The following is a 276288-nucleotide window of genomic DNA, read 5'->3' on the forward strand; positions in this document are numbered from 1 at the left end:
TTTGGTCTTGGTCTCTAGATAAACTAAAACAATATAATAAAGTGGATGCTCTATGGTAGTTCATTATAGGGATATGCAAAGTTCAATCATTTGGAAATTTTCCTGTTGTTTCCCTCTTCAAAATGCTATAGAGTGGTGAAAAAAAGAGAGGAATGGTCTGCAAAAGGCCTTTTCTGTCTGAAGGTAGGGTTATATATGACACCTCAGCACAATCAAAGTAGGCATATTTTGAATTTTTCACACTTTGGGTCCAAAATGTTTTCTATGTCTAGCCACTCACTAGGTTTCACTTTTTGGCTATACTAATCGTCAGGACAAAAGCAGTAGCACTATATCCTATCAATAAGCAAAAACTTCACAAGAGAAGGATTTAGGGGTAGTGATTTCTGACAGTCTCAAAATGGGTGAGCAGTGTGGTCGGCCGGTAGGAAAAGCAAGTAGGATGCTTGGCTGCATAGCTAGAGGTATAACAAGCAGGAAGAGGGAGATTGTGATCCCCTTATATAGAGCACTGGTGAGACCACATTTGGAATCCTGTGTTCAGTTCTGGAGACCTCACCTACAAAAAGATATTGACAAAATTGAACGGGTCCAAAGACAGACTACAAGAATGGTGGAAGGTCTTAAGCATAAAACGTATCAGGAAAGACTTCATGAACTCAATCTGTATAGTCTGGAGGACAGAAGGAAAAGGGGGGACATGATCGAAACATTTAAATATGTTAAAGGGTTAAATAAGGTTCAGGAGGGAAGTGTTTTTAATAGGAAAGTGAACACAAGAACAAGGGGACACAAGGCAACGTGAGAAAATATTATTTTACTGAAAGAGTAGTAGATCCTTGGAACAAACTTCCAGCAGACGTGGTTGGTAAATCCACAGTAACTGAATTTAAACATGCCTGGGATAAACATATATCCATTGTAAGATAAAATACAGGAAATAGTATAAGGGCAGACTAGATGGACCATGAGGTCTTTTTCTGCCGTCAGTCTTCTATGTTTCTATAATATAACGCTTACCTCCTATCCGCTCTGTATCATAGTAGGCATACTTCACAGTAAGAGGAGTAAACATTACCCCCATAGTCTTACCAGGAACTCCCATTGTAGTACTAAAAGAGAGACAATTTTTCTTAGCATGTACAGTATATTCCAAATAAGGTTTGATACATAAGAGTTGATTTCAACTCTTATTAGAATACTGATTCTGAAAAACACACAGTAGTGAGAATATATATATATGCCCTACAGGTACATAACAGCCAAAACAATTTTAAGAATGTCATAGGAGAAAAAGCATCAACACAGGAGCTTCTCAAAACTTTAGAATCTCAACTTATTCTTTTAATGTTATTTTTGCAACTTGATATCCATCTAAGCTGTTCTGCTGTATGGTTAAAAAATAGTATGGAATAGGATTCACACTGTTATGGACTATAAAACTTTATGTTTTTATCTTTGTTTCTTTCAAGCAAAATGCAGGTGAATTGTTTTTGCAAGTACCTGATATATGCCTTAATGCTCATACGTCCATTTTGTAAACTGGTGTCCACAGTTAAGTGAATTGGATTGTGAGCTTCCCGACTGTAATATTCATGGATTAAAACAGAGTGTTCTGTGATGTCATGTCCAGTTGCATACCTGCAAAAATAAAATCAGCTTAAGACAATACAGTGGTACCTCGGTTCTCGAACGCTTTGGTTCTCGTACATTTCAGATACCGAACAAAATTTTCAGCAAAAATTTGCTTCGGTATCTGAACAAAAATTCAGATACCGAACAGCCACAGAAAATTTTGTTTATTATCCAAAACGTTATCGCTGGGGGCGGCTGCAATCCCAGCAGCTTCAGGAGGCTGAGGAGCTCTATAAGCGCTCCAAGCTGCAGGAAGGGTGGGGGCGGCTGCAATCCCGGCAGCTTCGGGGTCTCAGCAGTTGCTGCCGCTCCGGCGGCTTCCCTTCATCACGTGACATTCCCGGCGCTGTTGCTACTCGAAGGGAAGCCGCCGCCGTTGCCGCCGCCAGGAAGGAGAAAGTTGGTTCAGCTGCTTACAGGTAATAAGATGAAACACTGAGGAAAGGAGCCCCCCCGAAGCTTCCGGGATTGCAGCCGCCCCCACCCTTCCTGCAGCTTGGAGCGCTTATAGAGCTCCTCAGCCCCCTGAAGCTGCCGGGATTGCAGCCGCCCCCGACGGTAACATTTATCCCATAGGAAATAAAGAAAATAGATTTAATTGGTTCCCAGCGAGTCAAAAGGGGCTGGGAACCAATTAAATCCATTTCCATTATTTCCTATGGGATAAATTAATTCGGTACTCGACCAAATCGGTTCTCGACCACACTTCTGGAACGAATTGTGGTCGAGAACCGAGGTACCACTGTATTTGCACAGTGAATACATTAATTTAACACAGGAGATTTAGAAGTTGTTATGTTGGTGTTTTTTCTATCTCCCATGGAGGGGATGGGAGAATGTTAAGGGATTTTTACATTGTGGAATTTTAATACCATATTATAAGCTATGTGCGAGTTAAGATGCTATATAAATACTGTATATTAAATAGAATTCTTTATTGGCCAAGTGTGATTAAATAAAGGTTATACTCCACATCAGAATGTTTATGTCTGAAGCAGAAAAAAATGCTGGATAGCAGCTATTTAAAACAACACTTTTCAAATTTGCAATGTTAAAAATATAATAGAAAAGAAAATACACAAGTTCGTGCTATCTGCTGGAGATTGTCTTACAGATTCTGAGAATCTACCATCTCAAATAGTTTTTGACACTGTTTTAGATCAGTTAGAATCTTGTGTGATTATACAGTTTTATCCCCAGATACTCCAAGGATTAAATTGGCTCTATTACTAACAACAGGTAACATGATCAAAGCAATATGTACTACAAAGGTTCAGTGAATATGGAAAACATATCATCAACTTTAAGAAGCAAACAATACACCCTATTAAAAATAGTCAAACTATTTCCCAAAATTCTATAACAATGGAAGAGTATTGTTCCCAAGACCACAGTTGGTTTTTGTTATCAAGAGAAAGTTGACGTAATAGTTTAAAGAACTGTTGTTATTTTATGGCACTCTATTAATTAAAGATCATCCTTTCTTACGAGAAGTTGGATATACAATTTTTGGTAGAATGAAGACTTACCATCCCAGAATAATTTCACTAGGAGACACTTTCTTGTGCAATTCATACATATTCTTGGCAAATTCCATGTCCACAGCAACCTGAAAGTTAATAAAATTCAAGATGCTGCAATAATGACATTAATTCACTGACAGCCAGAGGACCTTTCCAAACCTAAGAATAAACTCACCACTGAGTGTGGAAAGCATGTTTTGATTGATAACTTAACTCTAATACAAAAATAAACAAAAAAATATCAGTTTGTCTACCTGAATTTCTTTATAAAAGATACTTATGTGGCTTTATGTATATAGGATTTAAAAATTCATTTTTTTCATTTTGAACAAAGTACCTTATAAAGAAAAGTACCTCCCAGGGTCCATTATAATATCAATAAACAAATAACTGCTGTTCATTCCATTTGATTAAATGGGAAAATTGATTACTCTTAATCAATTTTCCCATTTAATCAAATCTCCCTTCCCCCAATGTTTTTTTTTAACGTAAGTGTATAACTACTTCCTATACTCTATGTTCAGTGGAAGAAGCAAACTCACAAAATGAATACATAAGATTTAGCATACAGTATAGGAAAATCATTGCATGTACAGGTAGTCCTTGCCCTATAATATTAGGACCAGAATTTCCACTGTAACTCATTCAGTCAAATCAGATCAATATTATGACAATTTACCTTCATTAAGCGCCCTGAGTTCTTTTGGAGAAGGGTGGCTTATAAATCTAAGTAATTAAATTAAATTAAATTAAATGTGCAGTTATTAAGTTCTTCGGTTCTAAGATTTTTGCTGAAACTAGCAAAACCAGTCACAGATTGTGATCACATGACTGCAGGGCACTGCAATTGGTCACAAATGCAAGCAGTTGCTAAATGGCCAAATTTCGAGCACATGAATATGGGTGTGGTGCAATGGTTACAGCTGTGAGGTGGGCTGGCTGGCAAAACCAGGGGCTGACAGACTGATCATAAGTGAGAGGACTAGATATTTTTACACATCATCGTAAGTTCAAATGGCTGTAAGTTGAGATTTCCTGTACAAAATATAGTGTCAGGCCTGTTTCAGCTTGGATATTCAAGAAAGAAAGACCCTCAACCTCATTTGTAGTAAAAAGTATTATTTTACTTAAGCCAAGTCGTTATAGCATACCAACGCCAACTCTGAGAATTTCTCGCATAATCCTGGTAATTTTCCTTTCTCCCAGACCTTCTCCCCATTGGTGAGGTCCAATTAGGTGTTTTGGTAATAGTACCTATTTTGGCACCTCTTTGAATGAATATTTCCAGTCGCTGAATCGCCCTCTGGTTCCTGTCCTCACCCCTCCCTAACTTCCCCTCTCCCCACAGTAGAGGGGATGTGCATAACTGCACTAGCTATCATCACTATCATTCTATTTTTATTTTCTTATTCTTGTTCTCATTTTTGACAAATTACAATAAATAAATAAATATTTTTATGGTGGACTGCCATTAAAGCAAAACGAAACGGGGCTGAAGTGGTTTGATGACAGATGTAACACATAGATCCAAAGCTTGTCTATACTTTAATAATATATAATATCAAGCAAGCTGATAAATTAGTGATGAAAATACAATATCAGTGCCACAGGCTGATAGCTTCCATGCCACGCTGCATTGAGGCAGTAACTGTACAGAGTACATATGCATGTTTATACTTTTGAGAGGTCTAATATTGTTCTATGTACAGTCCTTGTTTTATTAACTGCATGTAATATTCTAATTTTCCGAGATGGTGGATTTGGGATTTTCATGAGCTATATCCCATAAATATCACAATTATTACAAATCACGGCTTGAACTATCTTGCTTTGTAATGAGTCGCTCTCATATATTATGTTTCACTTTTTAAGTTGCATTACTGAAATAAATGAACTTTTGCACAACACTGTATTCTAATTTTTCAAGTTTCACTTGTATATCTCAAATAATTCTAGTATATGCCCCCTTGCACAGTGGGCCTTTGAGATTAAAAATTTATTCTATTAAAATGTATCACACCTAAGCATGCGCATTACAATTTAGGATATCCGCTTCTAGCTATAATAATAAGAAAAGTGTCAATTGTACTAGTTTACCAGTTGGAAAGGGGAGAAAGGTCTGATTTTAGGTTTCTGAAATGTAAGTATTACAGAACCCTTAAAAATTTCTCTAATTTTTCTGCCTTCCTAAAAGAATCTTCTTACAGGCATTTAAGCTAATGGCAAAGCTAACATCATTATCAAAGTAATACACACTCACCTCATCTTCTGATTCATTATGAGGTACAGAGAAGCAGTTGGTGACCTCAACAGAATGTTTGTCAACTGTGCCTACAAGATTAAAGAAAGAAATATTTTCCTAAGAAAAATTATTCCCAAGCAAAGGTCTAGGAAAATCCAAGTAAAAACGTGCAACTGAAGAAAACATTAAATTTATATATGCTGAGAAATACAGTAAAGTGCAACTTGAACCCCTTCAAGTTCAACCCCCTTACAATCTGCAGAAGTGTGTTTATTTTTATTTTTTATTTATTCTTTGTCCAATACACAATACATATAGAAGAGAATAGACATTGAGTATAATATGTAAAATAGAAGAGAAAATATATGAGAGGAATAAAATAGATATGATATATGAGATAAAGGAAAGACAATTGGACAGGGGACGTTAGGCACACCAGTGCACTTATGTACACATGTGTTAAACCTATGGGTGAAATCTGACAAGAATGAAAACAAGGCTGTTTGCTCTCAGCAAGATACAAAAAGAATGCATTTCAGCAACTATATTCTGCAATTCAACTATCTTCTAAGAAAGCTCTTCATACTTATGAACTTTTAGATGCTGTAGCTAAGAAATTTGCATGTAAATAAACATGCAAGAGCATAGTTGCAAATCAAAGAAGCATTTTGGTTTCATTTTACTTCTTTAAATTTAACATATTGTTCCTATTCAGGAAACTAATGCATATCGGGGCTAGATTTAAATGAATGAATAAAAATGAATGGAACAATGACATTCAGGTCTAGCATTTTATGTAGGAATAGGAGGAGTATAAGGCATCAACTTAACGCAATGCTGACATATATTTCATTTTTTGTATTTTTATCTCTTATGTTTTTATTGAAATGTGTTTGAAGAGAATGAATTGCCCCAAATCCTCCAGCCAAGTTCTCCTGCCTAAAGCTGGACTAGAACTTGGTTGGTCTGGTGCCTTAGCCATTACGCTAAACTGGCTCAAACTTAAAACATATTTATTTTTTATTCATTTAATACACCCGTGGTCCAGAATCTCATTCAGCTTCCAAAGCCTGCTCCACCCAGCACCTATGAAATGGGCAAGCCTAATGCCTGGGATGGATAAAAGGCCGGCCTTCCCACCACCCTCGTGTCAGGACCTCGGCGCGGGATAGCCAGCAATTTGACGCTGGGTTGCCTCCTCAAAACACCTGGGAGTGCCAAGAGAGCAGCTAGTGGACCTTCCGGTTCAGCCGCCTCCTCCTCAGCGAAGCGCGCGGCGGTCCTTACCGAGCAACGTGCCGATAACGCGGGCCGCCCCCTCATTGCGCCTCTCAAAGCTGTCCACGATAGAGGCCAGCACCACCGGGTGGAGCCGGACCGCCCGACCGCCGGGGAAAGGCGCCGCTAGCGCGGGAGGAGGAGGCGGAGGTGGCGCTGGAGCCGCCGCGGCCGGAAGAGTAAGGTTGGCCGGCGTAGCAGTTGTCGAGGGGGAAGAAGCGACTGGAGGCGGCGGAGACTGGATTACGACGCTCGCTAAAACGCCGGGCACCCCGACTGCGGCCGCCATTTTGCGGAGAAAGGAAGCGCGAGCAACTCTCAGGCGGTGACTGATCGCGGACAACCCACCTCCCCCCCAAAGCAGCTTGCTAATAGGCTGCTCCTGCTACTTTTCTACGGGCACGTTAGCCAATCAGGGGCGAGTTCCGTGAAAAATAAACTCCGATTTTTACAAAAATCGTTTCGTGAAAGCCGCGTCTGCACCTTTCATTTCAACAATTTCATTTTAGTCCGTAGCTCCCGTTTTTGGTCAATGTGGCTGACGGAATAAGTTATCCACGAATATTGTTATAGTGTAAAAGCTGAAGCGAAAAAAGTTTATATTCAATAGTTAATGTGTTTCTCAGTCTTTGCAACTTTAACCTGTGTGGACTTCAAATTCCAAGAATACCTCGGGCAAAATGTTGGCTGAGGAATTCTGGAAGTTGCACATCTGCACATCTTTGTTACCGAAGCTGACAAACACCGAATTAAATTACACTCAATCTTAAAAGACTATGACAATTTGATATTATATCTCCTGGATCTTCAAACTTGGCCACTTTAAGACTTGTGGACCTCAACTCCCAGAATTCTCCAGCATAGCATAGCGGGCTAGAGAATTCTGGGAGTTGAAGTCCATAAGTCTTAAAGTGGCCAAGTTTGAAGACCTACCCCCCCCCCCCCCAAAGAATGAAATGTTTTGAGGAATATTATATTTCTCTAAATGAGGAATGGGGAAACATGTTTTTTAGGGGGCAGGAAGCAGACTCCGTCTTTCTCAATAGCTGCCAGCAGATATCCTGTGCCCGTTAAGAAAGCTTGAGCCAGCCTATTTTCACGAACAGCAATGAACTTAGCAAACTTTTGCATTTTATTTCTTCACAGACTGGTAGGTCTGTTTCCAGCGTTGCCTAGAAACTAGAGATAAATCATGACATTGAAGGGTACCTAGAGACCTGTCCCTGCAAGTGTTGCTTTCTTGAGGGAAAACCATTTGGATGAATTGATGCAGACCTTGGGAAAGCAGCTGCAATGGTGAGGCCAAGATGGCGGGCATGTACACACATGGTGGGCGTGCATATTGTTGGTGTCTTCTGACATGACTGCAGAGCAGAGGTGGCCTGCCCCAGCTTTGGAACTACAGTACAGTGTTCTCTCGCTTTTCGCGGAAGATGCGTTCCGAGACCGCCCGCAAAAGTCGAATTTCCACGAAGTAGAGATGTGGAAGTAAATACACTATTTTTGGCTATGAACAGTACCACAAGCCAACCCCTAAATTGCAATTTTCCATTCCCTTAGCAACCATTCAGATTATTACTCACCATGTTTATTTATTAAAGTTTATTTAAAAAAATATTTATTAAAGGCAGACGAAAGTTTGGCGATGACATATGACATCGTGTGGAAAAACCGTGGTATAGGGGGAAAACCCGCGAAGTATTTTTTAATTAATATTTTTGAAAAACCATGGTATAGACTTTTCGCGAAGTTTGAACCCGCGAAAATCGAGGGAACACTGTACTGTCGTAGGTCTATGCAATTGTCCAAATTGGCTGGCAGGGCAACATTAGCAGGCTAACAGGTTCGATTGCTACAGAGGAAGTGTGCATCTGCAGATATAGCCACAAGAAAAAAGTGCTGGCGAATCGGCTTGCCAGCAGCTGCCATAAACAGCAGGCCAGCCTCACCAAACTGGTCCCTGGTGCCAGAATGGTCAGGGACCGCTGATCTAAGCTTGGATGATAGTAGGGCAGATATTTCCATGGGGAAGAAGGGAGCCTGTAAGGTATCAACAGAGTCAACTGCAGCCTTTTTGAGAAGCTTAGATATAGCTTTCTTGTGGCTATATCTGCAGATCCATTGTTCCTCTGTAGCGATCAAACCTGTTAGCCTGCTAATTAGGTTGCGGTGGCTGGCAGTTAAACTGTGTTGCCAGCTGTTGTCTCCCCTCAGGTTTCCTTCTTTGTCCTCTCGATAGAAAACGTCCTTTAAATCCAGGCTGCGGCATTCCTGAAAGGCTTTCCAGGCCAATCAGCTGTGTTTTCACATTCTACAACACTCCGTGGCCTGCACTGGCTGCCGATCAGTTTCCAGTCACAATTCAAAGTGTTGGTAATGACCTTTAAAGCCCTACATGGCATTGGACCAGAATACCTCCGGAACCGCCTTCTACCGCACAAATCCCAGCGGCCGATAAGGTCCCACAGCGTTGGCCTTCTCCGGGTCCCGTCGACCAAACAATGTCATTTGGCGGACCCCAGGGGAAGAGCCTTCTCTGGAAGGCCAGAGGGCCCCAGCCCTCTGGAATCAACTTCCCCCGGAGATTAGAACGGCCCCCACCCTCGTCTTTCACAAGTTACTTAAGACCCACCTATATCGCCAGGCATGGGGGAACTAAGACATCTCCCCCAGGCTTATTATATTTCATGTTTGATGTGTATGTGCTGTATGGTTTTTAATTGTTGAGGTTTTTATATATTTTATTATTAGATTTGTTTCATTATTATACTGTTTTTATTACTGTTGTGAGCCGCCCCGACTCTTCGGAGAGGGGCGGCATACAAATCTAATAAATTATTATTATTAATTATTATTCCCTCAGATACAGTATTTTTGGACTATAAGATGCCCCGGGGTATAAAATGCACCTTAGTTTTGGGGGAGGAAAACAAGAAAAAAAATTCTGCCTCTGCCTCCCAGCAATTTGCCCCCAAGCAAACAGCAAAGATGATATACATTGTTTGCTGTGTATTTCTGTGCATGTGTGCTTGATCCATAGAAATAGCAAAGAATTGGAGAAATGTACATTATGGCCATATACAGTGTGGGGGGGGAGTATTTAGTCAGACACCAATTGTGCAAGTTCTCCCACTTAAAAAGATGAGAGAGGCTTGTAATTGACATCATAGGTGGACCTCAACCATGAGAGACAACATGAGAAAATCCAGAAAATCACATTGTCTGATTTTTAACGAATTTCTTTCCAAATTATGGTGGGAAATAAGTATTTGGTCACCTACAAACAAGCAAGATTTCTGGCTCTCAGACTTGTAACTTCTTCTTTAAGAGGTTCCTCTGTCGTCCACTCATTACCTGTACTAATGGCATCTGTTTGAATTTGTTATCAGTATAAAAGACACCTGTCCAGAACCTCAAGCCGTCACACTCCAAACTCCACTATCTTGAAGACCAAAGAGCTGTGGAAGGACACCAGAAACAAAATTGTAGCCCTGCACCAGGCTGGGAAGACAGAATCTGCAATAGGCAAGCAGCTTGGTGTGAAGAAATCAACTCTGGGAGCAATAATTAGAAAATGGAAGACATACAAGACCACTGATAATCTCACTTGATCTGTTACTACATGCAAGATCTCATCCTGTAGGGCCAAAATTATCACATGAACGGTGAGCAAAAATCCCAGACCCACACGGGGGAACCTATTGAATGACCTCCAGAGAGCTGGGACCAACATAACAAAGGCTACCATCAGTAACACACTATGCCGCCAGGGACTCAAGATTCTGCAGTGCCAGACGTGCCCCCCTGCTTAAACCAGTACATGTCCGGGCCCATCTGACGTTTGCTAGAGAGCGTTTGGATGATCCTGAAGAGTATTGGGAGAATGTCATATGGTCAGATGAAACCAAAGTAGAACTGTTTGGTAGAAACACAACTTGTTGTGTTTGGAGGAGGAAGAATGCTGAGTTGCATCCAAAGAACCGCATACCTACCAGCGTTCCCCGTAAGCTGCGCGCGTGTGTACGCGCGTGCCCCAAAATACCCCCCGCACACCCTTTTCCATGGGCGTGCACTCCCCATCTCCCTGCCAGCCCGCGGGGGGGTACGGGGGCGTCGGCAGTAGAAGGGAAGGGAGCTGCGGCCGCCCCTGCCTCCCCACGGTGCCTCCAGCCTCCTAGCGCCCCTGGCCTCTCGACGCTGCCCCCCGCCCGCCCGATCCGCCCCCTCTCCTCCTCCACCGCTTCCTGCCTTGGGGTGTGACTTCTCCCGTGGCGGTGGCTGTGAGAGAGGGCTTTCTCCGCGCAGTTGGGGAATGCCCGCCCCGCCCCTCTCGCAGCCCCTTCGCTGGGAGCGCTTTCGTCCCTGACCTTTCAGCAAGGAGGCTGCAGTAGAGGCAGGGCAGGCGTTCCCGAAGCGCTCGGAGAAAGCGCTCTCGCAGCCCCCTCGCTGACAGAGAGAGAGGGAGAAAGTAATTGAGAAAGAGAGAGAGAGAAATGGGGGGGAGAGATAGCAAGAGAGAGAAGAGAAAGAAAGAAAGAAATAGAAAGAGTGAGAAAGAAAGCAATAGAAAGAGAGAAAGAAAACAAGAGAGAAAGCAAGAGGGGGAGAGAGAAAGAGAGAGAAATGACTCTTGATTTAAAGCAAATGGTAAAAAGCACCCAAATAATAACAGAGGGAAAAAAACCCAGCCGTTTGTGTGTGTGTGTATGTGTGTGAACTCTTGAACCATTTCCAATAGCTCACCTGTTATTGGAAATGGTTCAAGAGTTCACACACACACACACAAGGGGGGATGGAAAAAGAGAAGATAGTAATAATAGTAATAGATTTTGATTTTGTTTTATTATTAATTTCTTTTAATAAAGAAGGGAATTTTTTTCTTATTTATTTATTTATTTATACTTCTATGCCGCCCAGTCCAAAGGGACTGCCGCTCAGACACTATACTTTTCCGCCCACATCGAAAAAAAATTAGAGGGAACATTGATACCTACTGTGAAGCATGACTGTGGCGACATCATGTTTTGGGGCGGTTTCTCTGCAAGGGACCAGGACGACTGATCCGTGTACGTGAAAGAATAAATGGGGCCATGTATTGTGAGATTTTGAGTGCAAATCACCTTCCATCAGCAAGGGGCACTGAAGATGAAACGTGGCTGGATCTTTCAGCATGACAATGATCCCAAATACACCGCCAAGACAACAAAGCAGTGGTTTTGTAAGAAGCATTTTAAGGTCGTGGAGTGGCCTAGCCAGTCTCCAGATCTCAACCTTATAAAAAACCTTTGGAGGGAGTTGAAAGTCCGTGTTGCCCAGCGACAGTCCCAAAACATCACTGCTCTTGAGGAGATCTGCATGGAGGAACATACCAACATACCAACAACAGTGTGTGCCAACCTTGTGAGGAAAATGTTTGACCTCTGTCATTGCCAACAAAGGATATACAGTGTTCCCTTGATTTTCACGGGGGATGCGTTCTGAGACCGCCCGCGAAAGTCGAATTTCTGCGAAGTAGAGATGCGGAAGTAAATGCACCATTTTTGGCTATGGACAGTATCACAAGCCTTCCCTTAACACTTTAAACCCCTAAATTACCATTTCCCATTCCCTTAACAACCATTTTCTCATCATTATTACTGGTACTCACCATTGAATAAGACACTTAGTGATCCTGATATTTATAAACATTATTTATTAACAATAATCATATTTTTTGTTATTTATTTGCAAAAATTATTAGTTTGGTGGTGTCGTATGATGTCATCGGGCAGGAAAAAACGTGGTATAAGAAAAAACCCGCGAAGTATTTTTTAATTAATATTTTTTGAAAAACCATGGTATAGGCTATTTGCGAAGTTCGAACCCGCGAAAATCGAAGGAACACTGTATAACAAAGTATTGAGATGACCAAACACTTATTTTCCACCATAATTTGGAAATAAATTCGTTAAAAATCAGACAATGTGATTTTCTGGATGTATTTTCTCATGCTGTCTCTCATGGTGGAGGTCTACCTATGATGTCAATTACAGACCTCGCTCGTCTTTTTAAGTGGGAGAACCTGCACAATTGGTGTCTGACTAAATACTTTCCCCCCCACTGTATTAATGCCAGAAAGTTTTCCTAACTCCTCCCAATTATTAAAATATACTCCAAACATGGCTAGGTCAAGGTTTAACACAGCTGCCTTATCTTAACACTAAACAGGACATTGTTCCGTTTCAGATTATACTTTTATTTATTCAACCTCTATGCTGCCCAATCCCAAAGGACTCAGATCTTTACAGATCTTTAAAGTTGATGCGGCTTTCTGGAAGTGTAGTTATTCTTTGCTTTTTAAAATAAGATACAAAAGCACTGGGCCTCTTCAAATCAAGCATTTATTTAAAAAAAACCTTCTTCATTTTGTTGTCTAAAACAGTTTTTCCCAACCTTGGCAACTTGAAGATATTTGGACTTCAACTCCCAGAATTCCCCAGCCAGTGAATGCTGGCTGGGGAATTCTGGGAGTTGAAGTCCAAATATCTTCAAGTTGCCAAGGTTGGGGAAACACTGGTCTAGAACAATAATAAAGCAATCTTTAAAAAAATAAGTCTAATAATTTGAACATTCTACAGACATTTATAGTTATTGACTTACCTCCTTACATCCAGTTCAGCAGAAAATAAAAATCTGCGTCTTTCTCCCAGCAATTAGGTTCCTTGCAGCTATTTTCAGTTTCAGTTTAGCATGGTCAGCCTATCTACAGCCTCAAATCAGCTGAGGGTCGGGAAGCTGATGAGTTGCTTGGCTTAACAGGTCTGTTCTATTTGCTGCAAGGAGGTAAATTGCTGGGAGGCAGAGGCCAAAGGGTAGGATGGGCTGGTTGGGGCTACATTTGGTGTACAAGACGCACCTAAGTTTTCATCCTGTTTTAGGGAGTAAAAAGGTGCGTCTTATACTCCAAAAATACAGTAGCCATTGAAGGAACTGACCCTCTCTCGTACGTGCACTTCAGAAACGTTGCTTCCTAAGCCCGTTTTTTTGATCCTCTTAGCTGCTCTAATTGGCTGCTTAGGGACATCTGAAAACCTTTTTTTCCTCTGCTCTGAAAATCCAAAGTAACAATTATCTAAATTATTCTCTAAATAGCTCAAGTAAGGTAAATATGTCTCTCCTGGGTGCAAGACTGAAACAGGCTGTGAAGTAACCAGGAGAAGGAGAGGTGTGACAGTAAGCACAATCGTTTCAGTCTGCAAAGGAAGAAAGCAGAGCAATACCCACTCTTTAGATTCTCAAGGCAGTACATTGTAGAAACACTTTGGGTAAAATGTAATGAACAAGATGTGGATGAGAAAGAAAAAAATATAAAAGAACAACCGCTTCAAAGATAAGGTATTGTATGAAGTGTAGAGCAATGAAAAAAAATCAATGTTTCCATTGTCATGAAGACATGTATCATTAATTCATGCCCTCATCACCTCGAGGCTCGACTACTGTAATGCTCTCTACATGGGGCTACCTTTGAAAAGTGTTCGGAAACTTCATATCGTGCAGAATGCAGCTGCGAGAGCAATCATGGGCTTTCCCAAATATGCCCATGTAACACCAACACTCCGCAGTCTGCATTGGTTGCCGATCAATTTCTGGTCACAATTGAAAGTGTTGGTCATCACCTATAAAGCCCTTCATGGTACCGGACCAGGGTATCTACGAGACCGCCTTCTGCCGCACGAATCCCAGCGACAGGGGTCCCGTCAACAAAACAATGCTGTTTGGCGGGGCCCAGGGGAAGGGCCTTCTCTGTGGCAGCCCCGACCCTCTGGAACCAACTCCCCCCGGAGATTAGAATTGCCCCCACCCTCCTCGCCTTTCGTAAGCTCCTAAAAACCCACCTCTGCCGTCAGGCATGGGGGAACTGAGATATTCTTTCCCCCTTGGCCTTTACAATTTATGCATGGTATGTTTGTTTGTATGTATGTTTGTTTATTAGTAATAAGGGTTTTTTAGCTGTTTTAGTATTGGATTTATATGCTGTTTTGTTACTGTTGATAGACGCCCCGAGTCTGCGGAGAGGGGCGGCATACAAATCCAATAAATAATAATAATAATGTATCATTAATACCTGTGAGCTGTTACAGGTATGTTTACATGTGCTGCAGTTTTGTTTGCAAGTGATGTCATGTTGGTGACATGTGCAGAAGCCAAATCCCATGCCGGACGCATGTGCGCGTACTCCCGGCCCATTGCGGTAGCGCCGGGAATGGTAGCCCGTCACTGCCAACGGACTTACCACACATGCATAGGGGGAGGGCATTGCATTACAGGTGTGTGCACACTATCTCACACGTGTGCAATCTTTTGGCACCTGAGGGAAAAAAAGGTTCACCATCATTGTTATATGTAAATCAAAATTAATGTGTCAGGAAATACTTCAAAGTTGAATGCAGTGAGAATAGATAAACTTAAGAAGTCTCTGTAGTAAAAGCAGCAGTATTAGGGTTTATACATGTGTGTATATCTCTCTCTATATAGTTTATATATACTGTATATTGGTAGTAAAAATTTTCACATTCAACATCTTTCAGTGCGAATTGGGTGCTCTGGGGTGGAACTCCATTTTCGCTACCCCACTGCGTTCCCCCCCTCCAGGCAGTAGCCCACCCCTGTATGTATGTATGTATGTATGTATGTATGTATGTATGTATGTATGTATGTATGCATGTATGTATGCATGCATGTATGTATATCCATATTTACAACAGCACGAAGCTTGAAACTTCAGCCTGATGATGGTGAATGTGATTTCACCGAAACGTCGCATAGACACTCAAAATATTACACGGGGCAAAACCCGAACTCAGAACAATCTACATATATATATACACACACATGTGTATATTTATGTGTATGTGTATATGTATGTATGTGTGTGTGTATGGTGCAGAGCTGAAGGGATTGGATACTGTAGCCTAGAGGTTAATTCTCTGCCTTACAAGGCAAAGGTTGCAGGTTCAAGTCCCAGTGAGGGTATGGCTAGCTGATGAGGCCAAAATAAGGCCAAAATAGATCTATCCTAGTCTCCCTTAATTTTCAAATTCAGCAAAAAAACATGTGACATATATATATAGGAAATTATAAGAAAGTAATGGATGAAATGGATGAGTTCTGCAGAAACGGAGGTGAGCATTTAAAAAAAATATAATGTATAAACAAAGAACGTTTGCACAGAATATATAGCAAGATATAGTCAATTGGCTTGTTTGGTCATTAATTATTTTGTGCACTAAAGTAAGAGGGTTGGTAGTTAGCTTTAATTCTTCCAATGCTGTTTTATCAATGCACATTTTAATGCAAAAAATTGCTTTTACCTTTTTTTCACTATTAAGTCATTCAAGAAATACAAGTACTGAAAGGACTTCTTTCAAAAATATGCAAAAGCATACTTTATTAATTACCAAGTGTCAAAAGTTAGTTTAAATGTGGGCCATAATTTGGATCTTTATGGCATAAATATAATGTCTAGACAGAAGAACGGGCAACACTGTAAAATAATATCCCAATTACAAATCATTGTAATCCTTCAAATTAATTCCCAGCAATAACTTTTAGGTGAAAATTTTTTAAATCCAAATTACGTGGGATTATAGTATATACTATAGTATCTATTACAATAGCATTGCTAATATAAATAGTAATATAGGAGGTGTTGGAAGGATTCAAAGTTTTGAAAATGATGAAGGTAGCATCATGCTGAAGCTCCACCCCTTTTGTACCTGCATATATCATGGAATCATACAAAATAGATGGAACTTACTATGTTGGTCATGTGCCTTTTGGCAGATGACTTTTATCGATTAATAAAATGGTTATGCAATAATGCCATCCCCACTCCTTCAAAAACCTAGTTTTCCATGATCCTCATAGCAAGTGGCCAACAGAGTTCAGCCAGTGCAGTCGTTTAGGATAAAGGAATGATCATGAGAGTAAGTAGACTTTAGGAATGGAAATTTTTTTTTTTATAGTCAGTTCATGAGTTGAGTGTCTAAGAGTTGCAGAAATTTAACTAAGCTAACAGCTATTATAGGGACACAAAGTTCAGCTGAGCCTCATTCCTTAATCACTTTTGGATGTAATTAAATCTAGAGATTTTGTAGGCAGCAGAACAAGCAGGATTAAAAAAAAATATGGCAAGAAGCTTAACCAGGAACAGATGTAAGAAAGTAAAAAATGATTAAAAAGGGAACAGTTATTTTGGAAACTTTATTTGTTAAATAAATAAACTTGAATAAACTAGAATTTAGACAAATGAACCAGGTCTTTTTGGAAACTTTTTTTGTTTATTATTAAAGGGAGCAGGCCATTGGCAGATTTTACAAAACAGAAGTTAAAGGTAGTATGAGTCAGACTGACATATTGACTATAACTATGGGGATAGGGATTATGATGCTCACTGTAACTACTGAGTACCATTAGAGATGAAAATGTTAACGGATGCAGTGGCTAAGATGCTGAATCTGTCAATCAGAAGGTCGGCAGTTCAGTGGTTTGAATCCCTAGCGCCATGTAAGAGAGGGAGCTCCTGTTACTTGTCCCAGCTTCTGCCAACCTAGCAGTTTGAAAGCACGTAAAAAAATGCAAGTAGGAAAATAGGAAGCACTTTGGCGGTAAGGTGACAGCACTCTGTGAGCCTTTGGCGTTTAATCATGCTGACCACATGACCACGGAGACATCTTCGGACAGCGCTGGCTCTGCAGCTCAGAAAAGGAGATAAGCACCGCCTCCAGAGCCAGAAACGGCTAGGAGGCATGTGCGGGGGAATCTTTATTTTACCTTTTATGGGAATATGGATTATGATGTTCACTGTAACTATGGAGTGCCATTAGAGATGAAAATATTAAAGAAAAAAAAGCTTGAAAAAGGGGGAAGCTTGGTTTTTCTCTCCCCCCCCCCTTGTTCAAGGTAATTTTCTTTTTGAATTAAATATAATGACAACCAGAAGAGAAGCAAGAATGGAGGGAATATTGCTAGAACAATCGGCAAAAAAAAAAAAAAGTATACCAGATTTGTTTCCATAGATTGGTAATAAATTAGTTGAATCACTTCATAGTAAATTGAGGGCTTTTCAAAAAATATTTGTGGAGATGAAAGAGGAAGTTAAGATGGAAAGTTCAGAAAACAAGTGTCTAAGAGAGTTAAAACAAGTTAATGGCAAAGTAAAAAGTTTAGAGAGTATGTCAGGCTTATAGACAGAGTTGAAAAAAGAACTAGATAATCTAGTTCTATTGGAATTGAGAGAATGAATTTGTTTGAGACTTGGAGCAATCCCAAAGGAATCTGATGAAGACATTAGAGAAAAAATTATTAAAGCCTAAAGACTTAGAAATTGTTTGATTGGAAAGAGGAGGATATAGAAAACTGATGAAGTATTTAGAATAAATTCCAGAATTGTGACAACACAAAAAGTTCTGAGCAGTGTTTTGATGCACTTTGTCAAGAAGACAACAAATGGTCAAGTTTTACAACAGCCTATTAATACAAGATAAATTGATAAAACACATATAATGTTCTTAAAGAAATTCTGATTGAAGTTTTACATTAAAAAATGTTTGGATTTGTTTATTTTTTTGGCTAAGACTTTAAGGCAGAAAAAGATATCATTCCATAGGACAAATTATAATGTGCAATCTTTACTTTTAAACAGCATTTTAACTTTTAACTGAATTCTGTTCAGAAGGCAAGGCAATTTCTAGAAAAGTTCAAAGTGGAATTGGACAAGATCCAAATAGCGGTATCAGTGGAGACTATAGATAGCACTTGACTTACAACAGTCCATTTAGTGACCGAAGTAGCAAAGGCAGTGAAAAAGGTGACTTATGGCAATTTGGCAACCCCAGAAATGCAACTGACTCCCATTTATGATGGTTGCAATGTGTAGGGATCAGGTGCACCTTTTGTAATCTTCTGACAAATCAAATTCAATGGATTTACTAAACAACCTTGTTATTAACTTAACAATTGTTGTGATTCACTTACAACTCTGGCACAAAAGTAAAATGGGGCATAGCACATTAAGAAATGTCTTATTTAACAACAGAGATTTTAGGCTCAATTGTGGTTGTAACTTGAGGACTACCTGTACAAAAAAAGCCCAATAAGTATAACAAGAAACTGAAAGGGATGATACTAAATTGAGTGCTATGGGATCAATGTTTTAAAATATGTTTTGCATGATAATGGATTATAAATACTTAGCATAGAATATAAATGGAGCAAATGCATCTCAAATGTGTTATGGAATGTGGAATCTTGGGGAAGAAGAGATGCTGTCCAGGAAGCCATCATAAAAAGAAGCAGGGAGGTTTAAATATCAGAGAAAGAATCGTAGAAAGGGTTCATCCTATTGTATTAAGCAGTTGAAAGAGGTAGCAGGAAGTTTTATACTTTCAGACTTGCAAGATTCATATCAGTCCTTCTAAGTACTGTACAGTAGTCCCTCGCTATACCGCGCTTCACCTACTGCGGCTTCACTTCATCGCGGGTTTTCAAGAAATATTAATGAGAAAAATCATTCACGGATCTTCACTGGTTTGTGGGTTTCTGAGGAAGTCGATCGGCACATTTGAACAGCCCGCCGAACTCAATCGGCAGGTTTTTAAAAAAATATATATCTAAAATTGTAAATACTGTATTTAAATACTGTATCTAAAATAAATACTGTGTGGGAAGGGTTTATAAACACTTAAAACAATGAAAACTTACCAAACAATTACAATATAAATACTTAAATAAGTACTATCAGTCGATAAATTCCCCATCGCGGATTTCACCTATTGCGGTCGGGTCTGGAACGTAACACCAGCGGTAGGTGAGGGGCTACTGTATATCAAACAGGAAATTTGATTAGATGAGCTAAATCTACTTTAAGACTATCTTAACATAATCTAGTCCCCTAGATGAGATGGGCAGTGTAGAAATTTGACAAATAAATAGTAAATTTGTTGTGGTGGATGAAAATTAATTTGCATACTACTAAGACACTGATAATTGGAAATGTATGCCCCAAATGAAGAAAAAATATTTTTTTATAAAGGAGATGAATTGTTTCTATTGATGAATAGAGTCTCCACAACTGGACAGAATTTCTGAGAAAAACATTAAAATCACTCAAGGCAAATTACCAAAATTTTTGTTCAATCTGATGAACAATTTAGGACTCAATGATACATGGAGACAGAAAAGTGGTAATTCAACCATGTATTTCCTGAAAGACAGAGATTTTTTTCAAGAGTAGACATGATTTGGGTTTCAAAGAATTTGGCCACTAAAATTTCCAAAGTAGAAACATTATCAATATCTTTGAGTCATAATCCTCTAAGTTTGATGTGTAAAAGAAAATTAATTATTTTAGATGGTGACTGAATGCAATGTTGCTACATCAAGAAGCGATAGTGGAGGATTATAAAAAGATTATAAAAAGATTTTATGGAAGTAAATCTTTTATTGCAAGTTATTTTATCCAACATAATGAATTACAAGATATTCTGGATTAAATAAAAAATTCAAAAAATCTCCGGGAACATAAACATTTCTCAATAAATTAAGCTTGTATAACAGCTATTATATTTATTAAGAGAAGTGGAAATTACAATGAATTTAAAAAGTTTAAAAATGAATTTGCAAATAAACCAGGGAAATGGCTAGTATATAAAATACGAAAAGAAAAAGAAAATGGTATGTAATTATAATAGAAAGAGACAGTATGGCAATACAAAAGCATTCCATCAATATTATTCCAATTTATACAAGGAAATGCTATTTCATCAGAGAAAATAGATAAATACCTAAAGTAACAAAATTTAGAGAGAATTATCAAAGAACAAAGACAGAATGTAAAGGGATCTACCACAAAAAGGAAGCTTTTGAAGCAAGAAAAATAAATTAAGATGAATTAAATTAAGAAATGTACCTGGACCAGATGTTGAAATGTTTTGAGAATGAATTTTACAACCTTTCAAAACAAGATGAATTCTATCTTCTAGGGAGAAAAGATGTCAAAGAGTTGAATACAGTGTAAGCTGCAATTAATTTATTAGAGAAAAGGAGCTCGAACGCCATATTATGTAATACAGTAAATCTTATTTTAGGAATACTGTAAAATATTGTATAATTATAGTATTTATCCTTCTCAGCCTCTGTGCCCTCTTTGAAACTAGGTAAAAGCTTGTAGGGTAATTGTAAAATGTAATTATAACATTTTATATAACAATCAGCTCCAATTCATTTACTGTAAATTGCATTTATTTCTCTTGCACAATTATTTTCCAATGTGAAAAGTCTTCAAGTGAACTCATCTCAGGAAAATAGTTTGATACCACACGCACACACAACCAATTAGGATTAACAAATGCCCCTCATAAGAAGTTGTTTCTTGAAATAATCTGCATTATTTGGCTTCAAACTTTGTCTTGAAGATACATGCTAAATGTTTACCTCCAACTTCCTTTAAAAACAAGTAGATCTAAATCTTTATTGCAGCTTAATCTTCAGGAATTGGGGAAAATTTATCTTTATTTTGTTGGTTCTTGCTTTTCACTTACAACATCTGCATACTTATGGAAAAATGTCTCCTCCTCGACCTGGCAAACTCTGGGAATAATAGCGCAATGCAATCTGGGGTTGAGTATCTGAAGAATATATAATAACTTTTTCAGAATTGTTTTTCCAAGGACTGATGAACTAATAATCATCTTTTAATTTAAAATATATCTATTTTTCACCATCAGAAAGTTTGTCTAAAAAGTTTATTTGAAACTTTCTGAACACTTAAAGCAACATCGCTTTAGATATTATGGAAGTGTCCAGAGAGAACTAAACAAAATCAAACTCTTATAAATTACACATTTTTTGCTTTTGAAAGAGCTTAAGTAAACAGAAAACATGAAATACTTACTGCAAGGGAATCCCCAACATTTCATGCAAGAGCAGGCAAGATGTAAAAAGCCACCTAAATTCACATATTTATACACTGAATCATCAGAAAAAAAGGATTCTTTAGTAAATCTGTACATCCAAATACACTTGGGAGCTACATCTAAGTTACATCATTTAATGTTTCATACACTTGTTACCCTTTTAAATCATCAAGTAAACATTCCAAACTGGGGGTGGGCTGGTGAAAAGAAAGAAAGGGAGGAAGGGAGGGTGGGAGGAAAGAAGGAAGGAAGGAATCACTGTAGACATTCATTTAGTTTTTCAATCTAGACCTCCATGTATTGAATGCTTCATCTTCATATATTTTGCTTCCTGAACATTTAAAAATTGCAGTGCAGAAAACTCCACTTTTATTATTAGTTGCGTTTCTTTGGATGGGTTTCAGGTATACTGTAGTTCAATATACTTTTTGTAATGGACAAATGGAAACTTGGTCCTATTAAACTGAGAATGCATGCAAATCTTTGACTTTTTAAAAAAACAAAACAAATGCATGTATATTTTATAATAGGTAACATTGCAAATTATTCAGGTAGCACCCGTGTTTCTTTGCCCTATCAAGTAACACTAAAGTTGAAGGGAAGAAATCTTTCCAGAACAGTTATTTTTTTGTACCATATAGTAGTATATATGGTAAGTAGTATAACTTACTAGAAACCTCTACGAACCATCTGTTTCACTTTCCTTTAGAACTGAATGGAACAAATAGTTAAATACAGATTGTCCTCTTCACTGAAGAGAGCTAGTCTATTCATCTTTATGAGCTAATTTTGGGAAGATAAGCATGTACTGTGGAAATGCCTACTGAATATAATCCACACATTTGCTGAGAACATTTGGAAAAAGTCAGTAAGAACCTAGGATCAATGGAAACGGATGTTGCTTTAGATGATCCACAAGAGAGAGACCCACAGAGTGCCCAGTGCCACGCACACAATTTTTCCTGCGCTTTTTTGGTGTGCAAGTTATATATTCTTTTCCCACCCCACACCCTAAAATGTTAACTGTTCCAGTTGACAGTTCTTTTAGTCAATTTTCACATTCGTGTAGATTTTTCGAACAAAGGCACTTGTTCCCATATAGCCAATTGCTCCTGCAAAAAAATAAAAAAAATAAAAAGTAAATATATATATTGATAAAACTTCGACATATTTTCTAGAGTAACTTTTAAAAGCAGGGTTCACTTAATCAGTAGCTTTTCAGCAGCTTTTATTTCTTTATATATGAAAGATTCTATGTTACACTAGGTAAATGACAGAACTGGTTAAACATAGCATGTGATCAGTTTCCGGTCACAATTCAAAGTGTTGGTCATGACCTTTAAAGCCCTACATGGCATTGGACCAGATTACCTCCGGAACTGCCTGCTACCGCACGAATCCCAACGACCGATAAGGTCCCACAGAGTTGGCCTTCTCCAGGTCCCGTCGACTAAACAATGTCGTTTGACAGGCCCCAGGGGAAGAGCGGCCCCGGCCCTCTGGAACCAACTCCCCCCGGAGATTAGAACTGCCCCCACCCTACCAGTCTTTCGTAACATAGAAACATAGAAACATAGAAGACTGACGGCAGAAAAAGACCTCATGGTCCATCTAGTCTGCCCTTATACTATTTCCTGTATTTTATCTTACAATGGATATACATTTATCCGAGGCATGTTTAAATTCAGTTACTGTGGATTTATCAACCACGTCTTCTGGAAGTTTGTTCCAAGGATCTACTACTCTTTCAGTAAAATAATATTTTCTCACGTTGCTTTTGATCTTTCCCCCAACTAACTTCAGATTGTATCCCCTTGTTCTTGTGTTCACTTTCCTATTAAAAACACTTAGAAACATAGAACTACTCAAGACTCATTTATACCACCAGGCATGGGGGAGTTGAGATAGCTCTTCCCCCTAGGCCATTACAAGTCATGCATGGTATATTTGTGTGTATGTTTGGTTTTATAATAGGGGTTTTTAGTTGTTTTTTATTATTGGATTGTACATGTTGTGTTTATTATTGTTGTTAGCTGCCCCGAGTCTACGGAGAGGGGCGGCATACAAATTCAATAAATTATTATTATTATTATTATTATTATTATTATTATTATTATTATTATTATATTGGGTAAATTAAATAGGACAACTGAACAACAAAAAAGACGATGTGCAATATTTTAAATTTCAACAAGATGATCTACCTAAAATTCAACTAACCTATTAGTACTGTTTTGTTGTATTCTGTATTCAACCTGGACTAGATTTTCTGCTAATTTGACCTACATACCAAATATGTGCCTTTTCAAATGTGTGAAAATGTTGCATTTAAAAATGTAATCAAATCAGAATTGGTAGCAACTCTGAACTCTCACGTGGCAAATACATTCAAAATCCCATTTTTCTTAATCAGTAGATTTTCAGCCGCTTTTATTTCTTTATATATGGATAAGTGATTAATAGAATCAAACTACTGGGAGAGGGCATTTAGGCTATCAATTCCAATTCAATTCAATTCAATTTATTAGATTTGTATGCCGCCCCTCTCCGAAGACTCGGGGCGGCTCACAACAATGGTAAAAACAATATTATAGCGGCACAAATCTAATATTAAAAAATAACTAAAACCCTATCATATTAAAACCAGACAACACATACATACCAAACATAAATTATAAGGAGCCTGGGGGAAAGATGTCTCAAATCCCCCATGCCTGGCGGTATAGGTGGATCTTGAGTAGTTTACGGAAGACAAGGAGGGTGGGAGCAGTTCTAATCTCCGGGGGGAGTTGGTTCCAGAGGGCCGGGGCCACCACAGAGAAGGCTCTTCCCCTGGGGCCCGCCAGACGACATTGTTTAGTCAACGGGACCTGGAGAAGGCCAACTCTGTGGGACCTTATCGGTCGCTGGGATTCGTGTGGTAGCAGGTGGTTCCAGAGGTACTCTGGTCCAATGCCATGTAGGGCTTTAAACGTCATAACCAACACTTTGAATTGTGACCGGAAATTGATCAGCAGCCAATGCAGGCAGCAATCTAAATTAAAGCATCCCAACAGAAGACCCTCCAACTCCTGAATACATCCAGTGCGCCTATAAATTATATTTTTAAAGAACCAATGTGGCTCCCTGAACAGCAATATCACATGGGCCACGCTTGCGATCCCTAGAATTGTCATATCTATGTTTTGAAAATGATTGAAACATTCTGCTCATGCTCAAAATATGCTTATTTATCTCCGCAACTACAGGATTCAAGATATGCTCTACAGCTCTTTTAACTACCACAATGTTTACTTCTTTATTTTCAGAAAAAGCTCAGGGTTCAACAAGGAGGAATAATCCGCCAGTGTTTTGCCGAGCAAAGTCATTTTATGTAGCCTATCCAAGTCTATGTAAAGTAAAGCAAAGGAAGAATCATCTGAGAAATTTTATATAAGGACAGAAAAAAACTAGCTCATGAAGCAATCGTTTCAGACACTTCCACCTCGCTAGAGATCATATATACGGTAGTTTTTCTTTTAATTGTTTCTTTCATTTTTCTCTTACCTTGTCTAACCTCCTTTTCCCCCCTTCTATTTTCTAACCTCTTCTGATTTATTTTTGCTCATTGAACTGGGGAACAGAACAGGGTGATAAAGATTAATGGGCTATTTTTCTCCCCCCCCCCCTCCAATCTTACATTCCAACCCTTATTTCATCTTGCTTGATCATCCTACTGTATTTTTCAGACTATAAGACGCAGCGGTGTATAAGATGCACCAAGATTTCAAAGAGGTAAGTAAGAAAAAAAAGTTTTGGTTCTCCCCAGCCTCCCAAACCCTCTGCACATCCAGGTTTTTTTGGCAAAAATGGACTCATTTTTCACCAAGTTTTTTGTAAAAAATGGGATGGACAGAGGGTCTGGGAAGCCTGCAGAGAGCTCCTGGGGGCTGGGGGAAGGAAAAAATGCCCCCATTTTTGTAAAAAAAAATTGGCCCTTTTTTGCCCCCTCTTTTTTTTGCAAAAATGGGAGTGTTTTTGCCTTCCCCCAGCCCCCAGGAACTCCCTGTAGGCTTCCCAGACCCTCTGCCCACCCCATTTTTGCAAAAACTGGGCCACTGTTTAGAAAAATGGGACACAGGGTGGAGCTTTGGGAGGCCAAAAATGGCTGTATTTGGTGTACAACAGGCACTGACATTTCCACCCGCTGGGGGGGGGGAGGTGTGTTATAGGGTATTTAGGGTATTTATAGGGTATTTATCTTTCTACAAATAAGTTACTGTGTGAAGCCATACAAATACAGTGATACCTTGTCTTACAAACTTATTTGGTTCCGGGATGAGGTTCTTAAGGTGAAAAGTTTGTAAGACAAAACAATGTTTCCCATAGGAATCAATGGAAAAGCGATTAATGCGTGCAAGCCCAAAATTCACCCCTTTTGCCAGCCGAAGTGCCCATTTTTGCAGTGCTGGGATTCTCCTGAGGCTCCCCTCCATGGGAAACCCCACCTCTGGACTTCTGTGTTTTTGCAATGCTGCGATTTCACTGAAGCTCCCCTTGCTGGGAAACCCCACCTCCGAACTTCTGTTGCCAGCGAAGCACCCATTTTTGTGCTGCTGGGATTCTCCTGCTGGGATTCTTCTGCAGCATCACAAAAACATGGAAGTCCCAGCAGCGCAAAAACGGGTGCTTCGCTGTCAACGGAAGTCCGGAGGCGGGGCATCCCAGCGGCGGTGATGGGTTTGTAAGGTGAAAATAGTTTGTAAGAAGAGGCAAAAAAATCTTAAACCCCGGGTTTGTATCTCGAAAAGTTTGTATGATGAGGCGTTTGTAAGACGAGGTATCACTGTACAGAGATATTTCTAAGTAAACCTGGAAGAACGTTATAAAGAAATATCTGTGACTAGGTAATAAGAGAATTGTATAAGAAAGTGTTTGAGCTACATTGAAAGATCAGTTGGGTTTGCAATTTGGATGCCTTAATTTATATGGAATTAATTCTAAGTCTAATAATTCATTCATTTCTGGTCTTGGCCTTGTTTATTTTTGAGAGCATTCCTATCACTGAAAAAAAGATGCTATCCTCAGCAGGTTATATCTTTATGCCTAAAATGAATTCCTATAAAGATATATATATATAATTGGCTATTACTTATGTAACAATATATCTATTGAAATCAAATAAATTTATAGCTGATAATTATTTAATATATTAAAAAATAACAATATATTTGCAAAAATATATTAAGTAATTTAAAAGGATAAAATTTGAAAACTAAAAATTCTGAAACAATTTTGATCTTACCACACATTATTCCTAGGGCTGTGCTAAATACTGCCATATAACCAAAGTAAAAAGATGTCTGAAACAAACCATACATCCTAGAAACAAAAAACAGAGAACAAATTTTAACATTCCTGAAATTATGAATAGTTATAAAGTAAAGTTGCCATTGTGTTATTTTAAGATAAATGTTGGATTACGTACTTTGTCTTGAAAAAGTAGTAATAAAAGGAATACATATAAACATAGATTGCAGTTGAAGCAGCAGAGAGAAAACTCGTCCATTGCCTGAAAACATAAATGAAGAATATAATACTTTGACAAATTACATAAACGTTCCATGACAAAACTTGTAATACATATTAATTCAAATTTAATTAAAAGTTTCACAAAAAAGTAAAAGTAAATATTTTACAAATGTTGTAATGTAAAAACTCTTTAGTGTTTCTATTCAGTCTCTTTTACAATCTAAAAGAGATCCATGTTCAGCCTTGCTCTTTAATTGTTAAAACGGAATAAACATATTGTACTTACCACCTGTAGTCCTCTGCATTCAATAAAAAGTATGTACACACAATTGTCACACAAACAGTTACAATGCAAAGGATGACCAAAACTAACATCATGAAGCCATAGACGTAATAGATTTTGTAGGCCCAGAAGGAGGTGAAGATAAAATACCTAAAGAGAAAATAAGGATAATTCAAATATACACCTCTAGTTAAACTTACAAGCTTTCTACTGACAAGTTGCTTCAATTAAAAAAACTTACATTTCAATGAAAATTGATCCAAAGGGGAGAATGCCACCAAGGCAAACAATAACAGCTGGTTCCATAAACCTGGAAAAAAAGAACTAGTTTTCTCATTTAACCAAGGTCAATGGGAAAAAGTCAATTAAAGTCAGAATGTTCCTACTGAACTCACTACAATCAACAGAAAAACACCAGTGATTTTTAAAATGCACTAGGGGTAAAATCTAAAATATTTTGAATTCTTCAATAAAATTCAGACTGTGAGAGTCACAGGTCTCTCAGCATCTTAAGATTAATTACAAAACTGTTGCAATATTAGTTTGTGCAATATTATGTTTTGCCAATGGATGAGGGCATCTAGCCCTTACAATCAATTCATGAAGAGAGATCATTCACTACTTAATGAAAAATGTCATGTAGTTCTGAAAGACAATAAATCCTGTCTTGTATTAGGTGGCATATCTTATGCTTAGATAATTATCTGGAAGCCCCCATAAAGACCAACTACCATTTTTTTTGGTCTGTAAAACGCAAACACACACACCCATCCCAAAAGTGGATGGAAATGTCTGTGTATCTTAAGGAGCGAATACAGTGTTCCCTTGATTTTCGCGGGGGATGCGTTCAGAGACTGCCCGCGAAAGTTGAATTTCTGCGAAGTAGAGATGCGGAAGTAAATACACCATTTTTGGCTATGCATAGTATCACAAGCCTTCCCTTAACCCTTTAAACCCCTAAATTACCATTTCCCATTCCCTTAGCAACCATTTACTCACCATTATTACTGGTACTCACCATTGAATAAGACACTTAGTGATCCTGATATTTATAAACATAATTATTTATTAACAATAATTATTTTTTTGTTATTTATTTGCAAATATTATTAGTTTGGCGATGACGTATGACATCATCGTGCGGGAAAAACCATGGTATAGGAAAAAAACCGCGAAGTATTTTTTAATTAATATATTTTGAAAAACCGTAGTAAAGGCTATTCGCGAAGTTCGAACCCGCGAAAATCGAGGGAACACTGTATTACAATGGGGGGGGGAGAGATTTGCCACCGCCTGTCATCACTGTTGTTGCTGGGGAATACTGCAACTTTCGCTACCAAGCGGTTGGCGGTTGGATTGGCCTCCTGGAAAACACCAATCAACTGTTCCTAGGCAGTGAACATTGCCACCACCTATCAATTGGCGGTGGCGATCCCCGCTGACTAGAACAGCTGATTGGTGGTATTCCAGGAGGCTGATCCAACCACCAATCAGCTGCTTGGGAGTGAAGGCTTCAGTATCCCAGCGGAGGCAGCAGAGACAGAGTTGGCAGCAATGGTAGTGTTTCTGGCCGGCCAGCCCATTGATCGGCTGGGTTACAGGAGATCAGGATCCAAATGTCGTTCAACTGCCCGGTGGTGGGCGCAACAGGACAGAGCCCTCAAGAGCCATGTGCTGAAGCTGACCAGGCTGTTTGCTGCAAGGATGCTAGCCAGATGAATACGAGATGGATGCTGGGAGGCACAGGCCGATTTATTTTTATTATTTTCCTTCTCTAAAGCATGTTAAGGTCTTTATCAGATACATGAATACAGACAAATTAAAATTTTACCATTTTTTCTCTGGGATTGGACGAGGAACAGCATTTACTCGGCAAGGAAAGTTGGGCTGACCAGAAAGATTTCGTCCAAGTATTGTTCCAACAAGATTTAAAGGAAGAATAACAAAAAAACAGATGCAACAAACAGCTACCTGTTAAATCAAATAAGAAGAGATATAAAATATGCTCATTAAAATAAAATCAACCATTATGTTAGCAGCAATTAATCATAAGAAAACATACTCTTATTCAAAATAGATAGGCTAAAAGTTGCTTCAAGTTGATACAGTGGTACCTCGACATACGAGTCTAATTCGTTCCAGACCCGAGCTCGTATGTCGATCAACTTGGATCTCGAACGAATGCCTTTAGACTTTGTTTTTCATGCCGAGATAACTGGAAGCAAGGAATTCTTGCGCCACCTAGTGGTAGCTCGGCTCGTATCCCGTATTTGAGCTCGGGTGTCGAACAGAAATTTTGCTCGCGTCTCAGCTCGTAACTTGGAATACTCGCATGTGGAGCAGCTCGTATCTAGAGGTACTACTGTAGTAGCAACCTTCAAGCTTTGCTATGAGTTGGATGAAGAGCAATGCCTCTCCTTTACATTCCCACTCATCCCACAAAACCTCAGCTGCATTGGCAGCCTTCCTTTGGTAGTCTCTTGTTGGAGATTACCCCTAGTAGCTATGTGAATTTCAGTCCTACACCTTTATCCAATGGGTGGAGTTTCTACTGCTTGGCAGATGTAGTTTCTGCAAATTAAAAGTACTCACCATTGTCCCAAAAGGAATAGCTCTTGATGCATGATAATAAATGGCAATAAAATTAATGAAGAAGGCTGTGCCACACACCATTGCAGGAATAAGGAATGCTCCAATGAACATTTGTTTTATCCATCTTCTTCCTGGCAATCCAAACATTACATGCATTGGTGACTCAGGGTTACGATTATGAACTTTAAAATTCAGCAGTAGGACATAGGTTAATTGACACTGTGATGCTATTTAGACTGGAAATGATTATGAGCTCTCAGTATCACTTTTCTCTTGTGAGCTACAACTCAATGTGATATTTTCACAAATACAGTTGAAGGCCCTGAAACGTTTTATGTATCATTAGAAATCACATATTCTAAATATTTGTATCACAAGAATCACATATTCTAAATATTTTTATCATTTCTTCTTCAATTTATATTTGTTATAAATTATGAAACTTCCATTTTCTAAGATCTATTTACCCTGTCTATGAAGCTCTGGAAATGTCATAGCATGATTATAAAATTGATTTTAGTGAAGAAATTAATGTGTACAATCTTACTCCTCTCTTGTTGAACTATTTCTCCTCTTGGAAACAGAATCTGAAGATAATTCTCCCAGGGACCAATTCCCATCTAGGGTGATACTGAAAATTCGAATCCCACAGAAAATAGGCTGCGTTTGACTATCTTATTCTGATGCAATAGGGCTTTGCAAGCAAGAATCCTCATCACCTCGAGGTTCGACTACTGTAACGCTCTCTACATGGGGCTACCTTTGAAAAGTGTTCGGAAACTTCAGATCGTGCAAAATGCAGCTGCGAGAGCAATCATGGGCTTCCCAAGGTATGCCCATGTTACACCAACACTCCGCAGTCTGCATTGGTTGCCGATCAATTTCCGGTCACAATTCAAAGTGTTGGTTATGACCTATAAAGCCCTTCATGGCATCGGACCAGAATATCTCCGGGACCGCCTTCTGTCGCACAAATCTCAGCAACTGATTAAGTCCCACAGAGTTGGCCTTCTCCGGGCCTGTCGACCAAACAATGTCATTTGGCGGGACCCAGGAGAAGAGCCTTCTCTGTGGCGGCCCTGACCCTCTGGAACCAGCTCCCCCCAGATATCAGAGTTGCCCCCACCCTCCTTGCCTTTCACAAGCTCCTTAAAACCCACCTCTGTCGTCAGGCATGGGGGAATTGAAATTTTTTTTCCCCTTCCCCCTAGGCTTATAGAAATTATACATGGTATGCTTGTTTGTATGATTGGTCTTTTAAATTGGGGGTTTTTTAGATTATTTTTTAATATTAGATTTGTTACATTGTTTACTTTGTTATTGTTAGCCGCCCCAAATCTTTGGAGAGGGGCGGCATACAAATCTAATAAATAAATAAATAAATAAATAAGAAAGTGAGCAATGAGTTCCATCCATAGAAAATAAGGTTATACTGATCACAGATTCAATTTCAGTTGGTCACCAGGACTAGAGGTTTAATTCTTTTGAGCTTTCAGACTCATGGGCTATTTCATGCTTAGCATTTATTGATGCCTCTTTTTTGTGGCCTCCTAGCAATTGATTGGGGTACTGATGGCTGGCCACTAAGTAAATTGTTGGCTCTTGTTTCTTTGTCCTGCGAAAAGTCCTTGGCTCCGAAGTACTTGATAAGATGGGCCTGTTTCCCAGGCTTTAATCATTCCCCTGGTGATCTTGGTACCTGCTTGGCCAACGATCCCAGTAACTGTGAAATTGGATGTATGTCAATGAAATTGAATGAATGTCCTTGTTCACTGAAATGTGAGGCTACCAATGAATTCAGGTTCCTTCTTCTGACCACTCACTTGTGTTAGCATGCTCAGGAATTATTCGTACTATTCCTAAAACAAACTTACACAGAGTAGATATGGAAGTGGCAGATATCCAGTCAATAACCCAGACCAATGCAATTTGAGTATAAATACTATTTACATGTATTCAATGGAGTAGTCAGAGAAACATCTTTCGGCTGTGGCGAAAGGGGCGTTTGCCCAGGTTTGCCTAGTGCACCAGTTGCGGCCCTATTTGGACCGGGAGTCACTGCTCACAGTCACTCATGCCCTCATCACCTCGAGGCTCGACTACTGTAACGCTCTCTACATGGGGCTACCTTTGAAAAGTGTTCGGAAACTTCAGATTGTGCAGAATGCAGCTGCGAGAGCAATCATGGGCTTTCCCAAATATGCCCATGTTACTCCAACACTCCGCAGTCTGCATTGGTTGCCGATCAGTTTCAGGTCACAATTCAAAGTGTTGGTTATGACCTATAAAGCCCTTCATGGCACCGGACCAGATTATCTCAGGGACCGCCTTCTGCTGCACGAATCCCAGCGATCAGTTAGGTCCCACAGAGTGGGTATTCTCCGGGTCCCGTCAACTAAACAATGTCGTTTGGCGGGACCCAGGGGAAGAGCCTTCTCTGTGGCGGCCCCGGCCCTCTGGAACCAGCTCCCCCCAGAGATTAGAATTGCCCCCACCCTCCTTGCCTTTCGTAAGCTTCTTAAAACCCACCTCTGCCGCCAGGCATGGGGAAACTGAGATACTCTCCTCCCCTAGGCCTTTACAATTTTATGTATGGTATGTCTGTATGTATGTTTGGTTTTATAATAAGGGTTTTTAACTGTTTTAATATTGGATTTTTATATGCTATTTTTATTACTGTTGTTAGCCGCCCCGAGTCTACAGAGAGGGGCGGCATACAAATCCAATAAATAAATAAATAAATAAATTAATTAAATAATCCAAGTCATACACACATACATCAATCAATCATATGCAAACCGAAATCAGAACACACAATTCTACAATAATTCTTCCCGCAGAACACACAGTTCTGTGCACACAGCAATTCTATAATAATTCTTCCTCAGACATATATAATACCATAAGTATTACTTACATAAACAATACATAGACAACATTTAGCACAAAGCAAGTCTACAGTATAGTCACACAGACAAAACTAGCAGAGAAATCAGGGAGAGAGAGACCCACCCTCTTATTGCTAATTGCAACACTAGCCCTTAAAGCAGTAGTGTACTAATTAGATTAGATTAGATTTATTGGATTTATATGCCGCCCCTCTCCGTAGACTCGGGGCGGCTCACAACAATGGTGAAAAACAATACATAGTAACAAATCTGGTATTTAGCAATCTAAATTACAGTTTTAGGTTAAAATAATCCAAAAGAAACCCCAATACAGTGGAACCTCGACATACGAGCAGCTCTACTTACGAGCTACTCGAGATAAGTGCTGGGAGGGGAGCGACATTTTTGTTCGCCTCCCGAGCTCACATTCGGGATATGAGCGCCAAGGAGCTGTCTCCTGAAGCCGAACGCTAACTTCCGCGTTTGGCTTCAGGAGACAGCTCCTTGGCGCTCGTATCCCGCGCGCCGCTTCGCAGCTGTCTCCTGAAGCCGAACGTGGAAGTTAGCGTTCGGCTTCAGGAGACAGCTGCGAAGCGGCGCACGTGTTTTAAAAGGTTGCAGCCAGCCTGGGGGGCTCGGGGGGGTGCTGGCAAGCCCCCCAGGCCGGCTGCAACCTTTTAAAACACGCGCGCCGCTTCGCAGCTGTCTCCTGAAGCCGAACGCTAACTTCCGCGTTCGGCTTCAGGAGACAGCTGCGAAGCGGCGCGCGTGTTTTAAAAGGTTGCAGCCGGCCTGGGGGGCTCGGGGAGGTGCTGGCAAGCCCCCCAGGCCGGCTGCGACGTTTTAAAACACCCGCGCCGCTTCGCAGCTGTCTCCTGAAGCCGAACGCTAACTTCCGCGTTCGGCGGCAGCGGGTTTTTTTGTTGTTGCACGGATTAATTGACTTTACATTGTTTCCTATGGGAAACAATGTTTCGTCATACGAGCGTTCCGACTTACGAGCCTCCTTCCGGAACCAATTAGTCTCGTAAGTCGGGGTTCTACTGTACAGTATATAAAAAACAAGCACACAATCAAATCATACACAGAAACTACATGGGCAAGGGGGAGATGTTTCAATACCCCCATGCCTGATGGCAGAGGTGGGTTTTAAGGAGTTCCGAAAGGCAAGGAGGGTGGGGGCAATCCTAATATCTGGGGGGAGCTGGTTCCAGAGGGTCGGAGCCACCACAAAGAAGGCTCTTCCCCTGGGTCCCGCCAGATGACATTGTTTAGTCGACGGGACCCGGAGAAGGCCCACTCTGTGGGACCTAACCAGTCGCTGGGATTCGTGCGGCATAAGGCGGTCCCGGAGATATTCTATTCCTTTAACCATACATTGCTGGCTTAAGTTATATATTGTACATCCCAACCAGTTATACACATAGTCCTAACAGATGCGTGTCTCTCTCTTCCTGATGTCACTCTCTGCTAGTTTTGTCTGTGTGACTATACTGTAGACTTGCTTTGTGATAAATGTTGGGCAATATATGATGCCCACTTGCAGATCTTGGAAGCTACATTCTACAGCAGTGGTTCTCAACCTTTCTAAATGCCGTGACCCCTTAATAAAGTTCCTCATGTTGTGGTGACCCCCCACCATAAGTCTAGCACCAATTCTCCCAATAGAGCTTTAAGCTGATTGGCAGAAAGGTCAGAGGGACACCCCCTCTGTAAACGCCTGATTGGTCGGATGTTCCAAGATACCAGAATACAAGCTTTAGTTCCTTACACCAGTGTTTCCCAACCTTTTTTGAGCCGCGGCACATTATTCATGTTTTCAAAATTCTGGGGAACACTGAAGGGGGGGCGGGGGGGCTAAAGAAAAGTTTGGACAAAAAAAAATCTCTTCCTCCATTTCACTCTATTCCTCCCTCTTTCTCTCTCTTCCTTCCTTCCCTTCTTTCTCTCCATCCCTCTTTCTTTCTTTCTTCCTCTCTTTTTTGCTCTCTCTCTCTCCCTCCTTCCCTCCCTCTATGTCTTTCCCTCTCCCTCCTTCCCCCCTTTCGTTCTCTCTCTCTCTTGCTTTCTTTCCCTCTCTTTCTCTTGCTTTCTTTCTCTCATTCTCTCTCCCCTCCTTTTTCTCTCTCTCTCTTTCTCTCTCGTTCACCACGCCAGCAATAGAGAGAAAAAGAAAGAGCGAGAGAGAGCCGGAGAGAGAGTGGAGTGCGCAGCAGCCATCAGCCTCCTCGCCCTCCCAGACGTCCCCAGCGCCCGGCCTCGCGCCACCTCCCGTTAGCCTGGCCGAAAGCCACACAGTCCCGGACTCCCAGATCGCTCGCTTCTCCGGCCAGCGCGGCGCTTTCCTGGGCAGATGGCTTTGCTGACCGGAGAAGCGAGCGATCCGGGAGTCCGGGACTGTGTGGCTTTGCGCCATGAAGAGAAAACAGCAGCAGGGAAAAGTCGGCCGTTTTCTCTTCATGGCGCAAAGCCACACAGTCCTGGACTGCCGGATTGCTCGCCCCAAGGCAGGAGGCGGCAGCGGAGGAGAGTGGGTGGATCGGGCGGGCACTGGGGCAGGGCGGAGAAGCCAGGGGCGTGTTTGGCCGGAGGCACTGTGGGGAGGCAGGGGCAGGGAGGTGCGGCAGTAGGTGCTTCCGGCCAAACGCGCCCCTGGCTTCTCCGCCCTGCCCCATTGCCCGCCCGATCCGCCCACTCTCCTCCGCCGCCTCTTGCCGCGGCACACCTGACGGTGTTTCACGGCACACTAGTGTGCCACGGCACACCGGTTGGGAAACGCTGCCTTACACCATGGGAAATTTGTCTTTTTCCATGGTCTTAGGCGACCCTAGTGAAACAGTTGTTCAACCCCCAAAGGGTTGAGAACCACTGTTCTACTGCTTCCAAAATGTTTTTGATGTGGGGCAGGATGACTTTTTAAAAAAATTATGGGTTTTTAGTTTTAATTATTAGATTTGTATATCTACGTTGTTTTTTCTATTACTGTTGTGAGCCGCCCCGAGTCTCCGGAGAGGGGCGGCATACAAATTTAATAAATACATATATGAATGAATGAATGAATGAATGAATGAATGATCTTGTACTTTCTTCCTTCTTTTCTCTTCCCTGCGTGTTCCACAGGCATCTTATCATAAAAGCTTGTAGGTAGTCATTCAGCCTGAATTGTTCACATAGGTACCTGTTCTTCAATTGTTTAGCTTGCTGGGTATACAGTGAGTTCTCACACTGTCATTTAATGTTTGATGCAACTCTTTTTAAGTCAAGGTGGATGGCTACTGTTGAAACCCAGGATGTGAAGAGTGATGGTGGCTTTGCGATAAACTGTGGTTTAAAGGCTTCGGTCTTCTTGCCTATTGACAAGTACATCTAAAACTGTTAATTGTCTAGCCATTTCTCCCTCCATTGTGAATTGTATGTTTGGGAAAATAAGAGTTCAACGGGGTATGAAAGTCTTTCGGGTGCATTTTTTTTGGTGATGATAAATGTGTCATCCATGTAGCGGCACCAAAACATAGGTGTATAGTTTTGAAATGCATGGTATTCTAGTTTGTGTAGGACACTTTCTACTCTTGATATTGGGGCTCCCATAGGTGTCCCTTTAAATAAAAGTAAAAATACATTTATCTTTTGAACATAAAGAAAGTATGTTGACAGTACTGGAGTAGTTTCATTATTTGTGTCTTGGTTAGGTTGTTCTCATCTGTATTGCATTCTTCTTTTAGTTTTCTATCTTTTATTGCTAGGGGAGGTGTAAATAGGGACACTATGCCAAAGGAGAACATGATTTCATCAGGAGCCACATTTATAATGATGGCTCAATAGCCCCCCCCCCCAGCTTCTGCAAAGTGGTATGCAAAAATGAACAAATAGAACAGCAATTCATCAAGACCATTAACCACATTGCCAGAAATAACAAGTCTTTCAATAAACTCAGGTCCAGACCAGATCTTTCTCTCCTCTAACATATTCACTCTCGTGAACTACGGGCAGAACTCAAGAGACGCTATGAACTTGGTGAAACAAACCTTTACATAGATTTAAGCTTGTAGTTTTGTCAAATATTGTATGGATGATGTGACCATGCTGTTTGAGGGCAAGATCAGGAAATATAACCATTGTGTCAGTCATTGGCACAACGTTGTGCCAGCAGCTACTCATTAGTAGCCTCACATTTCAATGTACAAGAACTTACTTTCAATTTCACAGCTACTGAGAATTGTTGGCTGAGTAGGTAACCAACCTAGTTTGGATCCTGCAGCAGTATCCTGGAACAAGTATAGTTGCCTTCATTCATGTTATCTTAATTACACTGAGCCAATTTCATTCCTCAATTTTAAATAACTATACCAATAGTATTTATTGTGCACCACTATGTAGCTGCACAAGGGTGAGAAAATGGTTTGGCAAATTAACAGGACTTCTTCAAGTTTCCCCTGCATACATGTAAAATAGAAACATAGAAACATAGAAGACTGATGGCAGAAAAAGACCTCATGGTCCATCTAGTCTGCCCTTATACTATTTCCTGTATTTTATCTTAGGATGGATATATGTTTATCCCAGGCATGTTTAAATTCAGTTACTGTGGATTTACCAACCACGTCTGCTGGAGGTTTGTTCCAAGGATCTACTACTCTTTCAGTAAAATAATATTTTCTCATGTTGCCTTTGATCATTCCCCCAACTAACTTCAGATTGTGTCCCCTTGTTCTTGTGTTCACTCTCCTATTAAAAACACTTATTAACACTCTGGTTATTCCAGAGGCACTCGTCCACAGTTCGGCGGAGTCTCTCGCGGAGGCCTGGAACAGGGCTGCGGCGGGGGCTCTTGACCAGATTGCGCCTTTGCGACCTCTCCGTGGCGCTAGACCCCGTAGAGCCCCATGGTTCAACGAGGAGCTCCGGGAGTTGAAACGCCAAAAGAGACGTCTAGAGAAGCGATGGAGGAAGAGTAGGTCTGAATCCGATCGAACACTTGTAAGAGCTTTTATTAAGACTTACAAAGTGGCGCTCAAGGCGGCAAGATGCGCGTACCATGCCGCCTTGATTGCATCAGCGGAATCCCGCCCGGCCACTCTGTTTAGGGTGACCCGCTCCCTTCTCAACCAGGGGGGAGTTGGGGAGCCCTTACAGAGTAGTGCCGAGGATTTTAACACGTTTTTCGCTGATAAAGTCGCTCGGATCCGGGCCGATCTCGACTCCAATTGTATAACAGAGTCGACTGACAATGAGTCAGTCGAGGTGACTGGGGCACGTACTTGTCCACCTGTCTGGGAAGAGTTTGATCTGGTGACACCTGATGAAGTGGACAAGGCCATTGGAGCTGTGAGTTCCGCCACCTGTTTACTGGATCCGTGTCCCTCCTGGTTGGTTTCGGCCAGCAGGGAGGTGACGCGGAGCTGGGCCCAGGAGATTACCAACGCTTCCTTGGGGAGGGGAGTTTTTCCATCTCTCTATAAAGAAGCGCTCGTGCGCCCCCTCCTCAAGAAGCCCTCCCTAGACCCAGCTGTGCTTAACAACTATCGTCCAGTCTCCAACCTTCCCTTTATGGGGAAGGTTGTCGAGAAGGTGGTGGCGCTCCAGCTCCAGCGGTCCTTGGAAGAAGCCGATTATCTAGGTCCCCAGCAGTCGGGTTTCAGGCCCGGTTACAGCACGGAAACCGCTTTGGTCGCGTTGATGGATGATCTCTGGCGGGCCCGGGACAGGGGTTTATCCTCTGTCCTGGTGCTCCTTGACCTCTCAGCGGCTTTCGATACCATCGACCATGGTATCCTTCTGCGCCGGCTGGAGAGGTTGGGGGTGGGAGGCACTGTTCTTCAGTGGTTCTCCTCCTACCTCTCTGGCCGGTCGCAGTCGGTGTTAGTGGGGGGTCAGAGGTCGACTCCTAGGTTTCTCCCTTGTGGGGTGCCTCAGGGGTCGGTCCTCCCCCCCCCTGCTATTCAACATCTACATGAAACCGCTGGGCGAGATCATCCAAGGACATGGGGTGAGGTATCATCAATATGCGGATGATACCCAGCTCTACATCTCCACCCCATGCCCAGTCAACGAAGCGGCGGAAGTGATGTGCCGGTGCCTGGAGGCTGTTGGGGCCTGGATGGGTGTCAACAGACTCAAGCTCAACCCGGATAAGACGGAGTGGCTGTGGGTTTTGCCTCCCAAGGACAATTCCATCTGTCCGTCCATTACCCTGGGGGGGGAATTATTGACCCCCTCAGAGAGGGTCCGCAACTTGGGCGTCCTCCTCGATCCACAGCTCACATTAGAAAAACATCTCTCAGCTGTGGCGAGGGGGGCGTTTGCCCAGGTTCGCCTGGTGCACCAGTTGCGGCCCTATCTGGACCGGGACTCACTGCTCACAGTCACTCATGCCCTCATCACCTCGAGGTTCGACTACTGTAATGCTCTCTACATGGGGCTACCCTTGAAAAGTGTTCAGAAACTTCAGATCGTGCAGAATGCAGCTGCGAGAGCAGTCATGGGCTTACCTAGGTATGCCCATGTTTCTCCATCACTCCGCAGTCTGCATTGGCTGCCGATCAATTTCCGGTCACAATTCAAAGTGTTGGTTATGACCTTTAAAGCCCTTCATGGCACTGGACCAGAATATCTCCGAGACCGCCTACTGCCGCACGAATCCCAGCGACCGATTAGGTCCCACAGAGTGGGCCTTCTCCGGGTCCCGTCAACTAAACAATGTCGGTTGGCGGGCCCCAGGGGAAGAGCCTTCTCTGTGGCGGCACCGGCCCTCTGGAACCAACTCCCCCCGGAGATTAGGATTGCCCCTACTCTTCCTGCCTTCCGTAAACTCCTTAAAACCCACCTTTGTCGTCAGGCATGGGGGAATTGAAACATCTCCCCCTGGGCATGTTTAATTTATATATGGTATGCGTGTGTGTATGTCTGTTAGTATATGGGGTCTTTTAAATCTTTAAACTTTTTAAAAATTGTTGGATTATTTATGATTTGTTGTTACATGTTGTGAGCCGCCCCGAGTCTTCGGAGAGGGGCGGCATACAAATCGAATAAATAATAATAAAAAAATAAAATAATACTTCCCTCCTGAACCTTATTTAACCCTTTAACATATTTAAATGTTTCGATCATGTCCCCCCTTTTCCTTCTGTCCTCCAGACTATACAGATTGAGTCCATTAAGTCTTTCCTGATACGTTTTATGCTTAAGACCTTCCACCATTCTTGTAGCCCGTCTTTGGACCCGTTCAAATTTTATCAATATCTTTTTGTAGGTGAGGTCTCCAGACCTGAACACAGTACTCCAAATGTGGTCTCACCAGCGCTCTATATAAGGGGATCACAATCTCCCTCTTCCTGCTTGTTATACCTCTAGCTATGCAGCCAAGCATCCTATTTGCTTTTCCTACTGCCTGACCACACTGCTCACCCATTTTGAGACTGTCAGAAATCACTACCCCTAAATCCTTCTCTTCTGAAGTTTTTGCTAACACAGAACTGCCAATGCAATACTCAGATTGAGGATTCCTTTTCCCCAAGTGCATTATTTTACATTTGGAAACATTAAACTGCAGTTTCCATTGCTTTGACCATTTATCTAGTAAAGCTAAATCATTTACCATATTACAGACCCCTCCAGGAATATCAACCCTATTGCACACTTTAGAGTCATCGGCAAATAGGCAAACCTTCCCTACCAAACCTTCCCCTATGTCACTCACAAACATATTAAAAAGAATAGGACCCAGAACAGACCCTTGTGGCACACCGCTTGTAACCTGTCTCTGCTCAGAATACTTGCCATTAACAATAACTCTCTGATGTCTATGCTTCAGCCAGCTGCAAATCCATTGAACTATCCAGGGATTAAGTCCAATCTTCACTAATTTATCTATCAGCTCTTTATGTGGAACCGTATCAAAGGCTTTGCTGAAGTCCAGATAGGCAATATCCACGGCACCACCTTGATCCAACACCTTTGTGACATAGTCAAAGAAATCAATGAGATTAGTCTGACATGATTTGCCTTCAGTAAAGCCATGCTGATTTGGGTCCAATAAGTTATTGTTTTTTAGGTGCTGATTTATCCTCTTTTTGAGTAGAGTCTCCATCATTTTAACTATAATTGATGTCAAGCTAACTGGCCCGTAGTTACTAGCTTCTTCTCTACTACCCTTCTTGTGGATAGGCACAACACTGGCCATTCTCCAATCCTCAGGAACATCTCCTGTTAACAGGGATTGGTTAAATAAATCAGTCAGGGGGGTAGCAATGACAGATCTGATGTAGACGCTTTTGCTTCATCAGCAAAAGTATTGTTCATGCATGAACACATATGTAGATAGACCAAGAAAATTATTGAAGTAGCTGTACCATGTTTTATGCTAGATTGCAGTGTGAACAATCGAATCTGCGGAGAGGGGCGGCATACAAATCCAATAAATAATAATAATAATAATAATAATAATAATAATAATAATAATAATAATAAAATAATAATAATAATAATAATCAAGAAATGCTTTACCTCCTTGCCTGGCATAAAGGCTTCCTCCAAAGTAGCCGTTCACAGGTGATGTTGCAGCATAAACAAAAATAGCAGTGCTCAGCATTGATCCTCTCCTAAAATTTTAAAAAAACCCAAAACATTTTTTTGCTATACAAATGATGGCAAGAAGAAAAATAAAAGTATGAAAATAATGTTGAATGCTTAGTTTTACCTAGTATACCACTCAAAAATGACTGACAAGGAAATGTACAACAGCAACAAAAATAATGAAAAGAAATTTCCTGCCTCAAAATGCCAGCAGCTCATCCTTAATTAGGTATCACTACTGTCTCTTATCTTGCAAAAAAAAAAAAATAGCTCTGTTCAAAACAATTGTTACTGAAAATCTATGTTCTCATTTAGTTAAACATTGCTTCTTAAGCTGAAAAAAGATGACTATCCTTGCCATGGTTAGTGGTATCCCAGAAATAACAAAAGCATTGTGGGGCTACAGGATGGATTAGATTAAAATCAAGTTGATTTTAAGTGTTTGTGCAAATCTGTTCAATAAATTACTTTTTTAAAAAAATAATTGCATTACTTTTGGAACACACCCTGTAGAAAATTTTAGATAGCTTTTTAATCCAAAAGCATTTTATGAAAATGAATTTTATAAAAATCAAAAAAATCAGATTTATTTTATTTTTTAAAATAATCTATTTTTATCTACCCTCTGATGCTACGATGTCATTAGTTTTCTTTCCCTAGTCTTCAAACTACAGGGAATAGCACATCTAAGTAGAAACACTTGTTCCTTGCAGACCCAACTCAACCAAGGAGATATAGCAATTAAAACCAGGGTGGCAGAAGGAATTTATGTTGTGTCTGAATAGGAAATAGCATATAGCTACAAGCATACAGGTAATAAGCAAGTAAAATAACGTTACTAGAAAAATGATATTGTGTTAATCGTTCTCTATTTCAAAGCAATCCCTACTTCTGCTTCTATTAGCGGCTCACCGAGACTGTACTGCTTTTGCAGCTATTTTGACTTTTAGTTGTCTCTCAAAGGAATCTAGCAAAGAAAAAATAACTTTATAGTGCTCTCAATGGTACTCATATTGCAAAGAAGAATAAAATACCCACAGTTTGCTTGGTAGGCAATTAGACTATGTGAATACTTTATTCATCTTGGGAATGTTTATCTTTTATGGGTATAAAAATAAACACAGAACCAGCAGCAAGGATTTTTTTAAAATAAAAAAAAATAGTATTTCACCGCTGCTTCCCAATTTGTTAAAAATTAACTGTTTTTCCATATTCAGACAAAAACAAAATATTCAGACAAAACAAAAAAGAAAGGCTATTTAATGGTATCACATTCAAAGAATAGAAAACTGTAGCTGAATTTCCAAATGTCCTATAACTTGTAGTAATAATTATAATTTGTTAGTAGATATAATTCTTAACATGTGAGCCTAAATGTAATAATCTTTATTAGTTATTGCCTATTTTAACCAGTTTTAGAATACATAATACAGCTGCTATTTTATCAACTATCATGGCTTTCTTGGTTATTTCCTTGAGAACTCAATATGCACTATTATTAATATTTTTAATGATTTAGACCACAAGATTATATATCCTTCTATTGAATTTAGGAGCTGTACTTACTGTTTTATTATTTCTGTTACTTGGTGAAGAATATTTAACAAAATCACACCAAAAACTTTTCCTATCAAACTATTAATTAAGGGTTACATTACTATTACTTAGTCTTCTCATCATTCCCAACACCCATCTTCTCCCAATTATGACTATATGACTGTAACTTGTTGCTGTATCCTTACGATTTATATTAACATTTTTTCCTGACTGCTTATTTGTACCATATGGCAATCATTAAATGTTGTATCTCATGATTTTTGACAAATGTTATCTTTTCTTTCATGTACAGAGAGCATATGCACTAAAGACAAATTCCTTGTGTGTCCAATCACACTTGGCCAATAAATAATTCTATTCTATTCTGTTCTGTTCTAAATGTTTGGATAATTTTGAATCTTTCTAACCTAAAAGATCAATATATATTATTTTCCTCTATTTATTAAACATTTTCTATGCTTTTACCCTGAAAACAACTTGATGGCTTACATTAAAAACATGCCCATATGTGGATCAATGCCAATGAACTCAGCAAATAGCAATATGTCTGGGAATAATGGGAATTTAAGTCCATTATAGCTGGAGGGCATCTAAGCATTTAAATAAGCTAGAGATGTTGTCATATCTCTGGCTGTAGTACTACTTGATCTTCCCATCTTAATTTTTTAAAATATTCATTTGTGTTTCTATATTTATAATGATAAAAACATATGTATGTGTGCCATGATCTGCATGTAATATGATGACAGGGCTTGCTTTGTATAACTGAAACTATGATTTATTTATTTATTTATTTTATTTTATTTTATTTTATTTTATTATTTAGATTTGTTTACTGCCCCTCTCCGCAGACTTATTGTTCTACCCACCACCACCACCTGTTATACTATATTAAATGCTGATATTTTTATGTTAATAACCAAGTTTTTAATGAGATTTCTTATTCGTCTGAAATGAAGTTTAGGTTTACACCCAATAATTTACTTCTAAAATTGGAGGATTATTTTAGATTTGCTCAGAATATGGTAACAGGTGATGGTGGGGAATGATTCTTCAGGTCTTCAAGGGGAGAAGGGAGAGAAGATACCTACTACAGGATTTATGCTATCTTGCATATAAACCTGATGTGAGTGAAGCTTGGTTCAACGGACTATGTTCTATCCAAGGAGACTTTAGGATCTAATTCATCATTTTAAAATTAAAATAGGTATTACCACAATTTTTACTTTATGTTAGCACTCTCAGTCAAATAAATATATGAGCATTATCGATGTATCTTCTGCTTGTACAGCTATTTTTCTATCTTTGGAAAACTTTAGTGCTCCAAAAACAACTGAGATACAAGTGGGCCCAATGGGCCTTACCAATGTATTTTTAATATAACCAGAAAGTAATACTTACTCTGTATATAAATCTTCCAGCATGGCGACAATGATTACTATGAAAGAAACTGCAAATATTTGGCAGCCAGAACCAATAAGGGATGAAAATATTAAAGGATGGCTAGATGGCCTGAAAACATCTCCATGAACTTGTTTCCAACCATATTCATCTCCTAGATCTCTATCCTGCACAAAACACAATACATTCATTCAAAACAACAAGAAAAGGGCTAATTGACAAACCACAGTCTAATTCAGTTTACAGTTTACAAAGTAACTGGCTCTACTGAAACCCTTTCTAACCTGCACAGATTTACTCCTACCTTGCAGCAAGAGCAAGAGAAAGCTAAAAAGCTCACCTCTTTGGTCAATATTTTATGATAATCTCTGATCGACAACCTGCAATCACTAAGTCTTTTTTTTTTTAAAATATACTTTACTAGATTATTAAAAAAAGAAAACAGGGAAAAGGGGGATGAGAATACAAAAAAGAGAAGTTGGAGGGGAAGGGGGTAAACAGTATTTTTATACAGCGGCTTATATATATTATTGTATATACATTCCAAATATTTGTCTATATGTAAATATTTTGTATTCAATATTCTTATTTGGATAATCTTATAGCTGTAGTATTTGATAGTCCAAGAATAATGTGGAAAGAAGAGGTGATTGGAGGTGGGATAGAAAAGGAAAGAGGAAGGAAAGAAAAGAAGAAAAAAGAGAGAAGAAAGAAAAGAAAGAAAGAAAGAAAGAAAGAGAGGAGGGGTGGTACCTGCAAACTAGCAGGCATTTGGATTGTGACAACTTAGTTTGATTATGTTTGTTATTTTTGTTAGTGAGAAGTAATTGTAGGTTGTGATATTAGTAGGTTCCTGATAATTATCAAATGGATTGAACTCAGACAGAGGTTGTATTGATTTTGGTCCGAATTTCTATTGTGTATATCTTTATTTTGATTTATATTAAGAGATTTTGATTACGGTAGTTTTTGTTTTATTGTTCTTAAAGTTGGATAGCCATCTGAACCATTTCTCCCAGGCCTTGTAGAACTCTGAATCATTTTTGTTTTGAATTTCCATTGTTATTTTTGATAGTTCGGCGCACTCCATAATTTTGCTAATGATGGTTAAATTTGTCGGAATGTCTTCTTTTTTCCAATGCTGTGCGTAAGTTAATCTGGCGGCCGTTAGTACAGTGATACCTCGTCTTACAAACGCCTCATCATACAAACTTTTCAAGATACAAACCCGGGGTTTAAGATTTTTTTGCCTCTTCTTACAAACTATTTTCACCTTACAAACCCACTGCCGCCATTGGGATGCCCCGCTTCCAGACTTCCGTTGCCAGCGAAGCACCCGTTTTTGCGCTGCTGGGATTCTCCTGAGGCTCCCCTCCATGGGAAACCCCACCTCCGGACTTCCGTGTTTTTGTGATGCTGCAGGGGAATCCCAGCAGAGGAATTCCAGCAGCGCCAAAACGGGTGCTTTGCTGGCAACAGAAGTCAGGAGGTGGGGTTTCCCATGGAGGGGAGCCTCAGGGAAATCCCAGCAGCGCAAAAATGAGCGTTTCAGCTGGCAAAAGGGGTGAATTTTGGGCTTGCACACATTAATTGCTTTTCCATTGATTCCTATGGGAAACATTGTTTTGTCTTACAAACTTTTCACCTTAAGAACCTCGTCCCGGAACCAATATAGTTTGTAAGACACGATATCACTGTATATTAAGTTCTTCGTGCTTGCAGTATACATCAGTATGCTTTGACAATAACACTCATTTTGGATGTTCCTACCTTTTATGTCAAAGCCATTTAAGCTGGATACCATGTCAATTTAGGCTATTTACTATTAATGAGCAGTGCACAGTAAATAAAAATATGAACTGACTTTTATATATGTGGGCTTCACATTAATTATCATTTCTTTAAATTAGGAATGCATACATATTTTCAGGTTGAAAGTGATTCCTGTCAGAAATTACAACTGGACAGGACCAGGACCAAAATTAAATTTGATTCAAATGTAAGCAAACATATTTAATATGATTATTCCTCACAATAATTTCCTTTATTTTCTTAGTTGTAATTTTTAAATGAGATTTGGAGCTGTACACAATGATTTGGGGATTAAGAATTATGAACTCTTGTGCTAAAAAAAATGCAAGTCCAGATGATTTGCAATGTTTTTATTACTTAATTATATTAATGGAAGAATCTGAATTAGTTAATAAATTAATTAGTAACTAGTTAATAAACTAGTTCAAACAATGTAATTACAGAGAAACCAGAAAAAATGTAAAACGCAAATATTATAAAATGACGTAAGTTATTACATCTCTCATATCGACGGCAAATTTAGCCTCTAATTTAGATTTGTTTAAACATAGACTTAGTTGTTTATGTTTCATTAGAGGTCTGAATGAATACATATAGAAACATAGAAACATAGAAGTTTGACGGCAGAAAAAGACCTCATGGTCCATCTAGTCTGCCCTTATATTATTTTCTGTATTTTATCTTAGGATGGATATACAGTATGTTTATCCCAGGCATGTTTAAATTCAATTACTGTGGATTTATCTACCACGTCTGCTGGAAGTTTGTTCCAAGGATCTACTACTCTTTCAATAAAATAATATTTTCTCATGTTGCTTTTGATCTTTCCCCCAACTAACTTCAGATTGTGTCCCCTAGTTCTTGTTTTCACTTTCCTATTAAAATATGAAAGTTAAATGCAAAAAGGGTTTAGATATGGAGAAGTTTAGGGATTCTTATGTTGGCTAGAGAATTTGGAAGGCCTCTGCATCAATGATCAATTGCCTTTAAGTCACATAGCTCAATCCCTAGGTAGGAAACATCTTTTTAAAAAGGATAGGCTCTATCAGAGAATACCTTATTAAATAGAACACTGGCCTATCTAGTTATGTAAATCAGCTGTCCAATGTGTAATCAATTTGGCCCCGGACATAGACCAGAGGGTCAAGTCTTGAAGAAAGGATATTTTTTTTCCACAGTAAACAACTGAGCATTGTATATAAACCCCCCCCCCCCCAACAATTTGGCCCCATTTCTTGGTCAACTGTATAATATTGGCAGGTACTAGAGTCTCTTTATCAATATTCTACTACCATATACACATATCAGACTTTCTGATTTTCAGCGACATTGGAATGTGTGCCTTGTCCAAATTTCTAACTCTAATCTAGTGAAGGAAGGATTAGAATGATGACCGAAGAAAAGGCATTCAAAATAATTGTTCATGAACATTTATCCACCTTCTTTGCCAAACAGCTTGGACTCAAAATCGGCTTTATCTTAAAACTGACTTCAAGATTTTGAGAATACTATTCTAATTAACGTATTGCATGTAATCTGTATGTTAAGCATATGCTATTTTAAAAATATCAACCAAGAATATAGGTTCCTTCTATTGAGATAAACTTTAAAAACAGAAAATAAAAGCAAAAGTTTTACCATATCATCCATTTCTTCTTCTTTACTATATCGTGCATAATCTTTCCTCAGGGTCCTCATTAAAATCATAGAGACCAGGCCCACCAGGAAAATAACCATCATAAAGGAGTTGAAGATTGAAAACCAATGAATCTAAAATAAAAAGTGAACACTAATTAATATTTTTTTATTTACAAGCCCACAGATCTATAATTAAGGAGGGATCTAACATATTGTGGTTAGCTCTGGCCCAGCTCCTGCCCCAAGGACTGTGGATGTGGGGGAGACATCCACATGCTGCAGGCCTGTTTTGCCCTCCCCCCCAGTGGAATCTGCTGATGAAGGCTCCTCTGACCAAGAAGACATGAGTGACAGGGAGGAGGAGAGTGGGACAGACAGCTCAGAAGGAGATCAATTATCTAGCTCCTCCTTGGATTCAGAACAAGAGTTAATGATACAGCCACGCATGCGGAGAGCGATGCATAGGCAACAACAACTGAGAGATTATTACCAAAGAAAATGAGGCCACCTGTGGTTGGGTGGGGCTGTGGTCATTAGTGAGGCTGCTATAAATAGCAGCCTGTGGGTTTGGCCATTGTGGAGGATTATCTGATCGTTGTGTTTCGTGACTGCTTTACTGACTGTGAATTTTGTGTGCTGATTTTCCCCCGCTTTGAAACTAAACCAGAGCAAAGTGTGTTTCACTTTGTGAAAGAAGAAGGACTGTGAATTGCCTCACAGCTGCAAGCTAAGTATCACAGAACTGATAAGGGACTTGTACAAATTACCAGTTTGTTTGGAGACGAGTGCTCTTTGCTATATCAAAAGAGGGCTAAGTTTAAGTGAATTTTCATTATAAAGAACATTGTTTTGAATTTTCAAACGTGTGTGTGTCTGAAATTTGTACCTGTGAATTTTTGGGAGGATTCTACCAGAGAGCCCGACAGAACACTAACGAATGACATTAACTGTTTATGAATAGAAAGGAAGTTGAACTATGTATAAAATTCTGCAACCCCTTTGTCTGGCAAAGCTAAGATATATAATAAACCAAAATATTATGCTCCACCTTTTTCATTCGGAAGAAATGCAAAGTGACACAGATAAAATCTATTCCCACTTTATCTTATGTGAAAAGATAAAAATAGCATTTTTCTTCTCTATTATCACAAAGTTACAGTAACTAATCTAAGATTAGTAACTTGTTGAAATTTATTTGAAAATGATTTCAGAAAAAAATAAAGTAAGTATCTATGGTCCATTCTTCAGTTGAACATGATTTCTTCAGAAGCCAGGATAGAAATTTGCAGCTAACTTCCTATTGTAATTTATTACAAAACCAGCATGAGTAATTTTCACATGAGTATGTTTCGGCCGGCCAGGAAGGACGTCTTTGTGACATCAAAGCTCCGCCCATGGAATTCCCTATTGGGATTCCCTACCTCCTTTCCAGCCTCCCGACCGGCCCGGCAGCTCCGCGGCTCTTTTGAAAAGCTAACAGCCGGGCGGCGGGGCTTCTCAGCGTCCTCCTGACCCCGAACGCTGACCCCGAACTTTTGCCAAACTTCCGGGTTCGGCGCTTCTCGGCGGCCTCCCAAACGCCGAACCCAGAAGTTCGGCGTTCAAGTTCGGGAGGACGCCGAGAAGCCCCCTGGCTGTTTCAAAAGGTGACAGCCGGGCGGTGGGGCTTCTCGGCGGCCACCCGAACCCGAACTTTTGCCGAACTTCTAGGTTCGGCATTGGGAGAATGCTGAGAAGCGCCCGGCTGTTTCAAAAGGTGACAGCCGGTCGTCGTCGGTTTTTTGCGTTTTTTTTCTTGCACGCATTAATTCATTTTACATTGTTTCCTATGGGAAACAATGTTTTGTCTTACGAACTTTTCGCCTTACGAACCTCCTCTGGGAACCAATTAGATTCGTAAGATGAGGTATTACTGTATCTTCAAGGGAGAAAAAATCAGTTGCCTTTTGAAAAAGCATTTTTCAGACAGCATGAATATTGCTTACTATGCTGCCCCAAAAGGAATTTTGATCCATTATTCAATTTACAGAACAGGCTCAAAAGCCATGTTTGTTCTTGCCTTCTCACTGGTAATTAGACTCTATTTTACAAGGCATGTGATTGATAAGCAGCATGCACCACAAGCTGTTCTTTCTTGGATATATCACTGGCCTAATATTGCATGCAAAATACACATAATGGAATCTATCCATGTACAAAAGATATATGCTACCGTGTTTCCCCAAAAATACGACATGTCCTGAGTCACTTGTTTTGTGGTGGGTGCTCTTTTGGGTGGGTGGGGGGGGATGACAGCCAACCCGAGCTGATAGCCAAAATTCTAGCAAAAGCAGCCTGAGAGTTGTTCTGCCTGACTGGGCTCAGGCAATGCGTAACAGTCCAAGGAAAAGAAATCAAACACACACGTGCTCTGCTAATCAGCAAACTTGTATTAAATAAACAAAAAAGGGTTACTCAAAACAGTTCTTGGTGTCCAAAAACAATGAGAGTGCAAGGCTTACTTCAGCCGCATACAAAAACACAGGAAAGAACAAACAAAGACAACTTGGAATGAGCAAAGACGTTTCAGGAGTCCTTTTGAATCTTTGGAGCAAACAGCAAGTCCCAGAGTTTTCACTTCCCACTTGTCTGAAAAAGCTGGGTTGAAAACTCCAACGGCACGAAACAGAAACTTCAGAACAGGGACCACAAAATAACACAGATAAACAACCACCGTTTGCCTTGGGCCTTTGTTCCCTTTTATCCCTTTAGCCCTCATTAAGGGAACCACACCCAGCCCTCAGTATAAGAACCACACCCAGCCCAGGTGCTACTATGATGATTTGTAATACTCCTTAAAGCAATCCCTTCTTTGCATAGCTCTTCGGCTACGCAGATCAATATATTGATCTGCAGAAGAACCCAGGGACGAAAGACTGTCTGAGGGACTGCATGCCAAATCCCCTGGGCTGTCTGCTGAATCCTGCGTACCAGTGGCCTCGTCCTCCTGGCTGTCTGCCACATCTTCCTGGCTGTCAACCAGGCTTTCGCATTCACTTTGTGCCGCGTCTCTCCCATCTGTGGGAGCAACGGCTGGCCCAGGCCCAAACACAACAAGAGTGAACCTTTTGGGTGACAGGGTTGGGATGAGTGCATGTAACATACAACACCAGGACAAGGAACCTTTTGGCTGCATGCTGCATGCAAGAAATCTTTCCCCCTTTTACTTCAAGAGGTTGCGCAGGCACCATTAATCACAAGGAACATATCACCGGGCGCTATTTTGAGTACATAGGTTTCAATGTAATGAAATATAAAAGAGGCATACCCTATGTTGAAAGAAAGATGGATCGAGATATTTGTCAAATCTATCTTCAAACTTCACATCTGACTTTTTCCATTTCACCTGGAGAGAAATTATATTTAAAAAGATGACACAGTATATTAAAAATCAACAAAGCCAACCCAGTTCCAATTCCAAACAACACTAAGAAAAACATTAACTGCTAACATACTTTTTCTAGCAAGTCATTGGTACTTTCAAGTTTTAATGAATACAAGATTTTATTTTATTTATTTTTATTATTAAATTAAGCAAATGTAATGTTCTACGAGAGATCATTGTCTAACAACTACTCTAATGTAATGAAATGTGAAATGAATTTGGAAGATAGGAGCAGGGGGAAATCCTGCCATGGGAATTAGAATTATTAGATAAAAATGGGAGGAGCTCACAGCTGAATACAGGTAGTCTTCGACTTAACAACCGGGACTCACTGCTCACAGTCACTCATGCCCTCATCACCTCGAGGTTCGACTACTGTAATGCTCTCTACATGGGGCTACCTTTGAAAAGTGTTCGGAAACTTCAGATCGTGCAGAATGCAGCTGCGAGAGCAATCATGGGCTTCCCTAGGTATGCCCATGTTACTCCAACACTCCACAGTCTGCATTGAGCAATTTCCGGTCACAATTCAAAGCATTGGTTATGACCTATAAAGCCCTTCATGGCATCGGACCAGAATATCTCCTGGACCGCCTTCTGCCGCACAAATTCCAGTGACCGGTTAGGTCCCGCAGAGTTGGCCTTCTCCGGGTCTCATCGACCAAACAATGTTGTTTGGCAGGACCCAGGAGAAGAGCCTTCTCTGTGGCGGCCCCGACCCTCTGGAACCAGCTCCCCCCAGATATCAGAGTTGCCCCCACCCTCCTTGCCTTTCGCAAGCTCCTTAAAACCCACCTCTGTCATCAGGCATGGGGGAATTGAAATTTCCCCTTCCCCCTAGACTTATAGAATTTATACATAGTATGTTGGTATGTATGATTGGTTCTTTAAATTGGGGTTTTTAAGATTATTTTTAATATTAAATTTGTTCACATTGTCCTTTTTATTGTTAGCCGACCCGAGTCTTCAGAGAGGGGCGGCATACAAATCTAATAAATACAAATACAAATACAAACTACAACTGAGCCCAAAATTTCTGTTGTTAAGTGAGACATTTATTAAGTCAATATTGCCCCGTTTTATGACCTTCCTTGTTTCAGTAGTTAAATGAATCACAGCAGTTGACAAGTTAGTAACCGAAGTGAATCTGGCTTCCCCATTGACTTTGCTTGTCTGAAAGTCACAAAAGGTGATCGTATGACCTTGGGACACAGCAACAATCATACATGTAAACCAGTTGCCAAGCATCTAATTTTAATCACATGATCATGAAGATGCTGGAAAGGTTATGACTGTTAAAAATGGTCATAAGCAACCTTTTTCAGTGTCATTGTAACTTTGTACTGTCACTAAACAAACAGTCGTAAATTGAGCGCTACCTGTAATGGGCAGAGAAATAAACTTAGAAAGGACTGATAGTAAAGAGACACAGCTGGAGATCTGTGCTTTCAGATTAGCAAGATTATGTTAATATAGTTTTATTGTATTTACTTTGCCTTAGTTCCTCTTGTAATATTTCCTGTCTAATCTACTTGGAAGGCTGACATTCAGTGATCATTTAAATTTACAACAATGCTGAACAAGTATTAGTTATTACAATGCTGAACAAGTATTAATTATTACCAGTCCTCATTGTTCTAGCCATTACCGCTCACCAAATGTAACATAATATGATCCAGACACTTAGCAATTGACCTGGAGTCCAACCATTGCATTGATTGTATTTTTTTTTTTACATTCCTGCCAATTTCCAAAAGTCAAAGTCAGAGGGAAGCAGGCAGGAAACTGGAAGTATGATCATATGAAATCTTTACTTAATAATACATTATTATTATTATTATTATTATTATTATTATTATTATTATTATTATTATTATTGTATTATTAATTAGATTTGTATGCCGCCCCTCTCCGCAGACTCGGGGCGGCTCACAACAGTGACAAAAAACAATATATACTGACAAATCTAATAATTAAAAGCTAAGATAGCAATTATACATTTAAAAATCTAAAAGCAAGGAACCCCAATATAAAAAAACATACATACAGTCATATCATGCACTAGGACTACATAGGCAGGGGGAGATGTCTCAGTTCCCCCACGCTTGACGACAGAGGTGGGTTTTAAGAAGTTTACAAAAGGCAAGGAGGGTGGGGGCAATTCTAATCTCCAGGGGGAGTTGGTTCCAGAGAGCCGGGGCCGCCACAGAGAAGGCTCTTCCCCAGGGGCCCGCCAAACAACATCGTTTTTTTGACGGGACCTAGAGAAGGCCCACTCTGTGGGACCTAACCGGTCGCTGGGATTCGTGCGGCAGAAGGCGGTCTCGTAGATACCCTGGTCCGGTGCCATGAAGGGCTTTATAGGTCATAACCAACACTTTGAATTGTGACCGGAAACTGATCGGCAACCAATGCAGTCTGCAGAGTGTTGGTGTAACATGGGCATACCTTGGGAAGCCCATGATTGCTCTCGCAGCTGCATTCTGCAAGATCTGAAGTTTCCAAACACTTTTCAAAGGTAGCCCCATGTAGAGAGCATTACAGTAGTCAAGCCTCAAGGTGATGAGGGCGTGAGTGGCTGTGAGCAGTGACTCCCGGTCCAAATAGGGCCGCAACTGGTGCACCAGGCGAACCTGGGGAAACGCCCCCCTCGCCACAGCTGAAAGATGTTTCTCTAATGTGAGCTGTGGATCGAGGAGGACGCCCAAGTTGCGGACCCTCTCTGAGGGGGTCAATAATTCCCCCCCCCAGGGTGATGGACGGATAGATGGAATTGTCCTTGGGAGGCAAAACCCACAGCCACTCCATCTTATCAGGGTTGAGTTTGAGTCTGTTGACATCCATCCAGGCCCCAACAGCCTCCAGACACATACAGTCCTTGCCCAGCAACAATATCTCCCAGAACTACAATCACTTAACAGCATAGGCATGTGACATCACATATTACAAATGCATCACTTAGCAATGGAAATTTTAGCCCCAATTACCATTGTTAATTGAGAATGACCCGTATTGTTGAACCAATATTATGAGCTGCAAAAAGATAATTCCAAGCGGCATGTTAAATAGGAAGATCTTCTTTTCTACCAGATATATTAAAAGCAATTTCATTGTACAATTTTATGTCCTCCACTGTTGAAATACACAGGGAGAAAGTGTCATCCCATAAAAGGAATGCCAACCATATAAGTAGAAATGATATAGGAGTTATACCATATCACTGAGACTCTTATAAACACAACTTAAGGAATTTCTGCCAGTGGTAGTTTTAGGAAGAAGCAAAATTTAATGGAATTCTTTTTTCTAGATACCTATAGAACAACTGTTCTTTCAGGTCCTGGATTTAGAGATATAAATGGGATAATATACACAATTAGCCATGTGGGATCGGGATGTGGTATTCAAAATGAACAGTAAATATGTACAATCTTTCTATATAAAAATAGGAGGGTGATCAATTGACAAAATGCTCCCCTCACCCATTTTAAATTTTAATTCCCTTTTTACCACATCACCAATGAAGAAAAGAATTGCTGTGATTAGAAGAATCTCATTTTGTAACCATTTTAGCTCCGCTTTGTTTATCTGGAGATTAGGAAGTTCTTCTTGTTGGAATTTGGATAATACAGTGTTCCCTCGACTTTCGCGGAGGATGCGTTCCAAGACCACCCGGAAAGTCGAATTTCCGCGAAGTAGAGACGCGGAAGTAAATACACTATTTTGGCTATGGACAGTATCACAAGCCTTCCCTTAACACTTTAAACCCCTAAATACAATTTCCCATTCCCTTAGCAACCATTTAGATTATTACTCACCATGTTTATTTATTAAAGTTTATTAAAAAAATATTTATTAAAGGTGGATGAAAGTTTGGCGATAACATATGACGTCATCAGGCAGGAAAAAAACGTTGTATAGGGGGAAAACTGCAAAGTATTTTTTAATTAATATTTTGAAAAACCGTGGTATAGACTTTTCGCGAAGTTCGAACCCGCGAAAATCGAGGGAACACTGTACTATTCTCAGGATGCGAAGAGTAAACATACAATGAACTATGACTTAATCACAATATGTAAGGCCTGCTATCATGATACATAGTCAATATTTGGACAAAACATGGTTCTGCCAACATCCAATTTCTACAGCTTAACAGCTGTGTAACCATTATTATTTACAAATTCAGATTACTTACAGAGTAAGACATCTGGATTTTAGTGTTGGGTACCAATTAACTTTCCCTTCACTTGTTAGATTCACATCTACAATCCTGTTTCCATTATAACCTATTTCAAGCTTTTTATATGTCCAGAGATAAAAATCTTCACCATTTTCATCTGCTTCACAACAATGCCTACAGAGGGAGAAAGTGAGGAAAAGAAATTAATTTTCCTGCTCTAATTAACCATTGATTAATGGAAGTCTTCACAACAGCTTTGCTACAGAGTGAATAATGATTTGAGAAAATCTCATAGATTCCTGATTTTGAAGGAAGAGTTCACATTTCATAAATAAAACATTAATCCATAATAATATAAATTCTGCATTTTAATTTGTAATTTATAGTCCACATTACACAGTAGTAGATTCCTGCCGGTATGGCTAATTGCGCGCGGCTCTAGCACACAAGCATGGGTTTGAATGCAATTTTGCTTCCTTCACCAGTGCAGGTAACAAAATCTCCCAGTGACACACGCGCGCATGTTTCTGTGAGGTTTTTTGCTTCCGTGCATGCTTCAGCGCAAAAAGCCTCACCAAAACACACACACGCACAACCCCTTGCGAGATTTTCTACCTGTAGGAAGCAAAATTGTGCTCAAACCCGTGCGTGCATACCAGAGCCACAAAGCTGCGCACAATTAGTCGTACCGACAGGAACCCATTACTGATGTTACAGTGCAATTTCCTTAAACTAGTCAGAGGGAGCAACAACGAACTGTATAAAATACCAACTACTTCTTCATGCAATTCAAATTCAATGCAGCCTCCTAAGCTTGGATTTCTGAAATTTTACTATCTAGGCTCCTCTTAACTTATTGATTAAAGTATAAATAACTTTAGATATAAATAAAAAGCTAGAAATACAGTGGTACCTCATGATACGAACCCCTCATCATACGAACTTTTCGAGATACGAACCCAGGGTTCGGAATTTTTTTGCCTCTTCTTATGAACTTTTTTCACCTTACGAACCTGCCGCCGGCGGGATGCCCCACCTCCAGACTTGAGTCCCTCCTGTTTTTCCCACCCTGTCCTGCACCTTTCTCCCCTCTTGATCTCCATGGGCTCCTCCCGTTTTTTCCCACCCTGTCCTGCACTTTTCTCCCCTCTTGATCTCCATGGGTTCCTCCCGTTTTTCCCCACCCTGTCCTGGACCTTTCTCCCCTCTTGATCTCCATGGATTTCTCCCGTTTTTCCCCACCCTGTCCTGCACTTTTCTCCCCTCTTGATCTCCATGGGTTCCTCCCGTTTTTCCCCACCCTGTCCTGCACTTTTCTCCCCTCTTGATCTCCATGGGTTCCTCCCGTTTTTTCCCACCCTGTCCTGCACCTTTCTCCCCTCTTGATCTCCATGGGTTCCTGCCTTTTTTCCCCACCCTGTCCTGCACTTTTCTCCCCTCTTGATCTCCATGGGTTCCTCCCGTTTTTTCCCACCCTGTCCTGCACCTTTCTCCCCTCTTGATCTCCATGGATTTCTCCCGTTTTTCCCCACCCTGTCCTGCACCTTTCTCCCCTCTTGATCTCCATGGATTTCTCCGTTTTTTCCCACCCTGTCCTGCACCTTTCTCCCCTCTTGATCTCCATGGATTTCTCCCGTTTTTCCCCACCCTGTCCTGCACCTTTCTCCCCTCTTGATCTCCATGGATTTCTCCCGTTTTTTCCCATCCTGTCCTGCACCTTTCTCCCCTCTTGATCTCCATGGATTTCTCCCGTTTTTCCCCACCCTGTCATGCACTTTTCTCCCCTCTTGATCTCCATGGGTTCCTCCCGTTTTTCCCCACCCTGTCCTGCACTTTTCTCCCCTCTTGATCTCCATGGGTTCCTCCCGTTTTTCCCCACCCTGTCCTGCACTTTTCTCCCCTCTTGATCTCCATGGGTTCCTCCCGTTTTTCCCCACCCTGTCCTGCACCTTTCTCCCCTCTTGATCTCCATGGATTTCTCCCGTTTTTCCCCACCCTGTCCTGCACTTTTCTCCCCTCTTGATCTCCATGGGTTCCTCCCGTTTTTTCCCACCCTGTCCTGCACCTTTCTCCCCTCTTGATCTCCATGGATTTCTCCCGTTTTTCCCCACCCTGTCCTGCACCTTTCTCCCCTCTTGATCTCCATGGATTTCTCCCATTTTTCCCCACCCTGTCCTGCACCTTTCTCCCCTCTTGATCTCCATGGATATCTCCCGTTTTTCCCCACCCTGTCCTGCACCTTTCTCCCCTCTTGATCTCCATGGGTTCCTCCCGTTTTTTCCCACCCTGTCCTGCACTTTTCTCCCCTCTTGATCTCCATGGGTTCCTCCCGTTTTTCCCCACCCTGTCCTGCACCTTTCTCCCCTCTTGATCTCCATGGGTTCCTCCCGTTTTTTCCCACCCTGTCCTGCACCTTTCTCCCCTCTTGATCTCCATGGATTTCTCCCGTTTTTCCCCACCCTGTCCTGCACTTTTCTCCCCTCTTGATCTCCATGGGTTCCTCCCGTTTTTTCCCACCCTGTCCTGCACCTTTCTCCCCTCTTGATCTCCCCTCCATCAAGAGGGGAGAATGGTGCAGGACAGGGTGGGAAAAAACGGGAGGAACCCATGGAGATCAAGAGGGGAGAAAAGTGCAGGACAGGGTGGGGAAAAACGGGAGAAATCCATGGAGATCAAGAGGGGAGAAAGGTGCAGGACAGGGTGGGAAAAAATGGGAGGGATTCATGGAGATCAAGAGAGGCTCTTTTTGCCTTGCTTCATTGGGACTGCCACCTCTTGCCATCTCTCGCTGTCCCTCCCCCCACTCCGTTCGCCTCAGCTTCGTCTGCCGGCAGCTTTTTTTAAAAAAAGCCTTAATGTTTTGGATTTTCCTAATCAGCTTGCACGCATTATTGGCTTTTTCATTCATTCCTATGGTTAACATTGTTTCATCTTACGAACTTTTCACCTTACAAACCTCGTCCTGGAACCAATTAAGTTCGTAAGATGAGGTATTACTGTATAAGATCCATCCTTTTTCTATCCAAATACAGTGGTACCACTACTTACAAACTTAATTCATTCCATGACCAGGTTCTTAAGTAGAAAGTTTGTAAGAAGCAGCAATTTTTCCCATTGGAATTAATGTAAAAGCAAACAATGCGTGCGATTGGGGAAACCACAGGGAGGGTGGATGCCCAGGAGATTCCTAGACAGGCCCCACAGAGGCTTCTCCCCGCCTTTTCCGGCCCTGTTTCCTCCCACCAAATTCCTAGAGAGGCTCCACGGAGTCTTCTCCCCGCTTTTTCTGGCCCTATTTCCTCCCAGGAGATTCCTAGAGAGGCCCCACGGAGGCTTCTCCCTGCCTTTTCCAGTTACAGTTTCGGAGGCTTGGGCTTGGGAAAATGGTTCTTCAGAAGAAGCAAAAAAATCTTGGAACACCCAGTTCTTGTCTAGAAAAGTTTGTAAGTAGAGGTTTTCTTAGGTAGAGGTACCACTGTATTAAAACATAATATAATTAAATAATTTATTAAAAGATTAATAGTTACATCAGTAATATTTAGCTGTGAATCAGGCTTCCTATAATTTAAGAAAATATACAGTGCTGGAAAAAAATAAAGAGAACTCAATATAACTCCAAGTAACAACACAATATAACTCCAATTAAATCAAATTTTTGTGAAATCAAACTGTCCACTTAGGAGGCAACACTGATTGACAATCAATTTCACATGCTGTTGTGCACATTCAACTTTGCACAGAACAAAGGTATTCAAGGAGAATATTTCATTCATTCAGATCTAGGATGTGTTATTTGAGTGTCCCCTTTATTTTTTTGAGCAGTATATAATTCATGTATCAGATGACTACGCAAATCTATAGCTTTTAAGCAAACAGTAAGTGTTGCACACTTAAATGTCTTCTGTTGTGACTGCTTTTTTATCCACCTAACATGCACTGTTCCTTGTGATTGTCCCTGACTCAATATTATTATCACCCTACTACCCTTTTTTGTAAATGGAGTAGCTTCAGCTCAGACTGAAGCTGAGAAGAAAGCCAACTTCAATCTCCATATAGCCATCTCCAATTAGAAACATAGAAACATAGAAGTCTGACGGCAGAAAAAGACCTCATGGTCCATCTAGTCTGCCCTTATACTATTTCCTGTATTTTATCTTAGGATGGATATATGTTTATCTCAGGCATGTTTAAATTCAGTTACTGTGGATTTATCTACCACGTCTGCTGGAAGTTTGTTCCAAGGATCTACTACTCTTTCAGTAAAATAATATTTTATCATGTTGCTTTTGATCTTTCCCCCAACTAACTTCAGATTGTGTCCCCTTGTTCTTGTGTTCACTTTCCTATTAAAAACACTTCCCTCCTGGACCTTATTTAACCCTTTAACATATTTAAATGTTTCGATCATGTCCCCCCTTTTCCTTCTGTCCTCCAGACTATACAGATTGAGTTCATTAAGTCTTTTCTGATACGTTTTATGCTTAAGACCTTCCACCATTCTTGTAGCCCGTCTTTGGACCCGTTCAATTTGTGTAATAAAGCACAGTTAGGGAACCTGAATCATTTACATCCATCTCTAGTGCCAACTATAATGAACTTCAGAGATAAGAGGGGACCATTCATCAGCATGTTTGCTGATGAGGTTTTAAAGAAAGTTTCACCAGTGAACTGGTGGAGGTCACTTAGCACTTCGGTTCAGAAAGTGCTGAAGTAATGATTTCACTTTTAACCGCATTGTAGGCATACATTTCTTACCCCATATTGGCAAGTCATCAATGTACATCTGATACCAATAGTGATTTTTGATAGCATAAACAAATGCATCTCTGGTTTGTTTATCTAAATCTATTTCACAGTAGGTGGTCTGCATCACATCATCTGTAAAAAGTAAAACAATGTGTTAACAGTGCATTCAGATTGTTACATCAATATAAAACTGTCTGTCTGTCTATCAGCTTTCTATGCTGCCCTCCTTCGCTGGCTAACTGCAATTTACTCAATAAATGATAATAAAATCAACTGGCTTAATGTGATGCTGCAAGTGCACCTTAGGTTACAAATTTATTAAAGAAAAAATTAAAAACTAATTCCTCTGATGGACAGAGAGTTTTCTGCAGAAAAAAAATGTACTTTTTTCAAATTACATTCTTCCTTCCAAAGTTCCAAACAAATTTATTCATACTCTGTACTATTTACATTTAAATCTTGGCTTTAAAAAATTTAGTTTAAAAATTAGCTGGAAATCACCAAGTTAAGTTAATTGTGTTAACTGTGAAGTTAAATGAGGAAGAATTCTTACAAAAGTGAATACAGCCTGTTCCTGAAGCCATTTTTATTATAATCACCTGCAGTATAGATAACAACTGGGAGAAGCTGCTTCTCCCCAAACCTGTGCCCTGCATCCCGATCACAGAAATCGTGACTGGTTTACTCCACGCCTTGCATCACATGCGCCTGGACAAACCCATCCATCTCACAAGCAGCCTTGGCAACAGTGGAGTTTTCACCAGAGCAATCAGTGAAATAGAACTCAAACAGCTTTTTATTTATTTATTTATTTATTATTTGGATTTGTATGCCGCCCCTCTCCGAAGACTTTGGAAGTCAAGAGACGCGCCCGCTCCCAACTCGTCCAAACTTTCCTCACCAATTCCAAAATCCAGTCTTGGTTTTGGAAGGTTGCTTCGGCAGTGGGGTTTCACAACTGGAAGGGTTCCCCCCCCTCTACTTTTCCCATTATAAAATTTCCTGCAGGCAATGTAATAAACAGCTTTGGTGGCACAGCGGTTGGAATGCAGTATTGCAAGCTAACTCTGCCGACGGCCAGCAATTCAATCTTGACCAGCTCAAAATTGATTCAGCCTTCCGTCTTCCAAGGCCACATTGTTGGGGCAAAATGCAGACTTTGTAAACAGCTTAGAGAGGGCTGTAAAGCACTGTGAAGCGAGATATGAATCTAAGTGCTATTGCAAATCAGCTTAAATCATTCTACCCTATCTACTGGAAGCTCACAATTTTGTAAGGCAATTTTTTCCTTCCATTCAAGTTGTCCAATTGTTGGAGCCTGCCCTGATAACTCCCTGCAGTTTTCTTTGTAAGGATTTTCAGAAGTTACTTGCCACTACCTCCTTCCTAGAGCAAAGAGAAAGGGATTGGCCCAAGGTCACTTCATGCCTAAAGTGGGACTAGAACTCGGTGTTTCCCAGTTTCTGGCCAATGTCTTAACTGTTGTACTAAACTGGCTCTCATTCACGTTATTATATTTTATATATTTTGAAATATTTAATGTATTTTTCTTTTCTGTCTTTGTATTTTTCTGTTTTCACTCTTCAAATGTCTTTAAAAACTAATACATTTAAATTATTTGGAAAAAAGATTTTCCTGTTAAACAAACACAGTAATTTTTAAAACACCAAAAAATCATGACTTATGGTTATTTTACCTTTAAATTTAATATCCAAACCGCTGAACTCTAGTTCAACTCCTTGAAGTGCTTCCCCAAGAGTCTCGTGGTAGTGATCGATGCTTTTTTTAGTTCCACCACAAAAAGGGAGAGAGAAGTATTTGTACGTTTCCTGACGATTGTGATATGGTCCTACAGTATTCATCCATAAAACAACTTCTTCTTTATCTTGATACTGAAAAGAAATCATATTTTAAAATAAAGAATTATCAATAGGCACATTCTTTAGAATGGAAGAAATTTTCAGAGAGAAATATGAGGAAAATGCTTGAAAATATTGACAGGCAACTCCTGGTTTGCATGCCATCCAAAGAAATTATTATTATTATTATTATTATTATTATTATTATTATTATTATTATTTATTAGATTTGTATGCCGCCCCTCTCCGCAGACTCGGGGCGGCTCACAACAGTGATAAAAACAATATATAATGACAAATCTAATAATTAGAATCTAAAATAACAATAGTACATTTAAAAAATCTAAAAAGCAAGGAACCCCAATATAAAAAACATACATAGTCATATCATGCACAAAATCTACATAGGCAGGGGGAGATGTCTCAATTCCCCCACGCTTGATGACAGAGGTGGGTTTTAAGGAGTTTACGAAAGGCAAGGAGGGTAGGGGCAGTTCTAATCTCTGGAGGGAGCTGATTCCAGAGGGCCGGAGCCGCCACAGAGAAGGCTCTTCCCCTGGGTTCCGCCAGACGACATTGTTTAGTCGACAGGACTCGGAGAAGATCAACTCTGTGGGACGTCACGGAGACATCCTTCCTGGAGTCCACGTTTCAGCCGGCCAGGAAGGACGACTTCGTGACGTCAAAGCTCCGCCTATGGAATTCTCTATTGGGATTCCCCACCTCCGTTTGAGCCTTCCGACCGGCCGACAGCTCCGCGGCTCTTCTGGCAAGGTGACAGCCGGGCAGCGGGGCTTCTCAGCGGCCTCCTGAACCCGAATGCCGAACCCGAACTTTTGCCGAAGTTCTGGGTTCGGCGTCCAGGAGAATGCTGAGAAGCCCCCCGGCTGTTTCAAAAGGCAACAGCCGGGCGGTGGGGCTTCTCAGCGGCCTCCCGAACGCCGAACCCGGAAGTTCGGCAAACGCTGGGGTTCGTCATTTGGGTGAATGCCGAGAAGCCCCCCAGCTATTTCAAAAGGCAACAGCCGGGTGGTGGCGCTTCTTGGTGGCCTTACGAACCCAAACTTTTGCTGAACTTCCGGGTTCAGTGTTCGGGGGCGGGTCCATAAGGCGAAAAAAGTTTGTAAGAAGAGACAAAAATTTTCTGAACCCCGGGTTCGTATCTCGAAAAGTTTGTATGACGAGGGGTTCATATCACGAGGCACTACTGTACTTGGTAAGGAGTTCTATCTGCACCTCTCTCTATTTAGGTTTAACAATCACCTTAAAATATAAGTTTTATGTCGCATACTACCGTTCTCCCTTTAGCAGCTCAAAGTAATACATTAAAAAAAAAAACTTAGAGTGTGACTTCATGAATGAAACATAACATTTTTCTTCTATTCAATTTCTACTTGTTGCACAATTAGTTGGCCAGGACTAAAATTAGCTGGTATCTGCACAATGTACCCACAAAGCATCCAGTTGGATGGCAGTATCCAGCTGATCTTGACAATTCTCAAGAAATTACCGTACATAGGCCTGGATTTGATTAGTACTAATAAGGGAAATCACCAGGAAATCCCAGTACTATAGACTAAGACAGAAAAGCTGAATAATTAGCTCAGAAGAAAATAATGCCAGCTTTTCTATTGTGGAAGAAAAATTTTTATGGATACGATCAAGAACTGAGCTTATTTACATTTTTATTTATAAAGCACAATGTCTAGGTTCACATATAATACTACTGTGTTTATATGTTTAGCTTAAAAGCTACCAGTAAAACTAAGAAAACAACACAAGGAGGTTAGCAAGATGTATGTACTGTATCCAGTCAAACTATTATTAGTTACCATGCATAAGACGTACCCTTTACCCCATCCCAAAAGAGGGTGAAAACTTGGGTGCATTTTATAAACCAAGGCAGCCCCACTCACTCTTTCGACTCTGCCTGCCAACAATTTACCTCCTTGCAGCAAACAGCAGCAGAGCCTGATTAGCAGAAGCCACTGATTATCGGCCTCCAAACACAGCTGATTGATTGAAGTTGCTGGCAAGCCTACATTCTAAAATGAAAGTGAAACTAAAGCTGCACGTAAGCAAATTGCTGCAGGGAGAGCAAAGGCTGAAACTGGCTGGTATTTGCTAAAAGGAGGTAAATCAATAACTATAAATGTCTATAGAATGTTCAAATTACAGTGGTACCTCTACTTACGAACTTAATTCGTTCCATGACCAGGTTCTTAAGTAGAATCGTTTGTAAGAAGCAATTTTTCCCATAGAAATCAATGTAAGAGCAAATAATGGGGAAATCACAGGGAGGGTAGAGGCCCTATTTCCTCCCAGGAGATTCCTAGAGAGGCTGCATGGAGGGTTCTCCTTGCTTTTTCCAGCCCTGTTTCCTCCCAGGAGATTCCTAGAGAGGCCCCATGAAGGCTTCTCTCTGCCTTTACCGGTTACAGTTTCAGAGGCTCAGGTTTGTAAATGGAAAATGGTACTTGAGAAGAGGCAAAAAAAAATCTTGAACACCCGGTTCTTATCTAGAAAAGTTCATAAGCAGAGGAGTGTGGGTAGGTAGAGGTACCACTGTATTAGACTTATTTTTTAAAGACTGCTTTATTATTGTTCTAGACAACTTAACAAAATGAAGAAGCTTTTTAAAATAAATACTTGATCCGAAAAGGTCTAGTGCTATTGTATCTTCTTTTAAATAGCAGAGAATACTTCCACAAAGCCACATCAGTTTTAAAGATCTGTAAAAATATAATCTGAAATGTCCTGTTTTAGTAAGTATTAGTATTAAGATAAGGCAACTGAGTTAAATCCTGACTTAGTCGTGTTTGGAGTAGATCTATTTAAATAATTGGGAAGAGTTAGCGTGATTACATTTAAGAAAACTTCCTGGCATTAATATGCCAGATTACTTGTGGGACTGTCTTCTGCCGTATGAGTCCCAGCGACCGATTAGGTCCCACAGAGGTGGCCTTCTCCAGGTCCCATCAGCCAGACAATGTCGCTTGGCGGGGCCTAGGGGAAGAGCCTTCTCTGTGGGGGGGCTGGCCTTCTGGAATTAGCTCCCCCTGGAGATTCGCATTGCCCCACCCTTGCCTTCCGTAAGAGTCTTAAGACTCACCTATGTCTCCAGGCTTGGGGTAATTAGGTCTCAGCCCCCTGGCCAACGAAATGAGATACTGTATATGTTGTATGATTGACCTGATATGATTGTTTTTAAATATTGGATTTTTATATTGTAATTTTAAATTTAATTAGATTTGCCGTTGTACTGTATTGTTATATTATATGCTGTAAATAAATAAATAAATAATGCCATAATGTACATTTCTCTAATTCCTTGCTATTTCTATGGGTCAGGCACACATGCAGAGCAATACACAGCAAACAGTGTATATCATCCGTGCTGCATGGTGGGAGGCAGAAGCCTTCTTTCCTTTTTTTCCTACCCCAAAACTAAGGTACGTCTTATACTCCAAAAATACAGTAATGGTCGACACAGAAATAACCTGATGTCCTGAAACAGCAATTCCCAAAAATCAAAGTTGTCCACTTGGAAAAAAAAACAAATTTTCATTTCACCTTTTGACCAACTGAAATGTAGAACTATTTCCAATGCTATTATTTTAACAATACCATATAGCTTGCAGTCACATTTGCCCAGGTTCGCCTGGTGCACCAGTTGCGGCCCTATTTGGACCGGGAGTCACTGCTCACAGTCACTCATGCCCTCATCACCTCGAGGCTCGACTACTGTAACACTCTCTACATGGGGCTACCTTTGAAAAGTGTTCGGAAACTTCAGATCGTGCGGAATGCAGCTGCAAGAGCTATCATGGGCTTTCCTAAATATGCCCATGTCACACCAACACTCCGCAGTCTGCATTGGTTGCCGATCAGTTTCCGGTCATAATTCAAAGTGTTGGTTATGACCTATAAAGCCCTTCATGGCACCGGACCAGAATATCTCCGGGACCGCCTTCTGCCGCACGAATCCCAGCGACCAGTTAGGTCCCACAGAGTTGGCCTTCTCTGGGTCCCGTCAATTAAACAATGTCGTTTGGCGGGACCCAGGGGAAGAGCCTTCTCTGTGGCGGCCCCGACCCTTTGGAACCAACTCCCCCCAGATATCAGAGTTGCCCCCACCCTCCTTGCCTTTCGTAAAGTTCTTAAGACCCATCTCTGTCGTCAGGCATGGGGGAACTGACACATCTCCCCTGGGCCTATACAGTTTATACATGGAATGTTTGTGTGTGTGTTTGCTTTTAATAATGGTTTTTTTTAGTGTTTTTTTAAATTATTAGATTTGTTTTTTACATTGTTCTTGTTATTGTTGTGAGCCGCCCTGAGTCTACGGAGAGGGGCGGCATACAAATCTAATAAATAGATAGATAGATAGATAGATAGATAGATAGATAGATAGATAGATAGATAGATAGATAGATAGATAAATATAATATTCAATGTAAATGGCAGGGCTGCATGCAGCTTTCTGAAGCTTCTTTTTGTAGGCACTAAAGTCACTTGAACAACTTTTGCTGAAAACTACTAATAATTTCTGATATTCTGAGATAGAAAAATCTATGTTGTAAGCCCTTCATGCATTAATTGACTTCAAATCAGTTTTTGACTTCTAGTGAGTCCCTGGACTAGTCCCAGTTTTCTGGGCAAGATTTTTTCAGAATCTTGGTTTGCCAAATTGCCATTGCCACCTTCCTAGGCCTGAGAGAAAATGACTAGACCAGGGCTACCCATCTAGCTTTGTGCCTAATTTGGGATTAGAACTCATAGTTTCCTGGGTTCTAGCCAAGATTATTTAATATTACAATAAAATAATACTGGAATACTGTGCTCAGTTCTGGAGACCTCACCTACAAAAAGATATTGACAAAATTGAACGGGTCCAAAGACGGGCTACAAGAATGGTGGAAGGTCTTAAGCATAAAACGTATCAGGAAAGACTTAATGAACTCAATCCGTATAGTCTGGAGGACAGAAGGAAAAGGGGGGACATGATCGAAACATTTAAATATGTTAAAAGGTTAAATAAGGCCCAGGAGGGAAGTGTTTTTAATAGGAAAGTGAACACAAGAACAAAGGGACACAATCTGAAGTTAGTTGGGGGAAAGATCTAAAGCAACGTGAGAAAATATTATTTTACTGAAAGAGTCGTAGATCCTTGGAACAAACTTCCAGCAGACATGGTAGATAAATCCACAGTAACTGAATTTAAACATGCCTGGGATAAACATATATCCATCCTAAGATAAAACACAGAAAATAGTATAAGGGCAGACTAGATGGATCATGAGGTCTTTTTCTGCCATCAGTCTTCTTATGTTTCTATGTTTCTAATGACCATTTCGGAAAACTATTCATAGGCAAGATATAATCCCCAAAACAAAGACAAAGAATATTAACAGCTTATAATTATGGCTATGGGCCATTTTATAACACAAATTTGCTACCTTGCTTAGATCTGAAAATGTTAAGCATAGTACAGGATAGCAATTTCATTATATGTTACTGGGAAAAAAGCAATATGTTTTACTGAACAGAAACATAGAAACTGAATCCAGAATTCCAATCTTTTGATGTCTTTGGGATTTCTAGAAATAAAATATACACAACTGGACTTTTAATACTACACATCAAATATATACCTACACCTACTTTTTTTAAAAAATGGCCCAAACTTCATAACGTTTCATCAGTCATTACAAAAACTTTCAATTTTACATGTTAGATGATCAGAACCACTTTAAGGCCCGACAAAGGTCTGCTGTTAGTACTTACATGAACATATGTAGTACGTAGTACTAGAGGTACTATGACTGAGGGACACTGCAACCATCATAAATAATGCTGGTGGCCAAGCACCTGGATTTTGGTCACACGACTATGGAGATGCTGCCACAGTTGTGAGGACCAGCTTAAAGTCACTTTTCTCAATGCCACTGTAAGTTTGAACAGGTGCCGAACAAATGGTAGTAAATTGAGGGCTACCTGTACACATTTTGATGGAGAAGATACCACAATCAATTCTAGCAGCAGACCTCTGAACAAGTTTTCATGTAATTTTCATGGACAGCTACTTTTCCCAAACTTTTTTTCTCAATATTGCAAGTCAATTTAAATCACGATTTAAATCACTAGTAAAAGGGCTTTGATTTAAATAATAATTTTTAAATCAACTCGATTTAAATCATAATTTTAAAGAACCACTGTCATCTCTGTCCCACAGTAGCTCGTCCTCTGACCCTCTGTTGACCCAACAAGTCCCAATATTGCAGAATATACAACCTCATGCTACGTAACTGAGCTCCATTTCATGCTGAATAAACTCAATTATTAATGTATCTTAAATAGAAATCTATTTTAGATACATTTTACTCCAAAAGCATTTTATTAAATATTTATTTTATTAATATTTATTAAAAATAAATATTTATTAAAAATATTTTTTTTAATCGTCTATTTTTATCTAGCCAGTCTCCCATCGTTCCAATGTTTTGAACATTTGTTGTAACACCTTTATCCTTTTCTTCCTGCTTGCACAATGCCCTTCCATTCAATCTTTTGGTTTTTCTATACTACTTACAGCAGGTACATTGCTTGACATTTTTCCACCTCAACAGCTGGATGATTTCACTCTGACATTTTCAGTCTCTAAGCATTCTATCCTATCATCCACATCATCAGACATCCTGACTACAGTAATCTTGAATTTATTACATTCTCCTCTAGAAGCATAGAACATTGATGACAGAAAAAGGCCTCATGGTCCATCTAGTCTGCCCTTATACTATTTCCTGTATTTTATCGTAGGATGGATATATGTTTATCCCAGGCATGTTTAAATTCAGTTATTGTGGATTTACCAATCACGTCTGCTCCAACCATGTCTATTCTTTCAGTAAAATAATATTTTCTCTTGCTTCTGATCTTTCCCCCAACTCATCTCAGATTGTGCCCCCTTGTTCTTGTGTTCACTTTCCTATTAAAAACACTTCTCTCCTGAACCTTATTTAACCCTTTCACATATTTAAATGTTTCAATCATGTCCCCCCTTTTCCTTCTGTCCTCCAGACTATACAGATGGAGTTCATTAAGTCTTTCCTGATACGTTTTATGCTTAAGACCTTCTGTCATTTTTGTAGCCCGTCCTTGGACCCGTTCAATTTTATCAATATCTTTTATTTATTTATTTATTTATTACTTAGATTTGTATGCCGCCCCTCTCCGAAGACTCGGTAGATGAGATCTTTTGGTAGATGAGATCTCCAAAACTGAACACATTATTCCAAATGTGATCTCACGAGCACTCTATACAGTGGGATCACAATCTCCCTCTTCCTGCTTGTTATACCTATACCTATGTAGCCAAGCATTCTACTTGCTTTCTCTAACACCTGACCACACCGTTCACCCATTTTGAGATTGTCAGAAATCACTACCCCTATGCTTCACATATACAAATATGCTGCAACGCATGTTGCTTTTCCTTGTACAATATTTGGGGGTGGGTGGGTAATGTTCTTTTTTCAGCCAAGCCTCTAATTCCTCTCATTCAGTTTTTCTACTTCTATTACAACTTTTATTTCACACATTGATACCATTAATTCCTCAACTAAGTTTCTATTGCCTTTTTCAAGTGATTCCTTTTCTACCTTTAGAAACTAAATGCCATCTATTTTCTGCTATATACATGTTCGTCATATTTGCCTAGGTCACTCTTTATCATGTCTCCCTCCTTGTCCAATTACCTGAATGTATTCTCAAGGACATTTTATAAGTGCAATTGTAAGACACCGAGTCTACGGAAAAGAGTCCAAATAATTACTTACTTACTTACTTACTTACTTACTTACTTACTTACTTACTTACTTACTTACTTACTTACTAACTAAGTTAGTAAGTAAGTAAATAAATAAATAAATAAATTTTATTTATTTATTATTTATTATTTAGATTTGTATGCCGCCCCTCTCCGCAGACTCGGGGCGGCTCACAACAAAGTGAAAACAATTTACAACAAATCTAAATTACTGTTTAAAAACATTTAAAAGACCCCATTTTCTAAACACACATACATACAAACATACCATTCATAAATTGCATATGCCCGGGGGAGATGTCTCAGTTCCCCCATGCCTGACGACAAAGGTGGGTCTTAAGGAGCTTACGAAAGGCAAGGAGGGTAGGGGCAGTTCTAATCTCCGGGGGGAGTTGGTTCCAGAGGGCCGGGGCCACCACAGAGAAGGCTCTTCCCCTGGGGCCCGCCAACCGACATTGTTTAGTTGACGGGACCCGGAGAAGGCCCACTCTGTGGGACCTAAATAAATGTCCATTATGTCTAAGATTGTTCTACACATTATTTGCCCAATATTCTGGTTTTCCTGTTTCTTTCTTTTCTGCTTTTATATGTATAATGACAGTTTCTCCAATTCTTTTATTAATACTTAGTGTGTAGTGCAGAAATATTGCAGCCACTATCTTTCAAGGGAATAGCCATTAAGAGATTATACTATGTATTCAATGTTTTAGTATTAGCGCTGAATGACTTTTGATGGGCATTCAAAGGGCATGTGTATGAGTAAGTCATAATGCAAACATAGCCACGATGTAAAACATTATTGGCAGAAATTGGTAATGCAAGTGGATAATGCTTCGTGCAATTCCTTGAAGGGCCTTTTTCTGCTGCCTTCTGGAGCATCCTTGGATTGCACTACTAATAAATCTTTGGTAAATCATTGAAATAAGAGATGCAGATTTTCATAGTTTTCCAGCAGAAAACTGAGGATTAAATTTTCAGATAATGTTTAATGTGTCCAAAGCAGTGAATCAACTTCAAAACTAATGCTTTACAATTTCATCCACTTGTACCTTACACTTCCAATATCCATTGGCCAACACCATCTCCCCCCTTTTAAAAAAGTAAAGCCTTACCATTGGTTTATGGCTTAGCATTATGTTTGAACCCATCAATAATTTAAGGCCAGAAAATTTTCTGAAGTGATACTAAACTTGATCACCTTATGCTCAGAATCAGTATTATTCATCAGTATTATCCATTACACAAGCTCCTACTGCTTTCAAAGTTTGCAAGTGCTACTTTTAAAAGCTATTTTTCTAATTATGTTTGGTTTATACCAACTATATTATTTGGTTTTAAAGTGCTTGGATTTCATATTCTACATTACTAGTATTTTCTTTTAAGTGGTTATCTTAATTTGTCTTTCTAACAACAGCTTGTATGGAAGGCTTTAGAAAAATAAGAGGCAAACAGAGAGGTCCCAGGTTAAATACTGCAATTTCTTGAGATTTTAAATAAAATGTATGCTTTGCTGTTTTCTTTTCAACCTTCCATCTTTATTTCCCACTTGGCTGGGGGAGGTTTTTTTTTATCCTTTGCTGTTTTTGGATCATAACGAGAAGCTACCCTATATTACAACTATACTGCTCAAAAAAATAAAGGGAACACTTAAACAACAGAATATAACTCCAAGTAAATCAAACTTCTGTGAAATCAAACCGTCCACTTAGGAAGCAACACTGATTGACACTCAATTTCATTTTGTTGTCAGCACGTTCAACTTTGTACAGAACAAAGTATTCAATGAGAATATTTCATTCATTCAGATCTAGGTGTTATTTCAGTCTTCCCTTTATTTCTCTGAGGAGTGTATATGTAGCTCATACGATAGAATTACAGCAATTTGACTATACAGGTTGTATACTCTGCACAAACAAAGCTAATCAATCATGTCATTTCTTTAGAAATTATCCTGATCAACTTCACAAGATGCAATTGTTGCATCCTCCTAATGCCCAAGCAAACTCTCATGTTCGTGAAGCATAACCAGCCAGTGTCCAAAGCTTATACAAACACATCCAGGGCCCACTGTTCGAAGTATCCGGTGATTTTTCCTGGTTCGATTAGGGACAAAAGACATGCTTTTTTTTTTGGTTGGACAGAAGCTAAAACAGCTTGCTGTCCCTCAGAATTAACTATTGGGATTTATTCTGAATTGTAGCCTTGACTGCTTTTGTTTCTGCCTGCTTGGGGGGAGGGGGGACATTAATTTCAATTTGCTTCTTTAAAAAAAAAAAAAAAAAGCAGGGTGATTCTTCATCTTTCATAGGTGCGATCCTGTTTTCCAAGTGCTACCAATCTTGGTGTCACCATCAAGAGAGAAGAATGTTTCTTTAATTTTTTTACCAATATCATGTATATGAATATTATTCTCTCTAATGTTTCTTCTTACCTTCTACCTTCTACCGCACGAATCCCAGCGGCCAATAAGGTCCCACAGAGTTGGCCTTCTCCGGGTCCCGTCGACCAAACAATGTCGCTTGGCGGGTCTCAGAAGAGCCTTCTCTGTGGCGGCCCCGGCCCTCTGGAATCAACTCCCCCGGGAGATTAGAACGGTTCGCAAATTACTCAAGACCCACCTTTATCACCAGGCATGGGGGAACTAAGGCATCTCCCCCAGGCTATTATATTTTATGTTTGGCTGTATGGTTTTTTAATTGTTGGGGTTTTATATATCTTTTTTATTATTAGATTTGTTCTATTGTCTTTTTATTACTGTTGTGAGCTGCCCCGAGTCTTCGGAGAGGGGTGGCATACAAATCTAATAAATTATTATTATTAAATTATTATTATTGTTACTAGTATCATGTATATGAATATTGTTATATCTTTACATGCCTCCAATATGTACTTGACAAAACAAATAAATAAATAAAATAAATAAACGGTGGAAACCAGAGTGTTGCTTGAACAAAGGCTGCCGTTCTTGAGGGCCTTTTTCGGGCTTCGTTCTCGGTATGAACGGATTCACACGCAGTCCCTTGACAGGGGAAACTCTCTCTATATACAGTACAGTATATCTATATATTCGGCCAGGCCGCTCGCAATCTCCTCCCTGCCCGCCCCTCCTCCTCCTCCTCCAGCGGAAAGAGACCGCTTCTAACGGAGACGTCGGCTCTCCGGTACTCGCGGGAGAGCTTCTCCTCTCCTCTCGCAGGCACGCTGGTCCCGTCCCGCCACGACCGGCTGGGTCGACCCGTGCTGGCTTTGGCCTCGGCTACGCCGCGCAGAGACGCACACGCACCCGGGTAGGGGAGCCACCGCCGCCGCAGGGTGAGGGAAGGAGGGAAGGAGAAAGAGCAGGCCCGCCTGTCCCCGGGGCCGCGCCGCCCCCCTCACCGTGTGGTCGTGCTCGTCGGCCCGGCCCTGTGACACCAACAAGGCCACCAAGCACCACAGGAACCCGGCCCGCGCCATCCCGCCGCCGCCACCGAGGAAAGGAGCCGCCGCTTCCGCCGTGCCCGCCACGTCATCCGAGAGCACGCCGGAACAGACGACGCTTACGGCGACCGGCAGCGCCCACAAGTCGCAGAACTCGAAAGCAGAACGGGGAGAGTGGGGGGGGGGGGGGCTTCGTATAAGCTCTTCTGCCTTCGTGGTAGCGGCCCCGGAAACTCTCGGATGGCCTCCAGCAGCTGAAGCAGCAGGAGGGCGAAGAGCACAGCCGAAAAGAGACCCAAGGGGATGGTGGTAGCCCGATCGTTGATAGTTCTGACAATGCAGTAGCGTTGCATAAGCCCCCTGACCTAATGTTTCTTTATATATATATATTTACTAGTATCATGTACAGTATATGAATATTATTATATCTAATGTTTTTTTCCTTTTTTTCTTTTTATTACTATCATGTATGCAAATATCCGTCCCCTGTCCTATTGCTCTCCTATATCTCCTATTCCTTTCTTCTATTCCTATATCTCTTCTTTCATTCATATGTTCTATTACTATATCTTCTTTTCTATTCTTTCATTGATATATTTTACTATGAGTATCTCCTCTATAACCTTCATCATGTATTTTACTATGTGTATGTGTGTATATATATATATATATATATTTGTTTTCGTAAATTTTCACGGGTATATGTATGTAGATTGTTCTGAGTTCGGGTTTTGCCCTGTGTAATGTTTTGCATGTCTATGCGACGTTTCGGTGAAATCACATTCACCATCATCAGGCTGGAGTTCCAATCTTTGTGTTTTTGCAAATGAATATTAGCAACTGACATTTCTTCTTAGCATGTAGTGTGGGGGTGGAGATTTGCTTTGAATGTAGCAAATAGATTGGGTGACTATGCTTCCGTGATCTGATTGGTTGGTGTAATCATGGTTATAGAAGGAATGGCATGAAGATTATGAAGTGTTTTGTTTAAGTCTGATTTCCAAATATAAAATTCTAAAATCATAATAATTAAAGGATTGACATATTGATTATAATGAGGTGTTTATTTTGTTTAAGGCTGGTTTCCAAATCTCTGGCAGGCGCGAGGTATCATCCCTTTTATTTAAACAAAAAGATCTTTTTTCAATTTCAATAGCTTCTAGAGAGATTCTTTTATATAAATTCTCTGTTTTGTGGAGTAATTTAGTTTTTTCAAAGTCAATTTCGTGCCCTGTTTTTTTAATGTGCTGGACAAGGGAGGAGGTCTTCTCCTGTTTCTTGACTGCATTCATATGTTCTGCCATGCGCTGGCTCACTCTTCGGTTAGTTTGTCCAATGTATGTGGCTGCACATGTTTTGCAAGGGATTTCATAGATACCTTGGTATTCTAATTGGATTTTATCTTTGGGGCTCCTTAGGATATTAGATATTTTTTGGTTAGTGCAAAATGAGGTTTTGATGTTATGTTTTTGTAGAATTTTACTAATTTTATCCGTGGTGCCTTTGATGTAAGGAAGGATGGTGGTGCCATTGTCCTGTTCTTGATCTTGTTTTTTGGGGGGTGTCTCTTTATTGATTAGGTTTGTTATTGTTTTCTCTTTGAATCCATTAGAAATTAGTACATCTTTGAGTTTGTTCAATTCAGTTTTTAAGTGCTCATGGTCAGCTAAGCGTTTGGTTCTGGTGATGAGAGTTTTGGCCACTGAGGTGATTTGTGCGGGGTGGTGGTGTGAGTGTGCATTTAGATAACGGTTGGTATGGGTTTTCTTTTGGTAGATAGTATGTCCTAGGCTGCCATTGGGTTTTTTATAGACCAGTACATCTAGAAAGGGAAGTTGATCATTGATTTCTGTTTCCATAGTAAACTGTATTTTGGGGTGTAGGCTGTTGAGATGAGTGAGGAAATTGTCTAGTTTTTCTTTACCATGTGGCCAAATTACAAAGGTATCATCAACATATCTCAGCCAAAGTTTGGGTTTGTATTTGGCTTGCTCTAAAGCATAACCATGATTACACCAACCAATCAGATCACGGAAGCATAGTCACCCAATCTATTTGCTACATTCAAAGCAAATCTCCACCCCCACACTACATGCTAAGAAGAAATGTCAGTTGCTAATATTCATTTGCAAAAACACAAAGATTGGAACTCCAGCCTGATGATGGTGAATGTGATTTCACCGAAACGTCGCATAGACATGCAAAACATTACACAGGGCAAAACCCGAACTCAGAACAATCTACATATATATATATATATACATATATATGTTTCATATTTACAGCAACACAAAGCTTAAAACTTCAGCCTCATGATGGTGAATGTGATTTCACCGAAACGTCGCATAGACACTCAAAATATTACACGGGGCAAAACCCGAACTCAGAACAATCTACATATATATATACATATATATATAAGGACAGAAACACCAGCCTGAAGATGATGAGTGGGACCTCATCGAAACGTCACTAGAAATTTCCAAATCCTACACGGGAAGAAACCCGAATATACCAAGACCGTCTCATATATATATACCAAGACCGTCTCATATATATATACCCGTGAAAATCTACGAAAACAAAACGGTCTTGGTATAAATAAATAAAATAAATAAATAAATAAATAAATTATATCTTTACATACGTCCAATATGTACTTGACAAAACAAACAAATAAAAATAAATAAAATACTGCCATTTAGTTTCTGTGTGGACTCCACAAGCAGGAATTAGAAAGCTGGTCATGACTTAAAAGTTTGCCAAAATCGTTTAAATATAGACAATGATAACTAAGTAGCCTGAATAAATTTGGGGGCAATGCCAGACTGCTAAACCTAGGAATTACTCACGCACAAGTTCAAGTATCACCAACAGTTACTATACTGTAGCATAGTATCTGAAACTTGGAAGGGGATTTTAAAGATGATCTACTTGAACACTGTTAAGATCCAATTTTGGTAAGAACAATTTTAGACCAACTCAGCATGCTAGCTAGAGAATTCTGGGACTTGAAGGGTACACATCTTAAAGGTGCTGTGCAGCGGTGGGTTGCTCCCAGTTTGGACCAGTTTCAGAGTTGCAGATCTAGTCCAGTGATGGCAAACCTACGGCAGCCATATTGGTGGACATGCAAGCTCAGGTCCAGCATGCATGCGTGTGCCAGCCACCTGATTTTCAGGCCTTCTGGGCCCACTGGGAGTCAGGAAATAGGCTGGTTCCAGCCTACAGAGATGGTGTTGAAGGCCCATTTTTTGCTCTCTCCAAGCTCCAGAGCCTAGGGGCCTGGAGAGGACAAAAACTGCCTTCCCCATGTCCTGAGGCCTTCCGAAGGCCGGAAATGACCCATTTTCCAACTTCTGGAAGTTGTGGGACAGCCTGTTTCTAGCCTCTGGAGGGCCTTGGTGGGAGAAGGTCATTTTCGACCTTCCCAGGCTCCTAGAAAGACTAGCTTGGGAAGAGTGAAAAATGGGTGTCAGCCTTCTCCAGGTCCCATCAAGGTGGCAATGCCACTTGGCGGGGGTTAGGGAAAGGGCCTGCTCTGTGGCGACTCCGACCCTTTGGAATCAACTCCCCCCCCAGAGATTTGCACTGCTCTTACCCTCCTGGCCTTTTGGAAGGCTTTAAAAACTTACCTTTGCTGGCAGGCTTGGGGCCATTGAATATTGACATCTTGCTCTGGCCAATAATATGACTGAAGTATGGATGAATGTGGTTGAATGGTTATTATTGGGGGTTTTAGGACTAGTTTAATATTTATTATAGTTTTTTAGGTTTTATAATTAATTTTATAGATTTTAATGTTTGGATTTCCCTCATGCTGTCATTTTTTATTTTTGTATTGTAAGTTGCCCTGAATCTACAGAGAAGGGCAGCCTGCATTGGTTGCCGATCAGTTTCCGGTCACAATTCAAAGTGTTGGTTATGACCTACAAAGCCCTTCATGGCACCGGACCAGATTACCTCAGGGACCGCCTTCTGCCGCACGAATCCCAGCGGCCAGTTAGGTCCCACAGAGTGGGTCTTCTCCGGGTCCCGTCAACTAAACAATGCTGCTTGGCGGGACCCAGGGGAAGAGCCTTCTCTGTGGCGGCCCCAGCCCTCTGGAACCAACTTCCCCCAGAGATTAGAATTGCCCCCACCCTCCTTGCCTTTCGTAAGCTACTTAAAACCCACCTCTGCCGCCAGGCATGGGGGAATTAAGATTTCTTCTCCCCCTAGGGCGTTACAGTGGTATGCATGGTATGTTTGTTTGTATGTGTGTTTGGTTTTGTATATTAAGGGGTTTTAATTTGCTTTTAGTATTGGATTATTATTGTACAGTATACTGTCTATGATTGCTGTTAGCCGCCCCGAGTTTTCAGAGAGGGGCGGCATATAAATCCAATAAAACTTGAAACTTGAAAACTTGGAAGTCCAAATAATAAATAAATAAATAAATTTGAAAAGAATCAGTGGATAATGAATTTATATACATAGTGAAATAACAAGTAAATTCATGTACATTTTTTTACAAGAACTACAATTATTACATTATCTAACAAATAAAAGATAGCATGTCCTTACAAAAATATAACAGAAAAGTATAAATTAATAAAATTATTATTTAAATCATCTTTTAAAAAACATTTGAAATAAACAATAGGTATTCATGGTTTGAGACTCCTGCCAGTTCTGGCGTTTAGAATCGAGGCTTCAACAGCAGACTAGCCTTGTTATTTCTCAGTCAAATTACTACAATACAATCTATAGCGGTGTTTTTCAACCAGTGTGCCGCGGCACACTAGTGTGCCGTAAGACATGGTCAGGTGTGCCGCAAAGCTCAGAGAAAGAAAGCAAGAGAGAGAGAGAAAGAAAAAGAAAGCAAGAGAGAGAGAGAGAGAGAAAGCAAGAGAGAGAAAGAACGAGAGAAAGAGAACAAGAGAGAGAGAAAGAAAGCAAGAGAGAAAGCAAGAGAGAAAGAAAGCAAGAGAGAGAGAGAGAAAGAGAGGGAGGGAAGGAGAGAGAGAGAAAGACATAGAGGGAGGTAGGGAGGGAGAGAGAAAGAGCCAAAAAGAGAGGAAGGAAGGAAGAGAAAGAAAGAAAAAGGGATGGAGAAAAAGAAAGAGGAAGGAAGGGAGAGAAAAAGGGAGAGAGAAAAAGGGAGAGCGAAAGGAAGAGAGAGAATTTTTTTGTCCAAACTTTTTTTAGCCCCCACCCCACCCCGCTCAATGTGCCCCAGGGTTTCGTAAATGTAAAAAATGTGCCGCGGCTCAAAAAAGGTTGAAAATCACTGGTCTATAGGTAGCCCTTGATTTACAATCACAATGGGAAGAAGAATCTCAGTCCTTGAGCAAAGTGGTCATTAAGCAGATAGCTTACATGACCAACTCATTCAGTGATGACAATTCCAGCTCTTCCAGTTGCAGTTGCCAAGCGATTGTGCAGGTCATTAAGCAGAGCACCAGGGAGAAGTGCTCTCTGTGGGCCAGCACATCCAGGTGGACGAGGCTCTCTCCCCAGCCCCACCAAGCTCAGGTCCATTACTGTGGCCTTTTGCCTTAGCTGCAAGTGTGCCCAGCTCATGGTGATTGGCCTTCCTACCAAAGCCATCTGGCAGTTCTTGCAAATGGAAAGCTCACGCAATTTGGATCCAATAGTCTTTCTAGCCTAGGAAACGTAGAAAGCTAGTGAACATCAATGTTCTGAAGGTTAGAAAGTGGAGGTCAGCCCCCCCCCAGTGAGCTGCAGAAACGGGGCTTGAATATTTGGCATCTAAGCAGCGGTGGGCTACTCGCCAGAACGCTGAATTGCATTCGCCGCTGCGGCTGATAAGTGCTTGCAGGGCACAGGTGCAGAAGCAAAATTGCGCTGGCCCTGCAAGCACTTACGAGCCACGGCGGCGAGCACAATTTAGCGTTCCGGCTAGTCGCCCACCCCTGCATCTAAGTCTTTTCTCTGCAGTCTAGCACAGGCTCTGTGTGTAGAAGAGAATGTCTCTGCCAGGCTGCAGAAACGGCTCAGGAACCAAGCTCTGTTTCTGAAGCCCAATAGAAGGGTTTCTTCTTTCAGCTAGGCCCCCTGAGATAAGAGGGAGTCCTATCAGCAGGCAGAAGCAGCTTTCTGTGGAGTGCCACGGAGAAGCTGGAAAATAGCAATCACATGTTCATGAGGTGCTTGGCAACCAATCATAATTGCAAACATGTTCCCAAGAGTCTTAAAAGTTAGTCTTGCAAGAGAAAAAGTGCGAATGAGCATAGAAATAAAACTTTTTAATAGTTGCCTATCCATCTGGAATGTATTGTCCCCTAAAATCTTTATGACCTCAACAAATTTTCCACAAAGCATTCTTCCTAGAAACCCTCTCCTTTGTTTTCAAATAAATTCAGCTATTGCTAAGACCAGTCCTTACTAGGTGGATATTGTTCTATAGAAACATAGAAGTCTGACGGCAGAAAAAGACCTCATGGTCCATCTAGTCTGCCCTTATACTATTTCCTGTATTTTATCTTACAATGGATATATGTTTATCCCAGGCATGTTTAAATTCAGTTACTGTGGATTTACCAACCACGTCTGCTGGAAGTTTGTTCCAAGGATCTACTACTCTTTCAGTAAAATAATATTTTCTCACGTTGCTTTTGATCTTTCCCCTAACTAACTTCAGATTGTGTCCCCTTGTTCTCATGTTCATTCTATAATAGTATAATCAGGGCTTCAGTTAAAATAGCCAAGTCTGATTATAGTAAGTATTATAGTAAAGTAAAATAGCCAAGTATGTATTATAGTAAAGAATAAATCTTCTCTATTGAATTCTGTAACAAATATATACCAAATTGGAAATAACTTGGTCATATCTGCAATGTTACATTAATGAGCTTCCAAATGTATTTCTTTTTTTTTAAAGAAAGAAAATGAACATTCTTAAAAGGGAACTGTCTTTAGAATTTCAATCATGTGCATTTGTGTTCAGGCTGAGCTATAAAAAATACCATATACAATGTTCCCTCAATTTTTACGGGTTCGAACTTCGCGAAACGTCTATACCACGGTTTTTCAAAAATATTAACTAAAAAATACTTTGCGGTTTCCCCCCCTATACCACAGTTTTTCCCGCCCGATGACGTCATATGTCATTGCCAAATGTTCGTCTGCCTTTAAAAACCATTTTAAAAAATAAACTTTAATAAATAAACATGGTGAGTAATAATCTAAATGGTTGCTAAGGGAATGGGAAATTGTAATTTAGGGGTTTAAAGTGTTAAGGGAAGGCTTGTGATACTGTTCATAGCCAAAAATAATGTATTTACTTCCGCACCTCTACTTTGCGGAAATTCGACTTTCGCAGGCGGTCTCAGAACGTATCCCCTGCGAAAATCGAGGGAACTCTGTACAGTATATGACCTACGTATATAGGAGTTCCTTGCTTAGCAAGCACTTGTTCAGTGACAATTCAAACTTACAATAATGCTGAACAAGTAATATTTATGAATGATCCCCAAAGTTCCAGCTGTCACACATCCTCATGTTCATATGATTGCCATTTGTAACCTTCCTAAAAACAAAGTCAATAAGAAAACTAGCATGAGGTTACAAATGAGAAATCACATGATGTCCTTGCTTAACAACCCATGATGATTTGCTTAATGGTGGCAATTGGAAGTGCCAGAATTTGCATTGCTAAGCAATGTTGTCCAGTGATGCTATGCATTATGATTGTATCACAAAATTCTGGTTCCCAATAGCCATCCCAAGGATTACCAGAATATATGTGTACCACAAGGGTCTGTTCTGGGTCCTATTCTTTTTAATATGTTTGTGAGTGACATAGGGGAAGGTTTGGTAGGGAAGGTTTGCCTATTTGCCGATGACTCTAAAGTGTGCACTACGGTTGATATTCCTGGAGGCGTCTGTAATATGGTAAATGATTTAGCTTTACTAGATAAATGGTCAAAGCAATGGAAACTGCAGTTTAATGTTTCCAAAAGTAAAGTAATGCACTTGGGGAAAAGGAATCCTCAATCTGAGTATTGTATTGGCAGTTCTGTGTTAGCAAAAACTTCAGAAGAAAAGGATTTAGGGGGAGTGATTTCTGACAGTCTCAAAATGAGTGAACAGTGCAGTCAGGCGGTAGGGAAAGCAAGTAGGATGCTTGGCTACATAGCTAGAGGTATAACAAGTAGGAAGAGGGAGGTTATGATCCCGCTATATAGGGTGCTGGTGAGACCACATTTGGAATACTGTGTTCAGTTCTGGAGACCTCACCTACAAAAAGATATTGACAAAATTGAACGGGTCGAAAGACGGGCCACAAGAATGGTGGAAGGTCTTAAGCATAAAACGTATCAGGAAAGACTTAATGAACTCAATCTGTATAGTCTGGAGGACAGGAGGAAAAGGGGGGACATGATCAAAACATTTAAATATGTTAAAGGGTTAAATAAGGTCCAGGAGGGAAGTGTTTTTAATAGGAAAGTGAACACAAGAACAAGGGGACACAATCTGAAGTTAGTTGGGGGAAAGATCAAAAGCAACATGAGAAAATATTATTTTACTGAAAGAGTAGTAGATCCTTGGAACAAACTTCCAGCAGACGTGCTAGATCAATCCACAGTAACTGCCTGGGATAAACATATATCCATCCTAAGATAAAATACAGAAAATAGTATAAGGGCAGACTAGATGGACCATGAGGTCTTTTTCTGCCGTCAGACTTCTATGTTTCTATATCTTGAAAACCAATGCAAATAGAGCCTGGCAGCTGGTCCCACCTTGTTCAGTTGGGGATGCAGTCCGCTCCAACTCATGCTGTGTTATTACATTTTCTCACAAACCAACAGGGCATGCTGCCTTTTTTGGATAGAGACTATCTACAACGGAAACAAGAGTCTCTTCTAGTTATGATGTGATCCCTGTCTGTTGAGATTGGTGCACACATTTTATTGAAGTTCAGAAATAAGAACCAAGTTTCATGGTCTACTAAATACTTCTTGGCATATTCTTACAGAAATAATACAGATTCAAGACTCAAATAGATGACTCATATAGAGACTCTTTGATTTAAGTTATACCATCTGAAGAGAAAAATCCTCCTCAATTTCTCAGTATTGTATTACTGGAACAGCAACCAGACACATCAATTAGACAATTCTGAATATGAAATTATCATAAGATCATTAAGAAATTATACAAATTTCAGATGAATTGCACTATTCAATACAAAGCAGTCTAGTTTCACTATAAAGTGTTTCCTCGATTTTCACGGGTTCGAACTTCACGAAACATCTATACCACGGTTTTTCAAAAATATTAATTAAAAATACTTCGTGGTTTTTTCCCCCTATACTACGGTTTTTCCCGCCCGATGACGTCATATGTCATTGCCAAACGTTGGTCTGCCTTTAAAAAACATTTTTTTAATAAACTTTAATAAATAAAGATGGTGAGTAATAATCTAAATGGTTGCTAAGGGAATGGGAAATTGTAATTTAGGGGTTTACAGTGTTAAGGGAAAGCTTGGGATACTGTTCATAGCCAAAAATAGTGTATTTACTTCCGCATCTCTACTTCGCAGAAATTCGACTTTCGCGGGCGGTCTGGGAACGCATCCCCCACGAAAATCGAGGGAACACTGTATTCTGAAAGTATAGTTATCTACAACCGTGTAAAAAGGTTTTTTTAGAGCAGCATCATTGTCTACTTTATTTGTAGATAAACAGACAAAAAATATCTGCTGGTAGCTACTCCATTCTGACGTTTAGGAACATATGAGAAATGATTGAGACACCTTTCACTGGTATAATTAGAATCTTAAGAATTCTAATAAGTTCAGCATATTTTTTCTATGTTCTAACAGTTTATTTGTTCTAAATGCTGCATTTTTGTTCATTCAACCTTGACTCAATTGTAGAGTAAATTCTACCAAAATTATTCATTTGAGATGCACAAGGGGGTGAACTGATATGCTGATTAGAGTTACAGCATAACCGCTCAAATGTCATTCTCATTTTTCAGTTTTTAATATCCAAAAGATTTAGTGTAACTTATCACGACCTCTTGGAGGCACAGGCGGTGGATGGAAGTTGTCAGTGTTCGATAATCTGCAAATAAAAATTTGAAAATAGAATAAGAATAGTTTATTATGTTACATAACCTATTAGACTTCTACATTTATTTTAAAAAGCAATTAAATACTTTGAAACATAGTTTTTTTAAAGTTGATCAGCATACAAATCCAATTAATAATAATAATAACAATAATAACAATAATAATAATAATAATAATAATAATAATAATAATAATAATCCACTGGAACTTGTGCTGGAACTACCATTTACCAGTGGCAAAGAACTGGTGGGATCATAAGCCCGAAAAAGTGGTTGAAAATGAGCAAGCAAAACTACTGTGGGACTTCCGACTTCAGACTGACCGAATTCTGAAGCATAACACACCAGACGTTGTGATTGTGAAGAAAAAGAAAGTATGGATTATCGACATCGCAATCCCAGGAGACAGCAAAATTGAGGAGAAGCAGCTAGAGAAATTAGTGAAATACGAAGATCTAAAAATCGAGCTGCAACGACTCTGGCATAAGCCCGTGAAAGTGGTCCCAGTGGTAATTGGCACGCTGAGTGCAGTACCAAAGGATCTCAGCGGACATTTGAAAACCATAGGAATTGACAAAATCTCCATCTGTCAATTGCAAAAGGCCGCTTTACTGGGATCGGCAAACATAATTCACCACTACATCACGCAATCCTAGGTGCTTGGAAAGCGCCCAACTGGTGATGAAATACGAAATCCAGCATAGTGATCTCGTTTGCTGTGTTGTACTGACATAATAATAATAATAATAATAATAATAATAATAATAACAACAACAACAACAACATCAACAACAATAATAATAATAATCTACAATAACATTTACAATAGAAAAACATTATTTTATTGTTCTTTCATGTGGAATTATTCATTGACATCCCATTATACTAGCAATTTCTAACTATTACATTAATCAAGTAATTTGCAAGCTGCACTGCTTTCTGGCTTGCTTCTGAGTGCAATTCGAGGAGTTGGTTGCTATCTTGACCTTGGTTACTTGAGGGACTACCTGCTTTCCATAGCATCAGGTCAATTCAATCCTGCAGGGCTGGAACATTCTAAGTTCCTTTGATTAAACAATGTTATCTATCACGACCCCAGAAGCAAAGGTAGGCAAAGTTGGCTCTTCTATGACTTGTGGACTTCAACTCCCAGAATTCTTGAGCCAATCATGCTAGCTCGGGAATTCTGGGAGTTGAAGTCCACATAGCTTAGAAGAGACAACTTTGCATACCCCTGCCCAGAAGCATGCCTTCTCTACAGAGAATGAGCTCATGTCCAAGAATGAAGGTTCCCCCCCTCAAAAAAATGTTGTTTAAAAGAGACACCTATAGGTTTAGGGACACATAATGACATTCTGGTTTGCCGATGACTCTAAAGTGTGCAATAGGGTTTATATTCCTGGAGGCGTCTGTAATATGGTAAATGATTTAGCTTAACTAGATAAATGGTCAAAGCAATGGAAACTGCAGTTTAATGTTTCCAAATGTAAAATAATGCACTTGGGGAAAAGGAATCCTCAATCTGAGTATTGTATTGGCAGTTCCGTGTTAGCAAAAACTTTATTTAGGGGTAGTGATTTCTGACAGTCTCAAAATGGGTGAACAGTGCAGTCAGGCGGTAGGGAAAGCAAGTAAGATGCTTGGCTGCAAAGCTAGAGGTATAACAAGCAGGAAGAGGGAGATTATGATCCCGCTATATAGAGTGCTGGTGAGACCACATTTGGAATACTGTGTTCAGTTCTGGAGACCTCACCTACAAAAAGATATTGACAAAATTGAACGGGTCCAAAGATGGGCTACAAGAATGTTAAGCATAAAACGTATCAGGAAAAACTTAATGAACTCAATCTGTATAGTCTGGAGGACAGAAGGAAAAGGGGGGACATGATCGAAACATTTAAATATGTTAAAGGGTTAAATAAGTCCATGAGGGAAGTGTTTTTAATAGGAAAGTGAACACAAGGACAAGGGGACACAATCTGAAGTTAGTTGGGGGAAAGATCAAAAGCAACATGAGAAAATATTATTTTACTGAAAGAGTAGTAGATCCTTGGAACAAACTTCCAGCAGACGTGGTAGATAAATCCAGAGTAACTGAATTTTAACATGCCTGGGATAAACATATATCCATCCTAAGATAAAATACAGAAAATAGTATAAGGGCAGACTAGATGGACCATGAGGTCTTCTTCTGCCGTCAGTCTTCTACGTTTCTATGTTTCTATTGAACACCTCTGCTGCCATGCTTTCCATCTGTTTTACTTTCTTTATATCCCATTATACTATCTACTTTAGAATTAATCCCTGTGGAATGGGGATCTGTCAAATTCATTCTTTGTACAGTATAAAATAATGTATTATGAAACAATATATAACCTGCTAGCAACTCGGGGAGGTATTCTTGGAGGCCTTCCCAATGAAATGGAAAGTTTGTTGTCTTCCTGCAAGGTTCTCGAGCAGAAATTTCTCTTCATGTCAGGTATCTCGTTTTCCTATGTAAGGATGACAGTGGTGTTCATTCAACTTTAAATATACTTTTTGAAAGTAAGGTAACATTTTTTTTCTCATTCCACAGAAGATTTTATGTACCCCAAATGCTTACTGACATTAATTATTTTCTTGTGGTTGGATTAAAAAAAAACCCACCTCTGCCGTCAGGCATGGGGGAACTGAAATATCTTCCCCAGGCCTATACTGTTTATGTATGGTATGTTGTATGCATTTTTTAAAAAAAAATTATGGGTTTTTAGCTTTCTAATTACTGTATTGAATTTGTATTATATATTGTTTTCTGTTGTTGTGAGCCGCCCCGAGTCTGCGGAGAGGGGCGGCATACAAATCAAATCAAATCAAATCAAATCAAAAACTAACCAACCAACTAACTAACTAACTAACTAACTAACTAACTAACTAACTAACTAACTAACTAAATAAATAAATAAATAAATAAATAAATAAATACATAAATAAAATTTTTAAATACATTATCTCATTCACTTTTATTTACAAATTAGAGCAGAGAACATGTTAGGCATATTATTGCATCTCCTCCAAGCACTATATTTATTTATTTATTTATTTATTTATTTATTGGATTTGTATGCCGCCCCTCTCCAGAGACTCCGGGCGGCTAACAGCGACAATAAAACAGTGTACAATAGTAATTTGGTATTAGAAATGATTAAAAACCCATTAATATAAAAACCAACCATACATACATACATACCATGCATAGAATTGTAAAGGCCTAGGGGGAAAGAGGATCTCAATTCCCCCATGCCTGGCGGCAGAGGTGGGTTTTAAGTAGCTTACAAAAGGCAAGGAGGGTGGGGGCAGTTCTAATCTTTTGGGGGAGTTGAGGACTCGGGTATTAGAGAGGCTAGCACTCATTGAAATGTCTCAGAATAAAATGAATTTTTTAAAAAAAGTTTTCCTATTTTGGCTGAAAAATAGCTAATTATAAACCCATGATTTTTTTTTCTTCCGTTCAGTTGCGTCCAATTCTCAAGACCAGGGATGTCAAACTCAAGGCCTACAGACTGTATGCGGCCCACAATGAGGCCGAATCCAGCCTTGTGGCCATCCTGAAAACTGGAAGAGTCTGGCCAGAGTTGTTTCAGCCCAGCCCATGTCATCCCGGCATGCGCACATATGTGCAGAGGCCCATTTCTGTGGGATTGCAGTAAAAAATACAGTGGTACCTCTACCTAAGAACGACTCTACTTACAAACTTTTCTAGATAAGAACCGGGTGTTCAAGATTTTTTTGCCTCTTCTCAAGAACCGTTTTCCACTTACAAACCCAAGCCTCCGAAACTGTAACCGAAAAAGGCAGGGAGAAGCCTCCATGAGGCCTCTCTAGGAATCTCCTGGGAGGAAACAGGGCCTCCACCCTTCCTGTGGTTTCCCCAATCACATGCATTATTTGCTTTTACATTGATTCCTATGGGGAAAATTAGTTGGGGGGGAGGAATAATTTCTGCGGTTGCAATTCCTTAAATGTTCCTACTAGGAATTCTAATTCTGGGGAAGAGTATTGAGTTGTTTTTTTAAATGATGCTTTAAATATGTGGAAATTATCCCCAGCCCTTTTATCTGTAAGCTTCTCAAAATGCTTTGCATTATAAATATAAAGGTACATACTATGGTACTTCATTATAAATTTAGTTTTTAAAAATCTCTATTGTTACTATTAGATTCTTAACAAAAAACATACAATCATTTCAGTAAATAATGTGAACTGTCAGAATTCTGTAAAAATAGATCATATTAGCAAAAACAGTCATTTGCATTACAACTAAATCTTCTCTGTTAAAATTGTTTGATGTATCGACTGTAGGGATTCTATAGTTGTATTAAAAAAAGAACTGATGAAGACGTTGTGACATGCATGAATTTGTTTTTATATCTTACGTTGTAAGACTTTAAAAGAAACAAATAGCCTTATTCTTTTCACAACTATTTTCAAGTTACCTCTGCATTTGATTTTAAGTCCTAGGACAAAATCTATTGCATATGCATTCCATGTCATAAATATAAAATATAGCCTTAGCAGGAAATTCATATTACTGTATGTGTGCATGTGTATGAGAAAGAAAAAGAAAGAAAGAGAGAGAGAGAAAGAAAGATAGAACGAAAGAAAGAAAGAAATATAGACCGAAAGAAAGAAAGAAAGAGAGAATAAGAAAAAAAGAAAGATAGAATGAAAGAAAGATAGAAAGAAAGAAAGATAGAATGAAAGAAAGAAAGATAGAAAGAAAGAAAGATAGAACGAAAGAAAGAAAGATAGAACGAAAGAAAGAAAGATAGAAAGAAAGAAAGATAGAAAGAAAGAAAGAAAGATAGAAAGAAAGAAAGAAAGATAGAACGAAAGAAAGAAAGAAAGATAGAACGAAAGAAAGAACAAAAGTAAGAAAGAAAGATAGAACAAAAGAAAGAAAGAAAGATAGAACAAAAGAAAGAAAGAAAGATAGAACAAAAGAAAGAAAGAAAGAAAGATAGAACGAAAGAAAGAAAGAAAGATAGAATGAAAGAAAGATAGAACGAAAGAAAGAAAGATAGAACGAAAGAAAGAAAGATAGAACAAAAGAAAGAAAGAAAGATAGACAGAACGAAAGAAAGAAAGATAGAACAAAAGAAAGATAGAACAAAAGAAAGAAAGAAAGACAGATAGAACGAAAGAAAGAAAGATAGAACAAAAGAAAGAGAGAAAGACAGATAGAACAAAAGAAAGAAAGATAGAACAAAAGAAAGAAAGAAAGAAAGAAAGATAGAATGAAAGAAAGAAAGAACAAAAGAAAGAAAGAAAGATAGAACAAAAGAAAGAAAGATAGAACGAAAGAAAGAAAGAAAGATAGAACAAAAGAAAGAAAGAAAGATAGAACGAAAGAAAGAAAGAAAGATAGAACAAAAGAAAGAAAGATAGATAGATAGAATGACAGAAAGAAAGAAAGATAGAACAAAAGAAAGAAAGAAAGATAGAACGAAAGAAAGAAATATAGAACAAAAGAAAGAAAGATAGAACGAAAGAAAGAAAGAAAGAAAGATAGAACAAAAGAAAGAAAGATAGAACGAAAGAAAGAAAGAAAGATAGAACAAAAGAAAGAAAGAAAGATAGAATGAATGAATGAATGAATGAAAGAAAGAAAGATAGAATGAAAGAAGGAAAGATAGAACAAAAGAAAGAAAGAAAGATAGAATGAAAGAAAGAAAGATACAACAAAAGAAAGAAAGATAGAATGAAAGAAAGAAAGATAGAACAAAAGAAAGATAGATAGATAGAACGAAAGAAAGAAAGAAAGATAGAACGAAAGAAAGAAAGAAAGATAGAACGAAAGAAAGAAAGAAAGTTAGAATGAATTAAAGAAAGAAAGATAGAATGAAAGAAAGAAAGATAGAACAAAAGAAAGAAAAAAGAAAGAAAGATAGAACGAAAGAAAGAAAGAAAGATAGAACAAAAGAAAGCAAGCAAGAAAGAAAGATAGAACGAAAGAAAGAAAGATAGAACAAAAGCAAGCAAGAAAGAAAGAAAGATAGAAAGATAATTTTCACAAAGAAAGTTTACCTCATTGTCACCCTCCATCCCACTACTGATACTCAATAAACTTCGGGTACTTGATCGGTTACTTGAACTGCCTGGTTAGGAGAAAATAAGCATTTTATAAATAGACTTCATGAATTTAAATTTCCACCCATTTTTGCCAACTCTGACTGAAAAGTGAAAAAAAATATTTTAGTTTATCATATACATGTATTTTTAATTAGTCAAATATTTTTCTAAAAAGTTTTAGTTATTCTTGAACTATTAACACAATTCTTTGCCTTCCAACAAGCAGCAAATAAAAGACAACAGTAATTTATCTATGATCTATGTAATTTATATGTAACCCATTGTATATAATTCTATGCAATGTCACCAAAACATTCAGTTTATATTATTTATAAACACGTGCACATATTAATTGTTGTGTTTGTTAAAAAATATTCGCAGAAAATCTGCGATTGGTTAAGACGCGGCTATTCAGAAAATAGCCGCGAAAGTTAAATGTGTGTCAGTTGGTAAAAGCCCGCGTTAAAAAAAGAGTATAAAAGGGCAACGGGTTAGCCGTTGCCCTCATTTTCCGGCAATTCTACCGTTCCAGTGTTTGTCTTCTCTCTTGCCATGAATAAACCAGTTTTGATTTAAGACTACCGGAGTCCAGACTTTTCAGTGGCGACGAGGAGGTCGAACTCCCGCTAACGCAGCCATGAACTCGGCCATGGCTCCACCGCCGCCCGTATTCAACTCCGAGACGGAAGCTTGGACCTCGTATATGTCCAAATTTACATTTTTCTTGAAAGCGAGCAATCTACATGACGCCGATGACGAGAGAAAGAAAGCTATATTCCTCGCTTATTGCGGCACAGAAGTCTACAGCCTAGCCTCTACACTCGTTGACCCAGACACCCTGGAAACCGTCGCATGGTCAACTCTACAAGCAAAACTTGCCGCCCATTATCAGCCGACGACTCCTGTCCGCGTATACCGCCATCAATTCGCTCAGATGAGGCAAGCGGACGGAGAATCCACCAACGATTTTATAACTCGCCTACGCGCACTCCTCCCGAAGTGCAAATACAAGGATCCAGAGGAACAGCTCATGGACCGCCTTATTTTCGGTCTAACCAATATCACGCTCCAGAAGAAATACTTAGTTGATGAGGATGCCTCTCTCCAAGACATTCTTAAGGCAGCAAAAGCCTCCGAGGTATCTGAAACATCTGTTGCCGAAATTAAACGCGCAACCTCAACCGTTCATCACATTCCTGATGAATCACCTTGGCACGCCTGCCCTTCTGATGAAAAACACTCAGAATCCGCTACTCCAGACGACACCTGTCTCCAAATCCGAAGAGCCTCCGACCACGACGCCAAAGAAGCCTCCCGTGCAGACAGATGTGCCGGCTGCAACGGAAACCACCCTCGTTTTCGCTGCCATTTCAAGGACGCCTACTGCCGCCGTTGCCAGCGCCGCGGCCACATCGCCGAAGTCTGCCGCGCCGCCAACCCAACTCCAGCAACTCAACAAAACCAACGACCCTATTTTTCACCGAGGAATCGACGACCACCGTTTTCGCGCAACGTTTCCCGCCCGGCTGACAACTCGCCCTCTTCTAACCAACGAGGTAACTCCCCTTCTTCCGTAAACTGCAATTTTCCCGCTGCGGAAAACAAGCTATTTGTTTCTCTTTTCCTCAACGGCCACCCCTGCCAAATGGAATTAGACACCGGGTCCAGACATTCCATAATGCCTTGGGAAAAACTTAAATTATATTTACCTCGTGTAAAACAAACTGACTTGCAACCGTGGGAACCGGGTTTAAGTGATTTTCAGGGCCATTCAATTCCAGTGTTAGGATGCTTAAATGTTCCTATTGCGTTTAAAAAATTTCAAGGGTTTTTACCTCTGTTAGTGGTTGACGGTCCTAAACACTCATTACTGGGACTTCGATGGTTACAACCTTTAGGTATTGAAATTTCAGGGGTTAACAATGTATGTGACTCTTTTGACCCAAATGATTTATTGAAAGAATTTCCCGAAGTTTTCTCTAGCGCTCTGGGTAAATATACAGGCAGCCCCATTTCGTTTAATTTGGACCCAAATATTTCGCCCATCCGATTAAAGCCCCGCAGAATCCCCATTCCACTTTTGCCTAAAGTGGATGAACAATTGGACAAATTAATAGCTCAGGGCATTTTAGTTCCCACTGACCACGCTAAATGGGAAACTCCTATTGTAACGCCCGTTAAGCCGGATGGCTCTATTAGAATTTGCGCAGATTATAAAGCCACGATTAATAAAGCACTACAGCATAATGCCTACCCAATCCCAGTAGTGCAACAACTCTTGCACACCTTAGGAAATGGGTCCATCTTCGCGAAGTTGGACCTGGCACAGGCATATCAACAGCTCACCGTAGATCAAGACACCTCTGAAGCCCAGACAATCGTAACTCATAGAGGTGCCTTTAAATGCACCCGGCTCCAGTTTGGAGTCTCTACCGCCCCAGGTATTTTTCAGGGTTTGATGGAACGCATTTTAAATAATATTCCTGGGGTCGTTCCATATTTCGACGACGTATTAATATCTGCCACATCCAAATCTGAGTTATGGGACAGAATCAGGCGCGTTTTAACCAAATTTAAAGAAACAGGACTCCATTTGAAAGCAGACAAATGTTCTTGGGCTGTGCCCAAAGTTGAATTCTTGGGGTTTACAATAGATCGTTTTGGGATTCACCCCACGAATGACAAAGTTGATGCCATAAGAAATGCCCCCACCCCTTCAGATAAGACAGACTTACAAGCATTCCTAGGACTCCTTAACTTTTATTCCGTCTTTCTTAAACAGAAAGCGACGGTGGCAGAACCGCTTCATAACCTCCTAAAGAAAGACTCTGCCTGGACGTGGGGACCAAAAGAACAAGCCGCTTTCCAAGCAGTAAAAAATTTACTTTCCTCCAATAGTGTCCTAGTGCAATATAATGTAGCTATGCCCTTATCCCTAACCTGCGACGCTTCACCGTTCGGCATAGGAGCCGTCCTCAGCCATAACTTTCCGGACGGCACAGAAGCCCCAATAGCCTATTATTCTAAAACTCTTTCGGCAGCTGAAAGGAATTACTCCCAGCTCGACAAGGAGGCGTTAGCCCTTGTCGCTGGAGTTAAACGTTTTCATTACTACCTTTGTGGTCGGCCCTTTACGTTAATCACCGACCATAAACCGCTTTTAGGCATTTTGGCGGGAAACAAACAAACTCCCGCCTTTCTTTCTCCTCGCATGACTCGCTGGACTATTTTTCTAGCCGCTTACAATTATACATTAATCCACAGGGGGGGGAAAGACATAGGAAATGCTGATGCATTAAGCAGGTGCCCCCAAACAGAATTAGTCAATGATCCAGCCCCTGCCTCAAGCGTTTTATTAATTGAATCTAGTAAACAAACGTTATTAACAGCAACAGAAATAGCCAATCAGACACAAGCAGATCCAATTTTGAAATATATTAAACAATGGATATTAAAGGGATGGCCAATTGAACAACAACCAAACCAATTTCAACCTTTTAAGAATAGACAGTTTGAATTAAATGTGTTAAAAGATTGTATATTGTGGGGAGACAGGGTTGTTATTCCAAAAGCCTTACAGAAGCAAGCATTGCAGTTATTGCATATAGGTCACCCAGGAATAGTCAAAATGAAAACTATTGCCAGAAGTCATTTATGGTGGCCAGGGTTGGACAAGGACATAGAGTCATGGGTGGGTGGTTGTATACCCTGCCAGAGAACAAGACCCAACCCACCAAAAGTTACACCATCAGAGTGGCCAACACCAAGAGGGCCCTGGTCTAGAATACATATTGACTTTGCAGGACCAATCAGGGGCCAATCCTTTTTACTGGTTGTGGATGCATACTCCAAGTGGCTGGAAATTGAACTCATGGCATCCACAACTACTAGTGCAACTATAAAGGCATTAAGGAAAATGTTTGCCACACATGGTATTCCAGACATTTTGGTATCTGACAACGGGCCTCAGTTAACAGCCCGTCAAATGGAACTATTTCTTGCAGACCAGGGCATAAAACATGTGCTCACTCCACCTCATTTTGCCCAAGCTAATGGGCAAGCAGAACGAATGGTTAGAACCACAAAGGAAGCATTAAACAAAGCACCACTAGGAGATTGGCAACAACAAATTGATGAATTTTTAACCATTCAGCATATTACGCCGTCAGCGTCAACAAACAAAAGCCCGGCAGAACTTTTAATGGGCAGAAACCTTCGTTCTAAATTAGACAGAATTCACCCAAATTACCAGAATGACCAAAAAGAAATAAAAATGCAAAGTGAGAGACAGTTTAACATCGGGGATTTAATTTATGCCAAAGACTATGATTCAAACGATAAATGGAAAGATGGCACAGTATTGGATAAAACAGGTTTAAAAACATACGTTGTAATATTAACAGATGGGCGCAGTTGGCATCGGCATGTCGACCAACTACGCAAAAGAATGAAGACTAACCCAGACATTTTACCTACTGTAGACAAACCAATAGAGGACTTACCAGAACCACCTCGAGACTCCAGCGATGGCTGCTTGTTGCCCCTGGCGGCCGGCGAAGATCAAAATGCATCATCGCAACCAGGCCCGTCAGAGACTAGCCTTAGCGGAGCAACGGAGCCAGCCGTCCAGGCAAGCAGCTCCCAGCAAAATGAACTGCGCAGGTCCCAGAGATCTGTGAAACCACCAATCCGCTTGCAGGACTATGTGACGTGGATTAACACGTAATCATGGTCTCAGCCGAAGAGGGAGGGGTGTTGTGTTTGTTAAAAAATATTCGCAGAAAATCTGCGATTGGTTAAGACGCGGCTATTCAGAAAATAGCCGCGAAAGTTAAATGTGTGTCAGTTGGTAAAAGCCCGCGTTAAAAAAAGAGTATAAAAGGGCAACGGGTTAGCCGTTGCCCTCATTTTCCGGCAATTCTACCGTTCCAGTGTTTGTCTTCTCTCTTGCCATGAATAAACCAGTTTTGATTTAAGACTACCGGAGTCCAGACTTTTCATTAATCATTTACCATAGTTTATTTATTATGCCCAATGGGAATGATAATGGCAGGAATTCAGAGATTCTCACCATATATTTTGTTTATTTTCACAACTCTTAAAATTATAAATGATTTTTTTTCTTCAAGAAAATGAGAGAATGATCAGTATTCCAAGCCTATACTATTTGTAGAGAATTGCAAAATACAGTCAAGCCAAATCTCTTTGTTTCAACAATTGAACAGAAAAACACAGCTTTGACAAATAGAATTACGATTGTCACACTAAAATATTAGTGTAACCCATATGCTACATTGACCAAAATTTTAATTGTCAGCAAAAACTATGTTCTCATGATACTGATAGTGTACGTTTAAAATTCTAAACACAAGTCTGTATACAATGAAAATGTTTAATCCTTTGCCTATAGGAAGTATAACTGCAAAATATATAGTAGGATAGTATAAAAAGAGAAATCATGACTTAAAAGGTTAAAGGATTTAAAATATTAATTGTAGTAATTGATTTTATATAATAGAACTAAATAGATAGAACTAAAGTAATAAAAGAATCAGTATTAAATAAATGTACTTACAAATATGGTGCAAAGATATAAATAATTGACTAAATAGACAGCTAGAGTTGAAATGATCAAGAGAGCCAGACAGGAAGAAAAGAGATTTGACAATACAGTGATCCCTCGTTTATTGCGGGTGTTCCAGGATAGGGATAGGGGGATTCCAAGGTAAATATAACGTAACGGTATAGCGCCCCCCCCGATGCCGCTCGTCCCTCCGACGCCCACCCCTCGCCCAGGGCTCCTTTTCACCTGTGATGTAAAGTAGGAGAGAAGGGGAGGAGACGGAGGGGGGGTGAGAGAGAGACACGCCAGGCAGCCTGTCTGTCCGAGAAGCGAGAGGCATGTAAACGGTATTGCCGGGCTCAGGCAGCAGGGCGGTGGAAGAGGAGGAGGAGGAGGAGGTGGCAGAGGCAAGGGGCTTGCAAGTGGCCACTCCCCCGCGGCACAAGGCGGGTGCAGTGGTCGGGGGGATGCTGACATCGAGCGCGACAGTCAGGGGGCTGATGTTGGGGCACCATGCTGACATCAAGCCCGCTGGCAGCAAGCAAAGCCAGACACTCGGTGAAACGCCGCGTTCAAAGAGCCGTGGCTTGGTTTCCATGTTCGTCCGCGGGGGATGAGTGGCGGCCCGCAGAGGGGCAGATTGGTGCAGGGTTGGAGCCCCCGCGTGCCACCCACCGCGGCTGAGAGGTTCCCTCCAGCCAGTGATGCTCCCCTGCTGGGCTACGCCCCCCCTCCTCGCCCTCGTCAGGTTGCTACATTTAAAAACAATGCGATGCACTGAAACCGCAAAAGATGAACTGCGAAGTGGCGAACACTGTACATTTAATGTGAAGAATTGAATTATACGTTAGGAATTATTTAATTTCAGCAATGCAAACGAGATCCAAAGTATACTTCTTCATTCCTTGCTAGATAGCTTTCAGGCTACCTGCTTGCTTACTTGCAGTACTTGATGTGCTTTCTGTTTTCCAGTCCCCTCGCTTGATCTCTTTATTTATCGGGAAAACATTTTTCCTTGGATTATATTCATAAATGCCACAATGTGGTTTCTTCGGCATAATCGGAGAAGGTCCAACAGGTACAGTGATTTCCAAATCTAAGAAGAAAGAATAATGATTAACCAATTAGTTAGATCTGCAGCCCAAAACCTTAAAGTTCTCTCCTAAGTTAAAATTGGAAAAATAGAAACTTTCACTTCTAGCATATATCTTGCCATGCATAATTACAATAGATGGAATAATCTAACTTTGTTTTTCAAACAGAGAGCCTCTTCAACATTTTGGAAAAATGTGCATAGGGGTGCTTTAATCTTCATGTGAACAAGTTTTGGTGCTTTTGTTTTTCCCAAGGAACCTGGGATGTATTGTTGAGTTAGTCATGTTTAATATGGATAATGGACAATCAGTAATGAATACAAAGCTTATCTTTCAACCACTTACTGTATATAGACTGCAGCATGAAAAAAATGACCTATTGATATTTGTCAAAAACAAAACATTGAATATTGCATGAGTATATTTGTATTTGTATTTATTAGATTTGTATGCCGCCCCTCTCAGAAGACTCGGGGCGGCTAACAACAATAAAAAAGACAATGTGAACAAATCTAATATTAAAAATAATCTTAAAAAACCCAATTTAAATAACCACTCATACATACAAGCATACCATGTATAAATTCTATAAGCCTAGGGGGAAGGGAAAATTTCAATTCCCCCATGCCTGACGACAGAGGTGGGTTTTAAGGAGCTTGCGAAAGGCAAGGAGGGTGGGGGCAACTCTGATATCTGGGGGGAGCTGGTTCCAGAGGGTCGGGGCCGCCACAGAGAAGGCTCTTCTCCTGGGTCCCGCCAAACGATATGCTCTTTGGAACATCTCAAAGGCTTTGCATGCCAGCTGTTAGCAACTTGTTAGGGCTGGGAAGAAACTTATTCGGAGCAAGTAGAACAATGAAAAAAAGCCTTCAAAGACTTAGGGCTGAAAAGACAAACTATAACATAAGAGTTTCCTAACGATTATTTCTTGGTTTTAGACCAATAGAATGTCTAATTGCTGTTATTATTTAGCTAAGGATTTTACCTGCATTCTTCCCAGCCTTTTGCTTTTCAAGCTGTCGTCGAGTGATGCTATCACGTAACCGTTTTAGATTTTCCTAGAATTGCAAATTAAAAAATTTAGGAATATGAACAAATGCATTTATTCACAATAACATTCAAATCTGGCAAGAATTAATTGAATCAACACAAAGTAGAGATTTTCAAATGGAAAAATCCAGGTTAGTAAGTTTGGTCTAGTGCCATGATGGCGAACCTATGGCAAGTGTGCCAAACGTGGCACATAGTGTCCACTCTGTGAGCACATGAACTGTCACCCCAGTTCAGCTCTGTCATAATATATGCGTGCGCCTCTCACCAACCAGCTGGTCTTCTGGTCTCTGTTGCGCAAGGCAGGGCCACAGGTGCATACTTGGGGGGGATGTGCAGGAGGCTGCATGCATGTGGGGGCATGCGGGGGCCACATGCACATGCATGAGGCTGTCATGCGCATTGCATTTTAGGGGTTCGGACACACGCTCTGGGCATGTATGGGGCACGTGGGGGGGCACAAGCACATGTATGAGGGCGCATTGATTATAGTGGTTCGGACACACGCTTTGGGCATGTACGGGTCCCATGTATGGGGGCCACATGCACATGCACGAGGGCGTCACGTGCATTGCATTTTAGGGGTTCGGACACATGCTCTGGGCATGTATGGGGCCCATGGGTGGGGGCCACATGCACATCCACGAGGGTGCATTGCATTATAGGGGTTTGGACACATGCTCTGGGCATGTACGGGGCATATGTGGGGGGGCACAAGCACATGTACAAGGGTCATTGCATTATAGTGATTCGGACACACGCTTTGGGCATGTACAGGTCCCATGTATGGGGGCCACATGCACATGCACGAGGGCGTCACGTGCATTGCATTTTAGGGGTTTGGACACATGCTCTGGGCATGTATGGGGCACATGTGTGGAGGCCACATGCACATGCACAAGGGCATCATGCGCACTGCATTTTAGGGGTTCGGACACATGCTCTGGGCATTCGGTCCGGAAAAGGTTAGCTATCAGTATTTATTTACTTACTTACTTACTTACTTACTTACTTACTTACTTACTTACTTACTTACTTACTTACTTACTTACTTACTTACTTACTTACTTATTTGGACAGGGAATCCCTGCTCACGGTCACTCATGCCCTTATCACCTCGAGGTTCGACTAGTGCAACGCTTTCTACATGGGGCTACCTATGAAAAGTGTTTGGAAACTTCAAATCGTGTAGAAGGCGGCCGCGTGAGCGGTCATGGGTCTTCCCAGATACACCCGTCTTTCTCCAACACTCCGCGGACTGCATTGGCTGCCAATTGGTTTCCGGACACAATTCCAAGTGTTGGTGATGACTTATAAAGCCCTACATGGCACCGGACCAGATTACTTATGGGACCGCCTTCTGCCGCACAAATCCCAGCGGCCAACTAGGTCCCACACTGTCGGCCTTCCCCAGGTCCCGTCGACCAAACGATGTCGTCTGGCGGGGTCTAGGGGAAGAACCTTCTCTGTGGCGGCCCCGGCCCTCTGGAATCAGCTCCCTCTGAAGATTCGCACTGCCCCCACCCTCCTCGCCTTTCGCAAGAGCCTCAAGACCCAACTATGTCGCCAGGCATCGGGCAATTAGATCCTGTCCCCCTTTTCTGACCATTAAATATTGTGTGGATGTGATTGAGTTATTGGCTGCTTTTTAATGTAATGGGATTTTGGCTTATAGTTAAGTGTCCTTCCTTTGTCACTTGACTAGCTAATATAGGAGCTATCTAATACAGTACTGGGTTCTTCTTAAGCCAAAGTCTCTTGTAAAAAAAATGCCATGATCAGATAAAAACTTGATTAAAAAGAGATTTCTTTCCTAACTGAATATTGTTACGATGTGAGCAACTACACAAAGAAAATAAGTTTACCATATTTTTTAGATTATTAGATGCATCGGTTTCCTCCCTAAAAGAGGCTGAAAATTTGGGTGTGTTTTATACTCTGAATGTAGCTTTTTTAAAGCTTTTTTTTCCAGCCCTAACTAGGTGCTAAGGATCTTACCATCTCTTACATTGCAGGCTTTTTCATTATTACTCTCTCCGAAGAATGTTCTTTCCAGCCCTAAGTTTTTGCAGGCTTATTTTCATTGCTCTACTTGCTCCAAATAAGTTTCTTTCCAGCCCTAAACAGGTGCTAACAATGTTCTCAGCTCTTACCAACTTGCAGGCTCCTTCATTAGTTACTCTCTCCCGAGAAGGTTTTTTCAAAGCCCTAACCAGGGGATAAAATAATGTTCTGAAGCTGACCAGACTAAAGACATAAGCTAGATCAGTGTTTTTTCAACCAGTGTGCCGCGAGACATGGTCAGGTGTGCCGCGAAGCTCAGAGAGAGAAAGAAAACAAGAGAGAGAAAGAGAGAGAAAGAAAGCAAGAGAGAGAGAGAAAGCAAGAGAGAGAGAAAGAAAGAAAGAAAGAGAAAGAAAACGAGAGAAAGAAAGAGAAAGAAAGAAAGAAAGAAAGAAAGAGAAAAAGAGAATGAGAGCGAGAGAGAGCAAGAGAGAGAGAAAGAGAAAGAGAGGGAGGGAAGGTAGGAGAGAGAAAGACAGGGAGGTAGGGAGGGAGAGAAAGAGAGCAAAAAAGAGGAAGGAAGGGAGAAAGAACGGGATGGAGAGAGAGAAAAAAGAAAGGGAGAGAAAGAGGTAGGGAGAGAGAAATAAAGCGAAAGGGAGGAAGAGAAAGAATTTTTTTGTCTAAACTTTTTTTACCCCCCTCCCCCCCGCTCAATGTGCCCCATAGTTTTGTAAATGTAAAAAATGTGCCACGGCTCAAAAAAGGTTGAAAATCACTGAGCTAGAAGAATATTTACTTGATAGGCATATTTTCCCCCTTATTTTTCTCCCCCAAACTAAGGTGTGTCTTATACTCTGAAAAATATGGTAATTCACCAAAAACTGCCTCTTACTCTACAGTTCATTGATGAAGAAACTGAAGGGAAACATTCCATTGAGACAAAAAGTATTCTGGTTGTCACAAGCCGCCTTATGAGATTTGTTTACATAAATCAGACGTTCTGTCTATTCAACCATTTAGCTTATTAACTGTTGTGGTTAGCTCTGGCCCAGCTCCTGCCCCAAGGAATGTGCAGGTGGATGTGAGGGAGACATCCACATGCCGCAGGCCTGTTTTGCTCCTGATGGAATCTGCCGACGAAGCCTCCTCTGACCAAGGAAGCTTGAGTGACAGGGAAGAGGGGAGTTTAGCAGACAGCCCAGGAGGAAATCAATCATCTGTATCATCCTTGGATTCTGAACAAGAATTAATGACACATCCACGCATGCATAGAGTGATGCATAGGAGACAACAACTGAAGGATTATTACAAGAGAAAATGAGGCCACCTGTGGTTGGGTGGGGCTCCAGTAATTAGGCTGCTGCTATAAATAGCAGCGTGCGGGTTTGGCTGTTGTGAAAGAGTATCTGATCGCAGTTCTTCAGGAATCGTGTGTTGCTGTTTTCTGGGCTTTGTTTGTTGATTTTTCACGCCTTTGAAACCACAGCAGAGCAACCTGTGTGTGTGTGTCTCACTTTGTTGGAAGAAGAAGGGGTGTGGAGTTTCTTCACAGCTGCTAGCTAAGTACTTAATGACTGCTTAAGGAAAATTGTACAGACTACCCGGTTGTTTTGGGACGAGTGCTCTTTGCAATACAAAAAGAGTGCTTAGTTTATTTTGAATTTTGTGATAAAGAACATTGTTTTGAATTTTCAAACGTGTGTGTGTCTTCAATTTGTACCCTTGAATTTTCGGGAGGCTCCTACCAGACAGCCCGGCAGAACATTAACATTTGAATAATTGAATTCTATTTAAAAATTCAACTATGCTATTTACAGATAGATAAGGAGTAGAAATTGTAGCACTTTTCCTACAGTGGCAAAAACAAAATAAAAATAATATGATACACAAGGTGAACTAGGTTTAGTAATGAGACTTATAATTTTCATTTGTTTAAAATACATACCTGTTGATAGCGAAATGAATCTGCTCTCTTCTTTTGATTTAGCTGCCACTCTTTGAAACACAGGACAGCTTCATCTACAGTGAGCATCCCCAACTTCACTTGCTCTTGTAGAGTAATCAGCTGCCTCTGACCCGGAGTCTTCATTCCAGCAAATGGGTCATATATACTCTGTTGAGACTGGTTTGAAACTGTACTTATTTGTTCTAAAAATTAAAAAGAAAAAAAACCCCACATCATGTTATTCTCTCACAGGGCATATCACATATTATTATTATTATTATTATTATTATTATTATTATTATTTATTAGACTTGGGGACCCGGGGCAGCTCATAACATGCAATGCAAACAATATGTGTACAAATCTAAGAGTTAAAAATATAAACTAAAAATCCATTAATTTAAAAAACAGTCAATTTACTCAGTCACACCCACACATAACATGAATAGAATAGAATAGAATAGAATTTATTTTATTTTATTTTATTTTATTTTATTTTATTTTATTTATTTATTGGGTTTATATGCCGCCCCTCTCCATAGACTCGGGGCGGCTAACAACAATAATAAAAAACAGCATGTAAATCCAATACTAAAACAACTAAAAACCCCTTATTTTAAAACCAATCATACACACAAACAAACATACCATGCATAAATTGTAAAGGACTAGGTGGAAAGAGTATCTCAGTTCCCCCGTGCCTGACGGCAGAGGTGGGTTTTAAGGGGCTTATGAAAGGTGAGGAGGGTGGGGGCAATTCTAATCTCCGGGAGGAGTTGGTTCCAGAGGGCCGGGGCCGCCACAGAGAAGGCTCTCTGAATAGAATAGAATAGAATAGAATAGAATTTTATTGGCCAAGTATGATTGGACACACAAGGAATTTGTCTTGGTGCATATTGTTGTGGTTAGCTCTGGCCCAGCTCCTGCCCCAAGGAATGTGGAGGTGGAGGTGAGGGAGATATCCACATGCCGCAGGCCTGTTTTGCTCCCAGTAGAATCTGCCGATGAAGCCTCCTCTGACCAAGGAAGCGTGAGTGACAGGGAAGAGGGGAGTTTGGCAGACAGCCCAGGAGGAGATCAGTCATCTGTATCATCCCTGGATTCTGAACAAGAATTAATGACACATCCACGCATGCATAGAGTGATGCATAGGAGACAACAACTGAAGGATTATTACAAGAGAAAATGAGGCCACCTGTGGTTGGGTGGGGCTGCTGTAATTAGTGCTACAGATAAAAATGCAGCCTGGTGTTTTAGCCTCATGGCTGTTTATCTGATTCATTGTTTCGTCAAGATCGTGGTTTTTGCTGTTCAGGATTGTGTGTGTGGACTCTCTGGACTTTAGAATTGGACTCAATTTCCCAGTTATTGGGTGAGCAATTGGACTGCATTTAACTTGTGACTTGTGTGTCACAGAAAATCCCTTTGACATTTAAAAAGGGAGCTGTTTCTGTTTTTCTGTTTATAAAAACTTTTGGGTTTTCCTTTTATTGTGTGGTGTGTGTCTTCCTGGACTAATTACCCTGTAATTAGGGGCGGTTGAGACACGCTGGCAGAACACATATGATCCTAGTGTACATAAAAGAAAAAGATACATTTGTCAAGAATCGTGGTATGGTCAGAATGGTCAGAACATAGGGGGGGCATATACTAGTTGCCCCACCCCTTGCGACATAGATGGGTCTGAAGGCTTTTGCAGAAGGCAAGGAGGGTGGGGGTAGTATGAATCTCTGGACATAGTTCAATTGTGAAGTTTATATCAAAGTCATCTATAGAAGGAATGTTGTTTTCCAAAATGTGAGCGAGGGGATCAAATGGGATGTTTGGGTATGACTTTCATAGGAAAGATGAAGAGAACTGTGTTTGTAAGTTTGTAAGTAGAAGCAATTTTTCCCATAGGAATCAATGTAAAAGCAAATAATGCATGCAAACCCATTAGGAAAGAAATAAAAGCTCGGAATTTGGGTGGAAGGAGGAGGAGGAAGAAGAAGAGGAGGAAGACAGTCACTGCTGAAGGAAGATGAGATGAGGGCAATAAAAAAAAATCCAAAACTTTAAGGCTTAAAAAAAAAGAGGGACTCTGAGGCAGCGAGGAGGAGCACGTGCTACCCATACACCCGGTATGAGGTTGCCTCCCATACACTGCGCCAGAGAGAGAAACCCAGGCGGCCGAGAGGGGGGAACCTCCCACTCCTTTGACCAAAAGGTGGCTGCTGCTGCTACCTGCTTCCTCTTCCTTCCCATGCTGAAGGGCTCTCCTCTCCTCTCACTCACTCGCTTTGTAGCCGGCGCCTTTCCTTCACTGTGGTGACTCCTCGGTTTGGCTGAAGCCGAGTTGATCCAGCCAGGGTGAAGCACCCCCTTTTGTCTTTCCACGCCCAGACGGTCTGGGAGACAACCTCACGCCAGGTGTATGGGAGGCAGCGCGAGGGAGTCACCACAGCAAAGTGGTTTATTTCCTCTCCAAGCGCCCAGAGAAAGGAAAACGCTCCGTTTGCTCTGGACTGCCCAGAGTGAAGGGAGCATTTCTTTTCTCTGGGCGCTGGCAGAGGTTTATTCCCTCTCCAAGCGCCCAGAGAAAGGAAAACGCTTCCTTCGCTCTGGACTGCCAAAGCCTCCTTTTAAGCACCACCAAAAGGCTCCTCTGGCAGCCCAGATGGCCAGGATTAGAGGGGGAATGGCAGGAAACTGGCCGGGCGTTCACGCCGCTCTCAAATTTCCTGGGAAATTTTTCCAGGCTCGGGCTCTTAAGCAGAAAATGGTTCTTGGGAAGAGGCAAAAAAATCTTGAACACCCAGTTCTCATCTAGAAAAGTTCTTAAATAGAGCCGTTCTTAGGTAGAGCTACCATCGTGCAAACGTTTTCATACTACAGTCATACCTCGTCTTACGAACCTAATTGGTTCCAGGGGGAGATTCGTAAGACGAAAGGTTCGTAAGACAAAACATTGTTTCCCATAGGAAACAATGTAAAGTCAATTAATCAGTGCAACAACAAAAAAACCCCCGCAAAAAACCGCTGCCGCCCGGCTGTCACCTTTTAAAACAGCCTGGGGGCTTCTCAGCGGCCTCCCGAACGCTGAACGCCAAACCCAAACTTCCGGGTTCGGCGTTGGGAGGCTGCTGGGAAGCCCCCTGGCTGTTTTAAAAGGTGACAGCCGGGCGGCGGGGCTTCCCAGCAGCCTCCCGAACCCCGAACCCGAAAGTTCGGCAAAAGTTTGGGCTTCGGGAGGCTGCTGGGAAGCCCCGCAGCCCAGCTGTCACCTTTTAAAACAGCCGGGGGGCTTCCCAGCAGCCTCCCGAACGCCGAACCCGGAAGTTCCGGTTTGGCGTTCGTAAGACGAAAAAAGTTCGTAAGAAGAGGCAAAAATTTTCTGAACCCCGGGTTCGTATCTCGGGTTGTTCGTAAGACGAGGGGTTTGTATCTTGAGGTACCACTGTAGTTTGTCAGGAGAAGACCACAATCTATTTAAAGTAGCACAGAAAGTAAAGAAAGCTTCACAGTGCAATGTTCTGCAATCTATGTGCAATGTTTATTGTTCCAGCTAAATAGAACATAAAACCACACCTATTCAAAATGAAAGTCTCCGTGTTAATTGGAGAAAAAGGTAGCCTGAGAAGAAATTCATACACGAAACTCATTTGGAAAAATGAGTTCGAGAAATAAATGAGTTCTAGACTCTGGCTAGAGTCAATAAAACTCCTTAAAGGAGCACAGAAGTGAAATAAACACAGATGAAAATGAAATTAAATGAGGCAGAAGTATATGATCCAAAAGTATTCAATGTCAATAAAGCTCAATAACCAATATCGGGCTGGAAACGGCTTTGCCAAGAATCACAAACTAGAACATCAGCATTACAGAACACAGCATTAGTTTCTCTAATGGTTCTCTTCTCTTCATCAAATTTTGCAGTTGGTGGATGGAATACAGTGGTACCTCGGTTCTCGACCACAATTCGTTCCAGAAGTGTGGTCGAGAACCGATTTGGTTGAGCACCGAATTAATTTATCCCATAGGAAATAATGGAAATGGATTTAATTGGTTCCCAGCCCCTGTTGAGTCTCTGGGAACCAATTAAATCTATTTTCTTTATTTCCTATGGGATAAAAAATCTGAGGAGCTCTATAAGCGCTCCAAGCTGCAGGAAGGGTGGGGGCGGCTGCAATCCCGGCAGCTTCGGGGGGCTCTTTTCCTCAGTGCTTCGTCTTGTTACCTGTAGGCAGCTGCACCAACTTTCTCCTTCCCGGTGGCGGCTTCCCTTCGAGGAGCAACTGCGCCGGGAACATCACTTAATGAAGGAAAGCTGCTGGAGTGGTGGCAACTGCTGAGATGGCTCCGGCGGCTTCCCTTCATCACGTGACGTTCCCGGCGCTGTTGCTCCTCGAAGGGAAGCCGCCGCCGTTGCCGCCACTGGGAAGGAGAAAGTTGGTGCAGCTGCCTACAGGTAACAAGACGAAGCACTGAAGAAAGGAGCCCCCGGAAGCTGCCGGGATTGCAGCCACCCCCAGCGGTAACATTTCGGATAATGAACAAAATTTTCTGTAGCTGTTCGGTATCCGAATTTTTGTTCGGATACCGAAGGAAAATTTTGCTGAAAATTTTGTTCGGTATCCGAAATGTATGACAACCAAAGCATTCGAGAACCGAGGTACCACTGTACTTTTATTTGTAATCCAATAGTGAAATCCAGTTACAAAGATGAAAGTAAAAGAGAGACTTCTCTTTTTTCTCTTGGTTTCCCTTGTAATAAGTTTATAAAGTTTATAATTTACAATAATAAAAACTAATACAAACTATAAAAAAGAAAAAAGAAAATGCAGAAAAGAAAAAAAATTGAAAAACAGAAAAAAGAAATTAAAATATCCCCAATCTTATTCTAAATCAGCTAGTGACTGCTGGCTCAGTGCCAGCTCTTCATTCCACCGTCTCCAGTTCATCACTTCTTCTCCAGAAGACCTGACCACTCTTTTGCCTTTTCTGTGCCCTTAGGTCAGTGGTTCTCAACTTTTCTAATGCCACGACCCCTTAATACAGTTCCTCTTGTTGTGGTGACCCCCAACCATAAGTCTAGCCCCAATTCTCCCAACAGAGATTTAAGCTGATTGGCAGGAAGGTCAGAGGGACCCCTTAATACAGTTCCTCTTGTTGTGGTGACCCCCAACCATAAGTCTAGCGCCAATTCTCCCAACAGAGATTTAAGCTGATTGGCAGGAATGTAAATGCCTGATTGGTCAGATTGTAAAAATATGTTCCAAGATGCCAGAATAGAAGCTTTAGTTCCTTAACACCGTGGGAAATTTGTCTTTTCCCAGGGTCTTAGGCGACCCCTGTGAAATGGTCGTTCGACCCTCAAAGGGGTCCCGACCCTTAGGTTGAGAACCACTGCCTTAGGTCTTTAGTCCAAACTGGCACAATCTATGTCATATTACATTTATTTTTTTATTTTATAAAATCCAATAATTGTCTTTTCCCTTTGATATTAAACAAATAATCATTCCCACGAAGGTGTGGTCTATTTGTCTAATTATTTCCAAATAGTATAAAAAGCGCTTTTGCCAAAATAAATTTAAACTGTTCAAATAGAATTCAACTTTTTGCTATTAATTTAAAATTATTGAAATTATTTATTTTTTCTGTCTTTAATCTATAAAGAAGGCTGATTCACCAAGTGGTTTTTTTGTCTTCATCTTACTGATTTAAAGATTTCTCTCTATAAAATAATTACAGTGTTCCCTCGATTTTCGCGGGGGATGCGTTCCGAGACCACCCGTGAAAGTCGAATTTCCGCGAAGTAGAGATGCGGAAGTAAATACACTATTTTTGGCTATGAACAGTGTCCCAAGCCTTCCCTTAACACTTTAAACCCCTAAATTACAATTTACCATTCCCTTCGCAACCATTTAGATTATTACTCACCATGTTTATCTATTAAAGTTTATTTTAAAAAATATTTATTAAAGGTGGATGAAAGTTTGGGGTTGACATATGACGTCATCGGGCGGGGGAAAATGTGCTATGGGGGGGAAACCGCGAAGTATTTTTTAATTAATATTTTTGAAAACCCATGGTATAGACTTTTCGAGAAGTTCGAAACTGCGAAAATCGAGGGAACACTGTACAGTGTTCCCTCAATTTTCGCGGGGATGCGTTCTGAGACCGCCCGCGAAAGTTGAATTTCCGCGAAGTAGAAATGCGGAAGTAAATACACCATTTTTGGCTATGGACAGTATCACAAGCCTTCCATTAACACTTTAAACCCCTAAATTACCATTTCCCATCCCCTTAACAACCATTTACTCACCATTATTACTGGTACTCACCATTGAATTAGACACTTAGTGATCCTGATATTTATAAACATAATTATTTATTAACAATAATTATTATTTTTTGTTATTTATTTGCAAAAATTATTAGTTTGGCGATGACATATGATGTCATCGGGTGGGAAAAAACGTGGTATAGAAAAAAACCACGAAGTATTTTTTAATTAATATTTTTTTAAAAACCGTGGTATAGGCTATGCGCGAAGTTCGAACCCGCGAAAATCGAGGGAACACTGTATATCCAAATATGGTTAAGAAACGGAGATCCAAGATCAGTCCTCAAATGCCTGTGTTGCAGTCGTGAGCACACTGGAACATTTTTCACTCCCAGTCATTCAACTCACAAAATTCCTGCAGTTTCTACATAAATAGTAGCCGTTTGAAATATAGGTGGGATTTTTTTCCCCTTCTCTCCTTAGCTGAAGAAGCTCTGCTGCCCAGAATTTGTTGTACAGCAGATTCTGTACAACACCCCAATGTTGGTGTCCAGATATTTTTTTTAGTCTGCCATGCACTTTTTCCAGACTCCTCTATTTATTTATTTAGTTACATTACACTGAATACCCCTTGCATGAGAAAGCAATAAAACCAAATACAGTGGTACCTCTACCTATGAACGCCTCTACTTACGAACTTTCTAGATAAGAACCAGGTGTTCAATTTTTTTTTGCCTCTTCTCAAGAACCATTTTCCACTTACAAACCTGAGCCTCCGAAACTTTAACCGGAAAAGGCAGGGAGAAGCCTCTGTGGAGCCTCTCTAACAATCTCCTGGGAGGAAACAGGGACGGAAAAGATGGGGAGAAGCCTCTGTGGGGCCTCTCTAGGAATTTCCTGGGAGGAAACAGGGACGGAAAAGGTGGGGAGAAGCCTCTGTGGGGCCTCTCTAGGAATCTCCTGGGAGGAAACAGGGCCTCCACCCTCCCCGTGGTTTCCCCAATCACATACAATATTTGTTTTTACATTGATTCCAATGGGAAAAATTACTTCTTCTTTCAAATTTTTCTACTTAAGAACCTGATCACAGAACGAATTAAGTTCCTAAGTAGAGGTACCGCTGTATAAATATCAAATATCAAGAAATTTGCACAGCCAAATTTATGAAACTTCTGAAGTTCCCACAACTACTACACGATTTAACATTTGAATTTGGCAGTATTACTAGAAATGTTTGGAGATCTGTCAAGTAAGATTAAGAGTTGGAGAGTGCTCTTTTCTGAGATTGTGTAAAAACAGGTAAAGAAATATTATTAAGACAGTTCACCACTGAAGATAGAAAAGGAATCACATCAATATTTTGCATGGCTACTTATGTTCCAGCTCTTAGATCACATTGCCATTTCTTGTTTTAATCACAGTAACTAACATGGCTCAACTTTGCTAATCTATGATGAATATAGCATTAACCCTTATTAAAGCTTACAATAACCTGTCAAAAAGTTTAAGGTTTATTATGGGTTCTTCTGTTCTTCTTACTAATTATTACTAATTATTTGACTTGTTTATTGTATGTACTATTTACTGTTGTAAGCCACCCTGAGTCCCATTGGGCAGAATTAAATTAAATTAATCTATGGAGAGGGGTGGCATACAAATCAAATAATAAACTAAACTAAACTAAACTAAACTAAACTAAACTAAAATAAAATAAAATAAAAAAAATAAAAAAATAAAATAAAAAAATAAAAAAATAAAATAAATAAAATAAAAAATAAAAAATAAAAAATAAAAAATAAAATAAATAAAAATAAATAACAAAATAAATAAATAAATAAATAAATAAAATAAATAAAATAAATAAAATAAATAAAATAAATAAAATAAATAAAATAAATAAAATAAATAAAATAAATAAAATAAATAAAATAAATAAAATAAATAAAATAAATAAAATAAATAAAATAAATAAAATAAATAAAATAAATAAAATAAATAAAATAAATAAAATAAATAAAATAAGTAAAATAAGTAAAATAAGTAAAATAAGTAAAATAAGTAAAATAAGTAAAATAAGTAAAATAAGTAAAATAAGTAAAATAAGTAAAATAAGTAAAATAAGTAAAATAAGTAAAATAAATAAATAAAATAAATAACATAAATAAAATAAATAACATAAATAAATAAAATAAATAACATAAATAAATAAAATAAATAAAATAAAATAAATTACATTATTAAATTAAATTAAATGCAAAAATTCTGTAATCGTGACTCACCTTTGCGAATATTTTTTGTAGAAATATAAACATTCCCAGATTTCTCTTGATCTTTTCCTGTAAATACTGAACATGTACAATTTATTTAAAACATTTTAAAAATTCATAATATAAAGTTTTGTAAATAGCACATATTAAAAAATGTAAGAAATAATATTGAAATATAAATTATGTTATCAAACATAATATCAAAAGAAATATAAAGACAAATAGGAACTCAGAGGAGTACCCAAAATTGAAACACATTTTAAAAGGGAGAGTTCTAGAATATGTGAGTTTTTAATATGTGTGTTCGCCATCACTAATATAGGTGAACAGAATTTTTTATCACCATAAGACAAACTTTTAAAGACATAATGACATAACTGATTCAGGTCCATTTTCATAATACAAACTGTGGGAGAACTATCTTTCAGAACAAATCTTCCCGGTGAATCAAAGAAAAATTATTTTTAAAAATCCTTTCAAATTGGACTACAGTGGTACCTCGAGATACGAGTTTAATTCGTTCCGGACCTGGGCTCTTAAGTCGAGCAGCTCTTATCTCGAACGACTTTTCCCCATAGGAATTAATGTAAATAATTTTAATTGGTTCCAGCCCTCAAAAAACTCACAAAGTTAGTCTAAATTATGCAGAAAGACATGTTTTTAATGAAGAAATGTACATGTACATATAAATGAATAATGAAGTTTCTTTCACTTAACTTGTAAACTTTCTTAAACTTTTAAATTTACATATGTTCAACTTCTCTGCCACCCAATCCTGTAGGACAGAGGTCCCCAACCCTTTTTGCACCAGGGACCGGCTTTAAGCGATCAAGAGAGGAATGGGTGAATGAATGGACGGAGGGTGGGAAGGAAGGAAAGAGGGAAGGGACAGGAACAGAGGAAGGAAGCAAGGAAACTTATGAAAGGGGAGAGTAAGAGAGGAATGAGTGAAGGGAGGGAGGGAGGGAAGAAGGTGGGAAGGAGAAAGAAAAGAAGAAATAGAGGAAGGGAAGGTAAAAGAGAAAGAAAAAGAGCAAGAAAGAAAGAAAGAAAGAAAGAAAGAAAGAAAGAAAGAAAGGGGGAAGGGACAGGAACAGAGGAAGGAAGCAAGGAAACTAATGAAAGGGGAGAGTAAGAGAGGAATAAGTGAAGGGAGGGAAGAAGGTGGGAAGGAGAAAGAAAAGAAGAAATAGAGGAAGGGAAGGTAAAAGAGAAAGAAAAAGAGCAAGAAAGAAAGAAAGAAAAAAAGAAAGAAATGGGGAAGGGACAGGAACAGAGGAAGGAAGCAAGGAAACTAATGAAAGGGGAGAGTAAGAGAGGAATGAGTGAAGGGAGGGAGGGAGGGAAGAAGGTGGGAAGGAGAAAGAAAAGAAGAAATAGAGGAAGGGAAGGTAAAAGAGAAAGAAAAAGAGCAAGAAAGAAAGAAAGAAAGAAAGAAAGAAAGGGGGAAGGGACAGGAACAGAGGAAGGAAGCAAGGAAACTAATGAAAGGGGAGAGTAAGAGAGGAATAAGTGAAGGGAGGGAAGAAGGTGGGAAGGAGAAAGAAAAGAAGAAATAGAGGAAGGGAAGGTAAAAGAGAGAAAGAAAAAGAGCAAGAAAGAAAGAAAGAAAGAAAGAAAGAAAGAAAGAAAGAAAGGGGGAAGGGACAGCAACATAGGAAGGAAGCAAGGAAACCTATGAAAGGGGAGAGTAAGAGAGGAATGAGTGAAGGGAGGGAGGGAGGGAAGAAGGTGGGAAGGAGAAAGAAAAGAAGAAATAGAGGAAGGGAAGGTAAAAGAGAGAAAGAAAAAGAGCAAGAAAGAAAGAAAGAAAGAAAGGGGGAAGGGACAGCAACAGAGGAAGGAAGCAAGGAAACCTATGAAAGGGGAGAGTAAGAGAGGAATGAGTGAAGGGAGGGAGGGAGGGAAGAAGGTGGGAAGGAGAAAGAAAAGAAGAAATAGAGGAAGGGAAGGTAAAAGAGAGAAAGAAAAAGAGCAAGAAAGCAAGCAAGCAAGCAAGAAAGAAAGAAAGAAAGAAAGAAAGAAAGAAAGAAAGAAAGAAAGGGGGAAGGGACAGGAACAGAGGAAGGAAGCAAGGAAACTTATGAAAGGGGAGAGTAAGAGAGGAATGAGTGAAGGGAGGGAGGGAGGGAAGAAGGTGGGAAGGAGAAAGAAAAGAAGAAATAGAGGAAGGGAAGGTAAAAGAGAAAGAAAAAGAGCAAGAAAGAAAGCAAGAAAGAAAGGCAACTTCAAAGAAAGGCTCACTGAGCATCTCTCACTCTCTCTCTCTTTCTAGCCCTCTCTTTCTCTCTCTCCCCCCTCTCTCTTTCTCTGAGGGGCGCGTCAGCGGCTTCCGAAGCACAGGGAAGCCTTTTCCCTTCCCCGTGGGAGCAAACATGCTTTGCACCTTCCTAACTCCCTCCCCCCCAGCCAAACTCCCAAAGCATGTTGCCAGCACCCACGAAACCGCTGCTTATGCCGGGCGGCTCGCCTGGAACGCCAGCAATGCCGCCCGGCCGATTGCCGAGCGGGGGCGGGAGGAGGCACCGCCGCACCGGACCCTTCAGGCCGCTCCACCCGGGTCGAGCCCCATCCCGGGCAGAGCGGTCTGAGGGGTCCGGGGGGGCGCTGCCTCCTCCCGCGCCCCGCCCCCGCTCGGCAATCGGCCCGGTGGCATTGCTGGCGTTCCAGGCGAGCCGCCCGGCATAAACAGCGGTTTCGTGCCTCGGGCCGGGCAGACAAGAGGTCTGGCGCTCCCACGGGGAAGGGAAAAGGCGGCGGCTTAAGCCCTTCCCTGTGCTTTGGAAGCCGCTGAACGCCGTCAGAGGGGCACGTCAGCGGCCGCCGCCCCCCCCACATTGAAGCCAAGCCCCCCCCAGCCGAGCCGGGTGGCAAGCTCGCCCCCAACCCCCGAGATCGAGCGCACAAAGAGGCATCTCTCGCCTTCTGCCGCTGGCCGCCCGCTCTCTTTCGCCCAGCGCTGCTTTGGAAGGCGCGACGGGAAGAAGGAAAGCGGCAGTGCTGCCCAACGCTCCGGCGTTGTCCGGGCTTCTCCCGCCACGCGCAGCCTAGCAGCGGCGGAGGAAGGCGAATGCGGCTTGGAAGCTGGGAGGGGGGCGGAAGAGCTAAGTGGCCAAAGACGTTCCGCCCCCCTCCCAGCTTCCAAGCCGCATTCGCCTTCCTCCGCCGCCGCCAGCCGCGGTTCCGAGTTGGGGGGTGGGGGGTGGGTGCTGGCAAGCCCCCCAGGTTGGCTGCAGTCTTTTAAAACAGCCCCGCCGCTTCTCCGCTGACTCCTGAAGCCAAAAGCCAAAGGCGAACTTCCGCACTTCAGGAGTCAGCTGAGAAGCGGCGGGGCTGTTTTAAAAGACTGCAGCCGACCTGGGGGGCTTGCCAGCACCCACCCCCCACCCCCCAACTCGGAACCGCGGCTGGCGGCGGCGGAGGAAGGCGAATGCGGCTTGGAAGCTGGGAGGGGGGCGGAAGAGCTAAGTGGCCAAAGACGTTCCGCCCCCCTCCCAGCTTCCAAGCCGCATTCGCCTTCCTCCGCCGCTGCTGGGCTGCGCGTGGCGGGAGAAGCCCGGACAACGCCGGAGCGCTGGGCAGCACTACCGCTTTCCTTCTTCCCGTCGCGCCTTCCAAAGCAGCGCTGGGCGAAAGAGAGCCTTCCTCCTCCTCCGCCAGCCGCGGTTCTGAGTTGGGGGGTGGGGGGTGGGTGCTGGCAAGCCCCCCAGGTCGGCTGCAGTCTTTTAAAACAGCCCCGCCGCTTCTCAGCTGACTCCTGAAGCGCGGAAGTTCGCCTTTGGCTTTTGGCTTCAGGAGTCAGCGGAGAAGCGGCGGGGCTGTTTTAAAAGACTGCAGCCGACCTGGGGGCTTGCCAGCACCCACGAAACCGCTGCTTATGCCGGGCGGCTCGCCTGTAACGCCAGCAATGCCGCCCGGCCGATTGCCGAGCGGGGGCGGGGCGCGGGAGGAGGCAGCGCCCCCCCGGACCCCTCAGACCGCTCCGCCCGGGATGGGGCTCGACCCGGGTGGAGCGGCCTGAAGGGTCCGGTGCGGCGCTGCCTCCTCCCGCCCCCGCTCGGCAATCGGCCGGGCGGCATTGCTGGCGTTACAGGCGAGCCGCCCGGCATAAGCAGCGGTTTCGTGGGTGCTGGCAAGCCCCCAGGTCGGCTGCAGTCTTTTAAAACAGCCCCGCCGCTTCATTGTTGATTCAGCCTGGGCTGAGTAATTACAATAAAATTATTATTGCAAACTTCAAAAGAAAGAATATAGAGCAGACATATAGGGACCTTTTCCCTGTTTGTTAAACTTGCCAGTGACACATCTGGACTGTGACCTAGGAGTTTGACAGCCCTGATATAGAGCATTGGAATTAGGGCAATGCCGTGGATATAATATATTTTAACTTGAGAAACCTGATGTAACTGTTAATTACAGTATATGGTTGGATACAAGTTTAGTTTAGTTTAGTTTAGTTTATTTAGATTTGTATGGCCCCCCTCTCCGAAGACTCGGGGCGGCTGACAAAAATAGAAAAACAATGTAACAAATCTAATATTAAAAAGTAATCTAAAAAACCCCAATTTAAGAGACCAATCATACCAACAAACATACCATGTATAAATTCTATAAGCCTAGGGGGCTTATAGAATTCCCCCATGCCTGACAACAGAGGTGGGTTTTAAGGAGCTTGCGAAAGGCAAGGAGGGTGGGGGCAACTCTGATATCTGGGGGGAGCTGGTTCCAGAGGGTCGGGGCCGCCACAGAAAAGGCTCTTCTCCTGGGTCCCGCCAAGCTAGATGGCAGCACGATAAATGGATGTAACTGCTTAAAAAGCAAATAGTTGTTCAGAATATGTTAAGAGATACATAGAATCCATTTAATAAGTTGCCCCCCTGCTCTGTCTTAATCATCCCTCGTGGAATTCTATGTTCAATTGTTGTGGACACAACCTTCGAAAATGTACAAGCTGGAATGAGTTAAAATAACAACAACAACCAAGATAGGGATGTAGCTGGAAACCAGTGATATTAGTGATAGTTAAATGAACTGGTTTAAGTTTAGTCCTCAGAAATGATAACTAAGGGAAGACAGGCATAAAACTGAGAGTATAGACATTAGATTAGATTTAGATTAGATTAGATTAGATTTAGATTAGATTTATTAGATTTGTATGCCGTCCCTCTCCGGAGACTCGGAGAGGCTCACAACAGCAAAACACAGTACAAATCCAATGATTAAAAAAAACACAGTTAAAACCCTTAATATATCCGGGGCTGGTTGCCTAGAGACTATTACCGCAACAAATAGGTCAAGCTGCAAGGAGATAGATTCATTTTTCTTATCAGAGGTTTCTGATGATGACAAAAGCTGTCAACCAGTAGTTGTTAGTTTATGTAGTGATCATGTTTCCCTTCCCCAGAGGTTTTCAAATATAGGATGGATCATTTGGATAGCCACCTGCCCGGTTAGGTCCCACAGAGTTGGCCTTCTCCGGGTCCCATCGACTAAACATTGTCGTTTGGCGGGACCCAGGGGAAGAGCCTTCTCTGTGGCGGCCCCGACCCTCTGGAATCAACTCCCCCCAGAGATTAGGACTGCCCCCACCCTCCTTGCCTTTCGTAAACTCCTTAAAACCCACCTCTGTTGTCAGGCTTGGGGGAACTGAGACATCCCAACCTTGCCTATGTAATTTTGTGCATGATATGACTGTGTGTATGTATTTTATCTATTGGGGTTTTTTTTCTTTTTAGACTTTGTAATGTAAAACTGTTATTTTAGATTTTAATTATTAGATTTGTTACCATGTATTGTTTTTATCACTGTTGTGAGCTGCCCCGAGTCTACGGAGAGGGGCGGCATACAAATCTAATAAATAATAATAATAATAATAATAATAATGATAATAATAATAATAATAATAATAATAATAATAATAATAACTTTAGTAACCGAGTAATTGATGCATGGAACTCACTACCTGACTGTGTAGTATCATCATCACCTAACCCCCAAAAATTTACCCTTAGACTACCCACTGTTGACCTCTCCCTATTGCTAAGAGGTCAGTAAGGAGCGTGCATAAATGCACCAGCATGCCTTCTGTCCCCTGTCCTAATGTTTCTTTTTTACTAGTATTATATATATGGAATATTACTATATCTTTGCATACCACCAATATGTACTTGACAAAACAAAAAATAAAATAAATAATAATAGAAATGAAAGAATTATTTGACATCTGTTAAAATGGACATATGCCCCTCATACTCTTGCACTGTCTAGCAAAATGGTTATCGGATTTTTGTTCAACAGTCACCTTTATAAATGTATGGTTCTTTGTCTTGCTGTATGGAGGAAGGATCAGGTCTTGGAACAGGAACAGGTGGCCTGTTAACCATTTCTTGGGGAAAGCTGTCTTGTTCCACAGTATGATAGACATCTTTGTCTTCACTTTGATGGTAGATACCGTCTTTAGGTTCTGGTATCTCTGAACTAACACCTAGAAAATGAAATCATATTAAAAATAAAACAAACAAAAATGAATAAACAACAATTTTCTTACAATTTTCTTCATAAACAAAAGTTTCAAAGTTTCAGCTCCTCTTGGGGGTCATATTGTAGTTCAATAAAGTCTTCTGCAATTTCCAAAGTGACCCTTAAATATATGCTAGAAATAACTGGAAATTTAGTTGAGGACATGGTCACGTTCTTAAGCAAGGTCCGAGCTGTATGTTTCTATAACCAATATGGGCTAGGCCAGGGGTCAGCAACCTGTGGGTCTGGGCCCACATGTGTCTCCTTCATCCCTCTGTGGCAACTCCCTGTCACAGTAGAGATGAAAAAGTCACCCCACAACTTTTCAAAGCAAAGGAGGTGACATAGCAACTGCAGGATTAATTGAAAATTAAAAGGCATCTCATGCTTTGGGATTAAAATCGCTACAACCCTTTTCTCTATTTTCTCCACCATAGTCCTAGAAGGTGTTGTGGTTAGCTCTGGCCCAGCTCCTGTCCCAGGGAATGTGGAGGTGGATGCAGGGGAAACTTCAACATGTCACAGGCCTGTGTTATTGCCGACAGAATCAGTCCAGAGTTTAGTTTCCTCGGACAAAGAAGAAGGTGGAAGTGACTCGGCAGAGGGGGGCTTGGCACACAGCCCAGACAGTCAATCTCCTTTATCTTCCATTGATTCGGATGAAGACGATTTGGACCCACGCAAGCGCAGAATTATGCGTAGAAGAGATCAAGTAAGGACATATTACAGGAGATAAGAGCGGCCACCTGTGTTTGGGTGGGGCTCCAGTAATTAGGGCTGCTGCTATAAATAGCAGCATGTGGGTTTGGCCATAGTGGAAGAGTATCTGATCGCAGTTCGTCAGGAATCCTATATTGCTGGTTTCTGGAGTTTGTTTGTTGATTTTTCACGCCTTTGAAAACAAAGCAGAGCAACGTGTGTGTGTGTGTGTCTCACTTCGTTGGAAGAAGAAGGGGTGTGAAGTTTCTTCACAGCTGCTAGCTAAGTACTTAATGACTGCTTAAGGTTAATTGTACAAACTACTAGGTTGTTTTGGGAGGAGTGCTCTTTGCAATACAAAAAGAGTGCTTAGTTATTTTTGAATTTTGGGATAAAGAACATTGTTTTGAATTTTCAAACGTGTGTGTGTCTGAAATTTGTAGCCTTGAATTTTCGGGAGGCCCGGCAGAACAGAAGGTAGGCTGGGCTGAGAGGGGGTGTCAGCATTCCAATAACCACCCCCAACAAAACGAGACCCCGAGGCTAGAAGTTCCTCAAAGCTCCAATTTATTAGAGATGCCATGTTGGCAACATCTGGGAAAATCCAAATCTGAAAGCTTCCAGGTTTTCTCCACCCAAGTGAAAGTTCAAGTCCTTGCCCAGCATCCACATGTCCATCACATGATCCAATCAGGCACCATCCAAAACTGAAGATGCCTCCCTGTCACTTCTTCACAGCTGCCGGGCATAGCAGCCTTGACTTTCTGGAAAGAATGTTATTTAGACTACTACGTATCACCTACTCCAGATAACCTCTCCTCGCCGATCCTCAATGGAAGACAGGTTGATTGCCATTGTTTTTTCTGCAGTTCTAACTATCCATCTGTATCTGTCCTGTTTGGTTGCTGTGTCAAACCAGACAGTTAAAGGCACAAACAACAGACTAAATAATTCCTCCGTAGAACTATATCAGTAGATCCTTGGGCAATTTGAGCTTTCTGAGTTGATGCAGAAAGAACATTCTTTGTTGTGCCTTTTTAGTGATAGTTTTAAGATGTCCATTTCAGGTCCTTGGAGAAAATGTATGTATATATGTATGTTTGGTTTTTATATTAATGGATTTTTAATCATTTATAATACCAAATTACTATTGTACACTGTGTTATTGTCGCTGTTAGCCGCCCCGAGTCTCCGGAGAGGGGCAGCATACAAATCCAATAAATAAATAAATAAAATAATAGAACTTAGAAACCTGAAGGTCTCTACTGTTGACACTCTGTTGCTTAATATTGTAAGCGGTGGTAGGAGACCTTCTTCTGAAACCTACTACCATCTCTGCAGTTTCAAGAGTGTTCAGCTCCAGGTTGTTCTGGCTGCACCATAGGGTCAGTTGATCCATCTATATGCAGAATAATCATTGTCTTGAATGAGTGTTGCATCTGCAAATTCCAGTACTTTAACAGAGGAATCTTTAGTCATTGGTCGTTCCAGTGTCCTAATATACGCATGTATTCATAACTATGTTTATACATTTTATATATTCACAATCATAGAAACATAGAAGTCTGACAGCAGAAAAAGACCTCATGGTCCATCTAGTCTGCCCATATACTATTTTCTGTATTTTATCTTAGGATGGATATATGTTTATCCCAGGCATGTTTAAATTCAGTTACTGTGGATTTATCTACCACGTCTGCTGGAAGTTTGTTCCAAGGATCTACTACTCTTTCAGTAAAATAATATTTTCTCATGTTGCTTTTGATCTTTCTCCCAACTAACTTCAGATTGTGTCCCCTTGTTCTTGTGTTCACTTTCCTATTAAAAACACTTCCCTCCTGGACCTTATTTAACCCTTTAACATATTTAAATGTTTCGATCATGTCCCCCCTTTTCCTTCTGTCCTCCAGACTATACAGATTGAGTTCATGAAGTCTTTCCTGATACGTTTTATGCTTAAGACCTTCCACCATTCTTGTAGCCCGTCTTTGGACCCGTTCAATTTTGTCAATATCTTTTTGTAGGTGAGGTCTCCAGAACTGAACACAGTATTCCAAATGTGGTCTCACCAGCATTCTATATAGTGGGATCATAATCTCCCTCTTCCTGCTTGTTATACCTCTAGCTATGCAGCCAAGCATCCTACTTGCTTTCCCTACCATGTTTATACTTTTTCTGTAATCTTATATATGCTTGACAAAATAGATAGATAGATAGATAGATAGATGGATGGATGGATGGATGGATGGATGGATGGATGGAAGAAAGGAAAGAAAGAAAGAAAGAAGGAAGGAAGGAAAGAAAGAAACAAAGAAGGAAGGAAGGAAAGAAGGAAAGAAAGGAAGGAAGGAAGAAAGAAAGAAAGAAAGAAAGAAAGAAAGAAAGAAAGAAAGAAAGAAAGAAAGAAAGAAAGAAAGAAAGCTCCTCTCTCTGGACTGTTGTTTTTCCAACTCAACAAAATAGAAAGCAGGCTTCTTTTTGTCTGCTTGACTTTTGGAACTTAAGGAGAGTCCCAGAATCATCCCTCAAGATCCTTCGATAACCGCAACAGCCTGCAAGTAGTTTTAGAAGCAGAGCTTCAAAGATAACTGGTGAGCTAAAGCTGGGAAGGGGGATCGATTGTGTGATAAAACAGCTGTTTTGGAATGTCTTTTTTCAAATTAACAATAAGATATGCACTTCATTTGTTTAAAAAATTATGAGACTAGTATCTTTATAAACTGTAGAGATTCTGTTTAGTTACAGCTTATCATCCCTTTTTGAAGTTTTGAATGGCATTTTTGAGATGTCTTTACAATGAAACAGGGAGAGAAGATAGCTAGAGCAGTTCAAAATAAGGAAGCATGGAATATTCTTTTATTTGAAATATAAGGATAAATGCTGTGGCTTTAATTTACTAAAAAAAGAAATAATTAAATGAATAAATAAATGTCTCTGAACACTAGAGGGAGCTATGACAAAGCCTAATTCTAGGGAGAAGATTCATCATTTTGTGAATCGGCCAAATACAGTGATCCCTCGAGTTTCGCGATCTTGATCTTCGCGAAACGCTATATTGCGATTTTTAAAAAAATATTAATTTTTTAAAAAAACCACTTCCGCGTTTGGCTTCGGGAGTCAGCTGGGAAGCAACCCCCAACCCGGGTTCGAGGGGGTGCTGGGAAGCCCCCCAGGCCAGCTGCGACCTTTTAAAACAGCCGCGCCGCTTCCCAGCCGAGTCCTGAAGCCAAACGCCAAAGGCGAACTTCCGCGTTTGGCTTCAGGACTCAGCTGGGAAGCGGCGCGGCTGTTTTAAAAGGTCGCAGCCGGCCTGGGGGGCTTCCCAGCACCTCCCCGAACCCGGGTGGCCGGGCGAGCAGCGAGCGAACGGCGGGTGGCCGGGCGAAGGGCGGGCGAGCGGCGAAGGGCGGGCGAGCGGGTGCTGGGGGGGCGGGGGCAGCTGACATTCAAAGCAATCTGTCGGCTTCCGCACTTTCGTCGCTCCCCACCTCCACCATCTGCGCATGCGCGGCCATGAAAAAAAGGGCACGCATGCGCAGATGGTGTTTTTACTTCCGCAACCCTACATTGCGAAAAATCGATTATCGCGAGGGGTCTTGGAATGGAACCCTCGCGATAATCGATTTTTAAAAAGAACAAGAAACACAACTAGGTGTAAAAAAATCAACCTTTTGGGTCAAATTTACAAATACCACATAATGTAAATAACCTAACTGTAACCTCAGTATATAAATCTGATTTTAGCTCTTTTTTTTGATGATGAGGGAAAAGTTAATTGGGGAAGATTTGCCTCTTATAACATCTAACAGAAAAAGTTTGGGATATTTCTTTTATGGATATAAATACAGTACGTATGTATATACAGGCCTGCCAGTTTTTAAGTAACATTCTAAAGTTGGCAAAATATTATAGACTAGATATGAAAATACGAGAAAGAATATTATTCCCCACAGCAAGGGAACCTAAGGTAGTTAAAATGTGTTTTTTTTTAAATCCAAATAATAAATTATATTTAATTTTGTCTTTAGTTTGAAAATGCCTCCGGATTTTGTGAGAAAGAAAGAAAAAATGAAACCTTTATTCTGTTTTTGTAAATCTGGCAGGCTTATTGTTATAGAAATGGCTTGTACGTATTGTGTAAAAGCAAAAGGTTCTAGTCCTAATGTTGTTGTCTTTGATTATACCAAAGAAAATTGGAAGTTGGGGCCATTCTAATCTCGGGGGGGAGTTGGTTCCAGAGGGCCGGGGCCGCCACAGAGAAGGCTCTTCCCCTTTTTGTTCTCCCATTACACAATACCCCCTCTTTCGCCCTTCCTTCTTACTTTCTCTTTCTACTTTTCCATGGTTTATTTATAAAGATCATATGCTGCAACATCCTGCCTGTCAACAACTACTTCAGCTTCAACCGCAATAACACAAGAGCACGCAACAGGTTCAAACGTAATATCAACCGCTCCAAACTTGACTGTAAAAAATATGACTTTAGCAATCGAGTTGTTGAAGCATGGAACTCATTACCAGACTCCGTGGTGTCAACCCCCAACCCCCAACATTTTTCCCTTCGACTATTATTATTATTATTATTATTATTATTATTATTATTATTATTATTATTATTTATTGGATTTGTATGCCACCCCTCTCCGCAGACTCGGGGCGGCTAACAACAGTGGTAAAACAACATGAACAATCCAATTAATAAAAACAACTAAAAAACCCTTATTATAAAAAACCAAACATACACACAAACATACCATGCCTAGCTTGTAATAGCCTAGGGGGAAAGGATAACTTAACTCCCCCATGCCTGGCGACAAAGGTGGGTCTTAAGTAATTTGCGAAAGACAAGGATGATGGGGGCCATTCTAATCTCTGGGGGGAGTTGGTTCCAGAGGGCCGGGGCCGCCACAGAGAAGGCTCTTCCCCTGGGACCCGCCAAACAACATTGTTTGGTCGACAGGACCCGGAGAAGGCCAACTCTGTGGGACCTTATCGGCCGCTGGGATTCTATCCATGGTTGATCTCACCAGGTTCCTTAGAGGTCAGTAAGGGGCGAGCATAAGTGCACTAGTGTGCCTTCTGTCCCCTGTCCAATTGTCTCTCCTATATTTTATATATCTTTTCTCCCATCCATATATCCTTCCTCTACTCTTCATTGATTTATTCTATTCTCATATCTCTTCTTCTATCCCTTCCCTGATATTTACTACTACACGTTTTTATTCTCCTTAACTTTCAATTTGTATTGGACAAAATAAATAAATAAATAAAAATAAAAATAATATCAACTAATTAAAAAATTGTTAATGCTGAGATGTAGTCATTGGTATATAGAGAAAAGAGTGATGGAAAGAGCACACAGCCCTGGGCAACTCCTGTACTGATGGCGGGGAGACTGGCTGCCCCACCTCCTGACGCGGCTGGGTGCCCCCCCAAAGCGGAAGAAACGGTCATAATAAGTGATAAGAGGTATGCCGGCTGGGAAGCAGTCACGCTCCCTTGGCAGAAGTGACAGGAGAGGGAGGGGGCTGCAACTATTTGGAATACTGTGCTCAGTTCTGGAGACCTCACCTACAAAAAGATATTGACAAAATTGAGCAGGTCCAAAGAAGGGCTACAAGAATGGTGGAAGGTCTTAAGCATAAAACGTATCAGGAAAGACTTCATGAACTCAATCTGTATAGTCTGGAGGACAGAAGGAAAAGGGGGGACATGATCGAAACATTTAAATATGTGAAAGGGTTAAATAAGGTCCAGGAGGGAAGTGTTTTTAATAGGAAAGTGAACACAAGAACAAGGGGACACAATCTGAAGTTAGTTTGGGGAAAGATCAAAAGCAGCATGAGAAAATATTATTTTACTGAAAGAGTAGTAGATCCTTGGAACAAACTTCCAGCAGACGTGGTTGGTAAATCCACAGTCACTGAATTTAAACATGCCTGGGATAAACATATATCCATTGTAAGATAAAATACAGGAAATAGTATAAGGGCAGACTAGATGGACCATGAGGTCTTTTTCTGCTGTCAGTCTTCTATGTTTCTAACTTTCCAGCTGAGGGAGGCAGCATTCCACACCCAACTTTCTCTCCCTCTCCGGGGTTGCGGAACTAGGTCACTAGTGGGGATTTCCCACCATCCCAACAGGAAACAGGGGGGCAGGCAGGGAGGCTCAAGGACCCCTGGTCAAGTGAAAGGCAGAGTCAGGGAATGCATATCAGACAGCTAGAATTTACCCACACATGCACTCAAGAATAATAATAATAATAACAACAATAATAACAATAATAACAAAAGTAGCAGTAGTAGTAATAATAATAATAATAATAATAATAATAATAATAATAATAATAATTTATTAGATTTGTATGCCGCCCCTCTCCGCAAACCCGGAGAAACCAGATAATCTATTTTCCTGGTTTCAGGTGCATGCGAGTGAGTGAGGATTGGTTAAATGCAGAGAGGGTAGGGGAGATTTCCTTATCCCATGCTTCCTGAGTCTTTGTAATATGCCTCCTACCTTGCCCCTCCTTTTGTTTATTTTCTTTGTTTCTGCTGTTCCCGCAGTCAGAATTTCCCCCGCCTTTGAAAAGAAGGGAGGACTAATTCCAGAAAGCAGTTTGTTATTCAAAGTCCACTGTCTGATATTGAAAAAATTTATTTTTTGAGTATGAAATTCTCTGCCACAGAAAATAATAGAAAACATCAAAATTTACAAGAGAATATTTCACTGAGACTGCCATCGGCATCTTGAGATTGCAGTATAACAAGATAATACCACAATCATACTTAGATTGTGAGGGTGCTGATAGGTACTTGCGAAAGAATAACATGCAAACCAATTGTTTCTAATTGTAATCTTGCCTTTTGCATAAGTTTGTTATGTTGCTCACCTTCTAAGAATCTGCGCATCATAAAGTCCTTGGTTGTCCGTGAAAGAGGATTATTAACTTCTGACTGGAGCATTTCTACATCTGGAAAAAACACATTTACTTAGTTGACCTCGTGAACATACATTATTATTAGTATTATTAGTATTATTAGTATTATTAGTATTATTTATTAGATTTGTATGCCGCCCCTTTCCATAGACTCGGGGCGGCTCACAACACAATAAAACAGTTCATGACAAATCTAATAATTTACAATTTAAAATATTTTTTAAAAACCCATTATTAAACAGACATACGTACAAGCATACCATACATAAATTGTATAGGCCCGGGGGAGATATCTCAGTTCCCCCATGCCTGATGACAAAGGTGGGTTTTAAGGAGTTTACGAAAGGCAAGGAGGGTAGGGGCAGTTTTAATCTCTGGGGGGAGCTGGTTCCAGAGAGTCGGGGCCGCCACAGAGAAGGTTCTTCCCCTGGGGCCCGCCAACCGACATTGTTTAGTTGACGGGACCCGGAGAAGGCCCACTCTGTGGGACCTAATCGGTCGCTGGGATTCGTGCGGCAGAAGGCGGTCTCTGAGATATTCTGGCCCGATGCCATGAAGGGCTTTAAAGGTCATAACTAACACTTTGAATTGTGACCGGAAATTGATTGGCAACCAATGCAGACTGCGGAGTGTTGGTGTAACATGGGCATACCTGGGTAAGCCCATGACTGCTCTCGCAGCTGCATTCTAAATATATGTGTAGCTTCCTTTTTTTAAAATTAGATAAGAAGGATTATTTTTAAATAGGTGGTATATTGAAAACAGAGAAAGAACGCCTTTCAAAGTTTAGTACAATTTTGAACATCAGTCTATGTCCTATATCGTTGGATTAACAATATTTGCTCCTCATGCTTCCATAAAAGCTTGGCCATCAAAATATTACATAAAGTTATATGTTTACAGGGGGTTCTCTATTTATGAGGACAATGGGGACAGGAATTTCCATTGCTAAGGAAAGTTGTAAGCTTCAACCCCTATAACACAAGAGCACACAACAAGTTCAAACTTAATATCAACCGCTCCAAACTTGACTGTAAAAAATATGACTTTAGCAACCGAGTTGTCATATGCTGCAACGTCCTGCCTGTCAGCGACTACTTCAGCTTCAACCACAACAACACAAGAGCACACAACAGATTTAAACTTAATTTCAACCACTCCAAACTTGACTGTAAAAAATATGACTTTAGCAACTGAGTTGTTGAAGAGTGGAACTCATTACCGGACTCCGTGGTGTCAACACCCAACATTTTCCCCTTAGACTATCCACGATTGACCTCATCAGGTTCCTTAGAGGTCAGTAAGGGGCAAGCATAAGTGCACTAGTGTGCCTTCTGTCCCCTGTCCAATTGTCTCTCCTATAGTTTATATATCTTTTCTCCCATTTATATATCCTTTCCTCTACTCTTCATTGATGTATTCTATTTTCATATATTTTCTTCTATCCTTTCCCTGATATTTACTACTACATGTTTTTATTCTTTTTAACTTTCAATTTGTATTGGACAAAATAAATAAATAAAATAAACAAATAAAAGTTGAAAAGCACCACCACTAGAAACACTAGAGTAGAGGGTGTTGGAATACAGTGTTCATGTATTTTGCACAACTACAGCAGTTTTCAGTAGAGAGATATATTCACCCAGAAGATGCCAGTGTTATAAGTTTGTAGTTGCATCTATGGTATACCCTACCAAGGATGTCACTCAATCACATCACGGGCTGCATCGTGATGTCTTTTCCCTTTGTGGAGTCAGGGTGAGTGTGACCTCCATGGGCCATATACACCCTGCGGGTCACCAGTTAAAAGACCTTATCTATGCCTTTTCTTATAATAAAAAGTTTCCTGCCTCCTTGTTACAGTTAAACATAAAAGCACATGTGGAGTGTGAACTGTTTGTTCTGTAGGGCTATACACAGAATTTCTAATACTTGGTGTCATGGCTGCATCTCACCTATCCAAGCTTCATGACCTTTTTGGGAGGGGGTCATGAAGCTTGGATAGGTTCATGACTCCCTTTTCTGGGGGGGGGGGGCAGAGGGAAAAATTGGAATGTAAGGAATAAGGGGAGGATGGAAGCCCAGCTGAGCCTTGTAAGGAGCTACAGCCAGCCAAGATCAACTATATTTATTTATTTATTTATTTATTTGTTTGTTTTGCTTTGTGTTGTTGTAAATGGAATGTTAGCAACTGACATTTCTTCCTAGTATGTAGTGTGGGGGTGGAGATTTGTTTTGAATGTAGCAAATAGATTGGGTGATAATGTTTCAGTGAAACATTATCACCCAATCTATTTGCTACATTCAAAACAAATCTCCACCCCCACACTACATACTAGGAAGAAATGTCAGTTGCTAACATTCCATTTACAACAACACAAAGATTGGAACCTCAGCCTGAAGATGGTGAATGTGATTTCGCCGAAACGTCGCATAGACATGCAAAACATTACACAGGGCAAAACCCGAACTCAGAACAATCTACATACATATACCCGTGAAAATTTACGAAAACAAATATATATATATATATATATACATACACACACACACACACACACACACACACATAGTAAAATACATGATGAAGGTTATAGAGGAGATACTCATAGTAAAATATATCTAAGAAAGAATAGAAAAGAAGATATAGTAATAGAACATATCAATGAAAGAATAGAAGAAGAGATATAGGAATAAAAGAAAGGAATAGGAGATATAGGAGAGCAATAGGACAGGGGACGGAAGGCACTCTAGTGCACTTGTACTCGCCCCATACTGACCTCTTAGGAATCTGGATAGGTCAATCATAGATAATCTAAGGGTAAAGTGTTGGGGGTTAGGGGATGACACTATGGAGTCCGGTAATGAGTTCCACGCTTCGACAACTCGGTTACTGAAGTCATATTTTTTACAGTCAAGTTTGGAGCGGTTAATATTAACTTTAAATCTGTGGTGTGCTCTTGTGTTGTTGTGGTGGAAGCTGAAGTAGTCGCCGACAGGCAGGACGTTGCAGCATATGATCTTGTGGTCAATACTTAGATCTTGTTTAAGGAGTCTTAGTTCTAAACTTTCTAGGCCCAGGATTGAAAGTCTAGTCTCATAGGGCATTCTGTTTCGAGTGGAGGAGTTTATTAAACACTATAGAAGCACATGACTAGACATTTGCAGATAATCGGGGGGCGGGGGCTGCGAATGGGGGGGGCAGAGGGAACTTTCCTTTGTGTTGTTTGCATGGGAAAAATCTCAGATTCAGTTTATCCTAGTTCTGTAACTATTTAAGCTTTAGTCAAATATAGTCTTGGCAAAAGAGATGGTCAGGAGTATTTTTCCCCCCTAGATGACTGAATGGGACAGTTGACATTTGGCAAATGACACTTATTTATGATGTCCCAGGGTCACGTGATCACCTTTTGCAATCTTGTGATAAGCAAAGTCAACAGGGAAGCCGTATTCACTTAAAAACCATGTTACCAACTTATCAACCACAGGGTTTGCTTAACATCTGCGACAGGAAAGGTTGTAAAACAGGGCAAAACTCACAAAACGTTGGGCTCAATTGTGGTTGCAAGTTGAGCAATACCTGTATTCTATGTTCTAGGTTGTTCCATATCCAAACTTGAAGGGCAATATTGTAAAGAATAGTCTGTATACAAACTATAAATATAACATCCTTCATGGCATCGGACCAGAATACCTCTGGGACCGCCTTCTGCCGCACGAATCCCAGCGACTGGTTAGGTCCCACAGAGTTGGCCTTCTCCGGGTCCCTTCGACTAAGCAATGTCGTTTGGCGGGACCCAGGAGAAGAGCCTTCTCTGTGGTGGCCCCGACTCTCTGGAACCAGCTCCCCCCCAGATATCAGAGTTGCCCCCACCCTCCTTGCCTTTCGCAAGCTCCTTAAAACCCACCTCTGTCGTCAGGCATGGAGGAATTGAAATTTCTCTTCCCCCTAGGCTTATAGAATTTATACATGGTATGCTTGTATGTATGAGTGGTTCTTTAAATTGAGGGGTTTTTTAGATTGTTTTTAATATTAGATTTGTTTACATTATCTTTTTATATTATTGTTAGCCGCCCCGAGTCTTGGGAGAGGGGCGGCATTCAAATCTAATTAATAATAATAATAATAATAATAATAATAATAATAATAGTTTAGTTTAGTTTAGTTTAGTTTAGTTTAGTTTAGTTTAGTTTAGTTTAGTTTAGTTTAGTTTAGTTTAGTTTAGTTTAGTTTAGTTTAGTTTAGTTTAGTTTAGTTTTATTGGATTTATATGCCGCCCCTCTCCGAAAACTCGGGGCGGCTAACAACAATCATGAAAATATACAATAAAATCCAATAAAATCCAATACTAAAAGCAAATTAAAACCCCTTAATATATAAAAACCAAATAATAATAATAATAACATCCACTATATGAACATTGCTGCTTTCTACTTTTTTGCTACTAACATTCCCATGCAAAATTAAATATGTTTTAACTTTGCGTCCAATGTGCAAAATAGCAACATTGAAAGTGACAAAAAAAATTGGCTTAACATTAGTTAGCAGCCACCATCATTTAGGAGATAAATAAGGAGCGTTGTATATGTACATATGTCCTCTGTAGAGCCGGGGATCAAACCACCCACGGATTCATAAAGTTCTTCATCACAACTGGGGTTCAGGGAACATTTCATCAGAAGGTCAGCAGAGACGTGAGCCATGGATTCATAAATAGAGCCGTATTCCTCCCCCTGCATCAACTCCTCTTTTATGTGAGATTTCAGCATATCTGCTGTCTCCTGCAATAGAAAGAAAAGCAAATGGTTTCCGGTCACAATTCAAAGTGTTGGTTATGACCTATAAAGCCCTTCATGGCATCGGACCAGAATATCTCCGGGACCGCCTTCTGCCGCACGAATCCCAGCGACCGGTTAGGTCCCACAGAGTTGGCCTTCTCCGGGTCCCGTCAACTAAATAATGCCGTTTGGCGGGACCCAGGGGAAGAGCCTTCTCCCCCCAGAGATTAGAACTACCCCCACCCTCCTCACCTTTCGTAAACTTCTTAAAACCCACCTTTGCCATCAGGCATGGGGGAATTGAAACATCTCCCCCGGACCTATACAGTTTATGTATGGTATGCTTGTGTGTATGTTTGCTTTTAATAATGGGGCTTTTAGTGTTTCTTTTAAATTATTAGATTTGTTATATATTGTTTATTATTGCTGTGAACCGCCCCGAGTCTACGGAGAGGGGCGGCATACAAATCTAATAAATAAATGAATGAATGAATGAATGAATGAATAAATAAATAAATAAATGGTCTCTGTAGCACAATGACTTCTTGATTAATACAATCATATCAAAACATGGTCCTAATTTAAAGGTAGGAAATTGCAACTCAGTCTAAAAATGTATCATGTTTATAAAAAAAACAAAATACAGTGGTGCCTCTACTTACGAACTTAATTCGTTCCGTGACCAGGTTCTTAAGTAGAAAAGTTCGTAAGTAGGAGCAATTTTTCCCATAGGAATCAATATAAAAGTAAATGATGCATGCGATTGGGGAAACCACAGGGAGGGGAGAGGCCCTGCTTCCTCCCAGGAGATTCCTAGAGAGGCCCCATGGAGGCCTCTCCCTATTTCCGACCAGGAGATTCCTAGAGAGGCCCCACAGAGGCTTCTCCCCGCCTTTTCTGGCCCTGTTTCCTCCCAGGAGATTCCTAGAGAAGACCCACAGAAGCTTCTCCCTGCCTTTTCCAGTTACAGTTTTGGAGGCTCAGGTTTGTAAGTAGAAAATGGTTCTTGAGAAGAGGCAAAAAAATCTTGAATACCCAGTTCTTATCTAGAAAAGTTTGTAAGTAGAGGTGTTCTTAGGTAGAGGTACCACTGTAATAGAATAGGAAGAAAACAAAGATCATCTAGCCATCAGCAAAGTGTTGGAATCAATTAAACCTTCCATGAGAGATGACTGTCTAGGCCCTACTTAAACACCCCCCGAGATGGAGAACCTACAACTTTCATACATGCTGTTTTTATCATTGTTGTTAGCCGCCCCGAGTCTGCGGAGAGGGGCAGCATACAAATCCAATCAATCAATCAATCAATCAATCAATCAATCAATCAATCAATAAGTAGATTTATTCCACTGCTATTCCAGTCACACACTGAGTTGTTGTTTTGTTGTTGTTGTTGTTTTGGTTTTCGTTCCCTTAGAGAAAGTTATAACTTCTGGCAATTTCCTGGACCAATCCCTGTAGTTTTCTTGGGAAGATTTTGGAAGTAATTTGTCATTATCTTCTTTCTAGCTTCTATAGCTTCTATAGCTGAGAGTGACTAGCCCAGGGTCATCCAGCTAGCCTTGGTTTAAATTAGAACTCACTCTTTCTAGCCTGGTGCCTTAACCACTACACCTGTATGGCTCTGTATAGATATTACCATCAGGAAATTGTATTCAAATAAAATCTTGGCAGCAGCAACTTATAGCTGCTAGGTTTGGCTCTGTTTTTTTGTAGTCATGGAAAATAGGTCTGGACCATCTTTCCTGTAACTTCTCTTTATATATCTGAAGGCAGCTACCCTAACTTCATTCAGCCTCATTTCTTACAGATTGAACATCTCTAATTCCTTCAGCCTATCGGCATAGGTCTTCTCTTTAAGTACGTATATCTTCTTGACCACTTTCCTCTGAATTTTCTCTATTATCTATTTGGAAATAAAATGCTCAGTTCTCTGGTATTATTATTTGTGTTCAGCACGAGCCAAAAAGAGGGCGGGTAAAATATTTACTGACCCCTCACATCCTGGACACAAATTGTTTCAACTCCTACCCTCAAAACGTCGCTACAGAGTACTGCACACCAAGACAACTAGACACAAGAACAGTTTTCCCCCGAACGCCATCACTCTACTAAACAAATAATTCCCTCAAAACTGTCAGACTTTCTACTAAATCTGCACTTCTATTCTACTAGTTTTTCTCATTATTCCTATCGCCCATTTCCTCCCATGTTGACTGTATGACTGTAACTTGTTGCGTATATCCTAAGATTTTTATTAATATTGCTTCTTCATTGCTTATTTGACCCCTATGACAATCATTAAGTGTTGTATCACATGATTCTTGACAAATGTATATTTTATTTTATGTACGTTGAGAGCATATGCACCAAGACAAATTCCTTGTGTGTCCAATCACACTTGGCCAATAAAATTCTATTCTATTCTATTCTATATACTGTAGCTATCCTAGTTTTTTTCTTTCTAAATGTAATATTTTAATTAAGAAAGTTTATATATTCATATTATTCATATTATGCATATTATTTATGTTCTGGTTTCTGGTAGAAATGTAGCAATTCCAAATAACTCTTATTAAATGCATCATTTCATGAATAAAGAAACTCCATTTGTTTCTCTGCTCTCCTGTAATGCAAACACATTCCATACAGGCACTCGGTCCTTATCTCTCTTAGTTGCATTCCTCACATTCCTTCTCCTGCTCCACTTAACAAGATTTATTTTCCTAACAGCATGACTTTGAAAAACAACAGAACTCACTGTTAACAACACAGAATCCTTTTGCTTACTTTAACGCGGCAAAAAACACATCCATTTTCCCTTCGGCAACGTTGAAACTCCACCCTTCTTCTCCACTGACCCCCTGACGTGCCAAATACATCACTACAGTATTTAATCCATTCCTCTCCTTAAGATCTTCTTCCAGACCTCTGTTCTCTACGTTTTTGGGCCCTTCTGAATTTAGGGTTAACCCAGTGAGCGTCTGATTCTCCCTCGCTAGATCCTGAACTCATAGCCCCATCCTGTGGCTGGCCTCCCATCTACCTGTTCTACTAACTGTAACACCCCCCCACACTAATTCATAAACACTATCTGAATCCGAGTCCTCAATATCTTCATCCTTCTCCCACTGATCAGGAGTATGTACAACAATTTATTATTTATTATTTATTATTTATTATTTATTATTTATTATTTATTATTTATTATTTATTATTTATTATTTATTATTTATTATTTATTATTTATTATTTATTATTTATTATTTATTATTTATTATTTATTATTTATTATTTATTATTTATTATTTATTATTTATTATTTATTATTTATTATTTATTATTTATTATTTATTATTTATTATTTATTATTTATTAATTATTTATTGACCGCCCTTCTCTGGAGATGGAGAATTTTTATATATTTCATATTACATCTTCATAATATTTTGGTTACAAGAATCCAAGGAAAGTTCAACAAAACTGTCTTTTCCAATTCTACTCCTTTTCAAAAAGATACTAGTTGAAACTCTGCAACGTAGATATATATACCCCACAGTGATTGTGCACACATCAATTCCTCTGTGTTCCTTCAGAATCTAACATAACCCCTACAGATTTTTTTCCTATCTGAAAACTGAAGTATCAAATGTCTCTAGATCTAATTCTTAAAATCCCATTTAGATTAATGTTGAGGACTCCTTAAGGTCTGTATTTCAAATAATTATTATTTCACTGCAAGAATAGACCCTTCATCTTCTGGAAAACTCAAATATCATTCACATGTTTATTATTCTGGAATAAGACTACACATATATCACTAAAACCTTCAAATCTATTCTTTCTATGTGAGTCGTGAACTGTTAAGTTTTAGTTCCAGTACTTTTCTTCCCATTATAACAGAGAGAGAATATATTTTTACCACGTATTCGTCAATGAATTGACGGAGATCTTTGAAGCCATGCTTTTCAGCAATGTTGTTAGGATAGTGACCATACTTGTTGGCAACACTATAAGCCTGCAGAGCTCCTGGGCACGTAAGCAACAGGGCTGTAAGATTTTTTAAACCATATTTTGCAGCAAAGTGCAGCAGAGTTGGCAGCTCTTCGTCTCTTTGACCTGAAAGAAAAAGGAGGAAAATGCAACTTCTTTTTAAAAAAAATAATATTTTTATTGATTTTCAAAAAAGACAGACAAAGACATACAACATTAAACATTTAAGGAGCTACCATTGCTCCGCTTGTCTTAGAAGTCTAACTATTACAGAAATATAAAAAAACCTAACTGTAGTCAGATCAAAGCAGAAATACCACACATGTAAGTTACATTCTTATTGAATTCAACTCTATTTTTATAATATTAAACTTATTATTTAAATTTCTTTATATTTTAAGATATTCTATACTTAAACAAAAAAGAGAGGTTATTAGTAATATACAGTGGTACCTCGAGATACGAGTTTAATTCGTTCCGGACCTGGGCTCTTAAGTCGAGCAGCTCTTATCTCGAACAACTTTTCCCCATAGGAATTAATGTAAATAATTTTAATTGGTTCCAGCCCTCAAAAAACTCACAAAGTTAGTCTAAATTATGCAGAAAGACATGTTTTTAATGAAGAAATGTACATGTACATATAAATGAATAATGAAGTTTCTTTCACTTAACTTGTAAACTTTTTTAAACTTTTAAATTTACATATGTTCAACTTCTCTGCCACCCAGTCCTGTAGGACAGAGGTCCCCAACCCTTTTTGCACCAGGGACCGGCTTTAAGCGATCAAGAGAGGAATGGGTGAATGAATGGACGGAGGGTGGGAAGGAAGGAAGGAAAGAGGGAAGGGACAGGAACAGAGGAAGGAAGCAAGGAAACTTATGAAAGGGGAGAGTAAGAGAGGAATGAGTGAAGGGAGGGAGGGAGGGAAGAAGGTGGGAAGGAGAAAGAAAAGAAGAAATAGAGGAAGGGAAGGTAAAAGAGAGAAAGAAAAAGAGCAAGAAAGAAAGAAAGAAAGAAAGAAAGAAAGGGGGAAGGGACAGGAACAGAGGAAGGAAGCAAGGAAACTTATGAAAGGGGAGAGTAAGAGAGGAATGAGTGAAGGGAGGGAGGGAGGGAAGAAGGTGGGAAGGAGAAAGAAAAGAAGAAATAGAGGAAGGGAAGGTAAAAGAGAGAAAGAAAAAGAGAAGAAAGAAAGCTGCAAGCACCCCCCCGAGCCCCCCAGGCCGGCTGCAACCTTTTAAAACACGCGCGCCGCTTCGCAGCTGTCTCCTGAAGCCGAACGCGGAAGTTAGCGTTTGGCTTCAGGAGACAGCTCCTTGGCGCTTGTATCTCGAATTTGGGCTTGTAAGTAGAACAAAAATATCTCTCCCCTCCCAGCTCTTATCTCGAGTTGCTCTTAAGTAGAGCAGCTCTTATGTCGGGGTTCCACTGTAGAAGGAAAAGAAAAATGAAAGAATATACACTTCCAAGTTAGTTATACTATATACTAATTCATTCTATCTTATAATTAACTATTAATACCATTTTTAAAATTCCACCAGTCATATACTTTATTCCATATTTTATAAAATCCTGTTTCAGTTTGATTATTTAAACGTTTGGTCATCATATCTAGTTCTGCACATTCTATGATTTTTTTAAATACTTCAGTGTCTTTTGGTAGAAACATAGAAACATAGAAGTCTGACGGCAGAAAAAGACCTCCTGGTCCATCTAGTCTGCCCTTATACTATTTTCTGTATTTTATCTTAGGATGGATATATGTTTATCCCAGGCATGTTTAAATTCAGTTATTGTGGATTTATCTACCATGTCTGCTGGAAGTTTGTTCCAAGGATCTACTATTCTTTCAGTAAAATAATATTTTCTCATGTTGCTTTTGATCTTTCCCCCAACTAACTTCAAATTGTGTCCCCTTGTTCTTGTGTTCACTTTCCTTTTAAAAACACTTCCCTCCTTGACCTTATTTAACCCTTTAATATATTTAAATATTTCGATCATGTCCCCCCTTTTCCTTCTGTCCTCCAGACTATACAGATTGAGTTCATTAAGTCTTTCCTGATACGTTTTATGCTTAAGACCTTCCACCATTCTTGTAGCCCGTCTTTGGACCTGTTCAATTTTGTCAATATCTTTTTGTAGGTGAGGTCTCCAGAACTGAACACAGTATTCCAAATGTGGTCTCACCAGCATTCTATATAGCGGGATCATAATCTCCCTCTTCCTGCTTGTTATACCTCTAGCTATGCAGCCAAGCATACTACTTGCTTTCCCTACCGCCTGACTGCACTGTTCACCCATTTTGAGACTGTCAGAAATCACTACCCCTAAATCCTTTTCTTCTGTAGTATTTGCTAACACAGAACTGCCAATACAATACTCAGATTGAGGATTCCTTTTTCCCAAGTGCATTATTTTACATTTGGAAACATTAAACTGCAGTTTCCATTGCTTTGACCATTTATCTAGTAAATCTAAATCATTTACCATATTACAGACGCCTCCAGGAATATCAATGGTATTGTCTTTTCTTTCCATTTCTGTGCAAATACTATTCTTGCTGCAACCAATATATGTATTATTAAATAATAAGTTTCTTTTTTATACTTTGTGTTTGAAATACCCGATAAAAAAAGTTCAGGAGATTTTTTAATCTTCTCTTTTGTTATTTCATTTATCCAATTCTCTACTTTGTTCCAAAATGCAATTGCTTATAGAACTATGCCCCTGGTGACAAATTAAATAATGAAAATACAGTATGGAATTGGCTTACAACTGTGCTAGTTCCTTTAGTTGCTAGGATTGTGTAAGACAGTCACCCATGCCCAACTCTTTCATATAACATATGCTTTTGCATAATGTAGTAGCACTTAAATTTAGTGTTATTCATATAGGCTTTTTAACCCAAACCACCATCATACTCACTAGTAATATTTTCTTCTTCCAATTGGTTGATTCCTAAGAGGTGCAAACCACTGGCAGGAAGGGTTTTTTTCAATGATTCTGTGAGGATTTTGTCCAGAGCTTCTGTGTTATATGGTACAATCTTAAATGCCTGGATGTAAGAAGAGAGCCATCACTAATTATGTATACTGGTTCACTGTACAGTACTGAGAATTTGTCTGCGATTTTAAAAACTTAAGAAATTATTAGCATTTGATAATTTAAAAACAAAATTATGCTCATTTATCACCTTGTTGTACTCAGCTTAATTCACCTGCATAAATTAAATTATATTGTGGATGTTATTGCAAGGTATGGAAGGCTGGATGAAGAACAACAGGCTTCAACTGAACACTGGTAAGATGTGTGACTCTTCCTGTGTATCTGGTCTTGGATGTGGTTGCCCTGCCACAGATAAATCTATACATAAACTGGGGGGCATCCTGGATTCACAACTAGTGATGGGTGAACTGAACCCACACAATTCGGGTCTGTACCGAATTTTGCAGTATTCGGTATGCCGAACACAAATCCGAAATTTTTTCAAACTTTGGGCAAAGTTCGGGATCATGTTCGGCATTCGGAGCTTTGACGTCACCGGCAGGTTGCTAAGGACGCCAAGGTGATCACTTCCTGGATTCCATGGAATCCAGGAAGTGATCACCTTGGCGTCCTTAGCAACCTGCCGGTGACGTCAAAGCTCCACCCCCGGAATCTCTTTGTGCGAGGGATTCCCCGTTTGGGTTCAAATTCAGGTTCGGTTCGGGTTCGGCCGAATTTTGTGTAAAGTTCGTCCGAACTTGCCGAACCCGAACACCGTTGGGTTCGCCCATCAATACTCACAACTCCTGCTGAAGGAGCAGACAGCAGTCATGGCTAGGAAGGCCTTTGCTCAACTTTGTGTTGTCCACCAATTGCACCCCTTCCTATATCAGAGGTCCTTCTTTCAATCATTCATGTCCTGATCATCTCCTAAGGTGTTGTGGTTAGCTCTGTCCCAGCTCCTGCTCCAAGGAATGTGGATGTGGATGTGGGGGAGGTAGCCACATGCCGCAAGCCTGTTTTGCTCCCAGTAGAATCTGCCGACGAAGTCTCCTCTGAACAAGGACGTATGAGTGACAAGGAAGAGGGGAGTTTGGCAGACAGCCCAGGAGGAGATCAGTCATCTGTATCATCCCTGGATTCTGAACAAGAATTAATGACACATCCACGCATGCGTAGAGTGGTGCATAGGAGACAACTTCTCCATGCCTTTTCCGATTACAGTTTCGGAGGCTCGGGTTTGTAAGTAGAGAATGGTTCTTGAGAAGAGGCAAAAAAATCTTGAACACCCAGTTCTTATCTAGAAAAGTTCATAAGTAGAGGCATTCCTAGGTAGAGGTAACACTGTATAGCCCTTTGTGGAGTAGAGCCAGGTTATCTGTGGGACTGCCTATCTTCAATGTTCTCCTTGAAGTCTCCAGATTACCACAATTAAACAAAACCATACAATTCAAAAATATCTTTTTCTAATAAACACACTACATATTTTAGCAAGAAACAAGTTTTTTGAATCCTCCATTTATTTATTCTCACAAGATGCTTTTGCTACTTACTTGAGGATACCCCGGGTTTACAGTTGGTCCCTGCTTTCTACTTTCTTAATGATACAGTGATCCCCCGGTTATTGCGTCCCCGACCATTGCGAACAGGGTAATTCGCGATTTTTCAACCCGGAAGTCAAAACACCATCTACGCATGCGTGCCCTTTTTTCTATGGGCACGCATGCGTAGATGGCACCCGGCAGATCAGCTGCTGGGCGGCTTCCCTGGGTCTTCCCCCTCTTGCTGGCGGGAGGGCGAGCAGCGGGCATCAGCAAGGAGTTTCCCCACCGCCCACGCAAACTCCTCGCTGCCGCCCGCCCTTCGCCCGCCCACACCGTTCATTCTCGCCGCTTTGGAGCTGAGTCCTGAAGCGAATTCGCTTCAGGACTCAGCTCCAAAGTGGAGAGAGCGAGCGTGGACAAGCCGTTCGCTGGCGCTAGCTCTCGCCTGCCTGCCCGCTAGCGAGGAGCCGCCTGCCTGCCCGCTAGCGAGGAGCTGAAGATTGGGGGCAGCGCGGCTGTTTTAAAACGTCCCCGCCAACATGGGGGGCTCGCTAGCACACCCCCAAACCCGGGTTGGGGGTTCGGGGGTGTGCTAGCGAGTCCCCCATGTCGGCGGGGACGTTTTAAAACACCCGCGCGACTTTCCAATGAGTCCCGAAGACAATGCGTTTGTCTTCGGGACTCATTGGAAAGTCGCGCGGGTGTTTTAAAACGTCCCCGCCGACATGGGAGGCTCGCTAGCACACCCCCAAACCTGGGTTGGGGGTTCGGGGGGGTGCTAGCGAGCCCCCCATGTCGGCGGGGACGTTTTAAAACACACGCGCCGCTTTCCAATGAGTCCCGAAGACAAACGTCAAACTTCCCCGTTTGTCTTCGGGACTCATTGGAAAGCGGCGCGTGTGTTTTAAAACGTCCCCGCCGACATGGGGGGCTCGCTAGCACCCCCCCAAACCCGGGTTGGGGGTTCGGGGGGGGTGCTAGCGAGCCCCCCATGTCGGCGGGGACGTTTTAAAACACACACGCCGCCCCCAATCTTCGGCTCCTCGCTAGCGCTGCGGAAGTAAAAACACCATCTGCACATGCGCAGATGGTGTTTTTACTTCCGCAGCGCTACTTCGCGAAATCCCGCTCGTTGCGGGGGGTCCTGGAACGGAACCCTCGCAACGAGCGGGGGATCACTGTATATCAAGCTCTCTGCTGTTCCCCCCCTCCCTAAAGCAGGAAAGTTATTTACTTTGCCCCATTAGAAATTAATTTACAGATGGCACCTTCCACCAAATAGAATAGCAAAAATGTTTCCTAAGACTTCTCCATTATGTTGGAAATGTAAGAAGGAAATAGGATCTTATTATCATCAATGGTGGACATGTAGTAAAGTCAAGTTATATTGGAAAATGATAGAAAGAATGATAAAAGAAATAGTAAAACAGGAGATAGAAATAACCCCGGAATTTTATTTACTGGGTATAACTAATCAGAGATATAAGAAAGAAATTTTACACTTAGTTATTCATATTTTGACCACGGCCAGGATAATATATGCGCAAAATTGGAAAGGGGAAAATATCCCCAAAGAAGAGGAAGTTATTAAGAAAATATTAGATTGCGCTGAAATGGATATGATGACAAGACGGTTAAACGACCAAGAAGAAACAGAATATTATGAGATATGGAATAAAGTGTATATATGGATAAATAAGAAGAAATATTAAAATAAGAAATAAATAAATAAGAGAATTATATTAACAGTGATATGATTTAAGAGTTATGTTAGATTTAGTTTATGTATGAAAATCTATTATATAAGGTAAAACAAATTTCTTCTTTTCATTTAAAGTAATAAGTTGAATTTAAGTATTTTTTTTTAATGTACTCTTTTTCTGTATTGAAATTTTACTTCTAGAATAAGCGGGGTAGATACAACCCCATTTTTATGTTAAATGTATGTTTGTCAGTTTTGTCTATTTTAAAAAATTAATAAAAATATATTGAAAAAAAGAAAGAAATTGATTTAATAATTCACCTGGCACATGAATTCCACTGGATTTGCTGCAGTAGACAACAAGTTGCTTATTTCTTCCATGTCAGTATAGTAATTGATGTTTGATTCAGCTATCATTAACTCTCCAGAAAACAGTTTCAGACATACAGTTCCAGGTGATAAGTCTGAAGGGAGAGACAAAATCAGTACATAAAATGAAACTCATAAACTGTGTTGAAAAAAGCAGTGGAAAAAAGGGTCAGCATATACACATGTAAACTGGATACTTCTTTAACACTAAATTAAGCAAAATGCCCAGAGTTCAGTTAAAAATGATGACACCTTGGATGGGAAAACAGGGCTATATGTTGGGGTGGGGTGAACCAAAGAACTTCATTTTTGGATCAAGAATCTTTGTTCTTTACAGAATTGAAAAGCTGAAATCAGAAGAGCTCATGTAGAAAATGCTACCGATTAGAATCAAGCTAGAGTACATGTTTTAATTCTGTTTTTATCATTTTGTGTTAATTTTTAAAGTGATAAAAATCTACAAGAACACGGTTTCCTTGTATGTAACTTTAGTCACCTGTGTGTCATTGCTACAAACTAAGATTCCATTGTGCGTGGCCACAAACAACTGCTTTGAGACCATGATTGAAAAAAATGGGTTGCACTTTGTTCTGCCGGTGTGTTTCAACCGCCCGTAATTACAGGGTAATTAGTCCAGGAAGACACACACCACACGATAAAAGGAAAACCCAAAGGTTTTTATAAACAGAAAAACAGAAACAGCTCCCTTTTTAAATGTCAAAGGGATTTTCTGGTACACACAAGGCACAGGTTAAATGCAATCCAATTGCTCACCCAATAACTGGGAAATTGAGTCAAATTCTAAAGTCCAGAGAGTCCACATACAATCTTGAACAGCACAAATCCCACAATCTTGACGAAACAATGAATCAGATAAACTACCATGAGGCTAAAACACCAGGCTGCACTTTTATCTGTAGCACTAATTACAGCAGCCCCACCCAACCACAGGTGGCCTCATTTTCTCTTGTAATAATCCTTCAGTTGTTGTCTCCTATGCCTTACTCTACGCATGCGTGGATGTGTCATTAATTCTTGTTCAGAATCCAGGGTTGATACAGATGATTGATCTTCTCCTGGGCTGTCTGCCAAACTCCCCTCTTCCCTGTCACTCACGCTTCCTTGGTCAGAGGAGGCTTTGTCGGCCGATTTCCCCAGGAGCTGGGCCAAAGCTAACCACAACACACTTATACTTCTACATATAAATGATCTACAAGAACAGAACGCATGAGTGAGTATGTACAGGTAATAATCAGTTAATAATGATAATTGGGACCAGAATTTCTGTCACTAAGAAATGTAGTTGTAAAGTACAGTATCACCTGATACTAAGCACATTGCTTAGCAACATCAATCGCAGGAGTTCTGGTGATTGTCATTAACAAAATCCCACAGGGTTATTAGGCATGGATCCACCCCATTCCAAGTACTGTATTTTTCGGAGTATAAGATGCACTTTGTTCCCTCCTAAAAGAGGCTGAAAATTTTTGGTGCATCTTATACAGTGATCCCTCATTTTTCGCGGGGAATGCGTTCCAAGACCCACCCATATAAAACGAATTTCCGTGAAGTAAGGGAAATATTTTTTTAATGTATTTAACGAGTATTTGTACTTTAAAAACCTGCCCTTTGCATTAAACAGTCATTCTATAACGTTTCTCAGCTGGAACTACATGTGATATCCTACCAGTTTCTTTAATAGAGTACAGTAGTACTGTAGAAGAATTTTATGAATTTTTAATGGATTTAAAATTTTTAATGGATTTAATGGATTTAAGCCCCCTTTGAAAACCCGTGAAAGATGAACCGTGAAGTAGCGAGAGATTACTGTACAGTGATCCCTCGATTTTCGCGGGGGTTGCGTTCCCAGACCGTCCACGAAAGTCAAATTTCCGCGAAGTAGAGATGCGGAAGTAAAAACACCATTTTTGGCTATGGACAGCCAAAAACTATCCCCTGCACACCCTTCTCCAAGGCCGGGCTTGAAGTTGGGGGCGGGGAGCGACGAAAGTGCGGAGCCCGGTGAAGATTGTTTTGAATGTCGGCCGCCCCTGCCCCCCCAGCGCCTCCAGCCCCCTCGCCGCTACTCCCCTGCTCGCCCGATCCGCCCTTCTCACCGGCTTTCTTGGGGCGCGGGTCCTCCTGCAGCAGCGCTGGCGGCTACGGCTTCTCGTCCTTCTCATTCGGCCGCTAGCCGCTCTGAGCGCTTTGAGAATGCCCGCCCCGCCCCTCTCGCAGTCCCTTAGCTGAGAGCGCTTTCGTCCCATCAGCAATGACAGACGAAATTTTTGCGATGACAACGCTGATTGGCCGAGATTTCGGCCAATCAGCAATGGCAGACTAAAGTTTGGTGATGACGTTTGACGTCATCGGGTGGGAAAAGCCGTGGTATAGAAAAAAAACCGCGGAGTATTTTTTAATTAATATTTTTTGAAAAACCGTGGTATAGCGGTTTCGCTAACTTTGAACCCGCGAAAATCGAAGGGTCACTATACTCCGAATGTAGTCCTGCCCACCTGCTGGTCCCTACCCTTCAGCCTCCATGCATCCTCTTCCTGGCTGCAGAGATTGCCACCGACAATGACTTGCGTTTTTGGACTCCGTGCATTGCATTTTCAGCTTGATGCAGTGCCCAAAAAGGCTACCTGGAACAGCTGTTGCCTTAGCCCTCCCGCGCTTTGCCTGCTTTAGTCACTGCAGCTCAGCTTTTGAAGCTATTTTTCAGGCCCAACACAAGCTAAGTGATCTTCCGTGCTTGGCCTGTTTTTCTAATTGCTGCTCCCTCCAACAATAAGCTGTGCTTTAAAAGCACAGCCCAACCCACTCCAGCCTCAAAACTAGCAAGCAAACTAATGTGCTGAAGCTGACTCCCCATCAGCCCCAACCTCAAAACCAGCAAGCAACCTAATATGATGAAGATGACTTCCCATTAGCCCTAACCTCAAAACCAGCAAGCGAACTAATATGCTGAAGCTGACCAGGCTAAGGACTAGCCAGGTGCATACCTTGTAAGCAGAATTGCCACACACACCCTTATTTTCCTCCCCCCAAACTAAAGTCTGTCTTATACTACAGTGCATCTTATTTATTTTTTATTTATTTATTTATTCATTCATTTGTCCAATATACAAATACATAGGAAGAAAAATAGACATGTAGTAATATATATATAAGGGTAAAGTGAACTTAGAGGAGAGGATATATGAAAGAAAGAAAATATACAGTGTTCCCTCAATTTTTGCGGGTTCGAACTTCGCGAAACGGCTATACCACGGTTTTTCAAAAATATTAATTAAAAAATATTTTGCTGTTTTTTTCCCTATACCATGGTTTTTCCCCGCCCGATGACGTCATACGTCATCGTCAAACTTTCATCCGCCTTTAATAAATACTTTTTTTAATAAACTTTAATAAATAAACATGGTGCGTAATAATCTAAATGGTTGTTAAGGGAATGAGAAATTGCAGTTTAGGGGTTTAAAGTGTTAAGGGAAAGCTTGTGATACTGTTCATAGCCAAAAATAGTGTATTTACTTCCGCATCTCTACTTCGCGGAAATTCGACTTTCACGGGCGGTCTCGGAACGCAACCCCCACGAAAATCAAGGGAACACTGTATATGATAAGTGAGAGAAAGGAAAGACAATTGGACAGGGGAGGAAAGGCACACCAGTTCACTTATGTACGCCCCTTACTGGCCTCTTAGGAACCTGGAGAGGTCAATCGTGGAGAGTCTAAGGGAGAAATGTTGGGGGTTAGGGGATGACACAATTGAGTCCGGCAATGAGTTCCACGCTTCGATAACTCGATTGTTGAAATCATATTTTTTACAGTCAAGTTTGGAACGGTTCATATTAAGTTTGAATCTGTTGCGTGCTCTTGTGTTGTTACGGTTGAAGCTGAAGTAGTCATTGACCGGTAGGACGTTGCAGCATATGATCTTGTGGGCAATACTCAAATCGTGTTTTAGGCGCCGTAGTTCTAGGCTTTCTAGGCCCAGGATTGTTAGTCTATTTTCGTAGGATATTCTGTTTTGAGTGGAGGAGTGAAGGGCTCTTCTGGTGAAATATCTTTGGACGTTTTCAAGGGTGTTGATGTCTGAGATGTGGTATGGGTTCCAGGGTGAATATGCCGCAAGCAGACTTGGGAAGCCGCAAGATAGCCCCGAAGAGTCCGTTCAGGCGAGACCCCCTCCCCCATGAGACGTACCGGCGAGGGAACGAATTCTGGGAACGCCGCCATATTGGGGGGGGACGGGAGGGCGGGAACGAAGGAGGAGTTCCCGCCCGTTTTTTCCGCTCTGGCGGCCATTTTCGCCCCAATGATTGTGCCGTTTTCGGCAGAAGTTCCCGCCCACTTTCAAAGTGCCGGGTTGGCTTATAAGCCGGGGCCAGATCCCCCCGCACCAATGAGGGGGCGGTTGCCAGGGCAATGTCAGCAGACGCCCCTGAGGCCCAATCGGGTGGCTGGAAAGTCGGCTCTGCCTGTTACAGAGCCTTTCGCAGGCCCCAAAATTAGCCGGGCGACACACATGCGCACTAGGAATTGGAGCTTAAACTGACGAAAAAATTTTCTTCGCTGTTTCGAGTCTGTGGAGGCTTCAGTATTCATTCGTGGCAGTTACCTTCCAGACTCATTGCTTACAATTAACCGTGAGTGTGATAACAGGCATAATGTCAGAGGCTCCAACTCACGTGGGGGAGGAGGCCAATACCAATGTTAGGCCCAACACCCCCCAGGAAAAGAGCCACAAACCTAAGGCCTCTCAGGGCTCCTCTCTTAGAGAGGCCGAAAAAAGAATTAAAGCCCTTGAAAGACAGCTGGAGGCATCACAAAAGCAGGCCTCCTTGTAAGTTAAGGCCTTTGGTCCTTCACCTCCGCCAGCCTCCCCCATCCCAGGGGTAGCAGGCTCGGCATCTGAAAAAGACTGGTCACCTGACCGCCCTGCCCTTCCTGCCCACGAGGCTCCTAGCTGGGGGCGACAACAAAACATGTGGACTGGCAATCCCCAGCCCCAGGCTTATGTACCTCACCAATATGGCCCACCGCAGGCTACCTTCACGCCAACAGCGGCAGGACTGCGCAACGCCCAAGATACATGGCAGGCCATGCCTCAGACCCTGCAGGATTTGATATACTCAGAAAATATACAGTAATTCCTGGCAAACTGCCTTGGGGAGCCCTGGGTCTCAGTAAGGTAAGGAACTCACCTATCTCCGCCCCCTCCATTTCTGGACTTTTGGCTGTCCTGTACTCTGTCACCTCTACCAAATCTGCTACCTAGCGCTCTGCCAGCCCAGCTACCCCAGCTGACTTTTGCTGTCATCTTCCTTTCACTGCTGCTGAGACATGCCTGAAATGGCTTGTGGAAGCAGCTAACTTACAAATGTTGGGCCAGACATAAAGAGGACATCCAGGAGAGTGTAGGATGTCCCAAAGGCCAGAGGTTTTTGCCAGACCCATCCTTGAATACAGCTCATCTGTCTGGAACCCATACCACATCTTGGACATCAACACCCTTGAAAACGTCCAAAGATATTTCACCAGAAGAGCCCTTCACTCCTCCACTCAAAACAGAATACCCTACGAAAATAGACTAAAAATCCTGGGCCTAGAAAGCTTAGAACTACGGCGCCTAAAACACGATTTAAGTATTGCCCACACGATCATATGCTGCAACGTCCTAACGGTCAATGACTACTTCAGCTTCAACTGCAACAACACAAGAGCATGCAACAGATTCAAACTTAATATTAACCGCTCCAAACTTGACTGTAAAAAATATGACTTTAACAATCGAGTTGTCGAAGCGTGGAACTCATTACCGGACTCAATAGTGTCAACCCCTAACCCCCAACATTTCTCCCTTAGACTATCCACGATCGACCTCTCCAGGTTCCTAAGAGGTCAGTAAGGGGCGTACATAAGTGCACTAGTGTGCCTTTCGTCCCCTGTCCAATTGTCTCTCCTTTATCTCATATATCATATATATTTTCTTCCTTTCATATATCTTCTCCTCTATTTTTACATATTATCTTTATATATATTACTTCATGTCTATTCTCTTCCATATGTATTGTGTATTGGACAAATGAATAAATAAAAAATAAAAAAATAAAAATAGATTGGAGGAGAAAGTAGGGGCATTTGGGTTGTCGGAGGCAGCTCAGCCAAAATTGTAAAGCATTAAGCAATTTAAGTATTCCAAGCAATCTGAGAGTTCTAGCAATTTCACTCACTGTGTAACTAAAAGGGACCAGGAAGGTTTAAAATAACCTTTCAAACCACTGTTGATATTTAAAACAATTTTGTGTCATACCTTAGGTTATAAAAAAACCCACTGTACAGCATCTATGAGTGTATCAGGCTAAAATTTTGAATCAGAAACCCAATGACCAGAGTTAAAAGTGACTCAGATATCCAGCTAGTTAAAACCAGCACCATGTCCTTCAAATGCCTGGCTCCATAATAGTGTCGATCCATATAGCGCAGTGATAGTGAATCTTTTTCTGCTTGAGTGCCAAAAAGGTGCGGGCATGCGCTATCGCCTATACATGTGTGCCCACACCCACAATGCAATGCCCTCCCCCGTGCATGTGCTCACAATCCCCCTGTGCTGCTCCACTGTACACAAGCGCAGCGCTCATTAAAGCTTCAGGACTTCTAGTTGGACCTTTGGACCATTTTTTGCCCTCCCCAGGCTTCAGGAAAGCTTCCGTAGCCTATGAAGAGCGAAAAATGGATCTTCTGGAAATTCGGAAATGAAGTTCCGGTTGAACTGTTTTGGGAGGGTGAAAAACAGCCCATTGGCCCAACCAGAAGTTTCTTTCTGAACTTCTGGTAGGCCCGTGGTTCTGTTTTTCGCCATCCACAGAGGCTTTTCTGAAGCCTGGGGAAGGCAAAAACAACCTCCGCCTGCCCTGCAGAAGGTCAGAAATAAGTTGGCCAGCGTGCACATATGTGCTGGAGCTGACATTAGGGCAACAACTTACGTCCTCTTAGATATGTCTTTGCATGCCACCTTGCCATGTGTGTAATAGGTTCACCATTACGGATCTAGCGTCTAACATTAAGATTCTACAATTATCAACATAATGTAAAATAGGACATTTTTGTCTTATTTTTGTTTAAAAAAATTAAATTTCACAGGCATAACTTTTAGACTTTTGTTTGACTACAAGTAGACCTTGAATTATAACCCTAATGGGACTGTAACTTCCAATACTAAGCAATGTGGTCATTGAGCCATATCTGACTTTATGACTTTTATCACAGTTGTTAAATGAATCACTCAGTTGTTAAGTAAGTCCAGTTGTTAAGCAAATCTTGCTTTTGATCACATGATCATGCGAGTTTTTGGAGAGGGGCGGCATACAAGTCTAATAAAAAATTATTATTATTATTATTATTATTATTATTATTATTATTATTATTATTATTATGCAGCCTTCTGCTGCACGAATCCCAGCGACCAGTTAGGTCCCACAGAGTGGGTCTTCTCCGGGTCCTATCAACTAAACAATGCCGCTTGGCGGGACCCAGGAGAAGAGCCTTCTCTGTGGTGGCCCCGGCCCTCTGGAACCAACTCCCCCCAGAGATTAGAATTGCCCCCACCCTCCTTGCCTTTCGTAAGCTACTTAAAACCCACCTCTGCCGCCAGGCATGGGGGAATTGAGATGCTCTTTCCCCCTAGGCCTTTACAATTTTATGCATGGTATGTCTGTATGTATGTTTGGTTTTTTATATTAATGGGTTTTTAATCATTTTTAGTATTGGATTGTTATTGTACACTGTCTTATTATTGCTGTTAGCCGCCCCGAGTCTCCGGAGAGGGGCGGCATACAAATCCAAGAAATAGATAGATAGATAGAGATAGAGATAGATACGGTAGATAGATAGATAGATAGATAGATAGTTAGATAGATAGATAGATAGATAGATAGATAGATAGATAGATAGAGAGAGAGAGAGAGAGAGACAAACAAATATATTATTATTATTATTATTATTATTATTATTATTATTATGACATTAGTGTAATCATAAGTCATTTTTTTCAGTGCTGACATAACTTTCAATGTTCATTAAACATATGGTTATAAGCTGAGGATTACCTCTAAAAGTTAGATACTATATGTATAGAAATATGTCCTCTGGCAATACATAGTATTTCATAAAAAGAGAGGTTTCCTAATGCTTTTAAAAATATAATGTTAAAATTAGCAGCATGAACAGAAAGTACAGGAAACAGGAAGTGCAGCTGAGCTTCTGCTTCCTGTGTCAGCTTTCTCCTTGCATCTTGACTTGTATTAACCCATGAAAGATGCAGGTCTCTTAAACTCTTTTAATTCCGTGCATTCTGCCAGTCATCCGTTTCTGGGTTTGTTTAAACACGTTTATTTTCTAATTGTAGCTATTTGCATTCTCAGTGATAGCAAAAATATTCTTGATAGTTTTGTAAGCCTAGGACTAGTATGCCACTAATTGGAAGAGAAACTTTAGTAAAATATACTGCTCAAAAAATAATAATAATAATAAAGGGAACACTTAAACAACAGAATATAACTCCAAGTAAATCAAACTTCTGTGAAATCAAACTGTCCACTTAGGAAGCAACACTGATTGACAATCAATTTCACATGTCAGCACATTCAACTTTGTACAGAACAAAATATTCAATGAGAATATTTTATTCATTCAGATCTAGGATGTGTTATTTGAATATAATTGGGGAACCCTTGACATCCGCCCCAAAACTGATCCAACAAATTGAAGAATTTGGTGAAGTAGCGGGATTAAAAATTAATAAAAATAAAACAAAAATCATAACCAAAAACTATCCCAAGATCCAAATAAGACAATTAGAACAAAGCACTGATATGAAAATAGCTAAAAAAGTTAAATACTTGGGAATCTGGATCACGGCAAAGACTGTGATACTAAAAGAGGAAATTAATTGGTCAAATTAGAACTGATTTAAAAAACTACAGCTCTCATTACTTGGAAGAATCAATTCAATTAAAACGAGTGTCTTACTGAAGCTTCTTTTTTTGTTCCAAATAATTCCTATTATCCCAGGTAACATTTTCTTTAAAAAACTTACTAAAATAGTATTAGATTATATTTGGCTGGGTAAAAAAGCAAGAATCAAATTAAAATCATTACAAGATGTAAAAGAAAGGGGAGGTTTAGGATTGCCAAATTGGAAACTTTATTGCCATGCGACGTCATTAACTTGGATAAGGGATTGGATTACGCCTAGAAAATAGACAAATATTAACCCTGGAAGGACATGACTTATTACTAAGTTGGCATTAATATACGGTAACTATAAACAAAAAATGCTGAAAAAGTTTCCGATTGAAAACACGAAATGAGCTGGGAAAGTAATTTCCCAAATGTTTGTTGTATGTTTTTTTCATGTTTTGTTTAGTTTGTCACTGTAATGTTTTATATGTATATAAAAAAAATAAAAAAGAATATTGCATTCATTCAGATCAAGGATGTGTTATTTGAGTGTTCCATTTATTTCTTTGAGCAGTGTACAGTATTTAACAAACTCAGGATAAAAAGACCAGCTTTAGTACTTACCTGGTGCGCAAACAGAGACTGTATACTCATTCTCGATACTTGCCGATAGTCGCAGGGGCTGACAGCTCTCCGAAGAAAATTCCACTTCCATTTTTATTTGGCTATCCAATTTACACTTTAGGATTATAAAAATGGTTGTCGGCACCTACATTTAAAAAACATAGTAAGATCCAGGGCCTTTGGAATATTCAGTTTTCATAATACATTGATATCTTTTGCGGTGTGAGCATTTACAGGCATAAGCTCTCATTATTTGTGCTTGGAATGAGGAAGAATGCACCTTCTTTTTCAACCCTGCTGAGCCTAATAACATTGGTTGAGAAAGAATGAAACAAAGTTTATTTTCATCACAGCTTGATTGTAGTGACTGATAATGAGAGGAGACATTGCTATCCATTTTTTGAAGAAAGAAAAGGGAGGGGCGGCTTGGAGGGGGAAAGACTTTGCATTAACAAAAGTAGGAAAACAGCGTGCTTGCAGAAGCACTGAAAGGGTGTCTTTTGAAGAAAGAAAAGGGAGGGGCAGCTTGGAGGGGGAAAGACTTTGCATTAATAAAAGTAGGAGAACAGCGTGCTTGCAGAGGCACTGAAAGGGTGTCTTCTGAAGAAAGAAAAGGGAGGGGCGCCCCCCTTGCCTTTCTTCCTTCCCACTCACCCTTTAGCCTAGCCTTGCTTCTTCCACCCGCCCCCTTTAGCTTCTCCTCCCTGCCCTCTGTTCACCTCCCTTCTAAAGTTTGGGATTTTCCTGAAGGATTTGCACGCATTATTTGCTTTTACATTGATTCCTATGGGAAACATTGTTTCGTCTTACGAACTTTTCATCTTATGAACCTTGTCCTGGAACCAATTAAGTTTGTAAGACAAGGTATCACTGTATTTTTACCGCTAACATAGACTGATTTATTAAAAAACGAAAGTTAGATGAAGCTGACGTTGCATCCGAATCCACAGAGCCGACAGTGCAGGAAATTGATGCTGCCGATTCTTGTCATAAGATTCGTTAGTACAGTAACAATTATTTAGCTAGCATGATCAGTGATCTTTTTTTTGCTGTGCAAATTGCACAATTACACGAATAGTGGACTAGTTTTCTGAAGTGTGCGAGGATAAAATTGCAGGCAGGAAATGTACCATAGCAGAGTGTTGACTTTTTTGAAGTCAAAATGGTCTCCAACGGTCCAACTCACCTACAAACATTTTTAGATCGAAAAAAATTGAGGGCTCGCCTTGAAGGGACTCAAACGGTACTGGTACATAAACGGTACAGGCTCCGCCAGAAATCTGACGACACCAAAGGATTCCCCTGAAGAAAAACCACCGCCTTAAGCCAATAACAAATATAAGCTCTCTACCACTCAGAAAATATCAACCCCAATTTTTTTCTAAAAATTGAAAACAAGATGAAAATTTTTACAAAGCTGTGATTTAAAAAACCATGCTAATTTTCTGAGGTGGGTAAAATGAGGACACAGATTGTTGGGGTCAATATGCTGATTCTGTAAACTGCTTAGAGAGGACTGTACAAACACTAGGAAGCACTATGTAAGTCTGAATGCTATTGCTATTACTAAATAGCAGAAAATAATGTATACATCCAGAAAGCCACATCAATTTTACAAGTATAGTCTGAAATGTACAAGTCTGCATCTGTACAAGTATAGTTTGGATTCCCTTCATTTTTGCCAGCGCTGCTTTAAATCCCAGCGAGGGGAACCTCAGGGAAATCCCAGCACTTCGGCTGGCAATGGAAGTCCGGAGGTGGGGTTTCCCAGCGAGGGGAACCTCAGGGGAATCCCCGCGTTTCGGCTGACTACGGAAGTCCGGAGGCGGGGCATCCCAGCAATGGTGGCTCGGGTTCTTAAGGTGAAAATAGTTCGGAAGAAGAGACAAAAAAATCGTATGCACCGGGTTCGTATCACGAAGGGTTTGTATGAGGAGGGTTCATAAGACGAGGTATCACTGTATTGCCATACTGTACATTTCTCCAATTCTTTGCTATTTCTATGGGTCAGGCAAACTTGCACAGAACTACACAGCAAACAGTGTATATCATTTATGCTGTTTGCTGTTTGGCAAATGGCTGGGAGGCAGCGGCTTTTTTGACTAGTTTTTCCTTCCCCAAAATTAAGGTGTGTCTTATACTTTGGTGCGTCTTATATTACAAAAAATATGGTATATCACATATTTTCTTACACATAGTCGAACTCAAAAATTTGGCTAGCAATGTTAAGGACAAGTCTGCTTATGCATAGCCGTGTTATTATAATTAAGCTGTATCTCCTGCAGAGCATGATTTCTCTTCCAGTTCTATCAGTCAACTTTGAAAGAGTAGAAATATACTATACCCCGCAGCGTATACGATCGGGCTGCACAGCAACAAGATTTTCTAATCTGGTCATTAAAGGTTCATATGATAGACAGGCGGGAAAACTGCATGACATTTGTAGACTCTCAGTATCCTCCTCCTCTGCATCAGCCACTGAATCACAACCAGAATCTAAGAAGAGGATGAACATTAATGTGATTTCTGAAAGTTGTTTGGCTATTAGGAAAGTCCATAAAAAGAAGAACATACATTAAAATTTTAATGCATCTTATATAAGAATTAAGAAATATTACTTTGAACTCAGTAATGATCATACGGTACTGAGCAGTTATGGCTAACCTTTTTCTCGTCACGTGCTGAAAACATACGTGTGCGCAACAACGCACTTCTGTATGTGCTCACACCCATAATGCACTGCACACGAGACACCCCGCCAATGTGCACACGAACCCTGTGCTCCTACACCCCCTGCTCATGCACACGCGAATCCCACGCTCCCCTTGCCCCTGCGCATATATGTGTGACCAGTGAAGGGCTACCAAAATTTTTACTACCACACTGTGGGCGTGGCTTATGCAGGACGCCCTGCATTTTCTTTCAATATCTTTCAGTGCAAATTGGGTGCTCTGGGGTGGAGCTCCATTTTCACTACCCCACTGTGTTCCCGCCCCGTCCGGGCAGTAGCCTACCCCTGTGTGTGACCCCCTGCCCCCTCTGGAGGGTCTCCAGAGACTGGGGAGGCCATTTTCACCCTCCCGAATGTTTGAAAGCCTTTGGAGCTTGGGGAGATTGAAAAATGGACCACCCGGAAGTTCCAGAAGTCTGGAAACAGGCTCATTTCCGGCATGGGAGAGTCTCCGAAGCTTGGGGGAGGCTGTTTTTGTCACGGAAATTAAAGTCTATTAGGACTTTAACTCCGGAGGTCGATGGATAGAAGCCTCAATCATTTTTTAAAAACAAGATATTTATTTTAAAAACAGAAATAAACAAATAAAATACTGTCTCGAGGGACAGGAGAACATATACATCTTACATCATGGAGGTTAGGAAGAAGAAGGGAGGAAGAAGAGGTTGGCAGGATATTGCGACATAAGAGGAGGATCCAATAAGACACACTAGTTCAGTGATTTTCAACCTTTTTTGAGCCGCGGCACATTTTTTACATTTACAAAACCATGGGGCACATTGAGGGGGGGCGCTAAAAAAAGTTTGGACAAAAAAATTCTCTCTTCCTCCCTTTCACTCTACAGTATTTCTCTCTCCCTCTTTGTCTCCCTCTTTTTTTCTCTCTCTCCATCCCTCTTTCTCTCTTCCTTCTTTCCTCTTTTTTGCTCTCTTTCTCTCTCCCTCCCTACTTCCCTCTATGTCTTTCTCTCCCACCTTCCCTCCCTCTCTCTCTCTTGCTTGCTTTCTTTCTCTCTCTTTCTCTCTCTCTTGCTTTCTTTCTCTCTTGGTCTCTTTCTCTCTTGCTTTCTTTCTTTCTCTCTCTCACTTTCTTTCTCTCTCTTGCTTGCTTTCTCCCTTGTTTTCTTTCTCTCTCTTGCTCTTTCTCTCTCTCTCTCTTTCTCTTGTTTTCTTTCTCTCTCTGAGCTTCGCGGCACACCTGACCATGTCTCGCGGCACACTAGTGTGCCACGGCACACTGGTTGAAAAACACTGCACTAGTTAACTGTTTCATTACTGAATGTCTCTGAGGGGCTGTCAATATACAGCGTGACAGGTTTCCCCCTCCCGGAGGCTCGAGCATAACCTCTGAAGCCAGGGGATATGGCCCATCCTCTGCACATGTGTGGCAGATACCCAAAAATCAGCTGGCCGGTGGGAGGCGCATGCACATGCGTGGTGGAGCTGAGCTGGGTGACGGCTCTATGTGCCACTTGTAAACATATGCCATAAGTTCGCCATCAGAGTAGAAACTAGGAGACAATGACTTTTTATCCTACATTAGACACAAAGTCAACTGTGTGATATTCCTGGACACTGGGAGGGGGGGGGCACACTCTGCCTGCCCTTGGAAGGAGATAATGGGAAGCCACCTCTAAAGTCTTGGTAAGAGATTTGCCCATGCAGTCACCAAGAGAAAAGTCTGGCTTGAAAGCACTTAGAATAGGAATAGGGACAGGGATAGCAATAGGGAGAGGAATAGGAAAAGGAAAAAGAATCATGTCAAGAATCATAAGGTACAACATTTAATGATAGTCCAGGTACAAATAAGCAATCAAATAATGTTAGGAAACAGTCAATATAAATTGTAAGGATACAAGCAACAAAGTTATAGTCATACAGACATTAGTGGGAGGAGATGGGTGACGGGAACCATGAGATTAATAGTAGCGCAGACTTAATAAATAGTTTTGATAGTGTTGAAGGAATTATTTGTTTATTAGAGTTATGCTGTTTGGGGAAAATTGTTCTTGTGTCTAGTTGTTGATTTGATTGACTGATTGATTGATTGGATTTGTATGCCGCCCCTCTCCGGAGACTCGGGGCGGCTAACAACAATAATAGAACAGTATACACAATAATCCAACAATTAAAAACCCATTAAAGTAAAAACCAAACATACATTCAGACATACCATGCATAAAATTGTAAAGGCCTAGGGGGAAAGAGTATCTCAGTCCCCCCATGCCTGGCGGCAGAGGTGGGTTTTAAGTAGCTTACGAAAGGCAAGGAGGGTGGGGGCAATTCTAATCTCTGGGGGGAGTTGGTTCCAGAGGGCCGGGGCCGCCACAGAGAAGGCTCTTCCCCTGGGTCCCGCCAAGCGGCATTGTTTAGTTGATGGGACCCAGAGAAGACCCACTCTGTGGGACCTAACTGGTCGCTGGGATTCGCGCAGCAGAAGGCGGTCCCTGAGATAATCTGGTCCGGTGCCATGAAGGGCTTGTTCTGGTGTGCAGTGCTCTATAGCGTTGTTTTGAGGGTAGGAGTTGAAACAATTTGTGTCTGTAAATATTTTCACAGCCCTCTTTTTGACTTGTGCACTATAAAGGTCCTCAATGGAAGGCAGGTTGGCAGTAATTGTTTTTTCTGCAGTCCTGATTGTCCTCTGAAGTCTTTGTCTCTCTTGTTGGGTTGCAGAATCAAACCAGACAGTTATAAGGGTGCAGATGACAGACTCAATTCCTCCATAGAACTGTATCAGAGGCTCCTTAGGCAGTTTGAGCTTTCTGAGTTGGTTGGTTGGTTGGTTGGTTGGTTGGTTGGTTGGTTGGTTGGTTGGTAACTCACCCAGTGGTTTCATATAGATATTAAACATGAAGAGTGGGAGAGGGCCGACCCCTGAGGAACCCCACAAAGGAGGCACCTAGAAGTCGACCTCTGTCCCCCTGCCAACATCGACTGCATCTGACCAGAGAGGTAGGAGAACCACTGTAATATATTGCCTCCCATTCCCAAACCCTCCAATCAGTGCAGGATATCATGGTCGATGGTATTGAAAGCTGCTGAGAGGTCAAGAAGCACCGGGATAGAGGAATGACCCCTATCCTGGGCGCCCGCCAGAGTTTATCCATCAGTGCGACCAAAGCAGTTTCGGTGCTGTAGCCGGGCCTGAAACCAGACTATTGAGGGCCAGATAACCAGCTTCATCCAAGGACCATTGGAGCCGGAGAGCCACCATCTTCTCAACAACCTTTCCTAAAAAGGGAAGGTTGGAGTCGGGATGATAGTTGTTTAAAATAGCCGGACCCAGGGAAGGCTTCTTGAAGAGGGGACGCACCACAGCCTCCTTTAACAAAGACGGGAAGTACCCCTCCATCAATAAAGTGTTGATGACCACCTGGATCCAGCCTCGTGTCACCTCCCTACTGATCAAGACCAGCAGGAGAAACACAGGTCCAACAAACAGGTATAGTTTTTAGTTTTAATTATTAGATTTGTATTGTACATTGTTTTTCTATTACTGTTGTGAGCCGCCCCGAGTCTACGGAGAGGGGCGGCATACAAATTTAATAAATAAATAAATATAGGAGCTCACAGCTCCCATGGCCTTGTCCACTTCATCAGGTCCACTTCACATGATTGCTACTTTATTCCTTCCACATTTTATGACCATAACAGACAGGTTCTATTATGGCTAAACATCAAGGATTATTTTCTACTTAGAGGTCTGTCACAGCAGAAGGTACAAATTTATTCTCCATAACTCCGTACTGGAATACGGCTATCACGTCCCCCCCAGTCCTTTTTTTCTAGACTGGTTGCACTCATTTTCTGCAACTGTTCTTCATATGTTTTTGTCTCCAGGCCCTTAATCATCTTGGTTGCTCTTTTTTCGCACTTTTTCCAAAGTCTCAACATCTCTTTTGTAATGTGGTGACCAAAACTGGATGCAATATTTTAGGTGTGGCTTTACTAAGGCTTTATAAAGCAGTACTAAAACTTCACATGATTTTGAGTCTATACTTCTGTTTATACAACCAAAGATTATGTTCAGTTTTTTGTCTGCTACCACACACTGCTGACTCATGTTTAAGTGATCATTCACTAGGACTCCAAGATCCCTCTCACTTACTGTTTTTGAGCTAGGTTTAGCCTAATCCAGGGGCCAGCAACCTGCAGCTTCCAGCAGGAAGAGAGATAACTTATTTCCCATAGAAAACAGAGAGAGCCAGAAAACCTGGGTAGGTGTGGCTGGGGGGGGTCATGTGACTTGCTGGGAGTGAGTGACATTGAATTGGCCACACCCACTCAGGTTTTGTAGGTTCCAGTATTTTGTTTTCGGTGAGAAACAGATCCAAATGGCTCTTAGAGTGTTTAAGCTTGCCGATCCCTGGCCTAATCTGTAATTTTGTTTTTTTCCGGCACAGGTTTAAAACCTTGCTTTTCTCTACATTAAATTTCATTTTGTTGTATAGGGCTCATTGTTCGCATCTGTCAAAATATTTTGGGATCCTGTGCTTATCCTCTGGGGCAGCGGTCCTCAAACTACGGCCCGCGGGCCACATGCGGCCCACTGAGGCCATTTATCCGGCCCGCAGGTGAGTGACAGGAGCATATCTAATTTTCCATGAATAAAATGCGGTATTTTGTTAGTAACTAATATCAATCATCAAAAAAGTTGCAAAAGTTTTTTTTCTAATTTTGTCATCCAGTTACATTCATTTTCTTTTAATTAAATTCCCTCCTCAAAAAAGTACAACACCAATTATATTTCTAACTTATTAACCATTATGCCAAAGTGCTTCCGTCTTTCTTTATACATTTTTCTATAAGCCAAGAAAACCTTGTATAGCCAATCAGATGTTAACAAAAGAAAATTAAAAACAAAACATAAACATATATGAATTTCAGATTTCTTCCCCCCTCTAAATAGTATGTTCCCATTTTGTTTTTTACTTTAAAATAAGGTATGTGCAGTGTGCATAGGGATTTGTTCATAGGTTTTTTTTATAGTCCGGCCCTCCAACAGTCCGAGGGACAGTGAATTGGCCCCCTGTGTAAAAAGTTTGGGGACCCCTGCTCTGGGGTATTGGCTATTCCTGCCACTTTAGTGTATCTGCAAATGTAATGATATCCTCATCTATACCCTCATCTAAGTCATTTATGAAGATATTGAAGAGTACTTGGGCTAAGACCGAACCTTGTGATACCCCACTGCTTACTTCCCTCTATCATTTGGCATGGTCTATTATTAATAAACCATTGCTGGTTACTAGTAATAACTTTATTTGTTTCTAGATGTTCACAGACCTGGGTTTTGGCTAATTTTCCCCAGTATCTTCCCAGGTATTGGTGTCAGACTGATTGGTATGTGTTCTGCCGGGCTCTCTGGTAGGAGCCTCCCGAAAATTCAAGGGTACAAATTTCAGACACACACATAGGTTTGAAAATTCAAAACAATGTTCTTTATCCCAAAATTCAAAATAAACTAAGCACTCTTTTTGTATTGCAAAGAGCACTCTTCCCAAAACAACCGGGTAGTCTGTACAATTTCCCTTAAGCAGTCATTAATTACTGAGCTAGCAGCTGTGAAGAAACTTCACACCCTTTCTTCTTCTAAGTGAGACACACACAATGTTGCTCTGCTTTGTTTTCAAAGGTGTGAAAAATCAACAAACGAAGTCCAGAAACCAGCAACACAGATTCCTGACGAACTGCGATCAGATATTCTTCCACAACAGCCAAACCCACATGCTGCTATTTATAGCAGCAGCCCTAATTACTGGAGTCCCACCCAAACACAGGTGGCCTCCCTTATTTCCTGTAATATGTTCTTATTTGGTCTCTTCTATGCATAATTCTGCGCTTGTGTGGGTCCAAAACGTCATCATCTGAATCAATGGAAGATAAGGGAGATTGACTGCCTGGGCTGTGTGTCAAGCCCTCCTCTGCCGAGTCACTCCCATCTTCTTCTTCGTCCGAGGAAACTAAACTCTGAACTGATTCTGTTGGCAATAACACAGGCCTGTGACATGTTGAATTTTCCCCTGCATCTACTGCCCCATTCCCTGGGGCAGGAGCTGGACCAGAGCCAACCACAACAATTTTTATTTCTAGTTTGTCTTTCACTGTTATGTTTTTGGTAAGTTGGGCTCTACAGTAGTTTCTTTCTCTGTGGAGACTGATGCAAAGAATGATTTGAGCAGTTCTGCTTTCTCTCTGCTGCCTGTTACTTACTTACTTATTTATTTATTGGTTTTGTATGCTGCCCCTCTACGAGGACTCGGGGCGACTCACAACATATCAAAACAATATACAATACACATATCTAAAAAAATCCAATTAATATAGCTAAAAAAACTTTAAAAACTCTAACAACATTTAAAATCATTCATTTCCATTTACACAGCAAGACATACTACACTCGTCGGCCAGGGGGCTAGGGTCGAATGACCTGGGCAAATGGCCCCCTCGCCACAACCAAAAGATGATGGTCCAATGTCAGCTGTGGATCGAGGATGCCCAAGTTGTGGACCTTCTCTGATGGGGTCAAAAGTTCCCCCCCACTAAGGTAATGGACGGACAGATGGAGGTGTCCTTGGGAGTCAGAACCCACAGTCACTGTGGGCCACCAGTTTGACACCCTGTAGTAAATTATCCACTGACATTAGCCTCTGTCACTTGTAATTTTTCGCCTTTGCAGTCAAATATATTTATAATGTTTTTTTCTTCCATTCAATCATACCCATTCAATCCTTGCACAATGCCTGGACACGTCCTTTCAGATTTGTTGGCTAATATTTTCAGAAGTCATCTGCCTGCTTCTTAGGGCTGAGAGAGAGTGACTGACCCCAAATCACCTTGACTTTGTGCTTAAGGTGGGACTAAAACTCAGGTTTTCTGGTTTCTAGCCTGATATTTTTACCACTACACCAAACTACAGATAATCCTCAACTTACAACAGTTCATCTAGTGACAGCACTAAAAAACGGAACTTATTACCATTTTTCACACTTATGACCAGTGATACAGGTACGGTCAGGTACGCAGAATGGGTAGAAAAGATTTGGTCAGGTACGCAGAACCAGTAAGAAAAAAAATGATTTTTTTTTCTTTTTTTCCCTTCTGGGCTCTGGGTATGTTTTTCCTATCTCAGTAAATGAGGTTGAATGTGTATAATTTTAAAAAAGCTGTGCGTGCGTGTGTGTGTGTACATACACATTATATAGTAGATAATGTATACTTTTGTGTGCCTGTGTGTAATATGTACACATATGGCATATGTACTTAGAATTAAATAGTATATTTTGGATGTTCAGTAATAGTAAAGGAAATTATATCATTTAGAGGCGAGGAGAGGCTGGGCACGCTAACCCTAACCCAAACCCTTGACACGAGTGACGTCAAATTGGCCACCTTTAAGCCAGTCACATGACCTTTAAGCCATCTCCCTGGTCACATCATCAAGCCGCTCCCACCTGGTCACATGGTCTGCAAGCCACACCCACAAATAAGCCACACCTTCACTGCTTATGAGACCATTGCAGCATCTCCATGGTCACATGATCAAAATTCTGATGCTTGTCAACTTAGTCATATTTATGACGGTTGCAGTGACCCGGGGTCATGTGATCCCTTTTTGGTGACCACCTGATGAGCAAAGTCAATGGGGAATGCAAATTCACTTAACAACCATGTTATTAACTTAACAAATGCAATAATTTACTTAACAACTGTGAAAAGTCGTAAAATGGGTCAAACTCGCTTAAATGTTTCACTTAGCAACAGAAATTTTGGGCTCATTTGTCATCGTAATTCAAGGATTACCTGTATCTCTCAGATTTATAACATGAAACAAGGGAGGGAAAGCATCAGTATTTGATGTTATAGTTGTTGTTTGTTTGTTTGTTTATTTATTGATTGGTTGATTGATTGATTGATTGGATTTGTATGCCACCCCTCTCCGTAGACTCGGGGAGGCTAACAACAATGATAAAAACAGCATGTAACAATCCAATTAATAAAACAACTAAAAACACTTATTATAAAAACCAAACATACACACAAACATACCATGCATAACTTGTAATGGCCTAGGGGGAAGGAATATCTTAACTCCCCCATGCCTGGCGATAAAGGTGGGTCTTGAGTAATTTGCAAAAGACAAGGAGGGTGGGGGCCCTTCTAATCTCTGGGGGGAGTTGATTCCAGAGGGCCGGGGCCGCCACAGAGAAGGCTCTTCCCCTGGGGCCCGCCAAACGACATTGTTTGGTCGATGGGACCTGGAGTTATAGTTGCATGCAAAGTTAAATATTCTGACTACAAAAAAGTGCCAGCCTTTTTTTTTCAAGGTAGATTTAGAAAACAATGCACAATGAAAGTCTGGAGAAAGTCTCAAATTAAAGGGGTCTGTATGGTAAATGATTTAGCGTTACTAGATAAATGGTCAAAGCAATGGAAACTGCAGTTTAATGTTTCCAAATGTAAAATAATGCACTTGGGGAAAAGGAATCCTAAATCTGAGTATTGCATCGGCAGTTCTGTGTTAGCAAAAACTTCAGAAGAGAAGGATTTAGGGGTAGTGATTTCCGACAGTCTCAAAATGGGTGAGCAGTGTGGTCGGGCAGTAGGAAAGGCAAGTAGGATGCTTGGCTGCATAGCTAGAGGTATAACAAGCAGGAAGAGGGAGATTGTGATCCCCTTATATAGAGCGCTGGTGAGACCACATTTGGAGTACTGTGTTCAGTTCTGGAGACCTCACCTACAAAAAGATATTGACAAAATTGAACGGGTCCAAAGACGGGCTACAAGAATGGTGGAAGGTCTGAAGTATAAAACGTATCAGGAAAGACTTAATGAACTCAATCTGTATAGTCTGATAGACAGAAGGAAAAGGGGGGACATGATCGAAACATTTAAATATGTTAAAGGGTTAAATAGGGTTCAGGAGGGAAGTGTTTTTAACAGGAAAGTGAACACAAGAACAAGGGGACACAATCTGAAGTTAGTTGGGGGAAAGATCAAAGGCAACATGAGAAAGTATTATTTTACTGAAAGAGTAGTAGATCCTTGGAACAAACTTCCAGCAGACATGGTTGGTAAATCCACAGTAACCGAATTTAAACATGCCTGGGATAAACATATATCCATTGTAAGATAAAATACAGGAAATAGTAAAAGGGCAGACTAGATGGACCATGGGGTCTTTTTCTGCCGTCAGTCTTCTATGTTTCTATGTTTCTAAGTTAATTAATTAATTAATTAAATTAAATCTGATTTAATTTAGAAACCACCTAATTCTAATAGATTCTGGGAAGTTCACCGAAGCAAAATAAATGATACCATGCAGTGCAGAGTAAAGCCATACTCAGAATGGGGAATGGAGACATAAAAAAAAAAGAAGATAGCACCTTACCTGCTTCTGATATAACTTTTAGGACCGCATCAACATAGGTTTCTGGTTCATCATCGTAGGTAAGCTCTTTCCACTGAGACCAGTCTTTGAAAAACTCGTCGTAATTCTCACATGCTGGAACACCGCAGAAAAATTTCACCATTTTTGATGGAGGTTGCAAAACATTTTGCAGACTCCGAAGTACAGCGGGAACACAGAAGCTCTGTACCAATTCAGATGACAGTAGAATAACTATACACTTGCTGTTCTTGAAGAGGACCTGTTCCTCCGTGGAAATAGAGGCTGTGCTCTTCACTTTATAGCTCTGGATTTCTTGGGAGGAGTGCAAGAGACTCTGAAGATACCGGCACCATTCATCCGCATCCTTTTCATATACAATCAGCACATTGCAAGCATCAGAGGGTTGTTCTGCTGAAAAGCAAAATAAATTTGATCTTACACATGGGATTTTAAGCTACACTGATTGAATCAAATGTTAGCGCTGCTGTATAGAGCGCTGGTGAGACCCCATTTGGAATACTGTGTTCAGTTCTGGAGACCTCACCTACAAAAAGATATTGACCAAATGGAACGGGTCCAAAGACGGGCTACAAAAATGGTGGAAGGTCTTAAGCATAAAACGTATCAGGAAAGACTTCATGAACTCAATCTGTATAGTCTGGAGGACAGAAGGAAAAGGGGGGACACGATCGAAACATTTAAACATGTTAAAGGGTTAAATAAGATTCAGGAGGGAAGTGTTTTCAATAGGAAAGTGAACACAAGAACAAGGGGACACAATCTGAAGTTAGTTGGGGGAAAGATTAGAAGTAACGTGAGAAAATATTATTTTACTGAAAGAGTAGTAGATGCTTGGAACAAACTTCCAGCAGACGTGGTCGGTAAATCCACAGTAACTGAATTTAAACATGCCTGGATCAACATATATCCATCCTAAGATAAAATACAAGAAAATAGTATAAGGCAGACTAGATGGACCGTGAGGTCTTTTCCTGCCATCAATCTTCTATGTTTCTATGTTTCTATCCTGCTTCACCCCATCGCTACTTTGCTAGTGCAATACTGCCATGAACCCTGGGATGGGGAGTGGAGGGCCAGAAATCAAAACTACTCTGAGTGCCTACGATCGAAACATTTAAATATATTAAAGGGTTAAATAAGGTCCAGAGGGAAGTGTTTTTAACAGGAAAGTGAACACAAGAACAAGGGGACACAATCTGAAGTTAGTTGGGGGAAAGATCAAAAGCAACATGAGAAAATATTATTTTACTGAAAGACTAGTAGATCCTTGAACAAACTTCCAGCAGACGTGGTAGATAAATCCACAGTAACTGAATTTAAACATGCCTGGGATAAACATATATCCATCCTAAGATAAAATACAGAAAATAGTATAAGGCAGACTAATGGACCATGAGGTCTTTTTCTGCCGTCAGACTTCTCTGTTTCTATGTTTCTACCAGAGATATTGGCTGGCCGACCCAAAGACCACAAACATGGGAATGGAATGAGAACCATCACTGAGCCTGCCAAGCATCTAAATTGTTACCAAAACAATTTGTTTGAATACAATTGAACACCAGAAAGATACTATTGGGGAAGGACCTGGAAAAGGGAAAGTAAGGCAGTTTTCATATGCAAAACTCAAATCTGGATTTTCCCTAACATGTAATGGCTTGGCTCTAGTAAAGTAAAGTATATCTTTCGCTATGAATGCAGTTGAAGGCTCTTTCTTCCTAATTAATGAATTGGGACAGGTCCAACATTGAGCCGAATTGGCAGTAACAATCTACCCTGTTTCCCCAAAAATAAGACAGCGTCTTATATTAATTTTTGCTCCCAAAGATGTGCTACGGTCTTATTTTCAGGGGATGTCTTCTTATTTTTTTTAAATGAAGAAGAATTCACATTTATTGCTGAACAAAAAAAAAAGAACATTTATTATATACTGTATGGTGGTTGTCATCACAAATCAGCATAACCTCGAGGTTCGACTACTGTAATGCTCTCTACATGGGGCTACCTTTGAAAAGTGTTCGGAAACTTCAGATCGTGCAGAATGCAGCTGCGAGAGCAGTCATGGGCCTACCTAGGTATGCCCATGTTTCACCAACACTCCGCAGTCTGCATTGGTTGCCGATCAATTTCCGGTCACAATTCAAAGTGTTGGTTATGACCTATAAAGCCCTTCATGGCACCGGACCAGAATATCTCCGAGACCGCCTGCTGCCGCACGAATCCCAACGACCGATTAGGTCCCACAGAGTGGGCCTTCTCCGGGTCCCATCAACTAAAGCCTTCTCTGTGGTTGCCCCGACCCTCTGGAACCAACTCCCCCCGGAGATTAGAACTGCCCCTACTCTCCTTGCCTTTCGTAAGCTCCTTAAGACCCACCTGTGTCGTCAGGCATGGGGAACTGAGACATCTCCCCGGGCATATACAATTTATGAATGGTATGTGTGTATGTATGTGTGTTTAGAAAATGGGGTTTTTTAAATGTTTTTAGTAGAAATTTAGATTTGTTGTAAATTGTTTTTTCACTTTGTTGTGAGCCGCCCCGAGTCTGCGGAGAGGGGCGGCATACAAATCTAAATAAATAAATCAATAAAATAACCAGAAAAACGGTGAATCCGATCAAGAGTTTCATACTACTACCATACCATTATTTCCATGTACAACAATTATACTTTCTTCAAATATATGTTATATATGTTCTGTTCGGGAATGCTGCAAAATTCCGGATGTGAGGTAATTAATTAATTTACACACTCGGAATAGCATATTCAAAACCTCTTTCACCTGGTTTGTCTTTTCTTTTCTCTGACCTCCTAAATTTGGCAGTTAGCCAAGGACTATTCTCTACACCCCCATTATCTGAAGAAGTATCACTATCCATACTAACATCCGATGGATTTCCTATTAAGTTCTCATCACCACTGTCCTCCTCCACATCTCTTAAATGAGGGTAATTGACAGCTTCTACGTCTTCTTCCTCTTCTGAATCTGACATTTCCAAAGGCTGACAGGGAACACTCACAACAGCATGAGGTTATACATTTTGCAATATTTACATTTTGGTAAACTCATTCAATGAATCCAATCTCTGAGATAACATGTACAGTGATACCTTGTCTTACAAACTTAATTGGTTCCGGGATGAGGTTCTTAAGGTGAAAAGTTTGTAAGATGAAACAATGTTTCCCATAGGAATCAGTGGAAAAGTGATTAATGTGTGCAGGCACAAAATTCACCCCTTTTGCCAGCCAAAGCGCCCGTTTTTGCGCTACTGGGATTCCCCTGAGGCTCCCCTCCATGGGAAACCCCACCTCCGGACTTCCATGTTTTTGCAATGCTGCAGGGGAATCCCAGCATCGCAAAAACGAGCGCTTCACTGGCAACAGAAGTCCAGAGGTGGGGTTTCCCAGCGAAGGGAGCATCAGTGAAATCGCAGCATCACAAAAACATCAAAATCCTCAAAACCCCACCTCCGGACCTCTGTGTTTTTGTGATGCTGCGATTTCACTGAGGCTCCCCTCGCTGGGAAACTCCACCTCCGGACATCCGTTGCCAGCGAAGCGCCCGTTTTTGCCCTGCTGGGATTCCCCTGTTGGGATTCCCCTACAGCATCACAAAAACATGGAAGTCGGGAGGTGGGGTTTCCCATGGAGGGGAGCCTCAGGGGAATCCCAGCAGCGCAAAAGCGGGTGCTTCGCTGGCAACTGAAGTCCGGAAGCGGGGCATCCCAGCGGCGGCAGTGGGTTTGTAAGGTGAAAATAGTTTGTAAGAAGAGGCAAAAATATCTTAAACCCCGGGTTTGTATCTCGAAAAGTTTGTATGATGAGGCGTTTGTAAGACGAGGTATCACTGTAATGCATTGATGCATTCACACAATGTCACAGTTAGCATGAGATAAATCATAAAACAAAGTTCAGGAATATTACTTTATCCCATTGTTTTGCAATGCATGTACACTACAAACTCTGTGATTGTTTGAAAAAAATGCATCTGTACTACCAGTCTCTAAGTGTTAGGAGGAAGGGCAAGTAGTAAAAATGAAAGTGAAGCCTTCTAAGCAGCTTAAAAATATATTAAAAAGCAGCTGTCATTTCAGATTCATCACAGCAACACCTGTTAGAAGGCATCCACTCACCTGCTGCCCTACTATGCATTTCACCTTGTTGTATCACTACTATATCGCCCCTGTCCCGTTAAAGTGAATGAGATGATCGGTGAGTCAATAACGGGTCAGAAGCAGCGCCATTTGCCTTTTTAGCAGCTGCACACAGTAATGGATCAAATTTAACTGTAGTTGACAAAAAAAACCTTTTCATATACACTACTGAGAAGCCAGGCTCCCCGATACTTTGGGGCCTTTTATTTTTTCTACTTAGATGTAGAACTTTACACGTCTTCCTGTTATATTGCATACTATTCATTTTAGCCACTACTAAAGTAGCTTTACTACGTAGCTTCTGCTCTGGCAATCTCACACTACTTACCAGAGCTTACAAAACTTTTGCCAGACCCATCCTCGAATACAGCTCATCTGTTTGGAACCCATATCGCATCTCAGACATTAACACCCTTGAAAATGTCCAAAGATACTTCACCAGAAGAGCCCTTCACTCCTCCATTCGAAATAGAATACCCTATGAGACTAGACTTTCAATCCTGGGCCTAGAAAGTTTAGAACTAAGACGCCTTAAACAAGATCTAAGTATTGCCCACAAGATCATATGCTGCAACGTCCTGCCTGTCGGCGACTACTTCAGCTTCCACCACAACAACACAAGAGCACACAACAGATTTAAACTTAATATTAACCGCTCCAAACTTGACTGTAAAAAATATGACTTCAGTCACCATGTTGTCGAAGCGTGGAACTCATTACCGGACTCCATAGTGTCATCCCCAAACCCCCAACACTTTACCCTTAGATTATCTACAGTTGACCTATCCAGATTCCTAAGAGGTCAGTAAGGGGCGAGTACAAGTGCACTAGAGTGCCTTCCGTCCCCTGTCCTATTGCTCTCCTATATCTCCTATACCTTTCCTCTATTCCTATATCTCTTCTTCTATTCTTTCATTGATATGTTCTATTACTATACCTTCTTTTCTATTATTTCTTAGATATATTTTACTATGAGTATCTCCTCTATGGTTCGGTCCCACAGAGTTGGCCTTCTCCGGGTCCCGTCGACTAAACAATGTCGTCTGACGGGACCCAGGGGAAGAGCCTTCTCTGTGGCGGCTCCGACCCTCTGGAACCAACTCCCCCCTGAGATTAGGACTGTCCCCACCCTCCTTGCCTTTCACAAACTCCTTAAAACCCACCTCTGCCGTCAGGCATGGGGGAACTGAAACATCTCCCCCTTGCCCATGTTGTTTTGGTGTTAGATTGATTGTGTGCTTGTTTTTTAATATTCTGGGGTTGTTTTTTATGAATTTTTTTGCTTAACATTGTAATTGGATTGGTGGGTATTGGATTTGTTATTATGTATTGTTTTTACTTTATTGTGAGCCGCCCCGAGTTTGCGGAGAGGGGCGGCATATAAATCCAATAAATCTAATCTAATCTAATCTATAACCTTCATCATGTATTTTACTATGTGTATATAGATATATACCCACTAAAACCCTCATTGTGTATTGGACAAAATAAATAAATAAATAATAAATAAATAAATAATAAATAAATAAATAATAAATAATAAATAAAAAAAAATAAATAAAAAATTTAAAAAATAATAAAGTCAGTTTAGATTTTTAAAAAAAAAATCTTCTTTTTCACCTCTAAAGTATTAATCACTCTAGCTAGAAATTATATTCATTACATGGATCCTTTAGCTCAGAGGTCCCCAACCTTTTTTGCACCAGGGACCGGCTTTAAGCTAGACCAGTTTTCCATGGCCCGGTGGGGGGGGGGGGGAGAGCTAGCTGTCAGCGGCGCCGTAAAAGGGGCGATCAAGAGAGGAATGGGTGAATGAATGGACGGAGGGTGGGAAGGAAGGAAGGAAAGAGGGAAGGGACAGGAACAAAAGAAGGGTGCAAAGGAAGCAAGGAAAGGTGTGAAAGGGGAGAGTAAGAGAGGAAGGAGTGAAAGAAGGGAATGAGGGAGGAAGGAAGGGAGGAAGGAAAAGGAAAGCAAGAAATGGAGGGAGGAAAGGAAGGAAAGAAAGAAAGAAAGAAAGAAAGGGGGAAGGGACAGGAACAGAGGAAGGAAGCAAGGAAACTTATGAAAGGGGAGAGTAAGGGAAGAAGGTAGGAAGGAGAAAGAAAAGAAGAAATAGAGGAAGGGAAGGTAAAAGAGAGAAAGAAAAAGAGCAAGAAAGAAAGCAAGAAAGAGAAAGAAAGAAAGGCAACTTCAAAGAAAGGCTCACTGAGCATCTCTCACTCTCTCTCTCTTTCTATCCCTCTTTCTTTCTTTCTCTTCTTTCTCTCTCTCCTCTTCCTTTATCTCCTCTCTCTCTCCCTCTCTCTTTCTCTCCCCCTCTCTCCCCCTTTCCTCTCTCCCTCTCTTGCTATCTCTCCCCCCTCTCCCTCTCTCTTTCTCCCTCTCCCTCTCTTTCTCTCTCTCCCCCCTCTCTCTTTCTCTCTCTCTCCCCCTCTTTCTCTCTCTTCTTCTCACTTTCTCTCTCTTGTTTTCTTTCTGTCTCTTTTGCTTTCTCTCTCTCTCACTCTTTCTTGTTTTCTTTCTCACGCTCTTTCTCTCTCTTGTTCTCTCTCTTGCTATCTCTTTCTCTCCCCCCCCTTTCTCACTCTCTCTTTCTCACTTTCTCTCTATCTTGCTGTCTGTTGCTCTCACTCACTCTCGTTCTCTCTCCATTCTTCTCAGCGATGACGCGCGCACGCCCTGCCCGCCTCACCTTTGCGAGAGCACTTTCGCCCCGGGCTCTCAGCAAGGGGGTTTGGAGGAGAGGCGGGGCCGGCGAAGGTGATATTGAATGTCGGGGGAGAACGGGCGGCTGCAAGCGCTCCCTATCCCCCTGCTAGCCCACTCGGAATATTCAAAATAAGAAAAGCCTTCGCCGGCAAAGGTTTTTCTTATTTTGAATATTCCGAGTGGGCTAGCAGGGAGATAGGGAGCGCGTGCAAATACCCGTTCTCCCCCGACATTCAATATCACCTTCGCCGGCCTCCGCTGAGGAAAGCCTTTGCCGGCATTTCCTCTCGTTGTCAAGGAGGCGCAGCGGCGGGCGGAGAGAGGGAAGGAGGGGGGGGGCAGCGGCGTCCCTCCTGGCCTTGGCGGGCCGCCCAACCCTCCCCACCTCCTGCAAACGCGGCGGGCGGCGGGGGGGGAGAGCGAGGAGCCGGTTCCGGCGGGCGCGGGGCTTGGCTGGCTGGCGGGGGGGAGCGCCGCTGGTGATGCGGAAAGGCCGAGGGGGCCCTGGCGCCGCGGACCGGCTGAAAAGCTCCAACGGCCCGGTCCCGGTCCGCGGACCGGCGGTTGGGGACCTCTGCTTTAGCTCCTACAGCTAGTTCAGCAAGAGTAGTGTTCCAATCAATGGGCCAGTGGTGTGATTCAGCCAAACAGCCGCATCGCCTCCAGACACTTCGTCACCATTCGGGCTCTTCCACTTTGAACTTAATTAAGGCTGAGGATAGTGAGAGTCGCAACCGGACTCCCGGCAGCAACGCCCCCTCCCTCTGCTCAGATGAACAGAGCCTGTGCATCTTCCTCCTTGCTTCCTACAGCAGCCTCTTGCAAGAGAAAAGCTGGGGCCAAAGCCTAGAAAACCTTGGAGGCATCTTTCGTGCAGAGCAGCAGGTAGGGCGGCTTCCTAGGTTTTCTAGACCAGTGTTTTTCAACCAGTGTGCCGCGAGTCATGGTCAGGTGTGCCGCGAAGCTCAGCAAGAGAAAGAAAGGAAGAAAAAAAGAGAGAGAAGGAAAGCAAGAGAGAGAGAAAGAGAGAGAGAGAAAGAAAGCAAGAGAGAAAGAGAGAGAGAAAGAGAGAGAGAGAGAAAGACAGCAAGAGAGAGAGAGAAAGAAAGCAAGAGAGAGAGAGAAAGAAAGCAAGAGAAAGAGAGGCAGGGAAGGAGGGAGAGATAGAGAGCAAAAAAGAGAGGAAGGAAGGGAGAAAGAAAGAAAGGGATGGACAGGTAGGGGAAGAAAGGAAGAGAGAGAAAGAGGGAGAGAAATAGAGTGAAAGGGAGGAAGAGAGAGATATAATTTTTTTTGTCCAAACTTTTTTTAGCCCCCCCACTACACCCCCCCCCCCACGCTCAATGTGCCCCATGATTTTGTATATGTAAAAAATGTGCCGCAGCTCAAAAAAGGTTGAAAATCACTGTTCTAGACTGCGGTCCTGGCTTTTCTCTTATGAGAGGCTGCTGGCGGAAGTGAGGAGGATGCTTCAGTGGTACCTCTACATACTGTTCTGTCGGGCTCTCTGGTAGACTCCTCCCAAAAAATTCACAGGTACAAATTTCAGACACACACACACGTTTGAAAATTCAAAACAATGTTCTTTATAATGAAAATTCACTTAAACCAAGCCCTCTTTTTGTATAGCAAAGAGCACTGGTCTCCAAACAAACTGGTAATTTGTACAAGTCCCTTATCAGTTCTGTGATAATTAGCTTGCAGCTGTGAGGCAATTCACAGTCCTTCTTCTTTCACAAAGTGAAACACCCTTTGCTCTGCTTTAGTTTCAAAGCGGGGGAAAATCAGCACACACAAAGTCAAAGTCAGTAAAGCAGTCACGAAACACAACGATCAGATAATCCTCCACAATGGCCAAACCCACAGGCTGCTATTTCTAGCAGCCTCACTAATTCCCACAGCCCCACCCAACCCCAGGTGGCCTCATTTTCTTTGATAATAATCTCTCAGTTGTTGTTGCCTATGCATCGCTCTCCGCATACGTGGCTGTATCATTAACTCTTGTTCCGAATCCAAGGAGGAGCTAGATAATTGATCTCCTTCTGAGCTGTATGCCACACTCTCCTCCTCCCTGTCACTCATGTCTTCTTGGTCAGAGAAGCCTTCATCAGCAGATTCCACTGGGGGGGGGGGCAAAACAGGCCTGCAGCATGTGGATGTCTCCCCCACAACCATAGTCCTTGGGGCAGGAGCTGGGCCAGAGCTAACCACAACACTTATGAACTTAATTCATTCTGTGACCAAGTTCTTAAGTAGAAACGTTTGTAAGAAGAAGCCATTTTTCCCATAGGAATCAATGTAAAAGCAAATAATGTATGGTTGGGGAAACCACAGGGAGGGTGGAGGCCCGGTTTCCTCCCAGGAGATTCCTAGAGAGGCCCCACAGAGGCTTCTCCCTGCCTTTTCCAGTTACAGTTTTGGAGGGTCGTGTTTGTAAGTAGAACATGATTCTTGAGAAGAGGCAAAAAAAATCTTGAACACCCGGTTCTTATCTAGAAATTTCTTAAGTAGAGGCGTTCTTAGGTAGAGGTACCACTGTACACAGGCTCCATTCATTCAAGTGGGGGAAGTGTTGCTTCCAGGAGTCCGGTTGTGTCTCTCACCATCCTCTCACCATGAAGGGGGAAGAAGCCTAAATGGTGGCAAAGTGCCTGGATGCAACTGCTCGGTTGCTTTTACCATTTGAGACTGTGAATTCCAATCAGCCTCCGGGCACTCCTACACTTGAGTCAGGCGCTACTCGTACAGAGCACATTTGTGCTGAACTGATTGTTCATGCTCACTCAGGTAGCTCAAATTCTACCCCTCCTACTCCTCCCGATTAACTTATTGTACATTGTTCATCTTATACACAGGATTGTTTGGAAGAGAGGGTGCACTTGAAAAGATGCGAAAATGGGCCACCCTGTTTTGGTGGAGGGAGTGGCATTGATTGGACTTATTTCCTATTACGGAAGCCTTCCGTGTTGTGCTCATTTATTTATTTATTTATTTATTTTTACAGGGAAAAGGGGAATGGGAATGTAAAAAAGAGAAGTGGGAGGGGGTTGGGGTAAACAGTATTTTTATACAGCGACTTATATATATTATTGCATATACAGTGATACCTTGTCTTACAAACTTAATTGGTTCCGGGACGAGGTTCTTAAGGTGAAAAGTTTGTAAGATGAAACAATGTTTCCCATAGGAATCAATGGAAAAGCGATTAATGCGTGCAAGCCCAAAATTCACCCCTTTTTCCAGCCAAAGCGCCCGTTTTTGCACTGCTGGGATTCCCCTGAGGTTCCCCTCCATAGGAAACTCCACCTCCGGACTTCTGTGTTTTTGTGATGCTGCACGGGAATCCCAGCATCGCAAAAACGAGCGCTTCGCTGGCAACGGAAGTCCGGAGGTGGGGTTTCCCAGCAAAGGTAGCATCAGTGAAATTGCAGCATCACAAAAACACCAAAGTCCTTGAAACCCCACCTCTGGAGCTCTGTGTTTTTGCGATGCTGCGATTTCACTGAGGCTCCCCTCGCTGGGAAACCCCACCTCCGGACTACCGTTGCCAGCGAAGCACCCGTTTTTGCGCTGCTGTGATTCCCCTGCAGCATCACAAAAACATGGAAGTCCAGAGGTGGGGTTTCCCATGGAGGGGAGCCTCAGGGGAAACCCAGCAGCGCAAAAACGGGCGCTTCGCTGGCAACGGAAGTCCGGAGGTGGAGCATCCCAGTGGTGGTGGTGGGTTTGTAAGGTGAAAATAGTTTGTAAGAAGAGGCAAAAAAATCTTAAACCCCGGGTTTGTATCTCGAAAAGTTTGTATGACGAGGCGTTTGTAAGATGAGGCATCACTGTACATTCCAAATATTTGTCTATATGTAGGTATTTTGTATTCAATATTCTTATTTGGATAATCTTATAGTTGTAATATTTAATGGTCCAAGAATAGCGTAGAAAGACGAGGTGGTTGGAGGTGGGATACAAAAGGAAAGAGAATGGAGAGAAAAGAAGAAAATAGAGAGGAGAAAGAAGAAAAAGAGGAGGGGTGGTACCTGCAAATTAGCAGGCATTTAGATTGTGCCGACTTAGTTTGATTATATTTATTATTTTTGTTAGTGAGAAGTGATTGTAGGTTGCGATGTTAGTAAATTTCTGATAGTTATCAAATGGATTGAATCCAGAGAGGGGTTGTATTGATTTTGGTCCAAATTTCTGTTGTGTATATCTTGATTTATATTTATTTTGATTTATATTTATTTTGATTTATATTTATTTTGATTTATATTTATCTTGATTTATATTTATTTTGATTTATATTAAGAGATTTTAATTGGTTTTGGTTTTATTGTCGTGTTGTGCTTATTTTGAAGGCCGGGCAAGGCAAGTCACCCAGCAAGGAGAAGCCGCGCGGGGCAAGGAGGGGCTGGGAGGGGAGGGGCGAGAAGAGAGACCAGGCGAAGCCAGACCCCCCTCTTGCTGTGAGTAACCTTGAGTTGGCCATTCCCGCTTAGTCACCTGGCTACCCAGCCATACCTACCCAGCCATTCATTAGGGTAGAGAACCAGTCGCTAAATTATTTGAATCCTACCACTTCTATCAGCAGAACAAATGGCTTTCACTTAACAAACCTAATTGGGACTGGAATTTTTTATGCTAATCCTTAACCATTTTACAGAACTATATACATTTTAATTTTGCAAATGTTAATACAAATGGATCTAAATGCAATATTACTGTTCTTGAAGACGTTTGTGAATTTATCTGTCAGTGAAATCCAAATATATTAATTTAGAAATATAGTTAGATGTATCTGTTAATAATCTCCTTTGAGAAAAAACATTTTCCCCCTAAAATTTTCTGAATCTTGATACTGTTCTCTCAGAAAAAAATATTTTTATTAAATTGCACAGACAAACATGACATACACAACATGCAACACTTAATGGAGCTACAGTCGCTCCGCTCAGAGTAGAAGTCATCTTTATATTTAAACGTAAAAAAAAAAGTGAAAAGAAAAAATCTTGTCGTTTAACACCGTCTATAAAGTACTTAGAAATATCAATTATAAAGTAGTAAATAGAAACACATCTAGAATATTTAGCAACATGTACAAAAATTTTACAATTCTAACTTAAATTGAGCTAAAATAAAGGAAAAAAAGGGAAGAAAAAAAGACAAAAGAGTAAAAGTAGAAGAAAAAAAGGAGTTCACATTTATATTGTGAATAATCATCACCTACTACAGTATAACTACTAAATCCTAATATGTTTAAAATAATATAACAATAAAACTATCTCTTTTTCTTTGTATCCCACCAAATATATACCTTTTGCCAAACCTCATAGATTTCTGATTCTTCTTGGTTATTTTTTATGTCTCCTAACTTTGGACTATCTAGATCTCTGATAATATTTTCTAATCCCTCATCAGCATAAATATATTGAACTCTACAGCAGCGGTCTCCAACCTTTCTAGCTCCATGAACTGGTCTGGCAACATGGGCAGTCTTAGCATCAGGGAGAAGAGGATGGTTTCCGGTGCAACCTAGATCCCCTGTATGTGCAAATGAAGTTTTGTGCACTCATCCCCTGTTTGCGCAGCCTAGTTCCCAACAGTGCACTAACTGCTACCACTCCACAATCTGGGCGTTTGAAACCCCTGCTGTATAGAAATGGCTGCAGATTATTGCAATATGTAAATATTTAAATAAAAGTGAGAATAAAGAAGCCTTTTTGAGAGAAGAAAATTGCTTAGAGAAAATATTAAAAGAAAAGATTAATGATACAAAGGCACAGGCAAGTAATATATATAGAATGTTATCGCAAGCGGAAGAGGGGGGTAATAAAAGGCTTGACAAGATGTTGGCAAAACGATTTACAAATTGATGAAAGAGAAATGAAAGAAATAATAGAAAATATATATAAAACCAAGAATATAAGAGTTAGAGAGATGAGAAGGAAAATTTTTACATAAATGGTACTATACACCAGCACAACTTTCACACTTCCAGAGGAAAGGGAAAGGTAATTGTTGGCACGGTTGCCAAAAGAAAGGACTTTTTATGCATATGTTCTGGGAGTGTGTTGAAGTTCAGAAATTTTGGAAGGAAGTGCAGAATGAAATAAATAAAATGTTAAATATTAAGTGGATAATTAGAAAAGAAATAGCAATATTAGTTAAACAAAGAGAATTAAGAGACTTCAAAGAAATAAAAACTGCAGCATTAGAAAGCTCTCAACGGTAGTGGTATTGGGTTGGAAAGAGTCTAAAAAATGGACATTACAGAACTGGTACTGGTACATGGTGGATGACATTCATTTTGAAATCATGGAAATAAGATTAAACAATTTTGACGAAAATAAATTGGAGAAGCTGATGATACAATGGAATAAGGTGAAAGATTATATGCTGAGTAGAATTTGTGACGGAAATGTGAAAAATAAACTCCAATCACTCTTTCAATAGTAAACAAATGCAAAGTAGAGCTAAGGAAATAAAAAAATATAAATTAGTAAATATTTGAACCCCCCGCAATTGGTGGTGGTGGAATTGTCAGTCAGGTGATGGGCACATGCACTGTGCACCGTTTTATGTTTGTTTTATGTTAATTTCAATGTGCAAAACCAATAAAAATATATTTTAAAAAAAGAGAGAGAGAGACCCCTGCTGTATAGGACATAAAGCAAATTCCTGCAGAATCTCAATTGATATCTCTGTCCAACTTGATAGGGAGCCATTATTCTTTGGGTAAGATTGTCCAACTAGCTCGATATCTATTGAATGAGAATACCCTTCAGCTCATATTCAAGTTATCTTCTACCAGAATTTCAGGGGAAATTTGTCAAAAGCTTTGCTGGCATCTAAGTGCACTCCACTGCATTATCACTAAACTGTTCTATCAAAAGAAGAGATGAGGTTGATTTAGATTCCCCCCACCCCTGTTTAATCATGTCCAAATGATTGGACAAGACCTGGACAAGACCCTACAGTTTTCTGGGCAAGGTTTTTCAGACATAGTTTGCCATTGCCTCCTTCCTAGGGCTGAGAAAGTGACTGGCCCAAGGTCATCCAACGGACTTCATGCCCAAGGCTAAACTATAACTTATGGTTTCCCAATTTCAAGCCTGACACCTCAATTGCTACACCAAACTGGCTCTCTGGTTTAAAATGATTTATTCTTAACAAATCTAGTATTGCTTTCCACATCCTCACAGACTGATTATTTAATCTACTCCAGAATTTAGATAGAGTTCATGTTTCCATAGGACTGCACTTCCTCTGCTCTGGGGTAAATGAAACTATTACGTCAGAACAGTTCAAAAAGCCCCTCAAAGAGTCTTGCATGAGTTCCCTCTTTGTATATCTATCCATGCAAAAGCATAAATTCAAAAACGGAAGAGAAACTTACTTATATTTTCTGGCTACAATCCTTAGCAGATTTAGGGGTACTTAAAGTCACTTGGTTTCACAGCAGCATAGTCCAATTTGCACGATAATGTACCCGTGTAATATTTTGAGTGTCTATCGACGTTTTGGTGAAATCACATTCACCATCATCAGGCTGAAGTTATAAGCTTCGTGCTGCTGTAAATATAGTTATATTTACAGCAGCACGAAGCTTATAACTTCAGCCTGATGATGGTGAATGTGATTTCACCGAAACGTCGCATAGACACTCAAAATATTACACGGGGCAAAACCCGAACTCAGAACAATCTACATACATATACCCGTGAAAATCTACGAAAACATATATATATGAGGCCAAAATAAGGCTGAAATAGATCTATCCTAGTCTCCCTTAATTTTCAAATTCAACAAAATCATGTGACACATACAGATAGAATTATCGGCTATCAATAAAATTATAACTGCCTTAGAAATGGCCCTGGGTTGGGCTGAGAGGCAAATAAGGAGCTGTGATGTTCCTTCAATACACCAGGGTGATTCGACACAAAAATATGTAACCCTTCCCTGGTGCAGAGCTGAAGGGATTGGATACTGTAGCCCTAGAGGATAATTCTCTGACTTACAAGGCAAAGGTTGCAGGTTCAAGTCCCAGTGGGTATGGCTAGCTGATGAGGCCAAAATAAGGCTGAAATAGATCTATCCTAGTCTCCCTTAATTTTCAAATTCAACAAAATCATGTATATATATATAATAACTTAAGTGCTCTAGGTAGGTGACAAAGTTATTTACAATACATACACTGTAAAATAAAGAACAGTGAAAATAATATAACGCAATTAACAAACATAAAAACTATATTTTAAATTGCATGTTTCTAGCTTTTAATTTAGCATGCTGTTAAATTCCGTGCAATTTTTTCCCCAATCTGGTTTCTGCAACGCGCTATATCTAAGCAACTTTCTAAATACAGTAGATTGTAATAATGTCTAATTTTGGAAGTTATATGGAAACAGCAAAAACGAAGCGCTGACAATTTGAAGACTTTCTAAATAATCTCAACAATTGCCAAGCATATATATAGACAAGAAAAGACTCTGAACATCTGATTTGTAGCTGAATCAATGTGAGAAGCCGGTATGGTATAGGATAACTCAGCTGCCCAACTTTTAACAGTCTGGCTATACAAGAATTCAGGTAAAATACATCTGTAATTCAGAAAAAAGAGACAGACGTATCTGAATCATAAGTTTACTCTTGATTACCCCTCAAATATGTTTCACTCAGCCTTTTTTAATATCTTTCTAGAGCAGAGGTCTTCAAACTTGGCAACTTTAAGACTTGTGGACTTCAACTCCCAGAATTCTCCAGCCAGCTATGCTGGCTGGAGAATTCTGGGAGTTGAAGTCCACAAGTCTTAAAGTTGCCAAGTTTGAGGACCCCTGTTCTAGAGGAACCATAAATTAACTGTATGCATAGGCTTCAGTTAAGAAGCTGGCTAAAATATGGTCCCTTTTTGGCTCATTTTGCAGTGTGAATCCAGCTAGATTGCATATACTCCTTAGGGCAACCTAACAGCGTCAAGTTGGATTAGCTTTATATACTGCTCAAAAAAATAAATAAAGGGAACACTTAAGCAATACAATATACAGTAAATCAAACTTCTGTGAAATCAAACTGTCCACTTAGGAAGCAACATTGATTGACAATAAATTTCACGTGTTGACAGCACATTCAACTTTGTACAGAACAAAGTATTCAATGAGAATACTGTGTATTGTATTTCTTATGTATTTAAATAAAAGTTAAATTTTAATTAAAAAAGAGAATGCATTTCATTCATTCAGATCTTTGAGTGTTCCCTTTATTTATTTTTGAGTAGTGTATTACTGTATTATGTGCAAATCTGATTTGGAAGCAAGTCCCTTTATATCTATGAAGGAAGATAAAAACTAAAAGAAACTTGTGTAAAAAGTAGAAGAAAAAGAAATCAAACAGAAAGCTAAAAGTGCAAGAAGGGGAGGGGAGTTAAAAGAAAAATAGAAAAGGGGAAAAAAGATAAAAGACTTCCGATCTTTTTTTAAAGCAGTTACAAGTTCAACTATAAATTTACCTCTTACTCAATCATTACAACCATGATTCTTTCCTTTTTATAATCTATCTGATTTCATCATCAAAGTCAGAAAGCCTATGTTCATTTTTTCCTCTCTGCTTTAGACAAAAACGTTCATAAGGGGCTTTTAGTCACCAAATAAGTTTCGCTGAAGAAGTGCGAGGCTTATTGGCTAGTTTACCCATATAAGTCCAATCAATCAAATAAATAATAAATAATAAATAATAAATAATAAATAGTAAATAGTAAATAGTAAATAGTAAATAGTAAATAGTAAATAATAAATAATAAATAATAAATAATAAATTTATCTATTTATCTATCTATTTATTATTAATAAATAATAAATAATAAATAGATAGATAGATAGATAGATAGTTAAATAGATAAATAAATAAATACCCATTTAAAAAAAAAAAGAATATGCACAGGAACGCTGCCTAAAGCTGCGCCAGGCAGAGCCACTTCGGCCCCGGCTTTCTTTGCAGCGCCCGCTAGCAGAAGGGCCAGCCCAGCCACCAGAATTACTGCCGACCTCTTGTCAACGAAACTCGGGAAAAACTTTGTTAGGAACGCGGCAAGTCTGCCAACCAGGCGCCGCTTTTATCGACCGCCCTCGGAAGCTTTTGGCCGGACGCTCTTCGTCCACCTGAGCGAGCCGGACGTCAGCGAGACAAGACAAGTCCAAGTTCCTTGCGCCGCTTCTTCCGCTACCAGAAGGGCCGGAATGAAACCCGGCAGGCGCTACTGACCACAGCTGAGGTGGGGTGAGGGGACGGGTGGACTGACGGACGGGGACTCTTTCTCCAGCCTCCCAGTTCGCCTCACTTACCTGGGGCGGCGGCCATGCCGAGCTTCCCCTCAGACAAGTCGAGCTCTCCCCCCCCTTATGGCCGGCAAGTCAGCCGGAGGTCCTGCCCCGGCCTCCTTCCGGCGCTGGTGGGGGAGAGACGAGCTCCTCTCACGGGGACGCGACAGTTGTGGCGCCTCAGCCAGAACCGGCCGGCTGAGGGCGGCGACCACTTCCTCCCTTCCCCTTCCCCTTTTTTCTGCGCCGGTAGAATAAGCCACGGCCGGCCCAGGGCGGAGTTCCCACGGCTAGGCGAATGGAGTCCCCCCCCCCCGCTCGGTTAGCCGCGCGCCTCGGCCGCAGGTGGTTCGCTCGGCGCAACCCAGCTGGGGAAATTGGGCCACCTCAGGAGGCTGAGGGCAATGAACTGAAGCCCGCCGACCTCTGTGAAGATAGGGAAGGCGCCTCTCCGGGGGAACGGGAGTCTTCGCTGCCGGTATTGTACGATACTGTAAACAAAATAAGTGACAAAGCACCAATCTCAGTGTTGTACACTGCTCAAAAAATAAATAAATAATTGAAAAAAAACAAAAAATAAATAAAGGGAACACTTATTAAACAACAGAATACAACTCCCAGTAAATCAAACTTCTGTGAAATCAAACTGTCCACTTAGGACAGTGTTTCCCAACCTTGGCAACTTGAAGGTATTTGGACTTCAACTCCCCAAGGTTGGGAAACACTGACTTAGAAAGCAACACTGATTGACAGTCAATTTCACCTGCTGTTGTGCAAATAGAATAGTTGTGCAAATGAAAAATTCAATGACAATATTTCATTCATTCAGATCTAGGATGGGTTATTTGAGTATTCCCTTTATTTTTTTGAGCAGTATAGTTTATGCATTGTATGTACAGTGACGAAAGATAATTGATATATACATATATATACTGTATTTCAAAGCGTGAACAAAGCCGAAACATGGCCTCCAGGAAGGACGTCTTCGTGACATCAAAGCTCCGCCCATGGAATTCCCTATTGGGATTCCCCACCTCTGTTTCAGCCTCCAGATCGGCCAAAAACGTCACTGCTGACTGCAAAAACGGCGCTCCGCTGGGTGGCGGTGCCCAGCTGTAACCTTCTGAAACAGCCGGGCGCTTCTTGGCGGCCTCCGGAACCTGAACCCGAACCCAAACCTTTGTTGAACTTCCGGGTTCGGCGTTCGGGAGAACGCCGAGAAGCCTCCCGGATGTTTTAAAAGGTGACAGCCAGGCAGTGGCGCCCAATAGAGCGCCATTTTACAATTCCCCCCCCCTGCACGCATTAATCGCTTTTACATTGTTTCCTATGGGAAACATTGTTTCGTCTTACGAACTTTTTGCCTTACGAACCACCTTCCGGAACCAATTAAGTTCGCAAGATGAGGTATTACTGTATCACCCTTAACATCTTAGGGCAGGCAATGAGTGACTGGGAGGGGGGGATGATGGACAAGACCGGCCAGTGGTGGGTTCAGCCAACATCTAGGTCTGGAGGCATGGGTTCTAGGCTGTTAAGTATTCCTGCCAGCTTAGCATCATCTGCACATTTGATAGGTTCCTTCCATTTCCTCATCTAAGTCATTTATGAAGATATTGAGGAGTACTGGGCCTAAGACAGAACCTTGTAGAACCCCACTGCTTCCTTCCTTCCATGTAGACATAGACCCATTAAGTACAAGTACATAGACCCATTAAGTACAAATCGGAGTATTGTATTGGCAGTTCTGTGTTAGCAAAAACTTCAGAAGAGAAGGATTTAGGGGTAGTGATTTCTGACAGTCTCAAAATGGGTGAGCAGTGTGGTCGGGCGGTAGGAAAAGCAAGTAGGATGCTTGGATGCATAGCTAGAGGTATAACAAGCAGGAAGAGGGAGATTGTGATCCCGCTATATAGAGCGCTGGTGAGACCACATTTGGAATACTGTGTTCAGTTCTGGAGACCTCGCCTACAAAAAGATATTGACAAAATTGAACGGGTCGAAAGACGGGTTACAAGAATGGTGGAAGGTCTTAAGCATAAAACGTATCAGGAAAGACTTAATGAACTCCATCTGTATAGTCTGGAGGACAGAAGGAAAAGGGCGGACATGATCGAAACATTTAAATATCTTAAAGGGTTAAATAAGGTTCAGGTGGGAAGTGTTTTTAATAGGAAAGTGAACACAAGAACAAGGAGACACAATCTGAAGTTAGTTGGGGGAAAGATCAAAAGCAACGTGAGAAAATATTATTTTAGTGAAAGAGTAGTTGATCCTTGGAACAAACTTCCGGCAGACGTGATTGGTAAATCCACAGTAACTGAATTTAAACATGCCTGGGATAAACATATATCCCTCCTAAGATAAAATACAGAAAATAGTATAAGGGCAGACTCGATTGATCATAAGGTCTTTTTCTGCCGTCAGTCTTCTATGTTTCTATGTACTACTTGTTGGGTACGGTTAGTCAGCCAGTTACAAATCCATCTGGTGATGATACTATCTATCCCACTTCTTTCTAGCTTATCAAGAAGTAGGTTGTGGTCTTCTTTCTTTCTTTCTTCCTTCCTTCCTTCCTTTCTTTAATTTGAGTTATATGTCACCCTTCTCCAAGGACTCAGGGAGGCTACTTTGTCGAATGCTTTGTTGAATTCTTAAGTATATTATATCCACAGTATTCTGCTGGTCTACTAATTTAATCACTATATTAAAGAATTAAATAAGATTGGGTTGGCATGATCTGTTTTTAACAAATCCATGCTGACTGCTAGTCATTACTTTACTCATTTCTAGATGTTGGCAGATCTTTTTTTATTATTATTATCTTTTCCAGCATCTTCCTGGATATTGATGTTAGACTGATTAGTCTGTAGTTTCCTGGGTCTGTTCCCCCCCCCTTTTTGAAGATGGGAGCCATATCAGCTCTTTAACATTCCTCTGGTAGTTCCCCGGTGTTCCAGGATTTTTGAAAGATGTGGTACAGTGGTTTTGAGACAATATCTGCCAGCTCCTTTAGAACTCTGGGATGTTTATGTCTATGTTTATGTGATTTGTATGCCGCCCCTCTCCGTAGACTCGGGGCGGCTCACAACACAATAAAAAACAATTTATAACAAATCTAATAAATTTACAATTTAAAATATTTTTAAAAACCCATTATTAAACAGACATACATACAAGCATACCATACATAAATTGTTTAGGCCCGGGGGAGATATCTCAGTTCCCCCATGCCTGACGACAAAGGTGGGTTTTAAGGTGTTTACGAAAGGCAAGGAGGGTAGGGGCAGTTCTAATCTCTGGGGGGAGTTGGTTCCAGAGAGTCGGGGCCGCCACAGAGAAGGCTCTTCCCCTGGGGTCCGCCAACCGACATTGTTTAGTTGACAGGACCCGGAGAAGGCCCACTCTGTGGGATGTAATGCACCTGGTCCCAGTGGTAGTTTTGTAGGTTTTTAAGTTAAATTGCCTCCACTTGTTGTGGGTGTCCTGTCACTGGAAGCTTTTGAGAAGAGACTGGATAGACATTTGGGAAATAATCTCTTATAAGAACAGTGGTCTAGACTAGATGACCTCAAGCTCCCTTCCATCTCTGTTACTGTTGTTGTGGGTTTATTTATTTATTCATTCATTCATTCATTCATTCATTATTTCTTTCTTTCTTTCTTTCTTTCTTTCTTTCTTTACTTACTTACTTACTTACTTACTTACTTATTTATTGGATTTGTATGCCGCCGCTCTCCATAGACTCGGGGCGGCTAACAACAGTAATAAAAACAGCATATAACAATCCAATATTAAAACAGTTAAAAACCCATTGTTATAAAACCAAACATACATACAGACATACCATGCATAAAATTGTAAAGGCCTAGGGGGAAAGAGTATCTCAGTTCCCCCATGCCTGGCGGCAGAGGTGGGTTTTAAGGAGCTTACGAAAGGCAAGGAGGGTGGGGGGCAATTCTAATCTCTGGGGGGAGTTGGTTCCAGAGGGCCGGGGCCGCCACAGAGAAGGCTCTTCCCTTGGGTCCCACCAAGCGACATTGTTTAGTTGACGGGACCCGGAGAAGGCCAACTCTGTGGGACCTAACTGGTCGCTGGGATTCGTGGAGCAGAAGGCGATCCCTGAGATAATCTGGTCCGGTGCCATTTTCTGCCAGTCATCTGAGCCCACAGCGACCGAGTAACTGGCGGTCCTGCTTCCTCTTCTCTTCCTGTCACGAGCGGGCGGGAAATAACATTGCTTGCTCTCCTTGTCTTGCCTCTTTTGCTGTGAACACAGGTTGGCAAGATAGGTGGCGCACTTGGACTGCCAGCATAGGTCTCAGCAGGGGCTCTTCTATGACATGTGGACTTCAACTCCCAGAATTCCTGAGCTAGCATGATTGGCTTAGGAATGCTGGGAGTTGAAGTCCACAAGTCATAGAAGAGCCAACTTTGCCTACCCCATAGGGCAGTGATGAGAACCTATGGCCCACTCTGTGGGCATGCGAGCTGCACGCCTCCTGTCTGCCAGTTGATTTTTGGGCCTGCCCTGCTTGCAGGAAATGTGCGGGCATGTGCAGGGGAGCAGAGAGCTTTCAGGGTGCAGTTGCTTTCTTTTGGATATGGGTCCCAATTTTGGGACTGCTTCCACTGCATTCTGCCCTAAAAGCTGTTGGACCCCTCCCCACCATTTTGCTCAGACTGTGGAGTAGGTTGGTCGCTCCAAGCTTCCTAGGGAGCCACACCATTTGTTTAATTATTTTATTTTATTTTATTTTATTTTATTTTATTTTATTTATTTATTTATTTATTTTATTTTATTTTATTTTATTTTATTTTATTTTATTTTATTTTATTTATTTTATTTTATTTTATTTTATTTTATTTTATTTTATTTTATTTTATTTTATTTTATTTTATTTTATTTTATTTTAGTTAGTTAGTTATACCCACTAAAACCAATGATGGTTTTAGTGGGTATATATCTATATACACATAGTAAAATACATGATGAAGGTTATAGAGGAGATGCTCATAGTAAAATATATTTAAGAAATAATAGAAAAGAAGGTATAGTAATAGAACATATCAATGAAAGAATAGAAGAAGAGATATAGGAATAGAAAAAAGGTATAGGAGATGTAGGAGAGCAATAGGACAGGGGACAGAAGGCACTCTAGTGCACTTGTACTTGCCCCTTACTGACCTCTTAGGAATCTGGATAGGTCAACCGTAGATAATCTAAGGGTAAAGTGTTGGGGGTTTGGGGATGACACTATGGAGTCCGGTAATGAGTTCCACGCTTCGACAACTCGGTTACTGAAGTCATATTTTTTACAGTCAAGTTTGGAGCGGTTAATATTAAGTTTAAATCTGTTGTGTGCTCTTGTGTTGTTGTGGTGGAAGCTGAAGTAGTCGCCGACAGGCAGGACGTTGCAGCATATGATCTTGTGGGCAATACTTAGATCTTGTTTAAGGCGTCTTAGTTCTAAACTTTCTAGGCCCAGGATTGAAAGTCTAGTCTCATAGGGTATTCTATTTCGAGTGGAGGAGTGAAGGGCTCTTCTAAAACATGACTAAAGCAACCATAATTTAGCCATTGAAAATAGCTAAGACCTTTCCATCATTAGCTCAGATTACTGCAATCTGGATGAATCTTCGGTCTAGTTCAGATTAATAATGACAGGGTCTCTTCGTTTTAGCATGGAATCGGGCACAAAATGTGGAGCCAGAGAGACTGCTCCAAAGTCACCAAGTGAGCTTGTTTGGGAATGGGTGGGTTGGGCAGAGAAATGTCACACATTTCTCTTCCAGGTTCAAAACAGTAGAAAACTTTTTCCCCCTTTATCAGTTTTGGTTGGAAAATGATGGAAACTGTCACAAAAAGGTATACATTGAGATACTCAACTTTTGTAATAAATGTTGGGCTTAGTCAGATTTACTGATATTGCTTTTGGGCAGTAAAGATAGTTTCATGTACAAAATTGCAGATAAACTATCTCAGACAGTTCTCTTAAAATAGAGCCCTTATAAAATTGAACATTAAGTAACATGCTAATTTATATTTTGTTCTGCCTGATTGGCTCAGGCAATGCGTAATAGTCCAAGGGAAAGGAATCAAACACACACGTGCTCTGCTAATCAGCAAACTTGTATTAAATAAACAAAAAAGGGTTACTCAAAACAGTTCTTAGTGTCCAAAAACAATGATAGTGCAAGGCTTACTTCATCCGCATACAAAAACACAGGAAAAAACAAACAAAGACAACCTTGAATGAGCAAAGACATTTCAGGAGTCCTTTTGAATCTTTGAAGCAATCAGCAAATCCCAGAGTTTTCACCTCCCACTTGTCTGAAAAAGCTGAGTTGAAAACTCCAACGGCACGGAACAGAAACTTCAGAGCAGGAACCACAAAATAACACAGATAAACAGCCTTAGTTTGCCTTGGGCCGTTGTTCCCTTTTATACCTTTAGCCCTCATTAAGGGAACCACACCCAGCCCTCAGTATAAGAACCACACCCAGCCCAGGTGCTCCTATAATGACTTGTAATACTCCTTAAAGTGATCCCTTCTTTGCATAGTTCTTCGGCTATGCAGATCAATATATTGATCTGCAGAAGAATCCAGAGACGAAAGACTGTCTGAGGGACTGTATGTCAAATCCCCTGGGCTGTCTGCTGCGTACCAGTGGCCTTGCCCTCCTGGCTGTCTGCCACATCTTCCTGGCTGTCAGCCAGGCTTTCGCATTCAGTGTGTGCCGCGTCTCTCCCATCTGTGGGAGTAATAGCTGGCCCAGGCCCTAACACAGCATATTTCAAAACTTTGAACTGGAGGAATCAGCAAATCTTTGATATTTTAGTGACTAGACCGTTATTTAGCAAAATATTCCTCTGCTAGTTGGCATTTATATCCAAAGAAACATGCAAAGAATTGTAGCCTTCTGTTAAAATGAAGCCTTCTGTAAACATAATATACTAGTCGGGAACAAATACATCTTCCAAAATCTATTAGTTCCACTCAATATTTAGTTTGGTTAACAAATAATATGTAAAGAAGCTTACCAGGATTTCTTCCCATGCAAATCGGCTGATTTTGCAAGGGAAATTTGCCTATTTGTAGTTTTTTGTTCTTGAAATTATTGATCATGCTAATCTCAGTTGGAATCTTTGTATGCTAGTGATGTCAATAATTAGGCAAGCAGAATAACAGAATAAAATAGAAACATAGAAACATAGAAGTCTGACGGCAGAAAAAGACCTCATGGTCCATCTAGTCTGCCTTTATACTATTTTCTGTATTTTATCTTAGGATGGATATATGTTTATCCGAGGCATGTTTAAATTCAGTTGCTGTGGATTTATCTACCACGTCTGCTGGAAGTTTGTTCCAAGGATCTACTACTCTTTCAGTAAAATAATATTTTCTCATGTTGCTTTTGATCTTTCCCCCAACTAACTTCAGATTGTGTCCCCTTGTCCTTGTGTTCACTTTCCTATTAAAAACACTTCCTCCTGGACCTTATTTAACCCTTTAATATATTTAAATGTTTCGATCATGTCCCCCCTTTTCCTTCTGTCCTCCAGACTATACGGATTGAGTTCATTAAGTCTTTCCTGATACGTTTTATGCTTAAGACCTTCCACCATTCTTGTAGCCCATCTTTGGACCCGTTCAATTTTGTCAATATCTTTTTGTAGGTGAGGTTTCCAGAACTGAACACAGTATTCCAAATGTGGTCTCACCAGCACTCTATATACCGGGATCATAATCTCCCTCTTCCTGCTTGTTATACCTCTAACTATGCAGCCAAGCATCCTACTTGCTTTCCCTACCGCCTGACTGCACTGTTTAAATAGTGGGAAGGGACCTTGTTCTGCCCCAGCACCAAGTCCCAAATAATTACGCAACTAGTTTATTTAATTTATTTATCATTTGTGTTGGAAAGGACCCTGTGGGTCATCTAGTCCAGGGGTCCCCAACCACCGGGCCGCGGACCAGTACCGGGCCGCAGGGCATGTTGCACCGGTCCGTGGAGTCAGCAGCTGCCGGCCCTCATGCCGCCACCCCCTCCCTCCAGCGCTTCGCCTCCTGCCGGGCAAGAGGCCTCGGGAGGCAGGTTCTGACGGCCACAGGACGATGGATGGGACAGAGGGGCGGGAAGGACCGAGAGGCTCAAGCCTCTTTTGGCTTCTGCCGTGGGGCGCTTTTGCGTTTTTGGCTGGGGGGAGGCAGGAGGGCCAGCCTGACCCCCTCTCTCCAGCGCTTAGCTCCCGCTGGGCAAGAGGGCTTGGGAGGCAGGTTCTGCCGGCCACAGGACGATGGCGGGAAAGAGGGGCGGGGAGGACCAGCACCCCCATGCTTAATCCCGCCCCCAACCACGCCCCTTTCCGCCCCCACTGGGCCATAGAAAAATTGTCTTGCTGAAACTGGTCCCTGGTGGAAAAAACGTTGGGGACCACTGAATTCTAGTCATTCTAGTCCAACCTCCTGCTGGTGGTTGTCTTGGGTGACACCTGTGAAAAAAAACCAGGTGCTCAGGCATGAAAATGTGCTGAACACTATAATTTTCTGCACAAACTGAAAAAATTAGAGGGAATATCGGACGGGACGCTTTTCCCTTCTCCCAGTGCCTTTTGGGCAGTGATGGGATACCAAAATTTTTACTACCACATTGTGGGCATGGCTTATGCATTTTCTTTCAACATCTTTCAATGCAAATTGGGTGTTGTTGTGGTTAGCTCTGGCCCAGCTCCTGCCCCAAGGACTGTGGATGTGGGGGAGACATCCACATGCTGCAGGCCTGTTTTGCCCCCCTCCCGGTGGAATCTGCTGATGAAGGCTCCTCTGACCAAGAAGACATGAGTGACAGGGAAGAGGAGAGTGGGGCAGACATCTCGGAAGGAGATCAATTATCTAGCTCCTCCTTGGATTCGGAACAAGAGTTAATGATACAGCCACGCATGCGGAGAGCGATGCATAGGCAACAACAACTGAGAGATTATTATCAAAGAAAATGAGGCCACCTGTGGTTGGGTGGGGCTGTGGTAATTGGTGAGGCTGCTATAAATAGCAGCCTGTGGGTTTGGCCATTGTGGAGGGTTATCTGATTGTTGTGTTTCGTAACTGCTTTACTGACTTTGACCTTTTGTGTGCTGATTTTCCCCCGCTTTGAAACTAAACCAGAGCAAAGTGTGTTTCACTTTGTGAAAGAAGGACTGTGAATTGCCTCACAGCTGCAAGATAAGTATCACAGAACTGATAAGGGACATGTACAAATTACCAGTTTGTTTGGAGACCAGTGCTCTTTGCTATCCCCAAAGAGGGCTTGGTTTAAGTGAATTTTCATTATAAAGAACATTGTTTTGAATTTTCAAACGTGTGTGTGTGTGTGTGTGTCTGAAATTGTATCTGCATTTTTGGAAGGATTCTACCAGAGAGCTTGACAGAACAGGTGTTCTGGGGTGGAACTCCATTTTTGCTACCCCACTGCTTCCATCCCCCCATCCGGGCAGTAGCGCACCCCTGCTTTTGGGGATGGGAAGCTTCCCCCCCTTCCAGCGCTGTTTTGGGATGTGAGGAGAAAACAGGCGGTCGCACATGCATTTGGGGGGGTTGCGCACACATGTGCAGGGCGCATGGAAGGGCCATTGCATTATGAATGTGGGCATGCGTGCTTTTGGCACCCGAGGGGAAAAAAGGTTAGCCACCACTGCCATAGGGAGATCCTCTGCTTCCCGGCGCACAAAGTAGGGGTCACAACCTGACAACTTTAAGACTTACTTACTTTATTTGTCTAACACTTTCTTTCTTTCTTTCTTTCTTTCCTTCCATCCTTCCTTTTTTGATTGGATTTGTATGCCGCCCCTCTCCGTGTACTTGGGGTGGCTAACAACAGTGATAAAAACAGCATGTAACAATCCAATACTAAAACAACTAAAAAAAAACCTTATTATGAAGCCAAACATACATACAAACATACCATGAATAAATTGTAGAGGCCTAGAGGGAAAGAATATCTCAGTTCCCCCATGCCTGATGGCAGAGGTGGGTTTTAAGGAGCTTACGAAAGGCAAGGAGGGTGGGGGCAATTCTAATCTCTGGGGGGAGTTGGTTCCAGAGGGCCAGGGCTGCCACAGAGAAGGCTCTTCCCCTGGATCCCGCCAAACGACATTATTTAGTTGACAGGACTCGCTGGTCGCTGGGATTCGTATAGGATAGCAATAGTTTGTATAAACAACGTAAGTAAAAGTAACGATAAAAGAGGGCAATAAGACAGGGACGGCAGGCAGTGGGGGGCTTATGCACGCTCCTTACAGACCTCTTAGAAACCGACTTGCAACTCCCAGAATTCCTCAGCCAGCAAAGTTGAAGTCCACAAATGTTAAAGCTTAGAGATTGGCAGGGAGAGTAGTCCCGGTTGGCCAATAGCCACGGGGCGGGAGCTGCTCTTTCGTCATGTCAGCCCGCTATCACAGACCAGGGGTAGGCAAAGTTGGCTCTTCTATGACTTGTGGACTTCAACTTCCAGATGACACCATAGTGTCATCCCCAAACCCCCAACACTTTACCCTTAGATTATCTACGGTTGACCTATCCAGATTCCTAAGAGGTCAGTAAGGGGCGAGTACAAGTGCACTAGAGTGCCTTCCGTTCCCTGTCCTATTGCTCTCCTATATCTCCTATACCTTTCTTCTATTCCTATATCTCTTCTTCTATTCTTGCATTGATATGTTCTATTACTATATCTTCTTTTCTATTCTTTCTTAGATATATTTTACTATGAGTATCTCCTCTATAACCTTCATCATGTATTTTACTATGTGTATATATACCCTAGAAAATGTCCAAAGATACTTCACCAGAAGAGCCCTTCACTCCTCCACTCGAAACAGAATGACCTACGAAAGCAGACTATCAATCCTAGGTCTAGAAAGCTTTGAACTATGACGCCTAAAACACGATCTAAGTATTGCCCACAAAATCATATGCTGCAACGTCCTGCCTGTCAATGACTACTTCAGCTTCAACAGCAACAACACAAGAGCACGCAACAGATTCAAGCTTAACATCAACCGCTCCAAACTTGACTGTAAAAAATATGACTTTAACAATCGAGTTGTCGAAGCGTGGAACTCATTGCCAGACTCAGTGGTGTCAGCCCCCAGCCCCAAACATTTCTCCCTAAGACTCTCCACGATTGACCTCTCCAGGTTCCTAAGAGGTCAGTAAGGGGCGTACATAAGTGCACTAGCCTGCCTTTCGGCCCGTCCAATTGTCTCTCCTTATCTCATATATCATATATCTTTTCTTCCTTTCATATAACTTCTCCTTTACTTTTATACCTTTTCTTTATATATAATACTTCATGTCTATCCTCTTCAATATGTATTGTGTATTGGACAAAATAAATAAATAAATATATATATATACCCACTAAAACCCTCATTGTGTATTGGACTAACTAACTAACTAACTAACTAACTAACTAACTAACTAAACAAATAAATAAATAAAATAAAAATAAATAAATTCCTGAGCCAATCATGCTAGCTCGGGAATCCTGGGAGTTGAAGTCCACGTGTCATAGAAGAGCCAATTTTGCCTACCCCTTTTACAGACTGTCCCCCAACAACTGCTTGTCCCTCTTCCCAACATTCCATGCAGCAGGTTTCAAAAGCAGTGGCTTCTTCTGAAGGCGCTGCGGCTTTTTCACTGTAGCCGCAGAAAATACCGAACTTAGAAGCGTCACTCTTGCATTTTATAGCTTTACGTTGTCCTCCCCGCCCAGCATCCGGCGCGGCGACCGCCTCTTCCGGTTTGAAAGATGGCGTCGGAGCGTGCGGTGCCGAGCGACTTGTTCCCGCTGGTGCTGACTTTCCTGCGGGAGAACCATTTCGATGGGGCGGCGCGGGCTTTCGGGAAAGCGGCTGCAGTGGTGAGTCCAAGGTGGGCGGGCACGCCCGGAAGGGCATCTCCCGACGGGACTGCAGGGCAGGGAATCCCCGCCGCCGCTTCCGAAGTGCCTTCAGGAGGTCTGCGCGGCTCTCGAGTTGGCGGGCAGGACGGGCAATTGGATGTCGGCACGGAATTTGGTTGTCGGCAAGGACAGGTGTTCCCGAAGTGGGAAGGAGGAAGAAAGGAGGCTGGAAAATACCGTCGAGGTCAAATGCAGCTTAGATGAAACCTTATGGCAGAGGTCTTCAAATTTGGCCGCTTTAAGACTTGTGGACTTCAATTCCCAGAATTCCCCAGCCACCATAGCATAGCGTAGCTGGCTGGAGAATTCTGGGAGTTGAAGTCCACCAGTCTTCAAAGTGGCCACGTTTGAAGACCTCTGCATTATGGGAATAGTCTGGCCGCACGTGGCATTGAAAGAAACGCTGCTACTCAACTCGGAGCTACTCCAGGAAGGAGGAGGAGAAGGGAGAGGTAGAGTAAGAAAGTAGGTAGAAGAGGTGCAGTAGCCTCCTGAGAAGGGATTGGGGAAAGTATGACATAGACTGAATATTATAAATTAGAATTTGAATATAAATTAGGTTATTATTTTAATGTATTAAAAATATAATAGATGTTTCTTGATTTGTTTAGAAAGTATGTGGTATGTATGATTTTGATGTAGAGGAAAATTAAAAAACTTGGGGGGGAAATTGTCATTATTTGGAATGTTACACCCCCTAGTCATCCCTATGTTATTGCTGTCTGGCCTTGCTGAGGTATAAGCGTGTAGCAATAGCATTTAGACTTATATACAGCCCTCTCTAAGCAGTTTTGCAGAATCAGCCTATTGGCCCCAACAATCTGGATCCTCATTTTAGCCACCTGGGAAGGATGAAAGGCTGAGTCAACCTTGAGCTGGTGGTGAGATTTGAACTGCGATAGCTGAACTACAGCTAGCAGCTGAAGTAGCCTAACCACTGCACCACCCTCGCTCTCTAGCAAATAACAGTACAGGTAATCCTCTAATTAGGACCACAATTGAGCCCAAAATTTCTGTTGCTAAGTGAAATATTTGTTGAGTGAGCTTTGTCCCGCCACAGTTGTGAAGCAAATCACTGCAGTTGGTAAATTAGTCACACTGTTGTTATGTGAAACTAGTGTCTCTGTTGACTTTGTTGGTCAGAAGGTAGCAAAAGTTGATCAAATGACCCCCATACAGGGTAGCCATCATAAATGTGAGTCAGTTGCCTAGCATCTGACTGTAAATCATGTGACCATGGGGATGTCTCAATGGTCATAAGTATGAAAAATGGTCATAAGTCACTTTTTACTGCTGTTGTAACTTTGAACAGTCACTAAGTGAACTGTTGTAAGTTCTGTTAAGGACCATTTGTATAGAAACATAGAAGACTGGCGGCAGAAAAAGACCTCATGATCCATCTAGTCTGCCCTTATACTATTTTTTGTATTTTATCTTAGGATGGATATATGTTTATCCCAGGCCTGTTTAAATTCAGTTACTGTGGATTTACCAACCACGTCTGCTGGAAGTTTGTTCCAAGGATCTACTACTCTTTCAGTAAAATAATATTTTCTCATGTTGCTTTTGATCTTTCCCCCTGTATCTGTGGGGAGTGCTTTATGTAACAGCTCTGTACTCATGATATTGAATCATGACGGTAAACCTAAGGCACAGGTGCCAGAGGTGGCACACGGAGCGGCATACAAATCTAATAAATTATTATTATTATTATTATTATTATTATTATCTGCTGGCATGCAAGCTGTTGCCTTAGCTCAGCTCCAGCATGCCAGCCACCTTAATTTTGGACAGTCTGTGTGGGCATTTTTGGCCTCCCTGGGCTCTAGTCTGGGAGGGGGGGCAAAAAATGAGCCTATCAAGCCCACCAGAAGTTGGGAAGCTGGCCATTTCTGGCATATGGGGAGTGGGGAGGCCATTTTCACCTTTCCCAGGCTCCAGGGAAGCCTCTGGAGCCTGGGGAAACAGAAAAACAGGCCTACAAGGCCCACTGGATGTCAGGGAGCAGGATGTTTGTGTGTGTGCTCATGTGTGGGGGCAGGGCATGTGGGGGGCATTGAATTATGGCGGTGGGCACAGTTTTCGGCACTCAAGGGAAACAAGGTTTGCCATCACTGATATACCGTAAGTTGTTTGCAAGATGACAGGATTGTTATATGGATCTCTAACCTCAAAAATATGCTTTATCTTATTCCCCCCCCCATTTTCATTTTCTTTATGGTTCTTTTGTAGACTGAGCAAGATCCAAATGCTGCTTCTCTCCTTGATATCTTCAATTATTGGCTAAAGTAAGTTTTCAGGGAAAAGGTTATATATTACTTTTTAAAACAAATTAGCTAGCTAGCTAGCTTAATTTTCAATGATTTGCCATGAGATTTAAGTCTTTCTGCTGTGGATGTATGTGAAACTAGTAATAATTAAATGACTGGGAGTCTAAATTAGGGATTAGCTACCTGCAAACTTTGCATCCTTCAGGGTCTTTCTGTTTGTGATGGCTGGAAGTTAGCAACAGTTTCTCACCAATCCCAGAAGATAAGGAACACGTAACATTTGTTCTAATACTTATTTCTAGTAGACTCCCTGTTTATTTTACAGTTCGCAGTGAATAGATCGTTATTGCCCCAATTGAGGCAAGATCAGTGCAGATAACATGGAATAATGAAAATTATGCAGAGTACGGAATATATTGTGACTTGGGGATTAACAGGATTGTGGTTGAACCACAATTTGAAATTCTGTGGCTCTTCAGGTTTTGACTACAACAAAGTCCAGATTTATTTGATTTCTTTTATTTATTTAATTCAATTTGTATGCCGTCCAACTCCCTAAATACTCTGGGCAGCAGATGGCTCTTGCAGATTGAATAATCCCCATTACCTTCTTTGCCTGCAACTGCTATGCTCCTAATTTAGTCTTTGACTACGTTTCATTTTGCAGTTGTTTCAGCCAATTTTTTTCTGATTTTTTTCACTGCTATACTGTACTCTGTTCCCAACCTATACCTTCCCCATTCCCAATGCTGTTTTCCCCCTGCTGCTATCTGGCTTGAATTCAAGTGCAACAGGAGCAACTTGATTGGTCTTATCTACCTTGCTCTTGATTATCCCAGCTCCTTTTCTCAGTGTGCCACTATCTTGGTAATGCTGCCTCTGCAACACACATCTGGACAAAAAGCAAGTGGGTTCTGGGTCCAAACAAAACAATTGTCCAAGCAAGGGCATGGTATGCATTATTTACAAAATGTTTCATATACCTTAATAGTTGAGTAAAGTGCATTTGTTAACCATGACCATTTGTTCAGTGACTAAGACTATAAAAGCACTGAACAAATTGTGATTAGGAGACATCTCAGAGTTGCAGCCATTCCAGCACTCCTATGGTCATGTAATCGGTCCATTTGGCAACCAGTTTGAACTCATGAAAGCACCCTAGAATCACATTTATAACTTTCCATAGAAAGTCAGTGGGGAAGCCAGCCAATAAAGTTGCAAGTTTTTGAGTAAGTCCCCTACCACCCATATACCGTCTTCCCAGCCTGTGCCTCATCATTGTTCTGGACCTGGGCTGATCAAGCTGACTGTTCCAATAATAAGAGCTTTACAGGCTGGTAATTTTCAAAATAACATTTCTTTCATTCCTTCCACTTTGGATCTCGTCATTGCAGCTCCGGCACGGAGCTATGCATTCAGCTCTTACAGACTAAATTACGAAGTTATAAGTCTTTCTAATTAACAAGCTGTCTACTTCAAAACATCTTCTTATCTCTGAGTCAGGTTCACACTGTTGAAAAGCAGTTTATCATGCACTAGAAACACTCACTTATTCGGAGAGATGACATAAATCACCATCTTGGTTTTCTGTCACTTTGAAGAAAGTGTTCTTCTCTTCCGTTGAATTCCGGAAATAATGTAATTAATTAATTAATTTACACACTTTGAAATAGCATATTAAACCTCTTCCCTCCAATTTTGTCCTGTCTTTTCTGCAACCTTCTGAACTTTGGATTTAACCAAGGACTGTATTCTAAGACTCCACTATCAGAAGAAACATGACTGCATACTTTTGTTGGATGGCTGTGGATAGCTTCCCCCACATCTCTTAAATCAGGGTAATTGACAACTTCTACGTCATCTCCGTCTACTGAATCTGAGAATTCTAAAGGCTGACGGGGAACACGCACATCAATCATGCTGGCTCTTTTGCACACCCACAGTACTCCGACCCTCACTGCACCTTCATGCATCTTTCATCCACTACACCTTTCATCTAATACCTTTGTATGTTCCCCCCAACCAGAATACCTCCGAGACTGCCTTCTGCCACACGAATCCCAGCGACCGGTTAGGTCCCACAGAGTCGGCCTTCTCCGAGTCCCGTCGACGAAACAATGTCGTCTGGTGGGACCCAGGGGAAGAGCCTTCTCTGTGGCGGCCCCGGCCCTCTGGAATCAGCTGCCCCCGGAGATTAGGATGGCCCCCACCCTCCTTGCCTTTCGCAAACTCCTCAAAACCCACCTTTGTCGTCAGGCATGGGGAAATTGATTCCCCTGGACCGTTTCGTTTTATGTATGGTTTGCATGAGATGTATGACAGCTGTGCTCAGTGATCCCACCACCAGACAGTCAATCATACTCCACCCCCAGTTGGGGGTATTTTTTGTATAAATCATTTAAACCCAAGAGTGAAATATTTCTTTACATATTATAGAGTGATTCCAACTTGTTTCTTATAGCTTGGTCTCGGATCCTACTTGCCATATATCGTCTTACCATGTCCCATCGCCCCATCAGCTGTTGCAAATCAGTTTCATTCATCAAATTCATCCTTTTATCCATAATCTCAAATTGAATGTGGTCCACCATATACCTATACCAATTTTGCATTGTCCATTTTGTCGCATCTTTCCACCCACAAGACTATTACCGCCTGAGTGCTTTCTATCGCTGCTTGTTTTATTTCTCTGTATTCGCCCATCTCACTACTTTTTACTAATATTGCCATTTCCTTATTAATCGTCCATCTTATACTGTATTTAATATCCTATTAATATCCTCTAGCACTTTTTGCCAAAAGTTCTGCACCACTGGGCATTCCCAGAGCATATGCATAAACACTCATTTATCTTGGCACCCATGCCAACAGATACCTTTAACGTTCTGCTGAAAGCATGCAAGTTGAACGGGTGTGTAATACCACTTATAAAAATATAAATCTAATTAATAATAATAATAATAATAATAATAATAATACTCCCTTGCACACCCTGATCTGCACTGTGCTATTGCATACCCTTGTGCATTCTCCCCCTCCTCTCTTCTGAACCTTTGAACCCTATGAGTGCTCCCACTGTGGCATCTAGTGCACACCCTTTCAGCCTCCCAGATGTTGGCCACACCTCTTGCATACCCTTTGGTTTCCCCTCACCTGGCAGCAGCCACCTACCTACTTGCTTGCAACTTCCTGCTAGCTTTCACACTGCCTTTAGTTTTGAAAGGTCAGAAGGAAGTGGCTAACTGAATAACCATGGGATTCAGTGAAGCAATAGTGACCTGATTTGTACTTTACAACTGCATTGCCTAGAAATGAAAATTCTAGTCCCAATTGTTATAAATTGTGAAGTACGGTGTATGTGTATAACTTCATGAGTTTATTTGCTAGCAGATGTATGTTATATAAGCACATACATTTGTAAATAAATGAGACATGTTTCCTTTGTACTATATAAAGAAGTAAAATTAAGGTTGTGGAGATATTTACCAATAGTTGCATTTTTATACTAAATTATTTTGAACTCCTTTCATATTAATAAACTTTGTTCTTCCAAGAAATATTCATTGTATAGGTTAATAGGATACCAGCAGTAACTACATTATGTCTGCAGGCTATGAATGTTTCAAATGGGCCCTTTGGGATTGTTTTTAATTACAGACTGAGATAAAAATTATATCACATCTTCTTGACTAGTTTAATCTTTGTGAATATTTAGATGAACGTTTTCATTTCCCCCACTTTCTATATTGGAGCATGAAATGATCTTTTTTTCAGTCATTGCGATATGCTCAGCTATATTTACCTTCACACACTGGTTACAATCATATGTCTCCTAAACCAGTGTTTCCCAACCTTGGCAACTTGAAGATATTTGGACTTCAACTCCCAGAATTCCCCAGCCAGCAAATGCTGGCGGGGGAATTCTGGGAGTTGAAGTCCAGATATCTTCAAGTTGCCAAGGTTGGGAAACACTGTCCTAAACATTCCAAAACTTTACAAGGAATAGTAATTCCTATACTTTCTCACCCATCTATTCAGATCACCTATTGCCAAAAAACAGCAAGCATTTGCAAATGGGCCTCCTGTGAACAAGACAAAGAAAAAATTACCTAAACATGAAAGTTCCAGTGAAAATGAAATCCCTCCAGTCAAAAAACAAGGTGAGGCTTGCCGGTTTACGTCGAGTGTAATATTTCATGCTTTTTTCAAAGTGGTTTGCTATATTACTGATAAAATGTCTCACAATTTGATTCCTCTTTTGACTCTAAGAATGATGTTTCATCGCTAACATAGCAGATACTTGTTTACCATTATGAAGGAGTTTTTATCAAGTCTTCCAATTACGAGAATGCAACCAAAAGTATTTATCACACAACACCCAAATTCAACCACAGTTTCAGTTGAGAAACTTTAGTTTTCTTAGAAATCAATTCAATTTATTAGATTTGTATGCCGCCCCTCTCCGAAGACTCGGGCCGGCTCACAACAACAATAAAAACAATATTCTAGCGAAAACAAATCTAATATTAAAGAGCACATAAAAAACCTATCATATTTAAAAAGCAAACAACACATACATATCCAAACATAAATATAAAAAATCCTGGGGGAAAGGTGTCTCAACTCCCCCATGCCTGGCGGTATAGATGGGTCTTGAGTAATTTACGAAAGACAAGGAGGGTGGGGGCAGTTCTAATCTCCGGGGTGGGGGTGGGGGTTGATTCCAGAGGGCCGGGGCCGCCACAGAGAAGGCTCTTCCCCTGGGGTCCGCCAGACGACATTGTTTAGTCGACGGGACCCAGAGAAGGCCAACTCTGTGGGACCTTATCGGTCGCTGGGATTCGTGCGGTAGCAGGCTGTTCCAGAGGTACTCTGGTCCAATGCCATGTAGGGCTTTAAAGGTCATAACCAACACTTTGAATTGTGACCGGAAACTGATCGGCAGCGGCCACGGAGTGTTGCAGAGACGTGGGCGAATCTAGGAAGCCCCACGATGGCTCTCGCGGCCACGTTCTGCATGATCTGAAGTTTCTGAACACTTTTCAGAGGTAGCCCCATGTAGAGAGCGTTGCAGTAATCGAACCTTGATGTGATGAGGGCATGAGTGACTGTGAGCAATGACTCAGATCTAGAAAAACAACAGAATTTATTGAGGTATGATACTCCGAGAAGCCATCGTTAGCACACCTGTTTAAAAAGCTCCATGTCAGACCTGTTCCGGCTCAGAATCCTTAAGAAATAAAAACCCTCGACTCAATTTGGTTGAAATGAAAGGTTCTTTTACTAGGTTAAGTGGTTGCAGCAAAAGAAAGGCTAGATCTTAAGATTCCCACACAAAATAGCCGCTCCGAGTCTCCGGAGAAGGGCGGCATACAAATCTAATAAATAAATAAATAAAATATATTTCTCCCCTTCCCCTGGTCCTCCCATAGCTCACCTCTATCCAGTTGCATACTCTTTAGATGTTTTGGGAACTGGATGGTTGGCGTTATCTCTCACTTCTGGTTTCCATCAAGGCTGTTGTCCTCTTTTCTCTCATCTCCAGTCTCCTCATTCCATTTCCCCTTTTCTTCCCCCCAATGTTTCATGTCACAACAAATACGTATACATTTTAACAATTACATGCTAATCATACGTATATAATTCAACATCAATATTATTTTGTTCAAAACCAGTTATTTAGATTCTTCCTGAGTAGAATCAAAATTTATATTTATTCCATGCTCCTAAGAATAGCCCACCTGACATAATGGTTTTAAAAATCTACATTTACTTAAACTTTATCATATCATAAATATCTATGCCTCTCGAATCTCAAATTGTGGCTTCCTAAATCTAATAGCCTCTAACAGCACCCAGTCTCATCCAAATTAAACAAGTATTAAAATATAGCTTCAAATCTGGTAGGACCAATCCTCGAATATCTCCGAGACCGCCTTCTGCCGCACGAATCCCAGCGACCGATTAGGTCCCACAGAGTTGGCCTTATCCGGGTCCCGTTGACCAAACAATGTCGACTGGCAGGACCCAGGGGAAGAGCCTTCTCTGTGGCGGCCCCGGCCCTCTGGAATCAACTCCCTCCATAGATTCGAATAGCCCCCAACCTCCTCGCCTTCTGTAAAATGCTGAAGACCCACCTTTGTCGGCAGGCGTGGGGATAATTACCACCTTCTCCCCCTTTTTATTATGTTTTCGGCCTCACTGTATGATGGATTAGGTTGAATGTGTATGATTGTATAGTTAGGGATTTTACTATGTATGAATGTTTTTAAATTGATTTAACTTCTACTATTAGATTTGTAATGTATTGTATCACTATTATGTTGTGAGCCGCCCCGAGTCTTCGGAGAGGGGCTGCATACAAATCTAATAAACTATAAACTAACTATATATCTTGTATCATGGCTTTTTTATTTGCCATACCAATGCCACACAAATGCCATTGTTTAGATGGAACATACTGAATATTGTAGTGTATTCTTGATTTAGATTAGTGGGTGCTGGGACTTTTACTGAAACTATCCAGAATCTTTACAGCTGAGCAGTTCTTTAGATTTACTTAGAATATAAGAAGAGCCATGCTGAATTGGGCCAAAGCCCATTGAGTCCAGCATTCTATGTCTCACAGTGGCTCACCAATTGTACATGGGGATCTTGAGCAGAAAGAGAAGGCAAACCCTCCCTTTCCCTTGACTCCCAACAAATGGTACCCAAGGGAATCCTGGCTGCCTCAACCAACATAGAGGTGGCACTTGGACATCCATTTCAATAACCACCGATACACTTGGCATCCATGAATCTGTCTAATCCTGCCCTGAAGCTACCCAGGCTGACAGCTGACACGACCTCTTCTGGAAGTGAATTCCATAAACCAATGACCCTCTGGGTGATGAAATATTTCCCTTTATTTGTCCTCACTTTCTTACCTATGAGCTTTAGGGAGTTCCCCCTTGTCTTAGTATTGTGTGATAGAGAAAATAATTTTTCTCTATCCACCTTTTCTATCCCATGCATGGTTTTATACACTTCGATCAAGTCACCTCTTAAACGCCATCTTTCAAGGCTGAAGAGACCAAGGCGTTGCAACCTGGTTTCATAAGGGAGGTGCTCCATTTCCTTGATCATTCTTGTTGCCCTTTTTTTGCACCTTTTCCAGTTCCATGATATCATCCTTGAGGTGTGGTGACCAGAACTGTACACAGTACTCCAAATCTGGTCTCAACATTGATTTCTACAGAGGCAATACAAAACTTGCCGACATTTTTAAAATTCTCTTCCTAATCATGCCAAGCATGGAATTTGCTTTTTTTACTGCTGCTGCGCACTGGGTTGACATCTTCATTGAGCTGTCCATCAAAACCCCAAGATCCCTTTCTTGGGTTGTCTCAGAAAGCTTGGTCCCCATCAATTGGTAGGTATAGTTGGGGTTCTTTGCCCCAATATACATAACTTTGCAGTTATTTAGGTTAAAATCATTTGCCACTTTGTTGCCCACTCATTCAATTTCGAGAGATCTTTCTGGAGCGCCCAACAATCAGTTTCATTTTTCACTACCCGGAACAATGTAGTGTTGTCAGCAAACTTTGCTACCTCACTATATATTTCTACATCCAGATCATTAATAAATAAATTAAAAAGGTCCCAAAACTGGGATATACCACTTCCCACTTCTTTCTTTTTATGATTTGTAAAATCTTAGCTGTTCACTGTCATAAAATATAGAAGCTGATCTTTGTTTTTTGAGTAATAATGATCTATTTATGATGTTATTGTTTTAAATTCTAGCTGCAAAATATTCCTCCTCCCCATTACCAACAAAGACAACTTCAAGCAGTTCTGAGAGTAACAGTTCTGACTCCACAGATTCTGAGCAACAAGGGAAGAAACCAGCAAAGGTTTGTTTTTAATTTTCTCAATACAGTGATCCCCCGATTATCGCGAGGGTTCCGTTCCAAGACCCCTCGCAATAATCGATATTTCGGGATGTAGCGGCGTGGAAGTAAAAACACCATCTGCGCCCCTTTTTCCATGGCCGCACATGCGCAGATGGTGGAGTTTGCGTGTGGGCGGCGGGGAAGACCCCTTCGGCCGCCCAACAGCTGATCTGCTCCGCAGCGCGGCAGCAGCGAGGAGCCGAAGATGGGGTTTCCCGGTTGCCCAGGCAACGGGGAAACCCCATCTTCGGCTCCTCGCTGCTGCCGCGCTGCGGAGCAGATCAGCTGTTGGGCGCCGCCCAGGCAAAGGGGAAACTCCAAGATCGCTTGCCCGTTCGCCCGCCCGCCCGGCTGCTCGCTTGCCGCTCGCTTGCCGCTTGCTTGCAGCGCGGCAGCAGCGAGGAGCCGAAGATGAGGTTTCCCCGCCGCCAAGGCAAAGGGGAAACCCCAAGATCGCTTGCCCGTTCGCCCGCCCGCCCGGCTGCTCGCTTGCAGCGCGGCAGCAGCGAGGAGCCGAAGATGGGGTTTCCCCGTTGCCCAGGCAAAGGGGAAACCCCAAGATCGCTTGCCGCTTGCCCGTTCACCCGCCCGCCCGGCTGCTCGCTTGCCGCTCGCTTGCAGCGCGGCAGCAGCGAGGAGCCGAAGATGGGGTTTCCCCGTTGCCCAGGCAACGGGGAAACCCCATCTTCGGCTCCTCGCTGCTGCCGCGCTGCCGAGCAGATCAGCTGGTGGGCGGCTGAAGGAACCTTCCCTGGGTGCCGCCCGCCGCTGGAGAGCAAGAGGGGGAGAGATAGAGAAAGAGAGAGAAGGAAAGAAAGAGATGAGAGAGGGAGGAAGAGAGTGTGAGAGAGGAAGAAGCAAGATAGAGAAAGAGAGAGAGAAAGAAAGATGAGGAAGGAAGGGAGTGACGTCATCGGGTGGAAAAATCGCGATATAGCGATTCACAATGATCGGGATCGCGAAACTCGGGGGATCACTGTATCTCTTCCACAGAAAAAAAAACCTGTGGCTTTTATTTATCAACAGTGACCACATTTAAAAACTCACCCAAAGGAAATAATATAAATTCAAAACATAGAATCAAATAAGATAGAGTGGTACCTCGAGATACGAGTTTAATTCGTTCCGGACCTGGGCTCTTAAGTCGAGCAGCTCTTATCTCGAACGACTTTTCCCCATAGGAATTAATGTAAATAATTTTAATTGGTTCCAGCCCTCAAAAAACTCACAAAGTTAGTCTAAATTATGCAGAAAGACATGTTTTTAATGAAGAAATGTACATGTACATATAAATGAATAATGAAGTTTCTTTCACTTAACTTGTAAACTTTCTTAAACTTTTAAATTTACATATGTTCAACTTCTCTGCCACCCAATCCTGTAGGACAGAGGTCCCCAACCCTTTTTGCACCAGGGACCGGCTTTAAGCGATCAAGAGAGGAATGGGTGAATGAATGGACGGAGGGTGGGAAGGAAGGAAGGAAAGAGGGAAGGGACAGGAACAGAGGAAGGAAGCAAGGAAACTTATGAAAGGGGAGAGTAAGAGAGGAATGAGTGAAGGGAGGGAGGGAAGAAGGTGGGAAGGAGAAAGAAAAGAAGAAATAGAGGAATGGAAGGTAAAAGAGAGAAAGAAAAAGAGCAAGAAAGAAAGAAAGCAAGAAAGAAAGAAAGGGGGAAGGGACAGGAACAGAGGAAGGAAGCAAGGAAACTTATGAAAGGGGAGAGTAAGAGAGGAATGAGTGAAGGGAGGGAGGGAAGAAGGTGGGAAGGAGAAAGAAAAGAAGAAATAGAGGAAGGGAAGGTAAAAGAGAGAAAGAAAAAGAGCAAGAAAGAAAGAAAGAAAGGGGGAAGGGACAGGAACAGAGGAAGGAAGCAAGGAAACTTATGAAAGGGGAGAGTAAGAGAGGAATGAGTGAAGGGAGGGAGGGAGGGAAGAAGGTGGGAAGGAGAAAGAAAAGAAGAAATAGAGGAAGGGAAGGTAAAAGAGAGAAAGAAAAAGAGCAAGAAAGAAAGCTGCAAGCACCCCCCCCCGAGCCCCCCAGGCCGGCTGCAACCTTTTAAAACACACGCGCCGCTTTGCAGCTGTCTCCTGAAGCCGAACGCGGAAGTTAGCGTTCGGCTTCAGGAGACAGCTCCTTGGCGCTTGTATCTCGAATTTGGGCTTGTAAGTAGAACAAAAATATCTCTCCCCTCCCAGCTCTTATCTCGAGTTGCTCTTAAGTAGAGCAGCTCTTATGTCGGGGTTCCACTGTATATGAATAAATCCCGACAATGAAATCATACAAGTTAAAATTAGCTGTACTTGGGGGGAAAAATTGAGGCAATCCTGGTACAGCAAACAGTGCATCTAGACATGACATTGCTTCACTTGTTACAACTTGTTCTGTCGGGCTCTCTGGTAGACTCCTCCCAAAAATTCACAGGTACAAATTTCAGACACACACATGTTTGAAAATTCAACACAATGTTCTTTATATGAAATTTCACTTAAAACAAGCCCTCTTTTGGTATAGCAAAGAGCACTCGTCTCCAAACAAACTGGTAACTTGTACAAGTCCCTTATCAGTTCTGTGATACTTAGCTTGCAGCTGTGAGGAAATTCACAGTCCTTCTTTCACAAAGTGAAACACACTTTGCCCTGGTTTAGTTTCAAAGCGGGGAAAAATCAGCACACAAGGGTCAAAGTCAGTAAAGCAGTCACGAAACACAAGGATCAGATAATCCTCCACAATGGTCAAACCCACAGGCTGCTCTTTATACCAGCCTCACTAATTACCACAGCCCCACCCAACCACAGGTGGCCTCATTTTCTTTGATAATAATCTCTCAGTTGTTGTTGCCTATGCATCGCTCTCCGCATGCGTGGCTGTATCATTAACTCTTGTTCTGAATCCAAGGAGGAGCTAGATAATTGATCTCCTTCTGAGCTGTCTGCCACACTCTCCTCCTCCCTGTCACTCATGTCTTTTTGGTCAGAGGAGCCTTCATCATCAGATTCCACGGGGGGGGGGGCGCAAAACAGGCCTGCAGCATGTGGATGTCTCCCCCACATCCACAGTCCTTGGGGCAGGAGCTGGGCCAGAGCTAACCACAACACAACTGAGCATACGCAATGGTGATTTGGATAAGGAATGTTATTAAGTCTCCTTTCAGCAGGTTCAAAGATAGAACATTGTATTGTAGAAAAATATTCATTTTATTGGCTACAACACATCATGTGCCAAATAAGGTCAGTGAGATTGTTGAATTTAACTGAGGAAATGAAACATTTTTCCATTGCAAAAAGAATGGAGTTTTGAAAGAAAAAAGAGGCAATATTTCATTAGTGTGGTTCCTTTCTAATAAGTTACTACCTTTTGTTTTCCTAAAGTTCTGTCTTTTTCCAGTTTATCATTATTCCTTGGCCTTCTTCTTTTATGTATTAGTTAATAGTTTTGGGTTTCCAAGGAATGTGTTTTTGTAATATAGGTGAGCCATAAAGCTGAGCTTTGTTTCTTTGTTTTGGGGTAAGGCTTTTAACTTAAATTCCCACATCCCAAATTTTTGTGCTATAAACTTCTTTCTGCATGAGGAAGAAAATATCTTTAAGAAGTAGTTTGGAATAGTGAATTTGCAACTTTAGATCTATCTGCTTGTAGATCTGGGCCTGCAACAAAGAAATAATAGTGACACCATTGTTGTATAATTGAATTAGGATGGATGGAATGTTAATGCTCAAGAATGAAACTTGTTACGGTTTGAAAATGACAAATGCAGTGAAAATATTAGAAACATAGAAGACTGACAGCAGAAAAAGACCTCATGGTCCATCTAGTCTGCCCTTATACTATTTCCTGTATTTTATCTTACAATGGATATATGTTTATCCCAGGCATGTTTAAATTCAGTTACTGTGGATTTACCAACCACGTCTGCTGGAAGTTTGTTCCAAGGATCTACTACTCTTTCAGTAAAATAATATTTTCTCATGTTGCTCTTGATCTTTCCCCCAACTAACCTCAGATTGTGTCCCCTTGTTCTTGTGTTCACTTTCCTATTAAAAACACTTCCCTCCTGAACCTTATTTAACCCTTTAACATATTTAAATGTTTCGATCATGTCCCCCCTTTTCCTTCTGTCCTCCAGACTGTACAGATTGAGTTCATTACGTCTTTCCTGATACGTTTTATGCTTAAGACCTTCCACCATTCTTGTAGCCCGTCTTTGGACCCGTTCAATTTTGTCAATATCTTTTTGTAGGTGAGGTCTCCAGAACTGAACAAAGTATTCCAAATGTGGTCTCACCAGTGCTCTATATAAGGGGATCACAATCTCCCTCTTCCTGCTTGTTATACCTCTAGCTATGCAGCCAAGCATCCTACTTGCTTTTCCTACCGCTCATTTCTTGAAATACATACTCTAAGCTGGCTCAGAGATTTTATTTTGATTCTTAATTTTGACAGTTGCTGTTAGGATAGAAAATAATGTGAAGCCAACAAAGTTGGGGTACCCTTCACTTCCTGTTATACTCAGATACTTCAAGAGAGTTGTATTATACCCTCAAATTTTAACTTTGAACCAACAGTTAGGCTCATCAGATGGCGTTTACATTCTGTTATCTAAACATGTGTAAGAAATATTCTGTTGTAAATCATCCTTTATGTTGCAAATGTGCAAGAGAACCCTGGGTTTCTTGAAACTTTATGGTGACAAGCTTATCTGAAATTTATTTATTTATTTATTTATTGGATTTGTTTTTTTTTTTTTTCCAAATCTTTTTATTAATTTTCTTTAAAATGACAAACAAACTTACAAACATTTAACATACATTGTAGGGATGTATCATCCCTGCTCTTCTCAAAAGTATAATTGCAGATACAGAAAAAGGAATACACAATTGAATATCTAATTCAATGCTACTAATACAAAAAATATCTAGTAAAAAAAAATTAACTGTCATATAAAAGTTTCTAATTAATTTCAAGTCAAAAAATCTTTAGAAAAAACAAATTTCTATTCTATCTATGTAAACTAAATCTAAGATAAATCTTAATAAGAAAAGATCATCTAAAATATCTATACTTGTTACTACTCTTCTTTCTTTATTTTTTTATTCTTATCTATCCATTCATAAACATTGTTCCATGTTGCGTAAAATTTGGTTTCTTCCTGTTCATTCAAGCGTCTTGTCATCATGTCCATTTCCGCGCAGTCTAATATTTTTGCAATAACTCCCTCTTCTTTGGGGATATCTTCCCCTTTCCAATTTTGCGCGTATATAATCCTTGCCGCTGTAAAAATATGTATAATCAAGTACAAAATTTCTTTTTTATAATTTTGGTTAGTAATTCCTAGCAAACAAAACTCCGGGGTGAAATCTATTTTCTGCTTTGTAATTTCTTTTGTCATTTTTTCTATCATTTTCCAATACATTTTAGCTTTATTACATGTCCACCATTGATGATAATAGGATCCTATTTCTTTCTTACATTTCCAGCACAAAGGTGATGTCTTTGGGAACATTTTTGCTAATCTACTTGGTGGGAGATGCCATCTATAAAACATTTTTATTTGGTTCTCTTTCAAAGAAACTGATTTAGTCATTCTCCAATTGCACATCCAAACTTTCTCCCATGTATCTAAATCAATTTCTTTACCTATGTTTCTACACCAATGTATCATACTATCTTTTAATGTTAATTCAATATTCTTGTGGGTAATCAAATATTTATATATTTTTCCAATTACTCTGTTGTGGTTTTTAGTGATTAACTCACTTAACAGGTTTTTACTTTTGTTAAATATATAGAGTGTACTATCTTTCTGGTATCTGGATCTAATCTGTGCGTAATGCCACCAATCAATTTGTATCCCTTCATCTTGTAGTTTAATTCTAGATTTTAATTTCATTTGATTGTCTAACAAATCTTTATATCTTATATTTCTTGAGTCATTAATAGAATTTGGATGTATTATTGCGTCCAAGGGGGTAACCCAATCTGGAATTGTTAAAAAGTGGTTTTTCTTTATGTCTTTCCAGACATCAAATAAATATTTTCTCAGCGTGTGTCTTTTAAAGTAAGAATGGTTTTTATCTTTATCGTACCACACAAAAGCATGCCAACCAAGCATGAGGTCATGTCCTTCTAATATTGATGTTCTCATGTCCTCTAAAGTTATCCAGTTTTTAATCCATGTTAAGGCGGCTGCCTGATAATATAGTTTCCAATTTGGGAGCGCAAAACCCCCCCTCTCTTTTATGTCTTCTAACATATTTATCTTAATTCTTGCCTTTTTCCCTTGCCATAGAAATTTTTTAACCACATTTGTTAAGTTTTTAAAAAAGTTAGCCCCTGGATTGATTGGGATCACTTGAAATAAAAATAATACCTTAGGTAAGATATTCATCTTAATCGTAGCAATTCTTCCCAAAAATGATATTTTTAGACTGTTCCATATTTCTAGATCCTTTTTAATTTCATTAATTAATTTTATATAATTATCATTTTTTAATGTTATTGTTTTGGCTGTTAGCCATATTCCCAAATATTTTACTTTTTTAACTATTTGCATTCCAGTAATACATTCTAAATTGCTTTCTTGTATTTTACTCATGTTTTTAGTTATAATTTTTGTTTTATTTTTATTTATTTTCAAACCTGCCACCTTGCCATATTGTTCTATTGTTTGGATTAATCTTGGTGCTGTGACTAACGGATCTTCCATTATAAAAGTCAAATCATCTGCAAAGGCCTGGACTTTGTATATCTCTTTTCTAACTGTTAAACCTTTTATCTTTGGATCTGATCTTATTTTTATTAAGAGTGCTTCTAAAGTCATAATGAAAAGAAGAGGTGATATGGGACATCCTTGCCGCACTCCTTTATTAATTTTAAACGCTTCTAATTGTTCATTGTTTAATATAATTTTTGTCGTTTGTTCTGAATAAATAGCGTCTATTAAATTAACAAATTTGGGGCCGAATCTCATTTTATTTAATTGCATCTTTATAAATGTCCAATTCACGTTATCAAAAGCTTTTGCGCGTCTAAGAACATTAAAGATAATGTTTTATCTGGATGTTGCTCATAATACTCTAATACATTAATGATTGTTCTAAGATTATTTTTAATTTGTCTACCTGGAAGGAAACCATTTTGGTCTGAGTGAATTTTGCTGTTTATCACATTTTTCAATCTATCTGCGTATATTGCTATAAAGATTTTATAATCTACATTCAATAAAGATATTGGTCTATAGTTTTTAATTTTTTCTTTTGGTGTATCTGGTTTATGAATTAAAGTTATCAAAGATTCCGACCATGATTTAGGAATTTTACCATCTACTCTACATTCATTAAAAATTTGGAGCATATTATTTCTTAATACTTCATTTTCTATTTTATACCACTCTGCCGGGATAGCGTCCGGTCCCGAGGCTTTGTTGTTTTTCTGCTTTTTAATAACTATAAGGAGTTCTTCCATCGTTATTGGACTCTCCATCTTTTCTTGTTGCTCTTCTGTTATTTGTGGTAACTCTGCACTCTCTAGGTATTTAAATACGGCTTCTTCTTCAATATTATCATCTTTATACAATTCTTTAAAAAAGTTTTGAACTATATTTGCTTTTCCCTCTGGGTCATATTTTATTATTCCATCTTTATCTTCTAATTTTCTAATTAATTTAGATTGTCTCTGCTTTCTCAGTTTGTATGCTAACCATCTACCTGATTTATTGGCATGCTCAAAATACTGTTGCTTAGCTTTCTTTATTTTTTCCAATAGTTGATTTTGTTCTTGTAATCTAATTTTGTGTTTAATTAAATTTATTTTTTCCCCCAAATCTTTATTTTTCACATTTTGTTGTGATAGAAACTCTAGTTGTTTTAATTCATTTATTAATTGTTCATATTTTCTTTTTCTTTCTTTATTATATTTTGCAGTATAGGATATTGTTAATCCTCTTATGTATGCTTTGGTTGCATCCCACAAGTTCTGAGGGGTGGTGTCTGTATTTTTATTAATTTCAAAAAATATTTTTAATTCCTTTTCCATCCATTCTTTATATTCTTTCTCTTTCAAAATATTTCTATTCATTTGCCAATTGCGATGTTTTTTAATATTTCTCATATAGACTATAACTGGATTATGATCTGCCCAAGTATTAACATCTATTTCTACGTCTTGTATGTACTCTGCTGTTGTTTTGGGAGCCCACACCATATCTATTCTAGTCCAAATTTTGTGGGGGTTTGAGTAAAAAGTATATTGCCTGCTATGAGGATGCCTTTCCCTCCATATATCATTCAATAGCAATTCTGCTTTCATTTTTTGGAAAGTTGAGGGCAGTAAATTCTTTTTTTTCTTTTTACAACTTTTCTTCACCCCCGAATGGTCTAATTGTCTATTTGTTATGGCATTAAAATCTCCAATAATTAACATATTTTCCAAATTTAATTCTAAAATTTTTTGATGTAATTTTTCATAAAATGCAATTTGGTCATCATTTGGGGCATATATAGAAACAATAGCAAGCGATTTGGGTTCAATATCTATCTGGACAATCAAAATTCTACCTTCATCATCACTATATAGTTGTTTGGAATTTATAGAACTCTCAACATACATTGCCACTCCTCTTTTCTTTTGGTCTGCTAACGCAGCATACATCTTTCCAATTTTATTATTTAACAATAAATTCCGATTACTTTTTTTTATATGCACTTCTTGGAGTATCACAATTTGAGCTTTTTGATTCTTAATTTTGGAAAACATTTGTTTTCTTTTTTTTGGTTCATTAAGTCCATTGACATTTACTGAAAAGATTTTTAAATCTCTCAATGTAGTCATTTGTTGTATTTCTTGGTTTCGCGTTGAGGTTGCTTTCTTCTGGCCCCTTGGTCCTGGTCCTCCACTTGTGCAAGTGCCCCCATGGCTTCGGCCTGCATTGCTTCCAGTTCTTTTGTTATCTGTTCCATTTCGCATATTCCACTGTTTTCATAAAAGTCTCTTGCTTGGTCTAGATTCTCCAATTTATATCTCGTTGATTTCCATGTCAATGATAGACCTTGTGGAATAAGCCAGCGAAAGGTTATGTTTTCTTTGATCAGAAGTTTGGTCAAGAAATGATAGTCTCTTCTAGTCTCTCGAACACGTCTTGGGATTTGTTTTAATATTTTTATTTCTTTGCCTTGGTGTTGTAGTTGTCCCGCTCTTGACCAATGCAATATATCATCTCGCATGCTTTTTCTTACAAATTTGATGTGAATCTCGCGTGGAAGATTAAAACGGCGAATATAGCTGTTAGAAATTCTGAAGACTTCATCGATTTCTCTTTTTATGTCATCTGGGTCCATCTGAAGGATTTTCCCAATAATGTCAGCCATAATGGCCTTTAAATCTTCATCTTTTTCTTCTATTACGTTTTGAAATCGAAGTCCATATGACGCACGTTGCATTTCCAGATGTGTAATTGATTCATCATACCCTCTGTAACGTGAAGCAGCTTTGTCCTCCAAGTGACCAATTCTTTTCTCCACCTTTTCCGCCTTTTCTTCCACTGCCTTCATTCGTACTTCATTATCTTGCAAGGCTTGCTTAATCTCCTTCATCTGGTCTTTCATTTCACCTGTGTCAACTTTCATTTCCGCCATCTCTGCTTTAATTTCATCTCTCTGTTGTGTTGCGTCTTGTTGAGATTTTAGCATAAAGTCATTTAATGTTGTTAATGTCTCTTGGATTGAAGCCAGAGATGGTTGTTTCTCCCTGTCCTTCTCCTTGGTGAACATAGTTGCAGATAAAGTCTGCTGTGCGGGAGATGGATGTGGTGAACTTTGCGGGGAAGAAATAACAGTTGTTTGCTTCTTGATTGTTTTAGTATGGGTGGAAGAACTTGACATTTTCAAATTTAAATTTAGTGGTATTTTATGTTAGCAAAATGTAAAGAGATTCTATAAATTCCAAACCCACAGTAACAGTTATACTAAATCAATAGCAATTAATTAATAGCAATAAAAGTTCTAATTCAAATAAAAGGCTAAATTTCAAATACACTTAAAATTTAAAATATATCTAATTAATGCTCAACTTATTTATTCTTATTACTCTAGTCAAAGTTTATATCAAGAAGATGTGAAGAAGAAGAGGGGGAAAAGGGGAAGAGATTAGTTTAGCACAGCTGCAAAGATAAAGAGGAAGAGTCAGCAAAGTGAGAAGGAGGGTAAAAGCATGTGAAGAAAGGGGACAATCAGAGTTAAAGACTATTATTCAATTAGGAGGAACAGGGGACCAAAGACCAAAAGAAAATTTAGCAATGCATAAACAGAACCAATTGTAATATAATGTAATATAGAATTAAAATTCAAAAATTGAAATTATCAAAGGGAAAATGCAAGAAAAAAAAAAACAATTGATTGAAGATCTAATTTGTTGTCAGAAACACCTTAATGAGTACTGCAAAGGTATTCCGTTTTTTGAAGAAGGGTATAGTCTTTAGAAAATTTATAAAACTTTTTCCAAGCAAATGCAGTTTAATCTCACGAAGTTAAAATGAAGTCGGTCCGTCTCTCACAGCCCAGGAAGAAATCTCTCCGCAGTAAATCCAACGAAAATGCTGTTAATCCACAAACCGCTATTAATCCAAACGAAATCCAATGGAAATAGTCCAACAGAATAATCCAAAAAAAACGTCGATTAGATAATCCAAATTTTAAAGTTCTCAAATGTAGGAAAAGAGTTTTTTTTCCCTTTATAAATGTTTATTCAGAATTTGTAGGTAAATAGTGAGCAGTCTGGTCCTTCCGCTAGAAAAATCCCAGCCCGGACTTCATTTTTCAACTTTCAGTAACCAAATGTTTCAAAAATGTTTCAAAAGAGGAAAAAAAAATTTTTTCCAACCAAATAATGTCATTTTGTGAATAATAAATCCTTTAATGTCTCATTCTAAAATCTTCTAGATCTCCTTGTTTGCAAAAATTCAACAATTCAAAACAAGTGAAAGTGGTTAGAATAAGTTCCGGCTGTTAATTCGCGCCTGGATACAATGTTGTTTTAACAACTTTCTCTTTCGCCTTTGTTTAAACTCCGATTCAATTTTCTTGTTTTTTAAACTTCTTGTTTAGCATGGAACATAGAAAAAACTTTTACCTTAATTGTAGCTTCTTTGGCAATATTCCTTTTTCGATTAGGGTTGTTCAGTTTCTCTGCTTTTTACTCTCTTGATGTTTCTTGCTTCCCACTGGTTAGGTGGGATCGCAATGGCCGTGTCCTCTTGGGAGAGGACCGGTGCTCCCTGCACCAGAGCTGCAGGATGAACCCTCTGTCCTGGAGCCTCGGCGATGGCTCCCCGGGCAGAGGGGAATCCCCTTTTCTAGGATCGAGCCATCCGGACTCGATCCGATCGCGCTGGGGCGACCTCTGGGAGGGTTGGAGGGGTCTCGAGGCAGAGCCCTGCCAAGAGACTCCGCTGCGATCCTCAGCGAAACCGGAAGATTATTGGATTTGTATGCCGCCCCTCTCCGGAGACTCGGGGCGGCTAACAACAGTATTAAAACAATGTACAATAATAATCCAATAAATACTAAAAATGATTTAAAAACCCATTAATATAAAAAAACCAAACATACATACAGACATACCACACATGAAATTATAAAGGCCCAGGGGGAAAGATCATCTCAATTCCCCCATGCCTGGTGGCAGAGGTGGGTTTTAAGGAGCTTACGAAAGGCAAGGAGGGTGGGGGCAATTCTAATCTCTGGGGGGGAGTTGGTTTCAGAGGGCCGGGGCCGCCACAGAGAAGGCTCTTCCCCTGGGTCCCGCCAGGCGGCATTGTTTAGTTGACGGGACCCAGAGAAGACCCACTCTGTGGGACCTAACTGGTCGCTGGGATTCGTGCAGCAGAAGGCGGTCCCTGAGATAATCTGGTCCGGTGCCATGAAGGGCTTTATAGGTCATAACCAACACTTTGAATTGTGACCGGAAACTGATCGGCAACCAATGCAGACTGCGGAGTGTTGGTGTGACATGGGCGTATTTAGGAAAGCCCATGACTGCTCTCGCAGCTGCATTCTGCACGATCTGAAGTTTCCGAACACTCTTCAAAGGTAGCCCCATGTAGAGAGCATTACAGTAGTCGAGTCTCGAGGTGATGAGGGCATGAGTGACTGTGAGCAGTGACTCCCGGTCCAAATAGGGCCGCAACTGGTGCACCAGGTGAACCTGGGCAAACGCCCCCCCTCGCCACAGCTGAAAGATGTTTCTCTAATGGGAGCTATGGATCGAGGAGGACGCCCAAGTTGCGGCTCCTCTCTGAGGGGGTCAGTAATTCCCCCCCCCCCAGGGTAATGGACGGACAGATGGAATTGTCCTTGGGAATCAAAACCCACAGCCACTCTGTCTTATCAGGGTTGAGTTTGAGTCTGTTGACACCCATCCAGACCCCAACAGCCTCCAGGCACATCACTTCCACTGCTTCGCTGACTGGACAATGGGTCGAGATGTAGAGCTGGGTATCATCTGCATATTGATGATACCTCACCCCATGCCCTTGGATGATCTCACCCAGTGGTTTCATGTAGATATTAAATAGTAGGGGGGAGAGGACCGACCCCTGAGGCACCCCACAAGGGAGTAACCTAGAGGTCGACCTCTGACCCCCGCTAACACCGACTGCGGCTGACCGGAGAGGTAGGAGGAGAACCACTGGTGACAAGCTTGTCTGAAATCTGAGACTACAGAGAATAAAATTTAGGAATAGCTAGGTGCTTCTTTTAATAACACAGCTCTCCTAAAATGATAGGTGCTGAGTGAGAAGAACCATAGTTTTGAACAAGCTGCACCCATCTGCTATTGAATCCTAGATCCATCCTAGTTACATTATATTGTTTGACACTGATACTGACCTATCTTGATAGAAGAGAATAGTTCTCCAATCAACCATTCAAAAAACAAAGTCCAAGAAGACATCTAAGAGTTCAAGTTCAAGCAGCTCAGAAGATGAAGCTCCAAAGAAAAAAACACCAAAGTCAGAAGGAGCCCAAAAAGTCATAAAACTGGCCGCTACATCAGGTAACAGCTAACTTCGAGCTTAAGTTTGTGAGTAAGTCAAGTGATGTATGAAAGGAGTAAAGGAGATACAGTGGTACCTCATCATACGAACGTAATTGGTTCCAGGAGGAGGTTCGTAAGGTGAAAAGTTCGTAAGATGAAACAATGTTTCCCATAGGAATCAATGTAAAAGCAAATAATGCCTGCAAATCCTTCAGGAAAATCCCAAACTTTAGAAGGGAGGCGAACAGAGGGCAGGGAGGAGCAGCTAAAGGGGGCGGGTGGAAGAAGCAAGGCTAGGCTAAAGGGTGAGTGGGAAGGAAGAAAGGCAAGGGGGCCGCCCTTCCCTTTTCTTTCTTCAAAAGACACCGTGTCAGTTCCTTTGCAAGCAGGTTGTTCTCTGCACAATTTTTCCTCCCCCAAGCTGCCCCTCCCTCCTCCCTTTTCTTTCTTCAAAAGACACCCTTTCAGTTCCTTTGCAAGCACGTTGTTCTCTGCAAAATCTTCCCCCCTCCAAGCCGCCCCTCCCTCCTCCCTTTTCTTTCTTAAAAAGACACCCTTTCAGTTCCTTTGCAAGCACCTTGTTCTCTGCACAATTTTTCCTCCCCTAAGCTGCCCCTCCCTCCTCCCTTTTCTTTCTTAAAAAGACACCCTTTCAGTGCCTTTGCAAGCACGTTGTTCTCCCCCAAGCTGCCCCTCCCTCCTCCCTTTTCTTTCTTAAAAAGACACCCTTTCAGTGCCTTTGCAAGCATTTTGTTCTCTGCAAAATGTTTCCTACTCCAAGCAGCCCCTCCCTTTTCTTCAAAAAAGGGAAAAAAGAAACCCCTTCATCCCAGCAGCAGCTGCTTGGGTTCGTAAGGTGAAAATAGTTCGGAAGAAGAGGCAAAAAAATCTTAAACACCGGGTTCGTATCTTGAAAAGTTCGTTAGAAGAGGCGTTCATAAGATGAGGTACCACTGTATTTTGATAGAGATTTCTCTGTTCCCATTTTATAGATTTTTATAACAGAAAATTTAGTCGTGTTCTGGTATTCAAACGTGTTGAAGAAATCTTTCCCCCCTCTTTTTTTAAATTTTGATTGTAATACAAACAGACAAACAAACAAAACAAGACATATAAACATACCTATATATATACAAATTCATTTGAATTTACTTAATGATTAATACTTTACAATTCTGTTTTTGATAATTCATTTGTATCCCTTAAATATTAGTTCAATTTCTTCTTTCCCCCCCTATCCAATTATATAGTTTTCCCCAAACTCTATAGTAGTCCTTATTTTATTTATTCTGTAATTCAGATGTTAATTTACTGAATTTAGCACAGTCTAACATTTTCCTAATCACCGTCTCTTCATTTGGTGTCTTTTCTTGTTTCCAAGTTTGTGCAAACACCAATCTTGCTGACGTTAGTATGTGAGTTATTAAATAGTCATCTTCTTTGCTATGTTGTCCTCTGATTATTCCCAACAGATACATTTCTGGTTTCGTTTCTGATTGATAATTTAATATTTCTTCCAACCAATCTTTAATCCTGGTCCAAAATTGAAGAAATCTTAAGGGTGAACGAAAAATAGGATAATGATTCAAACTTGCTGCACATCTAGAGAATCAGCAATTCCCTCAGGTTGAAATGGAATGATTAAAAGATAAATTTGGAAAGGATCATTTAGTTTTGTTTCATTTGTAAGTTCAGTTCCTGCTCAATGTATGAATCCATATACAAGAGCAAAGTTCTTACTGTTGCTTATTCCTGGTGCTTAATAAGTTGCATTAGTGTTTTACTGTACTATTTAGAAAATTGGCAATTTTCCCTTGAACTTTGGGTGGTTTCATATGTTGCCAAGTAAGGTTGGATGCTGTTTTTGGAAATATTTTTGTAAAGCTTTATTGCAAAGATATACAGTGATACCTTGTCTTACAAACTTAATTGGTTCCGGGACGAGGTTCTTAAGGTGAAAATTTTCTAAGACAAAACAATGTTTCCCATAGGAATCAACGGAAAAGTGATTAATGCGTGCAAGCCCAAAATTCACCCCTTTTGCCAGCCGAGGCTCCCGTTTTTGCACTGCTGGGATTCCCCTGAGGCTCCCCTCCATGGGAAACCCCACCTCTGGACCTCTGTGTTTTTGCGATGCTGCAGGGGAATCCCATCAGGGGAATCCCATCATCGCAAAAACGAGCGCTACGCTGGCAACGGAAGTCCGGAGGTGGGGTTTCCCAGCGAAGGGAGCATCAGTGAAATCACAGCATCGCAAAAACACCGAAGTCCTCGAAACCCCACCTCCGGACCTCTGTGTTTTTGCAATGCTGCGATTTCACTGAGGCTCCCCTCACTGGGAAACCCCAGTGGACTTCCATTACCAGCGAAGCACCCGTTTTTGCACTGCTGGGATTCCCCTGCAGCATCACAAAACCACGGAAGTCTGGAGGTGGTGTTTCCCATGGAGGGGAGCCTCAGGAGAATCCCAGCAGCGCAAAAATGGGTGCTTCGCTGGCAATAGAAGTCCAGAGGCGGGGCATCCCAGCAGCGGCGGTGGGTTTGTAAGGTGAAAATAGTTTGTAAGAAGAGGCAAAAAAAATCTTAAACCCCGGGTTTGTATCTCGAAAAGTTTGTATGACGAGGTGTTTGTAAGACGAGGTATCACTGTACTTGTAAAAGAGAGGGAAGACTGTTAAAACTATATATGGTATTTAAAGCTGCATATCTGGTTATCTGATGTTTCAATTTCATGGAAATATTTTAATCACAATTGGCAGCAAAACCTACTAAGGTGATGTCCAAAACTACCAATGGCAAGGCAGAAAGTAGTAGCAGCAGTGATGAGACAAGTAGTAGTGAGGATTCCAGCTCCGAAGAGAATCAGCCTATCAAAGTAAGTTATGAATCTTTGGTATAATAGCTAAATAGTCATTATTTATTTTTGATGAAGATAGAAAACGAAATATCCTTCTCTTCAGAAAACATGTAAAGTATGTATACTGCCAAGAGTTATTTGAAATTGCAGTGTCAATAAATTTGTTAATATATGTTCTGCCGGCGTGTCTCAACTGCCCGTAATTACAGGGTAATTAGTCCAGGAAGACACACACCACACGATAAAAGGAAAACCCAAAAGTTTTTATAAACAGAAAAACAGAAACAGCTCCCTTTTTAAATGTCAAAGGGATTTTCTGGTACACACAAGGCACAGGTTAAATGCAATCCAATTGCTCACCCAATAACTGGGAAATTGAGTCCAATTCTAAAGTCCAGAGAGTCCACACACACAATCCTGAACAGTAAAAACCACGATCTTGACGAAACAATTAATAAGATAAACTGCCATGAGGCTAAAACACCAGGCTGCACTTTTATCTGTAGCACTAATTACAGCAACCCCACCCAACCACAGATGGCCTCATTTTCTCTTGTAATAATCCTTCAGTTGTTGTCTCCTATGTATCACTCTACGCGTGCGTGGATGTGTCATTAATTCTTGTTCAGAGTCCAGGTATGATACAGATGACTGATCTCCTCCTGGGCTGTCTGCCAAACTCCCCTCTTCCCTGTCACTCACGCTTCCTTGGTCAGAGGAGACGTCATCAGCAGATTCTACTGGGAGTAAAACAGGCCTGCACATCCACCTCCACATTCCTTGGGGCAGGAGCTGGGCCAGAGCTAACCACAACAATATATAAATAAAACGTCCCTAATTTTTACACATACAGAAAACACAGTAGTGAGGGGGCAACTATGTACATTTGTACTGTATATATGTATGTTCGTACTATATACATGTGTGTTCCTGCATGCATGCATAAAATGGATATTTTGAAGACTCTTCTGAAACTGGCTTACAAAATAACCTCTTAATGGACAATAAGCCCTTCTAGAAAGCAGGCCAATAGTAGTCATGGTAAAAGTATTGAGTAGCACCATTGTAGGTACGTTTTCTAGATGAGTCATTCCCATGCATATCAACTATGGCAAGCATCGTTTGTTAATAACTTTTGATTATCATTGTCTGCCATTGCCATGAGAATCTGGAAAGGAGAATAGGATGTGTTGCTCTAAAAATATGTTTGAATAGAAGTTTAACCTGAGAGATGCAGGTGTGGAAATAGACGGTCAACTTGATGCCCACAATTTTTGTGAAGTGTGAAAAACAATCGTGCCTTTGTAACTTTGAACAGTCACTAAATGAACACTTGTAAATTGAAGACTACCTGTATTAGTTGTTTGTATTCATTATTCACTTTGCTGGAAAAATATAATCCCAAAATAGTTTATTATAAACTTCCTTCACTACCTTGGTTCCAATTAATTTTAAAAATCTAGTCCTACTAAATGGGCTTTTAATAGTCTAAATCTGATTTGCTTTACAGTTGGTTTTCATAAAATTTTCATCATCCTAGTCAAACATTTTTCGAAGAGACTATTAACAATAGAAACATAGAAACATAGAAGACTGGTGGCAGAAACAGACCTCATGATCCATCTAGTCTGCCCTTATACTATTTCCTGTACTGTATTTTTATCTTGGGATGGATATATGTTTATCCCAGGCGTGTTTAAATTCAGTTACTGTGGATTTACCAACCACGTCTGCTGGAAGTTTGTTCCAAGGATCTACTACTCTTTCAGTAAAATAATATTTTCTCATGTTGCTTTTGATCCCAACTAACCTCAGATTGTGTCCCCTTGTTCTTGTGTTCACTTTCCTATTAAAAACACTTCCCTCCTGAACCTTATTTAACCCTTTAACATATTTAAATGTTTCGATCATGTCCCCCCTTACTATACAGATTGAGTTCATGAAGTCTTTCCTGATACGTTTATTTCCTGGTATAAATTTTTTATTTTTCTCCACCGTGAAATAAAACAATATATGGTTATAAACACAACAACAATGTTTAAAATCAATCATATACAAACTTTTCTCATTACCCTCCACTCTGGGTAACTGCTGGTCCCTAATTTTATTTATTTTATTTATTTATTCAATTTTTATGCCGCCCTTCTCCTTAGACTCAGGGCGGCTTACAACATGTTAGCAATAGCACTTTTTCACAGAGCCAGCCTATTGCCCCCACAATCCGGGTCCTCATTTTACCCACCTCGGAAGGATGGAAGGCTGAGTCAACCTTGAGCCGGTGATGAGATTTGAACCGCTGACCTTCAGATCTACAGTCAGCTCCAGTGGCCTGCAGTACAGCACTCTACCTGCTGCGCCACCCCGGCTCTATAAGTATTTATCCTGTACAGTGTTCCCTCAATTTCCGCGGGGGATGCGTTCCGAGAACGCCCGCGAAAGTCGAATTTCCGCGAAGTAGAGATGCGGAAGTAAATACACCATTTTTGGCTATGGACAGTATCACAAGCCATCCCTTAACACTTTAAACCCCTAAATTACCATTTCCCATTCCCTTAACAACCATTTACTCACCATTATTACTTAGTGATCCTGATATTTATAAACATAATTATTTATTAGCAATAATTTTTTTTTTGTTATTTATTTGCAAAAATTATTAGTTTGGCGATGAAGTATGATGTCATCGGATGGGAAAAAACGTGGTATAGGAAAAAAACCACGAAGTATTTTTTAATTAATATTTTTTGAAAAACCGTGGTATAGGCTATTCGCGAAGTTCGAACCCATGAAAATCGAAGGAACACTGTACAATGATATCTTAACATCTTTCCATGGCTTTGACTTGCCATTTGTATATAAGCAGTATCTGACTGACTGACGATCATCTTAAAAATGATGTTGGTTAGATTGATGTTGAGACAATTTTAGTTTTTGTTTTGTTTATAAGGGCAAGTTGAAGAAACTTCCACCCTGTAATAAGAACACTGCTCAGCCACTTCCAGTTAAAACCAAGCCTGTAAAGAAGAGCAGCGGTGACAGTTCGGAACATGAAAAACTAGCCACAAAGGCCAAGCGTGGTGAGTTATTAAAAGATGTTGACTTCTTAACTAAGATAAAGATCTAGATCTTAATTTAGATGTAGATCTAGATATGATAAGAAGATCTAGATGCATAAAAAGCTGGGGGTTGGATAAAAGGTAAAATGTTTATTGATCTTATTGAGTTGCAAAAGTAAGTTGCGTGTGCGTATGTGCAGATAGATATACTGTAGATGGTGTATATATATATGGCTACTACTAGATGAAGAAGATAAACAAATGTTAAACGAGGAAATATCCCTAATAGAATTTTTAAAATGCAAGAAAAAGCCCCCCAGAAAAACAATAAAGCCCCAGGGCCAGACAGTTTCTTAAGAATATAATATAAATTGTGGAAAATTAAGAAAATTAATAGTTTTTAAAAAATATATATACAGTATATAGATATGGATAGACACTATATATATCTGTGGCGGCTCTGACCCTCTGGAATCAGCTCCCTCCAGAGATCAGAACTGCCCCCACCCTCCTTGCCTTTCGTAAACTCCTTAAAACCCACCTATGTAGTCAAGCGTGGGGGAACTGAGACATCTCCCCCTGCCTATGTAGTTTTTGTGCATGATATGACTGTATGTATGTTTTTATATATTGGGGTTCCTTGTTTTTTAGACTTTTTAAATGTACTATTGTTATTTTAGATTCTAACTATTAGATTTGTCATTATATATTGTTTTTATCACTGTTGTGAGCCGCCCCGAGTCTACGGAGAGGGGCGGCATACAAATATTATTATTCTTATTATTCTTATTATTATTATTAATAATAATAATAAATTTATTTACTATTTATTTATTTATTTATTTATTTATTTATTTATTAGATTTGTATGCCGCCCCTTTCCGTAGACTCGGGGCGGCTCACAACATAATAAAACAATTCATAACAAATCTAATAATTTACAATTTAAAATTTAAAGTAGTTAAGAAAACCCCATTTTTAAGCAGACATACCTACAAACATACCATACATAAATTATATAGGCCCGGGGGAGATATCTCAATTCCCCCATGCCTGACGACAAAGATGGGTTTTGAGGAGTTTAGGAAAGGCAAGGAGGGTAGGGGCAGTTCTAATCTCTGGGGGGAGCTGGTTCCAGAGAGTCGGGGCCGCCACAGAGAAGGCTCTTCCCCTGGGGCCCGCCAACCGACATTGTTTAGTTGACGGGACCCGGAGAAGGCCCACTCTGTGGGACCTAATCGGTCGCTGGGATTCGTGCAGCAGAAGGCGGTCTCGGAGATATTCTGGTCCGATGCCAGATCATGTACATATGTCTATAAGACCTAACTTTTGGTTTATCTTATTTATGTCTTTCTGTGTGCTGTCCTTCTCTTCTTCCCTCCCTGCTGTCTGTCACTGCAGGAGAGTATTCTGCTGTGCCGCCCCCTTTAAACATAGAATCAAGGAAAGGCAAAGCTCACCTCACTAAAAAGACTTTTAAGAAGAAGGGAGAAAATGATGAGAAGAAAGAGCAAGCATTCACAAAGAAACCATCAAGTATGTTTCCTAAATAATTTGTATATAAAGCTGATGAGATGTGCATATTTTAAAAGATTAGGGAAATTCCAGAAGAGTGACATGAGGGCCAAGATGTCCCACCTGATGATTATGAACAATGGGGATTGGGCTTTGTCCCAAGGGGGTGGTGGAAAAGGGGGTTTGATATAAGTTTGTATCGTGCCATTTCCTCAGACTTTTCTTTTCTTTCGATGCTTCTAGTTCTGATTTTGATAAATTCACTTTTGAACTTTTACAAAAAGGACTCTGAGTTTTATTTGTCTGAATTCTGACTGGCAGCTTGACACTTTTCTACTTAAGAACCTGGTCACAGAATGAATTAAGTTCTTAAGTAGAGGTACCACCGTATTTGCAGTTATTTCTGCTGAAGACAACTGTAGTTTTAGGTTGCAGTATTTATTTATTTATTTATTTATTTATTTATTTATTTATTTATTAATCAATCAGATTTGTATGCCGCCCCTCTTCGCAGACTTGGGGCGGCTCACAGCAATAATAATACAATGTAAACAAATCTAATATTTAAGTTAATTTAAAACCCCAATTTAGAAACCAATCATACATACTAGCATACCATGCATAAATTTTATAAGCCTAGGGGGAGGGAAAGTATCAATTCCCCCATGCCTGACGACAGGTGGGTTTTAAGGAGCTTACGAAAGGCTAGGAGGGTGGGGGCAACTCTGATATCTGGGGGGAGTTGGTTCCAGAGGGTCGGGGCCGCCACAGAGAAGGCTCTTCCCCTTGGTCCTGCCAAACGACATTGTTTAGTTGAAGGGACCCGGAGAAGGCCAACTCTGTGGGACCTAACTGGTCGCTGGGATTCGTGCGGCAGAAGGCGGTCCCGGAGATATTCTGGTCCAGTGCCATGAAGGGCTTTATAGGTCATAACCAATACTTTGAATTGTGACCGGAAACTGATCGGCAACCAATGCAGACTGCGGAGTGTTGGTGTGACATGGGTGTATTTAGGGAAGCCCATGATTGCTCTCACAGCTGCATTCTGCACAATCTGAAGTTTCCGAACATTTTGCTTTTCTTTCGATGCTTCTAGTTCTCATTTTGATAAATTCACTTTTGAACTTTTACAAAAAGGACTCTGAGTTTTATTTGTCTGAATTCTGACTGGCAGCTTGACACTTTTCTACTTAAGAACCTGGTCATGGAACGAATTAAGTTCTTAAGTAGAGGTACCACTGTATTTGCAGTTATTTCTGCTGAAGACAACTGTAGTTTTAGGTTGCAGTAGTATCTGTAGATGTCACTACATGATCCCAGCCTGACAGCATATCTAGGAACTCTTTATTATCTTTTGAATTGCCACAGGGAATATAATGAAACCTTTATATTTTTTTCCTCTAGCTGAAGGGTCTGTGATTAAAAAAACATTTGCCCCCAAATCTCCTCAAGTTTCTGCCCAAAAAGGAAATACTTCTTCAGACACTGATTCAGGTTAGTAGCCTATCATGTAATATGTGATCTGTCTATTAGGGAGTTGTATAGTGTTGAAAGTTATAAGCAATCAAGTATAAAATGCTGTCAATACTATATATAATCCAATATTTTTGAGGTAAAATTAAATGTGCCAGTATCAATGGAAGCTATGTGTTTTTTATTTAGATTCTAGTTCAGAAGAAGAAAAGAAAGTTTTGGTCAAAGGCTCTGCCAAAGCTGTTTCAGCGAATGGTGCTGCTAAACCAGTTCCATCCAAGAAAGCGAGCAGCTCCTCTGATAGTTCAGGTACTGTGGATAACCTGGTAAATCAATTGTTTTCCATTTTTATATCTTGTATTCTTTCATTGTACACCAGGAATTTTGTCCAGGAGGGAAGTGTTTTTAATAGGAAAGTGAACACAAGAACAAGGGGACACAATCTGAAGTTAGTTGGGGGAAAGATCAAAAGCAACATGAGAAAATATTATTTCACTGAAAGAGTAGTAGATCCTTGGAACAAACTTCCAGCAGACGTGGTTGGTAAATCTACAGTACCTGAATTTAAACATGGCTGGGATAAACATAGATCCATCCTAAGATAAAATATAGAAAATAGTATAAGGGCAGACTAGATGGACCATGAGATCTTTTTCTGCCGTCAATCTTCTATGTTTCTATGTTTCTAAATCGATGTAACATAAAACCTCAGAAATATCCAAAATGAATACAATATAGTAAACAGAACTAAAGAAAATAAACACACAATTCCATATACTAGATACAAATACATAATATTAGGTCATTCAATAGTGATAGTCAACAATATGGTTGACAAATTATGTCTTTTATACAACAAATAAATATATGTATGTAGTGAAAGAAAACATTAACCGATGATAAGCAAATAACTATATGTGCATATATCAAATATCACTGAACGGTCTATATGTTCTTTCATCTTTCTTTTTTCTTTGTATGTCTTGTTTGTTTAGATTGTTTTTTATATGTAGAAACGTAATAAAGATTATTTAAATAAATAAATAAATGTGCCAGTATAAGTGAAATCTATGTGTTTTTTATTTAGATTCTAGTTCGGAAGAAGAAAAGAAAGTTTTGGTCAAAGGCTCTGCCAAAGCTGTTTCAGCAAATAGTGCTGCTAAACCAGTTCCGTCCAAGAAAGCGAGCAGCTCCTCTGATAGTTCAGGTACTGTGGATAACATGGTAAATCAATTGTTTTCCATTTTAATATCTTGCATTCTTTCATTGTAGAGCAGGAATTGTGTTCAGTCTTCTATTACTTATAGACAGAAAGCCAACATAAAAAAAATAATTGATATTTATCTTACATTACATGTTTACGGTACCAAATTTTAATTTAAAAATAGGGACCTACTACCACTTATGGTGAACTTGCCCAGTTGCTAAAAAAAGTTGCTAAAAATTTTTGGCGCAAAATCAAAAGCTATCTAGAGCAAATTGTGGTACAGACAATCCTTTTAAAACCTGAACTTTTCCTTCTTGGTATTGCAAGGCAAAAATTTAAAAATGAAGACAATTACTTATAGACAGAAACCCAACATTAAAAAAAATATTTGTTATTTTTCTTACATTGCATGCTTACGGTACAAATTTTTAATTTAAAAATACACCATAAGTAATATAGGATTATGAAACAGGGACTTATTATCACTTATGGTGGCCTTGTCCAGTTGCTAAAAAGTTTTGGCGCAAAATCAAAAGCTATCTACAGCAAATTGTGGCACAGACAATCCTTTTAAAACCTGAACTTTTCCTTCTTGGTATTGCAAGGCAAAAATTTAAAAATGAAGACAAATACTTAATCCTCCATATTATAATGGTGGCAAGATTGATATATGCAAGAAAATGGAAAACAGGAACAGCCCTCACAACTTTAAGCTTTATAATTAAGGTCCTTAAATGTGCAGAAATGACCAAAATGACTTTGGAATTACAGGAAAAAGATAAATCCAAATTTTACAAAATATGGGAAAATTGGTACAAATGGCTCAAACAGAAAAAATAGGTAAAAAACCTAAAGGAAAACCAGACACTTCTTCCTTTTGTACCCAAATAAAATGAAAATCTAGAAACACTGCCCCATAAATCGATGGAACATAAAACGCCTAAAAACAAATTTGTATCTTCCTCAGAAATATCCAAAATGAATACAATACAGTATACAGATCTAAAGAAAATAAACACACAATTCCACATACTAGATACAAATACTTAATATTAGGTCGCTTGACAGTAATAGTCAACAATATGGTTGACAAATAATGTCTTTTAAACAACAAATAAATATATGTAGTGAAAGAAAATATTAACCGATGATAAGCAAATAACTATATGTGCATACAGTGGTACCTCGTCTTACGAACGCCTCATCTAACAAACTTTTCGAGATACGAACCCGGTGTTTAAGATTTTCTTGCCTCTTCTTCCGAACTATTTTCACGTTACGAACACAAGCCGCTGCTGCTGGGATGAAGGGGTTTCTTTTTTTTTCTTTTTGAAGAAAGAAAAGGGAGGGGCGGCTTGGAGACGGAGAGTTTGCATTAACAAAGCTAGGAGAACCGAGTGCTTGCAGAGGCACTGAAAGGGTGTCTTTTTAAGAAAGAAAAGGGAGGGGCAGCTTGGAGGAGTAAAGATTTTGCATGCTTGCAAAGGCACTGAAACTGTCTTTTGAAAAAAGAAAAGGGAAAGGCGCCCCCCTTGCCTTTCTTCCTTCTCACTCACCCTTTAGCCTAGCCTTGCTTCTTCCACCCGCCTCCTTTCGCTGCTCCTCCCTGCCCTCTGTTCATCTCCCTTCTAAAGTTTGGGATTTTCATGAAGGATTTGCAAGCATTATTTGCTTTTACATTGATTCTTATGAAAAACATTGTTTCGTCTTATGAACTTTTCACCTTACGAACCTTGTCCTGGAACCATTTAAGTTCATAACACAAGGTATCACTGTATATCGAACATCTCTGAACGTTCTATATGTTCTTTAATTTTTCTTTCTTTTTTCTTTGTTTAGATTGTTTTTTAAATGTAGAAACCTAATAAAGATTATTTAAATAAATAAATAAATGCCAGTATAAATGGAAACTTTGTGTTTTTTATTTAGATTCTAGTTCGGAAGAAGAAAAGAAAGTTTTGGTCAAAGGCTCTGCCAAAGCTGTTTCAGCAAATGGTGCTGCTAAACCAGTTCCGTCCAAAAAAGCGAGCAGCTCCTCTGATAGTTCAGGTACTGTGGATAACATGGTAAATGAATTGTTTTCCCTTTCAATATCTTGAATTCTTTCATTGTAGAGCAGGAATTTTGTTCAGTCCAAATACTTATAGACAGAAACCCAACATAAAAAAAGTTTTAATATTTTTCTTACATTTCCGTACATTTCCGTACATTTACATTTTCTTACATTTCCGCTTACGGTACCAAAATTTAATTTTTAAAATACACCATAAGTAATATAGGATTATGAAATAGGGACCTACTACCACTTATGGTGGACTTGCCCAATTGCTAAAAAAGTTTGGTGCAAAATCAAAAGCTATCTACAGCAAATTGTGGCACGGACAATCCTTTTAAAACCTGAACTTTTCCTTCTTGGTATTGCAAGGCAAAAATTTAAAAATGAAGACAAATACTTAATCCTCCATATCATTACAGTGGCAAGATTGATATATGCGCAAAAATGGAAAACAGCCCCCATAACTTTAAGCTTCATAATTAAGGTTCTTGTGTGTGCAGAAATGACCAAAATGACTTTGGAATTACAGGAAAAAGATAAATCCGAATTTTACAAAATATGGGAAAATTGGTACAAATGGCTCAAATAGAAAAAATAGGTAAAAAAATTAAAGGAAAACTAGACACTTCTTCCTTTTGTACCCAAATAAAATGAAAATATAGAAACACTGCACCATAAATCGATGGAACATAAAACCCCTAAAAACAAACTCGTACCTTCCTCAGAAATATCCAAAATGAATACAATATAGATTAGATTAGATTAGATTTATTGGATTTATATGCCGCCCCTCTCCGCAAACTCGGGGCGGCTCACAACAGGGTAAAAACAATACATAATAACAAATCCAATACCCACCAATCCAATTACAATGTTAATTTAAAAATCATAAAAAACAACCCCAGAATATTAAAAAACAAGCACACAATCAATCTAACACCAGAACAACATGGGCAAGGGGGAGATGTTTCAGTTCCCCCATGTCTGACGGCAGAGGTGGGTTTTAAGGAGTTTGTGAAAGGCAAGGAGGGTGGGGGCAATCCTAATCTCAGGGGGGAGCTGGTGCCAGAGGGTCGGAGCCGCCACAGAGAAGCCTCTTCCCCTGGGTCCCGCCAGACGACATTGTTTAGTCGGCGGGACCCGGAGAAGGCCAACTCTGTGGGACCAAACCGGTCGCTGGGATTCGTGCGGCAGAAGGCGGTCCCGGAGATATTCTGGTCCGGTGCCATGAAGGGCTTTATAGGTCATAACCAACACTTTGAATTGTGACCGGAAACTGATCAGCAACCAATGCAGACTGTGGAGTGTTGGAGTGATATGGGCATACTTAGAGAAGCCCATAATTGCTGTCGCAGCTGCATTCTGCACGATCTGAAGTTTCTGAACACTTTTCAAAGGTAGCTCCATGTAGAGAGCGTTACAGTAGTTGAACCTCGAGGTGATGAGGGCATGAGTGACTGTGAGCAATGACTCCCGGTCCAAATAGTATACAGAACTAAAGAAAATAAACACACAATTCCACATACTAGATACAAATACTTAATATTAGGTGATATTGATAGTGATAGTCAACAATATGGTTGACAAATTATGTCTTTTATACAACAAATAAATATACGTATGTAGTGAAAGAAAATATTAACCGATGATAAGTAAATAACTATATGTGCATATATCAAACATCACTGAACGTTCTATATGTTCTTTCATTTTTCTTTCTTTTTTCTTTGTATGATTTGTTGGTTTAGATTGTTTTTTTATATGTAGAAACGTAATAAAGATTATTTAAATAAATAAATAAATGTGCCAGTATAAATGAAAGCTATGTGTTTTTTATTTAGATTCTAGTTCGGAAGAAGAAAAGAAAGTTTTGGTCAAAGGCTCTGCCAAAGCTGTTTCAGCAAATGGTGCTGTTAAACCAGTTCCGTCCAAGAAACAGAGCAGCTCCTCTGATAGTTCAGGTACTGTGGATAACCTGGTAAACCAATTGTTTTCCATTTTAATATCTTGCATTCTTTCATTGTAGAGCAGGAATTGTGTTCAGTCTTCTATTACTTATAGACAGAAACCCAACATTAAAAAAAAACATTGATATTTTTCTTACATTACATGCTTATGGTACCAAATTTTAATTTTAAAATAGGGACCTACTACCACTTATGGTGGACTTGCCCAGTTGCTAAAAAACATTGCTAAAAAATTTTTGGTGCAAAATCAAAAGCTATCTAGAGCAAATTGCGGCACGGACAATCCTTTTAAAACCTGAACTTTTCCTTCTTGGTATTGCAAGGCAAAAATTTAAAAATGAAGACATATTATAACGGCGGCAAGATTGATATATACGCAAAAATGGAAAACAGAAATAGCCCCCACAACTTTAAGCTTCATAATTAAGGTCCTCGAGTGTGCAGAAATAACCAAAATGACTTTGGAATTACAGGAAAAAGATAAATCCAAATTTTACAAAATATGGGAAAATTGGTACAAATGGCTCAAACAGAAAAAAATAGATAAAAAACTTAATGGAAAAGTAAAACTAGATACCTCTTCCTTTTGTACCAAAATAAAATGAAAATATAGAAACACTGCACCATAAATCGATGGAACATAAAACCCAAAATCCAAAATGAATACAATATAGTATGCAGAACTAAAGAAAATAAACACACAATTCCATGTACTAGATACAAATACTTAATATTAGGTCGCTTGATAGTGATAGTCAACAATATGGTTGACAAATAATGTCTTTTAAACAACAAATAAATATATGTAGTGAAAGAAAATATTAACCGATGATAAGCAAATAACCATATGTGCATACAGTGGTACCTCATCTTACGAACGCCTCTTCTAACAAACTTTTCGAGATACGAACCTGGTGTTTAAGATTTTTTTGCCTCTTCTTCCGAACTATTTTCACCTTATGAACAGAAGCCGCTGCTGCTGGGATGAAGGGGTTTCTTTTTTTTCCTTTTTTGAAGAAAGAAAAGGGAAGGGTGGCTTGGAGACGGAGAGTTTGCATTAACAAAGCTAGGAGAACCGAGTGCTTGCAGAGGCACTGAAAGGGTGTCTTTTGAAAAAAGAAAAGGTAGGGGCGCCCCCCTTGCCTTTCTTCCTTCTCACTCACCCTTTAGCCTAGCCTTGCTTCTTCCACCCGCCTCCTTTCGCTGCTCCTCCCTGCCCTCTGTTCATCTCCCTTCTAAAGTTTGGGATTTTTCTGAAGGATTTGCAAGCATTATTTGCTTTTACATTGATTCTTATGAAAAACATTGTTTCGTCTTATGAACTTTTCACCTTACGAACCTTGTCCTGGAACCATTTAAGTTCATAACACAAGGTATCACTGTATATCGAACATCTCTGAACGTTCTATATGTTCTTTAATTTTTCTTTCTTTTTTCTTTGTATGTTTTGTTTGTTTAGATTGTTTTTTAAATGTAGAAACCTAATAAGGATTATTTAAATAAATAATTGTACCAGTATATATGAAATCTATCTGTTTTTTATTTAGATTCTAGTTCAGAAGAAGAAAAGAAAATTTTGGTCAAAGGCTCTGCCAAAGCTGTTTCAGCAAATGGTGCTGCTAAACCAGTTCCATCCAAGAAAGCAAGCAGCTCCTCTGATAGTTCAGGTACTGTGGATAACATGGTAAATCAATTGTTTTCCATTTTAATATCTTGTATTCTTTCATTGTAGAGCAGGAATTGTATCTTGTATTCTTTCATTGTAGAGCAGGAACCCAACATAAAAAAATTATTTATATTTTTCTTGCATGCTTACGGTGCCAAATTTTAATTTTAAAATACACCATAAGTAATATAGGATTATGAAATAGGGACCTACTACCACTTATGGTGGACTTGCCCAGTTGCTTAAAAAAATTGGCGCAAAAGCTATCCAGAGCAAATTGTGGCACGGACAATCCTTTTAAAACCCGAACTTTTCCTTCTTGGTATTGCAAGGCAAAAATTTAAAAATGAAGACAAATATTTAATCCTCCATATCATTACAGTGGCAAGATTGATATATGTGCAAAAATGGAAAACAGAAACATCTCCCATAACTTAATTAAGGTTCTTGTGTGTGCAGAAATTATCAAAATGACTTTGGAATTACAGGAAAAAGAGAAATCCGAATTTTACAAAATATGGGAAAATTGGTACAAATGGCTCAAACAGAAAAAATAGAGAAAAAACCTAAAGGAAAAGTAAAACTAGATACCTCTTCCTTTTGTACCCAAATAAAATGAAAATATAGAAACACTGCACCATAAATCAATGGAACATAAAACCCCTAAAAACAAACTCGTACCTTCCTCAGAAATATCCAAAATGAATACAATATAGTATACAGAACTAAGACAATAAACACACAATTCCACATACTAGATACAAATACTTAATATTAGGTTGCTTGATAGTGATAGTCAACGATATGGTTGACAAATAATGTCTTTTAAATAACAAATAAATATATGTACAGTGATCCCTCGAGTTTGGCGATCTCGAGCTTCGCGAAACGCTATATCGCGAGTTTTCTACCCGGAAGTAACACCACCATCTGCACGCATGCGTAGATGGTGGAGTTTGCATTACCGCCGGGCAGATCAGCTGCTAGGCGGCCAAAGGAACCTTCCCTGGGTCTTCCCGCCGGCATGGGGGGCTTCCTAGCACCCCCCCGAACCCCCAACCCGGGTTTGGGGGGGTGCTAGGAAGCCCCCCATGCCGGGGGAGACCTTTTAAAACACCCGTGCCGCTTCCCAGCTGAGTCCTGAAGCCAAGCGCAGAAGTTCGCCTTTGGCGCTTGGCTTCAGGACTCAGCTGGGAAGGGCGCGGCTGTTTGAAAAGGTGGCAGTCGGCCTGGGGGGCTTCCCAGTACCCCCCCCCAACCCTGTCTCCTGCCGCCGGTTTAGCCAGGAGAGGAGCGGCAAAGTGACTTGGAGGAATGGGAAACTCAAACCGCCCAGTTTCAGCTTTCCATTCCTCCACGTCACTTCGCCGCTCCTTCTGGCTGGTGGGGGGGGGGAGTTAGGAAGGTTCTACTTCTCCCCCCCAGCCAAAAACTCAAAGCCTGTCTCCTGCCACACAGTTTAGCCAGGAGAGCAGCGGCGAAGTGACTTGAAGGAATGGGAAACTCAAACCGCCCGGTTTCAGCTTTCCATTCCTCCACGTCACTTTGCCGGGGGAGTCTGGGAGGGAAGATGACGCGCCGGCAGCACAGGGGCGAGGGGTGGGAGGCAAAGCTCTGCGGGTACAGCCCCTTTCGGCCAAGCCTCCCCCCCCCCCCCGCCAAGCAGCCAGGGAAGCCGAGCCGGGCGTGGAACATCGGCGCGGGAGGCAGGAGACGATCGGGCGACCGGAGCAGCAGCGCCGCCGCCGCCACGCCCGGCTCGGCTTCCCTGGCTGCGTGGCCGGGGAGGCTCGGCTGAAAGTGGCTGGAGCCGCAGAGCTTTGCCTCCCCCCCCTCGCCCCTGTGCCGCCCGCGCGTCATCTTCCCTCCCAGACAAAAAGGCCGCCCTTCGGCTCTGCAGTTCCAGCCCCTTTCGGCCGAGCCCACCCGGCCAAGGAGCCAGGGAAGCCGAGCCGGGCGTGGCGGCGGCGGCGCTGCTGCTCCGGTCGCCCGATCGTGTCCTGCCTCCTGCGCCGATGTTCCACGCCCGGCTCGGCTTCCCTGGCTCCGTGGCCGGGGAGGCTTGGCTGAAAGTGGCTGGAGCCGCAGAGCTTTGCCTCCCCCCCCCCCCTGTGCCGCCCGCGCGTCATCTTCCCTCCCAGACAAAAAGGCCACCCTTCGGCTCTGCAGTTCCAGCCCCTTTCGGCCGAGCCCACCCGGCCAAGGAGCCAGGGAAGCCGAGCCGGGCGTGGCGGCGGCGGCTTCCTTCGGGGGCAACGCCAGCAAGAGGGTCTTCGCCCTCTTGCTGGCGTGCGTGGGCGGTGGGGAAGACCCTCAGCTGCTAGGCGGCCCAAGGAATCTCCCATGGGTCTTCCCCACCGCCCACGCACGCCAGCAAGAGGGGGAAGACCCTCTTGCTGGCGTTGCCCCCGAAGGAAGCCGCCGCCACCACCGCTTCTTCTTCCTTGCGCCCCCGCTGCCTCTCCGCTCTCTTGGGTGGCGGAGCGAAGGAAAACAAGAAGACCCTCTTCTCCAACACGCCCGGAGGAAAGCGGGGGGAAGGGAGGAGAGAGAAGGAAGCCAGGCACGAAGAGTGTCCATGAGGGGGAAGAGACCCCCGCGCCGGGCAGGCCCACCGAAGCGGGAAGAGGGGGGCGTGCGCCCGGGCCTGGCTAGAGCGCTTGATCTGCGGGCGCCTTAAAAGGGGGTGTGGACTCCTGGGAGGCCTTGGCGGTGGAAGGGGACACACTCGAAGCCTCAGCCGCCTGTCATAAGCGTCCTCTGAGGGAAAAAGAAAGAGTCCGAGCTTGCCGTCCGGAAACGTTGAAGCGCCCTCACAAGCAAGAGGGGGAAGACCCATGGAAGGTTGGAACTGCAGAGCCGAAGGGCGGCCTTTTTGTCTGGGAGGGAAGATGACGCGCGGGCGGCACAGGGGCGAGGGGGGGGGGAGGCAAAGCTCTGCGGCTCCAGCCACTTTCAGCCGAGCCTCCCCGGCCACGCAGCCAGGGAAGCCGAGCCGGGCGTGACGGCGGCGGCGCTGCTGCTCCGGTCGCCCGATCGTGTCCTGCCTCCTGCGCCGATGTTCCACGCCCGGCTCGGCTTCCCTGGCTCCGTGGCCGGGGAGGCTTGGCTGAAAGTGGCTGGAGCTGCAGAGCTTTGCCTCCCCCCCCCCCTGTGCCGCCCGCGCGTCATCTTCCCTCCCAGACAAAAAGGCCACCCTTCGGCTCTGCAGTTCCAGCCCCTTTCGGCCGAGCCCACCCGGCCAAGGAGCCAGGGAAGCCGAGCCGGGCGTGGCGGCGGCGGCTTCCTTCGGGGGCAACGCCAGCAAGAGGGTCTTCGCCCTCTTGCTGGCGTGCGTGGGCGGTGGGGAAGACCCTCAGCTGCTAGGCGGCCCAAGGAATCTCCCATGGGTCTTCCCAACCGCCCACGCACGCCAGCAAGAGGGGGAAGACCCTCTTGCTGGCGTTGCCCCCGAAGGAAGCCGCCGCCACCACCGCTTCTTCTTCCTTGCGCCCCCGCTGCCTCTCCGCTCTCTTGGGTGGCGGAGCGAAGGAAAACAAAAAGTTTCCCTTTCTGCAGCTCCTGCCTCCCGCCCACCCAAGACAATAAGAGCGGAAGAAGACCCTCTTCTCCAACACGCCCGGAGGAAAGCGGGGGGAAGGGAGGAGAGAGAAGGAAGCCAGGCACGAAGAGTGTCCATGAGGGGGAAGAGACCCCCGCGCCGGGCAGGCCCACCGAAGCGGGAAGAGGGGGCGTGCGCCCGGGCCTGGCTAGAGCGCTTGATCTGCGGGCGCCTTAAAAGGGGGTGTGGACTCCTGGGAGGCCTTGGCGGTGGAAGGGGACACACTCGAAGCCTCAGCCGCCTGTCATAAGCGTCCTCTGAGGGAAAAAGAAAGAGTCCGAGCTTGCCGTCCGGAAACGTTGAAGCGCCCTCACAAGCAAGAGGGGGAAGACCCATGGAAGGTTGGAACTGCAGAGCCGAAGGGCGGCCTTTTTGTCTGGGAGGGAAGATGACGCGCGGGCGGCACAGGGGCGAGGGGGGGGGAGGCAAAGCTCTGCGGCTCCAGCCACTTTCAGCCGAGCCTCCCCGGCCACGCAGCCAGGGAAGCCGAGCCGGGCGTGACGGCGGCGGCGCTGCTGCTCCGGTCGCCCGATCGTGTCCTGCCTCCTGCGCCGATGTTCCACGCCCGGCTCGGCTTCCCTGGCTCCGTGGCCGGGGAGGCTTGGCTGAAAGTGGCTGGAGCCGCAGAGCTTTGCCTCCCCCCCCCCCCTGTGCCGCCCGCGCGTCATCTTCCCTCCCAGACAAAAAGGCCACCCTTCGGCTCTGCAGTTCCAGCCCCTTTCGGCCGAGCCCACCCGGCCAAGGAGCCAGGGAAGCCGAGCCGGGCGTGGCGGCGGCGGCTTCCTTCGGGGGCAACGCCAGCAAGAGGGTCTTCGCCCTCTTGCTGGCGTGCGTGGGCGGTGGGGAAGACCCTCAGCTGCTAGGCGGCCCAAGGAATCTCCCATGGGTCTTCCCCACCGCCCACGCACGCCAGCAAGAGGGGGAAGACCCTCTTGCTGGCGTTGCCCCCGAAGGAAGCCGCCGCCACCACCGCTTCTTCTTCCTTGCGCCCCCGCTGCCTCTCCGCTCTCTTGGGTGGCGGAGCGAAGGAAAACAAAAAGTTTCCCTTTCTGCAGCTCCTGCCTCCTGCCCACCCAAGACAATAAGAGCGGAAGAAGACCCTCTTCTCCAACACGCCCGGAGGAAAGCGGGGGGAAGGGAGGAGAGAGAAGGAAGCCAGGCACGAAGAGTGTCCATGAGGGGGAAGAGACCCCCGCGCCGGGCAGGCCCACCGAAGCGGGAAGAGGGGGCGTGCGCCCGGGCCTGGCTAGAGCGCTTGATCTGCGGGCGCCTTAAAAGGGGGTGTGGACTCCTGGGAGGCCTTGGCGGTGGAAGGGGACACACTCGAAGCCTCAGCCGCCTGTCATAAGCGTCCTCTGAGGGAAAAAGAAAGAGTCCGAGCTTGCCGTCCGGAAACGTTGAAGCGCCCTCACAAGCAAGAGGGGGAAGACCCATGGAAGGTTCCTTGGGCCGCCTAGCAGCTGATCTGCTCGGCAGCGCAGGCTGCTGCTGCGCTGCCGAGCAGATCAGCTGCTAGGCGGCCCAAGGAACCTTTCATGGGTCTTCCCCTCTTGCTGGCGAGGTGAGCGGGCGGGCAGCGGACAAGTGGCGGGCAGCGGGCGGGCGGTGCGGAAGTAAAAACACCATGGAAAAGTGGCACGCATGCGCAGATGGTGTTTTTACTTCCGCACCGCTATATCGCGAAATTTCGATTATCGCAAGGGGTCCTGGAACGGAACCCTCGCGATAATCGAGGGACTACTGTAGTGAAAAAAATACAGTGTTCCCTCGATTTTCGCGGGTTCGAACTTCGCGAAAAGTCTATACCACGGTTTTTCAAAAATATTAATTAAAAAAAATACTTCACTATTTTTCCCCCTATACCAGTTTTTCCTGCCCGATGACGTCATATTTCATCGCTAAACTTTTGTCCGTCTTTAATAAATATTTTTTAATAAACTTTAATAAATAAACATGGTGAGTAATAATCTAAATGGTTGCTAAGGGAATGGTAAATGGTAATTTAGGGGTTTAAAGTGTTAAGGGAAGGCTTGTGATACTTTCCATAGCCAAAAATAGTGTATTTACTTCCGCATCTCTACTTCGCTGAAATTCGACTTTCGCGGGTGGTCTCGGAACGCAACCCCCGCGAAAGTCAAGGGAACACTGTATTAACCGATGATAAGCAAATTACTATATGTGCATATATCGAACATCACTGAACGTTCTATATGTTCTTTCATTTTTCTTTGTATGATTTGTTTGTTTAGATTGTTTTTTAAATGTAGAAACCTAATAAAGATTATTTAAATAAATAATTGTGCCAGTATGTATGAAATCTATGTGTTTTTTATTTAGATTCTAGTTCGGAAGAAGAAAAGAAAGTTTTGGTCAAAGGCTCTGCCAAAGCTGTTTCAGCAAATGGTGCTGCTAAACCAGTTCCGTCCAAGAAAGCAAGCAGCTCCTCTGATAGTTCAGGTACTGTGGATAACATGGTAAATCAATTGTTTTCCATTTTAATGTCTTGTATTCTTTCATTGTAGAGCAGGAATTGTGTTCAGTCTTCTATTACTTATAGACAGAAACCCAGTAATATTTTTCTTACATTGCATGCTTATGGTACCAAAATTTAATTTTAAAATACATCATAAGCAATATAGGATTATGAATTGTTAAAACAATCTATTTAGGCAGATGTTTGTCCACCGAGGTTGCTGCTTGCCTTTCAGATATTTCATTACCAAACTAGGTAACATCTTCAGCAGGGCTTTGGGTGAAATGACCTGTTCATTTATATAGATGCTGGGTGGTCAGTTCATTTTGCGACTGGTTGAATCACAAGGCTGAATGAATCAGAAGATTGATTCTGGTCTTGTGACTTCTAACTGGTTGCTGTGAAATGTAAAATTTAACTGGTGAGAATGGTTGATTCTGTCATTGGTTGGTGGTTTGGATGGTCCGCTTCCTTGTTATTTTGTATGCTGGTTCTAAGTCAGTGTGTTTGTTGAAGGACCAGGCTTTGAAAAGCTTGTGTGCTTGATGGGTTTTGGCGTGGCCGGTGACTTCAGCTTTGTCCCAGTCGAACAGGTATTGTTTGTTGTCGATGAGGGCGGCAATCAGGAACTTTGCGTTTGACAGCCAACTGTTGGTCGTCATGGATTCTGGATTTTAACTGTTGTCCTATCTGCTCCATATAGATCTGATTACAATTGTTGCAACTGATTCTGTATACATTGGTACCTCTCCTTACGAACTTAATTCGTTCCGTGACCAAGTTCTTAAGTAGAAAAGTTTGTGAGAAGAAGCAATTTTCCCATAGGAATCAATGTAACAGCAAATAATGCACAAATTAACTCACGGCTTGAATGTCAGAATGTCCAAAGATATCCACAACAAACACGAAACCACAATTCATCAAAATCTTTCTCCAAAAACTGAACGATAAACTCCCACACTGTCATCTGCAAACCTCCCCTTTTTCAAGGCTGCGACAGCATCATTAATTCTTTGCCCCTATGACCTAGAATCTGTTTCTGCATTTGCGCAGCTGCTCTTGACCTGAACATTGAGAATAGGATCATTCATTGAGTCCTCCCCGTCTGATTCAGATACAACTCTGGCTGGAGATCTGACCAGCTCCATTTCCCTCTCTTTGTCTCCAACCCTTTCTTCATCGCTTTCTCCTTCTGGTTCACTATCTGATTCCTCCTCCAGCCGGATGGGTCTTCTGTGATCAGACAGCTCCCACTCCTCTGAGTCCAAATCAGCAGCCATAGGAGCTGGCCTGGAGCCAACCACAACATTGAGGGTGTGATGTTGGTATTTTATTAGGCAGTTGTGTGCACCATTGATCATAAATTTTGCATCCATTTTGGATGTTCAGGTTATGTGTTTGTGGGTGGTTAATGGGTGATTTATAATGCATGCTTTTGGCTGCATTTTCTTACAGAGGGATTTATGGAGGAAGTGTACTTGTTTGCGGGTTGACAGTTGTTGATGGCTTTATAGGTGATGACCAACACTTTGAATTGTGACCGGAAACTGATCGGCAACCAATGCAGACTGCGGAGTGTTGGAGTAACATGGGCATATTTGGGAAAGCCCATGATTGCTCTCGCAGCTGCATTCTGCACGATCTGAAGTTTCCGAACACTCTTCAAAGGTAGCCCCATGTAGAGAGCATTACAGTAGTCGAACCTCGAGGTGATGAGGACATGAGTGACTGTGAGCAGTGACTCCTGGTCTAAATAGGGCCGAAAATGGGATTCCCCTGAGGCCCCCCTCCATGGAAAACCCCACCTCCTGACTTCTGTGTTTTTGCAATGCTGCAGGGGAATCCCAGCAGCGCAAAAACGGGCGCTTCGCTGGCAACGGAAGTCCGGAGGCGGGGCATTCCAGCAGCGGCGGCTTGGGTTCATAAGGTGAAAATAGTTTGGAAGAAGAGGCAAAAAAAAATCTTAAACCCCGGGTTTGTATCTCGAAAAGTTCGTATGACGAGGGGTTCGTAAGACGAGGTATCACTGTATCAATTTATTGTTCTGAACCTGCACTTTCCTCCACATTTTTAAAAAAATCTAAACTTTAAAAATAGTAAAAGAAGAAAAGGATTTAGGGGTAGTGATTTCTGACAGGCTCAAAATGGGTGAACAGTGCAGTCAGGCGGTAGGGAAAGCAAGTAGGATGCTTGGCTGTATAGCTAGAGGTATAACAAGCAGGAAGAGGGAGATTATGCTCCCGCTATATAGAGCGCTGGTGAGACCACATTTGGAATACTGTGTTCAGTTCTGGAGACCTCACCTACAAAAAGATATTGACAAAATTGAACGGGTCCAAATACGGGCTACAAGAATGGTGGAAGGTCTTAAGCATAAAACGTATCAGGAAAGACTTAATGGACTCAATCTGTATAGTCTGGAGGACAGAAGGAAAAGGGGGGACATGATCGAAACATTTAAATATATTAAAGGGTTAAATAAGGTCCAGGAGGGAAGTGTTTTTAATAGGAAAGTGAACACAAGAACAAGGGGACACAATCTGAAGTTAGTTGGGGGGAAGATCAAAAGCAACGTGAGAAAATATTATTTTACTGAAAGAGTAGTAGATCCTTGGAACAAACTTCCAGCAGACGTGGTAGATAAATCCACAGTAACTGAATTTAAACATGCCTGGGGTAAACATATATCCATCCTAAGATAAAATACAGAAAATAGTATAAGGGCAGACTAGATGGACCATGAGGTCTTTGTCTGCCGTCAGACATCTATGTTTCTATGTTTCTATTAGTTTTTCTGTTGCTGTTTTTTCTTCCTAGATTCTGATAGTTCTGACAGTACTCCTGAGAAGTGTGCACCTAAGACAGACATAAAGAAAGCGAAGAAACCTCTTGGAGCGGTGCCAAAGAAAGTAGAAAGTAGCCTGGAAGATAAGAAAGTTCACAAAACAAAAGGCACAAAGGCTGTCAAAACAACACCCAAATGCAGCACCCCTGTCTCTAAACCAAGCAGTTCTGAGTCAAGTAGCTCAAGCAGTGAAGATGAGACTCAGCCATCCCAGAAAGCAGCTAGCAAACACTCAGTGAGTAGCCGTAGCAAGCAAGCCCCTGCTGAGATTGGGACCTCTTCTGAGAATTCCGCTGATGAACTTAAAACATCTGAAAAAACAAAAAGAAAGAGAGGAAGAGATAAGGGCAAAACAGCAAAAAAAGTGCTAAAGACCTCAGCCAACTCTGCATCAAAGACTCCAACATCGGAAGTACGGAATTCTGCAAACAGTACTGGTTCTGATGACGAGGCCACAAAGGAAGGTTAGTAATTGTTCACGAGGGAAGTATTAAATAGAATGGAGCTAGTTAGAAAATAACACCAAATCAAATATTTATTTGTTTGTTTGTTAGTTTTGTCAAGTACATATTGGTAGTATACAAAGATATACTACGCCCTGGTGCGGCAGCGGCCAAAAAAGCCAACGCTATCCTAAGCTGCATCAACAGGGGGATACACTCCAAGACCAGGGAAGTATTAATACCACACTACTACGCCCTGGTCAGACCACATCTGGAGTACTGCATCCAGTTCTGGTCGCCACACTTCAAAAGAGACATCGAAACTCTGGAGAAGGTGCAGAAAAGAGCAACCAAAATGATTAGGGGACTTGAAACCAAGACTTAGGAAGAGAGATTGTGGGAACTGGGCATGGATAGCCTAGAGAAAAGGAGGGCCAGAGGGGACATGATAGCTGTATATGAGGTGTTGCCACAGAGGGGGCCACTCTATTCTCCAGAGCACCAGGGGGCCGGACGAGGAACAACGGCTGGAAGCTGACCAAGGAGAGATTCAACCTAGAAGCCAGGAAGAACTTCCTGACGGTCAGAGCGATCAACCAGTGGAACAACCTGCCTGGGGAGGTTGTGAACTCCCCAACTCTGGACACTTTCAAGAGGAGATTGGACTGCCATTTGGCTGGGATGCTTTAGGATTCCTGCTCAGGCAGGGGGTTGGACTTGATGACCTGCATGGTCCCATTCAACTCTAACAAACAAACAAACAAATAATAACAATGTAAGAGAGAAATATTAGGACAGGGGACAGAAGGTCCTAATAAGATAAGGGGGAAAATGTGATGGAATGTGCAGCTAGTAGGTTACAAGATTTAGTTTGGCAAGATTCCGCTTGTTAGAAATTAAGTAATTGAAGGATTGCAGTCATTTGGATCTTGCTGTGTCATTTTTGGGCTTGGTTCTGATAACATATTTAGTATGATAGGTGAGCATCATCCCTATCTGTGAAGAAAGACTATAGTGGCTCACAGCATGCCACAGCATCGTTTTAATCATAGCTTAATCATACTTTGACTTAGACAGCATCAATACTGGATTATTTTCTTAGTATGTTGTACGTATCCACAGATTGGGTGAATCGGTTCCTGCCGATTAGACATATTTTAAATAACTATTTCATACCTGAATTTTATAGCACAAATGAAACTTTTTCCTGCTCTACAAGCTGTGTATTGATTAGGCTGCTACTTAGAATGAGATGGGTTTTTGGAAACTTACTACTCCTGTAAAACATAACAGGCTTATCCCAAAAAAAGCGGAAAAGGAAAGATGAACAAGAGTTGGAGACACCAGACACCAAGAAGATTAAAGCCAAAAGTCCTCATACATTCCCCAAAACAAAGCGGGTAAGGATTGGGAAAAAGAATTTTATGATTTTATTTAATTTACTGTATGACTGTCCATCTTATCACAGCTTAACTCATTCTTTCATAACTGCAAAAGATGGATTTGAATTGTGTTTTACAAGGTTTTTTGAAAGAAGGTATTATGAAATGGTCATGGGTGACCTTATATCTCTGGTTCTAATATTTCATGTGACCATGGAGATGCTAAAGTAACAAGAACTTGGAGGACTGGCCATAAGTCTCTTTTTGTTTAGCACCTGGAAGGATTTAGGGGGTAGTGATTTCTGACAGTCTCAAAATGGGGGAGCAGTGTGGTTGGGCGGTAGGAAAAGCAAGTAGGATGCTTGGCTGCACAGCTAGAGGTATAACAAGCAGGAAGAGGGAGATTGTGATCCCGCTATATAGAGTGCTGGTGAGACCCCATTTGGAATAGTGTGTTCAGTTCTGGAGACCTCACCTACAAAAAGATATTGACAAAATTGAACGGGTCCAAAGACGGGCTACAAGAATGGTGGAAGGTCTTAAGCATAAAACGTATCAGGAAAGACTTAATGAACTCAATCTGTATAGTCTGGAGGACAGGAGGAAAAGGGGGGACAAGATCGAAACATTTAAATATGTTAAAGGGTTAAATAAGGTCCAGGAGGGAAGTGTTTTTAATAGGAAAGTGAACACAAGAACAAGGGGACACAATCTGAAGTTAGTTGGGGGAAAGATCAAAAGCAACATGAGAAAATATTATTTTACTGAAAGAGTAGTAGATCCTTGGAACAAACTTCCAGCAGACGTGGTTGGTAAATCCACAGTAACTGAATTTAAACATGCCTGGGATAAACATATATCCATCCTAAGATAAAATACAGGAAATAGTATAAGGGCAGACTAGATGGACCATGAGGTCTTTTTCTGCCGTCAATCTTCTATGTTTCTTCTATGATCATAACATGAGGACCATTTGTATCTCTTTTCTTCTCCAGCAAACCAGTCCTTTCCGCAGAATAAGAGCAGAAGAAATAGAAATAGATATGCGAGTAGCTAACAATTCCTTTGATGCCAAGGTAGGGATAGGCAATCTTCATGCAATCATCTCTACAAAGTAGAGACTACCTGGATAAACTATAACAAAATTGCACTATTTGTTATGTATATACAGTGTTCCCTCGATTTCCACGGGGGATGCGTTCCGAGACCGCCCGCGAAAGTTGAATTTCCCCGAAGTAGAGATGTGGAAGTAAATACACAATTTTTGGCTATGGACAGTATCACAAGCCTTCCCTTAACACTTTAAACCCCTAAATTACCATTTCCCATTCCCTTAACAACCATTTACTGACCATTATTACTGGTACTCGCCATTGAATAAGACACTTCGTGATCCTGATGTTTATAAACATAATTATTTATTAACAATAATTATTTTTTGTTGTTTATTTGCAAAAATTATTAGTTTGGCGACGACATATGACGTCATTGGGTGGGAAAAATAATGGTACAGTGTTCCCTCGATTTTCACGGGGGATGCGTTCCGAGACCGCCCGCGAAAGTTGAATTTCCGCGAAGTAGAGATGCGGAAGTAAATACACTATTTTTGGCTATGAACAGTATCACAAGCCTTCCCTTAACACTTTAAACCCCTAAAGTGCAATTTCCCATTCCCTTAGCAACCATTTAGATAATTACTCACCATGTTTATTTATTAAAATTTATTTTAAAAAATATTTATTAAAAGCAGATGAAAGTTTGGTGATGACATATGATGTCATCAGGCAGGAAAAACCGTGGTATAGGGAGAAAACCCGCAAAATATTTTTTTAATTAATATTTTTGAAAAACCGTGGTATAGACTTTTCGCGAAGTTCGAACCCGCGAAAATCGAGGGAACACTGTATAGGAAAAAAACCGCGAAGTATTTTTTAATTAATATTTTTGGAAAAACCGTGGTATAGGCTATTTGCGAAGTTAGAACCCGCGAAAATCGAGGGAACACTGTATGTGTTTATGTGTGTGTTACTTTATTGCAACCTATAAACATAGACTCTGGACAGTTTACAAATGCAATGATAAAAGCCATTTGTGCTTAATGTTTTGTGGCTAATGATCATCAATTGTCTCATCTTTCCCAGAAAGGAGCTGTAGGTGACTGGGGTCAAAAAGCAAATGACGTTCTGAGATTTACAAAAGGTAAATCCTTCCGACATGAGAAGACAAAGAAGAAAAGGGGAAGTTATTGTGGTGGTACTATCTCTACTCAGATAAACTCCATCAAATTTGAAAGTGACTGAACTTCGACCATATTAGGATTCCAATTAAATAACGAAATGTCATGGACATCTCTTCCACAACCTGTTGTCTTAATTTGTGATGGGAGGATGGTTGCCAGTTTTCTAAGTGGTATTGTGACACTTGATGGAGGTATGGGATTGAGTCCTTTGGATTTCTCTAACGTTGCATCGTTTTATGTTACAGCACACTTGATAACGTGATAAATAAACATAACCTTATTTCTCATTCTTCCTCTGATGCTCATATATAGGGATCGAATGTATCTTGCCATTTGATGGTGCATATTGTGTCCTTAAATTTTAAATTCCTCCTGGAAATAAAACCAACTGTTCTTTCATTAAGAACAGTTTCTAAACCCTAGTATATGTCATTAAACATGACTCTTGCCTCTGAGAAGCACTGCTTCCCCAAACTCGTCGAGGTTATAGGGTTCAATAAAGAAAAATCTAAAAGAATTGTCAAGAGTTGATTTTTACATTATGTTTGAAAAGTGAGCAATTCTATTTAAATATAGATTTTATTTAAATATATTTTCATTAGATTTATAAATGATTGTATAACAGACCTAATGCCTATTGCCAGGCACAAGGAACCAGATCCATTTGTGAAAGGTTCAAATCCACTTCTTTATTGCATTCTACGTGTTCTGCCGGGCTCTCTGGTAGAATCCTCCCAAAAATTCACAGGTACAAATTTCAGACACACACACGTTTGAAAATTCAAAACAATGTTCTTTATAATGTAAATTCACTTAAACTAAGCCCTCTTTTGGTATAGCAAAGAGCACTCGTCTCCAACCAAACTGTTAATTTGTACAAGTCCCTTATCAGTTCTGTGATACTTAGCTTGCAGCTGTGAGGCAATTCACAGTCCTTCTTCTTTCACAAAGTGAAACACACTTTGCTCTGGTTTAGTTTCAAAGCGGGGAAAAATCAGCACACAAAAAGTCAAAGTCAGTAAAGCAGTCACGAAACACAACGATCAGATATTCCTCCACAATGGCCAAACCCACAGGCTGCTATTTATAGCAGCCTCACTAATGACCACAGCCCCACCCAATCACAGGTGGCCTCATTTTCTTTGATAATAATCTCTCAGTTGTTGCCTATGCGTGGCAGTATCATTAACCCTGTCCTGCACCTTTCTCCTCTCTTGAGCTCCATGGGTCCCTCCCGTTTTTGCCCACCCTGTCCTGCACCTTTCTCCTCTCCTTCATCTCCCTGGGTCCCTCCCGTTTTTGCCCACCCTGTCCTGCTCATTGTACCCACACCTTTCTCCTCTCTTGAGCTCCATGGGTCCCCTCCCGTTTTTGCCCACCCTGTCCTGCTCATTTTACCCACACCTTTCTCCTCTCTTGAGCTCCATGAGTCTTTTCTTCCCGTTTTTTCCCACCCCACTTTGCTCATCTCCCCCACACCTTTCTCCTCCCTTGAGCTCCATGAGTCTTTTCTTCCTGTTTTTTCCCACCCCACTTTGCTCATCTCCCCCACACCTTTCTCCTCCCTTGAGCTCCATGAGTCTTTTCTTCCCGTTTTTTCCCACCCCACTTTGCTCATCTCCCCCACACCTTTCTCCTCTCTTGAGCTCCATGAGTCTTTTCTTCCCGTTTTTTCCCACCCCACTTTGCTCATCTCCCCCACACCTTTCTCCTCCCTTGAGCTCCATGAGTCTTTTCTTCCCGTTTTTTCCCACCCCACTTTGCTCATCTCCCCCACACCTTTCTCCTCCCTTGAGCTCCATGAGTCTTTTCTTCCTGTTTTTTCCCACCCCACTTTGCTCATCTCCCCCACACCTTTCTCCTCCCTTGAGCTCCATGAGTCTTTTCTTCCTGTTTTTTCCCACCCCACTTTGCTCATCTCCCCCACACCTTTCTCCTCCCTTGAGCTCCATGAGTCTTTTCTTCCCGTTTTTTCCCACCCCACTTTGCTCATCTCCCCCACACCTTTCTCCTCTCTTGAGCTCCATGAGTCTTTTCTTCCTGTTTTTTCCCACCCCACTTTGCTCATCTCCCCCACACCTTTCTCCTCCCTTGAGCTCCATGAGTCTTTTCTTCCCGTTTTTTCCCACCCCACTTTGCTCGTCTCCCCCACACCTTTCTCCTCTCTTGAGCTCCATGAGTCTTTTCTTCCTGTTTTTTCCCACCCCACTTTGCTCGTCTCCCCCACACCTTTCTCCTCCCTTGAGCTCCATGAGTCTTTTCTTCCTGTTTTTTCCCACCCCACTTTGCTCATCTCCCCCACACCTTTCTCCTCCCTTGAGCTCCATGAGTCTTTTCTTCCCGTTTTTTCCCACCCCACTTTGCTCATCTCCCCCACACCTTTCTCCTCCCTTGAGCTCCATGAGTCTTTTCTTCCTGTTTTTTCCCACCCCACTTTGCTCATCTCCCCCACACCTTTCTCCTCCCTTGAGCTCCATGAGTCTTTTCTTCCCGTTTTTTCCCACCCCACTTTGCTCGTCTCCCCCACACCTTTCTCCTCCCTTGAGCTCCATGAGTCTTTTCTTCCCGTTTTTTCCCACCCCACTTTGCTCATCTCCCCCACACCTTTCTCCTCCCTTGAGCTCCATGAGTCTTTTCTTCCTGTTTTTTCCCACCCCACTTTGCTCATCTCCCCCACACCTTTCTCCTCCCTTGAGCTCCATGAGTCTTTTCTTCCCGTTTTTTCCCACCCCACTTTGCTCATCTCCCCCACACCTTTCTCCTCTCTTGAGCTCCATGAGTCTTTTCTTCCCGTTTTTTCCCACCCCACTTTGCTCATCTCCCCCACACCTTTCTCCTCCCTTGAGCTCCATGAGTCTTTTCTTCCCGTTTTTTCCCACCCCACTTTGCTCATCTCCCCCACACCTTTCTCCTCCCTTGAGCTCCATGAGTCTTTTCTTCCTGTTTTTTCCCACCCCACTTTGCTCATCTCCCCCACACCTTTCTCCTCCCTTGAGCTCCATGAGTCTTTTCTTCCTGTTTTTTCCCACCCCACTTTGCTCATCTCCCCCACACCTTTCTCCTCCCTTGAGCTCCATGAGTCTTTTCTTCCCGTTTTTTCCCACCCCACTTTGCTCGTCTCCCCCACACCTTTCTCCTCCCTTGAGCTCCATGAGTCTTTTCTTCCCGTTTTTTCCCACCCCACTTTGCTCATCTCCCCCACACCTTTCTCCTCCCTTGAGCTCCATGAGTCTTTTCTTCCTGTTTTTTCCCACCCCACTTTGCTCATCTCCCCCACACCTTTCTCTTCCCTTGAGCTCCATGAGTCTTTTCTTCCTGTTTTTGTCCCCCCTACTCTGCCCGTTTTTTCGATCCTGGGATTCCCCTCCTGGGATTTCCCTACAACATCGCGTTTTTGCAGAAGTCAGGAGGTGGGGTTTCCCATGGAGGGGAGCCTCGGGGGGCTTGGCTTGCAACGAAAGTCCGGAGGCGGGGCATCCCAGCGGTGGCGGCAGGTTCGTAAGGTGAAAAAAGTTTGTAAGAAGAGGCAAAAAAATTCTGAACCCTGAGTTCGTATCTCGAAAAGTTCGTATGACAAGGGGTTCATATCATGAGGTACCACTGTACTCCAATAATAACTCCATAATTATGTGAAAAATAATACTGTCCAAATAATTTCATTAAACACTCCGAGATGGTTAACCATGCAGCTCTGAACGGGCAGCTATGATTACATAAATAAATGTTAAGATTGTGAATGACTGGATAATTCAATCAGCAAATATATTTGTTTCACTAATTAATCCCTCGGCTCAGAAAAGAGGATAAGTATAAAAATAATCTCTCTGCATAAGAGAAAACAAGATTATAAAAGAGGAATTCCGCCTTAACTAGAAAAATCTCCATCGTTATTTTATTGATACTTTGCCACAAAACAATCTGAGAAAGTTTGGGCAAAGAGACAACACTGTCTTACAGTCACTTGAGCCTGGTCCTACCCCAAATACTCCATCATCATCATCATTATCATCAATAATAATAATAATAATAATTAGATTTGTATGCTGCCCCTCTCCGCAGACTCAGGACTTTTTCTGTGTGTGGAAGTTGCTTGGGAGTTTTAAAATGAGCATTCATTGTAGTTTTTCCTTATTGATTTCCATGTCTGAAGAAGATGATCAGACTGCAATTTAAATTTACTTTATTTTTAAAAATGTCAAATGACCTCTCCCCATTGTGCATATGTTTATACACAGACAAAGCACGCACAGTAATATACACACACAGTCATACACAACCCAACAGATAAAAAGAAACCTATTTTTAAAAGCATGTATATTTGTTCAAAAAACTATTGAGGCAAATTTTAAAATGTAGTCTGCCCTGCTACTGGCACTCAAATTGTTTAGCATCAAAACAACTTTTAAAGAAAAATTACGAGTATAAATTAAGGTTTTTTTAGGATCCTCCATCTTAAGTAGTTTAATGGGATTTTGGAGTAGCAAATAAAATCCAAAACACCCAAATATGAAAAGTTACTTCAATGGTACCCATCTACTTCTCAATTTGCCACTCAAGATAAGTTACAATAAGGTCAACTAAAAGGAAGCTACAGTAGATGAGGATGACTTCCTTCACCTCTTCCGACAATACCTTCTTACTACAGTAGTCTGCAGTTTTGTTGGTCCTGGTTAGTATCTATGGATTTTGATTTAAACATAGAAACATAGAAGTCTGACGGCAGAAAAAGACCTCATGGTCCATCCAGTCTGCCCTTATACTATTTTCTGTATTTTATCTTAGGATGGATATATGTTTATTCCAGGCATGTTTAAATTCAGTTACTGTGGATTTATCTACCACATCTGCTGGAAGTTTGTTCCAAGGATCTACTACTCTTTCAGTAAAATAATATTTTCTCATGTTGCTTTTGATCTTTCCCCCAACTAACTTCAGATTGTGTCCCCGTGTTCTTGTGTTCACTTTCCTATTAAAAACACTTCCCTCCTGAAACTTATTTAATCCTTTAACATATTTAAATGTTTCGATCATGTCCCCCCTTTTCCTTCTGTCCTCCAGACTATACAGATTGAGTTCATGAAGTCTTTCCTGATACGTTTTATGCTTAAGACCTTCCACCATTCTTGTAGCCCGTCTTTGGACCTGTTCAATTTTGTCAATATCTTTTTGTAGGTGAGGTCTCCAGAATTTGTACATTTTTGAGCTCTGAAAAGTTCAGGAATTCTGGTGGATAAATTTGAAGTGGAGATAAAGTGACGTTCTTAGAGCTGCTTCTATACTTTCTGGCTTATGACAGATTATTGCAGAAACATTAGTATGATTCAGAGAGGCACATCTACTACTTTTGTAAGATCAATGAAATTAGGAACAGAGAAAAAAATGGTTGTTTGGATCATCCAGGTGCCTGGATATGGTCAAGGATAAAAGAATCCATTTGTCTAATTCAACGGATTATTTCTATTCAGTTGCAGATCTAATTATTCTAGAAGTTAAGAATTGTTGCATACAAATAGTGTTTGTTGCTTATGCAATAATCATATGTGCATAAGATGCTCGGGGTATTTTTCTTGTTTATCTTTGAGAACTTACCTCTTGGCAAAATGCTTGTTTATAATAGCAATAGTACTTAGTCTCATGTATCACTAGTGTTTTACAGCATTCTTTAAGTAGAGTCCGTATATTGCCCCCCATAATCTGGGTCCTCACTTACTGACCTTGGAAGGATGGAAGCTGAATCTCCTGTGGCCTAGAGGTGGAACTCTTGCTTCGTAATCAGGAGGTTATGGGTTCGATCCTAGTTAGAGGCAGATGTAGGGCCTCCTGCTTGGGTAGAGGGTTGGACTAGATGACCTACAAGGTCCCTTCCAAATCTGTTAATCTGTAAACCTTGAGCTGCTCAGAATCAAACACCTGGCAATGGGCAGTCATCTTGCAATACTGCGTTCTAATCACTGCACCACCATGGCTCCTAAATATTTCCTGCTTGGTAGGAAATGAAATTGCACAGGGAAAAGAAATATAGTCCACATACCTATTGGTTTTATACCTTTAAATAAGTATCCTTAGAACTATCATCATCAAGTGCAGAGGTCTTCAAACTTGGCAACTTTAAGATTTGTGGACTTCAATTCCCAGAATTCTCCAGCCAACATAGCTTGCTGGAGAATTCTGGGAGTTGAAGTCCACTAGTCTTAAAGTTGCCAAGTTTGAGGACCCCTGATAAGTGGTTTTGTTCCAAGTTTAATGACTTGTTTATTTTCTCCAAATATCAGTGCTCTTTTGATAACAAATTGATAGCTTCTATTTCAGTCTTGGTAGCCAGAGATAGCTAGGAGCACATCTATATGTTTCTTTGTCCTAGATCTTCGACATAATTCATGGCATATCTGCATATAAATTTCCTTCCCATGCTGTCAAATTTCTTTTGCCAATCTTTTGTTATGATATGCTATTTTGTAAAGGAAACCAAAAGTTTTGCCCACAGCATTTCATCACAAGCTTTTATGAAATAAACATACAGTAAATCTGCAACATACAGTGACTCTGTATTCTTCAAGTACAGAATCTAAACTTCATTATGTAAGCAGGAGTCAGATGTATAAAGCACAAATTGCAGGCATAAATTGGAGCTCACACTGGAGAAATTCCAGCTCACATTAGAGAAATATCTTTCAGCTGTGGCGAGGGGGAAGTTTGCCCAGGTTCACCTGCTGCACCAGTTGCGGCCCTATCTGGACCGGGACTCACTGCTCACTGTCACTCATGCCCTCATCACCTCGAGGCTCGACTACTGTAATGCTCTCTACATGGGGCTACCTTTGAAAATAGGCGTTGATTGCTTACCTGAACGCCTCTTCTCGTACGGTGAGCGGGTACAGCAGTCACATGGGTTGCTCATGTCCAATCCGGTGGAACTGAGCCTAGTGTTAAAAAAGCTTGCCGGATCCGCCCCTTCCCCAGAATTCGCGAATCCATAGACTAGGCTCAGCTGTGAAGCTCTGTAGTGTTCAACTCTTATAGTTAAAGGAAGAAAGGTTATAGGAAGGTAAAGAAGACACATACAAGGGCGGGAAGTGACTGCTGTACCCGCTCACCGTACGAGAAGAGGCGTTCAGGTAAGCAATCAACGCCTATTCTCCGTACTGAAGGAGCGGGTCCAGCAGTCACATGGGACATACCCAATAGATGGTCCCTAGGGTGGGATTAGATTGCTATTGTGTGAGATAACGGATTGGAGTACCCTTCTGCCGAAGGCAGCGTCCGCTGAAGCGTAAGAATCAATCTTGTAGTGCCTGATGAAGGAGTTTGGCGAGGCCCAAGTGGCTGCTTTGCAGACCTCCTCCAACGGGGCTTGAGTCGCCCAAGCGGCCGAGGTGGCTGCGCTCCTGGTGGAATGCGCTGTGATGTTCCTTGGAACTGAGAGGGAGGCCGACTCATAGGCCTTAGATATAGTCCCTCTGATCCAACGGCCTATTACTGTTGAAGACACTTTGGCACCCATGACTCTGGGGTGATAGGCTATAAAAAGTGCTTCTGACCTCCGAAAGGGTCCTGTGCGTTGGATATAGATTCTCAGCGCTCTAATGAGATCCAGGGTGTGCCATCTAATTGCCAAAGGATGGTCTCGTTGGAGGGAGAAAGAAGGTAGAACAATATCCTGAGTTCTGTGGAACATGGAACTGACCTTGGGTAAGAAGGTGGGGTCCAGTCGCAAGACTACCTTGTCTTGATGGAATTGACAAAGGTCCTGCCTGATTGAGAGGGCAGCCAGTTCCGAAATGCGTCGGGCAGAGGTAATAGCCACCAGGAATGCTACTTTAAAGGATAGGTACCTGAGGGACGCCGATTTTAAGGGTTCGTATGGTGCCTGCTTGAGGGAATGGAGAACCCGTGGCAAATCCCAGGATGGATACCTGTGGACCTTGGAAGGTCTGAGGTTGGCTATGCCCTTGAGGAATTCCTGAACTGCTGGGAAGGATCGGAGAGGCTGTCTGCGGGGGCCCCCTAGGACAGATGAAATGGCTGCCAGATGACGCCGGAGGGTGCTGGTGGAAAGTCCTTTATGAAAACCTTGCATAAGGAAGGAAATGATTCTGTGTATGGGAATGCACAGGGGAGAGAGGCCTTCCTGTAGACACCACTGGTGAAACTTGGACCACGTGTGGTCGTAGATTCGATTGGTCGAGGCCCTCCTGGCCTTCAAAATGACCTCCACTGTCTCGGGGACGTGACCACGCAGTTCTAAGTCTCTCCTGATAACAGCCAGGCGGTGAGGTGGAACCACTCCGGGTCTGGATGGAATGAGGCCCCCTGCCGCAGCATATCCGCCGAAACGGGGAGTCGCCAAGGGTCCTGGATGGACAACTGTTGGAGATCCGCGAACCAGGGCCGGCGGGGCCAATGAGGGGCGATTAAGATTACCCGGGCCCTCTCGGTGAGGACCTTGTGAATCACGTCCGGAAGAATTGGAATTGGAGGGAATGCGTAAAGTAGGCCTGGAGGCCAGGGGCTCCGGAGGGCATTGATTGCTTCCGCTCCCGGGGATGGAAATCTGGAAAAGAAGCGAGGGAGTTGGGCGTTCGCGTTGGTCGCGAAGAGATCCAGGATTGGTAGACCGAATCTGAGGCTGATTTGATGGAACAGGTCTTGATGGAGGTTCCACTCTCCTGGGTCTAACGTTGCTCGAGATAGCCAATCCGCCTGGACGTTGAGGCTCCCCGAGATGTGGTCGGCTAGGAGCGACCGAAGATGTTTTTCCGCCCAAAGGCCTAACTTGAGGGCCTCCCTCATGAGAGCCTTGGATCTCGTGCCCCCCTGTCTGCAGATATGGCTTTTCGTGGCAATGTTGTCGGTGAGAATGAGAACGTGCCGGTTGGGAATGCGAGGAGAAAATTGCTTCAGAGCCAGAGAAACGGCTTTTAACTCTAGCCAATTGATTGGCTTGGAAGCTTCCTCCGGGGACCACGTGCCCTGGGCTATCATCCCCTGGGCGTGGGCTCCCCATCCCGATAGACTGGCATCTGTGGTGATGACAAATTGATCCGGGCACCTGAACGGGGATCCTTTGTCCATGGCCGGAGACTTCCACCACTTGAAGGATCTGCGAACCATTGGTGGGATGACAATGCGACGATTTGAGTTGCTGTGCCCCGATCTCTGAAAGGGTAATAGGAGCCACTGAAGTTCCCTAGCATGAAGGCGAGCCCAGGGAATGATGCCTATGCATGACACCATCTTCCCCAAAAGGGAAGACAAGGTTACTATGGGTACTGAAGGTTTTGATAAAATGCCAGAAATTAACTCCCCTATACTGAATTTTCTCTCGGGAGAGAGAAAAACCTGGGAGGATTCTGAATTAATAATGGATCCCAGGTGTAAGATGGATGTGGAAGGTTGGAGATGACTTTTATCAAAATTGATGGAAAATCCATGGTCCTGAAGGACTGACATGGTGATAGAAAGGTCTGTTTTCACTTTCTCTAGGGAGTTCCCATGAATCAAAATATCATCAAGATAACATAAAATGTGGATGGGAGACGCCCGGATATAGGCCGCCAGGGATCCCAAGAGCTTTGTAAAGACCCGAGGGGCCGAGGAAAGGCCAAATGGCATCGCCCTATACTGGAAATGCCTGCCTTGAAAGGAAAAACGTAAAAATTTTCTGTGGCATTTGGCTATAGGAATGTGAAGGTAGGCCTCAGTAAGGTCTAAAGAGGCCATGAAATCTCCCGTGTGGATGGCGGCCAAAATAGAAGATAAGGAGTGCATCTTAAACTTTCTATATTTGATGAATAGGTTCAGCTTCTTTAAATCCAAAATAGCTCTCCAACCTCCGGAGGACTTTGGAACCATAAATAGAATGGAATAAAAACCTAGGCCCTTCTGACCGGCAGGAACCGGTTGAATGGCTCTGATGGACAATAAGTGAGAAATGGCCTCCTCCATACGGTTACAATCTGAGGAGGACCTGGGAGAAGGGCAAGAAATAAAACGTTTTGGGGGGGGAGAAATAAACTCTAAAAGAAGGCCAGTTTGAACCGTGTCAATGACCCAAGGGTCCTTGGAAGTGAGACGCCAATTAGAGGCGAAATGGGCTAGGCGACCCCCTATGGGAATAGAAGAAAATTTACCATCTAGGTTTCTTTGAAGCCCTGTTAGAGGACGCTCCCCTTTGGAAGCGAAAACCTCTGCCCCTGGGGTTCCTACTTTGGGAACGAAAGCGGGGGGAATACTGACCTGGAGATCTCTGATAGGAAGCCGCTTGGTCTTGCTGGCGCCCTGGGCGACGAAAGGACTGCGTTTTGGTAGCCTTTTTGGTGGTTGGACCCAAAACTTTCTTCTTGTCCGTGGTTTCCGTGAGGAGTGGATCCAGAAGATCACCGAAAAGAAGGTCGCGCTTTAAGGGTCCCTGGGATAACTGCCACTTCTGGCGTACTCCCGCTTGCCAAGGGCGAATCCATAGGAGTCTTCTTGCCGTTGTAGAAGCTGCAATAGACTTAGCAGAAAATCTAGTAGATTGCAAGGTGGCATCGGCCACGTACTGGGCAGCTGCAAAGACCTTGTTGAAGTCTTGTTGACCTCTCAAGTCATCGGGAGGAATATGCTGTTGAAGTTGGCGAAGCCACAGAAGCATGGCTCTGGAGAAAAAGGAAGCCGCTGCAGAACTTTTAATGGCCCAGGAATCTGCGGTGAATCCTCTTTTGAGCATTTGTTCAATCCGCTTGTCCTCTGGGCGAAGGACTTCCTCTGCTTCGCCTGGCACAGCCGCCGCCGAGTGAAGGATCTTGACAGGTTCATCCGGTTTAGGAAAAGATAGGAGCTCCTCATAGGAAGAGGAAAGTTTGTACAATTTTCTATCCTTGGTAGAGGGATTAAGGCCAGAGGCTGGGAAATCCCACTGTTTAAGTAAAGCATCTTTAAACAATTTAGGCATAGGAATTACCTCATTATCCTCCTGTTCCTCTGTGAAGTAAGGTAAATTTTCCTCCGGGGGATCAGTGGATGTGGAGGCCTGTTTCTCCTGGGCCGCTAATCCCGTAGAAATTCTAGCTTTGAGGAGGAGAGATTTGAACAATTGAGAAGGAAAAATAGTAATTGGAGAAGGAACCTTTATTTGGGATTCCTCATCATCTGAGAGGCCTTGAAAGGGATCCTCATCCTCCTCCATATCCTCATATTCGTCCTGAGAGGAATCTGAATCATCCTGAATAGGAGCTCTAACCGCTGGGGAAGAACCCAAGGGGCGGGAGGGACGAGGAGGAGGAGGAGGTAGGGAAAGCTCATTGATGGTAGAGAGTTTGGCATCAATGGCCTTGGACAACACAGAAAAAATAGATTGGAATTCAGGAGGTAAACTAGAAATATCAGCAGGAATGGCAGAAGAATTCCTGAAGGCCTGGGAGGATCCTGGCTGGGGGGAATCTTCAATAATATCTGGTTCCTCTGGACCTATTCCCCATAGGTTAGGCTGGGGTCTGTCTAGGTTTGGCTCATCCAGAGATAACACAGGGACCCCAGAAGGAGGCAGACTAGAAGCCTCTGGGGGGTCTTGACTACTGAGTACTTGGGCCTGTACTTTCAAACGTTTTGCTGATTTGTCATGGATTCTTTGTAGGGCTAGGTCCCTTCTCTTCTCAGCCCTGGTGACCTTGGTCGAGGGGCGGGCCCCTGGAGAAGAGGAGGAGGAGGCCTGGGGAATACTAGTAATCTCATCGCCTGTAGGCCTGGCCTCTCTGGGACCTTTAGTTGTGCCTCTCTTGGGAAAAGTAGCCATAGTCTGACAATTAACAGAAGACAAGGCTGAGCCAATAACTGAATAATTAGGGAGAAGAATTTCAAGGACTTCCCAAGAGGAATGGATCCTGCTCCGAGGCCTCGGAGCTGCTGAGACTTGAGGTCAATCTGGGCAAACCCAGAGTTCGTGTCCCCAAATCCAGCGGGGCCAGCCTCCCTAAACTTTTAAATTAAAGTAAACCAAGGCACTCTGGTTGGAGGCTTAGCCGGTGGAGAATTAAGCCTGAGCGTCCCAAAGCCCACTCCGGGATCCACGCGGTGGACTGAGGCCTACGCGGCTGGCAGGAGGCCAACACGAGAGGCCTAAATTTAAAAAGGGCGCGAAGGCCTTCGCGCCGAAAAAAATCGCTCCGTAATAGAATTCTTAAAGGGGAAGCGATCGACTAAGTCCAGGAGACTAGAAAGCGTCTCACTCCGCAGGAGGTATTATTTTAAGCCCTTTAATAGTAATACAATAAGGAATCAATAATCAATACTTGCACCAAAACCTCCAGGCCAAAGGATTAAAAGAATCCACAAGCGGCAGCAGGAATCGTAACCGGCAAAACCGCCGGGGGAAAACGAAACCGCAACTTCTCCAAGGAAAAAAGCCGAGCCACAAACGGCTGGCGCTATTAGTGCAAGTAAATAATAAAGATAAAACAATTCTTACTACTCTTGAAGGAAAAGATCGAAGGGAAGGTGTTAGAATGTTGAACGAGCTATCACAATACAACCGCAGGATATGCGAACTGAGCGAATTCTGGGGAAGGGGCGGATCCGGCAAGCTTTTTTAACACTAGGCTCAGTTCCACCGGATTGGACATGAGCAACCCATGTGACTGCTGGACCCGCTCCTTCAGTACGGAGAAGTGTTCGGAAACTTCAGATCGTGCAGAATGCAGCTGCGACAGCAATCATGGGCTTCCCCAGGTATGCCCATGTTACACCAACACTCCGCAGTCTGCATTGGTTGCCGATCAGTTTCCGGTCACAATTCAAAGTGTTGGTTATAACCTATAAAGCCCTTCATAACATCGGACCAGAATACCTCCGGGTCTGCCTTCTGCCGCACGAATCCCAGCGACCGGTTAGGTCCCACAGAGTCAGTCTTCTTCGGGTCCCGTCAACTAAACAATGTTGCCTGGCGGGATCCAGGGGAAGAGCCTTCTCTGTGGCGGCCCCAACCCTCTGGAACCAGCTCCCCCCGGAGATCAGAATTGCCCCCACCCTCCTTGCCTTTTGTAAGCTCCTCAAAACCCACCTCTGTCGTCAGGCGTGGGAGAACTGAACTACCCTTTTCCCCCTAGGCCTATACAATTTATGCATGGTATGTTTGTGTGTATGTTTGGTTTTAATAAGGGTTTTTAAATTATTTTAAACATTAGATTTGTTACATGCTGTTTATTACTGTTGTTAGCCGCCCCGAGTCTACGGAGAGGGGCGGCATACAAATCTAATAAATAAATAAATGAGCAGTGTCAATCATTTCCCTGGGGATGTTGTCATCACCGGATGAGAATTCAAAGCTTGCCAAAAAAAAAAATCCTCTGTCTGAAATGAATGTCCAGTGAGTAAAAATATATACTTTACAACAGTGATCCCCAAACTACGGCCCGTGGGGCCACATGCGGCCCGCTGAGGCCATTTATCTGGCCCGCGGGTCTTTTCCAAGATCGCACTGGAGAAGCAGTGAGAACGTCCCCCTCAATCTCATCTCACCCGACGTAAAGTAAGGCTTGCCGAAAGCCGGGCTGGGCACAACACACACACACACATACCCGCCTCCTCCTCTTTGAGTTGCTAGCTCCTGTTTTCTGAATGGGGATTGAAGGGGAGTCTGGGGTTGGAGGGTGGAGGCTTGTCGGGTGAGTCCTCCACGGGGAGAGAAGAGGGAGGGTGAAAGAGGGAAGAGAGAGAGAGCGAAGTGGAGAGAAAGAAAGAGAAGGGAAAGAGAAGGGAAAAAGAGCGAGGGAAAGAGAAGTGGAGAGGAAGGACGGAGGGAAGGGAGGGAAGGAAGGAAAGGGGAGAAAGGGAGGGAGGGAGGGAGAGAGATAGCAAAAGAGAGTGAGAAAAAGACAGAGAAAGCAAGAGAGAGAAAGAAAGAAAGCAAGAGAGAGAGAGAGAAAGAGAGTGAGTGAGAGAGAAAGAAATAAGGTATGTGCAGTGTGCACAGGAATCTGTTCATAGGTTTTTTTATAGTCCGGCCCTCCAACAGTCCGAGGGACAATGAACTGCCCCCCTGTGTAAAAAGTTTGGGGACCCCTGCTTTACAAAAACGATAGTAAAACATTTGTGATAGCATTATAAATACATCTTTTCTGGAATTCATCTGCAGGGGGAATGTCGTTCTGCTAGTAGTTCATCATTAGCAGGGGAGGTTCTCATACTGACCTATCCACAGCATACTGACATGGGCTGAGGCTGGAGGGTGCCGTCTGCACTCCTGGGTAGGCGAAGTTGGCATGTTGTTTTGCCTTCAGCCGCAAGCTAGCCAGGCTCGAGTTACAAGTATCCCTGTACATGTAAGGATTGGCTGTGGATGCATAGGGACAGGTGCTGGTTGGAACTGCAGAGTTAAGACCAGGGTTGTTAAGATTATTAAGGCTTGGGCCTGGCACGCCGGTCACTGTTGAAGGGACCATTGAGGAAGGTACAGACATAGATCCTATAGAACTGGATGTTGAAAACATGGGCTGGGAGGAAAGGGCATTGACATTCATGGAGTTGAAGAAGGGAAAGCTCTTTGTCGATAGAGTGCTGGCAGTGAGTCCTTTGGTAGCCCAGTTGTTATAGGAATAACTACTGTACATCTCATCGTAAGGTTGCATCAGTCCGTTGAACTGAGTTCCAAAACTATTCTTACAAAGTTCTGCCTGTTGATTTCTTTCCCGCTTCCTCCATTTGGCTCTGCGGTTTTTAAACCATACCTGTTTAAAAAAGAGAGAGAGAGGTAGTTCTTGTTATAATGTTATACAGTGATCCCTCGAGTATTGCAAGGGTTCCGTTCCAAGACCCCTCGCGATAATCGATTTTTCGCGATGTAGGGTTGCGGAAGTAAAAACACCATCTGCGCATGCGCGCCCTTTTTTTCATGGCCGCACATGCGCAGATGGTGGAGTTTGCGTGGGCGGCGGGCAGCACCCAGGGAAGGTTCCTTCGGCCGCCCAGCAGCTGATCTGCTCCGCAGCGCAGCAGCAGCGAGGAGCCAAAGATGGGGTTTCCCCGTTGCCCAGGCAAAGGGGAAACCCCATCTTCGGCTCCTCGCTGCTGCCGCGCTGCGGAGCAGATCAGCTGCTGGGCGGCCAAAGGAACCTTCCCTGGGTCTTCCCGCCGCCCAGGCAAAGGGGAAACCCCAAGATCGCTTGCCCGTCACCTGCCCGCCCGGCTGCTCGCTTGCCTGTTCACCCGCCCCGCCCGGCTGCTCGCTTGCCGCTTGCCCGTCACCCGCCCGCCCGGCCGCTCGCTTGCCGCTTGCCCGTTCACCCGCCCGCCCGGCTGCTCGCTTGCCGCTCGAGAGCAAGAGGGGGAGAGATAGAGAAAGAGAGAGAAGGAAAGAAAGAGATGAGAGAGGGAGGAAGAGAGTGTGAGAGAGGAAGAAGCAAGATAGAGAAAGAGAGAGAGAAAGAAAGATGAGAAAGGAAAGGAGTGACGTCATCGGGTGGAAAAATCACGATATAGCGTTTCGCGAAGATTGAGATCGCGAAAATCGAGGGATCGCTGTACAGGGAAATATGTTTGCTTTAAATATTCCTGACCTTAGGTGCAAAGAACAAAGTAGATGTCGAGATAAGTAGTTATTTTGCTTAAAAAGAACATTCCCTGATAATTCTTCTTTTGTTCTAGATCCTGGTCAAGAATAGATATGATGTGGACTATGGAATTAACAAAACAAGTAGAATAAGTGGATATCAAAATGAATGTCTGGGCTGATCAGAACCCTATTACTATTCAATGGAAAGGTACAAGAAAAAGACAGAGATAGATTTTTTAAAAAAGAAATCTTACAAGGAAAAGACTTTCAATGATTCATAAAGAATCATTGAAATTAAAAAGGAGATACTGTACTACATTACAAATATTATGGGACACTGCTAAAGCTTATTTTAGGGGCTTAGTATCAACTTATATCAGTAACCAAAATAGACAAATTTTTGGATACAAAAGAGTCCTCAGGGAGGGGCGGCATACAAGTCAAATAAATAAATAAATAAATAAATAAATAAATAAATAAGCAAACAAGCAAACAAGCAAACAATTTCTGGACTGACTTAATTATAATAATAATTTTTTATTGGATTTGTATGCCGCCCCTCTCCGCAGACTCGGGGCGGCTAACAACAATAATAAACACAACATGTACAATCCAATAATAAAAACAACTAAAAACCCCTATCATAAAACCAAACATACACACAAACATACCATGCACAACTTGTAATGGCCTAGGGGGAAGAGCTATCTCAACTCCCCCATGCCTGGCGGTATAAATGAGTCTTGAGTAGTTTACGAAAGACAGGGAGGGTGGGGGCAGCTCTAATCTCCGGGGGGAATTGGTTCCAGAGGGCCGGGGCCACCACAGAGAAGGCTCTTCCCCTGGGGCCCGCCAAACGACATTGTTTAGTCGACGGGACCCGGAGAAGGCCAACTCTGTGGGACCTTATCGGTCGCTGGGATTCGTGCGGTAGCAGGCGGTTCTGGAGGTAATCTGGTCTATTGCCATGTAGGGCTTTAAAGGTTTTATTATTATTGGCTATGGTTCCATTGAAATTAATTTAACTTTTGCGTTATTTGAATTGACCTGCAGCGAGTTTTCCCACGGTGAGTTGGTCACAGAGAATTGTCCTGCAGCAAATTGGCCATGGCAAGTGGGCCGTGGTGATTTGTCCCCAGCGTGTTGTCCCATTCTATCTTTTAATGCTTGTGCTAGCTGTTTCTTTGCAACAAGTTTAAGTGCAGGCAACCTTATTCTGGGGGGTTTTTTGTGCTGTTCTAGATGCTCAGTTATTCTTTGATTTCATTCTTCCACTTCTTTAGTTAGATGGCTTTGTTATTTCTCAAGCAGAGGAGAGGGTTCCTGTTGTGGTTAGCTCTGGCCCAGCTCCTGCCCCAAGGACTGTGGGTGTGGGGGAGACATCCACATGCCCCCCGGTGGAATCTGATGATGAAGGCTCCTCTGACCAAGAAGACATGAGTGACAGGGAGGAGGAGAGTGTGGCAGACCGCTCAGAAGGAGATCAATTATCCAGCTCCTCCTTGGATTCAGAACAAGAGTTAATGATACAGCCACGCATGCGGAGAACGATGCATAGGCAGCAACAACTGAGAGATTATTATCAAAGAAAATGAGGCCACCTGTGGTTGGGTGGGGCTGTGGTCATTAGTAAGGCTGCTATAAATAGCAGCCTGTGGGTTTGGCCATTGTGGAGGATTATCTGATTGTTGTGTTTCGTGACTGTTTTACTGACTTTGACTTTTTGGGTGCTGATTTTCCCCCGCTTTGAAACTAAACCAGGGCAAAGTGTGTTTCCCTTTGTGAAAGAAGGACTTTGAATTGCCTCACAGCTGCAAGCTAAGTATCACCGGACTGATAAGGGACTTGTATAAATTACCAGTTTGTTTGGAGACGAGTGCTCTTTGCTATACCAAAAGAGGGCTTGGTTTAAGTGACTTTTCATTATAAAGAACATTGTTTTGGATTTTCAAACGTGTGTGTCTGAAATTTGTACCTGTGAATTTTTGGGAGGATTCTACCAAAGAGCCCGAGAGAACAGTTCCTGGTTTCCAAAGAAAAAAATTCTGCAGCTGGGAAGGCTTCCATTATTGCCAGTTGTCCCTGAGTATAGTCTGAGTTACTTCTGGCAAAAGCTTTGATTTCTTTGCCTTGGGTAGACTTTTGCAGTTCTTCCAACACTGCTTGTGTGAATCCTTTCTTTCGTATTATAAATTGATATTGATCGACGGTACTTATTATTATTCATAATGGTATTAGTTAAAATAGCATTTTTAAAAATTATTGTAATATAATGGTTGATGAACAATCTGAAACTTCACGGAGGGGTCAATGAGCTGAAGAGTTTGGGAACCTGTAGAAATAGTTCTGTCGGGCTCTCTGGTGGAATCCTCCCAAAACTTCACAGGTACAAATTTCAGACACACAGACGTTTGAAAATTCAACACAATGTTCTTTATAATGAAAATTCACTTAAACCAAGCCCTCTTTTGGTATAGCAAAGAGCACTCGTCTCCAAACAAACTGGTAATTGGTACAAGTCCCTTATCAGTTCTGTGATACTTTGCTTGCAGCTGTGAGGCAATTCACAGTCCTTCTTCTTTCACAAAGTGAAACACACTTTGCCCTGGTTTAGTTTCCAAGCAGGGAAAAATCAGCACACAAAAGGTCAAAGTCATTAAAGCAGTCATGAAACACAAGGATCAGATAACCCTCCACAATGGCCAAACCCACAGGCTGCTATTTATAGCAGCCTCACTAATGACCACAGCCCCACCCAACCACAGGTGGCCTCATTTTCTTTGATAATAATCTCTCGGTTGTTGTTGCCTATGCATCGCTCTCCGCATGCGTGGCTGTATCATTAACTCTTGTTCTGAATCCAAGGAGGAGCTAGATAATTGATCTCCTTCTGAGCTGTCTGCCACACTCTCCTCCTCCCTGTCACTCATGTCTTCTTAGTCAGAGGAGCCTTCATCAGCAGATTCCACCGGGGGCAAAACAGGCCTGCAGCATGTGGATGTCTCCCCCACAACCACAGTCCTTGGGGCAGGAGCTGGGCCAGAGCTAACCACAACAAGAAATGTAGAAATCACAGACACATGGTTTCTAGAATGCTTTGTCCAGATTGGAAATATCTCTCTGGCCTGTTGAAAAGCAAGCTCTCTCTCTCTCTCTGGAGTGATGCTGTGTCATGATTCTCTGGACTTGCAAGTTTATTTTTATAACCAGTTTCTTGTGTGTACAAATCTAAAACATTAATTCTTAACTTAACCTAGTTACAACATAAAGAGTTAATATGTGACATATAGCATACAGACAAATCCTGTCCGAGTACAAAGATAGCTAAATAAACAGGAGAGCATCTTAATTAACCAGACAAACAGAAGGACTTCAATCACATAAAGTCAACATAAACTTAAACAATTATTTCCTTAAACTTAATCAAGAGGGGTGAGTTGTTTCTGTCCAGCACGTAGCTTCATTAATCCAATCATGATAGGTTTGACCTTTACTGTTAGCCAGACAAGCATGTAACATTTTCCTTAGATATATACAGTAGTACCTCTAGATACGAGCTGCTCCACATGCGAGTATTCCAAGTTACGAGCCGCAACGCGAGCAAAATTTCTGTTCGACACCCGAGCTCAAATTCAGGATACGAGCCGAGCTTCCACTAGGTGGCGCAAGAATCTCCTTGCTTCCGGTTATCTCACGCGAAAAACAAAGTCTAAAGGCATTCGTTCGAGATGCGAGTTGATTGACTTACGAGCTCGGGTCTGGAACGAATTAAACTCGTATGTCAAGGTACCACTGTATAGAGTATAATATTTATACGTTAAATAATACAGAATAATAAAATGTTTTATAGCAAGATTGGTTTTCCGTATCATTGTAATAACTGCTAATTACCTACAGGAACCCTTGCCCTAAAGCAGCGGTGGCGAATCTATAGCACGGGTGCCACAGGTGGCATGTGGAGCCATATCTGTTGGCAAACAAGTTGTTGCCCTAGTTCAGCTCCAACGTGCATGTGTGTGCTGGTCAGCTAATTTTTGGCTCACACAGAGGCTCTGGGAGGGCGTTTTTGGCTTCCAAAGAGCCTCTGGGGGGATGGGGGAGGGCATTTTGTTGCACGAATCCCAGCAACCAGTTAGGTCCCACAGATTAGGCCTTCTCCGGGTCCCGTCAACTAAACAATGTCGTTTGGCGGGACCCAGGAGAAGAGCCTTCTCTGTGGCAGCCCTGGCCCTCTGGAACCAACTCCCCCCAGAGATTAGAATTGCCCCTATCCTCCTTGCCTTTCGTAAGCTCCTTAAAACCCACCTCTGCCCTCAGGCATGGGGGAACTGAGATATTCTTTCCCCCTAGGCCTTACAATTTACGCATGGTATGTTTGTATGTATGTTTGGTTTTATAATAAGGGTTTTTTAGTTGTTTTAGTATTGGATTGTTACATGCTGTTTTTATTATTGTTGTTAGCCGCCCCGAGTCTGCGGAGAGGGGCGGCATACAAATCCAATAAATAAATAAAATAAATAAAATAAATTTTTACCCCCCTACCTCCCAGCTCTAGAGACGCCTTTGGAGCCTGGGGAGGGCAAAACACGAGCCTACTGAGTCCACCAGAAGTTGGCAAACAGTCTGTTTCTGGCCTCCAGGGGCCAGGGAAAGCTGTTTTCGCCCTCCCCAGGTATTGAATTATGGGTGTGGGCACTTGTGCATGCGTGATAGAGCACATGCACGCTCTTTCGGCACCCGAGTAAGGAGGGTGGGAGAGAAAAGAGGAGATATGGGATGAAAAGACTGAAATCTTAGGGAAGGTGATAAGTTGCTAAAATGGTTGATGAATGGAGAAGGCACTTCCTTATATATCTTTTTATTTTTTCTTCACTTTATTTCTCTATGCCCTTTTTTAATTTCTATTTTTCTTCGTTTACCATAGTTATCTTTGACATTTTAAACTTTAAAAAAAATTTTTTTTTTTAAAAAAGCCATACTTTATAGCAGTGTTTCCCAACCTTGGCCACTTGAAGATATTTGGACTTCAACTCCCAGAATTCCCCAGCCAGCGAATGCTGGTTGGGGAATTCTGGGAGCTGAAGTCCAAATATCTTCAAGTTGCCAAGGTTGGGAAACACTGCTTTATAGGATATTCTTTTGTATTTTGGGGAAAGTTCTGGAGACCTCACCTACAAAAAGATATTGACAAAATTGAACGGGTCCAAAGACGGGCTACAAGAATGGTGGAAGGTCTTAAGCATAAAACGTATCAGGAAAGACTTCATGAACTCAATCTGTATAGTCTGGAGGACAGAAGGAAAAGGGGGGACATGATTGAAACATTTAAATATGTCAAAGGGTTAAATAAGATTCAGGAGGGAAGTGTTTTTAATAGGAAAGTGAACACAAGAACAAGGGGACACAATCTGAAGTTAGTTGGGGGAAAGATCAAAAGCAACGTGAGAAAATATTATTTTACTGAAAGAGTAGTAGATCCTTGGAACAAACTTCCAGCAGACATAGTTGGTAAATCCACAATAACTGAATTTAAACATGCCTGGGATAAACATATATCCATCCTAAGATAAAATACAGAAAACAGTATAAGGGCAGGTTTATGGATCATGAGGTCTTTTTCTGCCGTCAGTCTTCTATGTTTCTAAGGGATTTCCCTAGCTACATTTTCCAAGATAATTCACTGTAAGATGTATTGTGATAGTGTCCCTCTATTTTAAAAGTATACTATATAATGCTTCATTAAAATCTTAGAAATATATTCTTTAGATAAACTTTAATTGCCCTACTTCATCAAAAGGGAGGAAGGCACAAAGATTTATTTATTTTTATTTATTTATTTTGTCCAATACACAATACACAATGAAGGTTATAGAGGATATAGTAGAGAAGAAATATGAGATACAGGAGAGACTATAGGACAGGGAACAGAAGGCACTCTAGTGCGCTTATATATAGTCACATTATTATTATTATTATTATTATTATTATTATTATTATTATTATTATTATTTATTGGATTTGTATGCCGCCTCTCTCCGCAGACTTGGGGCGGCTAACAACAATGATAAAAACAGCATGTAGAAATCCAATTAATAAAACAACTAAAAACCCTTATAATAAAACCGAACATACACACAAACATACCATGCATAACTTGTAATGGCCTAGGGGGAAGGAATATCTTAACTCCCCCATGCCTGCTGGCATAAATGAGTCTTGAGTAGTTTGCAAAAGACAGGGAGGGTGGGGACAGTTCTGATCTCCGGGGGGAGTTGGTTCCAGAGGGCCAGGGCCACCACAGAGAAGGCTCTTCCCCTGGGGCCCGCCAAACAACATTGTTTAGTCGACGGGACCCGGAGAAGGCCAACTCTGTGGGACCTTATCGGCCGCTGGGATTCGTGCGGTAGCAGGCGGTTCCAGAGGTAATCTGGTCCCATGCCATGTAGGGCTTTAAAGGTCATGACCAACACTTTGAATTGTGACCGGAAAATGATCGGCAGCCAATGCAAGCCACGGAGTGTTGAAGAAACGTGGGCGAATCTTGGAAGCCCCACGACGGCTCTTGCAGCTGCGTTCTGCACGATCTGAAGTTTCCGAACACTTTTCAAAGGTAGCCCCATGCAGAGGCTTGTTCTGCTATTTGGCTTTTATTCAGCCTTTTCCTTCACATTCTGGTCATTTTCAAGTAAATTAAAAAGAAAATAACTGTACCCGGACTCTGGCTTCCGTCAAGTTGGTCCAGACAGCAATCTCCTCTCTGGTACTCATGTCTGGATACCGATTCCTTTGAAAAGTGGCTTCCAGCTCCTGTAATTGCTGGCTGGTAAAATGAGTTCTCTGCCTACGTTGCTTCTTTCTCAGGGAGCCATCATCAGGAGTGGAATGGTCAGTCGGATTCTGCTGTGACTTTTCTGTGTCTATAGAAGCAAAACCAAGGAATCCATCACAGATTTTCACAGTAGTTCAAGACAATATTTTTTCTTGCCTAAACATTCCTACCAGTGAAAGTGATATTATTAAATGATGATCTCTTTGTGTACAATTGTTCAATACATACACAAATCCTTTTGTTTGAACTGAAGACAATTTTGTAGGTATGCCACTGCCCATATATGGTTTATCACAAACTGATCCTTTGGATAAGGCATCTAGTGGCACTACAAAACAGTGATTCTTTCATTTCTTGCTCTGAATTATTATTATTCTTTTTTAATAATTTTTTTAATTGATTTTGTAGAATGTAAACACACACACAACACACAACAAGTGCTCTGTGATTGGCGCCCATTACCAGACAAACATTCACACCCCACCACCAAATTGGGTGTGTTTCTTATATACACCATTTTAACTCAAGAGCAAAATATCTATTTACATATTATAAAGTGATTCCAATTTATTCCTTGTAGCTTGGTCTCGGATTCTACTAACCATATATCGTCTTACCTTGTGCCATCGTCCCATCAGTTGTCGCAAATCAGTTTCATTAACCGAATTCATCCTTTTGTCCAATTGAATATGATCCACCATGTACTGGTACCAATTTTGCACTGTCCATTTTGTCGCATCCTTCCAACCCAAGACTATTACCACCTAAGCGCTTTCTATTGCTGCTTGTTTTATTTCTTTAAATTCTTCCAACGCATTGCTTTTAACTAATACAGTCATACCTCGTCTTACGAACCTAATTGGTTCCAGGGGGAGGTTCGTAAGATGAAAGGTTCGTAAGACGAAACATTGTTTCCCATAGGAAACAATGTAAAGTCAATTAATCCGTGCAACCAAAAAAACCCCCGCAAAAAAAACCGCTGCCACCCGGCTGTGACCTTTTAAAACAGCCGTGCGGCTTCCCAGCCGGGCTGCGGGGCTTCCCAGCAACCCCCCCAGCCCGGCTGCGACCTTTTAAAACAGGCGCGCCGCTTCACAGCCGTCTCCCGAAGCCAAAAGCCAAACCCAAACTTCCGCGTTTGGCGTTCGGAGGCTGCTGGAAAGCCCCGCCGCCCGGCTGTCACCTTTTAAAACAGCCGCGCGGCTTCCCAGCAGCCTCCGAACGGTTCAGAAAAAATTTGCCTCTTCTTACGAACTTTTTTCGTGATACGAACGCCAAACCCGAACTTCCGGGTTTGGCGTTGGGAGGCTGCTGGAAAGCCGCGCGGCTGTTTTAAAAGGTGACAGCCGGGCTGGGGGGCTTCCCAGCAGCCTCCGAACGCCAAACCCGGAAGTTCGGGTTTGGCGTTCGTATCACGGAAAAAGTTCGTAAGAAGAGGCAAATTTTTTCTGAACCCCGGGTTCGTATCTTGAGTTGTTCGTAAGACGAGGGGTTCGTATCTTGAGGTACCACTGTACTGCCATTTCCTTGATAATTATCCATCATATATTTAACATCCTATTAATATCCTCTTGCACTTTTTGGCAAAGGTTCTGCACTGCCGGGCATTGCCAAAGCATGTGCATAAACATTCCTTTTTATTGACACCCATGCCAACAAGTATTTTTAACATTCTGCTGGAAATATGCAAGTTGAATGGGTGCGTAATACCACTTATGTAATATTTTCCTTCTCATTTCCCTAACCCTTGTATTCTTAATTTTCCTTATATTCTCCATTATATTGTTCATCTCTTGCACATCTACTTGTATTTCACTCTGCCACCATTTATTTCACTCTGCCACTCTGTCAATTCCTTGGGATTGACTCTGAATTCCTCTTACTGATCATATATGCTTTTGACAGAAGCAAAGCCCAATTTGAGGAATATTAGTGACTTAACACTGTGGATTGTGTAGGACTTGACAGCCTAGACTCAGTAGCATTTTGTGATTTAAAAAAAATAACTTTTCTTTAACAATCATGCAATCAGGAAAAATATACAGTGGTACCTCGGTTTTCGAACGCCTTTGTTTTCGTACATTTCGGATACCGAACAAAATTTTCTGCAAAAATTTGCTTCAGTATCCGAACAAAAATTCGGATACTGAACAAAAAATTTTGTTTACTACCAGAAATGTAAGATCTGAGGGGACGAGGTGAGAGGGAATGGGAGTTGGAAGCCGCCCAGTCTCTACCTTGTAAGTGTTCCAAGCTGCAGGAAGGGTAGGGCTGGCTGCAATACCGGCAGCTTCGGGGGGCTCCTTTCCTCAGCGGTTCAGTTGGTTACATGCAGGCAGCTGCACCAACTTTTTCTTTCCCGCCGCCGGCCGCTCCGACAGCTTCCCTTCGAGGAGCAGCAGCAGCGTCAGGAACGTCACGTGATGAAGGGGAGCCGCTGCTGGGAAAGAAAAGGTTGAGGCAGCTGCCTGGAGGTAATGAACTGCTGAGGAAAGGAGCCCCCCGAAGCTTCTGGTATTGCAGCCAGCCCTACCCTTCCTACAGCTTGGAGCAGTTACAAGGTAGAGACTGGGCGGCTCGAGGAGCAGCAGCAGCACCGGGAACATTGCGCGGTTCAGTTGGTTGCCTCCAAGCAGCTGCACGAACTTTTTCTTTCCTGGCGGCGGCTTCCCTTCATCACGTGACGTTCCCGGCCTCCAGGAAAGAAAAAATTCGTGCAGCTGCTTGGAGGCAACCAACTGAACCGCTGTGGAAAGTAGCCCCCCGAAGCTGCAGGTATTGCAACCAGCCCTACCCTTCCTGCAGCTTGGAGCAGTTACAAGGTAGAGACTGGGAGGCTGTTAAGGGGGCGGCCAGGAGGGGCGTGTCGGGATTCCGACTCCCCTTCCCTCTCACCCTGTCCCCTCAGATCATTATCCCATAGGAAATAGAGGAAATACTGTAGATTTAATTGGTTCCCAGCAAGTCAATGGGTTGGGAACCAATTAAATCCATTTCCATTATTTCCTATGGGATAAATTAATTCGGTTCTCGACCAAATCGGTTCTCAACCACACTTCTGGAACGGATTGTGGTCGAAAACCGAGGTACCACTGTATCTATCTGAAGATGTAAATTACATGTTCAGGAATATATTGCATGCTTTCTGATTCCTGATTTTTCTGAATGTCTCACATGAGAGGAAGTGGGTACTTTTTTTGCTTTAAATAAAGACGGAGGAGAAACATGTGTAATGGAACATTTCCTGCCCAGGAAAAAAAATCAGGTACAAGCCAAGAACCCCAGTGGCCTAACAGTTAGAGAAAGCAGCCTAGGCAGGATCTGTCCTAATGGATCAGATGGTTAAAAGTGGGGGCAGGAAGTTTGTAACTCTCAGACTTTCAAGATTCTGTTATTGTAGCCTTACAATAAAGTAGAATTAACTCATCTAATTGTGTTTCCTACTTGGCTTACCTGGGAGAACTGACAATATGTCACACCTTCCAACTCAGACTTTGAAAATTAGTGAGATTTTTTTAAAAATGGAACATCTGCAGAATAGTAGTTTTATTTACCACTCTAAATATTATTGTTTACTTGAGCTATTTAGAGCTGCCAGGTTTATGGTCTCCAGATACAAGATGGCTATGAGCATAGTCTCAAATAAAAAATTAAAAACGCAACCAGTTTCAAACTGGGGGGAAAAAAGGATTGTATAAACACTGCTTTATTCGGAGACAAGCACTTATTTTAGATGATAATTATAAAACCTCTTTGCTGGTATTGCAAGGTACAGTATTTCTTTATTATTCTATCTTTATATTTAGGAACTCAAAAGTTGTGAATTAGCATCACTGCTATTTTAGACAGATCTTTATAATTAACTTGTATTCAAAGACACAAATTGATTATATAATTGATCTCAATAATAGTATAGAACCAAGTGTCTCTACTTCCAAGCCTAACAACCACAACCAATAATTGAACTTATTAGACCTGAATATCCTGACTTTGCAAAAAACCACCCTACTCAGAACTGTCTATATATTCAGACATTATCTTAATTGCTTAGGTCCTTGGTTAGGACTTGAACTATTAGGTTTTTATCAGTTTCGGACTGTGAATTAAATATTAACAACAATGTAGCTTTATTTGGAACAGCTTACTTCCTGCCGCTATAGATTAGATTAGATTTATTGGATTTATATGCCGCCCCTCTCCGCAAACTCGGGGCGGCTCACAGCAAGATTAAAACAATACATAATAACAAATCCAATACCCACCAATCCAATTACAATGTTAAGCTAAAAAATTCATTAAAAAACAACCCCAGAATATTAAAAAACAAGCACACAATCAATCTAACAGCAAAACAACATGGGCAAGGGGGAGATGTTTCAGTTCTCCCATGCCTAATAGCAGAGGTGGGTTTTAAGGAGTTTGCGAAAGGGAAGGAGGGTGGGGGCAATCCTAATCTCAGGGGGAAGCTGGTTCCAGAGGGTCGGAGCCGCCACAGAGAAGGCTCTTCCCCTGGGTCCCGCCAGACGATATTGTTTAGTCGATGGGACCCGGAGAAGGCCAACTCTGTGGCACCGGACCGGTCGCTGGGATTCGTGCGGCAGAAGGCGGTCCCGGAGATATTCTGGTCCAGTGCCATGAAGGGCTTTATAGGTCATAACCAATACTTTGAATTGTGACCGGAAACTGATCGGCAACCAATGCAGACTGCGGAGTGTTGGAGTTATATGGGCATACTTAGAGAAGCCCATAATTGCTCTCGCAGCTGCATTCTGCACGATCTGAAGTTTCCGAACACTTTTCAAAGGTAGTCCCATGTAGAGAGCGTTACAGTAGTCGAGCCTCGAGGTGATGAGGGCATGAGTGACTGTGAGCAATGACTCCCGGTCCAGATAGGGCCACAACTGGCGCACCAGGCAAACCTGGGCAAACGCCCCCCTTGCCACAGCTGAAAGATGTTTCTCAAATGTGAGCTGTGGATCGAGGAGGACGCCCAAGTTGCGGACCCTCTCTGAGGGGGTCAATAATTCCCCCCCTTTAATATAATTAAATACCTTTAATATAATTAAATATGAACATCTGCCTATTCCTCTTTCTGACACTCAGATTAAAAATTAAATGTGATTTCATTTCTAAGCCCAAGTGTGAAGCCCAAAAATAGATCACATGTGTCTCATGAAAATATTTCTTATTTGATTGAAAGTGTTGCAAAAATTAAAAAACAATGGGGGCTTTGGCTTGCCAGATTGGGGGTTTTACTACCAGACTTCTGTACTTTCTTGGATGAAAGAGTGGATAAATTTGAGACATAGAAGATTGCTACTGTTGGAGGGACATGATCTTCAATTGGGGTAGCATGCTTTTTTGTAGCACGGGAAAAATACAGCACACCGATACTTTCAAAGACACTATGTGAGAAACGGTCTACTTTTAGTATGGAAAAAGAGCAAAAAATTATATGAAAATACCAGTCTGGCTTTCTACAATGGAAGCACTGATACATCCAAACATTGTTAATCTGGGAAAAATTGTATCATATAAAGACATTTTAAATGAAGAAGGGAAACTTAAACTATGCAGAGATTGCAAAACCAAGGGGTGAATCTAACATGGTGGCGACACCTGCAAATACAATCTAGATATGAGAAAGATGAAAAGATATGTGGTTTTTATAAAGAGCCAGCAACAATTTGAACAGCTACTTTTAAGAATGGATGAAAAATAAATTATAGTTACTTATTAAGCATCAAAATGAAAGATGAACAAATGAAAGAAACAATGGTAGTATAGACAAAAAAATGATTATACTCTAGAACTAGATAAATGGCGAAAATCTTGGGACAGAAATTACAAATTGACAACAGCAACTTCTTATAAGGAAAATCTGTACAAAATGTTTTATAGGTGGCAATTGCCACCAGCAAGGCTGGCAAAAAATATGTCCTCTAAATGTTGGAAATGTAACCAGACACTGGGCTTTTATTATCATATGTGGTGGACATGCCCAAAAGGCAAAACATTTTTAGACAAAATACACACATGCTTAGAAAAAATGATAAAGCAACATATAGACTTATAGCTAAAAAATATTCTTGTCAGGCATAATATCAGAAAGTTATAATAAAGGGAATATATATTTAATGCTTCACATGTTGACAGCAGTGAGAATTATATTTGCACAATATTGGAAAGATGAGGATACGCCCCTTACTGACCTCTTAGGAATTTGGAGAGGTCAATTGTGGATAGTCTAAGGGTAAAATGTTGTGGGTTAGGGGAAGATACTACGGAGTCCGGTAATGAGTTCCATGCTTTGACAACTCGATTACTAAAGTCGTATTTTTTACAGTCCAATTTGGAGCGGTTAATATTAAGTTTAAATCTGTTCTGTGCTCTTGTGTTGTTGTGGTTGAAGCTGAAGTAGTCGTTGACAGGCAGGACGTTACAGCATATGATCTTGTGGGCAATACTTAGATCGTGTTTAAGAGCTGAGATCAGCACCCATCCTCCTGGCATTTCAAAAAGCAGATCAGAGGGACAACCTGATGAGTTGCAGGGGATGATTGGACTGCTATTTTTCCCCTTGGAATGAAGGCAAATAGGAAATTGCACAAACTGAATGTGGGAATCTTCAGCTTCAATTATTTTTGAGAGCTGAGTATATATAGTCTATTAAATGTTCATTTGTAGGATTTTTTCAATAACGAACACTGATGAAAAAACACAAACATGTTGTCTCTCTTATTTAATGCTCTCTACATGGGGCTACCTTTGAAAAGTGTTCGGAAACTTCAGATCGTGCAGAATGCAGCTGCGAGAGCAATCATGGGCTTTCCCAAATATGCCCATGTTACACCAACACTCCGCAGTCTGCATTGGTTGCCAATCAGTTTCCGGTCACAATTCAAAGTGTTGGTTATGACCTATAAAGCCCTTCATGGCACCGGACCAGATTATCTCCGGGACCGCCTTCTGCCGCACAAATCCCAGCGACCAGTTAGGTCCCACAGAGTGGGCTTTCTCCGGGTCCCGTCAACTAAACAATGCCGTTTGGCGGGACCCAGGGGAAAAGCCTTCTCTGTGGTGGCCCCGGCCCTCTGGAACAAGCTCCCCCAGGAGATTAGAATTGCCCCCACCCTCCTCGCCTTTCGTAAGCTCCTTAAAACCCACCTCTGCCGTCAGGCATGGGGGAACTGAGATATTCTTTCCCCCTAGGCTTCTACAATTTATGCATGGTATGTTTGTATGTATTTATATGTTTGTATGGTTTTATAACAAGGGTTTTTAGCTCTTTTTAGTATTGGATTGTCACATGCTGTTTTTACTACTGTTGTTAGCTGCCCCGAGTCTGCAGAGAGGGGCAGCATACAAATCTAATAAATAATAATAATAATAATAATAATAATAATAATAATAATAATAATAATTCATCCTTCCGAGGTGGGTAAAACGAGGAGCCGGATTGTGGGGCCAAATGCTGGCTCTGTTAAAAAGTGCTATTGCTAACATGTTGTAAGCCGCCCTGAGTCTAAGGAGAAGGGCAGCAAAAAAAAATTCAATCAACCAACCAACCAACCAACCAATCAATCAATCAATCAAATAAATAAGTAAATAAATACATAAATGTGTAATGGGCAAGTGTGTGTGCATGTGCAGCACCATTGCCATGAAAGGGGGCACAGATACATACACTTGCCCGCTATTATAATAACTCCAAAGAAGCAACCACTAAGTTGTCTAAATTTGATACAGTAGAATAGAGTAGAATAGAATTTTATTGGCCAAGTGTGATTGGACGGCATACAAATCCAATAAATAAATAAAAGAAAGAAAGAAAGAAAGAAAGAAAGAAAGAAAGAAAACCTTTTTAAAATAAGAAAGAAGATACCTGTCCTACTTACCATTTGCTTGCCCCTTGTGCCTGTGTGCATGTTGAGGTGTCCCCGATTCTGAGAGCGAAAGAGGGGGGCTCTGAGCTTCTGGGTCAGTAAGCAAGTTGAACTCCATCTGCCTGGCACAGGTGCAGGAGAGAAACAGAAGAGATATATGGGGAAGTGTGAGAGGGGAGAGATATGCTTACCTGGAGGTAAATTAGTTTCATATTAAGACATCAAGTATTTAAAGCTCGGACCAACAGCACGATCAAATTAACCAAATTTCAATTTACTCCAAAAAGGGTTTTCACAGTGAGGCTCAATCCTGGAAAAATTATACTGCATATAGATTTGCAGGCTAACATTTCATGTAAAGACTTTAGCCATTTTTAAAATAAGGAGCAGGGCAGATGTATCCTCCACTTTCATAGTACTTTATTTTTGTATTTCCTCAAAAGATTAGAACAATAATATCATTCGATAAGCAGAAATATTCTAGTTGTGAATCTGGTCAGTACCAGTACCTTGCAATTATTTGCTCTTCATTTTTAACCCGCATGTTTATGAAATGTATTAAAAATATTTCTGCACATATTTTTAAACAATGGATACTGACATTTTCTTCTTTCTTTCTTTCTTTCTTTCTTTCTTTCTTTCTTTCTTTCTTTCTTTCTTTCTTTCTTTCTTTCTTTCTTTCTCTCTCTCTGTTCTGCAGGGCTCTCTGGTAGGAGCCTCCCGAAAATTCAAGGGTACAAATTTCAGACACACACACATGTTTGAAAATTCAAAACAATGTTCTTTATCACAAAATTCAAAATAAACTAAGCACTCTTTTTGTATTGCAAAGAGCACTCATCCCAAAACAACCGGGCAGTCTGTACTATTTCCCTTAAACAGTCATCAAGTACTTAGTTAGCAGCTGTGAAGAAACTTCACACCCCTTCTTCTTCCAACGAAGTCACTCACACACACACACACACACACACACACACACACACGTTGCTCTGCTTTGGTTTCAAAGGCGTGAAAAATCAACAAAGTCCAGAAAACAGCAACACAGGATTCCTGAAGAACTGCGATCAGATACTCTTCCACAATGGTCAAACGCACACGCTGCTATTTATAGCAGCAGCCCTAATTACTGGAGCCCCACCCAAACACAGGTGGCCGCTCTTATATCCTGTAATATGTCCTTATTTGGTCTCTTCTACGCATAATTCTGTGCTTGCGTGGGTCCAAGTCGTCTTCATCTGAATCAATGGAAGATAAGGGAGATTGACTGCCTGGGCTGTGTGCCAAGCCCCCCTCCGCCGAGTCGCTCCGACCTTCTTCTTCGTCCAAGGAAACTAAACTCTGAACTGACTCTGTTGGCAATAACACAGGCCTATGACATGTTGAAGTTTCCCCTGCATCCACCTCCACATTCCCTGGGGCAGGAGCTGGGCCAGAGCCAACCACAACACACACTCTCTCTCTTTCTTTCCACTCCCCCATTTTTGGCCTACCAGGCTTCAGGGAAGCCTTCAGGAAACATTACTGAGAGCCAAAACGGACCTCCCTCACCCACATTTTTGACCTATGCCCCTCATTTTTGGCCTAGCAGGAGTTAGGGATTCAGGGGGGAAAAAGTTCGGCCCTACTTTGATCAGGAGGCACTCCGCAGTCACTCACGCCCTCATTACCTCTCGTCTTGACTATTGCAATGCGCTCTACATGGGCTACCCTTGAAGAGCATTCAGAGACTTCAGCTGGTGCAAAATGCAGCGGTGTGCGCAATAACGGGTATATCAAGGTATGCTCGTATTACTCCATCTTTACACAAGCTGCATTGGTCTTTGAATGTAATTCAAGATGTTGGTTATCAACTTTGAAGCCCTAAATGGCTCAGGGCCAGACTATTTACGGGACCACCTCTGAGTCCGACCTCATATCTCATTGCAGCCAGTAGGGGCCCACAGAGTTGTCCTTCTTCAGGTCCCATCCGCCAAGCAATGTCAGTTGGTGGGACCTCGGGGAAGAGCCTTTTCTGTGGTGGCTCTGACCCTATGGAATCAACTGTCCCCAGAGATTCGCCCTACCGATCTTCCGGAAAGCCGTTAAGGCCTGGCTTTTCCGGCAGGCCTGGAATTTGACTTTAACTATGAAAATTTACTAAAACATTTTAAAAGACCCCATGTACACTCGCACACATTCATCCAATCCAATCATATCTCGTATCGGCTGGAGACAGTCTCATCACTCACGGCCTCCATGCCCGCCGGCAAAGGTAGGTTTTTAAAGCTTTACAAAAGACCAAAACGGGGGGCCGGCACATATCTCTGGAGACTCTTCCCCTAAGTCCCTTTAGTCGATATTGTCTGGCCGACGGGACCTGGAGAAGGCCGACTCTGTGGGACCTAACTGGCTGCTAGGATACATGAGGCAGAAGACGTTCCTGAAGATAATTTGGTCCTAGGCCGTGTAGGGCTTAAAGAATTTAAGAAAGTATATTTCAGTTCAGTTGAAATTCTGCTACATGAATCCCAGCGACCAGTGAAGTCCCACAGAGTTGGTCTCCTTAGGGTCCGGTCGACCAATGTCGCCTGGTGAGACCCAGAGGAAGAGCCTTCTCTGTGGGGGGCCCGGCCCTCTGGAATCAGCTCTCCTTGGAGATTTGCACAGCCCCCAACCTCCTTGCCTTCTGAAAGAGCCTAAAAACACATCTTTACCGTCAGACCTGGGGACATTAGGCCTTCCCCTGTCCAACGTACGCCGTTAGCGTGATTATTGTGTGAATGTGAATGAATGTTTTAAAATTAGAATTTTAAGAATTCTTTTTTAGTACATTAAAACTATTGTTATGTATTTTGCTATATGTTGTGAGCTGCCCCAAGTCCACGGAGAGGGGCGGCATACAAGTTCAATTAAAATAAAATAAATAAATAAATAAAAAATAATACTTTAAATATAAAATGAGAACCAGTTTAATGTGATGATCTAGCTAGCCCAATGATGAGCCCAAAGCACTCACAGGCTTATTGTGGTGGGGAAAATAGGTGGACGAACTACGTACTTAGTATGTTCACCACTTTGACCTATAAATAAAAAAGGTAATAATTTTATTATAAAACTGACTTTCAACATAAAACAATTAGAGCACAGTATTTTAAATTAATCTATGCGTCATTTAATAATGGGAGTGATAAGTGAAATAATAGAACTTGACCGCAGGGAGGAGAGCAAGACTAAAACTCTGTCTAAACGCACGTATGGTCTGCGTTTGGAAGCCAGGAAAATCACAGCAATTTAACTTTTGAACAATCTGGAGTTCGCTAAAATTCACAACATGATCGGATCTCTATCTAATATTTTAGTATGGCTGCTTCAAGGAAGACAAAATAGGCACTGTCCATTGTCTATTAGTTTTATTTTTCTCTTTACAAGAATAATCTGTTAAACTATATACCAACAGAACAGACAAACAAATACTGTATTCAAAAAGTGCCAAATTCCCATAAAACTGAGACAGAGTGATTTTAATGTCTACTAAAAACATGAACTTCTGGAAAAATGTAATACTTCTCTCACAGTATTAATAATTTATTTTCCCAAGTTGCTTTCATTTCTATTATCCCCCACTTTTTTTGATAGTAGCTTTTCTACAAGCTTCCTAAAAGGTAGAAGAAAATAGACCTGTTTCATTAGAAGATGGAATGTTTCTGTACTATTTGGCCTTCTCCGGGTCCTGTCGACTAAATAATGTCGTCTGGCGGGACCCAGGGGGAAGAGCCTTCTCTGTAGTGGCTCCGACCCTCTGGAACCAGCTCCCCCCTGAGATTAGGATTGCCCCCACCCTCCTTGCCTTTCGTAAACTCCTTAAAACCCAGGCATGGGGGAATTTAAACATCTCCCCCTGCCCATGTTGTTTTGGTGTTTGATGGATTGTGTGCTTGTT

The 276288-nt window shown here is 41.5% G+C and overlaps 5 protein-coding genes across 10 annotated transcripts in view; 1 reads left to right on the plus strand and 4 right to left on the minus strand.

The window, feature by feature from the left end:
* EIF3F (eukaryotic translation initiation factor 3 subunit F) overlaps window positions 1-7038 on the minus strand; it is a 14322-nt gene extending 7284 nt beyond the window's left edge. The window contains exons 1-5 of the mRNA XM_070752107.1: window positions 6688-7038; window positions 5419-5489; window positions 3165-3244; window positions 1504-1641; window positions 1021-1112 (exon numbers count right to left, since the gene is read on the minus strand). Of these exons, the coding sequence (XP_070608208.1) occupies window positions 1021-1112; window positions 1504-1641; window positions 3165-3244; window positions 5419-5489; window positions 6688-6967 (661 nt within the window). The 5' untranslated portion in view covers window positions 6968-7038. The remainder of the gene's footprint in view (window positions 1-1020; window positions 1113-1503; window positions 1642-3164; window positions 3245-5418; window positions 5490-6687) is intronic.
* A 13902-nt stretch (window positions 7039-20940) lies between these two features.
* TM9SF3 (transmembrane 9 superfamily member 3) lies at window positions 20941-73452 on the minus strand. The gene is given in 17 exon segments (XM_070752110.1): window positions 20941-22744; window positions 26917-26993; window positions 27100-27183; window positions 27430-27576; window positions 27668-27736; window positions 29258-29397; window positions 30019-30149; window positions 41409-41503; window positions 44436-44602; window positions 47886-48017; window positions 51193-51270; window positions 55502-55539; window positions 55542-55646; window positions 56070-56084; window positions 60242-60364; window positions 61929-62124; window positions 73298-73452. Coding segments are annotated over 17 exon segments (1743 nt in total). The 5' UTR covers window positions 73376-73452; the 3' UTR covers window positions 20941-22676.
* A 9744-nt stretch (window positions 73453-83196) lies between these two features.
* PIK3AP1 (phosphoinositide-3-kinase adaptor protein 1) lies at window positions 83197-178384 on the minus strand. 3 transcript variants are annotated; one of them, XM_070752104.1, is made up of 17 exons: window positions 178180-178384; window positions 160966-161376; window positions 151186-151337; window positions 148842-148986; window positions 139204-139346; window positions 135577-135706; window positions 132581-132777; window positions 128472-128661; window positions 123832-123912; window positions 116023-116205; window positions 109737-109802; window positions 101193-101395; window positions 97176-97248; window positions 96037-96192; window positions 89489-89559; window positions 85802-85917; window positions 83197-83418 (listed from the first exon to the last, which is right to left on the minus strand). In XM_070752104.1, exons 1-17 carry the CDS (start codon window positions 178193-178195, stop codon window positions 83352-83354), a joined length of 2400 nt encoding a protein of 799 aa, XP_070608205.1. In that variant the 5' UTR covers window positions 178196-178384; the 3' UTR covers window positions 83197-83351. The 3 variants fall into 3 exon arrangements, with proteins under 3 accessions (XP_070608205.1, XP_070608206.1, XP_070608207.1); XM_070752105.1 differs by having other exon boundaries at window positions 160966-161373; window positions 178180-178275; XM_070752106.1 differs by lacking the exons at window positions 83197-83418; window positions 85802-85917; window positions 89489-89559; window positions 96037-96192; window positions 97176-97248 and adding an exon at window positions 100955-101096.
* Window positions 178385-189848: 11464 nt separating this feature from the next.
* NOLC1 (nucleolar and coiled-body phosphoprotein 1) lies at window positions 189849-242415 on the plus strand. 4 transcript variants are annotated; one of them, XM_070752111.1, is made up of 19 exons: window positions 189849-190074; window positions 192349-192404; window positions 196425-196546; window positions 200172-200281; window positions 213213-213366; window positions 216108-216223; window positions 219153-219282; window positions 220663-220797; window positions 222181-222270; window positions 222439-222558; window positions 223337-223456; window positions 225386-225505; window positions 227354-227473; window positions 229027-229146; window positions 235084-235203; window positions 238037-238528; window positions 239801-239907; window positions 240885-240965; window positions 242031-242415. In XM_070752111.1, the coding sequence occupies exons 1-19, from the start codon at window positions 189964-189966 to the stop codon at window positions 242187-242189; spliced, it is 2583 nt and encodes an 860-aa protein (XP_070608212.1). In that variant the 5' UTR covers window positions 189849-189963; the 3' UTR covers window positions 242190-242415. The 4 variants fall into 4 exon arrangements, with proteins under 4 accessions (XP_070608212.1, XP_070608214.1, XP_070608215.1 ...); XM_070752113.1 differs by lacking the exon at window positions 235084-235203 and having other exon boundaries at window positions 189927-190074; XM_070752112.1 differs by lacking the exon at window positions 222439-222558 and having other exon boundaries at window positions 189929-190074.
* Window positions 242416-255951: 13536 nt separating this feature from the next.
* On the minus strand, window positions 255952-273005 carry LOC139168368 (pituitary homeobox 3-like). Its single transcript, XM_070753943.1, has 4 exons — window positions 272971-273005; window positions 272382-272487; window positions 264366-264571; window positions 255952-256830 (listed from the first exon to the last, which is right to left on the minus strand). The coding sequence occupies exons 2-4, from the start codon at window positions 272485-272487 to the stop codon at window positions 256285-256287; spliced, it is 858 nt and encodes a 285-aa protein (XP_070610044.1). The 5' UTR covers window positions 272971-273005; the 3' UTR covers window positions 255952-256284.
* Window positions 273006-276288: the final 3283 nt, after the last annotated feature.

Source organism: Erythrolamprus reginae, chromosome 5, assembly GCF_031021105.1.
Source record: "Erythrolamprus reginae isolate rEryReg1 chromosome 5, rEryReg1.hap1, whole genome shotgun sequence".
Classification (NCBI taxonomy): domain Eukaryota; kingdom Metazoa; phylum Chordata; class Lepidosauria; order Squamata; family Dipsadidae; genus Erythrolamprus; species Erythrolamprus reginae.

Excerpts from the sequence above, each read along its gene's own strand:
- NOLC1 (XM_070752111.1), top strand. The coding sequence starts at position 189,964 with ATGGCGTCGGAGCGTGCGGTGCCGAGCGACTTGTTCCCGCTGGTGCTG. Across the intron at positions 220,798-222,180 it reads ATTCACAAAGAAACCATCAA|CTGAAGGGTCTGTGATTAAA; the intron begins GTATGTTTCCTA and ends TTTTTCCTCTAG. Across the intron at positions 222,559-223,336 it reads CAGCTCCTCTGATAGTTCAG|ATTCTAGTTCGGAAGAAGAA; the intron begins GTACTGTGGATA and ends TTTTTTATTTAG.
- PIK3AP1 (XM_070752104.1), bottom strand. Across the intron at positions 139,347-148,841 it reads AGTCTCTGTTTGCGCACCAG|ACTTATCACCTGGAACTGTA; the intron begins GTAAGTACTAAA and ends CTCTCCCTTCAG. Across the intron at positions 116,206-123,831 it reads GATGCGCAGATTCTTAGAAG|GTGTTAGTTCAGAGATACCA; the intron begins GTGAGCAACATA and ends TTCATTTTCTAG.
- LOC139168368 (XM_070753943.1), bottom strand. The coding sequence starts at position 272,487 with ATGGAGTTCAACTTGCTTACTGACCCAGAAGCTCAGAGCCCCCCTCTT. Across the intron at positions 264,572-272,381 it reads GCACAAGGGGCAAGCAAATG|ACACAGAAAAGTCACAGCAG; the intron begins GTAAGTAGGACA and ends TTGCTTCTATAG. Across the intron at positions 256,831-264,365 it reads TGACGGAAGCCAGAGTCCGG|GTATGGTTTAAAAACCGCAG; the intron begins GTACAGTTATTT and ends TTTTTTAAACAG.